The sequence below is a fragment of the Podarcis cretensis genome (assembly GCF_951804945.1).
Source record: "Podarcis cretensis genome assembly, chromosome: 17".
Lineage (NCBI taxonomy): Eukaryota > Metazoa > Chordata > Lepidosauria > Squamata > Lacertidae > Podarcis > Podarcis cretensis.
In genome coordinates, this window is record NC_137187.1 from 28,121,036 (window position 1) to 28,409,393 (window position 288,358).

General features: G+C 44.1%; 4 protein-coding genes across 8 annotated transcripts; 2 read left to right on the forward strand and 2 right to left on the reverse strand.

The window, feature by feature from the left end:
• The first annotated feature begins 653 nt into the window (after positions 1–653).
• On the forward strand, positions 654–93,642 carry DENND4C (DENN domain containing 4C). The gene is made up of 33 exons (XM_079959098.1): positions 654–820; positions 24,775–25,098; positions 26,849–27,101; positions 29,071–29,140; positions 31,488–31,657; positions 32,595–32,836; positions 40,734–40,800; positions 42,787–42,845; positions 44,502–44,646; positions 46,799–46,974; positions 52,966–53,066; positions 55,259–55,477; positions 57,392–57,537; positions 58,982–59,017; positions 59,389–59,519; positions 62,989–63,121; positions 63,705–63,911; positions 66,212–66,340; positions 67,993–68,137; positions 69,581–69,727; positions 72,453–72,578; positions 74,113–74,259; positions 74,826–75,997; positions 79,211–79,391; positions 80,383–80,492; positions 81,160–81,335; positions 81,810–81,989; positions 84,035–84,230; positions 85,521–85,766; positions 86,910–87,027; positions 88,335–88,488; positions 88,907–88,971; positions 89,728–93,642. Exons 2-33 carry the CDS (start codon positions 24,794–24,796, stop codon positions 89,862–89,864), a joined length of 5,889 nt encoding a protein of 1,962 aa, XP_079815224.1. The 5' UTR covers positions 654–820; positions 24,775–24,793; the 3' UTR covers positions 89,865–93,642.
• Positions 93,643–93,918: 276 nt separating this feature from the next.
• RPS6 (ribosomal protein S6) lies at positions 93,919–100,883 on the reverse strand. Its single transcript, XM_079959798.1, has 6 exons — positions 100,769–100,883; positions 99,812–99,943; positions 97,645–97,855; positions 96,439–96,585; positions 95,273–95,430; positions 93,919–94,068 (listed from the first exon to the last, which is right to left on the reverse strand). Exons 1-6 carry the CDS (start codon positions 100,772–100,774, stop codon positions 93,973–93,975), a joined length of 750 nt encoding a protein of 249 aa, XP_079815924.1. The 5' UTR covers positions 100,775–100,883; the 3' UTR covers positions 93,919–93,972.
• A 7,827-nt stretch (positions 100,884–108,710) lies between these two features.
• ACER2 (alkaline ceramidase 2) lies at positions 108,711–130,694 on the forward strand. The gene is made up of 6 exons (XM_079959766.1): positions 108,711–109,113; positions 118,163–118,277; positions 119,204–119,345; positions 120,721–120,858; positions 123,318–123,455; positions 125,943–130,694. The coding sequence occupies exons 1-6, from the start codon at positions 109,006–109,008 to the stop codon at positions 126,127–126,129; spliced, it is 828 nt and encodes a 275-aa protein (XP_079815892.1). The 5' UTR covers positions 108,711–109,005; the 3' UTR covers positions 126,130–130,694.
• Positions 130,695–144,079: 13,385 nt separating this feature from the next.
• Positions 144,080–227,454, reverse strand: SLC24A2 (solute carrier family 24 member 2). 5 transcript variants are annotated; one of them, XM_079959413.1, is made up of 11 exons: positions 227,228–227,454; positions 223,507–224,587; positions 178,595–178,624; positions 175,328–175,436; positions 165,884–165,934; positions 160,435–160,530; positions 158,668–158,756; positions 151,972–152,100; positions 148,404–148,493; positions 147,223–147,389; positions 144,080–145,985 (listed from the first exon to the last, which is right to left on the reverse strand). In XM_079959413.1, exons 2-11 carry the CDS (start codon positions 224,437–224,439, stop codon positions 145,736–145,738), a joined length of 1,944 nt encoding a protein of 647 aa, XP_079815539.1. In that variant the 5' UTR covers positions 224,440–224,587; positions 227,228–227,454; the 3' UTR covers positions 144,080–145,735. The 5 variants fall into 5 exon arrangements, with proteins under 5 accessions (XP_079815539.1, XP_079815540.1, XP_079815541.1 ...); XM_079959414.1 differs by lacking the exon at positions 227,228–227,454 and adding an exon at positions 225,561–225,663; XM_079959415.1 differs by lacking the exon at positions 227,228–227,454 and adding an exon at positions 224,927–224,948.
• Between the last annotated feature and the right edge of the window lie 60,904 nt (positions 227,455–288,358).

The following is a 288,358-nucleotide window of genomic DNA, read 5'->3' on the forward strand; positions in this document are numbered from 1 at the left end:
CTACTCCGGTGGGGAGTTTCCCTTCGACAAAGTGTAGGATCATGGCAATGAAAATAATGAACAGAGTTGGGGCAGTAACACAAACCTGTTTAACACCTGATCTCATTGTGAATGGCTGTGTGTCCCACCACACCCCAAGCACAACTCTGCTCCGGAGAACCCAGATCCGGCGTTTAGCTCGCTTTCTTTTCCCCTCCTTCCCCGCTGCTCGCTTAAGCGCGGCCAAGGAGAATGATGGCCACTCGCCACCCGCCAAAGGAAACCTTCCCAGTAGGGCAGCCTCTTCTTGCGCACGTTTGCCGGGGCCGCGGGGGGGGGGGGATTTCCTGCCGCATTCCGCCCCCCGCCCTCCCCAGCCAGCCGGTAAACGTGCGTAACGGGACGGCGAGCGCACAGTGGCCAAGGCGAGCGCCAGAGCGCACAAGGAGCGCAGCCCTGGCGCTTCGACGGCGCGCCCGTGCCCGGGAAAGGCTCCTCCTGCCCTCGCCCTGAGCGGAGGCGACGTCCGGGCGGCGGAGAGTCCTCCCAGCTGCCGTTAGAGGAGCCAGAGCTCTTCAGCGCCTCCTTGCGAAGCGCCGGCTGCTTAAGGGGCGCCTGCGCTCCCTTTCGCCCTCTTTCCTCCTCCTCCTGGGCGGGCCTCGGATCCGCCTCCAGCCGCTGGCGGGGCCGAAAGGAACATGGTGGCCGCTTCCTCCCTCGCCAGCAACAGCGACATTTCGGCTTGCTCGTGAAGCGGCGCCGGAGCGAGCCAGGCCGCGAGGGAGTCTCTGCGCCCGAGGCGACGACGGACGGGGAGCCCCGCGTCTGGCCAGCGCCGCCGGTGAGGCGGGGCGAGGAGAGCGCGGGGGGCCGGGTGGGGAGGGCAGGCTGACAGGCGGACGAGAGCTCGGCCGCTTCTCGGGGCGCTTCCTCGGTTAGGAGACCCCCTTAGCTCGCCCTCCAAGAGGCTCGTTTTGGAGAGGGTGGCGGGGAGAGAGCGCGCGCGCGCAACCCGGCCAGGGCGAATGCAGAGTCGAGGTCGTGGGGCTGGCTGTTTCGCCCCCCACGCACTTCCCCGGCAGCAGCAGCAGCCCTTTCCCCTCCCCATAGCATTGGGGCAAGTTGGGGGTGAGTGGGAAGGAAGGCTGGAAAGAGCAGGAAGGCGAGAGAGAGAGGGGGCGCGTGGGAATTGCGCCCGGGCCCGGAGGGGGTCGAGGTGGCCTCTCCAAAGCGAGGGCTGCCCTCTTTTGTATAGGGTTTGGGAAGCGGAGGGCGTCCGGCGGCAGCCCTCCTGATGTGGGGTTGGGAGGGGTGGCGGGGAAAAGAGTCTCGCGCGCTCTTCTACTCGCTCCGCGTTTCCTCCTGGGAATGGCTGTCTCCTCCTCCTCCTCCTCGCCGCGCATGTCCTCACCTGCCCAAGGTGTGCTGGGCGGCGTTCGCTTGCAGGTGGGGATGGGGAGGCAGCAGCTTGTCGAGGGGAAGAAGGCGGCCACACAGAGCCCCATTCTTTCTTGCTGAGCATCGGGGAAGATGTGCCGCTTGTTGTCACATCTGCTGCGCATACAGCGGAAACCGGAAGCCTACACACCTGTGCGGGCCTTGTTGTCATTTTGCTGTCTATAAGGACAGCCCTCCAAGTGCCCCTGTTTTCCAGGGACAGTCCCGGATTTACAGACGCCGTCCCAGTTTTTGGTTTCACTCCAGAATGTTTCCTTAGGACGTCCCTGTTTTCATTGGAGAAATGTTGGCGTGTATGGGGTTATGCGACCCCGGAGCCAAGGAGATAAGTACCGGTAACCATGAAAAGACATTTGAAGGCAGCCCTGTAGAAGGAGGTTTTTGATGCTTAATGTTTTATTATGTTTTTATATATGTTGGAAGCCGCCCAGAGTGTCTGGAGCAAAAATAATAATAATAAAAATTATTATTATGGAATAGTATGTCCCTATTTTCATCACCAAAATGTTGGAGGGTATGCTGTGAAGAGTAGCTTGCTTGTTAGGTGGTGGTTTTTACAAGGCAGTTTCTTCTTGAGATCATCAATCATCAGTCTTGAGGAAAGTGGTAGCAATCTGCTTTCACTGGGCATTGCCATGTTTAGCAAGAATATTTCCAATGTGTTGCAGCAATAGTTTCAATTTTTCATTATCGGTGTGAGAAAGCCATTATAACTGAATTGCTGGTGGGGGAAAAATCCTGCTTAGTATTTGCTCCAAATGTTCCCTCTCCATGTCCCCGCCCCCAACTTTTGGCTTCCTCTGTGCCTGGCAGATGGAGGATTAGTTAGTTGAAAGGGCCCCCTTGGATGCCAGCACAAAGGAGATATATTCTGCAGGTGTTGAGGTAACTTTCTACCTTATCTGCTTTTTCCCTGCCAACTCCTCTCTTGAGTTCCTGTGTGATTTGACTTAACTCTAGAAGGAAATTGTGTAAGAAATCCTAAACATTATTTCTCAGGAAAGCGTAGAAATAAGCCAGTTGCTATGATGTGTCATGATGTCTGTTGCTATGTGAGCTGAGTTCTGTAGTATTTTGACTAAAAAAAATATGGCAGTAATTCATGAGTAATTATTTAGGCAGTTTTCAGTTTCTGTTTACACCTGTGTTTGGGGACCTGGCTACAAGAGCTAATATTATTAACTGGACATACCAGTACCTTCCAGCCGTGCTGCTGGTGTTGTGCAATATTCCGGTTCACTTTTTGTGTTTGGTACATAACACTTTTGTGTATGTAACGCTGCTCAGTACGATTCTGGATGTGCTGTTTTGCTGCCTTTATAGGTTGAAAGCGAATAAAGAAATGTGATCCCTAAAGCTTTGAACTGTAAAAACATCTAGAATTTAGTTCCATGTTTTGGTGCAGACTCTTTAATAAACCAAAGAGATATGTCTTTGCAGCAGTATCTGCTAAAAATAACTGGGCCTTGGGTAGTACAGCATCTTGATTGCGACTAGTTTGCAAACCTAGCAAACTCGCAAACTAGTTAATAGCACGGTCTGCGTTTGTGAATAAAGAATTCTCAGTCCAAGCAGTTTGCAGTGGTACTTTACTATGCTTTAAACTAGGAATGTCCAACTGGGGGCTAAATCCTACCCCTGGATCATCTTTATATGGTTCCTGGTGGGCCCTGTCAGATTTTATAAATGTGCCATATTCCTAGGTGATTATTATTATTATTATTATTGTATATTTATTAATACCCTGACAGGGACTCAAGGTGGCTTACAGATAAAATAAGAACAGCTCAGAGCTTGGTGCTGATAATGCCAAGGTTGCAGGTTCGATCCTTGTATGGGACAGATGCATTTTCCTCAGGGTCCCTTCCAACTCTACAGTTCTATGAAGAGCATAGAAAAAAATCCAATAATTAAAAAACAATTAAAGACACACACATACGATCTATGTATGATCTACAGGCAATCACAACAAAAATGGCACCAGGCCCCTCATTAAAAGCAGTCACTTCCCAAAAGCCTGTTCTTTACCTGTTGGCAGAAGGACAGCTAGGAGGGAGCCGGTCTAGCTTCTCTAGGGAGAGAGCTCCAAAGTCTGGGAGCAGCCACCAAGAAGGCCCCACTCCGCATCCCGACCAAGCATGCCTGGGAGGACCGAGAGAAAGGTCTTCTCCCAAAGACCTCAGATCTCAGGCATGTTTGTATGAGGGAATACTGTTTATCAGATAGCTTGGACCTAAGCCATATAGGGCTTTATAGGTCACAACCAGCACTTTGAATTGTGCCCGGAAACAGTCCGGGAGCCAGCAGAGCTGTTGTAATGAGGGAGTTGTCTGCTCATGATAACCAGCCCTGTTCAATGGTCTGGCTGCAGCTCTTTGAGCCCGTTGAAGTTTCCGAGCCCTTTTGAAAGGCAGCCCATGTAGAGTGCATTGCCGTAATCTGGGCAGGATATAACCAAGGCTTCTGGCACTGGGATGCTAACTCTGCTCTCGAACCTTCACATCCATGAGTGGTTTCTCTCTCTTTATCGTGTGGCCTTCACTAGCTTTGGGACTCCAACTCTGTCAACCCCCAGGAGCCAGAGGGACAACCATTTGGCAAAGGAAGTTCCTCTTGTGGCTTTTGTAGGCCCCTGATTTTTCTATTCCCTTTTGCATCCTCTTCGCATTAAAAATGTTTTTCTTCTTCTTCTAATGACTGTCTTTTATTTTTACCTGCCGTTGCTAAAGCAATGAATTCGGTGACCTCTCTCCTCTGGAGCATCCTTGTTGACCTGCCAGGGGGAGGCCACGGGATGAGGTGGGTGCTGGAAGTCTGCTCCATCTCCCAATGACCAGATTATGTATTACCTGCCTTCCTTCTGCACCCCCAACTCTTCCCCACTCCCCATGCAGATTTAAAGAAGGCAGTTGAATTTCTGCAAGAAGCTTGTCTGTGTTGTGTCTCTCACCCTAAAGGGAAAAAGGACTCCATTAAAGAAAAAGAGGGAGGGGGTCTTTCCTCCCCATCCTTTCCTCTTTTCACATTCCTCCTAAAGAAATGTGGGGAGGAGCTCCTTTGGCCTTTTCGTCCCTCCTGTGGATCTGTCATGGATTCTTTCGTTGCGATTTCTGCATTGCATGGGGGTCCCTTTGTTGTTGTTGTCTAGTCGTTTAGTTGTGTCCCAACTCTTCGTGACCCCCTGGACCAGAGCACGACAGGCACTCCTGTCTTCCACTGCCTCCCGCAGTTTGGTCAAACTCATGCTGGTAGCTTCAAGAACACTGTTCCACCATCTCATCCTCTGTCGTCCCCTTCTCCTTGTGCCCTCCATCTTTCTCAACATCAGGGTCTTTTCCACAGAGTCTTCTCTTCTCATGAGGTGGCCAAAGTACTGGAGCCTCAGCTTCAGGATCTGTCCTTCCAGTGAGCACTCAGGGCTGATTTCCTTCAGAATGGATCGGTTTGATCTTCTTGCAGTCCATGGGACTCTCAAGAGTCTCCTCCAGCACCATAATTCAAAAGCATCCCTTACAACTCTGCAATCCTATAGTTCATCTCTTCCAGCTCTAAACACGTGTCCAAATACCAGCAACCCCTGAAGTAGAAAAGTTAAGCTAAGTGTGGGAAGCTTCTTATTCTCCCGAAGACCATATTACATCATGGGCGATCTTCAGGGGACCGTATCCCAGTGCTGGGCACGTCTGGAGTAAAAAGTGGGTGGAACACTGAATTACCTTTGTACAGCAGGCTGAGGGAGTCAGCCCCAGGGAGCACCTTTGAAATCTCTGCAGAGGAGAGAGAGATGCTCCTGAAAATTATGGTTGAGGCTTGTAGAGTGCCCTGCACTGTGCTTTGAAGCCCAGACAATCCACTGATCGTTGTGGCTTTAGAGAGGTTTACAGGTGCTGCAGATCAGTGGCACCTGAAACTCCCTTTTGGGCTGGCATCACCTTTAGCTGCCTCATACCTGCCATTGCATGTAATGCCAGGTGAGCAAAAGGCCTTTGCAGCCCTAATCAGGCCCACAGCGTGGAGATTCTCTCGTCCCCGTTAACCCAAAACTTTGATAAATTGCTTTAAATAAACTGGATCTTCTGAGAATGCAAACTTTCTTCAATAGGTGCATTGTGGTTTTGTTTTTCAAATAGTTGGTGTCAGCTGCTCACTCATGAGTTGCTGTCAAAATAAGAAACCATCGTAGACACATGATAGAAAAATAAACATATGGTTTAACAATATAATCTAGGTTGGCTGTTACGAAACACTGATTTGAAAACATAAGTAATAAGGGCTGAACGAGATGTGATGACAGTAGGTTTGAGTGTCATGTGTGGCATTTATAACAACAAAAAGTGCGCATGAATTGGGAATGCAGAGAACTTCCTATACCTCCCCTTTCCACGTGCCTTAACTCCTTTGAAATAATTTCCAATATCAGAGCTAGGGAGATAAATGTCAGGCATGTGTGTGTGTGTGTGCGTGTGTGTGTTTTAGTGCTGTTAAAATCAGACATCCCGTTCTGAGAAAATGGGGCAATTCCACATGTAAAACATACAGAACTTCCACTGTCAAATCCAGTTTAGTTGTAAATTCAGTCTGATAAGCATTGCTGTGAAAAACTCCTAAAAACAAAGGATCCCATATCCCTATAACTTGAATATATAGCTAATATATATGAGCCCATACAAAAGCAAAAATCCCTAATCTGTGTGTTCATGGGTAGCTAGGCCAAGAAAACCAAACTACTGTACTTGTTGAAAAGGTAAACTCAAAACAAACATGGCTGAAATGGAATCCAAAGGAATCTTTGTAGCTTTTCCTTGTCTAATCCATTGATCAACTATTTTTCTTTCGCTTTAAAGGTAGCAGTGGTATTTATTGACAAAATAACATGTCGGTTCTGTCCTGCGGAAGAAGGCAGTATTAATCTCTCCCTCCCATTTTTACGGACAACGTATTTGTGGCATATGTGCCACCCCACCGCAGTGCAAAAACCACAAGTATTTTATTTATCTCATTAAATTGTTTTGACCCCAAACAATTTGAGGGGGGTGGGGAAAATCCCGAAAGCAGCTTCCAAACATCTGTAGTAAAAAATAAATTAAAAAGCTGTGTCCTAATGTTTACAGTCTAAAATACATGACAAGGAAGAAGGGATTGGGAAGGAGAAGGGAAGAAAACTAGCTCAGGCACCACAACCTAGCAATTCTAAAATACAGACACACTTTTACTCTCGCAAGATTGAATGTATTGCCGTCGGCTGTACTTGAGGGTTGATTCCAACAGATTCCATACGAAAAATGCTTCTGTCCCTGTGGAGATGGCAGCACCGAATCGGTGGTGCATACCCTTGTGGCTTGCACTCTTTATAAAGACTTGAGGAATGAGGTTATCACCCCTCTTTTATTGTCCATTCCAGGTCGCCCAGCCACTACCACAGTATCCTTTCTCTTGGCAGATCAAGATGAGCAGGTGACAGCAAAGGTTGCAACGTTTTTAGCTGGGGCAGTCAGAATAAGATCCACCACTTGACTACTGATTCAGAACCCTAAAATGTATTTTACATAATTGACTTTTTATTTCTATTCTTTGTATATTATATTATTGTTTCATTGCTATGGCCAATGGCTGACGCCTATAAAGATTCATTCATTCAAGCTCAGGCACCTGTTCTCAAAATGATTCGCTGGGATTGAATGGTTCAAATTGCCGGATGCAATGGCTGCTGCTAGGTGACAGTTTAGGGAGAGCTAAAGAGAGCTGAAAATTCGCAGAAATTATGGGATAGCTCTTCTTCTCTTCCCCTCTGCTTCTGCCTGATGGAAGGAGCATAGGAATCGAGGTGGTTAAGTCCAGTGGTTGTGGACAAATTCTGGCTGTAAATGATTAAGCTGATAAAAATAGGAATATATCCAGCCCTGCGAGATAATATTGTAAGTAATAATAGGAATAATAAAAAGGCTTGTTGGCAAGTTAGCTTTTAAGCTGAGGAGTGAGAGTAGCTTTGGGATGTTACGTTGTTTGCCAAGTGCCGCTGTTTTGGTCTGTTTGAAGCGGATGTGGATTGTGTAACATTGATATAAGTGAGTAACTCAGTTCATAGTATCATTTTTGGTTCCCGTGCACCAATATGATCGTCCAGAGATCTAGTTTCTTGTTACCACATTGTGCTGTTGAGATGGTAAAAGGTAAAGGGACCCCTGACCATTAGGTCCAGTCGTGACCGACTCTGGGGTTGCGGCGCTCATCTCGCTTTATTGGCTGAGGGAGCCGGCGTACAGCTTCCGGGTCATGTGGCCAGCATGACTAAGCCGCACACAGAAACAGCACACAGAAACGTCGTTTACCTTCCCGCCGGAGCGGTACCTATTTATCTAATTGCACTTTGACGTGCTTTCGAACTGCTAGGTTGGCAGGAGCAGGGACTGAGCAATGGGAGCTCACCCCATTGTGGGGATTCGAACCGCCGACCTTCTGATCAGCAAGTCCTAGGCTCTGTGGTTTAACCCACAGCACCTTGCTAACAAATACACCTTTCAGAAAATCTGGTACATTAGAGGCTTGGTTTTAAACATTTGTGGAACTGCTACTCGTGTGTCGTAAAGGGATCTTGAATTGTCTAAGGCTATTGGTAACAAAGGGAGAGAAACCGTTCAGGTCAGTTTTACGATACCTGTGAAACATGGCTTGGCCGAGTTAAATTCTTTGGATTGCCACATCAAGCTCATGGTCTTTCTGTTTCTGTTTTCCACCCTGAAATTAAGACCTGGCCAGTGTACAAATTAAAGCAGCAAAATCATGTGAGTGGGTGAAGAAGCCAGGCATGTCTGGATATGAAATGCTTTGGATGTTGCTGAGCCACTTGCCAGTCAGTGGAAAACGCTGAGCTGGATGAACCATTTGTTTGACTGAATTAAGACAACTTCCTACATTCATGTAATACAGTGGTACCTTGATTCTCAAACTTAATTCGTTTTGGAAATCCATTCCAAAACCAAGGTGCGCTTTCCTATAGAAAGTCATGCAAACCAGCGAACTGTTCTGGACTTTTCATGACCATAGAATTGTAGTGTTGAAAGGGAATACAATTGCTTCTAGCAATTTCAGATCTAATGCTGTCAGAGGGCTCACTCAGAACCCTCTTGCGCTAGTGGTGGCGAGAAGAGACAAGACAGAACAGCTTGTCAAATGCCCTGGCTGAAGAGCACATCATGTACAGAGCAGGCAAGAACATATTGTGAAACTGAAAGTTCATCCATGACCAACGTGGAAGGTGGCTGCTCAAAAGCTTTTGAACCCCAGTTGTTTTTACTGGACACCAATTTCAACTCCCCCCATGCATAGATAAATGGTGGCTCAGATCTTCACTGCAAGGAAATCTAAACCTCCCTGTTAGGAACACAGGGATAACAAAACTGACTTGAAAATGTCCTGTTGGCCATATTTTCTGGGAACCAGATTTTACTATAAGATCAGTATTGCACCGATGGGTTTTATATGAGCTTGACCACCCCACAATAGCACTGGTTTCATTGTCCTTGCTGCTAGTGGCGTTGATAAGTTTTAATCTAGTCACAGAATTGTTGACTTGTAAGGGATCCTGAGGAATTTCCAGTTCAGGGTTTCCCAAACTGTTTTTGGACTACAGTTCCCATCATCCCTGAGCCTAGCTAGGGATGGTGGGAGTTGAAGTCCAAAAACAGCTGGAGACCCAAGTTTGAGAAATGCTGATCTATTCTGACCCACTTCAAAGCTTCAAACCTACAACCTTGGCATTATCAGCACCACACTCTAACCAACTGAACTATCAGGGGTCATGTTGAAGTATATATTCTTGTTTTATTTGGCCCCTATCTGTAGGATGAGGACACGGGTGGCGCTGTGGGTTAAACCACAGAGCCTAGGACTTGCCGATCAGAAGGTTGGCGGTTCGAATCCCCGCGACTGGATGAGCTCCCGTTGCTTGGTCCCTGCTCCTGCCAACCTAGCAGTTCAAAAGCACGTCAAAATGCAAGTAGATAAATAGGTACCACTCCGGTGGGAAGGTAAACAGCGTTTTCATGCGCTGCTCTGGTTTGCCAGAAGCGGCTTAGTCATGCTGGCCACATGACCCAGAAGCTGTATGCTGGCTCCCTCACCCAGTAAAGTGAGATGAGCACCGCAACCCCAGTGTCGGTCACGACTGGACCTAATGGTCAGGGGTCCCTTTATCTTTACCTTATCTGTAGGATGGGATAATACAGAAACTGAAATCTGCTTTCCCCCTACCCCCTACTCAGATCTCTCTTTACCTGCCTTTTTGCTCCCTTTTCTTGCTCATCTCAGACCAAACTATCGGCTGCCTGGCCGTTTGATCTTGCTGTTTTCTTGCCATTTGGCTCTTTGCTACAGACAGGAAACCAGGCTTTTCAGTCTTCTGGCTGGTGAACATCTTATGTAACCTGTTAAGAAAGACTATGATTTCTGCAAAATCTGTTCCTCGCATATGTACAGACACACCAGAAATGCTGCGAGATTTTCTTTTATGCCTCGCCCAGTAATTCCCAAACAACATATGTGCCGTGGGAAAACTGCTACCGGGCAGCAAGGAATCAATACTTTTGTGAGCCTAAAGAAGAAGAAGAAGAAGAAGAAGAAGAAGAAGAAGAAGAAGAAGAAGAAGAAGAGGAGTTTGTATTTGATATCCCGCCTTTCACTCCCTTTAAGGAGTCTCAAAGCGGCTAACATTCTCCTTTCCCTTCCTCCCCCACAACAAACACTCTGTGAGGTGAGTGAGGCTGAGAGACTTCAAAGAAGTGTGACTGGCCCAAGGTCACCCAGCAGCTGCATGTGGAGGAGCGGAGACGCGAACCCGGTTCCCCAGATTACGAGACTACCGCTCTTAACCACTACACCACACTGGCTCTCAGCACCTATCCACAGGAGAAGCTGAGTTCTGGGCACTGGCGTGTTTATCCTCTGCTGAGTCTGCTGCATCTTCAGAAAACATCACATGTTGTATCTCTGTATGAATCACTGCTCTGAGCTTCTAGTCAGGTGACATGCTGAGGATGGCAACTTACACAGAAATGCAGGGACAGGGTTCTCCTTTGTGGGCGTATGTGCATGTAGTACTGTGTCTCTAATCTTCATTCAGAAAAAAACGAAACACACTTCAATAGTACAGTGGTACCTCTGGTTGCAAACGGGATCCATTCCGGAGGCCCGTTCGCAACATGAAAAGAACGCAACCCGCGTCTGCGCGTCTGTGCATATGCAGGTTGCGATTTGCCACTTCTGCGCATGCGTGTGACGTCATTTTGCTCGTCATTTTGCGATACCCGGAAGTAACCCTTTCTGGTGCTTACGGGTCGCTGCGGGACGTAACCTGAAAAAAGTAACATGAAGCAAACGTAACATGAGGTATGACTGTACAGTTATCATGATTTTATTTGTTTTTTTCATGCGAAAAGCTTTCCATTAATAGTAGACTGTAGAAGGAAAACAGGTGACTGCATTGGAGAAACAGGTTGTTCACAGCAGAACAAATGTAACTGCTTGGTTGGAGGAAATTGTGAGCAGCTTAGAGGCAAACGAAACACATGTCAGGTCTGGCAGGAAGTAGGGCTGGGCGATATATCACCAGCTAAACATCACAATATACTGATGTACAGTGGAACCTTGATTCTTGAACGGCTTAGTTGATGAACAAATCGGCTCCCAAACGCCGAAAACCCGTTCTGGTTTTCTAACGTTTTTCGGAAGCCGAATGTCCGATGCGGCTGTCAGCTATTGTTTCCGGAGCACCTGCACCAATCGGAAGCTGCACCTTGGTTTTCGAACGTTTCGGGAGTCGAATGGACTTCCGGAAAGGATTAAGTTCGAGAAACCAAGGTACCACTGTATACTGATATATCACAATGTCTGAAATCAGGAGGGAGCTATGTGGAGGCTGGCTTCACAGTTTTTCCCACATTCTGGTTTTTGCATTGGACAAACACACAAACACACACATCATGATTTGTGATGTATTATTGCCAGGTCAGAAATGATGAAGTCGATATCACGATATGCACTTGAAACTGGTTTTGGGTGATATATTGCCCACCCTAAAAGGTGTCATTCTCTCTGTTCTTCTGTGTCTTGCAGTTCAGACTTTCTTAGTGTTTCATAGTAACTGTAGCCCTTCAATTTTGAGATACTACTTGGACTACTCTGTAAACCAGATTTTAATATCCATGTTATAAAATGGTCCAGTTGTAATGCTAGAGTTTTCATATTGGGATATCTGATAAATGGAATGGCTCATCAGAGATGTAATAATGCATATAAATGTCTGAGGTATATAGATTCTAGTCATTTTTCGCAGCTAACAGTGAATTTAAAGTTAACTTCCCACTTTTTTCTAGTTTTTGGTTATGACCTTTTTTTTAAAAAAAAGGGGGGTCAATGTTCTTTGCTATATAACTGTTACTGACTTAAAAATGACAAACATCTCTACTGTCGAAGGCATTTTAATTATTCTGTACCTAAATATTATTCTTGAAAATAAATAAAAATATCCAAAATGGGGAGAGGGACATGTTAATGTTGTCTCCACAACTGCTTTTAAGACATCTGTATCTCTTATTGTAGAATGCCGTCCTTACCTCCCTTCCAATGATTCATGTTTCAGTTTTGAACTCACCGGCATATCTTCTGCATATTGAATATATCTTTGCTGTTAAACAGAGTGTTTATCATGGAAATGGTCGAAAGCATATGATGTGAATGACTTTCCCCCCATCTGGAGGTTGATAAGTGTTATGTAGTGAAGTTTCACCCTGGGCCAGCAGGGGGATACTGTATATAGTTTTCACTCAGGTCTGTAGATAGTTTTCACTCAGGTCCACGTCATTTATTTTAGGCGGGAAACGCTGGGCTGTTGTTGCTACAATGTTGACAGCCGGATGCCTATAAAAGCAGGCCGGCTGAGCTGTTTGCAGGCAGTTCTATTCCAGCTTACAAAATAAAGAGCTACTTGGAGAAATCGCTGTGTCGTCTGCTATGTCAACCCACAACTTAACACTGGCGACGAAGGTGGGATCGATGGACATCAGAGCACAGCCAGATGCGGCCAGCCTCTGAACTGAGCTGAATCACTGAGCGAAATCACTGGACAGAACCAATTCAGAGCTGACTGTTCTGGCTAAGAGCACTGTGTTCCATCCATCGCCCTTCACGCCGGCATCGGAATCATGGCTTCACTTGTGCCTCTACCGCCGTTTGCGCCAGCCTCTGAATCATGGGACTCCTACCTCGCTCGGTTCGACTGCTACCTCCAAGCCAACGAGCTGACAGCAGTATCAAAGGATCGGAAGCGGGGCCTATTCCTCAGCCTCTGTGGGCCTGAGGTGTTTGAGACGGCCCGAGCATTGGTTGCGCCTGAAGCAGTCCAGGCAACACCGTGGGACACGATCCAAGAGAAGCTCCGCAACCACTACGCACCAAAGCCGTCCAAGATTGCTGCCCGCCATGCGTTCTACCACCGGAACCAGGCAGATGGGGAGTCAATCAACAACTACACCACCGCCCTGCGACAGGCTGCAATGCACTGTGAGTTCCGAGACTTAGACGATGCCCTGATGGATCGAATCGTCTGCGGGGTCCGGGACATCCATCTGCAACGGCGTCTCCTCGCCAAGCCAGACCTCATGCTACAGAAAGCCATTGAGGAGGTTGTGGCCTCAGAAGCTGCTGAACGCTCCGCCCAGGAGATCCGCAAGTCCAGCAGCCCGCGTCTTGCTAGGGAGCCAGTTCCGGTGCATCATGAAGAGGCCAGCAGTGATGAGGCATCCTCCAGTGAAGACGATGACGTGCACCAGACAAAGCGGGAGCGCAGGAAGTTCCAACAGAAGTCCAAGGGCCAACCGGAATGTGCCGGCTGCGGAGGCAACCATTCCCGTGCCAAGTGTTGATTCAGAGACGCCATCTGTAGGAAGTGTTCCAGAAGGGGCCACATCGCTAAGGTCTGCCGATCGGCTCCGTCTGACACCCCCCCTTCATCGACTCGCAAGTCCAAGTCTTCACTCCAGTCTGCCAAGGAAAGTTGTTTCGCTCTCACCAACTGCCGCTGCCCGTCTGGGACCACGATTGGCCAAACCGACTCGCCTACGCGACGCAAGCTGAACGTCACGGTGCTCATTGAAGGAGCTCCATGTGACATGGAGATCGACACCGGGTCTGCCCTGTCCATCATGTCATGGAGCACCATCAAAAGACTGGTACCCAGAGTGTCCAAAAGGCAACTCGACTCTCACCGCGTACACCTGAGAGACTACCAGGGAAACGACATTCCCGTGGTAGGCGTTGGCCGGTTCCGGATTGCCTTCAAGGATTTTTCGGGCCTGCTCCGGTTGGTGGTGGTCGAAGGTCAGCGGCCAAGCCTCCTAGGGCTAGACTGGTTTGATGCCCTCGGCCTGGAAGTCACCGGCATCAACTGCATCTCTAACGCAGAGACTGGTTTTATAGTCCCACTGACTCCACCCCCCTGGGTCCTGACTGTGCAACCTGTTTAACTATTTCCCCTCCAGCACTCTCTCATATATGTTAACGTCACAATGACAAACGACAACAATTAACTATAACGTTGTTTTCAACTCCTGCTCAGACTGGTTTTGGTTCCTGAAATTTGTTCTGATTGTGCAGATAAAATATAACAGAATTATACAGGGTAGGGTATTAAGTGTGTGAAAACAGTCAAGATCCAGGGATCGCCAGGCAGGCACCTCCAGATGGTCGAGACGTCAGGCTCCATCCTGGTGTCCAGGCATCTTCTCTTGGTCACAGTGGCTGATAGCCAGGTGCAAAATGCACCTAGCACCTGGCTAATTTCGAACACTGCTCATCTTGCTTCATAAGTATATCAAGTTTGATGACTTTAAATGGGAACAATAGTGTTTGCGCACTCCTACTCGCAAACAGCAAATGGTTTGCTCAACATAACATCGTTTTGAAACACACTAGTAATAGTGAGGGTAGGAAAGGCTTGGCATTGCAAGATTTCTTTTGCTGTGGTTGTGAACAGCCCAGCAAAATGGGAAAGGCTTGCTGCAAACCATTGATCTTTTCTGTGCAGGAGTCTAATATGCAGAAATGAGCCAGGTAACTTGTTAGTTTTCCTCCTCCTGGCTTGGTAATAGAATGTGTAACAGAAAAATAACCACCCACATGGTTTAAATGTACTGCCTGGTTCAATGGAGTTGAAAATGTACTATTGCTAGATGGGGGAAATGGTTCAAATAGGTTTTGACTTTGGAGATTACCTTTAGCTGACTATAGGTAAAAAGGGAAAGGTAAAAGACCCCTGGACGGTTAAGTCCAGTCAAAGGTGACTATGAGGTTGCGGCGCTCATCTTGCTTTCAGGCCAAGGGAGCCGGCGTTTGTCCACAGACAGCTTTCTGGGTCATGTGGCCAGCAGGACTAAACTGCTTCTGGCACAATGGGACACCATGACGGAAGCCAGAGCGCATGGAAACGCCGTTTACTTTCCTGCTGCCTATTTATCTACTCTAGCTGGTATGCTTTCAAACTGATAGGCTGGCAGAAGCAATGGGAGCTCACCCTGTCGTGCAGATTCGAACTGCCAGCCTTCCAGTCGACAAGCCCCAAAGGCTCAGTGGTTTAGACCACAGCGCCACCCATATCCCTTTTAGCTGATTATATCAGCTATTGTATACCACCTTTCAGAAAATATTTAAATTTGAAAGCTGGCTAATATATCAAATGGAAATTGCATTTTAGGACTGCTTGGGGATGTGGATTCTGAGTCCTGGAAGCTGCATACAGCTGTCGTGGCTACGTATATTGTGGCATGATGCGAGGCCGACATGGTAGAGAGATGAATGCTTGCTGGCATTTTTCTTTGCACCGATTTTTTCCCCTTTTCCTTTTTTGCTTTGCTTGAAGATTTTGATGTGATGATTCAGTGGAAACCAACCTGACTCACGTTATAAACTTTTCATAAACATGAGACTATCATCAAGTAAAAATGAAACTGGTTCCCATAACTGCCATTTGTGGATTGGGGGGGGGGGGAGAAGTAAATTTGGGAGGTGTGGTTCAAAGAACTAAAAAAATACACATTTTTACATTTGGGAATTCTCACTATGGACACAAGCAAGTTTGATTTCCATTCTCCCATCTTGCTTTACTCCTTACGGTCTTGCACCGAAATTCCAAAGGTCTAAGTCATTTTTATTCTCCTTGAATTTTATCTGTAAGATTATAAATCTATTAATAAGTGTGTGTGTGTGGGTGGGTGCAGCCTTCATGCGCAGGTGTTTTGATTGACTTAGAAACCATTCCTTATGTCTACTCAGAGGTAAGTCCCACTGTATTAAATGGGTCTTACACTCAGGCAAGCAGCTATGGAACTGCAACCTCAGCTTCAAAAATGTGGTGTATTGGCTTACAGAAATGTAAAGTAATGGATCGGGTGTTTTGAATTGTTGTGCTTCACTTTTGTAAACTTCCCTGAGTTGTTGCTTTTAACTGAAGAGTACTAGAGATTTATACTAAATAATAGTAAGTTCTGTAGACCTTGTTTTGAGGGGTTTTTTCCTAGGAAAGAAAAACATTTTAGAAAGAATGTGTCACTCTGCACAGTTTTTGTGGCTCTTGGCATTCCTAGCCTGCTTTTTGCCTGCTATAGTTGCACAGTGACATTCCAAACTTACTTATTTGTCACCCTATGATCTGAAATAGTTAAGTGGTTTAAAACAGGCTTCCTCAACCTCAGCCCTTCAGATGTTTTTGGCCTACAACTCCCATGATCCCTAGATAGCAGGACATGTGGTCAGGGATGATGGGAATTGTAGTCTCAAAACATCTGGAGGGCCAAGGTTGAGGAAGCCTGGTTTAAAACAATTTAAAAGCCCATATAAAACATTTGACTACAACTACAATCCAACAAAACAGACAAACTGGAATAAAGAATTTAAAGAGTATGGCATAAATGCCATAATCTTCATGTGGTCTCCGTTGGGCCCATGCAAATAGCGAAACATGCCTGGCACTTGGGGAATTTGATATAGTTGCCCCATAGCAGAAGTACTCTAGGAAGGCAGGGTTGTATAATGGTTAGAGTGTCAGACTAGCACCTGGGAGATCAGGATTCTAATCCTCACTCTGCCTAATAATAATAATAACAATAACAATAATAATAATTTATTTATACCCCGCCCATCTGGCTGGGTTTCCCCAGCCACTCTGGGTGGCTTCCACAAAGACCAAAAATACACTAAGATGTCACACACTATAAACTTCCCTGAACAGGGCTGCCTTCAAATGACTTCTGAATGTCAGGTAGTTGTTTATCTCTTTGACATCTGATGGGAGGGCATTCCACAGGGCAGGTGCCACTACCAAGAAGGCCCTGTGCCTGGTTCCCTGTAGCTTTGCTTCTCGCAGAGAGGGAACCTCCAGAAGGCCCTCAGAGCTGGACCTCAGTGTCTGGGCTGAACGATGGGGGTGGAGACACTCCTTCGGGTATTTTTGAATATCGTGAAGCTCCTTGACATCTGACGGGAGACGGGTGCCACCACTGAGAAGGCCCTCTGCCTGGTTCCCTGTAGCTTTGCTTCTCGCAATGAGGGAACCGCCAGAAGGCCCTCGGCACTGGACCTCAGCCCAGTGGGTGACTTTGGAGTCAATCACAGCTTCTTCGCCGACCTCACTGGGTTGCTGTAGGGATTAACTGAGGAAGGGGGCAAACCACGTCTTCCTTGGAGAAAAAAGCTGCTTTAATGGATGCAAGTGATTTGGGGAGGAAGTCAACGTTGTGCGCTTCCAAGCGTTGCATCAGGGCAAGGATTTCAGATTGCTGGATGGAATGACCCCTCCTCCCCACTGCAAACACTGCTCAGGGGGTTCTCCCAGCTTCAGGGCCAATTTTGTAGGGTGTGGGGGGTGCCTGGGGGGGGGGAGGAGGGAGGTATCTCATATGATGTCAGCAGAAGACATTGCTGGTTACTACAAACATCTAGTTAAATGCCATTGGGGGGGGGCGAACAGTTAACACTGCATCTCACTAATTGGCAGAAACCGTCAATTATAGACGACATATTTAGCCGTTTTTCTTCAGTAATTAAGATCCAAGATCCCTTTCCTGGAGGGCCTATAATTTGCGGTTGTTTTTACCAAAGCTTTGTATTAGGGCATAAAACCTCACTAACAACGCTTTAGGTTTCCCTTTTCTCAATTTCCGCCACATTGTTAATTTCCTAAGGATGCATGTGAGACTGCCATTTTTCCACCCAGGAAGTGTTGTATTTGTAAATATTGGAACTGCAGGGAAGGATAATTCGTAGATCTGTCTCAGGTGTCTCCCCTTTGTTGCCCTTTGCTATTGGAACGTTTTGGTTGCAATAGAGGTTAGATCATTTAATGAAAAAGCCGGAAAGGAACTTACTTTTTTAAAAATGCTGACTTATAAAGTCTTCGTGCCAAGATTTTCTGCTGAAACCTGTCTGACGAGTCAGTGGGGTTTGCGTACAGCACAGTCTATGGGGAAGATGAATTAAAAACCAAAAAACCTGATTGAGGTGAATCATCACACCTTAAATTTAAGAAGTGATAATTCACCTCTGTCAAGTTTGCAATTAAAAAGTAAATGCTAATGAAAATTGTGGTTCTTGTTAGGATATTTACCAGCTGTTCCGACAAATATTCGGTGTAGTCACTTTTCCCATTTCCTAGGGATAATATCGCCCTTTCCTTCAATTTCCGCTTGACACTGTGGAATCAGATACGTTCCATTTGACAGCTGTGAAAGTCATCGTTAGCTGTGAAAGTCGGTGTTACGAACATTTAGCAAGTAGTGAAATAGGATACTGCTGGTGTAAGTTGGAATTAATTTTTAAAATAAACCATTTCTTGTGTTACTGTGGCCTTTCCTACGGCTCCTCTATATTGAAGGAAGATTTTGTTTGTTTGTTATGTATGTGTTTTCCTGATAACATCCTCTAAAATAAACATTTTGGTGAATTAGTCCACTTATGTTAATAACTATTACTGTTATCTTCGTTGTTATTGTAACTTCCTCAGACTAAATTTGCTTCTGCTCTGCTGTGAGGCTACACAGATATTGTCATACCTTGGCTCCCGAACGCCTCGGGAGTCGAACATTTTGGCTTCCAAACGATCAAAAACCAGAAGTGATTGTTCCAGTTTTCAAATGTTATTTCGGAAGCTGAACATCCGACGGGCTTCCGCGGCTTCTGATTGGCTGCAGAAGCTTCCTGCAGCCAATCAGAATCCGCGCTTTGAAAGCTGAACGTTTCGGAAGTCGAAGAAACTTCCGGAATGGATTCTGTTCGACTTCCGAGGTACGACTGTATCCCCCCCCCCAAAAAAAAATACCCATTACAAAGTATCCTTTTGTTATATACTGAGACAAAACAGCTACTTAGTCTAAAAGAGAACAAGATCAGGAGGAAGACAAGGAAAGGAGAAACCTAAAGAAAGAGAAACTGAGAGAAGAAGAAAAGAAAGGGGAAAAAATAAAGAAAAGGAAGAAATAAAATAAAAGGACTTCCTGTTCTCTGTCCTGTAGCTACATATGATATTCATTCCTTAAGATCCAACCATTCTGTCTTCTATAAACCAGTATTTTGTCAATCTTCAAATCCAGATATTACAAGTTGATTTTCTCTCTCATGCAGAAAGCCCATAAGAAATTTCCAGTCGTTAATAAATGTCAACTCTGTTCTCATGTTATGGAGCAAGAGGGTAAAGTAGGGAGGAGAAGAATCAGGCCCTTTTGCCATGAGGGTAGAGAAGGAGGATTGTATCATTTCTTGAAGAATTTCCATATTGTCTGGAGTCTGCTTCTCTAGACAAGTCCAACCAGTTGCTTAATGCTAGCAGTTTTGTTGCATACTGAATTATGATAACTTGAAATATTTGGAAGCCAAGTTCTGTGGCGTAATTAAGAACATAATGCCAATTGTTAAAAATGTGTCTCTTATAGGATTTAAGGAATGTGCAGTAATGGATATTTCCAAATACTTTCTCTTTCTCTTTCTTTTTGTCATAAACACACACACACACACACACACACACACAGTGCTCACGTTGGTAGGGCGACTTGGAAGTAGCTTGTTGAGTTTGTTTTGCTTTCACTAGGAAGAAGTAATTAAGTGTAATTTAATAAGAAGCTATTATGTTTCTAAATTAATGTAAATCAAGCGTTAACCTATTTCCAGATTACAAAAGTTAGAGCAAGTGTTGTCTTAATAGGAAGTGATAGAAGAGAAGATGTCTACGTGGTGTAGAAATACCCTGGAACAAGCATTCTGAAAATTATTTGTATATGAGAAAGCAGCCTTGGTTTTGCATGCTATTCTGTTGCAGAGAAATATAACGTTAATGGAATCTGCATTTGTATTTGCTGTGAATGGACATGTTATCCGTGTTTGGAGCCATCCCAGTTCTTAGAATGTGCATTTGCTACCTCGTCGTAACTTCGCTCATCAGTTGGGCATTGGAAAGGACTGGTAGGATTGGGGTGAAACTATACTTTAAGCTCAGTGCTGCAGGAGAAATACTGCTGCTTTGGTTAAAATTAGAATATATATAAAAATAAAGTTAAGGGACCCCTGGACGGTTAAGTGCAGTCGAATTCAACTATGGGGTTGCAGCGCTCATCTTGCTTTCAGGCCGAGGGAGCCAGCGTTTGTCCACAGACAGCTTTCCGGGTCATGCGGCCAGCAGGACTAAACCGCTTCTGGCGCAACGGGACACCGTGACGGAAACCAGAGCGCATGGAAACACTGTTTACCTTCCCACAGCATCAGTACCTATTTATGTACTTGCGCTGGTGTGCTTTTGAACTGCTAGGTTGGCAGGAGCTGGAACAGAGCAATGGGAGCTCACCCCGTCGCACGGGTTCGAACTGCCAACCTTTCTATCGGCAACCCCAAGAGGCTCAGGGGTTTAGACCACAGCCCCACCCGTGTCCCTATTACTGATCAATAGACTGGGTTGTCACTGGCGTGCTTTCAAACTGCTAGGTTTGGGTGGCGCTGTGGTCTAATATATATGTATATATTATATATATATGAGAATGATATTAAACATGTTAGTGGTTATTGATGCTTTTGAATTATGGTGCTGGAGGAGACTTTTGAGAGTCCCATGGACTGCAAGAAGATCAAACCTCTCCATTCTGAAGGAAATCAGCCCTGAGTGCTCACTGGAAGGACAGATCCTGAAGCTGAGGCTCCAAGACTTTGGCCACCTCACAAGAGGAGAAGACTCCCTGGAAAAGACCCTGATGTTGGGAAAGGTGGAGGGCACAAGGAGAAGGGGACGACAGAGGACGAGATGGTTGGACAGTGTTCTCAAAGTTACGAACATGAGTATAACCAAACTGTGGGAGGCAGTGGAAGACAGGAGTGCCTGGCATGCTCTGGTCCATGGTGTCACGAAGAGTTGGACATGACTAAAGGACAACAGTTATTGAAGGACAATTCTACACAATATGAAGCAGGAGTGGCTTGTTTGTTATAATCTGATGAATGTTTGTTCCCATTTGTAGGAATCTGTGTCTCTGTGGTACTTGCCCATTTAGTTATGATATATCTGTAAATATTGCAACCGCAGTTGCATGAATCTTCCTTATCTGTGTGCCCTGTTCACTGAGAGGTTTGTTTGTGTGTACAGTGGTACCCCGCAAGATGAACGCCTCGCAAGATGGAAAACCCGCTAGACGAAAGGGTTTTCCGTTTTGGAGGCGCTTCGCAAAACGAATTTCCCTATGGGCTTGCTTCGCAAGACGAAAATGTCTTGCGAGTTCCTGCGGGTTTTCCCCCCTCCCCCCCTTTCCCTAAGCCGCTAAGCCACTTATCAGCTGATCTGCTGATAAGCCGCTTAACAGCTGATTGCTAAAAGCCGCTAAACTGCTAATAGCGCTAATCCGCTAAGGTGTCAATGGGCTTGCTAAGCAAGATGAAAAAACCGCTATACGAAGAGCCTCACAGAACGGATTAATTTCGTCTTGCGAGGCACCACTGTATGGTGCCTAAATAAAAATACCTTACTCACACATACACACGCATATGTTTCAGTTACACATAGACGAGTCAACTGGGGAGCATCCCACAGAAGAGCCTCGGCTGTGAAAGAAGAGTGATGTCTTTTCTATCAAGAATTTAGGAGCATTAACTGCTAAGGGAGATCTTTCCTGTTAAGCAGGAACAGACTTGCCCCCTGCTGCCGCCCAAATAACCCTTGGTATATCTGTTGAGGCCACCTGAGCAGAAGTACAAAGACCTGAATGGGTGCTCTTTCACGTCTTCAGAAGAAAGGGGTGCTAAAAATAAGGCTGGGAAATGTTTTAATTGTCTCTTGCTAGATGTTGGCACGATGCTTGATCGGTTAATTCTACCAGTGCTATGAACCTATTGGAGTTTTTGGTGAATAAATTGAACCTACTGGAGTTTTTGATGAATAAATTGAGAGAAGAGTTGCTGCTTTTGATGTCACACTGGAGCCAGTGTGGTTAAGAGTGGTGGACTCGTAATCTGGTGAACCGGGTTCGCTTCCCCGCTCCTCCACATGCAGCTGCTGGGTGACCTTGGGGTAGTCACACTTCTCTGAAGTCTCTCAGCCCCACTCACCTCACAGAGTGTTTGTTGTGGGGGAGGAAGGAAAAGGAGAATGTTAGCCACTTTGAGACTCCTTCAGGTAGTGATAAAGCGGGATATCAAATCCAAACTCTTGTTCTTCTTCACAAAACTTGACAGTCAGTTGTATGTTTGAATGTGGGAGGGAATCTTCAGTTTTATAACATGCTGAGTCTTTGGTGTCCCCTGGTTGTAGTGTTTTGAAAGAGAGCAATAAGCCAGTGACAACCCAGTCTGTATATCAGGAATAGGGACACGGGTGGTGCTGTAGTCTAAACCCCAGAGCCTCTTGGGGTTGCTGATAGGAAGGTTGGCGGTTCAAACCCGTGCGACAGGGTGAGCTCCCATTGCTCTGTCCTAGCTCCTGCCAACCTAGCAGTTCAAAAGCACACCAGCGCAAGTACATAAATAGGTACCACTGCTGCGGGAAGGTAAACGGCGTTTCCATGTGCTCTGGTTTCCATCACGGTGTCCCGTTGCACCAGAAGTGGTTTAGTCCTGCTGGCCACATGACCCGGAAAGCTATCTGCGAACAAACACCGGATCCCTCGGCCTGAAAGCGAGATGAGTGCCGCAACCCCATAGCCACCTTTGACTGGACTTAACCTACCAGGGGTCCTTTACCTTTCCATTACCTATAGATCAGGGCTTTCCTAGAACAGAGGCTGCTTGCATTAACAGTTCCTTTATTTGATGTGATGCTTGCTCTTCTAAATCATTGTTCAGACGAGTCCCTTCTTGCATTAGCAGTCATAGATTTGGACAAGAGCTACATAAGAGCCTCTAGCATCAATCTGATAACTTGCAGTATTACAGGGGGTTTTGAGATTAGAGGTATAGATCACGAAGAAGAGCAGCGGGGATGAATGGTAGATTTTAGGGAAGACTTATTTCTGAGAGTTTCAGATGACTCCTTTCTGAGACACCATGGATAAATCTACAAGGAATAGAATAATTCCAGATTCATTTATGTTTAAAAGTTGACAGTAGCCTCTATGCAGCATAGCAGTTTTGGGGATGGTTGGACAGGGCAAAGCGGTTAACCGCAAATCGGTTAAGAGACTTCTGGTCTCAGGCCCGAAGAACAAATTACATAAATTATTGTGCATATTTTTAATGTGGTTTTAAAACAAGTGCTGCTGCAATTTGAAGGGTTAGAAGAAGCACAAAAGGTTTCTTTCTACACACACACACATACTATTTTTCTTTTTACAATTTAGAATATTCATTTAAACAATATTAATGACTTCCCCCCTTCTCTTTTCATGGTTCATTTTGCGTAGCATAAATCCCTGCATATTTTATATAAACTAAACCATTCACTATTCCATTATTACTTCCATCAAAACTTATTTACACTGTTGGATTTATCTTAATGCTGCCAACGTTTTCAAGTGTACACAATTTTCCCCCATATATTCAGTAAACATTTCCCAATCTCCTTTAAAAGAATGTTCTGCTTATTCTCTTATTCTATAAGTTAGATCCACAAACTGCGCATATTCCATCAGTTTAAGTTGCCATTCCTCTTTGGTTTGGACCTCGCTCATTTTCCATTTTTGGGCTTAACAATACACGGGCTGCAGGTATGGCATACATAAATAACCTTTTTTGACAACAGTGGAAAGGGTTAAGAAGCCTCAGGTGTCAGAGCACAAAAGGTTTCTTAACCCTTTCCTCTGTTGTTCAACCCCCAAGCAAATATTTGCCTGTGATCTCGATTCTGAGCAAGATGGACCAATGATCTGAATTCATGTACCGTATTTTCCGCTCTATAAGACGCACCAGACCATAAGACGCAACTAGTTTTTGGAGGAGGAAAACAAGAAAAAAAATATGCTGAATCTCAGAAGCCAGAACAACAAGAGGGATCGCTACACAGCGAAAGTAGCAATCCCTCTTGCTGTTCTGGCTTCTGGGATAGCTGCGCAGCCTGCATTCGCTCCATAAGACGCACACACATTTCCCCTTACTTAAAGAGACTCTAGCATCAATCTGATAACTTAAGACTCTCTTAAAGTGAGTCTTATAGAGCAAAAAATACGGTAACTCAGCTTAATGTACAAGTTCAGGTTGATTCTTCTCTTCCTCCTCCCCCCACCTTTTTTTTTTTGTTTTGCTGACCAAAAGAGATGAAAATGCATGCTTTCAGAATATGGATTTTTTTTTTTGGGGGGGGGGAATAAAATTAAAAGAGACAGAATTCCGGCACCCTTGCTGACAGAAATCTCACCATCAACATCCTCTAGGTGAGGGGTCAGCAAACCTTTTCAGCAGGGGGCTGGTCCACTGTCCCTCAGAACTTGTGGGGGGCCAGACTATATTTTGAAGGGGGGGGGAGAACAAATTCCTATGCCCCACAAATAACCCAGAGCTGCATTTTAAATAAAAGGACACATTCTACTCATGTAAAAACACGCTGATTCCCGGACTGTCCGCGGGCTGGATTGAGAAGACGATTGGGCCGGATCCGGCCCCTGGGCCTTAGTTTGCCTACTCATGCTCTAGGTTCTTTTGGGATGGTGAACATGCCTTAAAGGTTGATTCATGTAATAAATGACTCTCCTGTTATTCTCTTACCTATGCAATTAGAAGAGACCTACCATTTTCATTCAGAATCATGTGTGCCTGGAATAATTATTACATTTTTGTTTGGTTTTTGTTTTTAAAAAGATGGTTCTTAACCTGATTTCCATTCATCATTTGCAGGAATCTCCCCAGCACAATTATGCTAGAGGATAAAGGCCCAAGAGTGGTGGACTATTTCGTAGTGGCCGGACTCACAGATACGTCAACGCTTTTGGACCAAGAAGTAAATCGCTCTGAAACAAAGTCGGTTGGCCCCAAAGCTCCCATCACAGATCTTGCTATCATCATCAAGTCAGCGGGAGAAACCGTTCCCGAGGGCTACACCTGTGTCGAAGCAACCCCCACAGCACTTCAGGCCAACCTGAACTATGGGAGTCTCAAAAGTCCGGAGCTCTTTCTGTGTTACAAGAGAAGCAGGGACAAGCCGCCTCTTACGGACATCGGGTGAGCAGTGTTGCGGTGAAAACAGAAAATAATAATAATAATTTATTATTTGTACCCCGCCCATCTGGCTGGGTTTCCCCAGCCACTCTGGGCGGCTTCCACAAAGACAAAAAATACACTAAGATGTCACACATTAAAAACTTCCCTGAACAGGGCTGCCTTAAGATGTCTTCTGAATGTCAGGTAGTTGTTTATCTCTTTGACATCTGATGGGAGGGCGTTCCACAGGGCGGGCGCCACTACCGAGAAGGCCCTCTGCCTGGCTCCCTGTAGCTTTGCTTCTCACAGTGAGGGAACCGCCAGAAGGCCCTCGGCGCTGGACCTCAGTGTCTGGGCAGAATGATGGGGTGGAAACACTCCTTCAGGTATCCTGGGCTGAGGCTGTTTAGGGCTTTAAAGGTCAACACCAACACTTTGAATTGTGCTCGGAAACGTACGCTCGGAAAAGGACCTGTTGTTGAGTTGCATCAGTGTGGGAGATAAAATTGTGGTTTTGCTTTTTAAAAAAAAATAAAAAAGACCTTCAGGATTGGAACTCTTGACAGTCTGTCCTATCCAAAAGTGTATGTGTTTGAAAGAATGCAAGTGCAGTCATACCTTGCATCCCGGACACCTTGGTACTCGGACTTTTTGGCTCCTGAACGCCGCAAAGTGAGTGTTCCGGTTTGCGAACGTTTATTGGAACCCGAACGTCCGATGGGGCTTCTGCGGCTTCCGACTGGCTGCAGGAAGCCAATCAGAATCTGCACTTTGGTGATGTGTGTTAGGTCATGATGTGTGCTAGGGCTGGGTGATATACCGTATTTTTCTCTCTATAAGATGCACTTTTCCCCTGCTAAAAAGTAAGGGGAAATGTGTGTGCGTCTTGTGCAGTGAATGCAGGGAGGAGGCTCTGTCAGCACTCCCTTTAAAGAGCCGCGTGGAGCATGTGCACAGCTCTTGGGGGCTTTTCTCGAGGAGGGAGAAGGGCTGCCCTTCCCCCACCTCCCAGAAAAGCCCCCAAGAGCCGCGCTCCCTTTAAAGAGTGCGTGGCTCTTGCTGGAGGAAAGCCAGTGGGCTTGCTTTCACTGAAGCCAGAAGGGCAAGAGGGATCAATGCAAAGCCTCCTGAGCAAAGATGGAGGAGCGCTCCCTCTTAGCTCTTAGCTCAGGATGCTTTGCGTTCCTTTCTTATTTCTTGTTTTCCTCCCCTAAAAACTAGGTGCGTCCAATCATCCGGTGCGTCTAATAGAGCAAAAAATACGGTATCATCCAAATCCTGGTGTGAAATCCATATTGTGATATCAGTTTCATCTTTCTTTTGCCTGGCAATATATAGCAAATCATAATGTGATTTTTGCATAGCACATGAGCACGCGCGCACACACACACACACACACACAAAATGTGAGGAAAACCATGAAGCCAACTCTCAATTCCTGCAGCCCCATTAACTCTGCCGGCTTAGCTCTCTGGGCAGCGAATCACAAAAACCGGTGCAGGCAAAATTACGATGTTTAGCCAGTGATCTATCACTATGTTTAAAGCCACATATCGCCCATCTCTAGTTTCTACAATGCTCTTCGCAAAAACGTCTTCACGGAAAAGCAACAGTCAGTGGGAATTCTTTCAGTATTCCTTGAGAATCATTATTTGTGCTTGAAAGGGATCCTATTGAGAAGGGTATATAATTCTATAATAGTGCACTGGCAAATAATTCCATACTGTGTGTGTGAAACGTTCCTGTGTCTGTTATTCCTTCCTGCTTGCAGAGTTTTATACGAAGGGAAGGAACGCTTGATCCCAGGCTGTGAGGTGATCCAGGCTACTCCCTACGGCCGTTGCGCGAACGTCAACAACAGTTCGGCATCTTCCCAGCGAATCTTCATCACCTTTCGGAGGGCTCCCCTGGTGCGACCCCAAAACTCCTTGGCCGTTACCGACATCTGCGTCATTGTAACCAGCAAAGGAGAAACCCCGCCTCATACGTTCTGCAAAGTCGATAAGAATTTGAATTGTGGCATGGTGAGATTAATACATTGTCGTCTGAAACTTTGGCTTTGTAATGGGGTGAGGGGGCAGAAATGCTTTGGGAGCTTGTTGCTTCTGCTAATTTTTTTTAATAATAATAATAATAATAATAATAATAAAGTATTTATTGCACTCTTACCTAGTGTACTTAACTCTGAGTACAGTTTGCGTCACTTCATTTTCCACAGCTCTGTATTTCTTCCTTCTTCCACTTCTGCTGCCAGAATCCATATCTATGAGATAGCCAACTACGCTCTCTCGCTCTCTCTCTCTTTTAAGAACAGGGTAGGAGGGAAGAGTTGAACTTTGGAAGACTGCTGGTGTTACAATGATAAAAAGTAGCTTTTACTTTTGTCATGAATAACAGCCGAGCTATTAAAGTGGAAGTGAAAGAAGTTGATTTTACTGTTGGCGTTCTTCGTTTGTGAGTTATAAGCCTGTTGCAAAAGTCCCCAGTGCCTTAAAAACAAATATATTGCTGTGTTTGTGGTGATATACATGAAAGTAAAACGCCTTTTCAAAATATTTTTTCAGATAACGCTACTGAAGTGTAGGCACAGGGTCAGTAGAATCCGGTTTAGAACATATTGGTGTGGGGTTGAATTTTAGCACTTGTCTGAGTCCCTGAAACTGTACCATACAGGACAGAGCAGAACTAGTCTTCCCTTCCCTTTTTACCACAAATATACAGATCAGGAGTGAAGCGGGAAGAGATAAAACACTATGCTGAGATACTTTACGTGTCTATTTTCATAAGCAGAGGCCGTTCTAAATAGGGTAAATTGAATGTATTGAATAGCATAGGCGAAATATGCAACATTTAAAGGTGAATATGGAAACCATGAAAGGGGAGGACAGGAAAGTCAGTTGATAAAGTAACTTATGGTTTATGTTAACATTTGCAAAGTTTTTTTCTTCGTGAAAAATTAATAAGATTTTTTTAAAAAATGAAAACCTTTACCACCCTGGTGTGGATCCAGTTAGTTTATTCTTCTTAATTTTTTTTTTTTTACCTTGTCAAATTGGTCCAAATTTCTTTTATTTTTGGAGGAACCGCTGCTTCATTGGTGGCTCCTGAGGCAGTTTGCTGTGGGTCTTGATCGCGCTGTATGTCTGCTCTTGATTTCGGAGCTCCGACGGCTCCTTCCGGAACCCGAACGTTTTCTTTCAGGCTGTTTGGAGAATGTGCTTTGCCCGTGCTCCCTTCCAGGCCCCTCACAGCGGCCAGGACAAGCGGTTTCCGCTGCCCGCCCTAGTCCGCAGCTGAACCGGAAGTCCTAAAAAGAAAAGAAAAAGTAGAGATGGTCCTCAGTGTAGAAAGAAAGTGCTAGCAGAGTGAAGGCAGCCCTGTTTAGGGACGTTTTTAATGACTGATGTTTTAATGTACTTTTAATCTTTTGTTGGAAGCCGTCCCAGCCAGATGGGTGGGGTATAAATATTATTATTATTATTATTATTATTATTATTATTATTATTATTGGTTAGATTGGTTTCAGTTAGGGCCAGGGCATTTTCAGCACTGGCCCCAACGTGGTAGAACGCTCTGAGACTAGGGCCCTGCGGGACTTGACATCTTTCTGCAGGGCCTGCAAGACAGAGCTGTTCCGCCTGGCCTTCGGTTTGGACTCGGTCTGACCCTTATGTTTCCCTTCCCTTATGGTATTAATTTATCAGCTACTTTTAAAATGAGGCTGCATTTTAAATTGTATTTTAAATTAGGTCCCGCCCCCCCGCCCCCCGTTTCCCCCTATTATGTTTTTACTCTGAATTTTATTGGTGTTAGCCGCCCTGGGCCTGGCTCTGGCTGGGGAGGGCGGGGTGTGTGTGTGTATATATATATATTGGTATGCAATTGGCTCTGGGAGGGTTTTGAAAGGCAAGGCATTCTCCCGTGATGTGTGGTGCTTTCTCTTTCTCCCACACACTGATTTTGGTGATGATCTAATTTTTGGTGCCTTCGCAGTGGGGTTCCAGTGTATACCTGTGTTACAAGAAGTCCGTTCCAGCTTCAAACTCCATTGCATACAAAGCTGGTAAGTTATTTATTTCCATATACTGCAGATAATATTAGCACTGATTTAAATTTACTTTGGGATGCAGGTGGCGCTGTGGTCTAAACCACAGAGCCAAGGGCTTGCCAATCAGAAGGTCAGCTGTTTGAATCCATGTGATGGGGTGAGCTCACATTGTTTGGTCCCTGCTCCTGCCAACCTAGCAGTTTGAAAGCATGTCAAGTGCAAGTAGATAAATAGGTACCGCTCTGGCGGGAAGGTAAACGGCATTTCCGTGAGCTGCTCTGGTTTCGCCAGAAGCGCCTTAGTCATGCTGGTCACATGACCCGGAAGCTGTCTGCGGACAAACGCTGGTTCCTTTGGCCTGTAGAGCGAGATGAGCGCGCAACCCCAGAGTCGTCCGCAACTGGACCTAACGGTCAAAGGAACCTTTACCTTAAATTTACTTTAAATTACTTTGCCGCTTACTAAATTTGCCGGCTGGGATTTCTTGATGCCAAAGAGCTTCCACTACTCCACCTTAAACACCATCCACTTCATTGAATAAAGACGTTTGATTATACATTGTTCTTTGTATTCTGCCATCCTTCCTCCACTGAACTCAGAGCAGTGTACGTGGGTTTCTCATTGCGCCCTGCCCCCTTTTATTCCTTTCATCACCTCGAGTGAAGATTTGAACCCGGGTCTTTCCAGAACACTATTCGACCCACTGGATTTCATTTCAACCGAAGCGAATTTTGCAGAATCTGCAAAATAAATGAATTAGAAATTGTAAAGCCAGAAAGGACTATGGATGGAGAAGCTTGAAAGTGTGTTCACAGTTCTGTGAAGGAGCAGCAGCCAGGAATAACTGGGGAAACTCTGTTTATTGCCCCAAGATGTTGCTCTTAGCCCAAGAGTTCCTTACAAAATAACAACATGAGAAGCATGGGGTAAGGTGAATGGGCCTGTCGGCATGGAATCGTTGGACAGTTAGCACTGAGCCAGCAGATGCAACAGGACTTTTTCCTCCCTGCTCATCCATTCCAGAGGTTCGGCTAGTGCAACCATTCTGACTCCTTAAGGCAAATGGGCAAACGCAATAGCTTGTTTTTTAATGTTCCAGCATGCCGTAGCAAAAGGCACTGATCATAGAGGTGTTGGCTTTTTCCTTTGGGGCGAATTTATAACGTAACCATTTTGAATGGCACAAGCGATACGATACGATAATCTTTATTGTCATTGTCCCATACAGAACAATGAAATTGAAAAAATCTACACCAGACATTCAAAAACCAACACGCCTGCTATCTCAGCTATCCCAGCCTGGTTAACCCCCTAAAAACTCTGATATCCCATAATTAAATACAATATACTCCCATAGAGACTACCTTACACTGTGTTTAAAACCAAAATTGTATTTGGATTGAAGCTGTTTCTCAGGCTGCTAGTCCTAGTCTTTATAACCCTGTACCTTCTTCCAGAAGGCAGAAGCTGAAAGAGATCATTTCCAGGGTGCGTACTATCCTGCTCTATCTCTGCAGCTTTCTTAAGACACCTGGAAATATAGATTTGATCCAAGGTGATCCAATCGTTGCTTGGAACTTTTATGCAGCCTCCCTTATGGCTTAAAGCCAAATTTTCCCTTAGAAGCAGAAGTTCATGATACATGGCTGCCTAAATGGTTGTTTTTTAAAAAAAACCCATAATGGTTTTGAATTTTGTTTTGCAACATGCTTTCCAATCACGTTAGTCATGGGTTTTTGCTCCTGATACCATACAGCCTTATCCAGGTTTTTTCTTCCTTTGTGAGTGCAACCCTTAACTCCCTGGTGCTGATCACTGGTGATGGGGTAAGGTGATTTATGGTGTCTTCTCTGCTGGCAGAAAAGAGCGCTGGTGGTACTGGTGGGTTTCGATTCTGGAGAGGCTTCAGCTTAGATGGGCTATAAGCTCCAGCTGTTGGTTCTCCTTCCATCAGTTGGCGTTGCCTGGCTTCAAAACAGGGCACTTCAGGTGAGGAGCAGGAGAATTGCAATCTTTTGGATCCCAAACCCTGTAGATCCCCCAAAAGGTTTGACCCTCCTGCCCCTCAGCCTGCCTGGAGTTGGTGAAGCAAAAAAGATAAGGACCCCTGTCCCATTTTTGTGCCCCCATCCCTGGCTAAGATGAATGTCCTTCAAATGTGGGAGAATCATAGAATTGTGGAGTTGGACAATGAGGCTCATCTCTTGCAACCCTCTGCAATTCAGGAATCTTTCGCCCAGAATGAGGCTCGAACACATGACCATGGCCATTTAACATTGCTCTATACGTATATTCTGTTATCTCCATACAGAGTAAGATAACGCGAAACATGCTTGTATCTCATTGTTTTCCCTTTGGAAAGGCTTGATATTCAGATACCCAGAAGATGACTATGAGTCATTCCCCTTATCAGAATCTGTACCTCTCTTCTGTCTTCCAATGGGGGCTACCATTGAATGCTGGGACCCTCAAACCAAATACCCGCTGCCTGTATTCTCAACATTTGTTCTGACTGCCTCAAGTGCAGAAAAGGTATGTCTTGAGAACCATAGCATTCTGTTTTCATATGTCAGTTAGAATCTTCTGTTTTCCTTTCTTTTTTGTATATCAAAGCCAAACCTGCATAGTTCCTTGACCTGTAAAATTGTCGTATTGCATCCCGGTTTAATATACATGGTAGATAATATTTTACTCCAGAAATGGTGATGGTGTTGTTGTTGTTGTTAATAATAATATGCTGCTCACCTGACTGGGTTTCTCCAGCCACTCTAGGCAGCTTCAAACAAATTAAAAGCATTAAGCACAGTAAACCATCAAATATTAAAAAAAACTTCCCTAAACAGGGCTGCCTTCAGATGTCTTCTAAAAGTCAAATACAGTGGTACCTCTGGTTGCGAACAGGATCTGTTCTGGAGCCTCATTTGAAACATGAGCAGAATGCAACCCACGTCTGCGTGTGCGCGGGTCGTGATTCACTGCTTCTGCGCATGCGCGTGATGTCATTTTGAGTGTGCGCGAGTGGCGAAACCCGGAAGTAACCCTTTCTGGTACTTCCAGGTCGCCGCAGGACACAACCTGAATAGATTTAACCTGAAGCAAATGTAAGAAGAGTTATGACTGTAGTTATTTCCTTGACATCTGAAGGTGGGGTGTTCCATAGGGCAGGTGCCACTACCGAGAAGACCCTCTGCCTGGTTCCCTGTAACTTCCCTTCTCTCAATGTTAATGGGCCCTAATAATTGCCTGGTTCCCTGAAACTTGGGATACCAGCTACTGATTTCAGTTTGGGGTCCTATAGCACTGTTGTATCACACTTTGAGCTTTACCTAAATCGTGTATTCTAGCAATCTTGGGAGTGGGCGAATAGAAGAATATCTCTTTCTTTCCATGTTTAGAGATTCAAGATAACTCCCTTCTCCTCCAGTTGCTGGAGGTAATTATTTACGGGGCTCTTCCTCTCCTCCTATAGGTGTACGGTGCTGCTATCCAGTTTTACGAGCCTTATTCGCGAGAGCTGCTGTCGGAAAAGCAGCACATGCAGCTGGGCCTCCTGACAGCTGTCGAGAGAAAAGTGGTTACCTCAAAATCCATAAATTCCAACAAGTGCATCTGCCTTCTGTCACACTGGCCTTTCTTTGAAGCCTTCCGAAAATTCCTCATGTTCATCTATAAGCTTTCCGTGTCTGGACCGCATCCTCTTCCCATTGAAAAGTAAGTAGGAAGTCTTCCAAGTCTGCTCCTTGTTTTCACGGCTTTTGCTCATTCTGGTATTCTTATTGCTAAGCTGTGGTGCATGCTGTGAATTACTGCTGTGGTTTTCCACTGCCAAGCCATTGCACACTGAAAAGACATCTGGGTTTTATTTTGTCTCTTGTGCTGCATGTGAGTAGAAGTTTCTGTAGGATAGGGATGGCACAAAATAGGAGCTGGTTATAGGGACGCAGGTGGCGCTGTGGTCTAAACCACTGAGCCTCTTGGACTTGCCGATCGGAAGGTTGGTGGTTTGAATCCCCGCTACGGGGTGAGCTCCTGTTGCTCGATCCCTGCCCCTGCCAACCTAGCAGTTTGAAAGCATGTAAAGTTGCAAGTAGATAAATAGGCAGTGCTCCGGCAGGAAGGTAAACGGCGTTTCGTGCACTGCTCTGGTTCACCAGAAGCAGCTTAGTCCTGCTGGCCACATGACCCGGAAGCTGTACGCCGGCTCCCTCGGCCAATAAAGCAAGATGAGCGCCACAACCCCAGAGTCGGCCACGACTGGACCTAATGGTCAGGGGTCCCTTTACCTTTACCTTTTATACTATTGCATGCTTGAAGATCTCCAAGTGAAAGCAGCAGAGTTGGAGAAGAACTCCTGTTGCATCCCGCTGTGCATTGGTGTGCTGTTAGGGAAGAAACAAAACCTGCTGGTATGTGGCCTCATGCCATTTCCGTTTCCTGTCAGCTTTGTGTTAAAAGGTCAGAAGAACAGGCCAGAAGCTGGCGTCACCAACTAAGTTATTATTACCATAATAGGCATGGCAATAGCAGTGCTTCATTCTCTGGACTACGAATGCTGTCCTGTTAGTTCTACAAGTGCAACAAACGTGTACCGTATTTTTCTGTGTTTAACACTCCCCCATATATAAGACAACCCCTATTTTTGGGGACTCCAATTTAAGAAAATGGGGGGAGATGGCCCACAGCTATTGAGCTTTATTGGGGGGGGGGAATGCCAAAAATCACTAACTCAACTGACAAACGCTACAAATCACAAGCGTCACCAAAGCCACCTAGTGTCTGCCTGTTTGCCAACAGCAGCCTGCAATCGCACGCCCAATTGCCGCAGCAATAGCCAATCCACAGCAGCCCTTGCCGCATCCACCAATCACCGCTGACAAGCTCCTGCTTGCGGCTGCAACCAGTAGCCCATCTCCCCACCTCTGCACTATCCGTGTATATAAGATGACCCCCAATTTTTAACATTATTTTACAGTAAAAAAACTCTCGTCTTATACATGGAAAAGTACGGTATATGAGTTTCAGGTGGGAGGCTGCAGTGAATTTAGAATTGTCATCTGTTTATCAACTGCCACCACCAGTGGGCTTCATAGGGTCCCAAATGTCACGCCTTGGAGAAGATGTTAACAGACAGTGCAAAGAAACCGCATTGGGTGTCACCTTGAGGGTGTGATGGAGGCCTCGCCATGATTCCTCTCGCACTTGGTCAACTTCACAGGACATCTTTCACCCCTTGTGCTCTAGTCATCGCCCAGCCTTGCTTTACCCATTTTATGAGCCCCTGATTTGGAAACAGCACGGAAGAGAAACATTCCTGCCATTAGTTTCTTTCCATTACAGTTCATCAGGAGCTCAGTGATGCAGAATCCGAGCACACGGTGGCTCGGAAACTGAGAGAGAAAAGTTTAGACGCAAGAATGGCACTGCCCTCTTTCTCCTGGGTGATAACCATGTTTGTTTATATCTGCGTGACAACAGAACCACTGATAGTATTTTTCAACAAATGGGGTTTATTTAAAAGTTACATAAAAGTTTGTGACAATATAAAATCCGTGGCAGCCTTTGAATAGCTTCTGTTATACACCGAACAGGTTTAAGAAAGTACAATATCTTGGCTAAGCAATTATTTAAAACAGACACAAACAGTGTGCTAGATAAATATAAATTTAAAGCTAGATGGAATTGATGGGAAGTCAATGGAACTAGAAGACAACTGAGTTAAGGTATAATAGATATTGATGATTCTTTGATGTTTATTTGTTATGGATAATTTTGATTTTGTGTTACTTTTTTTAAGTTCAAGAAAGTAATTTAAAAGGTAAAAAAAAGAAGATAGTGAGCTTCCTTCTATATTTAAAATGAGTAATGTGCAAATGAAGAGAATTTTGTTGCTGTTTGGGGGTAAACAGAAGCCTTTAAATTCATAAGCTCCTTTGCCACTTTAAGCAACAAGAACCAAAAGTGTTCAGTTACTGCTGCTTGAGATAATTGTTTTCATTGAAGTTTTCAAGACAGTTTTTCTTTTGTTATCAAAGTAGAGCTGAAACCTTCAACAAAGTGTTTCTCCTTTTCACATCCAGTTCCTGCCCTCACTGCTAAGTAGCGGGATATTATCTGATGAACTAAGTTTGTAATATTCAGCACCTTTACCTGGGAGTCTCATTGAACTCTGTGATACTTAACTTCTGAGTAAAACTATATTGGATTGTGCTGTCAAAACCGCCAATATTTGGTCCAAACCAAAAGGCTCCTCAAGTACTTTCAGAATATTCTCTGCAAGACCTATAATTATAAAGCGGCCATCAAGGAAGCCTTGGTTATGGTGCCATTTTGAACCTAGCATACAGAAAAAGAATTTGAGAGCCATTTTGCTCAATCCAAAGGGCCATAATATAATGGATCTCTGAGCCTGCAATTCCATATATTCTTGATGAGGGTAAGCCTCAGTAATCTTAAGGTTAATCATGCTTGTTTTGAAATAAGTTTGATTTGATATGTGTGGAGTGTTTTTCAAATTGTTGCTGTTCAGTTGTTTCCGACTCTTCGTGACCCCATGGACCAGAGCACGCCCGGCCCTCCCATCTTCCACCGCCTCCCGCAGTTTGGTCAAACTCATGCTGGTAGCTTCAAGAACACTGTCCAACCCTCTCGTCCTCTGTCGTCCCCTTCTCCTTGTGCCCTCCATCTTTCCCAACATCAGGGTCTTTTCCAGGGAGTCTTCTCAAGAGGTGGCCAAAGTCTTGGAGCCTCAGCTTCAGGATCTGTCCTTCCACTGAGTGCTCAGGGATGATTTCCTTCAGAATGGATCGGTTTGATCTTCTTGCAGTCCAGTTCTTGCAGACTCTCAAAAGTCTCCTCCAGCACCATAATTCAAAAGCATCAATTCTTTGGCGATCAGCCTTCTTTATGGTCCAGCTCTCACTTCCATACGTCACTACTGGGAAAACCATAGCTTTAACTATATGGGCCTTTGTTGGCAAGGTGATGTCTCTGTTTTTCAAACAGTTGTACGCAAAATTGAGTTGTAAGACAAAGATGACTTACCATATGTTTCGCTCTATAAGACGCACTTTTCCCCTCCTAAAAAGTAAGGGGAAATGTGTGTGCGTCTTATGGAGCGAATGCAGGCTGCGCAGCTATCACTGAAGCCAGGAGAGCAAGAGGGATTGGTGCACACCGATCCCTCTTGCTCTCCTGGCTTCAGCGATAGCCTCCCGAAGCCTCTTGAGCACAGCCGGAGCGCCCCTGCCTCTTCACTCAAGAGGCTTTGCATTTCTTTCTTGTTTCTTGTTTTCCTCCTCTAAAAACTATGTGCGTCTTATGGTCGGTTGCGTCTTATACAGCGAAAAATACGGTAGGATACTGTATTTTGCTTGGCCCATCTGGTCCATTGCTGCTGACTTGTGCTGGCACCAGTTTTCCAGTGTCCAGCCTTCCCCAACCTAGTACCCCCCAGTTGTTTTTTGATTGAATTTTTTCATGGAGCTGGTAGAAGTTGTTGTCCGAATTATCTGAATTATCACCTGATTGGCATACAGCCTCAGCTGCCTGAGATTATCCTTACCTATTTCCTTTTAAATGGAGCTTCATTCTGGGACCTTTTGTATGCAAAACCTATGTACTGTCACTAAACTGTGGCCTCTGTCTCAGACTCAGTGCAGGGAATACATTTCCTTTAAGATGAGAATAATTATCAGGCAGATTTGAAACCTACAGAACTGGTCGCCTTTCTGTTTGTGGCAGCATGCCAAACAGTAGCCTGCCACTGGAAAGCAATCTTGCTCTGTAACAATGGATGCAAAGGATTTCGTACACAACCTTAATGGAAAAGATAACTCAGACTAAAATTGCAAAAAGGAAAAGAAATAAAAACCCCTGCACAAAAACAAGCACTCAGGCAAATTTATTAATACTTGTCATTGTTTTATTCATTACATAAGCAACCAGTACCACTCAAAGAATCCACTAGCTACACAGGGATAACAAAATAAAAAAAAAATTAAAAATTCCTTCCAGTAGCACCTTAGAGACCAACTAAGTTTGTTCTTGGTATGAGCTTTCGTGTGCATGCACACTTCTTCAGATACACTGAAACAGAAGTCACTAGACCTTTATATATAGTGAGAGGGTGGGGAGGGGTGTTACTCAGAAGGGTGGTGGGAATGGGTGATTGGCTGATAGATGTGGTAGACCTGTTGATGACTGTTAATGACTGCATTTAGTCTTACAGGAAAAAGCAAGGGGTGAGATGGCCAAAAATAGCTTCATCATGTATAATGAGATAAGAATCCAATGTCTCTGTTCAGACCAGGTCTCTCCATGGTTTTAAGTTTGGTAATGAGTTGCAATTCAGCAACTTCTCTTTCCAGTCTATTTCTGAAATTCTTTTGTAATAAGACAGCTACTTTGAGATTTTGTATAGAATGTCCTGGGAGACTGAAGTGTTCTCCTGCTGGTTTCTCTGTCTTGTGATTCCTGATATCAGATAGTTATGGATTGACCTTCTAAGATGACTATTGAATTGAAAAAAAGAAATAGGATATAGTACAAAATAATAATGTAATATGGACAAATGAACAATGGTTCTCCATTGGTTACCTGAAACTAGGAGGCAAGATGGGCTAATAGGTTCTTCTTGTCAAAAATATAACATACAAATACTTCAGAATCCAAGGTACGCAAGATACGCTTGCATTTTGGAAAACCATAAATAAAAATTAAAAGAATCATTAAATAAAATGCAAGTTTGTTAAGGTTGCCTGATTATGTATAGAATAAATATTTAGTGCCTTTAATATTACTGTGCGGTGGGGACTCTGGCAGGTACAGCTTTTCTTAAGTCCTGCAGAAAAGCACCCTGAATTGTTTTAAATTAAAATCTCAGAACTTTCTCCTGTGCTGAATCTGGCAACTGCATGTACTTTGGAATGATTTTATTCATCACAGTTATAACATTGGTCATAGGAAAAGATAAAAAACTATTTGTCAAAGTGAGGTATGTGCCAGCAGAATAGTTTGCCAAAGTGATTTATTCAGAAAGTTTGTGTGTTTCTGTGTGTGTGTGTGTGTGTGTGTGCTGATAGAGGTTTCAGTAGGAATACTATGCAGCTCTCCTGAAACAAACAAAAGAGAAGGTGTTAAAAGCCTTGCATTTACAATTTCTTGTGCACTAAGGGGCTTGAGATCAAAGGAAGTCATACTCCAATCTTAATTAAATCAGAGCTATTTTCCAGCTATGCTTAAATCAGCTCTTAGGCTTACTCTTGAGCAGTAATATTTTCAGGTGCGAAGATGGCTGTTACAGGAAGCACAAACTACAGTGGTGCCCCGCAAGACGAACGCCTTGCAAGACGGAAAACCCGCTAGACGAAAGGGTTTTCCGTTTTGGAGGCGCTTCGCAAAACGAATTTCCCTATGGGCTTGCTTCGCAAGACGAAAATGTCTTGCGAGTTCCTGCGGGTTCCCCCCCTTTTCCCCCTTTTGCTAAGCCGCTTAACAGCTGATCGCTAAAAGCCGCTAAACCGCTAATAGCGCTAATCCGCTAAGCTGTCAATGGGCTTGCTTCGCAAGATGAAAAAACCGCTATACGAAGAGCCTCACGGAACGGATTAATTTCGTCTTGTGAGGCACCACTGTATCTGCAATCCATGTTCTAAGCAAGGAGGAAAATTCTTTTATTACCTTAGTCTCAAGTGTTGTTTCAAGGGATAATTCTGAACATGCAAATGAACAATATATAGGTTTTGATTCTCCGGGTAGAGTTGCAGACCTACCATATTTTTCGCTCTATAAGACGCACCAGACCACAAGAAGCACCTGGTTTTTGGAGGAGGAAAACAAGAAAAAAAATATTCTGAATCTCAGAGGCCAGAACAGCAAGAGGGATTGCTGCGCAGTGAAAGCAGCAATCCCTCTTGCTGTTCTGGCTTCTGGAATAGCTGCGCAGCCTTCATTCGCTCCATAAGATGCACACACATTTCCCCTTACTTTTTAGGAGGGAAAAAGTGAATCTTATAGAGCAAAAAATACGGTAACTGGTTACTCAGATGCCTGGAATCATTTGCCATCATATTGATGGATATCGAATGTGAAATCAGGAAATTTCCAGTGGGTATGTTTGGGTTTTTTATGGATCACATAGACAGATGTGTTACTGACATTTAGTATTAACAGTTTCACATTCCTTAGTGGTACGGGAGCTGAATAATATTGTTATCCTGAAAGCCAATACTTAGGGCAGCAAACCTCTCCCTGGCAGCAACGATCAAAGACTGAGAAACATTAGGATAGCACGGCAAAATATATTTGGGTGGGTTTAGGCTGTTTGAGTTTTTTAACTTAAATAACATCAAGCCACACTCACAGTGATAGGCAATCTGTTTGGGTCATGCAGCTGTAAGTATATGAAGTCAATTTTGGGACATTTTTTTAATTTGAAGGATAGGACAGGAAGGAAGCAGCAACCTTTTAAGCACCATAATGACATCAAAATGACCAGGATTATTGCATCAAAATATATCTTAAAAAACTGAAAGCTAAACATTAGTGATTTCTATTAAACTGAGTTCAGATGTGCCCTTTTTAAATTAAAAAATACAGACAGTTGCAAAAGCGTTGCCAAATCCACCTTTCCTCTTCTCTCTGTATACTTTCCTGAATATACCTGTTTTCTGCTTATTTCCCTGCATGTGGTCATTTTTATCCGCACTGTCTTCTGAGATGGTTTGTTGATTCCTTTCTTGTTGTCGTCTTTGAGTGTCATCTTTCAGAACTTGGAAGCTCCTAGCAAGTAGTCCTGCCACACTTGACTTTCACTTGCAGATCCCAGTGACATGCTGAACAATTTGAAATAAAAATAAAATAAAAATAAAAAATTGTTCAGTAGCACCTTATAGACCTACTGGGCAATTTTTAATTTTTAATTTTGACTGCATCAGACCAACACGGCTACCTACCTGAATACTGAACAATTATTAGTGGTCTCATTCTTTTCACTAAGCACACGACCAAAGGAAAGCAAGTTCTCTTGATCTAGCAAGACCCTTTTGGGATTTCTTGATCTTTCCTAAGTACCGTATTTTTCGCTCTATAAGACGCACCAGACCACAAGGCACACCTAGTTTTTGGAGGAGGAAAACAAGAAAAAAATATTCTGAATCTCAGAAGCCAGAACAGCAAGAGGGATCGCTGCGCAGTGAAAGCAGCAATCCCTCTTGCTGTTCTGGCTTCTGTGATAGCTGCGCAGCCTGTATTCACTCCATAAGACGCACACACATTTCCCTTTACCTTTTAGGTGGGAAAAAGTGAGTCTTATAGAGCAAAAAATATAGTATTTATGCAAGTGCTTAACTCTTTAAGTGCTGACGTTTAGCAGCTTAAATAAGCCTCTGAACTGGAAAGGTGAATTTACCTTTATTGGTTTGAAAGAAGTGCTCCTCTTTGCATCATTTAGAAACTGTGAAATTTCAGTTGCGCTATGAACGTGGCTACTAAATTCTTTAGGCATGTTTACATTCGATATTTTTTTAAAATCCTTTTTAAAATAGTGAGTGTGCTTTAAATTCAGACTTGATGGTTTTGAGATGACAAATATCTATAATTGTCTTTGCAGGCACATATCCCACTTTATGCACAACATACCTTTCCCTTCTCCCCAAAGACCAAGAATTCTTGTGCAGGTAAGTAAGTTAAATACTTTGAGCGCCCTAGGAATGCTGCTTAGTATTGTAGCGCTGGTGGGACTTCCGTGTTGAATTGCTTTGTATTACGTAGAATCATACAGTTGGAAGGGACTGTCCCATATGGGGATTGAACCAGGGCCAAATTTAGGTTGGATGAGGCCCTCAGCTCCTGAAGGTAATGGGGCCCTTTCTACGTCCAGCTGTCCTTTGTCAACAACAAATTGTCGCTGTTTTTTTGTGTTGAATATATGCTAATTTATGGACCTCATAGGTATCTAAAGGCATTTGCACATAACAAAATATGTACTTTATCAAAGTAATTGTTGAACTGACATACAATTAAGAAGAAGTGTATTAATAGTGAAATACAATTAAGAAGAAGTATATCAATAGTGAAATAATTATTAAGCTCTATGTAGGTTTTATTTTACAGTCATACCTTGGGTTGAAGTTGCTTCAGGTTGAGCACTTTCGGGTTGTGCTCCACGGCAACCTGGAAGTAATGGAACGTGTTACTTCCGGGTTTCGCCACTCACGCATGCGCAGACGGTCAAAATGACGTCATGCGTGGAAGCGGCGAATCGCGGCACGAGCAGACGCGGGTTGCGTTCGCTTCAGGATGCGAACAGGGCTCTGGAACTGATCCCGTTCGTATCCAGAGGTACCACTGTATTTGTTTTTTATCTTATATTTTGGAAATGTACATCCAGGTTTTTTTCCTTTAAATTTTTTTGGGGCCCCAAGGGAGTGGGGCCCTAAGCTACAGCTTGTTTAGCTTATACAGTGGTACCTCGGGTTAAGTACTTAATTCGTTCCGGTGGTCCGTACTTAACCTGAAACTGTTCTTAACCTGAAGCACCACTTTAGCTAATGGGGCCTCCTGCTGCTGCCGTGCTGCAGGAGAACAATTTCTGTTCTCATCCTGAAGCGAACTTCTTAACCTGAAGCGCTGTTTCTGGGTTAGCGGAGTCTGTAACCTGAAGCGTATGTAACCCGAGGTACCACTGTACGTAAATCTGGCACTGGATCGAACATACGACCTTGGCATTAACAGCACCTTGCTCTAACCAACTGAGCTACCCACAAAAGTTAATCTCAATAAGCAGCCTGAGGTGTAAATGATATAGCAAACAGGGGACAGTATATAATATACTTAATCCATTAGCGCAAGGCTTTTCCATTTGTGCAACGTAACTTTCCCATTTTCTTCTCGCCATTCTTGCTCTGCACCCTCCCCAACCTGCTCTGGAGGGTGGGGGGAACCCCAAAAACAATTTAGACAGCACACAGAGAGAGGAAAATTTCTGTTCCGCAATCTACCGTATTTTTCGCTCTATAGGACGCACCGGACAATAGGAGGGGGAGAATAGGGAATTTTTTTTTTCTTGTTCTCCCCCTCTAAAACAAGGTGCGTTCAAGGTGCATTCAACCTAGCTTGTGGGGCTGGCGGTGGGGGGAAGTGCTGCTTTCCCCCACCGCCAGCCTCAAAGATCCCTGAAGCCTTTGGAGCGCAGCGCCCCGCTGCACTACAGAGGCTTTGCGCGCAGCAATCCCCAAGCTAGAACAGCCTTGCTAGCCTCTGCAGGACAGCAGGGTGAAGGCACCCCGCTGCCCTTGAGAGGCTTTGTGCGCAGCCATCCCCAAGCTAGAACAGCGAGACAGAGCGCTCCACAGCGAGACGGAGCGCTCCGCAGCGCTCCGTCTCCCTGTTCTGCCTTTGGGCTTAGCGGCGCAGCCTGCATTCGCTCCATAGGACGCACTCACATTTCCCCTTAATTTTTGGAGGGGAAAAAGTGCGTCCTACAGAGCAAAAAATACGGTAAGCTCCTCCTTCTGCTGCCACAGCAAGTGTGTTGGACGCCTCCCAGGGTCTTCCCGATCCTACAATACCGTGTGACGCACATGCCTCACACATGGTTGATTAGAATGCTTACATGAGTTTTCTGTCGGCTCACTAATATTTGTGCATTTGTCGTTTTACAGCTCTCTGCGCATGATACGTTAATACTGTCGCAACCGGTTGCTACGCCCTTGCCACTCAGGTAATGATAGTTGATAACTCTGAAAAGCGAACAAATGTTTGAAGATACTGTGTGTGTGTGTGTGCACGCGTATTTATCTATTTATTAACTTGCTATATGTGCATCATGGGACACGGGTGGCGCTGTGGGTTAAACCACAGAGCCTAGGACTTGCCGATCAGAAGGTCAGCAGTTCGAATCCCCACGACGGGGTGAGCTCCCGTTGCTTGGTCGCTGCTCCTGCCAACCTAGCAGTTCGAAAGCACGTCAAAGTGCAAGTAGATAAATAGGTACCACTCCGGCGGGAAGGTAAACGGCGTTTCTGTGCACTGCTGTGGTTTCCCAGAAGTGGCTTAGTCATGCTGGCCACATGACCCGGAAGCTGTACACCGGCTCCCTCGGCCAATAAAGCGAGATGAGTGCCTTGCTGTGCTTCGCTCTTGCTTCCCTCACAGTAAACAACAGTGGCCCACACTACAGTGGTATCTCGGTTTTGAATGTCTCCGTTGATGAACATTTCATTTTTCGAATGCCGTAAACCCAGAAGTAAATGCTTCGGTTTTCAAACACGCCTGTGAAGTCGAACATGCCACGCAGCTTCCGCTGAGTGCAAGATCCTGAGGCCTAGCTGTCAGCTATTGGGTTTTCTGCTTTTGAACGTTTCAGAACTCAAACGGTCTTCCGGAACAAATTACGTTTGAAAACTGAGGTACCACTGTACTGGGAAATCATTTTCCCCTTTACCAGTGGACAGCGACTTACTAGGGTTGGGTGATGTATTGATATATTGCTCCAAACCAGTTTGAAGTCCATATCATGGTAGCAGTTTTGTAATTTTTGACCTGGCAATATATCACAAATTGTGATGTGTGTGTGTGTGTTATGCAAAAATCACAATGTGGGGAAAACCGTGAAGGCAGCCAGTGCCCCAACATAGCTCCATCCTTATTTCAGATATTGTGATATATTGGTGTACCACAATGTTCAGCTGGCGATATGTCACAAAGTTGAAAACCAGATATTGTCTGCCCCTAGCCTCCACTATGGATGCGGGTGGCGCTGTGGGTTAAACCACAGAGCCTAAGACTTGCCGATCAGAAGGTCCGCGGGTCGAATCCCCGTGATGGGGTGAGCTCCCGTTGCTCGGTCCCTGCTCCTGCCAACCTAGCAGTTCGAAAGCACATCAAAGTGCAAGTAGATAAATAGGAACCGCTCCAGCAGGAAGGTAAACGGCGTTTCCGTGCGCTGCTCTGGTTCGCCAGAAGCGGCTTAGTCATGCTGGCCACATGACCCAGAAGCTGTACACCGGCTCCCTCGGCCAATAAAGCGAGATGAGCGCCGCAACCCCAGAGTCGGTCACGACTGGACCTAATGGTCAGGGGTCCCTTTACCCTTTACTAGCCTCCACTATAAAATCCTGTCATACATTTAACAAAAGCTTCCACTGCCCGGTGTAGCAGGGTGATTTGGGGTGGGGATGGGCGAAATTGGTCTATCTGGCAGTACATCCTTGCCTCACATAGGGTATAACTTGAGCTGCCACAGCACAACCAGAAACTTGCCCTGGGAAAGGACAGAACTGACTTGCGTCGCTGTCCAGCACGATGCGTTCTGTTGGTAGCTGTATAATGACGAATAACGAACGTTGCGCTTCTGAATCTTCTGATCGCATTCTAGTGGAGCAAACTTCAGCACTCTGCTCATGAATCTTGGACCAGAAAACTGTGCCACTTTACTCCTCTTTGTGCTGCTGGAGGCCAAGATCCTGCTGCACTCTCTCCGACCAGCTGTGCTGACTGGAGTAGCGGAAGCAGTGGCAGCTGTAAGTATGACATGTTCTCCTTTAAAGCTGAAATAACAGTATTTCTGCAGACTTTGGAGCAGCCCTTTAATTTCAGTAGGCAGCCTATTCTATTGCTGGCCTCACATTTTCATGTTTCATTTTGCTGACTCCTACAAGGTTTTAAAAGTTAGACAGCTTTGTGAATTAATCTCTCCCTCTCTATATCTCCCTCTGTTCTTTTTTCCTTCCTTTCTTCCTTTCTACTGTTTTCAGAACTAATGTAGCACTGACCATCTAATACAGGGGTCAGCAAACTTTTTCAGCAGGGGGCCGGTCCACTGTCCCTCAGACCTTGTGAGGGGCCAGACTATATTTTTTGGGGGGAAGAACGAATTCCTATGCCCCACAAATAACCCAGAGATGCATTTTAAATAAAAACACACATTCTACTCATGTAAAAACACGCTGATTCCCGGACCATCCGTGGGCCAGATTTAGAAGGCGATTGGGCCAGATCCGGCCCCCGGGGCTTAGTTTGCCTCCCATGACAATTGAAGAGATCAACCTACTTCTGGGGGAAATATGCAAAGTCCTAGACAGTAGTAATTTTTACTACTTGGATGGTGACAGCTCAGGCACAGTTGGAGAAGTAGATTGTTCAGCTTCAGTTACCTAGAGGGGAAGAATTTTATACTAGAGTAGTCTTAAGTGATTTTACAGCTTTTTGCTGTTAAGGAACGTTTAAGCATCTGAACAATTGCAGATTGTGCTTTTCTATATTTGCAAAATTGCAAAATTGGGAGAGCTCAGGTAGTCCTGAATCCATCATCCGGATTCTTGCAAGCTGTTTGTTCATTTTTTTCAAATATTGGTGGCAAGGGTTTTGAAACAAGTCTTTAGGCTGATAGAATACCACAGATGTATCCAACTGGTGCCTTTCCATGAACACAACAGCTTTTGATTAAATGGAGCTGTCTGGTGACAGAAGGGAGGCAGTTTTTGCCTATCCCCCCACAACTGGTCTGGAGGGTCTGTGGGAGATGGGAAAGGAATAGGCAAAAATCGCCTCCCTTCCTCTTCTATTGATGTGTGCCTCAACTGAAATAACAGCAGAAGGAACACCAGGTGGATTACACCCTTGGAAATGTTGTTTTCAAGAGCAATTAAAGATAAATGAAACATGACATATTTTTTAACATGCATGGTGTCTAGTGATCTTGAAGGATAACACCTATGTATCATTTTTTCAGTTCTGGATTGTTAGTTTCACCGACGTAGGTAAGAGAAATGAAGAATGCAGTTGACATCTTAGGGCTCCAAATTCTTTTTTATCTTAGTGTGCCTTTGAAAGGGGAAGATATAACTTCCTCTTTCAAGGCATATGACAGTCACTGTTTAAAAATAATTTCAGAGGCAGTTTTCATAGTATCTCTCCGTTTATAGTCTAACCAAAGTTAATGACACATGGCCCCTTATCTTTAAAAGATTTTAATGCTTAAAAAATGCATTCTCTACTTTTAAGAAACTGTGTGTTGCAAAAAAGAAGAGATAGCCATGTCTGATTTTTCTCTTCATTTCCCCTCCCTCTACCTTTGCATGTCTGTAGCTCTAACACTTCTTTTATTCGTCCTGTGAATTGTGCATCTTGGTCAAACCATCTTATTTTTACTTTCTTCAACTCAAAGTGAATGGTGAATTACTTCTTAAATGATATTCCTATCCATGAAGAAACCACAGGATTTTGAAAGGGGAAAATGCTTCTGTTATTTGAGCGATATGATGATGATGTTATTTGAGATATATTATATATTATTATTATTATTATTATTATTATTATTATTATTTATCATCATCATCATCATCATCATTACAATTATTCTGCCAAATACATGCCAAAATGGCTTCTTAACTGTTTTTGTGCATTTGTTGATACTTGATGTTTGTTAACTGTTTTGTCTATACACCCAAACCTGCCTTGAAGCTAAATTTTCTGTTTTTTGGACTTGCAGGAGCGCTGGCAATTATCAAAACAACAAATTTGGATCTCTTATATACAGTTTTGAGTTTGCTATTCTATAATGTTGCTGCTGCAGTTCTTGCTGCGATGGTCCATGTTACGAGAATGACTTGACGCTACATCACTTTTCATTTATGTTTTAATACATGGGTTTCGTTTTCGTTTTTCCTTCAGATGATTTTCCCATTTCAGTGGCAGTGTCCCTACATCCCCCTCTGTCCTTTGTCTCTGGCAACGGTGCTCAGTGCTCCCGTCCCATTCATAGTTGGAGTTGACTCCCGATACTTTGATCTGTATGACCCTCCACAAGATGTGGTTTGCATTGACTTAGATACAAACATGGTGTACATGTAAGTGGTTGTTTTTTCCCCAGTTTTTGTTTATATCCTCTGTTTTTTTGTGTTTGTATGTCTCTCTGTGTTTTAAGGCATTAATGTGAATTTGAATGTACCGTATTTTTTGCACTATAACACTCGCTTTTTTCCTCCTAGAAAGTAAGGGGAAATGTCTGTGCGTGTTATGGAGCGAATGCCTGCGGGTGGCGGGGGGGATCTGCTGCAGTCATGAGCAGAGGATCCATGGTTCCCCTTCCTTCCCTCCTCCGTGGTTACAAAGCATGGATCCACATGGATCCTCAGGATTTTTGCATTGGGCTACTCCAAACTCACTGTCAGATCACATGTCTGTGGCCACAGCATGAACCACAAAAATCATATATCCACTATTTCATTTAGAATATTTTTTTTCTTGTTTTCCTCCTCTAAAAACTACGTGCGTGTTATGGTCTGGTGCGTGTTATAGAGCGAAAAATACGGTATTTATTTTATCCATTCAATCCAGTGAATTGGCCTTAAAATAGATCCAAAGTCCGTTAGATTCCTGAAAGTCATTCGAGTTGAATACTAGGCCATTCTGTTTGCTTTTTGGTTTCCGTCTGCTCCCTGCTGCCCCAACTGTAGCTCTAGATGCCCTTTCCTGAGTTTTGGGAGTAGTTTGGTGAATGGTACTGAAGGAGTGAGCTGCTCTTTCATTTTTAAGATGAGTTTTAGAGGGGAGCCTCAGAAGCCCATCTGTGTGTGGCTTCATGCAAACTGCTCTTGATCCCAGACTTACTGTATTTTTCGCTCTATAAGACACACCTGCTTTTTAAAGGAGGAAAACAAGGGGAAAAAATATTCTGAATCAAATGTTGTTGAAGAGGCTTTGCGTGGTTATCGCTGAAGCCAGAACAGCAAGAGAGATTGCTGCGCAGCAATCCCTCTTGCTGTTCTGGCTTCAGCGATAGCTGCGCAGCCTGCATTCGCTCCATAAGACACACACACATTTCCCCTTACTTTTTAGGAGGGGGAAAGTGTGTCTTACAGAGCGAAAAATACGGTAAAACAGAAAAAAAACTCGGATACAGTAGAAAGCATGTCAAAGATTAGAAACCAGTGGAAAACCAAGTCTTGGCTTCCAAAAGGCAAATATTTGTTAGTGGGCGGCATCGGAAGGTGGTGGACTCTCCTTCCTTGGAAGTTTTTAAGCAAAGGTTGAGTGGCCATATGTCACAGATGCTTTAGCTGAGATTCCTGCATTGCAGGGGGTTGGTCTAGAAGGCCCCCGCCATCCCTTCCATCTCTACAATTCTGTGATCTCGTGGTCTAAATGTCCTGGCCTCTGCTTCTGGCTACACGGTTGTTGCTTGACCAGCAACGACACGGTGGAGCTTTGAAGGCACAGATGTCATGGCCTGTACCACAAGCTGTTATTGGCCTTCTGAGAAATGGGGAACTTGAGCCCACCAAGGCGCAGCCAGCAGAGCCAATGGTCAGAGCCAATGGGAGTGGAGTCCATTCAAATACCGTATTTTTCGCTCCATAAGCGACCATAACCATAAGATGCACCTAGTTTTTAGAGGGGGAAAGGGGGAAAGCCCCGTTTTTTGGGGGCTCAGCTCACAGTTGTGCAGCTTCTTTTGCAAAGGGGAAAAGCCCCTTTTTTGAGGATCAGCTCAAAGTTGTTGAGCTTACTTTGCAAAGGGAAAAAAAATCCTGTTTTTATGGGGTTCAACTCACAGTTCTGCAGCTTCTTTAGGAAAGGAAAGGGAGCTGCTTCTACAGTTTCCAGACAGGTAATCTAAATAGCCAGTCCCATGTTGCTGGGGAAACAAACAGCTTTCATCTGCAGAACATTCAACAATGCAAGCCTGGGCAAGGGGCCGGCAAGGGAGCCAGCGATTGACCATACATTCGCTCCATAAGACGCACAGACATTTCCCCTTCCTTTTTAGGAGGAAAAAAGTGTGTCTTATGGAGCGAAAAATACAGTAACTGTTTGCTCTAATGTAGTTCTAACAGCACTTGGGAGGGTAGTGTATGCATCCTCACAATTTCTTCTCTGGGTCAGTTTTTTGGGGGGTAGTGGAAGGGAGACCATTGGGGCAGCCACAGGGTGGTCTTTGGATTGGAGTGAGTTGCAAGGGGATGGGGGGAGTTCTGAGCAAACTGGGGGGATGGTGTTTGGTGAAACAGAGTGGGGGTTTTAGCAGGTAGGCTGGGATGGGGCTGAAGGAAAAGTGAAGGGATGGGTGTTTGGGCCAGGTGTAAAGGGAGGGGGCTTGGTAACGGATTGGGGGGTTGGGGGAGGCAGAGTTGGAGAGTAATGGGAGCAAGAATGGCAGCCTCTAGTTGCATGTATTTGCCTGTGACTGTGCGCTTGATCTGGTGCAAGACCTATGTTCAAAACGATAAAGCCACATTACAGTTAGTGCTACTTTTAGTACAAATCAATGGGCTGCTTTAGATCTGACACCAAACCATGGGTTGACGTGATGAGAATGATCTAGAGCAGTCTTGCCCTTGGCCTGATCCAACAGGGATCTTCTTATACAGCTTGCCTTGTAGTCCCAAAACAACACCTTGTTTTTTTTCAGGACAGGAAGTCATCAGAAGCAGAAGACCTAAACTGCTTCTCAAACACAATGATAAACCTGTTAGTCCACAATTTTATACTGGGTAACCTGTGAACGACTCTCATATCTGGAGTTCTGTTAAAATATAGTATAGTATACATGCCCAGAAATGGCCTCATGGGGAAGTCCAGCGGGCCAAGATTGGTTCATGGGCTGGAATTTCCACACACCTGACCTAGAGAGACAAAATTCCCCCCCAGAAGCTGAAGGCCTCTTGCCTTGCGTCAGGGAACAGTGCAATCCTGCAAAAGGTCAAAGGCAGTTCTGAACACAAAGTGCAAATGAGCCGCAACATAATTTAAAATTAACACCACCAACACTGGGAAGAAAGTCCTTATGCGATTGTACTAAAACAGGGGTCGGCAAACTACAGTCCGTAGGCCGGATACGGCCCGAGGGAGTTGTTAAACGGGCTCCTGGCCCTTGCCGTCCGCTCAGTCAGTCCCCGCGTGGAGCTAAACTGGTGCGCTGCGCCGGTTGCTCCGTGTGGGGACTGACTTCTGAGACGCAGCCACAGCTTCCTATTGGCTGCAGGAAACTCTTGCAGCCAATAGGAAGCCACAGACGCTGCCTCCTCCCCTGCCATGGCTCCGAAAGCCAGCGGTGAAAGAGCAGCAGGTGTGTGCGCATGCACACGGGGGTGCGTGCTCCGGCGCACGGCCGATCCGGCCTGCCGGCGGAAAAGTTTGCTGACCCCGGTACTAAAATAAAGCGCAGAAGTAGAAATGGCCACTGGGGTCAGTAATTCTTGGGCTTGAGACTGGAATATAAAACAGATAGTAGCCAAGTGATGCAATATGATATTCATTAGAATGAAATCCTCTTTTTAAAAAGGGGAACTTCCTATGGCAGTTGTCTTCCCTACAAATGGTATATATTCTGGGTTAGAAAGAAACAAATCATTAAGGTGTTGCCATAGCCAGGTGTAAATTCTTGTGAACATTACAACTTCCCTCATGGACCTGGGTCTTGCTTTGAAAGCTTTTATTTTTGGGTGTCTATCAATGAATTTTCACGTTGTTTTTAATTTATTGGTTTTACAAAAAAAATCACACATATTTTTTTTAATATTAAGGATAAAACAAGATTCTTCCAAATCTTATGACCTCCCTCCTCCCCTCTGTGGGTCCTTTAAATATCTTAATCAACTGCATATTATAGTTCATCCGAATTAAGAGTCCTTCAAAATATCCAAAGTCTTTGTAACATTTCAAGGGTTATTCAAAACCTGCCAAAGAGTTCAAGTGTCTACAGTGTTCTTTTAAATACAACCTTTTTGTCCCATTCTCTGTTGAAGTTTTGATCCTCCATCTCTGTTTTGATCTAGCCATCTCTGCGTGTCACATGTTACGTTGGTCACAGAAAAACCTTTTCCCCACAGTTTGCAATAAATGTTAAGTTTGACACTTGCCCGTGAAACATTAGCTCTTTCTAGAAAAATACATATCCATGCCTTAATGGATAATGGATGACTTAATGTTAATTGGAGCTAGGTGACATTAACTAAAACACAAAGTATTATGTAAAGAAGCATACAGATCTTACATTGGTCACCGCAAAATTACCCAGGAACAGTTGCCAAGATGACCTTGCGTTGAGGAAAAGGAAGAATAGCACTTCTCAGAAAAGCAAAGCGCTGTCACAGATAAGACACTTGTCACAGATAAGCAGGTCTTGTGTGTGACTCTGATGCTACCAACTATACCATAGTGATGGAGGCATTACTGAGTGCCAGAAAAACGTTGAATAGCTTTCATTCATCAGACGGTCCTCTTCATTGTCTGACTTCAGTTGCTTTCAGAGTCTATTAACAGAAGTGACAATGAGAAGCTGTTCGTGTGCAGATATTGGGCGGGTCGAGAGGTCATTTTTTCCCTCATATTAGTTTTTGTTGCTGCTAAAGACTGCCTGCTGTTTAATTGCAGGGTTCCCCTAAATGCATATCTGTGTCAGGGAGAAGCAAGTATTCTTCTAAAAGCCCTGATATCATTCTTGTAGGGCTTTCTCTCCATCTCACCCATTTTAAGAACTGAATCCAGCTGTGAATAATCTAGCCTCTATATCTGAATATACCTCTACATTTAACTGTTGGCCTTAGCAATGGTAACACATGACATTAAGTATTAATCCACAAATCCCGTATCCCGGTTTCCCCCCCTTTTTTAAATGTCACGCACTGTGGTTTTCTTTTGTTTGCAGTTTTATTTCTCCTAAATGTTCCAAAACCTTCCTCTCAAGCACCAGGAGGAATATAAAAAGCTGAGTTTATTTTTGCCAGTCAGGTACTTGCTGATGCCCAATCCCAGTATTGGTCACGATCCCAAAAAGGATCATGTGCATATGTTAATGAGCTGCACACAGCCAGAATTATATTTCTGCATTTTTGATGTAGCTTCCCTTGCAGAAGACACAGGCCTCATTTTAAGCAGCAGAGAAACTGTGAAGCTCTATACTGCAGCTGTGCGTGTTTCACAAACACTAATTATTTAGATCCTGCCCTTGATCTTGCTTATAAAGGAGCGGTTCCCACATTTGCACGCATAGCGTAGGTTTTGTGTGAAATGATGGCATGCTGATGGACACAACAGATTCCAGCAGTTATTTCCCCTCCCTTCCAGATGCAAATAGACTCCAACTCCCATCAGTCCTACCAGAATGGCCAGTGGTTTCAGATGTTGGGAGTTGTGGTCCAGCAACATCTGGAGGACCAAAAGTTCCCCACTCCTGGATCCTGGATCAAATTATTTATTTTTGATTGACAGTCTGTTCCCACTCTGCAAAAAAAACATGCTTGCTTCTTTCTGACACTGGCCTTCATCTCAGAGAAATAACAGCATAGTGATTCATCATGGTTTTGAATATTTTCAGTTCTTGCAGTTATAATGGTTTAAAGGCATATCTGAAAAATGAAAACACTTAAATCTGTTGCCATGCACGTTCAAGACTCATTAAAATTAAAAGTCCAATGAAGGTACAAAATTGTATGCCTGCCAAATTTAATTGTACCTGAGTGATTCCCTCCTTTCCCGACTGGAGGGGGAAATCAGTTAAAATGTGGAAAACCGTTTTTAAAAATGCAGACACTGAAATAAGATAGGGAACTCCATGTTGGAATACTGCCTAAATCAAACTTAAATAAAATTCGTGCGTTCTGGGATTAGATCCAAATTCAGTTAAGAGAGCTCTATCGCTTTTTCACAAAACCCAATAGCTGCTACCAGATGTTTCATTTTGAAAAAACAAAAGGTGCTCTGGAGTGTGGGAGTGTTATAATTTCCTTTATTCTTGGGCGTTAAGAAATGCTAGAATAAAGCAATACATTTTCCACCTTGAAACATGTATCCGCTTTGATTTGTGTGTGTATGTCTGTGTTTTCTCAATCGTGTAGATCAGATGATAAGAAGAGCATGAACTGGAAGCAACTTCCTAAGAAGCCATGTAAAAGCCTGCTCAGCACCTTAAAGAAATTGCATCCACAACTGGCATTAGGTAAACCATGGTGTAGAAGGAGAATAAAGTTGATTTAAGCAAAAGAAGATGGTGGTGTTATAAGGAAAAAAACTTGCTCCTTTCCCCTTATGGGGTACCCAAGAGGGCCCAGGGGTCTGAACACTCATCCCCCACCACCATTTTCTGGACATGGCCCAGGAGGAAGGAGTGGAACCACTGTATAACAGTGCCCCCAGCTCCTCTAGACAGTCCAGAAGGATGTTATGGTCGATGGTATCAAAAGCTGCTGAGAGATCCAACAGAACTAGGAAACAGCTCTCACCTTTGTCCCTAGCCCACCGGAGATCATCAACCAGCGCGACCAAGGCAGTTTCAGTCCCATGATGAGGCCTGAATCCCAACTGGAAGGGATCCAAATGGTCCGCATCCTCCAGGCGTGCCTGGAGCTATTCAGCAACCACCTGCTCAATCATTTATCTGTTTTAGACCCCTGAGTAGTAGCAGTTGCCCCAACATTGTCCTGTTCGCCTCTCTATAGTTCCATCCTTAATTTCATACATTGTGGCAGATTGCAGTGTTTAGCTGGTGATATTGTGAGGTTGAGCTAGTGAGTTATCGCAATGTTGAAAACCAGGTATCGCCTAGCCCTTACACACATTGTGATTCATGATATTTCCAGCTCAAATATGATGAAACAATTATCACAATGTGAACTTCAAACCAATTTTGGATGATATATCAATACAGTGATACCTCGGTTTCTGAACGTCTCCATTGACGAACATTTCGGTTTTCGAACCTCGGAAGTTGAACATGCAGTGCGACTTCTGCTGAGTGCAAGGTCCTGAGGCCTAGCTGTCGGCTATTGAGTTTTCGGGTTTCATACGTTTCAGAACTTGGAACGGTCTTCTGGAACGGATTACATTCGAAAACCGAGGTTCTACTGTTTATCGCCCAGCCCTACCAGAGACTAGCTTCCCTTTATTTGTGAGCCAGGACTTGTGGTTTATTTGGAATTTGATGTTTATTCCTAGGAGGAAACAAACCATGGGCTCTGGTTTGCATGGAAGTGAAACCAAGCTGGTTTGTTTTCTCTCTGGTGCCAACAGCAGGAACAAAGCAGGATTATATGAGTAGCATGCAAAAACATGCTGGTAATGATATTATTTTTTAAAACTATACTTTGATGTGAAGTGTAAACTCTGCTGGTAATATAGAAGAGGTTAAATTATAGAAGGGGTTTAATTACTACTGGGACGCGGGTGGCGCTGTGGGTTAAACCACAGAGCCTAGGACTTGCCAATCAGAAGGTTGGCGGTTTGAATCCCCGCGACAGGGTGAGCTCCCGTTGCTCGTTCCCTGCTCCTGCCAACCTAGCAGTTCGAAAGCACGTCAAGATGTAAGTAGATAAATAGGTACTGCTCTGGCGGGAAGGTAAACGGCGTTTCCGTGCGCTGCTCTGGTTCGCCAGAAGTGGCTTAGTCATGCTGGCCACATGACCCGGAAGCTGTACGCTGGCTCCCTCGGCCAATAAAGCGAGATGAGCAGCGCAACCCCAGAGTCGGTCACGACTGGACCTAATGGTCAGTGGTCCCTTTACCCTTTACCTAAATTACTACTACCTGTGTACTTACCCTGCAGAATCAGTAAGGGAACTTCTTATCTTCCTCTTTTGATCCTCTTCTTGGTTCTTATCAAGAGCTGTTGTTTCTATCTGCAGTAAAACTGCTTGCTTCCACACACATGGAAAAAAGCCATGGTGCATTACAGCTAAAACTCTTCTTGGCACACATCACATTTTCCCGTGACGGGTAGAAAGTGCCAGGGTGGTGATTGCAAAGGAGATTTCCTTTTTCTGTGTGTTTAGGAAAGACAAACACATTTTGCTGTTTACTGAAGGCTATATTTTTAATGCATAGTGCCAAGCATAATGCTAGTTTCAGTAACCTCACTGACTTAGCATACACTTTTATTTCAGCTTTCACAGATCTGCTGATAAAAGGGTATGACATAATAGCTTGAAGCTAAGATGTTACAGCGAATGGTAGAGTTGAAAGTCAAAGCCCATAGAGGTTTTAGGTTCCAAACGCTGTAAATTGCACTCACTCTTAATTCCCCTCTGTCTAAGCATTCCTTGATGGTTAGCCTTTTTAATATTTAAATAAACCACACCTGTGGAGCTGGAAAAAACCCCTTTAATTCAGCTTGCCTCCTTCCAACCTCTACCCCAGTTCACAGAAAGACACAAGAAGGCTCTGCGGTTGAGATGACCCCTATAGAGGCAGACTTCTCGTGGCACAAAAAGAACACGCAATTCGAAACGGAGATTCAGGAAGCCTTTCTACGCTTCATGGCATCAATTTTAAAAGGGTACAGGACGTTTCTTAAACCTATCACCCAGGCACCTTCAAATAAAGCTACTGCTACAGATTCCTTGTTTGACAATCAAGGTGAGTTTTGAGAAGAACGTGGGCACTGGTTGAAATGAAATGCTAGCAGTAGTAACAGGGCCATTCTCAGCTTGTGTTTCGCAGACGTCCTCTGTATATCATCATCATCAATCTTTATTACGGTCCAGAGACCCAACGAATCATTACAAAGCAATGCACAATTCATACAGCCTACCTCCAGGTTAAACAAGCATTTTGTTCAGAATATAGGGATCATTTGTTCTTGCAACCACCGATAAAAACTTTGCCACTGCTAATGTTCTAGCATTTGTTCGGTCTTCCAATAGGAACCTGACATAGTGAGCCTCTGATTTTCCCGGGAAAGGTACCAGCAAGGGTAGTATCAGTTCAGCCCTGGCTTGCTCATATTTTGCACAGTGCAACAAAATATGTTTTATAGAATTGATGTCTTGAGCACACGAGCAAAGTCTGTCCTGGTAGGGAACTCCTCTCAACCTGCCATCCAACACTGCAGAAGGAAAGACGTTTAGTCTGGCTTTGGTGAAAAGCCTTCGATAGTTTGGTACTGTCAGGTTTTTAATGTAAGATGTTAACTTAAAGACATGCCCATATTGTACTCTTACTGCCAGTATATCCACAGGGTTGCACTGTGCATGTTATTGGACTTCAGAGTTGGAGAGCAGTAGAGTTTAAAGTCTTCACAGCACCAGAGTGTTCTGGAATTTTCTTGCACAAGCCCTGTTGAAATTAATGGGAAAACCTATTTATGTTTCTTGGTTTCTCAAATGCACCAAGCCTAGAATATATAAATATCATATAGGGTTACATGGGCACTCAAGGTTTGAATTTTAAGAGTTCCCACCTTGCCCCCTCCCCACTTCCCAGAGCTTATTGTCCTCAGATTATTTTGTCAAAATTGCAATTTTTTACAAAATACTAATTTTCATTGTGGCAACAGAAAACTGACAGCACAAAAATGCTGTTGTCGTAGAAGCTTCTCAAAGGAAATGGGCAGGTTAAATTTGGATAAGATTACTAGGCAATTCATCTTTCTCCTTTTGGTTTTGGTTGTGTTTTCCCCTCCCCCCCCCACCAAGAAGACAGGATTTGTAAGCAGAGAGACAAAGGGAAGGCTTTCCCCATTTTCCTCCCTCCTTGCAGAGAAATATATTGAGGTCAATTTGGAAGACTCAAAATGGCTTCAGGATTGCTCTCCTGTACTATTTCAGACACGTGGTTCATATACTTATGTATGTTTGCATTGTACATTTATGAATGTTTACCGTATTTTTCGCTCTATAAGACGCACCAGACGCACCAGACCACAAGACACACCTGGTTTTTAGAGGAGGAAAACAAGAAAAAAAAAGTTCTGAATCTCAGAAGCCAGAACAGCAAGAGGGATCGCTGCGCAGTGAAAGCAGCAATCCCTCTTGCTGTTCTGGCTTCTGTGATAGCTGTGCAGCCTGCATTCGCTCCATAAGACGCACACACATTTCCCCTTACTTTTTAGGAGGGAAAAAGTGAGTCTTATAGAGCAAAAAATATGGTATTTTATATTGGGACCTTAGAATTCTTACAACACAGGCTTCGTGCCTACGTTTAGCGCATCTCATGAAGACTCTCTTATTTTCCTAGGAATGTTAAGATCCCCAAGCGTGCTTAACTCTTTTTGTTCATGTGTGTTTTGTTTTCTATGCTGTAGTCTGTCTTGCTTTGTTTAACTTCTGGGGTTCTTGTGGGTTGCTTTTTTATAGTTTTTAACTTTTGACCATTAACCACCCAGAGGACATTATTAACTGGGTGGCATATAATGATATAAAGAAATATGAGCGTAAAACACTTATAATATTAATGGGGAAATGGCAAGTTGCTAAAATAAGAAGCTCAATATGCAAATAAAGTTAATTGTGAACCTTTTATCTCTAGCAAATTGTCTTGTTTCTTAACTAGGGTTTTTAAAAAGTAGGGACCGTGCCTACACAAAATTCTACACCGTTTTAACAAAGACGCAGATATTTAGCAGCTTCATTGTAGAATGCAGTTTTGTGAGTGACAAAGATACTGGACTGGCATTCTTTGACGACTGCGTAGAAAAGGTAAAAACTTCTTTCTCTTTTTTTGTCTAACGAAATGTGATAGCGTTAGGCTTTTGATTCTCTTTGCTAAATGCTCCTGAGCAGGTGTCAGCAAACTTTTTCAGCAGGGGGGCGGTCCACTGTCCCTCAGACCTTGTGGGGTTACAGGGTCCCAGGCCTTCTCGGTAGTGGCACCTGCCCTGTGGAACACCCTCCCACCAGATGTCAAAGAGAACAACAACTACCAGACTTTTAGAATACATCTGAAGTCAGCCCTGTTTAGGGAAGCTTTTAATGTTTGATGTATTACGGTATTTTACTATTTTGTTGGAAGTTGCCCAGAGTGGCTGGGGAAGCCCAGCCAGATGGGTGGGGTATAAATAAATTATTATTATTATTATTAGCCAGACTATATTTTGAAAAAATAATAATGAACAAATTCCTATGCCCCACAAATAACCCAGAGATGCATTTTAAATCAAAGGACACATTCTACTCATGTAAAATCACGCTGATTCCCGGACCGTCCGCAGGCCAGATTTAGAAGGCGATTGGGCTGGATCCGGCGCCCGGGCCTTAGTTTGCCTACCCATGCTCCTGAGTCTCTCCTTCTTTGATGTGTCAGGGATGAAATTTCACCTCCTGAAACAGCTTGAGTTGAGTTGCTTATTGTAGTTTTATACAGGGAATGTGTGTGGCTAAATAGCAGCGCAGTATCTACATATATCACAGGGACGTGGGTGGCGCTGTGGGTAAAACCTCAGCGCCTAGGGCTTGCCGATCGCATGGTCGGCGGTTCTAAACCCTGCGGTGGGGTGAGCTCCCGTCTTTCGGTCCCAGCTCCTGCCCACCTAGCAGTTCGAAAGCACCCCTAAGTGCAAGTAGATAAATAGGTACCGCTTTATAGTGGGAAGGTAAACGGCGTTTCCGTGTGCTGTGCTGGTGCAGGATTGCCAGAGCAGCTTCGTCACGCTGGCCATGTGACCCGGAAGTGTCTCCGGACAGCGCTGGCCCCCGGCCTCTTAAGTGAGATGGGCGCACAACCCCAGAGTCGGACACGACTGGCCTGTACAGACAGGGGTACCTTTACCTTTAACCTTTATCTACATATATCAGCCTTAATGGAGAAGCCCATGTAGTTGAATGGACTTGGCAACAATTGTAGTCATGTGGATATAGAGCTCTTGGAGCTTGTTTTGAATGGCACATCTCTAGCTCAAACTCTCTTTTATAATGGCAGAGGGAGTTATCCATGGGCCTCTGTGATTTGTCTCTCACTCAGCTTGCTAGTCCAGGCTAGAAGATGCCATGGGTATATGAATCTCCCGTACACTGGAAAGTATACCTACTTCTCCTTTGGGAACTTTCTGTGTTTAATATCTAATAGCAGCTTTTCTTAGGCAGTTTTGGAGTTTTTAATATATGCTATATGCTTTTCTAATTTTATTTCTATGACCTTTTCTAGCTTTTTCCAGAGAAAGGATCAGAAAAAGGAGAAAAGGTATTTATTTACTTCCTGTAGGGACATTTTAAGAGTGTCCTGGTATTTTGCATGTCTGGACAATATCGTGGGAATCGTGGTTGTTTAATTTATATGCCTTAGAATTTTTGATAGGCTAGTACAGAGTGTATGGTAGCTGCAAAATGCACGTCTTGTAAACTGGCCATGCATTGATTTTTTTCATTGGACATTTTTGTAACTTGCCCTGGGGCCATTTGGTGAGGGCCAGGCAATAAGTAAAAATAATAAATCAACAAATGAATAGACTTGGCATTTGTCCATACATTTTTTCATGGTGCTGCTTCCTGTACTTAGAGATGCAAGGCAAGGCATTTAACATCACGTGCAATTTCAATTCGATGTATTTGCAGGTTGATACGGATTCCACAGAGGATACCCGATTGATTGAACTGGATGAGTCGCAGAAGAGTGAACACACGGTGTTTATCATGCCACCTGAGCCTCCCCCTGATGACGGACAGGATAGGCTACCTAAATACAGGTAAGGATACATTTTTGTCTTCATCTTATTTATAAAGATTTTTCCATCATACTTCAACCTTTTATATTAGCCTTCCTGCTTTTAAAATTACATTGCTACCTTGGTCTTGGTCTGTTCTGAATTCTGATAATGTTGCATCGATGGTCGTTGGCGTTTCTTGCTTTTTTTCTACCCAGTTTCATTAACAGTGTGCTACAGCATGGATATTCCCAATGTCTTGTGAAAGAAAGGTATCTCGGTATTACAGTATTGCATAGCCTAGCATTCCAAATATAAGCTAAAAAATTGTCTAGTGATAATAATTACTAGACGATCAGCCTTCTTTATGGTCCAGCTCTCACTTCCATACATCACTAAGATGGATTGTAGAGGGTTCTTAATTCTAAGACCCTTAGGTATAATGTCCAGGTTCTTGCATTTGGTCAGGAAGGAGAGCTAAAGTGGTGCTTCAGGTTAAGAACGGTTTTGGGTTAAGAACGGATCTCCAGAACGAATTAAGTTCATAACCCAAGGTACTACTGTACGGCTAAAATCCACCATGTGCAATTCTTTTTTTTATATATATATATATTTATTAAAATTTTTAAACATAAATGCAGAAATAAAAAACAATGAAACATATATCATAACATATTTTCTTAGCTTCATTGGACTCCCTCACGTCTCCCGCTCCCACTTGCATCATTGTCAATTCTTACCCGCAATTTATCATCTTGTTTACATTCTTATATCCCATTCATTTAAAATATAATCTAATAATCCTCCCAAAGGTTTATATTTTTTCCTCAATCTCACTTGTCATCCTATTTCCATCTAGTTTAGTGGTGCTCAATTATTTATGATCTAGCATCCTTCTTAACATTCAACCAAATTACAATGCTTTTTAAAATAAATCTTAAATTTCTTCCAGTCTTCTTCAACCTTCTCTTCTCCCAGGGCTCGGATTCTGCCGGTCATCTCGGCTAGTTCCATATAGTCTATCAGCTGCATCTGCCACTCTTCCAGTGTGGGTAGATCTTGGGTTTTCCAGTGCTTAGCGATAAGTATCCTTGCTGCTGTTGTTGCATACATAAAAAATGTTCGGTCCTTCCTTAACACCTTCTGGCCGACAATACCCAAAAGGAAGGCCTCTGGTTTCTTAGTGAAGGTATACTTAAATACCTTTTTCAGCTCATTATATATCATTTCCCAGAAAGCCTTCACTCTAGGGCAAGTCCACCAGAGGTGAAAGAATGTTCCTTCATTTTCTTTACATTTCCAACATTTATTATCAGACAAATGGTATATTTTGGCAAGTTTAACTGGGGTCATGTACCATCTATATATCATTTTCATTACATTTTCCTTCAGAGCATTACATGCAGTGAAGTTCAGCCCAGTGGTCCACAACCTTTCCCAGTCCTCAAACATAATGTTGTACCCAATATCCTGTGCCCACTTTATCATAGCCGATTTAACCATTTCATCTTGTGTATTCCATTTTAACAGCAAGTTATACATTCTTGAAAGTACCTTAGTCTTAGGCTCTAACAGTTCTGTTTCCAACTTCGATTTCTCCACCTGGAACCCTAGCTTTTTGTCATTTTTAAAAACTTCTTTAATCTGAGCGTAGTGTAGCCAGTCTCGCACTTTATCCTTCATTTTCTCCAAACTCTGCAATTTCCAATTGTCTCCATCTTTTTCTAGTATTTCCCAATATTTTGGCCATTTGGCCTCCATATTGGGTCTTTTTCGGGCCTTAGCTTCCAGCGGTGAAAGCCACCTTGGAGTTTTATTTTCCAATAAGTCTTTATATTTTGTCCAGACATTAAACACTGCTTTTCTGACAATATGATTCTTAAAGGCCTTATTGATCTTAACCTTGTCATACCATAAGTATGCATGCCAACCAAAAGCATTGTTAAAACCTTCCAGATCCAGAACGTCAGTGTCCTCGAGAAGTAGCCAGTCTTTTAGCCAGCAGAAAGCTGCGGCCTCATAGTACAACTTTAGGTCTGGCAGGGCAAAGCCCCCTCTTTCTTTCGCATCAGTTAATATCTTAAACTTAATTCTGGGCTTTTTGCCCTGCCAGACAAACTTAGAGATGTCTCTCTGCCACTTCCGGAAGCACTCCGTCTTGTCCACAATCTGTAGTGTTTGAAACAAAAACAACATTTTTGGCAATACATTCATCTTAATAGCAGCAATTCGGCCTAACAAAGAAAGTTTCAATTTTGTCCAACTGTCTAAGTCTCTTTTAATTTCAGACCAACATTTTTCATAGTTATCCTTAAAAAGACTCAGATTTTTTGCTGTTATGTTTACCCCTAGGTACTTTACTTTTTTAACCACAGTTAGTTCTGTCTCTCTCTGAAACCGTTCTGACTCTGTATCTGTCAAATTTTTTCCCAGCACCTTAGTTTTCTGTTTGTTTAATTTGAATCCCGCCACCCGACCAAAGTCTTGAATCAATTTTAACACTCTTTTCGTACTAGATTCTGGCTCTTGCAGGGTCAAAACTAGGTCATCTGCAAAAGCTTTAAGTTTGTATTGTTTCGCTCCGACCTGGATTCCTTCCACCAACCGGTCCCCTCTGATCATGTTCAAGAGCACCTCCAGAACCGAAATAAATAGCAGAGGGGAAATGGGGCAGCCTTGTCGTGTTCCTTTTTCAATTTTAAACTCTTCTGTAACCACATTGTTAACTATCAATTTAGCTTTTTGTTCTGAATATATTGCATCAATCCCATTCTCAAAACCCCGTCCCACTCCCATTTCTTTTAAATTTCCCTTCATAAATTTCCAAGAGATATTATCAAAGGCCTTCTCCGCATCTATAAAAATTAACACTGCTTTTGTATTTATGTCTGTTTGCAAAAGTTCCAAAATGTCAATGATATTCCTTGTGTTAGCAAACAAGTGTCTACCTGGGAGAAAGCCTGCCTGGTCTTTATGAATTACTTCATTTAATACTTTTTTGAGTCTACTTGCCAAAACGTCTGCAAATATTTTGTAATCCACATTTAAAAGGGAGATGGGACGATAGTTCTTAAGTTGTGTCTTTTCAGCTTCCGATTTTGGTATCAATGTGATAAAAGCTTCTTTCCACGATTCCGGCGCCTTCTTCCCCTCCATAATTTCATTGCTGACCTCCATCAGTGGTTGTATCAGATAGTCTTTTAATGTCTTGTAGTACTTGGAGGTCAGCCCATCTGGCCCTGGGGATTTGCCCAATTGCATGTTCTGAATGGCTTGTTCAATCTCTTGTGTTATTTTACAATTCAGGATTGATCTATTTTCTTGTGACAATTTTGTTAGTCCATTTTTTTCCAAAAATTGTTTAATCTCAACCTCATCTTGCGGCCCTTGAGTATATAACACCATGTGCAATTCTTGGTTGGAAGTTGTTGAAGTGGTGTCTTATGCTAAGTATATTGTGCTTCAACAAACAAACAGGCTTGCTCATACCTTTTGAACTTGTCTCTTTCAGCTATAAAACCTTCCCCAGGCTAGACTTGAAGCTTTTTGACAGACCACAAGAGCTCAAGCTTTCCTTCAGCAGGCACTCAACTGGAGGAAACATTTCCAATAGTCCAGCACTTATGGCAAAGAGGACAAAGCAGGTCAGGATTTTTAATTAAAAGCAATGTAGTAGATTATATAAGAGGAAGCATATATTTTATGTAAACAACTGAGAGGTGTTTTTTTAAAAAATAAGTGATATATAAGAAGAAGAGGAGGGGGAGTTTGGATTTGATATCCCGCTTTATAACTACCCAAAGGAGTCTCAAAGCGGCTAACATTCTCCTTTCCCTTCCTCCCCCACAACAAACACTCTGTGAGGTGAGTGGGGCTGAGAGACTTCAGAGAAGTGTGACTGGCCCAAGGTCACCCAGCAGCTGCATGCGGAGGAGCGAAGATGCGAACCCGGTTCCCCAGATTACGTGACTACCGCTCTTAACCACTACACCACACTGGCTCCCAGTATATATAAGTCTTGTGAAATGAAATAAATATGTAACTCTGAGAATAGCTGGATATTCAGCTCTGAATATTTGAAGCAGAGCTAAAACCCTGGGAAAAGCCATACTTTCAGAACTGCTTTCTGTCTTTCACACTGCATGTTGTTAAAGGATTGTGAGATGTGACGTTCCAACTGTTAACTGTGATTTTACCCCCCTTTTGTTTTGCTTTACTTTTCTGTAGGAGATAAAAGCAGCTCATAAGCTTGCCAAGAAATACTACACAAATGCTTCCCAGTGGGCCAAGTGTCTCTTCAGCCATTGCTACAGCTTATGGTTCATTTGTCTCCCAGCTTATGTTAGGGTTTCCCACCCCAAAGTCAGAGCCCTGCAGCAGGCATATGATGTTCTTATTAAAATGAGGAAAACTGATGTGGAACCACTAGATGAAGTAAGTTTTAAAAAATCATATACCACATAAAGAGATCCAAATGCATTTTTAATCTTTGCTTGATATTTGTATTGTAGAACCATTTTGTGTTTTTTTACCAGAAATTTCAAGCTTCCTTAGTTTTGGATTAAATGAACTTCAGATATTTCCTTTTCCCCCTCTGAATACAGAAATCAGATATGGTCTAAATAAGCAAGCCAGAAATCCATTTAGTGACTTGAAATCTTGCTATCTTACTCTGCCAGTGTAACTGCTCAGAGGAAGAAAATTTGGTAAATTCTGTCAGTTATTAGCATCACTTTAGATCTTTTTAATCGCAGCAATTGCCTTAACATCCATCATTCCTGGGTGGTGCTGTTTCTGAGTTAGACTTGGAAGAAGAGAACTGTGATGTGTTCCCTGTATACAACCCCTTCCTCTCTAAATGTGGGAAAGTAGTTTCGGCAAACTCTAGTTGTCTTCCCTCAGAGAATAACATTTGCCTCGCTCCACGCTCAAGCACACATACTCAGGAATATGTCTTTCTTTCACCGGACCCTCCTGTAATTTTGTAAAAAGTCCAATTGCTCAAAACTTTCTTCTTACAATTCACCTATAAAAATATAAATTAATGGCCAGATGAGAAAGTGAAGTTTCCCCAGGGAGAAAAGCATGAAAAAAGATGGCAGTGATGCAGAAAAAGGAAATTATTTTGGACAGGTCAGCTTAAACCATCTGCAAACTTTAAAAGCTTATTCTGAAACTATTTGTCTCCTCTTCCACTTGGACTGTAATGGGGAATGTAATAATCTTGGCTTTAACATATCGTCACACTCGCTTCCTTTAGTGAGTTCAGGGAAGTTTTTAATGTGTGACATTTTAATGTATTTTTAATCTTTGTTGGAAGCCGCCCAGAGTGGCTGGGGAAACCCAGCCAGATGGGCGGGGTACAAATAACAAATTATTATTATTATTATTATTATTATTATTATTATTATTATTATTATTTTTAGTGAGTTTCCTCCTCTAAACCTTGCCTCAACCAAATTTAGATAGGGAAAAATAGAGAATGTATTTCCATGCAGATAAAGATGACACCCTTAGGTGTCAAGTTTGGAAGTAATGAGAATAGTATAATATTGAATTAGCGCCACCAGAATAATCTTCCAAAACTTGGCATAAGGAACTGAAAATCCACCTAGCTGTCCCATCAGGTTTGGCACAGGAATAAGGAAGAATGTGACCTTTGTTTGGGGTGGCATCTATGGGTGGTGAGGGGGAATTTCAAGCCCAACCCCTCATTATTAGCTTGGCTTATTATTGGTATTATCATTTCCCCCCACCCCCTCCCTGCCTTTTCTTTCCTCACTCTGAGAAAGGGCTAAGGGGATCCTTCTTCAGAGTGAGAACTATATATGAGAGGGCCTGTGCTGTACCAGCTTGGAGATCTGTTTTAAACTTAAAATTCATTTTTGAAAGTTTCTTTTAAAAACTATAAACATTCCTTCCAGCTCTGCTGCTGTCAACCAACCCTCTACAGTGGGACCTTGGTTGTCGAACGGCTTGGCTCCCGAATGCCGCAAACCCGAAAGCAAGTGTTCTGGTTTGCAAACTTTTTTTTGGAAGCCAAACGTCTGACATGGCTTCCGCGGCTTCTGGTTGAGTGCAGGGGGGAAAAGGAGATTTGGGGAGGGAGAGCGAGAGGAAGGAAGGAGGAAGGAAGGAAGGAAGGAAGGAAGGAAGGAAGGAAGGAAGGGAGAAAGAGAGAAAAATAGGTGAAGGGATTACTTTAAATTATTTAAAGTTTGGTATGGGATTTAAGAGATTTAAATTTTTATAAATATCCTATAAGGAAAGCAAGAAGCAGCAAGAAATATCAAGTAAAAGTATCAGAGAGGAGATCCGTGTAAATGAAAACATGAGACTTGTGGTTTTGTTACATATGATTTTATTTTTGAGTTGTCTGCTTATTTTGGAGTTGTTTGCTGTAAAGAATGTATATTATGTGAATAAAATAATAAAGGGTTAAAATAAAAGAAAAAAAGAAAGAGAGAAAAATAAAATTCAGAAAGTAAAGGACTTGCAATTCTTCGTCTGTCTGCTCTATATAAACAATATTTACTTCATCTACTCCAATATAACACCGAACAAAGCCACTTTCTATGAACAAATGTGATCTTCAACCCTGAAATCCAAATGTCATTATTTCATTTTCTTTTTAATGCAGAAAGTCATAGAGGAGGCCTTTTTATCTTTTGCCGGTAGTCACATCTGGCGCCGAAGTCACTTCTAACAATATGAACTTTTCCATCTTTTACCAGGTGTGCTATAGGGTTGTGATGCTGCTCTGCGGACTTTGGGGCCATCCTGTTCTGGCTGTGAGGGCCCTCTTTGAAATGAAAATTGCTGGCATAGCACCCAATGCCATCACATATGGGTACTACAACAAGGTAAGCAAGCAATGGGGTGAGCAGTTGGGGGAGACCACAATCAAAGAAGCCCTTACACACCGTGTAGATTCCTCTTATTCTGGGTGATGACCTTGAGGAACCTTCCTGTTTAGGCCTGTTGTTGTTGTTTAGTCGTTTAGTCGTGTCCGACTCTTCGTGACCCCATGGACCAGAGCACGACAGGCACTCCTGTCTTCCACTGCCTCCCGCAGTTTGGTCAAACTCATGCTGGTAGCTTCAAGAACACTGTCCAACCATCTCGTCCTCTGTCGTCCCCTTCTCCTTGTGCCCTCCATCTTTCCCAACATCAGGGTCTTTTCCAGGGAGTCTTCTCTTCTCATGAGGTGGCCAAAGTACTGGAGCCTTAGCTTCAGGATCTGTCCTTCCAGTGAGTGCTCAGGGCTGATTTCCTTCAGAATGGATAGGTTTGATCTTCTGGCAGTCCATGGGACTCTCAAGAGTCTCCTCCAGCACCATAATTCAAAAGCATCAATTCTTCGGCGATCAGCCTTCTTTATGGTCCAGCTTTCACTTTATTTAGGGCCAATTCTGAAAGAATGGTACGTGCTCATTGTATTTTGAAAGGAATCCCTTGAGCCACTTTTCTGTTGTAACTGGTAATGGATCTTACTTCTTCATCAGTCGAATCTGTTGGATATTTTTCATGGCATTGTCCCATAAATGTTAAAATTCCAGCAGCTCTCAGGTTTAGTTGTTAGTGAGATTGTTTCAAATGGAGGAACCCTGAGCACAGCTGTGGTGCAATATAGCATTGTATAGGAGGATGAGAATGCTTACTGCATTGAGTTTTGGGCTGTGGGCGAGGTCGTTAAGGAAGCGAGGTCATTAAGAAAGAGGTTAAAAAGAGAGGGAGCGAGTACACAGCCCTGCTTTACTCCTCGGTTTATGATGACAGGCTCTGTCATTTCATTCCCTGGTGTTGTTCTTATACGGCAGGTGTTCTTTGTATAAAGCTTTTTGATCAAGTAAAGTAATCTGGGTCCTAGGCCCATTGTCTCCAATTTGGTCCATAACAGCCCCCTGTCAACAGTGTCAAAAGCAGCCTTAATATCTAGGAAGGCCACATAGAGATGTTCTGCCACTGGGGAAGTGGTAATTCTGTATTGATTTGTTATGGATGTTTGTATGTGTTGCCACATATGGGACACGGGTGGCGCTGTGGGTTAAACCACAGAGAAGTTTGGCGGTTCGAATCCCTGCGACGGGATGAGCTCCCGTTGCTCGGTCCCTTCTCCTGCCAACCTAGCAGTTTGAAAGCACGTCAAAGTGCAAGTAGATAAATAGGTACCGCTCTGGCAGGAAGGTAAACGGCGTTTCTTTGCTCTGCTCTGGTTCGCCAGAAGCGGCTTAGTCATCCTGGCCACATGACCCGGAAGCTGTACGCCGGCTCCCTCGGCCTATAGAGCGAGATGAGCATGCAACCCCAGAGTCGGCCACGACTGGACCTAATGGTCAGGGGTCCCTTTACCTTTACCTTTACCTTTACCTTTACCTTTATGTTATGTGAATAAAAGGTTTGATGATGAATATAGCATTGTCCTTGAGATTGCAGTAGATAAATGCGAGTTATTTGAGTTTGTTAGAGCATTTTGACTATGGGAAACATTGGCTTAATCATCTCACTTTTCCAGGCAGTTTTGGAGAGCCCGTGGCCTAGCAGCAATCGCAGTGGTATATTTCTCTGGACGAAGTTGCGAAATGTGGTGCACAGCATGGCACAATTTAGGCAATGTCTCAGAAAGTCAACACAGTGTTCGCAGGCTATTTCAATACCAGGTAATCCTACAGACCAGCTTCTGCAGAATCTGGGTATAAAGAGCTCTCTCGTTGGCTTTAAGGTAGCATCAGGGGATTTCATCAAAGATCCATGTAACATAATTTGAGAAGCATCAAGCTGTATCTTGTTGGAAAGAGAGTGGGGGAAAAGGCACCTTTCCCTACCCATTGTGAGACTACCCACAGGTATTCAGATTCTGGACAATGGCTTGTCAAGAAACAAGTTGGGAAGTTTTGCTACTGTTTCTGATTAACGACAGCTTCCCATGTCCTCCGAACCTGGGCAATTCCTGGTTAATTTCAATTCCGGTTGTTAGAGCAAGACCATTTCAGCTTGTTTTCATTAACCAAAAATAAGATGATCCACAGTTTATGATGTGATGGCTAGAGATCTTGATTTCCAATTTTTAAAAAATTTACATATGCTTTATACGTATATAATTGTGTTTTTTCTTCTTTTTGTGAAATCGCTCAAGGGCGTTTTACGGGCGAGCGATTCATAAAAGTACTGTGGGACCTCGGTTTTCGAACGTAATCCGTTCTGGAAGACCATTCGACTTCCAAAAAGCTCGAAAACTGAAAGCGGAAGCCTCAATTCAATAGTGGAACTCTAAACGGAAGCCGTGTAGCACGTTCGGCTTCCGAAAATCGTTGGAAAACCAAAGCAGTTACTTCCAAGTTTTCGGCATTCGGGTTCCAAAATGTTCATCAACTGAGACGTTCAAAAACTGAGGTTCCACTGTAATTAAATACGTGCTTAAAGAAAGTGGCGCTGTGGGTTAAACCATTGAGCCTAGGACTTGCCGATCAGAAGGTTGGCGGTTCGAATCCCCACGACGGGGTGAGCTCCCGTTGCTCGGTCCCTGCTCCTGCCAACCTAGCAGTTGGAAAGCCCATCAAAGTGCAAGTAGATAAATAGGTACCACTCTGGTGGGAAGGTAAATGGCATTTCCGTGCGCTGCTCTGGTTTGCCAGAAGCGGTTTGGTCATGTTGGCCACATGACCCGGAAGTTGTACGCCAGCTCCCTCGGCCAGTAAAGCGAGATGAGCGCCGCAACCCCAGAGTCGGTTACGACTGGACCTAATGGTCAGGGGTCTCTTTACCTTTTTAAAAGAAAGTGAATACGAAGCTGAAACGTAATCTTCCAATCTCTTTGCTGCTGCACTGGCAGGATGGAGGAAAAGAGAGTTATTCTTGATGGTCTAGCGCAGGCTTCCTCAACTTCCGCCCTCCAGATGTTTTGAGACTACAATTCCCATCAACCCTGACCACTGGTCCTGCTAGCTAGGGATCATGGGAGTTGTAGGCCAAAAACATCTGGAGGGCCGAGGTTAAGGAAGCCTGGTCTAGCGCTTTCTCTGAATGCAGCCAGCCGCTGTCTCTTTTCTTTTTTAAAATATTCATGTCTTTTGTATCTAATTCACTGTTGTTCCTGTCTTCAGCTCCTCAGATGCACACGGGTGGAAGTGATGGGGACACGGTGAGCCATGATAGTGTGACTAGTTCTAATGATGCTAACAGTGGGGAGCACACCTTCTTCGTCAGAGACTTAGTCAGGCTTGATTCCATTGCTAATCACTCTAGCACAGGTACTAGATACGTTGGGTTTCACTAACTGCACACCCTCCTTCTGGTACAGTGGTTCCCAATTGGTGGTCTGTGGACCCCAGAGGGGTCCGTGCGACCTAACCGGGGGGGTCCGCAGCACCATCCACATAACAAAAACTACCATAGAGGTATCAACATTTTCAAAAGCGGGGTTCCTACTTTTGGCTTTTGAAAAACGGGGGGTCTGCAGTCCTTAGCTCATTGGGAACCACTGTCCTAATACATTGCTGACTTGAATTTCCCTTGCGTCGTTCTCTCTGTTTGCAAGAAATTGTGTACTGTGACATTTTGAGAGTTGAGCAGCCGAATCCATCAGGACACAGTTCACGGGGTGATCATCAGGAAACAAACGGCATGTGTCAATCACAGGCTGAGTGCATGTTTCTACATGGGTTTTAGGCATAGAAGTATCTCACTGGCGTTATTCCACATCTCATGATGTGGGTCCTAAAGGAGGAATAACTGGGGACAGTATTAATGGAAAAGAGTTGGTGGGGGGGACATGACACATTGCTGTTGATTAATAATAAGGAAATGTAGCTTTGTGTCAGCTCGGAACTTGAATTCGCCCACCCTAGAGCAATTTGGTCTTCAGAAGCCAGTGGATAAGGCAGATTCTTGTATATACATGTAATCTGTTGATAAGAATAGAGCATGCTGTTCAAATTACAAATTGGCAAACAACCCGTTGGCAGGAAAAGCATTGTGTTATATGTATATAAAAATGTATATTTGAACTTGGCTTATGTTTCGGGGAGGGAAAAGGGGAAATTGCTGAGAAGCAGCTGCGTGCTCAATGTGGAATATAGTGTTTCAGCCAAAGCAGCAATAACTTGCATCAGGTAGAAACATTATAGATTGTAACCAACATTTGGTGGCCAGATACGAATGTGCATTTAGGGTTTTCTTTGGTTTTTGCTTAGCTCTGTGTAGTGTATTTTTATGAATACTCCTTAAATGTTTTCTTCCCCCTCTCATTCATCCTTTCAAATGATGTATGTTATGCATTTTAAATAAAGACAAAACTGAAGCCATTGCCACACACAGATCTTCCTCATAGCCTGTCCATGTTTTTTCTCTTCTCTCACTTTCTGGACTAAACTTTCTGACATCTTTCCTTTTTGAGTCTCTCTTTCCTGTGTAGATGGCCTGGCTGTTTTTGCCTTGTAGACGACTAAACATTCCTTCTCTCTGATCTCTCTTGCTCTGCTTCTTGCTCTGTGCTGTCCCTTGGTACCGCACTTGTCCTTGGTGTGGGGTGCAGACTTGCATGGCGCGAAGCCTTGGAGGCAAATGTGCACTAATTCTCCCCTTGAATGTTAACCACTCCAGGTAAATTTTCCCATTTATTAATGGGGTTCTTTTGTCACTTGATGCACAAGGAGTAGTTAGAGGGTTTTTTTTCCCCTTAACCTGATATTGTAAACAGTGACCAGTTGGTGTGGCACACTTACTTGTAAGAACAAAGTTAGGCACTTTCCATTAATCAGTTAATCGCAGCTTGGGCACAATGCCAGGAAGCGCCCCTAGCAATAAGCAAAAACACAGATCCCCTTTGCCATTAAGCAAGCTATCCTATAAGGAGATGTGCTGCAGAACTTCTGTTTGGTACTTGGCACAAGTTCATGTTGCATGCATTTCTGCTTCTGACCATCTTCGTGCACCTAATAGACTTAACGAGGGGGCTATAGCAGAGAGATCCTAGGTTTTCTTAGGCTCTGTGACCGTTGGGCAGCTGCTGGGATTGGCAGCCGCTGAGATCCCTCATTCTGCTGACCCTCAAAGGAAGATCAGCAGCACGAATGAGAAGCTGGGGGTTGCTGTGCTGTGCGAGGCCTAGACCCCAAGGCACAGCAGAGGTCTGACCGGTTAATTCAGTAGGATTGTATATGTGTAATGGGCAAGTAGCTAACAGCAGTGGGCTAACTAGCTTCTATCCCAGAGAAGAGCAGACTAATGCATATTATTGTGGGGTATGTGGTCAGTGCTGTTTTTCTAGAAAAAGGTGCTGGAACTCACCATGAACGTCTCCCTTGTTCTCTTATAATGGATGCGGGTGGTGCTGTGGTCTAAACCACTGAGCCTCTTGGGCTTGCCCATCGGAAGGTTGGCAGTTCGAATCCCTGCAACGGGGTGAGCTCCCGTTGCTCTGTCCCAGCTCCTGCCAACCTAGCAGTTCGAAAGCACAACAGCGCAAATAGATAAATAGGTACCACTGTGGTGGGATGGTAAACGGTGTTTCCATGCGCTCTGGCACTCGTCACGGTGTCCCATTGCACCAGAAGCAGTTTAGTTCTGCTGGCCACATGACCCTGAAAGCTGTTTGCAGACAAACACTGGCTCCCTCAGCCTGAAAGCGAGATGAGCGCCGCACCCCATAGTCGCCTTTGATTGGACTTAACCATCCAGGGGTTCTTTTTACCTTATAATGGCCCTGGGAATGTTCCTTGTTCCTCTGGGGAGAGTTACCATTTGTCAGCTTCAATAACGTCCTGCTGAAAATTCGCTCTGCAGATCAAACAAATATTGTCATTCTGTCTCTGCTGCTGCTCTTTCCCCTTCGCACTCCAAATATTATGTGAGGGTAATTTTTGTGTGCTAGGCACCAAGAGTCCCCCCCCCCCAAATAATGTAAAACATCAAATGTGGGCTTGCCAGTTGGGAAATAATTTGCTAGAAGATCTGTTGCATTTTTCCTCCCTGCAGGTGCTCAGTCCGATCAGGGTTATGGTTCTAAAGATGAACTTGTAAAGGATGATGCAGACAGTCTTCATACAACAGATACGCTTGTAGAAAAAGCGCTTGTTGCCAAAGGCGATGACTTAATTGGAGGTATGGCTTTGACAATTTTATTCGCTTTAGTGGTGCTTTATTAAGTAAAGCGAACGGACCTTGTGTGTTTTTGATCTTGCTAGGGAAAGCACACGTTCAGTATGTTTACAGCCTCCACCTGAATCTTTCAGAATAAAAAGGTTGGAGAAACAAACAATTAATAAAGCGCAGCTAGAGTTCGCTAGGCTGTGCTTTTTAATAGCAGTACAGTGGTACCTTGGGTTAAGTACCGTATTTTTTGCTCTATAAGACTCACTTTTCCCCTCCTAAAAAGTAAGGGGAAATGTGTGTGCGTGTCATGGAACGAATGCAGGCTGCGCAGCTATCCCAGAAGCCAGAACAGCAAGAGGGATCGCTGCTTTCGCTGCGCAGCGATCCTTCTTGCTGTTCTGGCTTCTGGGATTCATAATATTTTTTTTCTTGTTTTCCTCCTCCAAAAACTAGGTGTGTCTTATGGTCTGGTGCGTCTTACAGAGCAAAAAAATATGGTACTTGATTTGTTCCAGAGGTCCGTTCTTAACCTGAAACTGTTCTTAACCTGAAGCACCACTTTAGCTAATGGGGCCTCCCGCTGCTGCCGTGCCACCGGAGCACAATTTCTGTTCTCATCCTGAAGCAAAGTTCTTAACCTGAGGTACTATTTCTGGGTTAGCGGAGTATGTAACCTGAAGCGTATGTAACCTGAAGCGTATGTAACCCGAGGTACCACTGTACATAGCCAGGAGAAGTCCAGCTGATTTGAGCCTTCTCTTTCATTGTTGATGCTCTCTGTGCAACGTAGCTGTCAGAGGCCCTCGTGCATCGAGAGCTAGGAATTTCAGGGCAGAAAGGAACATAGGGGAAAGTGCTCACTCTTGCCACTGCTCACTCACCTGGAGGGGATGGGGAAACAGGTAGCAACAACAAGGAGAAGCGGCAGGGGCTGAGGCTGGGGGTGGGTAAGTTTGCAAGTGGGTCCCCTGCTGGAATGTGGGCTGAGGTCGGTACCCAGGGCTGCTAGTCCTGACTAAACGACTACCAGCAATCTGTCTGCTATGTGAAATACTGAGGGTGAGGATGCTTAGCAAGTACATGTCCTAAATTGTGGAACACCCTCTCCAAAGAGGTCTTACATCCCCTTTTCATCTCTGGCCTTTTTAGTCTGCAGCCAAAAGTTGGCTTTTCAGGGAAGTATTCGGGCTGTTTTAGGGTGCTGTCATCATTTTCATTTGCAGCCACTATTCCCTGCCTCCCCCCCCCCCCCCCGTTTAAAATGTTACCTTTTGTGTGTGAGAGTGTATGGAATTAAACTCTGTTTTGTTTGATTAAAGTTACGCACTGCTTGGTTGTAAAAAAAACAAAACAAAACACCTCAAAGTGGTTTAAATTTAAATATTTAGCTAAGTGTAAGTGCCGGAAAAGTATTGGCCTGGCCTAAAATCCATTTTATAAAATGGTAGAAATGATACTTCTTTGCTGCAATGCACTGGTTTTGAGCTTCTGTTTTACTGACAGAGCATTTAACTCTTTGCCCTCTCTCCCTTCCCTTTTGAAGAATTTTGTGTTGCCGGTGAGTCTGTTGAAAAGCCACATCATCATGCAGAACCACACAGTCCGGTTGAAGTATCTTTGCACCCATCAAGCAGCATCGTCAAGATTCCCTCTTGTGTTTTTGATAGCACCGGCAGGAAGAGCAGCAGCGGTGAGTTAGTGAACACACTTTGGTTATTGTAGCTGTAAAACGGATGGCTAATTAGGCAAGCCTGATCCTGCCCAAGAAAACGTCTTTGATGTGTCAGGTGCTGGAATGTGTATAGGAATAATAAAGACCAGCACTTGTGAGTATATGCAGAATGCCTTCTCTCTCGCTGAGATGTTTCGCCAGACATCTGGGATTTCTTGCAGTGGGGGAGGGAGAGAAATAAATCTCTAGCAACTTTTGTACAGAATTAAGCCCAGCATTAAAAAATACTAGTTTGGCAGGTAGGTCCCTTCTGAACTTTCCAGTAGCCTTGCCCAGCGAGAGATTTAGGACTGTAGCTGTTTTTATTTTGAAAGTGTCCAACTTTAATATGCTTCTTGCAAAAGCATGTTGAATGTAATGTGTAGTTTTGCCTGCCAGCTCATCAAATTATTTTGCTTTTATGTTTTTTGTAGTCCCTCTTTTGTATTCTCCTGTGCTTTTCATGCATTTTGCATTCATCATTTTTGCATTTCCTGGATCGATGCATCGTTTTATTCATGCTCACGTTCTTTGTATGTTTAAAGGAATGGGATCCAGTCCTCTTTTCATAGCTCAGGATACCGTTGAAGATTCCGTGTTTGACAGCAACACTTCTCCCAAAAGAACCAGCGAAAAAGGGAATAAAAAGCAAAAGCTTTTTTCAGAAAGGAGCTGCAGCTTCAGCTCCGAAAGCAGGGCAGGCATGTTGCGGAAGAAAAGCAGCCTGGATTTGAATACCAGCGACGTAGCCATCATGATGGGTGCGGATGCAAAGATTCTTACGGCGGCTCTGTCTGGGACCAAAACTTCACCGCCGCTCCACATGAGCAAACCCCACAGCTTTGACACCGCAGGTGGCGGGCTGTTCTTCTCTGCCACAGACACGACTAGGACTCGTGTGAGCGAAAATATTTGGGAAGCAGAGTCTAGGTCGTCCCCTGTTCTGGAGGAGCCCGAGGAAGGACAGGAACAGCTTGAAAATGGGCATGATGACCGCACGGCCAAAGCGGAGATCGCCAACCCCAAACCTCTTGAAACTGCGCAGCCCCAAACGGAGCAGGCGGAACCCAAAGACGCAGCGAACAAGAGAAGTAGTTTATATGGTGTGGCCAAGCCTGTTGAGCGAGAGGACGTTCAGGTGGGCCTGGACCCTTTGTCTTTGCTGGCAACCGAGACCGCAGAGCCCAAACCCGCCGAAGAGGAAGAAAAGTTGATGTCACCGGTCGTGGCGCGCAACCTGGCTGACGAGATCGAAAGCTACATGAACCTGAAAAGTCCGCTTGGCAGCAAATCTTCCAGCATGGAGCTCCACAGGCCGGACGGCGTGGGCCAAGAGGCAGCCTCCCCCTCTCTCCTAGGCCCTTCTCTCGAGAGGAGGTCGAGCTTGCCCTCCGATTCCGCTCCACCAGCCCAGGTTCCGAACGCGAGCCGGAAGAGCCCCGCCGTCTCCAGGTCCAAAACGTTCACCGGGAGACCGAAACAACTGGCTCTTTCGCGTAGCCAAAAAGAACGGTCGACATCTTTGACGGGCTTGGGCAAAACTTCGCCACAGGCTTCGTTGGGCGCGGTCGTCACAACTCTGTCTGGTCTGAAGCTAGACCACATATTATCGGGACCTAAAATGGACGTCCTGAAGTCTGGAATGAAACAAGCGGCTCATGTCGCCAGCAAAGTGTGGGGTGCTGTGTCTTCAGCATACAGCTATTCAGATGATGAGGTAAGTTTTAATTTGTTTATTTTATTTTTTATTTTTTTAAAAAACCCATTTTTATTTGGTTTACAAATATAATTTTATAACAATCCATATCCATATCCATATCCATATATAGAGATCCTCTGAATCTAGAGACCCACCTCCATCTCCTTCATGGATCCTGTTGTCAATATTTGAAACTGTTTATTATTCCCAGGTCTATATTTTATATCAATCCATATTATCCAAAACGTTTGTTACATTCCAAGTGAGGTTAAAATCCTGCTGATGTTTTCATCTGGTTGCAATGATCTCCTAAATATATTATGAATTTCCCCCTTTTTTTTGGTTTTTAAGTTTTTGTCTTCTTGGTTCCTGAGCTTTCCCGTCAGTTTTGCCATTTTGGCATAGTCCATCAGCTTAGTTTCTCATTCCTCTCTCTGGCGGGGACTCTTTCTTCTTCCCATCTTGAATTTATATATATTTTTAATGGTTTCTAGGAGCCTGGTGATAGCTTGCTCTTTACAGGCAACTCCCAATTTTTGTGGGGGTTACATTCTGCTCTTCCATGTGTGTAATAGCGTGAAATTGCATATATTGGAAGCGCCCTGGAGAGTTCTCCTGCCTCGTGCGGAGGCGCTTTCTGAATCCCAAAAGAAGAGAATGTCCTCTTTGGGCTCTGGGGAGGGTCTCCTCATGAGCTGGAGGCATATCAGGGCTTTGCTGAGGCCCCCTTGGGACACGGGTGGCGCTGTGGTCTAAACCACTGAACCTCTTGGGCTTGCTGATTGGAAGGTCAGCGCTTCGAATCTGCACGACGGGCTTGCTGATTGGAAGGTCAGCGCTTCGAATCTGCACGACGGGGTGAGCTCCCGTTGCTCTGTCCCAGCTCTTGCCAACCTAGCAATTTGAAAGCATACCAGCACGAGTAGATAAATAGGTACCTCTGCGGCGGAAAGGTAAACGGTGTTTCCGTGCAATCTTGTTTCCATCACGGTTCTCCGTGCGCCAGAAGCAGTGTAGTCCTGCTGGTCACATGACCCAGAAAGCTGTCTGTGGACAAACACCAGCTCCCTTGGCCTGAAAGCGAGATGAGCGCTGCAACCCCAGAGTCGCCTTTGACTGGTCCTTTACCAGGAGTCGGCAACCTAAGGCCCATGGGCCACAAACAGCCCACCGGGGTCGTTTTACCAGCCCACGAGCCGCCTGCTCAGAGAGTCCCCATGATCTGCGCTAAACTGGTGCAACGCAATGCAGGGATTCGCTTTTGCAGCACCTGAAAGCACATCTGCGCAGATGCAGACGCCATAAATCACGGCCGCATGCGTGAACCGGCGCACGGAGGGGGCTCCGCGGCAGTGAACCGGCCCAGGCAAGGTAAGCCTTGCTGACCCCTGTCCTTTACCTTTACCCTGCCTAACAGTTGATTTGCAGGGTGCAGCCGCTGCTTCCCCACCCATCAGCTATGGAAGCCGCCCATTCTCTCCAGCTCATGTGGCTTCCTTGACTGGCACAAGTGCAAGGAAGAAGCTACCATGCATGTCTGCTCTGCAAGCCGTCCCTTCAGCTGTGCTGGTCCATGGTGGAACCATGATGTCCCTCTGGCTTGCATGTGTGGACCAGAGGGACAGGATAATAATAATAATAATAATAATAATAATAATAATAATAATAATAGTAATAATAGTAATAATAATAATAATATATTATTTATACCACCCCCCCCCCCAATTTGGCTGGGTTTCCCCAGCCACTCTGGGCGGCTTCCAACAAAACACTAAAATACAATAACCTATTAAACATTAAAAGCTTCCCTAATCAGGGCTGCCTTCCGATGTCTTCTAAAAGTTTGGTAGTTATTTTTCTCTTTGACATCTGATGGGAGGGCGTTCCACAGGGCGGGTGCCACTACCGAGAAGGCCCTCTGCCTGGTTCCCTGTAACTTGGCTTCTCGTAGCGAGGGAACTGCGAGAAGTCCCTCGGCACTGGACCTCAGTGTCTGGACAGAACGATGGAGAGACGCTCCTTCAGATATACTGGACTGAGGCCATTTAGGGCTTTAAAGTTCAGCACCAACACTTTGAATTGTGCTCAGAAACGTACTGGGAGCCAGTGTAGGTCTTTCAAGACCGGTGTTATATGGTCTCGGCGGCCGCTCCCAGTCACCAGTCTAGCTGCCGCATTCTGGATGGCTTCCTCAGCTGGTTGTGCAGGAGCCGCAGCAGCGGCTGTCCTACCCCCTGACATCAGCTGTTAGACCTTCCCCAGAGGAGGGAACTTTGGGGTTTCAAAAAAGAGCCCCTTACACTGTGAGGTCTACTCCTTTTTGAAATGGCAAGGAATTTCAAAAGCAGTTTGTTCTGTGAACAGCCTGCTGTACAGAGGGATGGGGAAGATGGCCCAGAATTCCACCAGCTGTGCTCAAACCCATAGACACAACTAAAGAAGGTCATTGGAGCCTGGCTGCATATTCTGTCTATATATTATGGTCGTTTTCCCCCCCTCAAGCAAAGTTAAGTTTCCCAGTTCTGTTCCCTCATAGCTGTGTGCCTCCAAATTCCTTCTGGCAATCCTCTTCTGCTAGCTGTTCTTCGTCTTCTGTCTGCAGTGAGTTAGCTGCAAATGCTAGGCATTTAGGAGACAATTGCACTTGAAATACAAGTCCACTACCTTGCTTTTTTTCCTGTGTGTGTGGTTTGGGAGCTGCACGGCCAGGGGAAAAACAATGCTATCCAGGGTTGTAAAGACTGCAGAGAGAATAATTGGGTGCACTCTTCCCACCTCAGATCAAATTTATGCTGCCAGGTGCCATAAGAAAGCGGCAGAGATAGCGCAGGATAGTACGCACCCCGGAAACGATCTCTTTCAGCTTCTGCCTTCTGGAAGAAGGTATAGGGTTATAAAGGCCAGGACTAACCACCTGAGAAACAGTTTATACGCAAATGCAATTCTGGTTCTAAACGCAGCATAAGGGGTGTATTTTATAGTATAGTTTATTTTATAGTATAGTATAGTGTGTTTTAAAATGGGGTTTCAGAGTTTTTAGGAGTTTTTGAATGTTTTATGTAGTTTTTCAATTTCATTGTTCTGTATGGGACAATGACAATAAAGACATCGTATATCGTATCGTATATCACAGAGTGATACCTGAATGTCAGAGAAGCAACGTGGTTTGTCATTGATAAGAGATATTGAACTTGTCTGTCATTTCTCCCCCCCTTCCTCTTTCATCTGAAGGAAGAAACCAGCCGACCTGACTTCACCTTTGCTGCTGGCTTTGAAGATCATATTCTAGGAGTCAATCAGCCGCCCAAAATGGGAATCGCAGGGCTTGCCACCAGTGAACTTGCCCAGAGCACTACCAGTCTTGGAAGCAGCAACAGCAGTGGCGACGTAGGGAGACAGCATTTCCAAGCAGGTATTCTCCTCGCCTCGCAGCTAGGCTAGGCTGTCTGACACTTGAGATCAAGGTGCTGAAAAGTTCTAGTTGCCAGGTAATTTGCAAGGTTAGAAGAGCCCCATTCCAGAAACTCCTGGGTTAGGTGTTTGTGGCATTCAGCATCGAGGAGACCAGGAGGTAAATATATGAGCTTGAATCCTGCTGGTGGACAGCTGCCCTGGACACAGAATTAACCTGCACCTCCATGGACAGCTGTGAATCCAAAATGACTCCCAGGCTGTGTACCTGGTCCTTCAGGGGCACAGTTACCCCATTCAGGACTAGGGAGTCCTCCACACCAGCCTGCCTCCTGTCCCCCCAAAACAGTACTTCTGTCTTGTCAGGATTCACCCTCAATCTGTTAGCCACCATCCATCCTCCAAAGCACAAATGTATCAAGACTTTACAGTGGTACCTCTGGATACGAACGGGATCCATTCCAGAGCCCCGTTCGCATCCAGAGCAGAACGCAATGTGTGCGGGTCGCGATTTGCCGCTTCTGCGCATGTGCGTGACGTCGTTTTGATTGCGCATGCGCGAGCGGCGAAACCCAGAAGTAACACGTTCCATTACTTCCGGGTTGCCGCGGAGCATAACCTGAAAACGCTCAACCTGAAGTGACTTCAACCCGAGGTATGACTGTACAGTGGTACAGTGGTTTTCGAATGTCTTGGAAGTCAAACGTTTCAGTTTTCAAATGCTGAAAACCCAAAAGTCAGTGCTTCGATTTTCGAACACTTTTCAGAAGTCGAACGTGCTTCTGTATTGAGTTTTCCATAAGTAAATGCTTTGGGAAATGCATGCTTCGGTTTTTGAACGTTTTGGAAGTTGAATGGTCACATATATATATATATCCCTAGTAAAATACGTGTTTAGGCTTATCCGCATCCTATGTTTCTCAAGCTGTCTTCACATTTTCTTCTGTTGCCTTACCTTCAGCCTTGAACGTCTTCCCATTCCGTTTGTGCAGGTGAAGTTCAGATTCCAAGAAGTATGAAAGGTCTGGATTCGGAGAAATCAGAACATGGCTCTTCCCACAACACCAGTTTGTCCAGCATCTTCCAAAATTGTGCCATGGAGGTAAAAATAGTTGATCTTCTGCTAGATTTATTTTGAGGCGTGTCGGAGACATTTGATACTATCAGTACCTGGTGGAACCAGATCTTGTTCATCAATATGTAAAATGAATTGAAAACAAGCATTTCAAGTTTTTTTAATTTAAAAAATAATCAAGTCAACTATTTTAAAACCTGCAACAATTTCTCTTTAAAGTTCCACTTGAGAATGTTCACTTTAAAGTTACATGATGATTTGAAATACCTTTTGTTCTTCAGATTCAGCCTAAATGGAATCCATTGCCTTTTCAGATACAGCCTGTATATATTCCGTCCACACACAAATGCTCAAAGGATCACGGTCGAGGCAATTGCATATCCCTTGTGCAATAACAGTTAACAAAATATGTCACGAGAATAAGGATTCTGAGATGTGTTAATTAGGAGAAGCTTTGAAGGAACTTAAAAAAAACCCCAAGGGCTCTGAGTTCTAAATATTTGTAAGCGGATTTCCACTTTCATAATGGGATTCCGATTCCTCTCGTTCTCCCTGTAAGCTGACCTTGCACTCTCAGAATCTGCTCCAGAAGTCCCGTCATGCAAATGGCCGTCTGTTCTGTTCACACGTACAGCCTCTGATACATAAAACCCATAACGATTGTAATTAGTTGTTGCTGTTGTTGTTTCGTTAGGTCTTAATGTCAAGTTGTTCTCAGTGTCGTGTATGTGGAGCTCTAGTTTACGACGAAGAAATCATGGCGGGATGGACAGCGGATGACTCTAATCTGAATACTACATGCCCATTTTGCAAAAGCACTTTCTTACCTCTTCTTAATGTGGAATTTAAAGACCTGCGTGGTCTTGCAAGGTTGGTTCATTTGCCGCTGCGTGAATCCTTAAGGGCCTTTAAGTGCTGCGTAGATATTTCCAAATTCCATCATATGCAGCTTGTGGCAAATTTAAATGGTAGCTGTTGGGATAAGGGACATTCCTTTGCTTCCTTTGACACCTGAACCGTCCTTTGGCTATATTTCTGGCTTCTCGTTCTCTGTTCTTTTCGCACAGCAAAATAAGTGTGTGCAGGGTTTTTCTTTCATTTAAAACAATTTTATTGCCTGAGAATCTTTTACACGATAATGAATTGGTGGGTGGCTCTCATTTATTTATTTTATTTTTATTTACAACTAAAATGTAATGTCTATATCAATTTCTGGTCTATAACAGTTAATTGCTGAAGCCAATTGTGAATTCTGACTGTAGTTAATGTACCCCCAAAATAGGACATTTTGCATTCCAACCTTTTTCGTTCGCTTTGGTTTTTTTGCTCCCGTTTCCTTATTAGCTTGCTTTTGAAACCGAGTACCTCTGGCGATAGTTTGCACAGCAGCAACATTCCATTAACCACGGATTCTCTGGAGCCAAAGGCTGTTTCAAGCCCCGCTACTGATCTGATCAGTTTTGCCGAATCTTCAGATATGAACCAGACCATCGCTGAAGAAAACAGCACCGCAGCAAAGCAAAGGTACCGAAAGAGAGAGAGGCAAATTCATATGGCCTCTTGAAAAGCAGACATAAGCTTTGTTTCAAAAAATGTTTGGAAGAACAGTGTGTACTCAGATCTAGTGTACAATCTGGTGGTACTCAAGAGATCCGTGTTTGTTAAGTGCAGAAACCAAGGCAAGTATACCTGAAGGAACATCTCCACCCCCATCGTTCAGCTTGGACACTGAGGTCCAACTCCGAAGGTCTTCTGGCGGTTCCCTCCCTGCAAAAAGTGAGGTTGCAGGGAACCAGGCAGAGGGCCTTCTCAGTAGTGATGCCTGCCCTGTGGAACGCCCTCCCATCAGATGTCAGGGAAATAAACAACCAGCTGACTTTTAGAAGACATCTGAAGGCAGCCCTGTTTTCGGAAGTTTAAAATATTTGGTGTTTTATTGTGTTTTTAAGACCCTGTTGGAAGCTGCCCAGAGTGGCTAGGGAGGCCTGGCCGGATGGACGGGGTATAAGTAATAAATTATTACAGTGGTACCTCTGGTTGCGAACAGGATCCGTTCCGGAGCCCCGTTCGCAACATGAGCAGAACGCGTGCGCGGGTTGTGATTTGCCGCATCTGTGCATGCACGTGATGTCATTTTGAGCGTCTGCGCATGCGCGAGTGGTGAAACCCGGAAGTAACCCTTTCCAGTACTTCCAGGTCGCCACGTGACACAACCTGAAAAGATTTAACCTGAAGCAAACGTAACAAGAGGTATGACTGTATATTACTATTGTATCAGTGTGAGCAGACTGCTGCACTCGGCTGGCTTCATTTATGGTAGAATGAGATGAGTCCAAATGCCCTTTACGAAATTGCAGTGGCAGTATACAAAAGGTTTAGTTCCAGGACTTTGTTCCCACTCTTCCTTCCAGTAGCCTTCCTGAGTTTTCCCCAAGGGCCTCTGCTAAGGAAGGTTTTCCGTGGTTTCCCTCTGTGCCATCACGCATCCCGTTCCAAGAGGGGTTTCTCAGAGGCTGGGTGGGGAAGTAATCTTCTACCTGGACACTTCTGTAGATGGAATAGTTACCAAAGTGCTCTGTGCATTGAAGTCTGATAGAAATCCTTCCCTCTAATAGCAAACTCAGCTTGTAGCCCAAACTGGGTGACCAAGAGATGAGAGGGAGGTATCAGCACGCTTGTGGCGATCCCAGGGTTTGCAGAAGTACAAAGAAGTGTCTCCCTCCCCTGGATTAGCATTGCCAAATTTAAAATTATATTATGAACCAGAATGTTTTATTTGGGTAAGAGATTGGATTCGATTGGAAAAAACTATTATATTGGATCTTGAAAGTTTTAATAATAGATACGGATGGCATGCATATCTTAATTATGTGAAAGTAAAAGTCAATAAAGAATTTACAAGTCATATATTAAGAGGTGCATTATATCAAGTTTGGAACAAATATAGATTACATCTGGAACCACAGACGGTGGATATCACCGCTGGAGGCATATGCTATCAATAAAAAGATAAGCTAATATGCCTAGATTAAAATGTGAAGTACTGGATGGAAGAAAAATTAGTAAGGAAAGATAGTAAGAATATATAGATGATTTGAGAAGATTGTAGAATGCAAAGGTTACTGTAAATTGTATAATGTGGAGGAAATTGAGTGGGGCGGAGGGAAGTGGGAGGAAGGAGAAAACAATAATACGATGGATTGAGGAAATGTAAATGTATAGGGGGATGGGGAAAAATGGTGTTGGCTTTGGTACATCTGTATTGTAATGTAATATGTAAAAACCAGTTAAAAAGAAGAAGAAGAAGAAGAAGTGTTTCCCTCCCCAGGAGAAAAAACCGACCTAACAATGACTGAATGCTGAGGGCAGGATTGACCTAACGGACCGTGCTGGCTGAAGGACTTCTGCCTGCACCATGGGGCTTACCCCCTTCTTCTCCCCATCGTGTGCCCTCCTCCAAATTGGATGGGGGTTGGGTTGGGGGAGAACATAGGGAGAGGAGAGGGGGTGCATGCACCTAGGAAACTTCCATTGTAGTGTGATGTTGAATTCCATCTTTTCGTTTTAAGCACTGCTGTCACCGGAGGAGGGGACAGGGACCTCAACCCCCCAAGGCCCTCTGCTACAAGCAGCGCCTCGCAACGAGGAGGTTCTTTGACTCGGAGCCATAGCGTTGGTGGTCCGCTGCAAAATATTGATCTCTTGCAAAGGCCAGCTCATGGCATCTCAACCGTCAGCCTTCCCAACAGCTTGCAAGAGGCTGTGGTAAGTCCTCGGCAATAACTGCTTGCTAAGCTGATTTGTTGGTAGCGAGTGACTGCATGTGCTTTGAGATCCTTTGCTAGCTACAGAGCATCTTGAACATTAGCATTCTCGTTTGGGTGGGGGCAAGAGATTCTCCAGGAGCTTTTATCTTGTGTACAGTAAACGCGGGTGGCGCTGTGGGTTAAACCACAGAGCCTTTTGGGCTTGCCGATCAGAAGGTCGGCGGTTCGAATCCCTGTGATGGGGTGAGCTCACGTTGCTTGGTCCCTGCTCCTGCCAACCTAGCAGTTTGAAAGCACACCAGTTCAAGTAGATAAATTGGTACCGCTGCAGCAGGAAGGTAAACGGCGTTTCTGTGTGCTGCCCTGATTCGCCAGAATCGGCTTAGTCATGCTGGCCACATGACCCGGAAGCTGTACACCAGCTCCCTCGGTCAGTAAAGCAAGATGAGCGTCGCAACCCCAGAGTCACGACTGGACCTAATGGCCAGGGATCCCTTTACCTTTACAGTAAACCAGTAAGGGGTGAAGAGGTGCTGCAAAACCTTCTTTTCCTTGTATAGTTTGTTTTAATCCCTGTCGCAGTGCAAACATTCCAAATGTTCTAAGGGTGATGTGTTTCAGCAACTTTTGTTAAAAAGAAAGCTGTGGAACTGTAGCAGTGTGTCGTTTTCAGACTCGAGTTTGCATTACTGCAAACTTCCCCAGCCTGGTGCCCTTCAACCGGTTTGGATTACAACTCCCTTCAGCCCCAATCATGATGGTTCAATAATAGAATCATCGAGTTCAAAGGGACCTCTAAGGGCCATCTAGTCCAACCCCCTGTGATGCAGGAATCTCATCTAAAGCATCCATGACAGGTGACCATCCAACCTCTGCTTAAAAACCTCCAAGGAAGGAGAGTCCACCACCTTTCGTGGGAGACCATTCTACTGTCGAACTGCTCTTTAGTCGGAATCTCCTTTCTGGTAACTTGAAACCATGGGTTCGAGTCCTACCCTCCAGAGCAGAAGACAACAAGCTTAGTCCCTCTTCCATGTTACACCCCTTGAGATATTTGAAGATGGCTCTCATATCTCCTCTCACTCTCCTCTTTTCCAAGCTAAACACCCCCAGTTCCCTCAACTATTCTTCCTAAGTCTTCGTTTCCAGACCCTCGATCATCTTGGCTGCATTATTTTGTGCAACTTGCTCTCAAGTAATGTGGCTCAGGGACACCTCAAGGTGTTTCATTGGCGAGAGAAGCCATCCAGCATCATTTGCGGATGAATGATTGTTGAATGTTTTTCAGGATCCCTTAGCCAAAAGGGCCAATCCTTTACCTGTGTCTGTCCCGTATTTGAGCCCCCTGGTACTAAGGAAAGAGCTGGAATCTTTGCTGGAGAATGAGGGAGAACAAGTGATTCACACCTCCACGTTCATCAATCAACACCCCATCATTTTCTGGAACCTGGTGTGGTATTTCCGACGCCTGGACCTCCCGAGCAACTTGCCAGGACTCATTCTAACATCAGAGCACTGCAATGAAGGCGTGCAGGTGAGTTCTGCACAGGTACTTCCAACACGGCAGGTGCACCTGGTGATGTTTGTTTTGTTTTGTCCTTGCAAACCTTAAAAGAGGGTAACCTGTTGGTTTGATTTGCCTTGGTTTCCTGTTTCCATTTGCCTTGGTGACAGAAACAAATACTGACAATATTGAATAGAGGCTAGTCATCTATTGCAGGTGTTCAAAGTCTGTTGGGGGTGTGTGTATTTTAGTGCATGCTGCTGATAGAAAGGGCGACCCCTAAAAAGCAATTGTTCTATTTCAAAATATAGTTGGGGAGATACATACTTAGAGTACAACTCAGACAAAGGTAGGCACATGTCCCATTGGTTTTCAACGGAACAAAGTTAAATTCTTCAGTAAAATAATCACTGGGATTTAAAGTGCTCAACTTTGGGGAGAATAAGAAGAGTTAGAAAACAGCTTGATCATTTAGGAAATAGCTTGGGTGTGTTGGAGAGAAGATTGTGATTTGCTTGGGGAATGTGTTTAGAAGATGTGAACAGACCATGTAGAAAATCGGCTTCAGCTATGGATTACATAAATAAGGCATTTCAGTTTAGAAATGTAATTACCGTATTTTTTGCTCTATAAGACTCACTTATTCCCTCCTAAAAAGTAAGGGGAAATGTGTGTGCGTCTTACGGAGCGAGTGCAGGCTGCGCAGCTATCCCAGAAGTTAAAACAGCAAGAGGGTTCGCTGTGCAGCGATCCCTCTTGCTGTTCTGGCTTCTGAGATTCAGAATATTTTTTTTCTTGTTTTCCTCCTCCAAAAACTAGGTGCATCCTATGGTCTGGTGCGTCTTATAGAGCGGAAAATACGGTACTTAAGATGGCGACTTGTTTCTGTGGAGACACTGTGTTCTTTTCGTGAATGTTCATAAGCGGATGGCTTTTTCAAAACCAGCTCTGTAAACAGATCAATATTGTGGATATGATGCAAATCCTTTCCTGTTTCTGAAATTGGCTTTGTTTAAATGGGAGGTGGCCATGTGCTCTAGACAAATGTTCCTCGCTAGAGAACTCTGCCAGCAAAGGATGAAATTAGCATTGTGCACCCGCCATTGCAAAACTGCTGGCAAGAGAGCTTGGTCTGTGACAAAGTGATAAGAAAGCGTGTTTCCTCTCTTCTAGCTTCCTCTGTCAAATTTGTCTCAGGACAGCAAGCTAGTGTTTATCCAACTTCTGTGGGACAATATCAATCTTCACCAAGAACCTGGGGAACCTCTGTACCTATCTTGGAGAAACTTCAGTGAGTAAAAGTGTACATTTCAAAACCTGTTTTGAGAATAAGACTCTTCACCTGTGCTCGACGGTCATCGATATTTGCCCATCTTTTCCAAAATGACTGCCCATGTTCCTTGATGGGTCAGCACTCAGACCGCAGCCTTGGTGGATGAAAAGCTTAGATACAACTGCTTGGAGGCTAGTTGCTAGTACAATCTACTAATGCAATAGGCCAGTGGTTTTCAACCAGTGCCTTGAATGATGGTCTGCTGCGGGCAACACTGGCCTGTCCCTCTTTCCTTCCTCTGATGCCCTCTCATGTCTCTGCCTCCCAAAGGCTTGCACAGCTGTTATTGCAGCAGCCCTGGCTATAAGCTCCGCAGGCAAATGGTGCCTCTGAGAGGCACCTCTCTTTGGGGTGGGGTCTGGGGCAGCTCAGAGACTAGGGACGGTGGCAGCAGCTGCCTGGAGGACTCCCAAGGAGAAGGGAGAGGAGGCTGGGGGAACACTCCACAAAGGAGGGTGTTCAAAAAAGGGTGAGGCTGCTAGCTTTGCAGGAAAGGGGTGACATAACTCCTGGTATGCCCCGCAGAGGACCTTAAGGTCCTTGAATAATCATAGTTTAGAGATCCCGGGCCCTAAGGAAGTTAGATTATCCTCCACCAGGGCCAGGGCCTTCTCGGTGATGGCTCCGACCTGGTGGAATGCTCTGTCCCATGAGACAAGGGCCCTGCAGGATTTAACTTCCTTCCGCAGGGCCTGTGAGACAGAACTATTCCTCCTGGAATAGTTTCAACTTGAAATTAGCCTGATCTTTTATTCCCCTTCCTTCCCTTCCCTTTTTATGAAGATTACCCGCTCTGGGATCCCACAGCTTATTCTCCCCTGGTCTCCATGCTGGCCTAAATAGGACTAATTTAGCCAGCTACCCCTGGTGATCATCTAATGTTTACTGGATGGATTGCATGCACAGAAGTGGTCCCTCCAGTTGCGGAAGCCTTGGGACCTGACCGGAGCTCCGGAACGGATCCCGTCTGCAAGCAGATACCACTGTATTTCCTATCAGGGACCTTCTATGTGCAGCTGTAATCCCTAGCCTGAAAGCTGCTTCTCCTTTCCTCCTCCAGTTGCCAAAACTTCTTCCTCTCTCCTCCTTTGCCCTGTATTTTTTCCTTCATTCTCCATCTTTTCTTTCTCCCGTCTTCCCCTTTCTAGTCTCTTCCTTTCCTCTACCTCTGCCTTTCCTCTCTGTTGCTTGTAGTTTTCTTTACTTACATTGATGGCTTTTCACCTTTCTTAGTCATAATTTGTTGATTCCCCCCCCCCTTCTAGATTCTACAGAAAAGAAACCTTCTGCAGTTTCAGAAGAGCAACAAGCAACAATCGCTTTAGCTGAGAACATCAAACTGAGTATTCAGCACAATGATGTCGTGAAACCCATCAATCTTCTCGTGCAGAAAACTAAGCAAGATAGGAAACGACAAAGGTAAAGGGGAAATGCCACTGACTCCACAAAAATATGGGTAGGAAAAGTAGTGGCGGTTTTCAAAGTTCCTTGCATATTTAGCACTGTGCATAGGAGCATTCAGCTATCTGTGCGGGAAGTTAACCTGCATTAAGGTGCATGCAGTTGCTTCCATGGGAATCATTGGAGACAAAGATCGCTGCAGAGATGGCAAATATGCATGCAGAAGTATAAGAAATATCGATATGGAAGTTTGGTGTAAAATTTTACTGCTTTGCTCTTGCAAAGAGGCAACTATATAATGAAAGGTCCCACTGACATCTAGAGCCTTTTTAGAACACCTTCCTTGTGATTTGCATTACCCAGAAAGCAGCTGACGAATGTTGGATCTCTTAAGAAAATGCTGAACTTGTCTAATTTCTAAACATGCATTTTGCAGGAGCTTTTACAGAGAAATTCTTTTCCTGTCCCTGGTCTCACTTGGGAGAGAGAATATTGACATAGGTAAGACACGTAAGCGTGTGTGTGTGTGTTTTATGAATGGAATTGGATGTCATTATTCTTGTAACCAGAAACTAACTCTTCATATACGTTTCTTTTTAAATTATCAGTTCACCTGGAAAAGCAAAGCATACAGTGGTGCCTCGCAAGACGAAAAGAATCCGTTCCACGATTCTCTTCGTCTTGCGAAGCAAGCCCATTGACGGCTTAGCGCTATTAGCGGCTTATAGCGGCTTATTGGATAAGCGGATTAGCAGCTTAGAAAAAGGGGGGGGGGAGGAAAAAACCCCGCAGGAACTCGCAAGACATTTTCGTCTTGCGAAGCAAGCCCATAGGAAATTCGTTTTGCGAAGCACCTCCAAAACGGAAAACACTTTCGTCTAGCGGGTTTTCCGTCTTGTGAGGCATTCGTCTGGCGGGGCACCACTGTAGCTAATCTTTAATATTGTTTCTTCTAACTTGTAATAATTGCTGTATCTTTGGCACCCTTAAAAACAAGATTTAGCTTTTCTGGAATGTTGTAGCTTACATTTGAAAGGCTTAATGGATGAATCAGAATGGACAGTGCATTCATATTTGTGTGTGTGTGTTAGCCCAGGCATTCTATCTTTACCTAAGAGAATCTCCTTCCATTTCCATTGTGAATGGCTTTCTGCTGCATGGAAAGAGATGTTTTGCAGAGTGTTGAAAAGCTTTAGCCAAAGGTCAGTACAACTTCTCCGTCTCCCTTGACTGAAGCTCTGCTTTCGTTCTTTGCAGAGGCCTTTGACAATGAGTACAGAGCTGCCTATAAAAGCCTTCCAGCCGAGGTGCTTGAAAAGATGCAGAAGATCGACGCTCCACCCAGTGTCAGCGTTGAGTGGTGCAGGAAATACTTTGGGGCGCCTGTCATATAAACTCTGCAAAGACGATGCCATGTAGCAGCTCCACAAACAGAGAGCAGAGGAAAGGGACAAAATGGCGAATGTGTTGATTTGGATTCAGCTATAGCTGTTGGCGTCCAGTTCAGGAATACATGTAGCACTCTCTTCTGTGACAGTTCGATGTCTATACCAGCCCCAAGAATTAAGTGCAAATACGCTAGTGCAAAGTCATTGGCTTTTGAATTGACAGTTTAACCTTCCTGTGCGTCATGTTTAGAACGACAACGGAGACTGGCGTTTTAATTGGTGTCTTGCTTTTTAAAACTTGAAATGTTGGAATGTTTTATTTGTCTTCTAGCCCAAGAGCACACTGGTTTCTTTATGAATGGTTCCATCAGTTTAAAAGAGAGATCTCTACTTGCTGCATGTATATGTACATTTTGTACATTTTGAATTGTAATTCTTTTCCCTTGGGTCAAAAGACCAAACCGTAGCTTTAAATGCCCATCTTCTTCTTGGAAAACAATCACTGTCTTGGACTGTAGCAAGAATATAGGCTGTTGTGGCTATTGTAAAGCATAGTATTTTTCTCATTTTTATAGAATAACTACTTTAAATAATTCTCAAACTGTACATACAATGTTCTCCCCACAATGATGGGTTCCTACCCTGAGTGGCTTTGAAGGCAGTTGCCTCTCTATAAAGGAAAGTGGGAGTAAATGAATCGGGTACATATATGGGTGGGGAAAATTGACCACATATACCTGTCTTAGCATTTGTGTAAAAGAAAGTATATAATATGTATTTTGGGGCAAAGCTTGAAGCTGTCAGGTGCCTCATTCCTTGCTCATCTTTTTAACCTGTGGGACATTTTCTTTGCACTGTCCAGTTTAAATACTTCTATATTAAAATGTATTTATACTCACACACTTGAACATATGTTTACCAGGAGTGTAAAGGCTAATTTTTAATCTTAACTTTTTAAATATCTCTGGTTAATTACCAGTTTGTTGCAGAGAGGGGGAGAATGCTTGCATTCACAGCTGTCTTTTGACAGTCACATGGATGTTTTCTGAAACATTTAAGGACAGTTAAGAGATGGCTATCCTCCTCTTCACTTCAGATGATGTCATGGTATCATTAACTACTTTTATGAAGCAAGTCCATTAAGAGGGATTGTGGATAATGACTAAAAAGTACACACATATTCTTGATCCTGCGGGTTTTCTGCCCCTTGTAATCTTTCATACTGCACTAGCGCTAAGCTAGAGCGGAGCATGGCAGGATTGTGACTATTCCAGTAACAGCAAGAATTTTGCACTTGTCAGAATAGTTTGGCACTTTAGACTAGATTCTCTCTTAGTGTTCACACTAAACCACATTTCAAAATATATTGCTGGAAATGTTTTAAATGTGAAAGCCGTCCCTTGAAAGAGCACAGTAGGCAGAGAGTGTCTCCCTTATACTTTTCCTCCCCCCCGCCACCACTATTTTTCTGAAATTGCGGGGGACTAGTATATTAAGGTTGCTTGTAGGATGTCTGTTTTATCCCCCCTTTGTTCCTTTCTCAAATACAATGCATTTTTTCATTTACAAATGATTATTATAAATAAAAACCCTTACGAAACACCTTTTATGGTATGTTCCTATTTCCATTATAAATTAATGTTATGTATGAAAGATTGCACTTGGAACTTTTCTTGTTTTGTTTATGCAGGCTGTTTCTTACCATTTCAGTTTTGCCGTTTCTGAATTACGTCTTACTGCAAATCAACAGGAACAATTTGGGCTATTGATACTATGCAGAAAAAATTTGGCATTTTAGCTAGCGGTAATTCTTTTGCTGTAACAAATAGCATTTAGGGTAAAGCAAGTCACATTTTAAAAACCTTTCGCTGTGTTTGAACTGTTGGCACTGCACTTCTGCTGTAATGCAGAACAGAGGATAAGCACCAAAGACTTAAGTTCTTGCATTATTACTCCAGCAAATTTGAGAAACCTAATTGCCTGAAAGCAGATGTTAGAGTGAAGGCAGCATAGACTCTTCCCATGTGGCCGAGCTGCTAATGTTACTCTAGCTAACCAGTGAAGTAACACAAATGCTAGCTTCAGTTTAGTGCATTTAATGCCATATTTTGGACCCATAACAAAGCTGTCATCTGCTTTTTAAAAAGTGCCATCGTTTTCCTTTCAACTGTCTGTAAATTCTGGGACTGTGTGGTACAGTTCTCTATAAATTTTATTTCATTGGGGGCTAATTTGGTCTAAGCGAGTTTTTTTAATGCTAGCTATTAATTTGGTTTCTGATAACATGTTAATCACGAGTGCACTTTGGAAAACCATCAAAGCAGCTGACAAAGAGGTAAAGACCAATAACATGGTTGCTTAGGGAAAGAGAACTATGTATGGCAGCTTGAGTAATAAGGTAGTAGAAAGGATCTTCAGAAGCGCAAGGCTTTTGAAGAATTTATATCACTTACTGGCTGATCCTATGCAAGTTCACTGAGAAGTCCCATAAAGTTCAATGAAATTTACACCCCAAATAAGTTTGCCTAAGGAAAGCTAGTGCCACGTGTACAGTTTGGCTCTATGAAACATACATATTAACCATGCATACTTTAACATGAAGTTGAATCTTAAGGGGGCAAATGTCTTGGAAGTAAATGTCTCAGCAGCTTATCCACTATACATCATTACTGGGAGTTAATGGTAGCAAATTAATTATAGTGCAAGCGTCATGAAACCCCAGTTCAGTTAAAGTCTCTTTTATAGAATAATGAAAACTAACAGAATAACCACAAAGTTTAGTTGTTTTTAGATCCATTTTCCCCATCCATTTTTTTTAAAAAAGATGTATTTAGGTATGGAAATAGATGAACAGTTAGGACTTCAGGCATATTACTCATAGGGCTAGTTATTTGTGCTGACCAAACCAAGTAAAATGCTACGTATTCAGTATAAATTAGGCCCTCTCTCTGTTAAGCTAATATGGGATGTTTCTAAAATACTAAAAGCTTACACCTGGTTTGGGGAATTAAATCAAAGCAAGCCAGCCTACAATTTTAACTTTTGGGTATTTTTAAGCTCCTTTTTATTCTAGTGCAAGAGCTGTGAAATGAAAAAAGATACCATGCTTTTCTACAACCTGTGGCAGCGTAGAAACTGAAAATTACTTAGCTACATTTGAAAACCCTTTTAAGCTCCTTTCTGTATTCTGGCGGTGACCAGCATAGGTGCGTCCAGTTGGCTTGTAATTGCCGAGACGTGGGGTCCAGAAAAGAGAAGAAGGGGAACAGGGGGTCCTTATACGTGCTCTGCCGATGCACAGAGGGGCCAGGAATAGAACCCTGCATGAAGGGGTCACCGGCTGCATCAAACTTTTATAGTGTTTTAGAGCATTCCCTATATTAAACCAGAAGAGGAGTTTGCTACAGTTCTGTTCCTATTCTGCCACATTCACTGTGCTGCATGTTAGGGGGTTGGGAAACAGACCATAAAACACCTAGAATCCTGCAGAGTACAAGTATTAAAAGGGATTGTTTTGTTTTTAACATTAAAAGCGACATGAGTTGCTTTGAGGTCAAATTTTATATTTTCATGAGAAAGGTGGGAAGGTTTCAATTACTAATACAATCATGTACTGGTTTCAGAATTTGAATGTCATCAATTCACTGTGCTTTGAGCTACCTGGTATCTTAATATTTTTGTTAATAAGTTTGTTTCTTATTGACTCTTTTGCATAGGTACCCTGGGTGATTTAGAAACCACTTGTTAAATGTTATATCAAAAATAAAAGTGTACAAATGTCTGATATTAGTCTCTTGCACTTCTTTTGTTCTTAAGCAATGTTTTTCAAAGGCTCCAAAGCAGGAGAGGGGTCAGTGGCTTCTAGTTCCAAGGTTCTGCCATAAGAAAGGCAGACAACAAAAGAGAAAGATAACAAACCAAGTGCCACACCTGTCTCCAATATGGAGAGAGGCCTCAAACAGCCATTTGTTTTGCACACCCATTGATTAATGTGGTAACAGAATACTAACATTAAACTTTAAATGGGGATTTGTCTCTTTTTTAAAAATAACATGAACAGTTCCATCTCACCATAAAAGTTTTATTTAATGTTTTCAGGAACACAGTTCCTCATTTACTTCTGGCTTGATTCGGATTTAGATGTGGAGGCTCTCAGAGAAGAAAGTCTACGCCTCTTGGCTATTTGCTCTTGCCGTTTTTCCTTTGCCTCCTTAAAAAAAAGGGGGGAGGGAAGAAGGTACAAAATATCAGTACAAAACAGTGTTTCTGCAACAAAAAGACACAGCTGCATTCTGTAAAGTCCTTTTCAGACATTCTCACATGGGGCATGGGAACGGAAATGCGAGTCGCACATCCCTTGTCATCCTCCACAAGTTGGAGGGCAACTGTTTTCCAACATCAGGGAGCCTCAACATGTGTAGCAGGGTCCTTCCTTCATAGGGTTGCCAATGGGAAAGAGGGGAGGAACTCACAAAAAGCAACTGCCTTCATCCCCTACAGGAGCCCCTCACACAATTACAGTGGTACCTCGGGTTACATACGCTTCAGGTTACAGACTCCACTAACCCAGAAATAGTACCTCGGGTTAAGAACTTTGCTTCAGGATGAGAAGCAGCAGCAGGAGGCCCCATTAGCTAAAGTGATGCTTCAGGTTAAGAATGGACCTCTGGAACGAATTAAGTACTTAACCCGAGGTACCACTGTACTAACCATGGTGTCCGAAGGCCTGAAGGCTATTCTTTTCTATAAATGATGCTTCATACCCTTCCATCTTTGTTACCACAGTTCTCACCTGTGCATCTTCCAAGATAAGAGGTCAGTTACCAACTATGCCAATATCATTCTGCTAGGTAGTGGACTGTTCAAAATGTAGGGGTGGGGAACCTCAGGCTCTGTGATTCTCAGCCTCTCCCATTTGGCCCCTGGACTGTCCAAAGAAGAGACTCCCTTCCCCGGCCAATACTGGCCCTGCTTTTCACCCTTCGTGAATGTGTTTGCCTTAACTCTGATAATGCCCCCTGCTTACCTGGATGAAGGGATAGAGGGTGAGTGCGTTTTTAAGAAACTAGCTTTCTGTAGGCTGGCATCCGTCTCACATACAAGAAAGATAGTTTCTTACAAGCAGACACAAACCCTCTATCCTCCCATCCAGGTAAGAAGGAGGGAGGCATTATCATCCTTCCACCTTGGCCTCTGACCCTGCCCACCAATGAGATGTGGCCGCTGCAAGGCTGCCCAGAAAGGAATCCATGCATGGGCTCAAAGAAGTTTCTCACCCCCGGTTTAAATCAGCCAGTAATTAACATATTGTGCTTAATGGGTGTAATCAAAAATAAATGCCGAATGTGCCTTGAGGATGGATGGGGAGGACTCAGAATCCAGATAAGCCAGAAGCTGCACAGAACTAAGTATACCTTCATTCTTTTAGCCAGAAGCTTGGCATATTCTGCAGCTTCGTCCTTGTTCTTTTGGGTACGCTGCTTCTTCAGAGCAATACGCCTGCGCTTGTGTTGCAGGACCCTGGGAGTGACCAAGCGCTGAATCTTGGGTGCTTTGGTCCTGGGTTTCTTGCCTAAGAACAGACATGAGCACAATCAACAGGGCAGCTGTTGTCAAGTCCACAGCAAGGAATCTACAATTGCAGTTCAGCTCGTTTCTCTACCACTGGAACTAAAACCTGCCCAACACGTATAAGGCTACAGACTTGAAGAAGACATTCTGCATTTATTCTGCCCTATTCAGACTGGAACACAGGCAACTGGTAATGTGCAAGGAAAAGCTGTAATCAGTTTGCACCTGCCCTCAAGAACACACATTTCCATCTGCACTGTGATAAAAATACCTATAACTTCACCTATGCCACAGGCAATGTACTGGGCAACGCACAACCCATTTTACTAATCCCACCCACCCTTGAAGCTCAAAGGGGTGGCGGGGCTCAGATGTCCCAACACATCTGAAAACAATGTGGGATGGATGGAACCATATGGGCGAGACTGCCCCCTTCACAAACACATTTGACAAGCATGTGCAAGCGATCTGCATGTATGCACATAGAACTCCTCCACAGTACCAAAGAGGGAGAAAGGACATCTCCTGGCCGGGCCAGCATCCCTCTAATGAGGAGTAGATCTACACATGTGTGTTGAGCCACATGTAGAACTTGTCCTAATGTGCTCTAAATGGGCAGCTGGTGGAGTCGCCATATACCATTATCAAAACACTGTGGCTGAAATGGTCTGTTGACTGGACATCAGTCTGAAAGCTAAGCAGATTGGTAAATGCCCACCCAGTTCCAATTTCCCCCACCCTGCCTAGTTACGTTTCTGTGAAAATTACAAGTCCGACAGGAATGACACTATAGCACCTGAATACACAGCCAATCACTAGTTTTACCTGGTAGACCCGTTGCAACAAAAATACCGTATTTTTCCATGTATTAGACAAGGTTTTTTGACTCAAAAATTGTGTCAAAAAACTGGGGTCATCCAATATACAGATAGGGGGCGTGTCTTATACACAGGGGCGTATTATAGATGGGAAAGTATGGTAACCAAAACATTATCTTCATTCCTCTTACCTTCCTTGTTCAATGGCTTTCTCACAACATACTGACGGACGTCATCTTCTTTGGAGAGGTTGAACAGCTTTCGGATCCTGCTAGCCCTCTTGGGACCAAGCCGGCGAGGCACAGTGGTGTCAGTCAGTCCAGGAATATCTTTCTCTCCTGAAGTTGCCAGACCAGAAAGATTATTCTTAGCAAGAGCTAGACTCAGAAGCCAAGCTCCTTGCCCCGCACACCTGAGACTCTGGCCTCCTATCCCTTTCAAATTCAAGTATCTCAAGATAATGCATGCGGAAACTTGAGTCACCCAGTCCTCATTAACTTCTGCTCTCTAGAACAAGCAATACTATGTATAGAATTTCCTACTGCCTAGTTTCCCTCCCTTAATTCACTGGTAGCAGCAACATCAAAAAAATTCCATTCAGACCCAAGATCTGAGAACAGCCATTTTAATTTGCTAAAAGCTGAGTATTTCCTAAAACCCCAACATCTAGTAGTGTAATCAGAGATTCAAAGATAGCACCTTGAATTCTGCTCAGAGGGTAATCAAGCCTGAAATTTTATTCTTGGTGCTTGTTCAGAAAAAGTATTATTGGTGGCAACCTTAAGGTTAGGCACAGATGAATCAGGCAATGAAGACACATTTGAAACCTAGACGGAGCTGGGGATAAATGTTGCTGGTCCCAACCTAGGAGTTTTAGACCTTGCTCCAGGACAAGTGCAAGTGAGCTTTTTGGACACATTTTGCCATCAAAGCTATAAATCTGTTGGAAATTTAATATGCCAGGCCCTTAGCAGTTCACAGTCCAGAGCAAAATTATCTGCCTCTTTCCCTTTGCTATCTTCACTATGGTAGAATCTACACACATCTAAAAGCTGTTCGAAAATGCTTTTTTTAAAAAATACATTGAATTTTCCAAAAGGCTCGCCATCACCATCACGTGTCACTTAAAACATTTTATTTGTAGCTGTATAGCTGAGCCCTATGTTTAAAAAGCACTTGTCCTACATAAAACAACAACAGTAAAAACAGATCCAGATTCCTAGATAAACCCAGGATAGCCCCTTAGAGGGCAGGGCACAGTACAGGCAGACCCGTTTACGTGTGTGACCGTGTATACATGCTGAATCTGGAAGTGACTCAGTCCTGCTGGTAGGGCAGGAGTTTTTGAGCCTGAAATGTACAGCCCTAATTGCTGGGGGGACGACGACGACCCTTACCTTTCTTTACAATGACCAAATTCAAGACGCTTAAATTGGCATCAACAATGCAACCCCGAACAGATTTGCGCTTCCTTTCTCCAGTCCTTCTAGGGCGGTAACATGAGTGGCCCTTGCTGAGAAGCAGGCGGACACGTCCGTGAGTCAGGACCCCCTGTTTCATGGGGAAGCCTTGCTTGTCATTGCCACCGCTGATGCGGACAACGTATCCCTGAAACAAAGACGAGGAGCTTAGACCTTTCTCTCAAGGGGGACCAATTTAAGAGCGTAAGTTCAATTTCTCATTCTTTTCTCCCTATACAGGTAACAGATGCCGCTAAATATAAACTCAATTGCACTGGCGGAAAGAACATTGCCTTTCTTCATTTTGAGCATCAACAACTAGACCTGCTGAGATTGCCTGGCTTGACCAATATTGTAACCATGTTCCAGAACTTCTACAATACTACCATATTATGCCTATTGATCATGATTCCTTAGCGAAATTGTGGAATCTGTCTTGAATGTAAAAAAAATGGCAAGTCCAGCGATTTAAAGCAAATTCACTTTATTTATGATGCACAGTCTACTGTTTTCACATGGAATGTTTTCCCTATAAGGGCCAACATGTGACAATCTCCCAGTGCATCATACCATGGCCCAGGCATTTAATCAGATCGCTGAATTCCATTTCTAATACATGAACATGAAGCCCACAAACACAAGGATGTTAACAAAACAGACGCTGTTTTGATCTGTTTGATTTCCACTAAAATTGAATCCCACTAACATAACCTCCCAACTTTGGGGGCAAATGGGTATACACATGCTCCCCACAGATGCTTCAATACTAAGATTGCTATGCATAAAGGAAAATTGCTGTTGGATTCCCTGCTCTGCAGAAGTCATTAAGTTAGCACACTTGAACAGAAGTGAATTTACTCTCAAAGTCGCAAACTCATTAAGCGCATTTACTCACAATTTTCATGCTGTATCACATCACCACACCTCTCCCTAAGCCACTTTCCCTGGCAGCGTTCTGAACTCCAACCCACCATCGCTTTGCTAACTTATGTATTTTCCAGACTCCCTGCCAACTCACCATCAACACACAGGTGAGAATGCAGGTAAGGAGTTTGCTATTGCATGCAGAGATTTGTGGACAGGAGTAGCAATGCCACCACTAAACTCTGAGCTCACTCTCTCTCAGACTGATGGGTAAACACAGATGCAGTCACAACCATGCACCCAAATCCATTTGGGTAAGGCCCATGCCTTCAGTGGTAGTAGTAGCTTTGCATTCATTCAAAGGCTCCCAGGTTCAATCCCTGAGATCTGCAGGTAGCCTAGGAACAATTCATCCCCAAATACTGAAACAACCCCTCAGGAATAATTAGATGGGCCCAAAGTGTAACTCAGTAACTCCCAGAGTTCTCATTCAATATGAATCCATGAGGGCCTCTGGACAAGACACCAGACAATAAGGTTGTCACCTGTCCTGTATAACGCAGGCTACATCCTGTATTGATAGTTTTGTCCTGTATTTCAGGTCCTCTCTCTCTGCCAAATTAGGGATCCTCTCCAATTGCATGAGGTTGAAAGGGTGTGTATTTCAGCTCTGGGTAGCCCAGCACACTTTTACAAATTCATGTGTATGTCTTTGGGCAACAGATTCCAGAGGGCCCATACTGTTAGGCTGCAATAGATTGCAATGGATTGATCAGACCCTCCCAACTCCCACCCTGTCCTGTATTTTGCCAGAACAAAGGTGGCAACCTTACCAACCAACCACTCAAAAGGAAATACTCCAACCATTGCGACTTTTCCCGGTGGGGGAGTTATTCCAGCCCCCTGACCCTTTTGAATACCCCTTTCTTTACCAACTGGCCTTAGCCACCGCCTGAATTAGAAATGCCAAGAGCTTTTGTCTACGCTGCCTTGAAGAAGCCCAAGAAGAACCTAAGAACAACCTTCCTGAATCAGGCCAGATGACCACCAGGCTCAGCGGCACTCTGTTCTCATAGCGGCCAGGGGAACCTGCAGGCAGACCCCGAGCACAGCAGCACAGGGAACCTGGCATTTGGCAAGAACCAAAGTGGCAACCCACAGACCCTAAATTTTCTCACCGCCACTACTTTCTCAGCCCCATTTTGCACACATGCAACAAGCCTTATGAAGCCAGCCTCACCTTCCACTCCTCACCAAGAGCATCCGCGGAGACTTCTGTGGTCATGCGCTTCTCATAGAAGGTGCGCAGCTTGCGCTCATCGTCCACTTCAATGAGTTTCTGGCAGCCGGTGGCTGGGAAAGAGATGTTCAGCTGCGGGGGAGAGAAGAAGCCACACTCAGGTCTGCAAAGAGTCTCAAGGGGTTCCCCTGGGCGGCATTGAGCCCCGTCGTCTTCCACCAGGCGCCACAAGGACTAGAAACGCTGCCTCCTTTACCAGTGGCGGCCAAACTTGGCCCTCCAGCAGTTTTGGGACTACAGTTCCCATCATCCCTGACCACTGGTCCTGTTAGCTAGGGATGATGGGAATTGTAGTCCCAAAACTGCTGGAGGGCCAAGCTTGGCCACCACTGCTCTAGATCATGCATGGCCAAGCTTGGCCATCACCCCTAGCTAGCAAGGCCAGAGCTCAGGGATGATGGGAGTTGTAGTCCAAGAACATCTGGGGGCCCACAGGTTGAGAACCACTGTTCCACGAGGACGAGAAACGCTGCCTCCTTTACCAGTGGCGGCCAAACTTGGCCCTCCACCTGTTTTGGGACTACAACACCCATCATCCCTACCTAACAAGACCAGTGGTCAGGGATGATGGGAATTGTAGTCCCAAAACCACTGGAGGGCCAAGCTTGGCCACCACTGCTAAGCGCTCAAGACGCACGGGGTGGGCGGGGGGTCTGAAGGGTTAACAGGAATTTCCGCGAGATGACACACCGCGCGAGAGCTCCTCTCAGGAGCGGGGAAGAGAGGCCGGGGCCGCCGCGCCGCTTCCCCGCATCGGCCTCCATCCGCCGACGGGGCCGCGCTCCCTCGCCCGCCGCCTGCCCCGTCGCCTCCCGCCGGGGCCCCTCGACCTGCCGGGGCCTCTATTTCCCGGGGGCGGGGGCGGTTTGCGCCCCTTCCGCGCCCCGCAACACCTACCTTCATGGCGCCGGCACAGCTCGCCTCGGGTCCGCCACGGGAAAGAGGACGCGCTTCCGCTCGGCCGGAAGTCAGAGAGGCTCCCGCGCGGGATCTCGCGAGAGTTTAGAAGGGCCCGCCCCCCTCTGGGCTCAGCGGGAGCTCCTCGGCGAGCCGATAGAGATAGGAAAAAAGGTAGAATGGGCAGCTGCTGTGGTCTTGCGAATAAAACTCTTTCATTCAGAGGAAGGAATGGAGAAATAGAGGAGTTTTGGACTGCTGCATATTCTCAATGGGAATTGATGGGAACCACAGCATTCCCTCCAACATTTCTCTGATGAAAATAGGGATGCCCTATTCCATAATAATAATAATAATTGTAAGCCCTCATCTGACTGCATTGCCCCAGCCACTCTGAATGGCATCCAACATATATAAAAACATAATAAAACATTTAAAAAAATCCCTTCTACAGGCCTGCCTTCAAGATGTCTTCTAAACATTGCATAGTTACTTATTTTCTAAACTTGGAGGTGGCACAACTCCATATCGTCCAACATTTCTCTGATGAAATTAGGGATGTCCTAAAGGTTGTATAGTTACTTATCTCCCTGGCTCATGGGTTGCATAACTCGATATCCTGCAACATTTCTCCGATGAAATTAGGGACATCCTATTCCACCAACATCATCACATTTGTACTCCCCTCCCCTCCCCATCTGACTGCATTGCCCCAGCCACTCTGGGTGGCTTCCAACATATATAAAAATATAATAAAACATTTAAAAACTTCCCTATACAGGGCTGCCTTCAAGATGTCTTCTAAACATTGCATGGTTACTTATTTTCTAAACTTGGGGGTGGCACAACGCCATATCCTCCAACATTTCTCTGATGAAATTAGTCCTAAGGGGAAACGGGTGGCGCTGTAGGTTAAACCACAGAGCCTAGGACTTGCTGATCAGAAGGTCGGCGGTTCAAATCCCCGCGATGGGGTGAGCTCCCGTTGCTTGGTCCCTGCTCCTGCCAACCTAGCAGTTCAAAAGCACGTCAAAGTGCAAGTAGATAAATAGGTACCGCTCCGGCGGGAAGGTAAACGGCATTTCCGTGCGCTGCTCTGGTTCGCCAGAAGCGGCTTAGTCATGCTGGCCACATGACCCGGAAGCTGTACGCCGGCTCCCTCGGCCAATAAAGCGAGATGAGTGTCGCAACCCCAGAATCAGCCACGACTGGACCTAATGGTCAGGGGTCCCTTTACCTTTACCTTTAAGGAAAAGCGGGACATTCTGTGATCAATTCAGAAACCAGGACGGCTTCTGTAAATCTGGGACTGTCCCTCGAAAATAGGGACACTTGGAGGGTCGGAGTCTGCCTGCAGGTTCCCCTGGCCGCTGTGAGAACAGAGTGCCAGTGAACCAGGTGGTTGTCTGGCTTGATCCAGGAAGGCTACTCTTCTGTTCTTCGAGGACTTGGGCTTCTTCAAGGCAGCGTAGATAAAAGCTCTTGGCATTTCTAATCCAGGCGGTGGTTAAGACCAGTTGGTAAAAAAAGGTGCATTCAAAAGGGTCAGGGAGCTGGAATAACCAAGAAAAGTGACAACGGTCGGACCTTTTCCATTTTCGTGGGTGCATGGGCTTATTAGCCGGAGGGGGCAGGGAGAGGCAGCTGCCCCCCAATAAAAAAATAAATAAAAAATGCATAGCTAACTGACATTCTTCCCCACCCCCAACAAAAATCTTAGGTACACCCATGAGTGGGTGGGTGGGTGGGAATCTGGGGTGGGGGTATATAAAAGTATGCAGGAAGCTGAGAAAGTGAACTTTCCCTCCCTCTCTCAGGCTAGAGATTCAGGGCGGGCAAAACTGGAGTTTGGGTACAAATACATACTTTGACGTTTAGAAAAGGTGTTCTTCTGATTTTCCCCTGCATCCAGTGCCCCCTCCACCCCCACGTTTTGGTTTGGAAACTGCTATAGGGCCAACTATCCCGCCTCTAGCCATAGTACAGTGGTACCTCAGGTTACATATGCTTCAGGTTACATACGCTTCAGGTTACAGACTCCACTAACCTAGAAATAGTGCTTCAGGTTAAGAACTTTGCTTCAGGATGAGAACAGAAATCGTGCTCCGGCGGCAGCAGGAGGCCCCATTAGCTAAAGTGGTACTTCAGGTTAAGAACAGTTTCAGGTTAAGAATGGACCTCTGGAACGAATTAAGTACTTAACCCGAGGTACCACTGTAGAGTAATAGTTATGGCTGTGTTGCCAAAGCTACCCAAGATAGATGAACCATTTGAGTTGATATAGACTAGGTGGCGGAATCATTGATTATAATAATCTCTGAACCCCAAGCTAACAAGTTGTTCATTGCTATGTTACTGAAAACCAGTAACAATTAAAAAAAATTATGTGTCTAAGGCTAGAGAATATAACCTAATGGTGCCTAAGTATCCACTTTCTTGCTTTGGGTACATGAGCTAACACTTTGCTAGGATATCAGAAATTCTTCCAGCTAGACAGAAATGACACAGTGAAACTATTAAATCATATTCATTACATTTCTATTCCATCCTTCCATCGCTTTTGTTTGCCCAAGGTGGCAAACAAAAAAGTTGAAAAACAATGCAAAAATAAACATTTAAAAACATTAAGAATATCTAAAAACATTTGAGGACAGTTACATAGGTACTCTCATAGGTGCCAGGGACAAGTGTTCTTTGAACCATCAAATACCTGGTTGAATTTATACAGATCGGTAGATTTTATGCATAAGCACCGGCCCTTTCTGAGATGACGAAGAAATGCACATTTCAAAGATGCTGTTTTGAAAAGGCTTTCAAGTCAATTTACCCTGCAGAAATGGACTGTCCTGCTGGCTTCTTATCTCCCCTGCCCAATGGCAGAGCCCGTGGTTTGCATTCAAAGGTCCCAGGGTCAAATGCTGGCAACTCCTGATAAGGCTAGGAAATACCCCTGGAGGGCTGCTGCCGGTTGTCATGTTGACAATGCTGAGCTAGATTGATGCCAATAGTCCGCTTCCGTATAAGGCAGGCACCTTTTTCCTGTGTTCCTGAAAGGAGCTTTTGAGGTTCATAATTGGCTCTTAACAATTGCAACGCTAGCAGAATGCTTTTCAGCACTAATGCATGGGAAGGTGTTTGGAGCATCGCTGAGTTGGTTGGCATCAGTGTTAGAAACTCAGGTATATAAACTAGGCGCCAAATGGGTCCTTAAACCAAGGTTACAACTACCATAACAGGATGCCTAGTTGCCATTTTGGGGCAAGATGTCTCTAAAGTCTTATTTTTCAAATGGTGGGTTGATTGCAATTGATTAACAGTTAAGCATCTGGCGAGTTCAGATGACAACCTTAAGCCAGGTTAAGAGAAAGGAAAAAGGTAAAGGACCCCTGGACGGTTAAGCCCAGTCAAAGGCGACTATGGGGTTGCGGCGCTCATCTCGCTTTTCAGGCTGAGGGAGCCACCGTTTGTCCACAGACAGCTTTCCGGGTCATGTGGCCAGCAGGACTAAACTCCTTCTTGTGCCATGGGACACCGTGATGGAAACTCCTTCTTGTGCCATGGGACACCGTGATGGAAACCAGAGCGCATGAAAACGCAGTTTATCTTCTACTTGCATGCTAGATTGGCAGGAGCTGGGACAGAGCAATGGGAGCTCACCCCGTTGCGGGGATTCGAACCACTGACCTTCTGATCAGCAAGCCCAAGAGGCTCAGTGGTTTAGACCACAGCGCCACCCGCATCCCAGGTTAAGAGAAGGACGCAACAGCTCAGGACACGGCAGGGCGTTGTAAGGAATGCACCTCCCCAGATGGTATATAACACCAGCAAAAATGTATAAAACCGGGTCAAACATATGTTGGAAATGTAAAGAAAAGGAAGGGACCTTTTATCATATGTGGTGGGAATGTAGAGAAATTTAAAAAAATTGGGAAATGATATATAATGAATTGAAGAAAACGTTTAAAATCACATTTGTAAAAAAAAAACCAGAAACATTTTTGTTAGGGATTTTAGGACAAGACCTGCCAAGGAAAACAAAGAATTTATTTATTTATGCTACAACAGTGGCAAGAGTCTTGATAGCACAAGGATGGAAGAATGAGGAAACCCCGACAAAAGAACAGTGGCAAGAGAAATTGATGGACTATGCAGAACTGGCTAAACTGACATATAAACTGCGAGATAAGGACAACTTTGACTTCAGAGAAGAATGGGAACTTTTTACAAATTACTTAAAAAGACAACAAAATGAATTGGACTCCTTGGCAGGTTTTGAATAAACATACACAAATTTATTGATTGTTAACATAGCAGATAGATAATATAAGGATTTATACAATTTTACAGTATGCAGAGAATAATACGTGTTGAGAAATCAGAGAGAGGAGCTGAAGGAAGTCTCGGGGGGTAGGGAGGGAGGGTTTGATGGGGAGGTGGGGGAAAGGGGGAAAAGAATGAATATGATATGTTTTGATATTTTGATATGTTGAGATTGTTAATAAAAAAACTTTTTTAAAAAAGAGGAATGCACCTCCCCAAACTGCTCTGGGATCAATGCCCCCCCCCCCTATGGCTCTGTTCTAAGGGTTAGTACATCCAGAGTGGAACTGGACGTGCCACAGCCTGGGAGTTCACACTACACTGCAAGTCTCCGGTCTCCCTTTACAATGATCTCGTCTCTCTGACTCTGCACTGATGTCATTCCATCTCCCGTACAGTTTCTTCCCCAGAATGACATTCTGCGGATTAGCTTTACAGCTAATGAAACAAAAGAAACACGAGACCGCAGGCGACAGGAAGTGCGCCGTTCTGTTTAGTTTTGCATGTCCAACAAGCGACGCGACCCTGTTCCCAGCCAAGAACGTGTCACGATTGTTCAGAAAAACGTCTCCTTCTTTTTCCCTAGATCCTATTGATGTATTTGAGTAGCACAGGTCATTTTCCCTTCTGCTGTTCCTGTTCCAGCTTCCCAGTGTTCGCAAGCATGCAAAGCTGCGTGATGTTTCCTTCGTTTACGTCGCTCAGAATATTGCAGCTGGGCCCGTGCACCAATTTAGGTTCTTGCCCTCCTCCCCTTTCAAGTACAGTGGTACCTCGGGTTACATACACTTCAGGTTACAGACTCCGCTAACCCAGAAATAGTACCTCGGGTTAAGAACTTTGCTTCAGGATGACAACAGAAATTGTGCTCCGGTGGCACAGCAGCAGCAGGAGGCCCCATTAGCTAAAGTGGTGCTTCAGGTTAAGAACAGTTTCAGGTTAAGTACTGACCTCTGGAACGAATTAAGTACTTAACCCGAGGCACCACTGCATGTTTGTGAACAGGATAAAAAGCAGCAGCTTGATGCTACATTAAAAGGAAGACAATGCAGAAGGAAAGATGGTCTCCTTTAGTTTCTGGGTGCTTATTTATAATTAAAGAAATGCAGGTATGATACCAACAGTTTTGGGTAATTAGATAGGCCTGATTCCTACTGCTTTGCAACTGAACCTTACAAAGCCTTAGAGAGGCAGTTGTCTTCCTTGAATGTCACTACTATTTGCTTTTTCAGTAACCTGCATGTTGCATAAAAAGGCCGCCTAGTGGGTCAGTCCTTGGTATATCTAGGTAAGCCTGGGAGCAACTGCTACCTGCAACGCCTTGGAGAACCATTGCAAGGCAGTTTACAGCTGGGATGAGGAACCTGAGAGGAACCTAATTCTATGCACCCTAGAGATGGAAGAGAGAGAGAGACTCAGATTGTGGGGAGAGGACTTTGCAATCTTGCAGTGCAGCAAACACTGCCCGCTTGGCCTTGAGCAGGTATCAGCTGCAGCTGCAAATGGATTTTTCCTATGGGTCAATGGAAGGGAAAAGGGTTCCCACCTTTGTTTCAGACAACATAGATGAACAATTGCCTGACTCAGGGGCACAAGATGGCGGCCCGGGGGGGGGGGGAATTAGTATGTGTGTGGTGGGGCTAAAACGATGGCAATGGTGGTGAGTTCCTCCACCTTTTTTCCGGAAGAAAAAGCACTGGTTGTTTTCAATTAAAGGCGATTCATTGTTAACAAAGGGACGTACAACTTTCACATGAGTCCTTTCTACAGATCACTTCCATTTGGTGTGAGACACCTGCTGCCATAGAAGTTGTGAAGATGGGGAAGGGGGCAGAAAGAAGTTGGGGGGGCAGTGATTTTTCCTTCCTCGGAGGTTTTCAAGCAGGGGTTGGCCATGGATACTTTAGTTGAGATGCCTGCACTGCAGTGGGTTGGACTCAATGACCCTTGGGGTCCCTTTCCAACTGTACAATTCAGCTCACATTTAAATAAAACAAGACCTGGTGGCATATCTGGGCAACGGCAGGGTTTTATACTTTAAGCAACGGGGTCACCTTCTCCCAAAGGCCTTTCCTATTCCCTGCACCCCAAGCCTGGGCGCATCCTGAAACATGCAAGGCCCCTTCACTTGCCTCTCTGCCCGGCCTGCCCCATGACTGCGCACTGCAGGCAGACCGCCTGGCTCCGCTGCCAGGCACGCTTTTCCTCCCCACCCCGTCGTGTTTGGATCCCTTCATCTATCTTGAGCAAGCGTTCCGGGGACGGACGGACTAAGAACTTGGCCCTGCAAAGCTTTGGGTGCGGGTTTTGCCCATGAAAAGTCCCATGCACTTAAAACAAAACTTTAACCGCCTCCCCCCGCAAAACAGAACAAGAGGAACAGCGACGCGCGTTTGCTTCCTTCGAAAGGAGTCCACGCAAGAGCAGCGCAAGAGCAACAGACTGCTAGACCTGCCCTCCCTCCCCAAAAATTCCCTGCTCCCCCCCCCCCCGCTGCCTTCCAGAAACAAATGCAAGTTGGCAGAACTGTTAGAACCCAATACTAAGAATTTGTCAAAAATGTATAACTTGCTGTTGAAATGGAATACACAGGATGAAACGGTTAAGTCAGCTATGATTAAGTGGGCACAAGATATTGGTCATAACATTATGTTTGCTGACTGGGAAAGGTTGTGGACCACCGGTACGAAATTTACGGCATGTAATGCCTTGAGAGAGAATATTATGAAAATGATATATAGGTGGTACATGACCCCAGTCAAGCTGGCAAAAATCTATCATTTGCCCGATAATAAATGCTGGAAATGTAAGGAATGTGAAGGTACATTTTTTCACCTTTGGTGGATGTGCCCAAAGATTAAGGCTTTCTGGGAGATGATATATAATGAATTGAAAAAGGTATTTAAATATACCTTCTTGAAGAAACCAGAAGCCTTCCTCCTGGGTATAGTCGGCCAACTGGTGTTAAAGAAGGATAGAACTTTTTTTATGTATGCAACAACAGCAGCAAGAATACTCATCGCAAAGTATTGGAAGACACAAGATCTACCCACCTTGGAAGAGTGGCAGTTGAAGATGATAGACTACATGGGACTAGCAGAGATGACGGGCAGAATTCGGGACCAGGGAAAAGAGACGGTGGAAAAAGAATGGAAATTTACAGGAAACACTGTAAAATTAATGAGTGCTAGAATGACGTGGGTTCAGAAATTAAGTGGTTTTCAGCGGTATCGATTAAGAAAAAAGGAAAAAGTGACAATTACTTTGAAAATAAGGGAGAGGATTTGTTGAATTGATAATATAGAAATTGGAATACAGAAAGGGGAGGTATGAGGAGGTCGGGGAAGTTAGGTATATGAAAATAAGGGATTGAAATTATACTTGTTTGTTTGTTGTTTGTTGTTTGTTTTTTATCGATGTGTTTTCTTTTTGTGTAATATTTGAAAATGTAATAAATATCTTTAAAAAAAAGAAAAGAAACAAATGCAAGTTGGAACGCAGCAGGGAAGCGGGGAGCGTAAAGCGCCGCGCTCTCCGTGGCGCGCAGCTGCGTCCAAACGCGCCAGGATGCATAGGATCGCGCGAAGCGCTTAAAGCGTGTGGGCTATACCACGTGACAAGGGGGCCCGGCAGCCTCGGCGCAAGCCGAACGACTTTGCGCAGGCGCGCTGTGGGCGGGGAGGACGCGCCCCCGGGGGCCGGATCAGCTGGCGGGAGGCGTGCGCTCTTGCGCTCCCAGAGCCGGCGGCGGGGGCTGTTTTGGTGCGGAGTTCAGCAGGCAGGAGAGGGACAAAGCAGCAGCCGAGGCAGCAGCTCGCAGCGACCAGCCTCCCCCTGCGCGGATCCTCTTCTGCTTAGGTTGCGTCCGCGTTGCGCGCCCCCCCCCCCCTTATGCTCCTTGCCCGGGTCTGGCCATCATGACCACGCTCCGTTTGTGGGACCACCTGCGGGCCGGCAGCTCCGAGCTGGACTGGTGCGAAGACAACTACACCATCGTGCCCAGCATCGCCGAGTTCTACAACACGGTGCGTATCTCGAACTCAAGACCTGAGCCCGGAGAGGAGGAGGTGGGCGCATTTGGAAGCCGGGGGGGGGGCGTGTGGATTGGGAAGTACGTACAAATGCACGGTGGGGCTGAATGCGTGATGTTTACACGGCTCGGCTCTTTCCCTTCCCTGCCGCTCAATTATTTCTTTCTCAACAAATTGTTATTTTTTTTAAACAAATGCCACCGCGTCGTGGAAATGCCAAATGAGGTCCTGGGCGCAATCGGACTTGCAATCGGATCCTGGAGACCTTCAAGTGGGGCTCCGATTTCTGCTTTGGCACCGACTCGCGTGCAAGGCGCTGCATATCAGTTCTCAGCCTTGGTCAAATTGGGAAAAGGACTATTTTGCAAAACTGGAAGAGGATACCCAGTGTTGTATTTTAAAACTGCAGCTACTGGCGAATAGCTGTGTATTATTATTTTTAATCGAAGAGAGAGCCTGTCTCGGTAAACAAACAGAATACACTATGGTCGGTTTTACTTTAAGAAACTAAGTGGTTGTTTATTATCCTGGTGGTCTTATTTTCAGATAGTGAGGGGCCTTAAAATACAACAAACTATCTTTTTATTATCTGAATAGCTTGCAGATATGGAACTTCGGATCAGATCGTTTTCCTGGGATCTTTTTTCCTTTGTTTTTCCTGGCAGAAATGCTTGTAAAATCAGAGAATCCTCCATAGAGCTGGAAAAAGTCTACAGTCCTTTGAATCCCTTTTGAGAGGAGCAGGGATCATGGACTGTCATTTTTTCAGGCTGTTCAGATTGGAGGATAAAGCTTAAATTGCATGCAGTGGATTAATGGAGCAAAGCAGAATTTTCCATCTGTTATCATCTTAAGCTTTAACATTGCTTTAGAAAAGGTAGATCTGGATCTCTGGCTGATTTGCAGATCAGCAGGATTTCCTAACAACTAAAACGCTACAATCTGGGCACCTGATAGTTAGGAAACTTGAAGGGAAATTCTGGTACTGAACTGAGAGCAAAATTTCTGGCCTGATCAGGAGTTCACAAGCTTGAAGTCTGCCTTTCCCAGTTTTAGAAAAACAGCTTTTTCTCAAGGAATTAAGACTGCTTTCAAGGCTGATTTACATATTAACAAATTCTTCCATGCAATCAGCTCTGTGTAGGAATAATGCTATCTTGCATGTAGGTTTTCACACATAGTTGTCCAAAAAATTTATTAGTTTTCACAAGATTATAAACAAACAAACAAACACACACACACACACACACACAAGACAAACATAAATCATAGCCTTATTGAAAATTACAGTTATTAACTTTGTTAAATGACTTCCTCGCTTCCCTTTGGTTGAATTTCATTGCATGTCCTTTTAACAGTTTTCCAAATCCCAATTTTTATAAAATTTAACTTAAGCATTAACATCCTTAGATCTTCACCTTATGGAATTAAACATAACATAAATAAAATCCTTAGCCCTTTGGGTATCTGCAAGCTATTTTCAGTTTAACTTAACAAATTTAACTAAATAATCATTAAATTTAATCCATTCTTCCTGATACTCCTCCTCCTTCTGGTCGCGGACTCTTCCGGTTAGGTCGGCTAGCTCCGAAAAATCCATCATCTTCATCTGCCATTCTTCTATTGTTGGTAATTCTTGGGTTTTCCACTTTTTAGCTAACAAAATACGAGCAGCAGTTGTGGCATACAAAAATAATTTAACATCTTTCTTGGGCAATTCCAAACCTGTTATTCCAAGAAGAAAGGCCTCTGGTTTCTTTATAAATGCATATTTCAACATTTTTTTCCATTCATTATAAATCTTTTCCCAGAAGTCTTTCACCTTGGGACAGGTCCACCACATATGATAAGAGGTTCCTTCCATTTCTTTACATTTCCAACACATATTGTCACAATTATGATATATCTTTGCTAATTTTAAAATAAATAAAAAATAAAAATAGGTTTTGACACATAGAGGACTGTGCATTCATGCAAAAATGTGGCCTGGATGCACATGGTGTTGCATGCTGGTAACACATTAATTTAACCTGTTAATAAGTCCGCCCTCCCCCACAAAAAACTAGCTTGCAAACTAACTAGCCTTCTGACTGCACACGCCTATGTTAAGTCAATAGCGTGTTTAAACAGCCCGAAAGAATAAGAATAATCTTTCTTCCATCTCCAAAAGGTTCCCTGCTTTTCTGGTCAGGAGGGATTCTTTTAAGTTATTCACCTGGTTTTCTGTGGCAATTTATAAGCCGGCACTTAATTCCTACCTCCACAATATTGTGGCAATGTGTGGAGCGGCCCCTCATCCCATGGGACAATTGCTGCGTACTTTCCTGCGTTTTTTTGAAAACACGCAAGCCGTGTTTTTCCACTGCGAGATCTTTAAAGCCGTTTGCAACCCAGAATAAAACAGTATCAAACAAAAATCCACATTTGAACGTAACTCCCCAACCTGCGTACGAATGTGCGCACACAGATGCAGGATAGAGCTTGTTGTTGTTGTTTAGTCGTTTAGTCATGTCCGACTCTTCGTGACCCCATGGACCAGAGAACGCCAGGCACTCCTGTCCTCCACTGCCCCCCGCAGCTTGGTCAGACTCATGCTGGTAACCTCGAAAACACTATCCAACCATCTCGTCCTCTGTCGCCCCCTTCTCCTTGTGCCCTCCATCTTTCCCAACATCAGGGTCTTCTCCAGGGAGTCTTCTCTTCTCATGAGGTGGCCAAAGTACTGGAGCCTCAGCTTCACAATCTGTCCTTCCAGTGAGCACTCAGGGCTGATTTCCTTCAGAATGGAGAGGTTGGATCTTCTTGCAGTCCATGGGACTCTCAAGAGTCTCCTCCAGCACCATAATTCAAAAGCATCAATTCTCCGGCGATCAGCCTTCTTTATGGTCCAGCTCTCACTTCCATACATCACTACTGGGAAAACCTGGAGGAGGAACCGGCAAGCCACTCCAGTATCCCTGCCAAGAAAACTCCATGGACAAAGACAACAGGATAGAGCTAGCAACAACAAAATAGGCAACAAATGGGAGGGAAGAAATTGTGCTATTATTTTCTTTCCACCTGACTTCAAAACACAAGGCCACCTGGAAAAGGCCAGTGCGTTTATTTTCTCAGGATCCTGTTGTTAGGAGCATGTTGACACTTTCAGCGCTTTAAAGTCCAAAACTGACCAGCGCTGTCTTTAGTATATGCGCCTCCGGGGTGCAAAGATCCGCCCAGCGCCCCCAAATTTAGTTTAGTCTCCAAATTAACACCACCACACTTATAAGTATTGTTTGGGCACCTACTTAGCAGAAACATCAGTCGTGTCAAAGGTGCCACCGATCCCGCTGCCTCATAGCGGCTCAATACAATACGTAACATAGTATTTTGATGTAAGAGTTAATTTTGCGTGCACAGCGCCGTTGAGAATGACAAGCGCTGGTGCGGCGCATCTTTGGTAAATGAGCGCACAAAGTCGAAAGTCCTTTAGTGAAACAGTAGGTATACATTTTGGCAATACTTAGGTATATATGTATTTTGTTTTTCCAGCTTGATCAAAATTATTTCATAACAGGTAGATAGTTAAGAGCTTAGGTGGCTTCAGCGGTGGCTGCCTGGCACCCCCCAGAATTCGGCGCCCGGGTGCCCTGCACCCCTTGCACCCCCGGGGAAAGACGGCCCTGAGTGTGACATTTTGGTCATTGGCTTGAGCAACAGCTTAACTACACCACTGTATATTTATTAATCCACCCATGGGCTCAGCAGGATGCTCTGATGAGGACATACTTTGAACTTCAAGGTTTATTTATTTATTAAATTTGTATACCTCCCTTATACCCATAGATCTCAGGGCCGTCCACAACATAAAATCACAATATAACCCCCCCCCCCGAAAATACGTAATAGAAACAAAAGACAAACCAAGAATCCCCCTTTCCACAACACCTTTTCAAAGGGCTTCAGATGACAATCAGTCCAAGGCCTGGTTGAAGAGGAACGTTTTTTTTGCCTGGCACCTAAAGGTGTAGAATGAATGAGTCCCCCTGGGGGAGAGCGTTCCACATTTCGATTTGGGGTGGGAGGCGAAATACCATCATCCATTTTTTTATTTGCATACCGTCTTTCTATCTTACAATACTCAAGGCGGTTTACAAGCTGAAGATCTAGCAATCTAACACAATACAAAAATGTGATAATAAAACAAAACTTTAAGCAACCTACATCAAAAAGTAAAAGGTAAAGGTAAAGGTACCCCTGCCGTACGGGCCAGTCTTGACAGACTCTGGGGTTGTGCGCCCATCTCACTTAAGAGGCCAGGGGCCAGTGCTGTCCGGAGACACTTCCGGGTCACGTGGCCAGCGTGACATCGCTGCTCTGGCGAGCCAGAGCAGCACACGGAAACGCCGTTTACCTTCCCTCTGGTAAGCGGTCCCTATTTATCTACTTGCACCCGGAGGTGCTTTCGAACTGCTAGGTTGGCAGGCGCTGGGACCGAGCAGCGGGAGCGCACCCCGCCGCAGGGATTCGAACCGCCGACCTTTCGATCGGCAAGCCCTAGGCGCTGAGGCTTTAACCCACAGCGCCACCTGCGTCCCTACATCAAAAAGTAACATTCAACAATTATTAGAGTAGTATAAAATAATAATATCAACATATAAAAGGAAAGGGTTGATATTCCCCTCCCCCCCAAAAAAAATAAAATTCTAGTGACAGCTACTTTTAGAAAATAAAGTCAATATTGGGAGATCTCTCCCAAATGATTGGATCTCTCATGTCCACCTCCGCCATGGATGCCCTTCTGATTTCAAGAGGAGAGAAAAAGTTACCTCTTTCCTCACAACCGTTTGCTGGTTGCAATTAAGAAGCTGAAGTGAATATAAAGTAGGAGTGCTTTTTTCCCCCATGCAGCCCAAATTAAGGATTATATCTTGTGCTTTGAAACTTGAAAAGCAACTCAAAAGGATTTGCTCTTCTCTAGCAGCTGCCTTGTACCGAAAGTAGTGGGGTTTAATCTTTACAAAATAGGCTCCTTAGTGCTTTCCGTTCCATCTGCAAGGCTGTTTCTAAAGTCAAGCGGAACAGGGTGGAAAAATGCATCTCTCTCTTCCTCCTTCCTTTCCCTCAACGCCCCTGCCCCGTGTTTCTGAAATTTTCCCTGCGTGGAAGAAAGTACTCTGTCAGTGAAGGCCTCCCATTGTGTGCTAGCGCTAGGTGATACCTGGTTTTCAACATCGTGATAGATCAACATGACGATAGATCACCAGTGAAACATCGCAATATACCGATATATCACAATGTTTGAAATAAGGATGGAGCTATGTACAGTGGTCCCTTGGTACTCAAACTTAATCCGTTCCAGAAGTCCGTTGCAAAACCAAGGCGTGCTTTCCCATAGAAAGTAATGCAAAACGGATCAATCCATTACAGACTTTTAAAAACAACCTTTTAACATGAATTTTACTATTTAACAAGACCACTGATCCAAAAAATGAAAGCAATAATCAATGTATTGTTCTATAAACTAAATAAGACAGTATTGTAGATGATAAAAATTAAAATTATTATTTTTTTCTTACCTGCACTGATGATAGTCACTGTTTGGATGGGGAGCTTTTATCCATTTCCGCAGTCGCACAATCAATCAGTCAGTAGCTGAACTGGGTTCCACACAGTCACAAAAACAAATAAACCGAAAAAGCCTCAAAAACAAAAATGCAAAATAAATAGCCAAAACAAAAGCAGCAAACATAATCTGTTCCAGAAGTCTGATATATTGCCAGGTCAAAGATTAGGAAACCATTATCACAATATGGACTTCAAACCGATTTGGGATGATATATTGACATATTGCCCACCCTAGTCTGTCCACTGGGCTCTGCTGAATCTGCTGATGAAGAGAGCCTTGTGACTTCAGACTGCAGGCGAGGGATGCCATTTCTGAACCCTCCCAGTGTTTGCAAGATACAGTGGAACCTCGGTTTTTGAACGTAATCCATTCCGGAAGACCGTTAAACTTCCAAAACGTTTAAAAAACTGAAAGCGGAAGCCTCAGTTCAATAGGGTAGCTCAAAACGGAAGCAGAGCCGTATGTTCGGGTTCGGAAAAATGTTCAAAAACCGGAACATTTACTTCTGGGTTTTCGGCATTCGGGAGCCGAAATGTTTGAAAACGGAGCCGTTCAAGAACCGAGGTTTGACTGTGCTAAGCTCCCTGCCTGTCAACAATACCGTGTCTGGGATAAACCTGCTCTTAGCTATCTCTCTGTTTCACTGCGGGGCTGGTTTTCTAATTGCAGGACGTTCAGGGAGGTATTCCACTTATCATTTGCCCCCCTTCCTGGTTCTGTTTATTCTGCCCCCTCAGAACTTTCTCTCCCCGTTGCTGCATCCATCAGAGAGCTGGTTCAGGGAGCTCTTAGCTCCTCTTCCGTTGGTCTCCTGGAATCGCAGAGCATAGAATCATAGGATCACAGAATTGGAAAGGGACCCGAGGGTCATCTAGTCCAACCCCGCCATCTCAGCAGAAGCATCCATGACAGACGGCCATCCAACCTCTGCTTAAAAGCCCCCAAGGAAGGAGAGTCCTCCATCTCCCTAGAGAGACAGCTCTTACTGTCAGAACGTTCTTCCTTATATCTAGTTGGAAATCTCCTTTCTTGTTGACCTCTTGATGTGTCCCAAACAACAAGGAAGGGGTGTGGTGGGGGGTTCTCCACCCACTCCCTCCTCCCAACACAACAAGGCTGCCCCAAAATTAAGAAGCTAAAGCCAACCGATTGTTCTCTCATAGAGTTTGAAATATGGCCGGCTCTCCCATGAGGCAAAGTGAGGCAATGGTGTCATGGTCCGAGTCAAAGTCCCGGCTGAGGACGTCGGGACCGAGGGCAAGATGGCGGGGTGCGAGCAGGAACAGGGGTCCAGAAGTCAGGAAGCCAAGAATCTGAGGGACAGAGAGCCGGGAGTCAAGAAGCCAAAGGTCCAAGAGTCAGGAAGCAAGGAGTCACGAAGTCAGGGGTCCGAGGATCAAAAAGCAAGGAGTCACAAAGTCAGGGGTCCAAGGAGCAAGGAGTCACAAAGTCAGGGGTCCAAGGAGCAAGGAGCAAGGAGTCAGAAAGTCAAAGGATCAAGAAGCAGGGAGTCAAGGAGCCAAACACAGCAAGGCAGGGAACGTGTTGCTGTGGCAAAGAGCCGAAGGGAAAATGCTGACCTTATATCCCTTCCCGGCTCTTGCCACCAGGTGCAGCGAGTTACTAATCGGCCTCACCTGTGCGGGCCACGCCTTGCCTCCTCAGAACAAACTTAGGAAGGCCCCAGTCCTGCAAAGTCCTGTTGGTCACAGGGCCTGGCTCCTGCACGCACTCCACTCAGGCGGCAGGATCCACAGGGACGGCAGATCTGTCTTCCAAGGAATGCATTGTCCATTGCTGCTGTGGTGACAGTGACAGGACGCTCCTTGCTGCCTCTATAGCAGCTTCTTAGCCAATAGGAGGCACTGCTGGTCTCCCGTCATCCTTGTCCGCATTGTAGATCTTTATTCCTCTCCTGGCAGGGTGGGGCGGCCCCGTTTTGTGGCTCGCCTCAGGTGACAAAATGCCTTGAGCCATGGGAGGAGCCGTGTTGCCATGTGTTTTGCCAAGGCCGAAGTGCTGGCTCGGACCAGAACGTCCCACGAGTTGGAGCCAAGTGACTTCTACTCAACTTACTCTTCCTTGCACGTGCAAATCTTTCAATGCTCTCGGCCAGAAGAAGAAGAAGAAAGGGCACGGGTTCCTCAAAAGAGGAATTCAAGGAGACCGAGCTGCAAGTGTTTCATAGCGCTTTCTTTCTTCTGGCTCAAAATTGGGGGATGCCTGGAAAGTTTTGTGACGCCCGCAACCCAGTCGGCCTCTTTCACGGCTACTGTGGTGATCACACAGGGTCCTCGGACGTTTGATGGTCTATTGATCCCTGTGCCACCACTGTGATCACTTCCCCGCTGCCACTAACCCGTTTCTCTCGGGTACACACTGAGTCCAGTTGTCCAGTTGTTGACATTAAAACAAATAAACAAGTTTATTTTATAAGCATTAAGAAGTTTATGGTTTCAGATAATTTTTCTTGTCAGTTTCTTAACCTTAGTTTCTTTACCGGCCTATACCTTCCTAATACCTTCTGACTGATTATCTCAACTGTTTGACTCATTCCTCTTAACAGATTCTCTCACTCTTTCACATCAGACTAGCCCAGCCAACAGACTTATCCTCCCTCTCTCTTCTCTAACTCCAGACTGACTTCTTAACAACTCTAACTTTAACTCCTCCCCTTGGGTTCCTATAGGTTGGTCATTTTACAATTAACCCTTTCCTTATGAACCCAGTATGATGTCACACCCTAGGAGGGCAAACGCCACAGCCACCACTCCTGGTTTTGTGGTTGCAGCCTTGGCAGTGGTCTTCCAGGGACCATGCCTGTTGGTCTTTGCCATTTTTGTATTGTGTCAGCATGAGGGTGATGTCTTCTCCAGGCAGTTGAGAGCACTGCATGTCCTAGAAAGAGTTGATTCAGGCAAAGTGATGGTCTAAGTCGTGCATGGCATGAGGTCTGTCTACACCATGGGTAGGCAAACTAAGATCCGGCCCAATCGCCTTATAAATCTGGCCCGCGGACGGTCCAGGAATCAGCGTGTTTTTACATGAGTAGAATGTGTGCTTTAATTTAAAATGCATCTCTGGGTTATTTGTGGGGCATAGGAATTCATTCACCCCCCCCCCATATAGTCTGGCCCCTCACAAGGTCTGAGGGACAGTGGACCGGCCCCCTGCTGAAAAAGTTTGCTGACCCCTGGTCTACACTTCTATCTCAATTTGTGTGTCAGGGCAGGGATGGAGTCTTTGGGGGGGGGGGAGATGTTGTTTTTATTTCTGCCTCCTCTTATCCAGATATTTGCCTAGGAAAGTGCTAAGCTTACTGTGTTGTGCAAGATCCCTCTCCCGCCCCCAACATTTTTTGTTTTGGTTTTGTAAAATACCACTTTATTTAATCATTCCCTTCTGCTTATTTTTTTTTTCCGTTTCCCCCCTTAGATAAGCAACATCTTATTTTTTGTTTTGCCACCCATATGTATGTGCTTATTCCGACAATATGCAACCTGCTTCAACAGCGGAATATATTTAATATGGACCCTCCTTGTGGTAGTTGGTAAGTCCTTCTGTGTCTGTCCTATGTGACCTGAAATTTTGAGAAATCATATTCATTTATTTATTATTTGAAAACAAGGCGCACCGGGGTGGGGGTGGACAACAAATAAGGTGCTTGGAAAACTTGCCCAATTTCAGAAGTACAGTACACTCCCAAAATAAAATATTGGAAGTTGGGTGCCATTTTGAGCCTCTCAGTTTCCCCTGCTATGTATTAAAGAAGGTAGTTTTCCATTATTACGAACATTGTGGGATACGTCATGGTGCTTCCAGTTCGATTCTTATTCTGGGATGGCTTCTCCTCAAGCCGACAAGTTTTATCCACCCTCCATTTAATCTGGATTTAGCCTTTCTGGCAGAAATCCAAGAAGTATAAAAAAGTCTGTGGCCAGTGACCCATTTCTGCTAATATGCAGATTAAGTCTCTGTCTGTAAGCATTGAGGTTGGTTTCGGTTCTGGACTTAATGGTCTCGAGAGGAAGGGCAGTGCGTATTATTTTACTTACCTCAAAGAGTAGTAGGCCAGCACTGTTTGCTCAGTCAGGCCCTGAACTACTCATCAGCTGATTTCCTTTTTGCACCTTCATATATATATATAGATATCTATTTTGACACATCCTCACAGTTTCTCAATTAAGTTCTGCAGTGAGATTAACTGACTGTGCAAACAAAACTCCTCCCCACTGAAGTCTCCCACGAATACTTTGCTCTAAAGTTAATTTTGAAGCTTTTGGGAGTGGGTTTCGGTCTTCAAAACCTAGCTCTTCGCTGTGTGTTTGGTCGCTTGCTTGCGTTAAATTTTCAGGCGCTTGTCTGTACAAAGCCGCCTGGCTGTTGTTGAATCTCGCAGAGAAGAGAAGAGAAGAGAAGAGGACGTTTGAACTGTGCTGTAATGACCTCTTGATTCTGAATGTCTCCCCCCTCCAGGAATTGGATCTGTCTACTTCCACGCCACGCTCAGTTTCCTGGGTCAAATGCTTGATGAACTCGCTATACTCTGGGTTTTGATGTGTGCACTGGCTCTGTGGTTTCCCAGAAGATATCTTCCCAAAATGTTCAGGAACGACAGGTAATGTCTCTTAAGCGCTGGTGTGCTGGTCCCGAGGGTTAACCGTGCAGCAAGATCCAAGTCCAGTCCGAGGTCGAGGGTGCGGTATGGAGGCTGTCCGTCAAAGCTGAAGCGGGGTCCAAGGCAGGGAGTCGGGTGAGGTCAGGACATCCGGCAGAAGAGCAGGACAGGGTGCAGGCAGGAACAGGTTACCAACAATGTTGCTCCTGCAACCTGGGACTGGGGCCCTGGTCCACAGCCCCGGTCCACAGGTGTCTCGCCTCTCCTGGCCTGAAGGCGAGCACTCCTCCTGCGGGAACTTAGTTCCCTCTGCCTCTCTGCCCTGAGCCTCTGCAGCTCAGGAGGGGCTGGAGGGTTACTGGACCCAGAGGCAACCTCAGCTTCCCCTGATGGGGCTGAGAGTGGACCACCTGCAGGCAATGGGTCCTCCCCCCTCTCAGGAGCCAGAGCAGACTCAGCTGGTGCCTGCACCTGAGGATCCAGCACAGGTGAGGACCCTTTGGGCTCATGCCCCAGCCCCGGCTCAGCTGGTTCTGGAGGTGGGGACTCCTGTGCAGGCTGGGATTCCTCAGGTTCAGCCTCCGAGTCCGAATCCCAGGCCATCACAGCTGGCCTTTAAAGAGTGGGCTGCATTAATAGCACTGTGCCCTTCTCCTCAGAAGAGGGCAGGAGAGAACCAGAAAGGGCTGTAACCCAGAGATTCTGACATCACCTTTAAATTTGCCATCTGCCAAGGCTATAATAAAAACTAGGTTGTGGGATATTGAAAGCCAAGAACTAACAGTAGCAGCAGAGAAAACATGGTCCCCTCTTTATTTTCAACTTTCTTGGGCACATGAAACTAACACAATTACCTTGAATTTCTGCTTAACCCTCAAGAAAGAAGGGCATTTTCGCTGGCCAGGTTGAATTCAAATCCATCAAACCTCCTTTGGGGAAGGTTCTCAGGCAGGGTGGAAGGAGAAAGAACTTGCCCAGGTGAAGACCACCTGGTGGAAACCCTTACACACATGGTTCTCAGTTGTAAATTATATGCTGATCTCCGTCAGCAATTTCTAGATCAACTCTGCATCCCCAAATGGAAACCAGAGTCAGAGGTCATACATTTTCTATTACTGGGGAATGATCAGGAGCTCACCAAGTTAGTGGCTAAATATTTCCATTTGGTTTTTTGTCATCGAAATACACTGCAGATGTCTGATCTCCCTGGAGACCAAGAGATGTGACCATAGACTGTTCTGCCTCCTTTCTTTTAGCAAATGTTTTGTGCCACTGGGGAAGTGGAAATTCTGTATTGATTTGTCTTGGAAGTTTGGATGTGATGCCAATAAAAGGTTTAATGATGCTGACTCTTTTTTTAAAAATAATAATCCAGGGGCCGATTTAAGGCAGCAGTGGGTATACTCTCTGGGGTCACCACCTGCCTTGCCTTCATTAAGCCTGCCATCAATAACATCTCGCTGATGACGTTGGGTCTTCCCTGCAGTGCCTTGCTTGTCGCAGAGCTGAAAAGGTGGGTGTCTGTCGCCGTGACAAAGTAGATCTTCTGTTTGGATGCCTGCTTACCGTTTGGAGCGAACACCTTCTGGGTGTGTGCAGGGCCAGATTTAGATTTGATGAGGCTCTCAGCTCCTGAAGGTAATGGGGCCCTTTCTATGTCCAGCTGTCCTTTGCCCACAACAAATTGGCGCTGTTTTTTGTGTTGACTATATGCTATATGGTAATTGATGGCCCTAAGGTAAAGGGTAAAGGGACCCCTGACCATTAGGTCCAGTCATGACCGACTCTGGGGTTGCGGCGCTCATCTCGCTTTATTGGCCGAGGGAGCCGGTGTACAGCTTCCAGGTCATGTGGCCAGCATGACCAAACCGCTTCTGGCGAACCAGAGCAGCGCACGGAAACGCCGTTTACCTTCCCGCCAGAGCGGTACCTATCTACTTGCACTTTGACATGCTTTCAAACTGCTAGGTTGGCAGAAGCAGGGACTGAGCAATGGGAGCTCATCCCTTTGCAGGGATTCGAACTGCTGTCCTTCTGATCGGCAAGCCCAAGAGGCTCTGTGGCTTAATCCACAGTGCCACCGCATCCCTGTTGATGGCCCTAGTAGGTATCTAAAGCCATTTGCACATCGCAAAACTTGTATTTTATCAAAGTAACTGTTGAACTGGAATACAATTAAGAAGCATATTAATAGTGAAATAATTATTAAGCTCTAACATAGTAAAATGATTTTTTATTCATAACAAACTTAATAATGCAAACACATTGGCATTTGGCAATAACAAAAGTTCCATTAGAAACACAATTTACAAAGACTAATAAGCTAACACAATTTACAAAGACTAATATTCTAGTCTCTAGAAACTTGCTATAACATGAAATAATAATAAGTGAAAATATATGATCCAAACGACTAATAATTATAAATAGCAGAATGTAGGCACCCTATATATAGAAAGCAGCAAACCAGTGATATTTTAGGGAGCAGGCTAGCAGGTGGGGTCCATGACTTACATCATAGGAGCCTACACAACACAAAACACTGTTGCTGTATGTAGGTTTTATTTTATTTGTTTTTTATCTTATATTTTGGAAAAGTACACCCAGGCTTTTTTTTCTTTAATTTTTTTGGGGGGGCTCCCAAGAGAGTGGGGCCCTAAGCTGTAGCTTGTTTAGCTGATACATAAATCCGGCACTGGGCGTGTGACTTACCTGTGGGCAGGGTGGCAGAAGCACACCTGGAATTAAGACACAAAAGAGCTTAAATGTTCCCACGGAAATCCCAAGCATCTGGACAGGAGCTGTTTTGGGTGGTCAACTTGACAAGGTGATAAATGGTTCTGTAAATAGCCTGGGTGCATTATAATAACTTCTCTCCCTTAGGGTTGCAAAACAAAATATCTTGCCACGTTAAAGAGATGACGGAGGCTCCCAGTTTGAAAGCTGCCACCTGGGCCTTCAAAAGGGGCTGTGATGCTGAGAAGAGGGATTATAATTTTTTAATAATTTATTATTTATGCCCTGTCCATCTCTCTACCCCCCCCCCCACATTTTAAAAAAATATCAGCTGTAACTGTCTGGCTGTTAAGTAAAGGTAAAGGGACCCCTGACCATTAGGTCCAGTCATGGCCAACTCTGGTGTTACGGCACTCATCTCGCTTTACTGGCCGAGGAAGCTGGCGTACAGCTTCCGGGTCATGTGGCCAGCATGACTAAGCCACTTCTGGTGAACCAGAGCGGTGCATAGAAACACCGTTTACCTTCCCGCTGGAGCGGTACCTATTTATCTACTTGCACTTTGACGTGCTTTCGAACTGCTAGGTTGGCAGGAGCAGGGACTGAGCAACGGGAGCTTACCCTGTCGCGGGGATTCGAACTGCCGACCTTCTGATCGGCAAGCCCTAGGCTCTGTGGTTTAACCCACAGTGCCACCCGTGTCCCAGTGCTTGGCTGTTAGTCACCATCTGAATGGTCTCATTTATTTGGAAACCAGAAATGCCAGTGGAGCTGCGCTGGGATGAGAACCCCTCGGGCAGGTGTAACGCACCCTAACTTACTGCCAATCCTTCTTGCAACAGTGTTGTAGGAAGACGAAATCAAAGTACCGCTTCACACGGGATCATGCAATCTATGGCATTCGCTCCTGCCATGCGCATCAGCTTGGATGCCCCTAAAAGTGGCTTAGACTTTCTGTGTTTAGTCGTAAGCCTCAATTTGCTTTTGGCTCGTGGCTTTTTCTAAGCCACATGCTTGTTTTTTTTTGTTTTGTTTTTTTAAGAGTGCTTTTAGACAATACCCTTGATATTTGTTTTCATGCCATGACCTGCCTTGGGGCAAGGGGGGTATATGCAACCATTGCCCCCAACCCAAATGTACAAAGCTTATTGTCTCCGAGTTTTGTTCAGTTCTTAATCTTAGGTCAGATGTCATTCCGTTGCTGTGCTTTCAATGGTCTCCTGGCTTGGCTTTCAGATGTGACAACGTGCGAGTGTACAAGCTGGGACTATTTTCTGGCCTCTGGTGGACTTTGGCTCTTTTTTGTTGGATCAGCGACAAAGCATTTTGTGAGATCTGGTCGTCATTCAACTTCCCATATTTGCACTGCGTATGGTGAGTCCATCGTGTTCGGATTCCAGTCCTTGCCACAATTCCCGCCCCCCTCTCTCTGCCCTCCGTTTCTCGGTGTTAGACCTTGCCATATTTGTTGGATGAAGAGACTATATAGAAAACTCAGACCACCCTTCACCAATGTCAGAGGTCCCCAAACTAAGGCCTGCGGGCCGGATAAGCCCCGAGGGACTCATTTATCTGGCCTGCGGCCACCTTCGCCACCTGTGGCCACCACCTGCTCTTACCGGCACTGCTCTGCGCGGCTGCCCACTTCCGGGTCGGAGGAGCACCAGAAATAGCTTGTGCGCATGCGCAAACATTATTTCTGTTGCACATCCGGGTCGGAGGAGGCCTGTGCACATGCGCACAAGCTATTTCCGGTGCTCCTCCAACCCGGAAGTGCGCCGGAAATAGCGTGTGTGCACGTGTATGTGCACGTGCTCCCCCATGTAGTGGTTAAGAGCGATAGACTCGCAATCTGGGGAACCGGATTCGCGTCCCTGCTCCTCCACCTGCAGCTGCTGGGTGACCTTGGGCTAGTCACACTTCTTTGAAGTCTCTCAGCCCCACTCACCTCCCAGAGTGTTTGTTGTGGGGGAGGAAGGGAAAGGAGAATGTTAGCCGTTTTGAGACTCCTTCGGGTAGTGATAAAGCGGGATATCAAGTCCAAACTCTCTCTCCGGCCCACAGAGCAATTGGTGCTGGAAACACCAGCTTGAGGTGTGGTAAGTTTGCTGACCCCTGACTAATGTGGTACCCGCCTCCCCGATGCCCATCAGCCCCCCCCCAGCCCCACACACTGGAGGGCACCATGTTTGTTAAAGCTGGTCTGAGTTCTCAGTGTAGTCTGTGAAGGCTGATCCAGACACTACAAAAATGAGCGTTGGGAGTGAAAAAAAAGTTTTGTTGCCTTAATGCCGGATTTACATTTCTATGGAAATAGCCCTGTGCTTGGGGCAAAGCGCATCTTTCCCCTGCCTAAGATCCCTGGTTCAGTCCCTGACATCTCCTGTTTCAGCCTCATGATACAGTGATACAGTGGTACCTCGGTTTACATATGCTTCAGGTTACATACAATTCAGGTTACAGACCCCTCTAACCCAGAAATATTACCTCGGGTTAAGAACTTTGCTTCAGGATGAGAACAGAAATTGTGCTCCGACGGTGCAGCGGCAGCAGGAGGCCCCATTAGCTAAAGTGGTGCTTCAGGTTAAGAACAGTTTCAGGTTAAGAACGGACCTCCAGAACGAATTAAGTACTTAACCCGAGGTACCACTGTATAGTGATACATCACGATGCCAAAAAGGAAGGAGTGCGAGGCACCAGGGCGAAACTGCCGCTGCTCCCACCAGCGCCTGGCCTGTGGAGGGAGGAGCCCTGGCCTCACAACAACAACAACAACAACAACAACAACAACAACAACGTTATAATAATTTATTATTTATACCCCATCCATCTATCTAGGTTTCCCCAGGCACTCTGGGCGGCTCCCAACTGAATATTAAAAACAGGATAAAACATCAAACATTAAAAGCTTCCCTTAACAGGGCTGCCTTCAGATGTCTTCTAAAAGTCAGGTAGTTGTTTATCTGTTTGACATCTGATGGGAGAGTGTTCCACAGGGTGGGTGCCACCACCAAGAAGGCCCTCTGCCTGGTTCCCTGTAACCTCGCTTCTTGCAGGGAGGGACCCGCCAGAAGGCCCTTGGAGCTGGACCTCAGTGTCCGGGCTGAACGATGGGTGTGGAGACGTTCCTATATTGGAATATTGTGAAGCTCCTTGACATCTGATGGGAGGTGGGTGCCACCACTGAGAAGGCCCTCTGCCTGGTTCCTTGTAACTTCACTTCTCGCAGTGAGGCAACTGCCAGAAGGCCCTCAGAGCTGGACCTCAGTGTCCGGGCTGAATGATGGGGGTGGAGACGCTCCTTCAGGTATATGGAAATGCTCTTTCACGAGGCACTGGAGTGAAGCTTCTGCCAGTGCCCAGCTCATAGAGGAAGCAGGCAGCCTGCCTGCTCAGCCGAAGAAGGAAGCAAAGGTGACGGCCTGCAGGGATGCCCCCCCCCTCACTGGCATCTCTGGTTTCATTTATTTGGAAACCAGAGTTGCCAGTAGAAGTGCGCTGGGATGAGAACCCCTTGGGCAATGTGGGGAAGTAACGCGCCCTGACTTACCGCGATCCTTCTTGCAACAGTCTTGTGGGAAAATTAGGAAGACGAAATCAAAGTACCGCTTCACACGGGATCATGTCATCTATGGCATTCGCTCCTGCCATGCGCAATGCACAGAGATGCCAGCATTATACCGCCGGGTTAAAACCCGATTGTGATCTGGCCCTTAATCCGGCCCTGGACAATGTATCAATACATCGCCCAGGCCTAATGCACGGTTTCTTCTTTTCAGATATGCAAGGAATATCAGTTGCATGCTGGTGCTGAGGAGCAAGCTGTACTCACCCTCCTCTGTTTCTGTTCTGTCCCCTCAGGCACATCCTCATTTGTATCGCCGCTTACCTGGGCTGCGTGTGCTTCGCCTACTTCGATGCCGTCTCGGAGATCCCTGAGCAAGGCCCTGTCATTAAGTTCTGGCCCAGTGAGAAGTGGGCGTTCATCGGGGTCCCTTACGTCTCCCTCCTCTGCGCGCACAAGAAATCGCCCATGAAGATTACATGATGCTCGACGGTTCTAACCTGCAGGAGGAGGAGAGGCCAGAGAACGAGACATGCGCCTTTCTTCCTCTGTCTCTCTACAAACTGTGGTTCTGCAAAGGGAACCCACGAGGACGTACCTGCGTTTTCCCTGCCTCCCACCCCTCTCTCTGGCTCCCAAGCAAAGTTCTTAGGAGCGAGCAGCAATGGCAACTCTTTTGCACCCCTTCTCTGTGGTTTTGGCAGATCTGGAGTTTTTCCCCTAATCAAAAGTCTTGAATTATAGCACTGGCAACGTTTTGCCATGTGCATTTTGCATAGCGTTCTCTAGCTGGAACTAGACATCGTGGGAGATGTGCGGTTGCTGTTGAAAAGGTGCCAGGACCGCCATCTCTTTTCCCCCTTCCTCAACCACCTACCTCCCCCCACAATGTGTGGCGTCTTCCACAATTGAACTCTGCCTCCCTTTTAATTGGCTGCCAGCTGCTCTTGCAGGGCGGGGACGCTCAGAATGCTCTGACATCACAGCATGTCAGCCTTGACAATGCCGCGCGATTTCCCATAAAGCCCAGCTCCTGACAAAACCCTTCCGTTCAACTCTGAGAGAGTATTTACACAGGCAATCTTTTGTTGTGAAGTAACCACAGGATCCAGCTGTTACTGAAGGCTTTTAAAAGGTTTGCTTTGTAGTTCTACCACTATCGCCTCTCTCACAAACTTGGGAGGATATTTATACCGACAGCATCTTCAAGGACAAAATATATTTCTAGCCAATCTGGTCAGAAGTTGTTGGGGGGTTTTTTGGAGGGAGGGCAGGGATTCACAAGGAAATATGTTTTGAGAAGCCGGCTTTTCTCAGTTGCTTGATTTAGTAGTTTGTAGGCTTAACCCTGAGATTGTTCTGCTCTAGGTCTCCTCCTGTTTTACTATGGTAAACTCATTCTCACTGGGCACTGCCAACTTACGAATGGCAGCTGGATCTTGTTGATTTCTTCAGATCAGGCTGCTGCTTACGGCATAGGAACAGGCCAGTCCAGGCTGCCCCTGTCTTGTCCACTGTCCCCCTTACTTGGCAGGGTGATTACCTAGTGGCCACTTGCCATTAGTTGCCACTTGAAGGAAAAAAACAAAACTCGCATGCATCTATACAATAATCTTTATTGCCATTGTCCCATACAGAACAACGAAATTGAAAAACCTACATAAAACATTCAAAACCCAACAGGCCTGCTATCCCAGCTATCCCAACCTGGTTAGCCCCCTAAAAACTCTGATACCCCATTTTTAATACAATATACTCCCATAGAGACTCTTTACACTGTGTTTAAAACCAATATTGCATTTCGGTAGAAACTGTTTCTCAGGCGGCTAGTCCTAGTTTTTATAACCCAGAAGGCAGAAGCTGAAAGAGATCATTTCCGGGGTGCGCACCATCCTGCACTATCTCTGCAGCTTTCTTTCTTTTCTTTTTTTCAATTTTTTAAAATTAGTTTTCACAATATTATAAACAAACAAACAAACACATAAAACAGACAAACATAAACCATAGCCTTATTGAAAATGACAGTTATTAACTTTGTTAAGTGACTTCTTCGCTTCCCCTTGGTTGAATTTCATTGCTTGTCCTTTTAACGGTTTTCCAAATCCCAATTTTTATGAAATTTAACTTAAACATTAACATCCTTAAACCTTCACCTTATGGAATTAAACATATTAATTCATCACTTAACATAAAATCCTTAGCCCATTAAGTATCTGCAAGCTGTTTTCAGTTAATTTAACTTAACAAATTTAACTAAATAATCATTAAATTTATTCCACTCTTCCTGATACTCCTCCTCCTTCTGGTCGCGGACTCTTCTGGTTAGGTCGGCTAGCTCCAACTATCTCTGCAGCTTTCTTGTGGCACCTGGAAGCATAGATTTGATCCAAGGTGGGAAGAGTGCACCCAATTATTCTCCCCGCAATCTTTACAACCCTATTCAGAGGAAGGGGCTTTTTTCCACTTACCTTTTTGTGATGTTCATCTCCCGGGCTTCTGCAGAAGGCCTTGAATTTGTGCAAATTCGCAGTTGCTGCCTCGGATCCTCTCTCTTTACTCAGGACTACGAGGCTGGCTGTGTGGAAGACCCCTCGGGAGAGATACCTCCAATCCATTGGCGTGACTGCATTGCTCAGCCACCATTTTAAGCAGAACTGTGGCACTTGGTGGTGGAGGTGGTTTGGCAGTGCCAGGGGGTTGGGGGTCCCGGGACAGACCTTTCTCTCCCCCCTGAACCTTCCCCACTTGGAATGCTGGCTGCCTTGTGCAACCTTTAGACATCATGCGTTTGTCAACAACCTGCTGCTTTTCAAGTTATCACAGCAGAAATCTGGGTTGAGTTGGCAATGGAAGTGGAGAAGAGTTGGCAGATCAGCCATAGGTGCTCTTTATAAGGTTGGGCCTTTGAGGGCAGTGTGAATAATGTATTCAATATTAATCCTACTCAGAGGTGTCCCATTAAAACCAACTGGTATTACTAACTTAGGCCCATTCATTTCAGTGGGTCTGCTCTGCGTGAACTTAGTTGGGCTGGAAAATAAGGGGGTAGGTTAAAAGCTCTAAATGCATGAAAATCTCTCCTTCCATTGAGAGATTTGAATTGCAAGATCTAAGAATGAACTAAGAATGAACCTTCAGATTCCGATCTGCTTGCTTGAGCTCTGAGCTTCATCCTTATTATTTGGGGCTGTTTGTCAATCTATGACAATAAGCAGACTAAAAAAAACACTGTTAGGTGATTGTGGGCAAGGAAGCAATTAACCAATTAAACACTTTGTTATTAACATATAATTAACACACACACGCACACGCACACACACACATATCATGATGCACACTTTTCTGGCTGCTGTTTCTGTTGAGACATCTTAGCCTTGATTTTTAATAGATTAATCCCCACTAATGAAATGAGATGTTAAAACAAACAAACAAAAACATCTACATTTAGCTAATTGTGCCCCAAGTACTGATTGAAATGACTGAACATGGCTTTATTATCCCACCTTCAGTCCCCTTTTGGTAGCAACTGAATAATGCATTGAGTTCTTGGAAAGAGATTAATGTAACAATAAGCCACCAGATTTTTGAAAAACCGATTTACCTTTTAATCTGCATTTAAATCCCTGGCTCTTTGCAAGCAAATAAATGAACTCTGAAAGGTTGAAGTTTAGCTGTCAAATATGGGGGTTTTTTTGCCACATGTTGCCATGACAGAGTTTTAGAGAGTGCTCATGCAGAGAGCACTCATATTCTGGCACATGTTTTAGTTTTAAGGAGGTTGCAGTTTCGTTTCAACAACAGCGAAGACTGTGGTTCACAAGCTGAATTCATGAAAGCTGTTTCAACTTTTAGGACAACATGATGCAAATGTTGCATGAGCCGTTGGCGCAATCTATAACATCTGACCAGAAAGCATGATGATTAATATAGGCCTCAGAGAATCTAGCTGCTTTGGAGAGATACATCATTTTTTTGGGTCCCAACTCCAGGTATAACATACCTTGTTCTAATCTGTATTCTAACCCCAAAATTTAGCTTTTTAATTTTACCCAGCTCCATATAAAGCTTAGTGACAAAGCAGTTTTAATGTTGTGTAGGTGCTTCCTGCCTTCTCCCTTCACATGAACTAGGAAACGGACCAGGTAGCCTTCCAGTTAACCATAGTTTCCTGTTTTGTGCAAACAAGGAAAAATTATGGTTAACACTTTGAAGGAGCCGGGGTATTAAATCACCATTTGAAGCTGGCTTCAATGCCTGGCTTGGGCAGAAGCTACTCACTAACCATAGCTCCCCGGTTCCAACAAAGAGTGGTGGAAGATGGCTTGGTTTGTTTTCTGATGTACACAAAAGTTAACGCTCATTGGCTTATTAAGCTGAGATATGGTCCCTCTAACTAAATAAGCGGAGAGCTCAAGCTTGATTTCTGACGGGCCACCTAACTGACCCAGGTGGTACCTCCATGTTTTGCTGTGACAGGAGCATGGCTTACCTCGTCGTCAGATGTGTGGCATTGGCACATGAGACAGACTCTCCCACTTCTGGATCGGAAAACCCATGGCAAGGCCCATTTCAAACCAAAAGGCTTTGTCTCTGGCTGACGACAAAAGATTTTCATGCAGAAGAGCCTAGATAGGAATGTGACCCCTTGTTCCTATTTCTTTTCTTTGCAGTTCTCTTTGCTCCAATTTATTTGATGTTTATTAGGGTTTTCTGGGACCACCGTCTGTCTTTGTTTTTGTTTTTAAGCTTAGGAAATTTGTGATAATACTCCGGTACAGTGTTAACCTTCAATGTGTGTTTTGGTTTTCTGCGGATGTTAAAATACACACACATGCACAAACCATATACCGTGAATTGCTTAAGGACTCAACGCGACTCATGGGACGGTACCACTTGACAAGAATGCAACCTACCTAGCGTTTTAAAACTGAGCAAGTTTCATGTAAAACCTAGCAAGCTTCCAATTCCTTTGTGTATGATTTAGTAAAATGTTCAGTGTTAAATCTTCTTCACTGTGTACTGCAATAAAATTTTTCCTTTGGAACTTCTCTCTGAAAAGAATGGGTTTAATACAAGCTGTGACGGAAAGATCCGTTAGTAATTTCCATTGCCATCTGTAGAACAGGGAAGTCAATGCACTGCCCCTTTCTATAGCCTGAAACAGGCTGAAATGTATATAGTTCTTCTCTCTAATATAGCAGGTATCCTTTCCATTACAGAGATGTAGTATTTTGAGCAGTATTAATGGAGGTAACTGCAGAGGGGTCAGGCAGAGGTTACCGATAGGCTTGCAGAAAGCTCTGAACTTATTATTATTATTTCTGCAAAAGGAAAAAAAAACAGTACTTGGAAAAAAATTAAACATTTCTGTAAAAGTCACATTTTTTTCAGTATTTGGAATTTTGCTTTCAGACTTTTTATTTTGATCCACTTTGGAACTGGGGAAGGGTGGTTGGGAATCGTGAAAAAGTGGAGAGGGAAAGAATAAACATGTGGATGAGCAAACATTGCCAGAACTTCTTCACATTTATTTTTTTTAAGGCGTCAAATCCCTCATCCCTGGAAGCCTGCCTTGGATTTGCTGTAACCCTTGGGGAAAATGTTTCATCTGCTTTCTTGAGGACTAGGAACCCTGTTCATATTTTGTTTTTATAAAATCAACACTGAGAAGTTTTCCTTTTGCTCTGCTTTCTTAAAAGTGCATTCCAGTATTTGGGACTTACTTAATAGGAAGCTTGTTTTAAGATTGAAGCCAAAACATACATTTAGTGTGCAGGATTCTGGTCTCAGAGAGATACAGTGATTGCTCTTAGAGTCTGTGTCCTGGTGTCCTCACAGGCTACATGGCAATTTAATGCAAAGCGTTCCTAAAAATTCGTATGTTTTGGTTTCCTGTATCAGTACAACTCTTCTGCTGGAAGACGTCTGCCAGTCTGAGGTGAGCAGAGGCCAGGCACAATGTCTCTGTGTGTGTGTGTGCATGAAAAAGAAGAAAAGCAGAATACACTGGAGGAGGGTAATCTTCACAGTATTAAGTTCTGAATTGCTTTCAAAGCTTACAAATCCTCTATGGGTAGTATTCTAAAATGTGCATGAAATGTACAAACAGAACAACAACAACAACAACAATTTATTTATACCCCGCCCATCTGGCTTGGTTTCCCCAGCCACTCTGGGCGGCTTCCAACAAAACACTAAAATACAATAACCTATTAAACGTTAAAAGCTTCCCTAAACAGGGCTGCCTTCAGATGTCTTCTAAAAGTTTGGTAGTTATTTTTCTCTTTGACATCTGGTGGGAGGGCATTCCACAGGGCAGGTGCCACAAAAGATATTAAGCATCTTTTGATCACGGAGCAGCTCTGTTTTTACCTTGGCCTTATTTTCTCCACGTGGGCTCTCAAAGGCTTGGGCATTTCCCCCCTCTTCGGGTGACATGACACTCTTTCCTCCATATTGCAACTGGTGGTGGTTGTTAACCCGTCTCAGTTCCCAAAGCCATTTTGTCATAGGGTAAGGAAAGTCGCTCTTTGAACATCACAACTCTAAAGGCCTTTTGGATGCATGAGAAGTACGTTTCTGAGCACAATTCAAAGTGTTGCTGCTGACCTTTAAAGCCCTAAACGGCCTCGGTCCAGTATATCTGAAGGAGCGTCTCCTCCCCCATCGTTCTGCCCGGACACTGAGGTCCAGCGCCGAGGGCCTTCTGGCGGTTCCCTCATTGCGAGAAGCAAAGCTACAGGGAACCAGGCAGAGGGCCTTCTCGGTAGTGGCGCCCGCCCTGGGGAACGCCCTCCCACCAGATGTCAAAGCGATAAACAACTACCTGACATTCAGAAGACATCTTAAGGCAGCCCTGTTCAGGGAAGTTTTTAATATGTGACATTTTAGTGTATTTTTCATCTTTGTTGGAAGCCACCCAGAGTGGCTGGGGAAACCCAGCCAGATGGGCGGGGTACAATTATTATTATTATTATTATTATTATTATTATTATTATTATTAGTGTTCTTTGGATTCTGGCTAGTATAAATGTATTAATAACAGGGCAAGCATCACACACACACACACACACACACACACACAGAGAGAATAAAATGGGAGGGGGGAGAGATTAGTTTCACAAATTTATTTGGCTTTCCCAGACCCTCAAAGTGTCCCTATTTTCCAGGGACAGTCCTGAATTTACAGAAGCCACTCCAATTTCTGATTTGAATGCCCCACTTTCCCTTACTTAGCACATCCTTATTTTCATTGCAGAAATGCTGGATGATATGATTTCCTTTATGAAGTACAATGGTCCCTTGGTTCTCAAACTTAATCCGTTCCGGAAATTCCGTTCCAAAACCAAAGCGTTCCAAAACCAAGGCACGCTTTCGCATAGAAAGTAATGCAAAATGGATTAATCCCTTCCAGACTTCTAAAAACAACCCTTAAAACAGCAATTTAACATGAACTTTATTGTCTAACGAGACCATTGATCCATACAATGAAAGCAATAAACCATGCACAATCAATCAGTAGCAGAACTCGGTTCCACAGTCACAAAAAAAAAAAAATCAAAATAAATAACAAATACAGACAGACCTCAGCGTAACACTCAAATTGGAAGTGTGGCACTCAGATTGGAAGTGTAACACTCAAAACAGCATGTTCGGCTTCCGAAAAACATTCGCAAACGGAACACTTCCGGGTTTGCAGTGCTTGGGTTCCAAGTTGTTTGAGTACCAAGGCATTTGAGAACCAAGGTACCGCTGTATCTCTTATTGGAGAGAATTGGGGAAAATCTCTCACTGTGGCATCTAGTTCCACACGGGGGCAGCATTGACCTAACAGTGTGAACTTAATGCAGGCGAGAAACTCTGCAGAAACTTGGCAGCATGTCACAAAGAGGTTTCTCCATAGCAAAGCAGTGGAACCATTTTTCTTTTAAAAATATCTGCCTCTGTTACTTGAAATTCATTAAGGTATGCTTGCATTGCGAGGGGTGTGTGTGTGTGTGGTCAAGATGACACTCTGACACTCTGTTTCCCTCAGCCTGGACACTGAGGTCCAGCTCTGAGGGCCTTCTGGCGGTTCCCTCATTGTGAGAAGTGAGGTTACAGGGAATCAGGCAGAGGGCCTTCTCAGTAGTGGCGCCCGCCCTGTGGAACACCCTCCCATCAAATGTCAAGGAAATAAACAACTATCTGACTTTTAGAAGACATCTGAAGGCAGCCCTGTTTAGGGAAGTTTTTAATATTTAATGCTGCATTGTTTTTAACACTCGATTGGAAGCCACCCAGAGTGGCTGGGGAAACTCAGCCAGATGGGCGGGGTATAAATAATAATAATAATAATAATAATAATAATAATAATAATAATAATAATTCCAGCTCTTATGATTCTATGGCTGTGACATGGGACTTTCCTGGACCTACTTCCCCCCCACCTGCCCCCAGCTGATCCTGAGGCTGTGAGGTATAGTGTGAGGAGCTACAGCTGTAAGTCACAGTGGGCAGAAATCAAGGAAGGACCCCCCCTTGCCTGAGCCAATGTAGCCCTCTTGATTGAACCCAAAGTTAGTCACCCTTACCTGTGATGATGATAACATACCAAAATTTTGGGGGGAGGCTGCAAAACAGCTGAGGCAATAGGAGTTTGCACCTATGCCGCTCATCTAGGACCACCAGGGCAGATTTACCTGGGACCATCGTGGCCCCCTCCCCATTTGGGTTTGTTTTTTCATTTATTTTTTGTTGCTGAAAGGCTTACCCGCTTTGGGGGACCCCTGCCCTTTTCTATTGTTTTGGGGTGTGCTTAGGTGTTTTACCTGTTTGGGGCAGTGGTCCTGACTGAGCACTGCCAATTTTTCCTCCTGTGAAACTACCCACCACAGTTTCTTTGACGTCTTAAAGGTTCCCCTGCACCAAAAAACATTGGGGCACCTCTTGCAAATGCTTTTGATAAAAAAAAAAGACCAGTGTTTTAAAGGTCCATTGCCCAATTAATTACGGACGCTTAAAAATAATAATAAAAAATCTGATTCTTCAACTAAGCATTGTAACTGCCGCTTAAATATTGCAGCCCTGCATTAAATTAATTACTTAATTGCTGCTAGGATTTTAATAGCCAGAAAATGGGAAACACAAGAATTACCAACGGTAGAAGAATGGCAGATGAAGATGATGGAATTTATGGAGCTGGCTGATCTCACCGGGAGAATCCGCGACCAGAAAGAAGAGGAATACCAAGAAGACTGGAAGAAATTTAAAGACTATTTGAACAAATATTCTAATATTAAAGATATGTAATCACTTGAAAGAACCAATCAGGCCTAGGATTAAATTAGATTTAAATATATAAATAAGAAAAGGTATTATAAGAAAGGTAAAGAAATTGGAACATGACTGTAATATTGTTTTATGAAATAATGATATTGGAAACTGCTACATTCAAATTAAGAGGAAATTCAGATGGAGGAGATTAGAGGAAGTCAACCAAAATGTTTATGAAAATGCATTTTAATGAATTAATTGAATTTCTTTTTTTTCTGTTTAGGTATCTTGTTTGCTATTTTTTCTTCTTCTTTTTCACTTTTCAATTGTGTTGTTGTATATTTTCTTTTTTCTTATGTCTATTGATGAAATTTAATAAATATTATAAAATAAAATTAATTAATTACTTAATTAAGGAACTGGAAGCCTTGTTCTCTGTGTATATGTATGTTTTTGCATTTGTCTGCCTTGCTTTCAGTGGTTCTGTGGCAGTCCATAACTCTTCCACTACCTTTCATCAGAAGCACCAGCCCATTCTGTACCTTGCGCAGAGCTGCCCTCGTCCAAGAAAGGTGCACTAGTAAGAGGTTTAAGGATATATAAAGACGCTTGCATCAGGTTCCTGCCACTGAGAGATGTCCGGCTCCATGCAAGAGCCACTCACAAGGTGGACGGCACATGGCTTCTCCCTGTGCGCGGCGGCTGTGCGTGAGAAAGAGGGCTCTGAATTAATGAAACAAGCTTTACCTCAGACCTTGCTTAGCCAGTCAGAGAGGGCAGCTCCATCTGCAGTCCTCCCAGTTCTCAGTGCTGTTATCTCAGCCTGTGCTGTTTCCTAAATTGTGACTGACAGGTGTAGATGGATTTCCTCGCAAACGAAACCGTAGCTTTAGAATGGAAAAAGCTTATTTGCCCAATGTGGTGGGAGACTTCACAGAGCCGCTCAGTCGGAAGGGGGAACGTCAAACTGTGACCGCAGCCCAAAGAATGTAAAAACCAGCAGAGTCGGACGCTGTGATTTGTAACTGGCAATTGCACTACAGAGACTTAAAGGTAAAGGTAAAGGGACCCCTGACCATTAGGTCCAGTCGTGACCGACTCTGGGGTTGTGGCACTCATCTCACTTTACTGGCCAAGGGAGCCGGCGTACAGCTTCCGGGTCATGTGGCCAGCATGACTAAGCCGCTTCTGGCGAAGCAGAGCAGCGCACGGAAACGCCGTTTACCTTCCCACCGGAGTGGTACCTATTTATCTACTTGCACTTTGACGTGCTTTCGAACTGCTAGGTTGGCAGGAGCAGGGACCGAGCAACGGGAGCTCACCCCGTCACAGGAATTCGAACCGCCGACCTTCTGATCGGCAAGTCCTAGGCTCTGTGGTTTAACCCACAGCGCCACCCACAATTGCGCTACACAGACTTAGCATCAAGTAATTTCTGGTCCATTTTGCACCAAGGAGACACTTCTGTAAATTACGCAAGTGGATGCTAAAGTTCGTTGCAACAGTAAAGCCTTTACAGTGAAATATTAGGTATGTCTACTCAGAAGCAAGTCCAGTTGTGTTCAGTGAGATCTGCTCCCAGGAGATTGCCGTTCCTGTCTGTCCATTAGCCATTTAAGTCCATAGAGCCTATGTTGTGTGGGAGTAAGTCAAAATGACCCCCGTGTGACTTGCTTCAGAGTAGACGTACATAGAATGACACTGCTACTTCTGTGTGTAATCTCTTACGTAATTTGCTCACTTATTTTCCTACTTGCCTGAACCCATCAATCATTTCCTTCTTTAGTCCCACTTAAATGATGAATGCCTTATTTGCTACTTGGGTGCATAGCAACCGAATTGCTTTATCAATTTTATTTAAACGCCAAGCTCCAAACGAAACTAGGTCCTGTGCTATGTATTCCCCCGACCCCCAAATCTTGGCACACCACCATCTCATTCCCCCAATGCATTCTTTCTTTCTTTCTTTCTTTCTTTCTTTCTTTCTTTCTTTCTCTTGATCACTGTTGGCGCATATTCTGGTAGGATAGCTCAGCGGGCAGAGCATGAGGCTCTTAATCTCAGGGTTGTGGGTTTGAGTCCCACATGGGGCAAAAAAAATTCCTCATAGTCCCTTCCAACTCTACAGTTCTAGGATTCTCTATATATGGTTAAGGCTTATGACTTATGTGCATAGTCTGTGTGTCCCACCAGTGAGTTGATTCAAGTGTTTGGAACAACTGATCGCAAAGAGAGGAAAGTTCTTCCTGCCCTCATCTCTTCCACATATAATGTTCAACTGTCCCTTACATAGCATAGCCAGGACTAAATTCCTGGGTCCTGCTTTACTGCGCTTGGTTGGCAGGCCTGTTGAGTCACATGCCGCACTGCTTTTGCAGGACACAGACCCTTCTGTAACTCTGCAGGTGGCGAGATTCCTGAATGCGGTTATTTCACACACAAAAACCACCAAAAAACAACAACAACAACAAAACTAATCGGACAGTTATGATGAGAGTGCATGACGGATCTCGCCTCCAGTTTTCCTTTCTGTGAACCGTCCCTTCTGTGAACCGTCCCTTGGATCTTTCCGGGCCCCAAGCTGTTATTTGTCACTGCTCAATGACCCACCCTTGCATCGTGGTGTTCCCCTCCTGTTGTTAGATGTATTGGTTTTTTATGCTTCTGTGCTTTTATGTTTGTACATATTTTATGGGCTAATAGCCGTAATAATAATAAATTGAATTGACTAGATCTTCCTGCCTGGGTTGATTCACATGCCCATCGGGACCCCTCAAATACTCTCCTCCTATCACAGGCCTTGAATGGACAATATGTTTGCTGAATATGTACCTTTTTACCTTGGTTTTTGACACTTTATTTTTAGGGCCCACCATATACATATTTTTGTTTGTTTTTAACGCTTGTAGCTGCAAGAACGGGTGCTAAGGAACACGACAATAGAGTTTGCCAGAGAATGTACTATTGAACATGTAAAAATTGACAAAACACATTTGCTGAAATTGTTAAGAAGCTGGAAACAACACTATCATCTCTTAGCTCAGCTCTTTTCTTTTTTAAAAAAACCTCGTCTTTGTAATAATTGCACGTCAATTTTTGTACAGTAACTGATGCAGGCACGAGACTGAAATTGGCAAAGGAGCTAATTAACCCTGTGCTGTACAAGTCTTAACAATACAGTAATGAGCTGTAGCCCTCTTCCTTAGTCAATGCCTCCCCCCAGAACTACTCCCCCCCCCTTACAACCTCTTGCGAAATGCTTCAGTTCCTGCTATGAGTTGCCATCATGTCACACTGCCGACTTTAAATCACCAGATTTCCTGCATGTGCTCTTGAGCACTGTGAGGTTAACATATGAGAGTGCTGGAGGTGAATTAGTTAAACAAGTTACCCAATCAGAACCCGGGGGTGGAGTCAGAGGGACTATAAAACCAGCTCTGGGAGGGGTGAAAGGGGAGTTCGTTGGGAGTTGGGTGGTTGGTTGGAGTGGGAGTGAATTGGGATAGAGTCTGTGGGTAGGTTGAGTTAGTGTAGCGAACTAAGTTGAGTCAGGAACAGTTAGGAGCTAGGAAGACAAGTAAATATCTGAGAGGTGGTTTAGTGAGTGAGATCAGGTAGTGGAAGTTATAGGTCTGGATAGGCATCCCATGATTGTAATTGACCGATACCGTTCATGAAACCACACGCTTGTTAAACTGCAATAAATAAACAGAAGTTTATGTTCCAATTTAAACCTGACTGGACTCAGTATTGTACCAGGTAGGGCCTGGGTGGTGGCAGCGAGAAATCAAGTGGTGGCGCAGGGATCAATAGATGGTGAAACGTCTGGGGACCCTGTGTGATCGCCACAAGCACACCTGTTGCTAAACACAGAGGTGTTGGCACAGTCCCACATGAGTCCGGCGCACTCATCCTGGCACTTGCCAATGCTAATCTGGGTGAGATAGGGCTGCTTTTTCGAGGGGCTAAATTTCCTTCGCTGAGACGCTCTGCCTTCTGTCTGCTACCTGCCCTCTGTCCTCCATTAAGGCTTCCAGGAAAAGCCTCTAGCAGGAAGCCTTGTGGGGCAGGCTGCAAGTCGCGAGAGAAGCTTAAGGGTGGCAGAACAGCCTTGCACTTAATAAGCTATTTTGATAGGTATTTTGACTGTTGACTAGCTGAAGCCATCAGCAGGAAGTGGGCAGTGTGGGAAAGCCAAACTCTTTGAGCACCCAGACCCCCTTGCCTACCTAGACGTGCACAGTTGCTGGACTTTCGAGGGACCACTAGATTCAGAAAACAGAAAAGCATCTTGCTGAGAGACTAGCATATGACTTCCTTGCTGCTAAGCAGCTTTAATCTAAAAATATCTAGGTCCGAAGTTGCTACAGCGATAATTGGAAACGTACCAATTTAAATCTTGGTGATGTGTTTGGTGCGATGACAACTATCTCTGGGGGGAGAGCTGTGTCATGAACAGTACAGGGGCAGAGCCCAGAACAGGAAACCTGTGCCAAACTCCCTCCAGCAAAGAGTTATAAATAAAGTTTATATATTTAAGAAGACGCATTACTCCCCTGCCTGAAGAAGCCTAAGGTTTGTTAGGCTTGCTGGGAACTGTAGCTTTGTGTGGTACAAACTAAGTTTCCCAAGATTCTTTGGGAGGTGGAGTTGGAGGAGAAAAAGAAAACACAGCCTTGTTTAGGTCGCTCACGTTTTAAATTTGTTCATTTATTTCCACACTTATATGATTTTTAAGTTACACAAGGTGCCTTATGAGGAGTTACAGGAACACAGAGTAGCTGTGGAAAAGTGTACACAAGTCACAATAATTAAAATTCAGTACTTATAGTGAAGAAATACATTCAGAAGAATATTTCTGCAACACTTATGTACAAATAAGAGCTTTCACACTATGTACAAATTTTTTATTCACAGAGAAAATACTGATTCATTTGTCCCATTTTCATTCGAGGAATAGCAATAAATAAATTCACATAAAAATAAATTATTATTTTGGGCCTGCATATATTAATTTCTTTTTTTTAAAAAACCAAAACACAATTCTTTAAAATAAGTAAATAATTAGCAGCTTGAAATCAATACTCTCCCCCCTAAGTAACAAAGGAAACGTGGGTTTGCTTGCTTGGGTTTTTTAAAAAATACTCTATTAAAAAAATAATATATGATTGTCATTCATAATGCTTTATCAATGTTTCACAATCAATGGCTGATCTTGAGAAAGTGCAAATTTGTTACTGAACTGCAATTTACAGGATACTTATTCAGAAGTAGTTCTACTGATGTATGTAGATCTGTTCTGCAGAAAGTAATTTGCAAACTGCAGCAGTGGAACGACACAGGTACAGCTTTCCAGGTCATTCCCCCAATGACTAAATGTGATGTTGGAGGCTTTTGCAATATTAATTTCTGAAATCAACTTAAAAACAAAAAAGGTTGCTATCAAGGTGGTAATCTGACCCTGTAGAATCAAATTTTTGGAATTACACTGGAGAAGGACTGCACGGAACATCTGCTTTGTATGAATAAAGTTGAAGGGAAGAAACTCGAAGAAGGTGCAGCCAGCTAGTAGAGACAGTACTGAGCTAAATGGACAAATGGTCTAACTCTGTGTAAGGCAAGCTGCCTAGGTTGGTGGGCAATGTTCCCTGTTAAAAAAGAAATGCAATTCGCATTGAGTGCCACTATCTACAGAACACCAGCAGCCTTCAGAGGTCCTCTGCAGTACTGTTAGCAACCCACTTTTTCAAATCAGAATGATGTGATTCTTCAGGGGTCTATGGTAGACCCCCGGATGGTTAAGTCCAGTCAAAGGCGACTATGGGGTTGCAGCGCTCATCTCGCTTTCACGCCGAGGGAGCCGGCTTTGTCTGCAGACTGCTTTCCGGGTTATGTGGCCAGCAAGACTAAACCGCTTCTGGCACAACGGAAAACCATGACGGAAACCAGAGCGCACAGAAACGAAGTTTTCCTTCCCACCACAGCAGAACCTATTTATCTACTTGTTACTTAGTGTTTGCATCTAACAGTGCAACCCCTATTCAGTCGTTTGCAGGGTGGTGGCGGCGGCAGAAGCACACAGAGGGAGAAGAGGGAACCACAACTGTGCCAGTGCTGCTACTGCAAGTTTTTAGTCAAGTCTGGCTCACGGGTCTCACTTCCAGGTAAGTGGATACAGGATTGCAGCCCAAGTGTGTGCGTTTAAATGAACCTGAAGCATGTTTGGGCGCATGTTCCATTGGGGTCCACACACTTTACATGCAAACTGAATGTGTTTCTGTACACGAGAAATCTGCATTTAACGCCTAACATCTAACCATTTCGAACTCAATTCAAAATCGCCATCTACAGCCATTCAAGTGACCGTCACTAGATAAGCTTTTCCGTCTGCATGCAAGGAAAACCTCACTTGTATTACAGCTCTGATGGGAATGTCGGTACTAGTTTAAACTAGCAGGAGCTGAAGCACTCAGGGGACATTTTATTTTTAACTACAGAAGGACCAGAAATTTGCAGAGAAAGCTATCAAGAGCAATGCACCACTTAAATCTCACTGGTGCTTCTCAAAGCAGGAACTGCAGCACTTTAAAACAGCGATGTGAAATTCAACCAAGCCTAATCTATGAGAAGTACTACTTTCTGTAATCTATAAAGGATCTCAGGCATACCTGACTACGGAGTTTTGAAAAACATACAGTCATCTCACTGATATTAAAATGTCCAAGAAAGTATTGGGCAAAGTCCTGGATTATCTGAAGTCAGCCAGATGTTTCATAACTACACAGAATTAGAAAGCATCAGGGCTGTTGTGTACTCTGCGCTAAAAACAAATTTTAATTAAGCGCCTAAGAAATTCAAGTCCTGCGCCAAGAAAAGCTGAATTCTGCAACTGGAATTAATTATGTTAATTTGCCTCTCTTTTTTTTCCTGAGAAGGGTCAAAGAGTTATTAAGAGAAGTCATACTCCCTACTGTTGTAAACTAAGCCTCCATTCTGGTTTCTGAGAATTGTCTACACTTTCAGTGGTTCTAGGCCCTGATGGGGTTATTCTTCCCATTGTGTCTTGTAAATACATAGTTATGCCTTGACAGCACTAAGGGGTAATCAGGGCACAAATAAACATGTGTGGCTGCATTTCATGTGCTGATGATGCCAATGATTTGTGCTACAAGGTTCTAATAACCTAATATTGCACTTTTAACTTTCCAAACAACTAGGAATGCTGAAGCCATGGAAACCGAGCGGTGGAAAGCACAGAACTCTGCGAGGAGCATCTCTGCCAAGCGGAGGCCCCAGCCATTTGTTGGAACTGTTTGTTCCTAAGGTTCTCTGTCCCTCTCCAAATGTCACTGTGTTGTTCTGCAGAACCACCCACCCCACAGCTTCCTGCACAGTTGTCTCCCCAAATGGTGTTTTTGAAAAGCTAGCCTACTTCTGAGTCAGCGGCCTTTCTTCCTATGACATGCATTCCAAACCCTTAATCATAATCTTGCATCTGAAGCTGCTCCAATTTTAATGTGGATTTTGATTTTTGAGAGATGAAGTGCCGTACAGCTTCTTCCTACCCCAAAATGCATATTTTCTCCCCTCCCCCATGTCTTTATTGCAGGTGTGAATCTGCAAGTAAAGGCTACAAACAGCTATTGGATAAAAATGATCTATGATGTTTTGCCAGCCCACCCAACTCAAGCAAGTTAGTACATGCCATCTTCATCAATGCCATTACATCATTACCTTAGAAGTGAAGCTACTGAACTGCAAAAGAAGAGAAAAAGCAGTTTTTCTCAGCTAATTATGCAAAGGATTGTTCAGCTTAAGAACTGCAACCAGCTTTTCCACAGACCCAGTTTATGGACTTGCTGTTAGCATAAAAGGCTCTAAATGACTCGGGACTCAAGGACCTGAGGATCATCTTACTCACTGCCAACCGACCCAGGGATTACGATTGGCAGGAGATGCCCTGCTCTTCATTTCATCCATGGCAGAAGGGCAGGGGCATGAGATAGGGTGTTCTTGGTTACAGCGGTCCATAGATGGAACTGCCCTCACAGCTGACATTTTGAAAAGAAAGCTGAAGACCGCTATGGCAGGCATGTCCAACCGGTTGATCATGATCTACCGGTCGATCGTGGGGTGTCTGTGGTTGATCATGGTGGATCCCCCCCCAAAAGCTCACCCTCCCCCCAAAAAACTCAACAACTGTAGTTCGCAGTCTCTTGCAAGTTGGATGTGCCTGTTCTATGGGCATGAACAAATTACACTTTAACTTTTCAAACAAGGATAAAAAGGGCCAAGATAAAAAGAAGTGCTTTGGGCATGTCCAAGGGCTTAGAATCATCCAGAGCAATTTCTGACCTCCCCCCACAACCTCCCCACCCAGTGTCCTATCACAACCGATTTGCATTTCAGAAGAGATGTTTGTGAAACACAAGTGCAAAGCTCCCTCTTTAGGGGCGAACAGATCTTTGAATCTTAGCCCAGGTATTTTAACACAACATACAGATATTAACTTTGGCTGCAATCCTGTGAGATGGCAGAAAGCCCTGCTAGATTCTGGAAGCTGGAGTAAACCTCAAGGAACATGCATAGAATTTACAACATGGCGGTATGTGTGTCAGTATCAAGCCCAGCCCTGGATGCAACCCCAAAGGGCACAATGAACAAACAGGGCCTCAAAAGGGCATCAGGGATGTTCCAGGAAACAACAACAAACAAAGGTTTGCCCAGGAAGATGCTGCAGCAGCTTAGAAACAAGAAAGGAACAGCAGTTATGCTGCTAGTATTTGGTAATTTTCTTGCTTTCACTTGTTATCTCGCTTTCCACCACTTTTGTTTTAATATGCCTAGGCTAATATCTGGGCTTGTTTTCTGTGAGTTCTGTGATTTACCTGGATATAGCTATGCATGAATATAGCTATGTACAGATGCATGCATAGACAGAGTACGAAGGAAAGCGGAAGCGTGAGACGAACAGGAAAGCTCAGCATCAACATCTGCTGAGTCCTCAGTTATATGGTCTTAAGTATCATGTTTCCATGGCGCATGGGTGACCTAGGGTATCAAGAACACTGGTAATGAATCACTCACGGAACTGAGATGGCATGAGTTTTAACAAGGTAGAAGATGCTTCACAGATAAGTGCTGATTATTGTAGAAGGAAGGGCTGTTTTTTTAAAAAAAGTTTTTTACAGCTGTTCTATTTAATGCTGAGTCTTAGTAAATATGAAACCTCTTTTGCTTCTCCTTTGCTACTGTCCCTCTTCCTGGGGCTTCTACAGGAGATGGATGAAAATTTAATTGTTCACTGTCCCAATTAGATCTTCCCATTCCTCAGCAACTTCAGAAAACGGCTTCAAACCACTTAGTTCCACATCCCTAGAAATGATTTACCTTCTCAAACATCCCCAAAGTTTTAGCAGAAAAGGAACATGGAAGTGTGCACAGCAGTGCAGGTAACAAAAGGAAATATGGGATTTATCCGCTTCTGTTCTTGTCCCCATCATAGAGCAGTTTTGAAGTTCTATTTTAAAAAGCTACATGGAAGCCACACTAGCATCTTTCATATGACAAGGCAAATGTACTAATAGAAACAGCATTTAAAATGACTTCGTATCCTTACAGTATTGCTGCACTACCAAAATGAGTATATTTATGTAGTAGTGGTACATTTTTACGTAAATGCTGTGGGCGATGGGAGTCCACACTTCAAGTGTGGGTTTTACCTGTAAGAACCTCAAAGATGTCCTGCTAATACATATAGATATAATATAGATGAAGAACAATAGCAAGAATGCAGAGATCCTTCTAAGGAAGCCAGAGCAAGCCAGGGTGCATCTTTTTGGGGATTAAAGGCTGGTTCTCACATGCATGGACATCGCTTGACCACTCGCCTCTCTGATGCTGCACATCTGAGTGTGCAAACTTCTGCCACTGGTAAAGTATTGTATAAGAGGAAATGCACAACCTCTGTGATATGCGACCTGTGACGCTTCTTTCACACATGTACATAATAGTTGCTTGCTGCTGGAGTAATGCTGTGATAAGCAGGAACATACAGGAGATGCAAGTATCCGAACTTTTTTGTTTTGTTTAATTTGACCTGCCTCATATAAAGGTTATTGATTTCTCACAGTCTGGGGTGTGTGGATCAACCCAACTTCTACTGATCTGCTCTAAACATCTGCACGCTTCTCAAGCCTGCAGAGCCTCTGTGTCCATGTCACGTGCTAGCTGCACCGGAACAGCACACGATCCACAGAGAGTCGTCTCTTGTCTGTCGTTCGCTTCATGCTGACAGCACTGGGTGCTGATAACTCTTTCTGTTACATTACATGAACAGATAAAATCCCAAACAGGAGAATTGTGTCTCCCAAAAGATGGATATCGGCATTTTCCTGTATGTTTATAAGATATTGCGTTCTCTCTCTCTCTTTGTGTAGCATGTATTTGTTAATATATATATATAGAGAGAAAGATGCATGGGAGCAGATCCTAGGTGTAGCATGCGTAATAGCTTAACATTGTTATAAAATACATGCACAATACCTCCAACAGATAAGCAACGGGACTTCTCCAAGACCATGTTTCTGAAGCAGCCACAACACGGTTCAGCGGCAGCAATTGTATGAGCTGAACTTCTCCACGCTTCGCTTCATGACTTCAGCTCTCCCTCTCCCCACTGTTTTAAATTAGAGGGTTCCAAAGACATTGCTTATCTTGTCTTGCAAGACTATTTCTTTGTTCTTGTCTGGTTCTGGTTTGGGCATTTGCTTTTGCAATTTGTGTGTGTGTGGGGAGTGGGGTGTTGTTCAAGAAAGTGGCACCTCCTTCCTTGTCAAATAGACACAGGGCACACGATGATCCTGTCTTCTAGAAGGACACTGACAATCAGGAACACAAAGTAAAGCCCAAACATGGTGAAGCCCAGGAATTTGTTCATCCTCCACTTGCAAGCCGCAATGGAGAGGATGACGAAGAGCAGCATGATGAAAAGGAGGACTATTGCACAGAAGAGCCCGTTGCTGCTCACGGCCACGGGGACGAAATTGTTGATCACAGCGTAGAGGAGCCATGGCAGAGGAAGGCTGTTGGGGGAAGAGAGAGAGAGAGAGAGACAATATTGGAAAAGCTTTCGCAAAGGTAGGCTTTGCTAACAACTGGAAGACAGTGTGATTTAGCTCACAAGCGACATTGGAAAGGCTATCAGTAGGGAGCACGGAAACATTTCTTTGGAGAATGGTAGTGCATTAGAGTCTGGAGGAGACTCTTGAGAGCCCCATGGACTGCAAGAAGATCAAACCTCTCCATTCTGAAGGAAATCAGCCCTGAGTGCTCACTGGAAGGACAGATCCTGAAGCTGAGGCTCCAAGACTTTGGCCACCTCATGAGAAGAGAAGACTCCCTGGAAAAGACCCTGATGCTGGGAAAGATGGAGGGCACAAGGAGAAGGGGACGACAGAGGATGAGATGGTTGGACAGTGTTCTTGAAGCTACCAGCATGAGTTTGACCAAATTGCGGGAGGCAGTGGAAGACAGGAGTGCCTGGTGTGCTCTGGTCCATGGGGTCACAAAGAGTTGGACACGACTAAATGACTTAACAACAACAACAAGTGCATTAGATGGGGCGAAGTGTTTTCTGCGCCAGAAGATGAGGAGGAGGTTGCTGGCTGAGGTCCACTGTAAGGAGAACCGGCTCCTGTCACCTTGAGTATCACACCATTCTCCGGACAGTGGTCAAAGGCAGCAAAAGTGAATTTTGCCACACCATCAACACAGTGGCAGTGAAAGCTATATGATAAAGCCAACACCAACTAGCATAAGAATGTCACATTTAACATGCCTTTACACATGGCTGGGTTGTTAATATAAACCACTCAGTTTTATTTGTGATACGCAGTTGTGTCTTATTTTAACTTGTTTTTAATCCAGATTTTAGAGCATTTTATTAGCATTTATTATGTTCAATTTACTCAGAGTAGACCCTTTCAAATGAATGTGCCTAACAAAGTCATGTTCCCTGTTTTCAATGGGTCTGCTTTAGACTTAGTTTGAATAACTGTTCCTATGTAAACCTCTTAAGAGATTTTTAGTATGTTAAGTGGTAAAAATGATAAACAAATCCATGAAGAGAAGTAAATTTGAGCAGCTTTCACAGGTTGAGAACTACTTTTCCCTTGAGGTTTCGTATTTCTAATTTACATCTTTTCCCCAAAGTAGCAAGAAAGAACTGCAACTAATAACTGTAGTGTGAAGTTTCAATCTGTGACTTAAGTTAAAATTGGCTGCTGCCGCTTTAAAAAAAAAAAGAAAAACATTACTTACCCCACAGTGATGTCAAAGATGTTACTTCCGACAGAGCTGGACACTGCCATGTCCCCCAGGCCTTTACGTGCCACAATAACACTGGTAATTAGGTCAGGGATCGATGTGCCTGCAGCTAAAATCGTCAGACCCATGATTTCTTCGCTGATGCCAATGGTTTCTCCCACCTAAACACAAAATAATATGCTGAAATCGTGGCAGCGAGAAACGCTTCTTTGCGAAACATACTTTACTTAGCAGAGTAGAGAAGAGAAGTATACCCTAGCCCAGGCATAGGCAAACTCGGCCCTCCAGATGTTTTGGGACTACAATTCCCATCATCCGTGACCACTGGTCCTGTTAGCTAGGGATGATGGGAGTTGTAGTCCCAAAATATCTGGAGGGCCGAGTTTGCCTATGCCTGCTCTAGTCTCTCTGTGTGCTTAATTCAGGGCTGACGTCCTTAATGGAGCAGGTCGCCAGGAGGAAGAACGGCTACATGTCCAAGCAGACCTTCCCTTTGCTCTTTGGTGAGTCCATATTTAGTCTTAGCTGATCTATGAAGAGAGCTTTCCTTATTGAACGAATAACACCAGTGGTCTTCTTTCAAAGGGCTTTCAGCATTTGTTACCTGTTCCCTTAGCAGGTCTGGCATTCTTCAAGCTGTTAGGTGTGCTGCTGATTTCGCTTTTGAGCACCATGCTATTTTAGCTCCCCAACTCCATAGGTACATTTTTAGATATAAAAATTATCCTCAGAATTTCTTCTACAGATCTATAGCACTTTTTCAAATGAAGAGGGCCGTGCCTGGATACAGGGCCTTTTCGACTGTGGCACCTCTTGTCTGGCATCTTTCCAGCACCAGCTGAAGACCTTTTTATTTTTCCAGGGTGGGTTTCTTCAGTACCCTGTTCTGTTTTTATGCTGAAATGGCTATTTTACTTATTTTATGGTATTGTTCTACAGCTCCATATCCCTTTCCTGTTTTAAGTTGCCCCGGAAGGTCTTAAATAACAGTACTAAATAAAAAACAGCTTCCGTCCCCCATCCTTACATCCAGAGCTTCATTTCACTCTACCAGTTTTATCGTCAAGGTACAGAAGCAGAGTAAAAAAGCCATTAGATGTATCAAGTTAAGTGAGCTTGCGATATAGTGAAATTTTCAGACCGGAATGGTTACACACAAAATATCTTTCACGTACTTGATGTGCCCACCAGACCATTAGGTAAGAAAATACTGCTATCCAAGAAATCGATCCGAAAAACGTTAAGGGGAAAAACTTCTTTGAGCTCTGAAAAACAGAAAGAATGGGAACAGTAAGCAGAGGTGCTACTAGTTTAGTCCAAAGTCCACAAAACGAGGCATTCTACTGAAATTTACCCAGATGTATAATCTGTTTTGCTTCTATGTGCATGGCCAATCCACCCCAACCACATTTTTATCCTTCTGACTTAATCCTTCAAGGCAGACAGAAATAATCAGAAGAAATGCTCCTGTAATAAACCTTTTCATAATTTAATCCTTAATGCATCCAGGAGCCGGCTCTTGCAATTTGCTGAATGTTGTTACCCGCTCTCCTCTAGTTTTGAAATGCCCCTGTGTCTTCAAAGCACATTTCCACAAGATCTTTGCATCTCTAATGTGAGAGAGGGCATGGCAAAAGGGTTCTGAAAGGATTAGTTGAAACTATCCATCGGCTATTTCCCATCTGAAGGGACATGGGTGGCGCTGTGGGTTAAACCACAGAGCCTAGGGCTTGCCGATCAGAAGGTCGGCGGTTTGAATCCCTGCGACGGGGTGAGCTCCCGTTGCTTGGTCCCTGCTCCTGCCAACCTAGCAGTTCAAAAGCGAGCTGTTCAAAGTGCAAGTGCAAGTAGATAAATAGGTACTGCTCTGGCGGGAAGGTAAACGGCGTTTCCGTGCGCTGCTCTGGTTCGCCAGAAGCGGCTTAGTCATGCTGGCCACATGATCCGGAAGCTGTACACCAGCTCCCTCGGCCAGTAAAGCGAGATGAGTGCCGCAACCCCAGAATCAGCCACGACTGGACCTAATGGTCAGGGGTCCCTTTACCTTTGCCTATTTCCCATCTGAACATTTCCTTCCAGAAGAAATGCATGACTTTTTTTGTAATGCGTATTGGAAATAACCTAGTACCTTCCTTATTACTAGGCATCTTTCCTGCCGTCATGGCAATAGGACATGCTGACAAGTATTTTCTATAAAGCAAATATTCAATTTCCACCCTGACAACACCAATTGGATTCAGCAACTTGAAGGAAGATTAGCTGGCTCAGTGCAGCTGATATGCAATGCTTCATCTGAGCAATTTAGATTTCCTTGATGCACATTTCAGCTCTTAAATTATGAAGTGCAATACATTAAAACTAGAGCAACAACCTTTAAACATTAGGTTAATCAATGCAAAAGCTCCCCAAATAATCAGGCAGCACATTTTAACTCTAAGTGCTTTTGTGTAAGTACGTGCAGAAAAATAATTAACATTATTAAAATGTGCTGCCTAGCGAGCTTTTGAATACAGCGCAGCTACAGATGATAGGCACCATCAAAGAAGATACATTTATTCTTCACGGGAGGTAATGCCTCTCCTACAATGGTATCACTTGTGAAAATACACCTACGTCCTCCAAAGCATGAAGAATGAATTACCAGTTTGATTAAAGCCAATCCATAATTGACTAAGATTTCTTTAACTTGGTGACAGTCATTATTACTACCAAATAACTTTTGATAAAACAAACGAGTTGTTCCTTAAAGCATATTCCTATGAGCAGCACGAATCCATTGCTAGAAATACGTGAATTAATTAAGATTTCTTTGGAAAACGTGCCCAAATAGGTTTTAAGAACAACAACAAAAAGGTGTACAGGGACATCATTTGAATCAGAGTTAGTACATTCCTCAACTCCAGCTGGTTTGCACTGGCCCTGACTTTCCAAGAGAATTTCTCTTTAAAGTGTTTAATCTGTCTACAGTTGTGCCCAAACTTTTTTCACAGAGGGCCAGATTTGATGAAATGACGGACTGTGGCTTTTTTTAAGGCTGAAGTTGTTGAGCTTTTTTATGATTTCCCCTCAAAGTTGTTGAGCTTTTGTTTTTTTTAGGATTTTACCTCAGGAAATAAACTACCACAGGGGCCAGATTAAACCGACCAGCAGGCTGGATTAGGCCCCCAAAATGGACTTTGGACATGCCTGGTCTACACTGTATGATGGTGCAACCACTTGCCTTGCTGCTCATTTGCGCATGCTACAAAGGTGTTAAAGCCTAAAGGTAAAGGGATCCCTGGCCATTAGGTGCAGTCATGACCGACTCTGGGGTTGCGGTGCTCATCCCGCTTTATTGGTTGAAGGAGCCGGCGTACAGCTTCCGGGTCATGTGGCCAGCATGACTAAGCAGCTTCTGGCGAACCAGAGTGGCACATGGAAACACCGTTTACCTTCCCGCCGGAGGGGTACCTATTTACCTACTTGCACTTTGATGTGCTTTCGAACTGCTAGGTTGGCAGGAGCAGAGACCGAGAAACGGGAGCTCACCCCATTGCGGGGATTCAAACCGCTGACCTTCTGATCAGCAAGCCCAAGAGGCTCTGTGGTTTAACCCACAGCGCCACCCGCGTCCCACTGAAGGAAATACAAAATAGTAAATGGAGGGGCTACAACTTCACTTGGGAGGGGCAGGCTGCTTGGCTCTAAAGGTGAGAAGCGAAACATGCACAATCTTAGGCTGTGAAGCTTTTTATATTTGCATGGAAGGAAGCTCCACTGAAATTAAAAACAAAAAATGGAATTTCTTTCCAGGAAAGAACTGGTGTGCTCCCTTGATTCTATTATGGAAAACACTTTATCCAAATGAATGCAGAAACTTCTGCAGAAGAGGGGACTGAAGGATACACAAACTGTTGGGTGCCTGCAGAATCCAAGGGGGACTATTTCTTATGCATATGTACTGATAATAGACATCTAAAGAAACAGCCACAGGGATCAACATGAAAGGACTTTTCATGCCGTATTTTATAGGTTGCCATTAAATATTTACATAGGTAAATGGCAATATATTCACAGCTATTGTCTGCCAGGTTAAGAACGGCTCAAACCAAATGTCATTTCCCGCAGCAACTCTTGCCGGGTATTTTCTCCACCAGGAAATTTAACGGAGGCAAAGGGATCGTGAACTTAGTTACAGATCCCTAACAACCGTACACATCTTGAGAAGATCTGCTACTTTGAAACAGGAAGATACCTGTTATGCCTATCGGTGTGGTTGCTCGAGAGCGATCAGGCAAGGTCCCTCACTGCTCTTTTCAAAGGCTTTATTATTGGTGCAAAACATTTACAGTGCAGAACGTCTCAATTCCATGTCTTGCTCAGTCACTAGCAGAATCTGAGAGTGGGCGGTTCTTAAACTTTCCCCAGCAGAGTAGTCTCTTGACCCCCAGCCGACACCTCCCCTCTCTGCGCGGAAGCCTACTGCGCAGGGAAAGTTTGGGTAAAGGGGGACCTCCCTCCTCCCCATTTTGCTCAGGCATGGTGTCCTGGCACTGCCTTCCCTCCTCCAAGCCCTGCAGCTCTTCCCCACTAGAGGCGGGGCTTCCTTCCTCCGCTGAGGAAGTGCTGCTTCCCACGATCTTTGGAGGCTTTCTGTAATCCAGCTGCTCTTCCCCCTCTCGCCTCTGAGCTGATGGCAGTTCCCTGACAATACCCAATATTTCAAATCCTATACAAAAAGGGAAGAATCATTGCACTGCTCACAGGGTTTCTGACGTCAGGCAGGGTAGCCCATAATGGAAAGACGATGGGGAGAATAGCCAGATAGGTGAGCTGTTTGCGGGGCGTGTCGGGCCAGGCCAGGCTGAGGGGCTGATCTTCATCCTCCTCTTCCTGTTACAAGGGAGAGAAATTGCGATAATGTTAATTTGGCTGCAAAATGGAAATTTGTGCTTTTTATGTTGCACACCGCCCTGGGATTTTCAGATAAAGAGTGGTAAATAATAATAAAAGTAGTAATAGTAATAGTAATAGTAATAGTAATAGTAATAGTAATAGTAATAATAATAATACTAGCATAAAAGCTATACAAGTTTTAGCATCTTATGATATAAGAAAGGTAATAGTTACAAATCAGTCTTGGGTCCCAACTATGTACACTTTTCACTGAATTTCCTTAAAAAACAACAACTTTTTTTGCAATATGATATAACCCAGATTTTGGATGACAAAGCAGCAGAAACTTATTTTAGTGAATTTGCTTTGCTTCTGCTAGTAATGGGGAGCAGCAAAAAACTTCACAGAGCACTGAATAATCAAAACTTCTCCCTCCTCTTTCCCATCTAGCTCCTGAACATTCACCAAACATTTCCCATTCATGTTCAGCAATAAGGGCTAAAAACGTGCTTTGAAAAAATGGAGCATGTGCCCAGAATGTGTGATTCTCTGTTCTATAATTAGTGCAGCGTCCATTCAACGCTGCATGTGCTCACAAAGGATGGGGGGGGGGAACCACCTGTATTGTGAAAACTCACTTTCTAGCCTAGAGGCTATTCACTACGTAGAATGTTCGGACAGGAGAATCAGTTACAATTCAGCCATAAAAACTTTGCACCTACTTAATATTTCTTAATCTAAACAACTCTGCAAGGCTTTTAATGATGAGGAAAATGGGATTCCTGTACAGGCTACAGAAATGCTGAATCTCAATTAGGATATACTTTAACATGTGTTTTGGTCCATAATAGTCTTGCTTCAGACTGGCTCCCAGTACATTTCCAAGCACAATTCAAAGTGTTGGTGTTGACCTTTAAAGCCCTAAACGGCCTTGGCCCAGTATACCTGAAGGAGCGTCTCCACCCCCATCGTTCAGCCCGGACACTGAGGTCTAGCGCCGAGGGCCTTCTGGTGGTTTCCTCGCTGCGAGAAGTGAAGTTACAGGGAACCAGGCATAGGGCCTTCTGCGTGGCACCCACCCTGTGGAACGCCCTCCCACCAGATGTCAAAGAGAAAAACAGCTACCAGACTTTCAGAAGACATTTGAAGGCAGCCCTGTTTAGGGAAGCTTTTAATGTTTAATAGTTTATTGTATTTTAGTGTTTTGTTGGAAGCCACCCAAAGTGGCTGGGGAAACCCAGCCAGATGGGCGGGGTATAAATAATATATTATATTATTATTATTATTATTATTATTATTATTATTATTATTATTATTATTATCATCATCATCTATGGTGTTGCTGTCTTCCTGCATTATCAGCAGCAGCAGTTTGCAACAGCACTGCTGAACTGAGTAGCTTTGCTGCAATTCTGAAGCAGTGTGACTCAGTTACTACGCGTAAAATAACTGAACTGTACAATTGGAAGGGACCCTGAGGGTCATCTAGTCCAACCCCCTGCAGTGCAGGAATCTCAGCTCAAGCAGCCCTGACAGATGGCCACCCAACCTCTGCTTGAAGACCTCCAAGGAAGGAGAGTCCACAATCTCCCGAAAGAGTCTATTCCAAATTGTTTTCAGGCAGGTCTAGTCGCTGTTTCATCATGTTAACGTCACAGGCTCCAATATTTTTGTAAGTGAATTTTTGCCGTAATGCACCATTCCAGTTTCCTCCTGAAGTGGAGTGTTTCACATGATTCCGTATCTGCATGTTGCATAAGCTATTCCTTCACCTTGCCAATGCTGAATGAACTATGGGGGAAACTGGCTTAGCTGCCACAGGCGTCAATCACCTGCGCAGAGACTGTGATCTGCATGAGGTTACTCTCAGAATTGGTTGCTTGCCAGTGATCTGAGCTCACAGTCTGGCTGGCCAGGGGAAAACGAGGACAGGGCTCCTGAACCATTAATAGTTGTGCAGGAGAGGGATTTTCAGCTGATGCAACTTGCCTTCCACCTGCCTTGCCCCACCCTCCAGTCTCTGCTTCTCAATTTGTATTGTATTATTTTATGCACTGTGGCTTGCCGTTGTTTTATTGATTGTCGTTTCGAAATCATTTATTGCAATTGTTAAGAGCGGGTTTCTGTTTAATTTTTATATGCTGATATTATTATTCTATACTATTCTAATGATGGTTGAATGTTACTTTATTTGATGTCGATTGCTTATTTTAAAGCTGTTTCATTATCACATTTTTGTATTGCATTAGATTGTTACAAGGTGTACATTCTTTGTTTCTTCAGCTTGTAAACCGCCTTGAGTATTGTAAGATAGAAAGGCGGTATACAAATTAAAAGTGATGATGATGACAAGTCTCACTCTCTGCTACACAACTATTAGAGGAGCAGGGGCCACCCAAAAGCAGTCAAAAATTGCTTGTGTAGATCAACCCAGCAAAGGGAAATTAAAGTCCAGTACCAGTGTCTCTGTAATTATACTGGTTTGTAAAGTTGAGATGGTCTACTGCTCCCAGCCTTTCCTGTGATAATTCACTCCTTGCCTACTTCGTTGGTATTAACCATGTTTTGGAGTAACGTGTTTCACCTTTGCTCTGCTTCTGTCTGTTCGTTCTCCTTAAAAAACTTTAAATGACCAATGGTTGCAGTGCTGATGACACAGATGTGATACACCTTAGGAGCAGAACTGCAACCCATGAGTTGAAGAGAGATAATTCTACAGAACCACACCAACTAAATGCATGTTCTCACTTTACACTCCCCCAAAAGCTGTTTATCTTGTTAGAAACATTCAATGATCCCAAGGAATAATGGGATAGGGAGAAATGGCCAACTATTCATAGTTAAAAGTCAAGCTATTTTGACAAAAGTGGCCCAGTATGCATTGCAAGGAGACAAAACACTCCAGAGAGGAACTTTTCCTGAAATGAATAAATCCCGTGTTATCCCTCTGATGTATCAAGCAAAACCCACTTTGCCACAGTCATTCTATAAAGCTGTTTACTAATCACAGAGAAAACAATATGGACTTAAGTTTGCCCCTTTTCACTAGAAGTTGTCTTTGCCATGGCAGGCATGCGCGCATACATACATATATTTCTGTTTTGGTTTCCATAGAAACTGGTAAAAAAGGAACACGCCTGAGTGGGAGGAGATGTTAATGTGAAAGTGAATGTTATTTTTAGGGAAGTCACAGGTTAGAACAATTACAGCTGAACTTGCTTAACTGCTTATCTAACAGGGGAATGGTGCTTTTAAAAGGTATATAAAATTTCCGGATGATCTTCCATAGGGCAGTCTAATTTTTTTAGCGAGTGGCTCCTGTAGTACTTTTGGCCTTTTAAAAAATCAAACATACTCAGTGCCAAGCTATAGAACATAACATTCTAATGCTAGCAGCAAGAAAATATACAGTAATACATGGCCTTTTCTTTGGAAAACGAGTGGTAGCTTTTGTTTATCGGAAATGAAATAGAGTGCATTGCTACTCTATGAAATATAAATGCTTGCAAAGTACACTACTCTCAGATGAGTAGAAGCTATGAGGAACATGCTTGCAAGATTTTCTTGGCCTGAGTTAAGTGGTGTAACAAGTAGTTCAGCATCTGCCATTGGGCAGCTGTGTCAGCTTGGCAAGGTTACTGAAAGACCAGCAGATTAAGGCTTTAATCCTGTGTTCCCTCACCTGTACATAAGTCCCAAAGAACTCAGTGGTGCTTACTTCTAAGTAAACATGTACAGGTTTGGGCTGTCAGTGCAGTATAAATTTTCATGGCCTAGAATCTCAGCTGGGGGATACATGACAATGTCCACAGCTCTGTGTATAGCTTAATATACGGAACAACAATTGCTGATAGCACCAGCATCAGAGTTTTACTATGTCAATTAACAGCTATACTGGGACAGTAAAACATGGTATCTAGTGAAGCTTAAATGATGGAATCAAACTTCTTGATTAGTCTCAATCCAGCTATTTAACTGTTCTTCCTCTGAAATTCCTTTGACAGGGAACTCCAACATTCATATAAGAAGTGGAGTGTTCTAGGAAATTAAAAGGCTCACCCACTGGTTTCTAAATGTTGCCATTTCTGATGCCAGATTTTTGTTGATTTCTTCTTTTGCAGAACTGGCAGAGGATAGCATGGTTTGATCCAGTTGTATGGACTTACAAAAAGGCAGGTCCCTTCTCTTTACAGTTTATTCAAAATAAGGCAGACATAGCACTTTGCTTTTGAAAACAAGACTTCCCGACTCTGCAGGATTTTCCAGTGGGCTTAGAAAACGCTAGACACACAACGACTGTACATAGAATATTCTATGAGATGCAGTTGTGCTTCCTTGTGCCTCTGTTCTTCCTGAATAATTTCTGAGGCCTGAGTGACAGGAAGGATAAAGACCTCCAGATTAATTCGTTCAGTTCTAGACCCTTTTGTGTTTTTCCCCTGTGCTTAAAGAAAACACTTCCTTGTTAGACAGACAAAGGGCAAGATCCAGGCCAAACTAAGCAGTCTTAAATCCTGGTGATTCAATGGGAGAGTAGATCAGATGCTCAAATATCTCCCAGTGAAATCAAAGTGTTTAACTGAAATTAAAGTCCTGGGTGATACCTAATGTAAACAAGAAGATAACAAAACAATATTCATATGAAAAATTAAACCACTGCGCTTTGTCTTTTTTTGTCTATCTGCTTTGAAGACAGCCTCGTTTAAAAGCTGAAATTATTTCAAAACTATTCAGGCACATCAATAGGTGGAGCCACAGGTACCGTATTTTTTGCTCCATAACACTCACTTTTTTCCTCCTAGAAAGTAAGGGGAAATGTCTGTGTGATGGAGCGAATGCCTACGGATGGCGGGGGGATCTGCTGCAGTCGTGTGCAGAGGATCCATGGTTCCCCTTCCTTCCCTCCTCTGTGGCTCGCTTTGAAACAGCAAAGCGGGAGAGGAGCCACTTACATAGATGTAAGCGGCTCCTGTCCGGTTGGCTCCTTTAAAGCAAGCAGGCTCTCTGTCCCTTTCTCCTCCCCACTCAGCTCACTAAATAGCAGCAAAGTTTTTCTAAGCTGGGGAGGAGGGAGAGAAGCAGAGCCTGCTTGTTTTACAGGAGCAAAGCAGGAGAGGAGCCTTCTCCCCTTATACCCCTCTCCTGCATTATTAGCAGCATCCTTCTCCACACACCCCACGCATGCTCCTTGTCCCTTGAGTGCTTTTCCTTCCCTCCCCACTTAAAACGTGGTTACAAAGCACGGATCCACATGGATCCTCAGGATTTTTGCATTGGGCTACCCCAAACTCGCCGTCAGATCACATGTCTGTGGCCACAGCATGAACCACAAAAATCATACATCCATTGTTTCGTTTAGAATATTTTTTTTACTTGTTTTCCTCCTCTAAAAACTTTGTGCGTGTTATGGTCAGGTGCGGGTTATAGAGTGAAAAATACTGTATATTTGCTATGACTCTAATTATGAAGTCTTGAAAGTGGGAATCCATTTGTCAGAAAGTCATTCTGGGTCAAAACTTGTGTTAGTCAAGTTAAGATTTACCTGTGAAAGAGGGCCTTGTATCCTTCTTTTTCTTTTCTTTTAATCTTTATTGTAATGTATTAATAAAATCTTATAAATAATGAGAAATAAAATAAAACGAGAGAATGCGGGTTAGGTTGCAGCACTCACAAGTGTGTCCCTTTTATGAATCCAGTTAATCACAGCTGACAGGCTGCAGTCTTGGGAGGAAATGTTTTGCTCAGCGCAAGGAAAGAATCTCTATTAATGGAACCAGGTGATGTGAACGCAGTTCCCTAGGCAAGCGTGAGAAATGGACCCTGGAAGGAAACATCGCTGACTTTGGCCCAACCTTGAGAAAAATGTTCCCTCAGAAGTTTTGGAGAGTCAGTTTGCCACGTATCACACGACATTGCTGCTGCATCAGCTTATGTGAAACCACTGGGCTTTTTTTAATCTCCAAGGTGATTGTTCTCGCATATAGGTTATATCTTGATAGGCGGTAAGCGTCCCCCACCCTGGGCCCACAGACTTTGTACGGTAAAAACATAAGGGTGCTACTGAAACGGACCAAAGGTCCACTTTGGCCAGGGATGAGTAAGATGAGCCAGCATAGTCCTTTGTCAGCGAGGACAGGCACGGAAGTCCGGCAACATCTGGAAAGCCACAATTTCCCCATTCCTGGCCTACACCCATAATTCTGTTCGCAACAGTGACCAGCTGGATGTTTCTAAGGGGTGTGTGAAGAGGGAATAAAGCTAATGGCCAAGTGATCAAACCAAGTGGCCAACGCTACAGCTTGTGTCCATGCAATTCACAAACACCGTATTATAACTAGCTATACCTGTGGAGGACTGAATTCTTGTGAGGAGGGAGAAGAGGAAGAAGAAGAAGAGTCTCTCTCTCTCTCTCTCTCTCTCTCTCCCTCTCTCTCTCTCTCTCCAGTGTTCCATAATTTTATGAATCTCTTTGCCCTTTTATGGTACTTCCTGTGCATCATGAAATCATGCATAAATAGGGATGGAGGAGAAAGGGGGGAGAAGGGGAAGGAATAAAATAGCAACCTCTACTGCTCCAACAGCTGTTCCGTTTTGCATAGCTCCGTCATTTGGTGGTGTCACTTCAACTTCGACTTTTGCAGTGTTTGGGGCACCTGAAACATATTCCAGAAATTAAAAAAACAAACAAAACAAAAGCAAAACTCAGAACATATCAGTTACTTTTCAACCATTAATCTGTAAACTCATTGAACAGTTAAGCACTGGTATTTAATTAGCTGATATAAGAGTTAGTTTGAGACAAAAATAGTCTAGCTTAAACCTACTGAAGCCAGTGGCATTTAAAGGAGAGTCAAACTGAATGCTAACAGAGTTTAATATAATATCTTTGTAATCTTTACTTTCTTTGCTCCAATATCAAGTCTATTAATTAATCACCTAAGCCTTGTTTACACAGCTTCTCACCCAGAGTGAATTAGTCTCTTATCGTGCATCTGCCTCTTACAGACATGGCCAACTCCCAGGACCTCAGGTGGAACTGCTCAGGAGATGAAACTGGCGGAGAGAAGCTCTGTGATTTGCTCCTCTTTGCCCATACACAAGCATTTATGTTGCAAGAGAGGAAGAATTTGCAGTGCTTTGGGATTCTCCTAGTTCCCATTCTGCTAGACCTGACTGGTGCAAGGATATACCTGGGCTATTCACACACACCACAATTTAAAGACTCGTGAACAGGTGAAGGAGGAAGGCATAAAAGGCACCGCTTATTCTGCAGTATATTCTCTGACTCCTAGCCAGTCTCTAGAAGAATGTGGATGAGGGATGTGGGACTATCCCTTAATTGGGGGACACACACGTGCATCAGCTGGTGGGTTGCAAATGAGCCAACTTGTTGACCATCATTAGCCTGTGCGATCACAGAGGATTATCTAAGCCAGGGGAGGGGAGGGGAACTGGCTGAGTGGGACTGCCCAGCTGTCAATCAGCTGATTCTAGTATGATGTCAGGTGATACCTTCAAAGGGGTTCATTGTCACTGCATCACACATCACGTGGGCAGGTAGGTCTGGTTTGGGAAATGGCTTGCTGGGCCTAATTAGGCCGGCGGGCTGCTGTTCCCCACTGCTGATCTAAGCTTAAATAAAACCAAGCATGGAAAAAAAGATGTTGCAGAAGGAAAGCTTGTTCTTCACTTCTGCTTTCAACTTGGCGAACACAGTTGCACCACATATACCAAGAAACCAAGGGCTTCACACAGGGAAGCATATCTGCATTGGAAGACAGATGAGAATGCCAGACCCATCCATCTTGTGCCAAACAGATGCAGGTTTCTTTGCAACAAAAAAAGTACATGCTATCTTGCAATTATACTATAAATACATAGGTATTACCTCAATTTTTTTAAAAATACGGTATTTTCTTGAGTAAAGTACTCTATAGCATTTCTATTCACATATTTAATTCTCTCCTCTTAGGCAAAGATCATAAAACAACCTGGCTGGTAGCCAGATTCCGCGCCCAGATTTGTAGGCACAGATCGTCCTCTAGAATAAAATAGCTTACTAGGGAAATGCTGAAGTTCCCCTTTGGGGCGCCTCAGGGTCAATTTTTTTTTATGGTAGCCCAAATCTCAGTTGTACGGGTGTATGTATATATCTCAATTTTAACTCATGAGCTAATGCTGCAATCTGCTCCGATTGTATATTTTATCTTTAGGAATGCTGTTTTTATTGTGTTATGTTATGTGAGCTGGTCTTTGACCGTAATAAATTATCTATCTATCTATTCACATATCTGCAAACGAAATAATTAAATATTATTATGTTTTGCCTACCGGCATGATTAGCACTTCCATTCCGTTTTTCACCGTCCTCCACCTGACACTTTTTGGCCATCTTATGAAGAATAGATGCCCTTTCTTTGAACTTTCCTGAAAGAAAGAAAAAAACACATTTGTTAAAGCACAGCTATCGGAGGTGGCAGATTCCTGTTACTGCCTCAGCTTCTTGCACCGTGAAACAGTAAGCTGAACTTACCATATTTTTGCCCTATAGGACGCACTTTTTTCCCTCCAAAATTGAAGGAGAAATGTGTGTGCGTCCTATGGGGCGAATGCAGGCTTTCGCTGAAGTCTGGAGAGCGAGGGGGGTCGGTGCACACCGACCCCTCTCGCTCTCCAGGCTTCAGGAAGCTCTCCGCTAGCCGTGGGAGACACAGCTCTCCCACGGCTAGCGGAGAGCTTGCCTCCACCCAGAAGCCTGGGGCGCGCTGAGCTCAGCACGCCCCAAGCTTCGGGTTTCGCGCAGCACTCCGCTAGCCGTGGGAGAGCCGCACGAAGTCGCACGGCTCTCCCACAGCTAGCGGAGAGCTTGCCAGCACCCAGCTTGCGTATAGCAGCCTGTTCTTGGGGCTGGGGTTGGGGAAAGCTCGGGCTTCCTCCGCCCCAGCCCCGCACCTGGGGAAAAAAATAATTTCCCCCCCTTTATTTCCCCCCCAAAAAACTAGGTGCGTCCTATGGGCCAGTGCGTCCTATGGGGTGAAAAATACTGTATATCTTCCAACTTGAATAGCTGCAAAACGGTGGCTTAGTATTGCGTGTGTATTTGTATCATCAGAAGCTCCTGCAAGGCTGAGAGATAGCACCTTGGACCAAGGGGGCACATGGATTTGGTTTCAATTAACACTGAATTAAGAAACCTGTCAGAATTAACACCAACTTTTATTAATAGGATGGTTGCTATGCTTCACCTTTTCCCCCCATTCCTAGGAGACAAATTCCAGAAGAGACAACTAACAGCTCAGTCCTATGCAAGTTTACACTAGATCTCACTAAATTAAATGGATTGCAGCCTAAGAAGCCTGTGGCAGGCCATAGACTAATGCATTAATTGTGGCAAAATCATTCTCAAGCTAGAGCCCACCTAGTAAATATAGGGGTGAATACCAATGATATCTGTCTGACTGCACAACTGACTTCTGCATGAGCAATGGGACTTCTTGCTCCTCTCCTCCCCCTATAGCCCACCCACCGACCCCAAAATCTTTTCCAGAGGATCCCCCAACCCTCTGGAACAGATAGGGGTGTTTTCCGCAAGGGAGATGGAGCGGAACTGGAGATTCACTTATGCAATGGGGAGGGGGGAATTAATTAAAATGTTTCTTTTGCCTTCCTCTGAGAATCTCAAGGTAGTATACAACAGTTTTAAGACACATATGAAACACTAAAACACAAACAATAAAATGCAGCCAACAAGTCATACGCTATTTACTTATCAATTTATCAATAAAATACTTTAACCCAATAAGACCTTTATGCAACTCAAAGACCTAACTGCATGACATTTGTAATTATGCTACAATATATTTTCCTCTGTATTGATAATGAATTTTGATAATGAGCAGGAACTGGCTGAGCGAACACCATGGACCAGTGTCTGATTCAAATTTAATTTAATTCAACCCAGAGTTTGCAGCAAACCAGTTTCCCATTTTATCTGAAAATAAGAACCTGTCTTTTGCACAAACCAGGATACTTCCCATGATGGATATACGTATTTGTTTTGCTCTGTTGTTGTCTTTGGACAAAAAAGCTTGGCATATAGGCTAAACCATGAAAAGCCTAGAAGAGGTGAAAGTAAAAAAATGAATGTATGTACCCTAAGCAGCAATCTGTTTTTACAACTGCATTCAACTCCTTTGCCTGGGGGTGGGGAGAGCACATGATTGTGTCTCCAGCTATAACTGGGATCAGCCCGCAGCACGGACTTCCGGTATTCATCTTAACTATTGCTTTTCAATTAGTAGTGGAGTGATTTAAGGATATACCTCAAATATAATGGTAGGCAGTAGGCAGCGGGAAATACCAAATATTTGTGGGGAAATGGTGGAAGAGAAATATTTTTCTATTTCCCTTTTCATTATGTTTCTGAGATGCAAACAACAATGGTTTTTGCCCCCCTCAAAAGACCTTCCTGAGATCAGATTAGTTTCTAAAAATGTAACCTTTGTTGTTTTCTGAAAGGCTTTTGGAGAGCAGAAGATGGCTGGATGCAGAGAAGCAACAAAAACTGGGACTAAGAACATAGAAGGTTATCTATGAAGGCATAAAGCTTGGATACAATCATGTAATCAAATAAAAGATAAACATGGCAATTGATGGACACCAATAAAATTCGTCTCTCCAGCGGCAAGATTCATCCATCCCGAAGCATTTTTATTATTTGATGTTTGCAGTGGCCGATGGATGTATTTGAAAGTTGGTACTGGTTTGACACAGAAGAATGCACTTGCAACACATGACACAGCTTGAAAACAGGAGCATTTAATACAACATAATGTGGGTGCTTCAAGAAACAAAAGCCAGACTATATAAAGAGCGCTTACAAAGAGAAATGAAGAACCGATTAATGAAATGTCACCTGTTCATTAGTTAGTTCATTCTAATGCAGTGGAAAACGCAAATCTAAAATAATAGGTACAAAACCTCACATGGTAAAGAGTACAAATCTGCATATGAGTAGAAAAATGGATACAGATTGATTATGGAGTCATCAGAAGAGGCACACAAACAGAAAAGGCTATTTACAATCTGGTCCTATTGGCAGGGTCCTATTGCAAGATCATACCTGTTCCTCTTGCAGCCAGAGGAACAAACAGGCATTTGTTCCTACCCCCCAACAAAGCCAGTGGTTGTACTGACTGCCAGGGCCATAATGGGGAAAGTGCTCATTTCAGCCGCTTAGCATGACACTCAAGAGCAAGGGAGGGGAACCTGGCAGTGTTAATCTAAAATCCCACCATCCCTGACCACTGGCCATGCTGACTGTGTCTGTTGAGAGCTGAAGTCCAGAAGCATTTGAAAAGCCAGCCCCACCCACACAACAGACTTTTCCAGTGCTAAAGGTAAAGGTAAAGGGACCCCCTGACTATTAGGTCCAGTCGTGACCGACTCTGGGGTTGCGGCGCTCATCTCGCTTTATTGGCCGAGGGAGCTGGCGTACAGTTTCCGGGTCATGCGGCCAGTAGGACTAAGCCGCTTCTGCCGAACCAGAGCAGCGCATGGAAATGCCGTTTACCTTCCCGCTGGAGTGGCACCTATTTATCTACTTGCACTTTGACGTGCTTTCAAATTGCTAGGTTGGCAGGAGCAAGGACCGAGCAACGGGAGTTCACCCTGTCGCGGGGATTCGAACCGCCGACTTTCTGATCGGAAAGTCCTAGGCTCTGTGGTTTAACCCACAGCGCCACCCACGTCCACTTTCCAGTGCTACAGGAGCCCTAAGAGCTTGGGAGTCACAAGCTACAAGGAGAAGTTGTCTTTGCCTCTGTCATCCGATACACCTTTAGAGCTGCAAACCAATGTCTGAACAGCAATATCACCACTGCAAAACTTTGGAGCCCACAAAAACCAAGAAGGCCAATGCAATTCACTGCATGCAAATGCAGAAGAGCAAGAGTCATGCATTTCTGAGAACTGCGGGGTGGAAAGGAGCATCTTTCAAGTTTGACATGGAGCAAATTTAGGGCGGATATGTCCAAGTATAGATCTGTAACTACAGGCTTTATACAGAATTATTTTTACAGTTGTGGAAGATTACAAAGGCACAGCAGCTAAGCACAAAACATTTTTGCTACCTGGCCTTCCACTAACAATGGACATAAAAAGGTAAAGGGATCCCTGACCATTAGGTCCAGTCGTGACAGACTCTGGGGTTGCGGCGCTTATCTCGCTTTATTGGCCGAGGGAGCCGGCGTACAGCTTCTGGATCATGTGGCCAGCATGACTAAGCCGCTTTTGGCAAACCAGAGCAGCACACGGAAACGCCCTTTACCTTCCCGCCGGAGCGGTACCTATTTATCTACTTTCACTTTGACGTGATTTCGAACTCCTAGGTTGGCAGGAGCAGGGACCGAGCAACGGGAGCTCACCCTGTCACGGGGATTCAAACTGCTGACCTTCTGATTGGCAAGTCGTAGGCTCTGTGGTTTAACCCACAGCGCCACCCACGCCCAGCAATGGACATAAAGGTAAAGGGACCCCTGACCATTAGGTCCAGTCGTGGCTGACTCTGGGGTTGCGGCGCTCATCTCCATTTGTTGGCCGAGGGAGCTGGCGTACAGCTTCTGGGTCATGTGGCCAGCATGACTAAGCTACTTCTGGCGAACCAGAGCAGAGCACGGAAACGCCGGTTCCCTTCACGCCGGAGTGGTACCTATTTATCTACTTGCACTTTGACGTGCTTTCGAACTGCTAGGTTGGCAGGAGCAGGGACTGAGCAACAGGAGCTCACCTCATCGCAGGGATTCGAACCGCCGACCTTCTGATCGGCAAGTCCTAGGCTCTGTGGTTCAACCCACAGCGCCACCCGCGTCCAACAATGGACATAGTTTGTGGCAAAATGCCAATCTTACTTCCCGTTCGAGATCCATTCAGCACCAAATTAGTGAGAGAGGGAAGAGCAACGTGCCTCACTTCCTTCCATGGATTCTTCCTTGCAATTCCCCCCCTCCCTGCATTAAGATTGCAAGAACTCTCAGTGCAGTTCCACCTTTGGTTCAGCCATGGGGAGGAGACGATAGTAGCATCACCCATCACTCATTCGTCCATCAAAAACTTTGGATAAGGACCGCGTGTGCTGACAAGATGGAGCAAACTGCTAATTGGCAGAGCTTACATTTTTAAAATGGCTGCACAGGTGTAAACTATACCTTAGTTGTTATTGTGGATTGCACAACATCACCTAACCTCGCTGAAAACACTCACATAAATTAGCCAAATATTTTGATGAAGCTCTGAACAATTTGCACGTAGGTGTTTGCAAAATCAAAAGGTCATCTCCTAGCCTTGCTATATCCGAAATGAGAAGTGTGATTAATAAGTCTCACTGGGTTTTGCGTTAATAAATGTCGGCACATTTAGACAGCGGTCTTTTTACACACTTAGATGGGAGTGGGACCCACTGTACTCAGTAGGGCTTGCTGTGGACATGATCAGGTTTGCATGGAGAACAAAGTTTTGAAAGTGTCGATCTGTGGAAGTGTGTGCTATGTTAAAGCAAAACTGATTTGCTGTATGGCAATAAAAAAAGAAACAGCAAATGCGAGTTGATAAAAACGTTAAGAAGTATGGTAGCACATCACACTATGTCAGTGAAATCATGCAAAGAGGAACTGAAAAAAAACCCAAGAAGAAGAAGAAGAAGAAGAAAAGTAATCACAGTAGTTTTTTTTTGAAAAAAGAGTATTAAAAAATGCTGAGACAAAAATTCCAAAATATTTCTTACCTTCTTCAGTCATTGTGTCATAATATTTTAGCTTTCCATATGATCCAAGCTCTACAACATCATAGTAAAAGACACAGAGATAAGGAAGCAGCAGACATTCAAAGTAATCAACATGCTTTCACACATTCTCAATAAAATTCACAGCAATAATCTTTCTGCAGAGTAGGGAAGCACAGCTTGTCAAAATGAGACGTACTTATGAAAATTGCTTCTGTAGTTAATGTAAGCATCTTGGATAGGTTGGTTGGAGCACAAAACACAGTAAGTTTTGGGGTGTCACTGGAAATTACATTTTCTCTTCTAGGGTTGCGTTTTAAGTTTCACCTTCTGGGAATCTTCTTTTGTAAACTACAATTTTATGCTACGATTTAATATTTATTTAGCATCAATAGTCTGCAAGGTGCCTAAGAACACATTCCGGTGAAAGCCTATTTAATGTTTATTGGGATACGATTGAAGTTTTTTTATTGATTTATTTTAAATTTTACACCACCTTCCCAGGTACATCCCAGGGCGGTGTACAAAATTAAGAACATAATTTATACAGCATAATAATAAAAAAATAATAATAAACAGCATAATAATAAAATAATCGTAAGAACAGCCCACCCTCCCCATTTAACAGGCCATAGATATTTAATGGCCAAAGGCCTGAATAAAGAGGAATGTCTTCGCCTGGAGCGTAAAGATATGTAATGATGGTGCCAGGGCAAGCCTCTCTGGGGAAAGCATTACACAGACTGGGAGCCACCACAGAAAAGGCCCATTCTCGTGTTTTAACCCTCCAAACCTCTCGGGGGGGGGGGGGACATAGAGAAGGGCCTTGGATGACAAGCACAGAGTCTAGGTTGGTTCCTATGGGGAGAGGTATTGAGCTCTTGAGCCACGTAAGGCTTCTAATGATTTAATTTAGGTTGTGGCTTTTTATGTGATATACTCTAAATATACTTTGTTTTCTTTTTCATGCAGACTGGGTGGGAAGTCAAAAAGAACTGCTGTATAAAAATGGAAAACGATGTAATTGTAAAAGTGGAAACTTAAATAAAAGGGGAATGCTTCAGAAATGCACATTACAGCCGCACTGCGATTGCTGAGCATATGTTTCAAAGAAAACATCTGAGTCAGGGAGCTTCTTCACCCCTTCGTCAAACAGAAGGAAAAGCCTTCTGCAAAGTGGAATTATCTTGTAGCACCAATGCAGTAAAGCTAAGATTATATAAGATGCAAATCAATGGTGGAAACAGTGTTGGAACTCTCCAAGTTCAAAGGGAAAGTTCCACTCTGAACTGGAAATATCAGCTCATTTTAATACCTGGGGGTGAGTTAATTGTTCAAAATGACTTTTTAAATTATTCATGAGATAAGTAGGGGAGCAAAATAATGACAAATTAAGGCAAATTCTTTAGAAACACTGTGACCCCCCCCATCATTATGTTCTAGTCCTCCTTCGGTAATTCCATTTCTGAGCATTTATCACCGACTACCAAAACTGAAGCTTTGCAGAGACCTAATAATAGAATTTCAGATGTTATTCTCCCTGCTTTAATGGAAGCACTTAGAAAGTAATTATAGCAGCAACGGTCCATTATTTCGCTCTTTAGTCAACTCTTTCGATTGCATGTTCTCTTCTAAAAACAGTCTGGGTTCAGGCACGTTTCCATAACACTCGATCTCTCTCTTACGTTTAGATCTAAGATAACAGTGACGATTTTCCAATCTTAATTGCTAATAAGTAGAGGATTTTATTTCCTGATAATTATGAAATGTATCTTACCTGTGCATCCCTGTACTGGCTAAAATGTATAGTCAATTTAAGAACGACAGTCTCTTGCTTGCTATGCCACTGTTCAGAACTTACAGTTACATGGCATTTACTTCAAAAAGTAAAAAACCAGGAAGTTGTTGAGTTTTTAGGGAAATGTGATTTTTGGGTTGACTTGCCTAAGATTCCTGAATGCCCTAAACACACCTCGTGGTGCTATTTGCCAGGGTAGGCATTAAAATGTAACATTGCCACGACAACGGTTAAACAGGACTTGCTTCAGAAGGCTTCCCTAATGAGAAAACCATTTTCACATAACTCCCCAACCCATGATATTTGCAGCAGGAAAGGGACAGAGCAAAAACATAATTAAAAGGGTCCTTGAGAAGAACGAGGCAGTTTTGCATTCAGGTCAGGTCTTTCAAGTTTTTAAAAGTTGACGAAGAAAAGCAGCGGACTTCATGCTCAAATTCTATATTTTAGATTTTTGAAAAATTAAAAAATCAGCTCTTAACATTTTGTGGTCATGGAGGTTGGGTGATTCTCTTGTCATAAGTGATTGACACAGGCAATATCAATTACATTCCCGCAACAGGTTCCCAACCATCTTACACAATTCATTATCTTAGGATTACTGGTGTATTTGTCTCCAACCCATAGTTCAGCCCAGGCACTGAGGTCCAGCTCCGAGGGTCTTCTGGCAGTTCCCTCCCTGCAAGAAGCGAATTTACAGGGAACCAGGCAGAGGGCCTTCTCGGTGGTGGCGCCTGCCCTGTGGAACACCCTCCCATCAGATGTCAAACAGATAAACAGCTATCTGACTTTTAGAAGACATTTGAAGGCAGCACTGTTTAAGGAAGTTTTTTATGTTTGAAGTTTTTATTCTGTTTTTAATGTTCTGTTGAAAGCCGCCCAGTGTGGCTCAGGAAACCCAGCCAGATGGGCGGGGTAGAAATAATAAATTATTATTATTATTACAAGAACAAATAAATGGCTCACTTTTCTACTGGCATTCATAATGCATGCAAGCAGAATTGCATTCTGTTTTGTTTTGTTTTAATATAATTTTTATTGGTTTTTACAAACATAACATTCCATTTTAAACAATAGTAACAAACCTTTGGTTATCACAGCCTAGGACTTCCATCAACCTCAACTGATGGTTTTCTAACTTTCTTTCTAATTTTGCATTTTATTATTATAGTTATTGCTATGAAATCCAAATCCTAAACTCCTTCTTAGTCCTCTTTCGCAATAATTCATATAGTTCTCTTTACAAAACTTCTTGTAACCCTACAAGTGATATATCAATATATTCAATATATTCAAATATATCATGAATTTCTAAGCATAATTGCATTCTGACATACGTATGGCATTCAGAGTGGGGTTGAAACGAGGAGCATTCATAAAACATGGCTGTGTCTAAAACAGGGGTAGGCAACCTAAGGCCCATGGGCCACAAGCGGCCCGCGGGGGTCGTTTGACTGGCCCACAAACTGCCCCCAAACCGAACCACCCACTCGGCGAGTATCCGCGTGCTGCTCTAAACTGGCCCAGCATGGTGCAGGGACTCGCTTCCACGGTGCTGGAAATCACACCTGCGGATTCTCAGATGCCGAAACATGCGTGATCTGGCCCACAGAGGGATCTCCACTGGACTGAACCGGCACAGACGAGGTAAACCTTGCCGGCCCTGATCTAAATGCTGTACAATGGTACCTCAGGTTAAGTACTTAATTCATTACGAGGGTCCGTATTTAACCTGAAACTCTCCTTAACCTGAAGCACCACTTTAGCTAATGGGGCCTCCTGCTGCTGCCACGCCGCCAAAGCCCGATTTCTGTTCTTATCCTGAAGCAAAGTTCTTAACCTGAAGCACTATTTCTGGGTTAGCGGAGTCTGTAACCTGAAGCGTATGTAACCTGAAGCATATGTAACCTGAGGTACCACTGTATAAAGGACTACATAACACAGGGGTCAGAAAGGCTTACTTTGCCTGGGCCGGTTTGCTGCCACGGAGCCCCCTCTGTGGGCCGGATTGCGGGCGCACATGAGCGAGCGCACCTGCGATTTCCGGCATCTGTGCAGACGCTATTTTCGGCGCTGCGAAAGTGAGTCCCTGCGCTGTGCTGCACCGGTTTAGCACAGCAACTCGCCAAGAGGGTGGCTCAGTTTGTGGACGGCTTGTGGGCTGGTACAACGACCCCTGTGGGCCACTTGTGGCCCACGGGCTTTAGGTTGCCGACCCCTGACATAACAACTCTTCCCACTTCCTTCTGAATGGGAGCAGCAGCGGTTTGAGGTGCAGCCACAATCATTATCTTAAGCTGACATTCTTTGGGATCCTGGAAAGAGAGTTTATCCTTAACATTGCTCATTTAAGGAAAATAATAGTGCCTGCCAAGTGGAAGTTTGAGGAAGGTACCAGGACAATCTCAGATGGATATAATAATCAAGGAGGAGGAAAGAAGAGGAGGTGTTCAGGGAAGGAATTTAGTAAAAGAAAGAGACCAGGAGAAATGAAATAAGTATCATAAATTAACTGGGGCCGGGAGAGAAATGCAAAGGATTACATATTGGGATCTGAAGTGGTTTTTGAAAGGACGGAAGGGAGAGGGGCCGTTGCACCACATGCCTCAAATCAAAGAATGAAAATGAACACATAAGAAAAGAGATATTAGATATCCAGTATTTTGTAATCGGATTTACCCATTGAGAGAAAAGAAGGAAGGAAGGAAGGTACACACTAGCAAACACAAGAGTAGGAAAGAAGAAATCAAGGCCATAAGTGCACAACATATTGGCGCAGCTAGGGATGTGAAGGGTGTGTTATCTGTGTCTCCAATCTAAGCCTAAACAGATTCACTAGTCTAGGATTATTAGTCACTTTTGTTTCAAATTCCGATACTTCAGAGTTTCTGTAAATTATGCAGAATCAGCTCCTGAGTAAGTAAGCTATGGTTTGTTTAGCCTGTGGTTTCTTTCAACTATGGTTTGGCGTTATGTCCAAACCCACCAAACCCTGATGTTTAACCATGAGTCATTCAGCCACTCCTTCCCGGTTTCTCGCCAAGTTACAGAGGTATGAGACACGAGCAGTTGGAAAACAAACCAAGCTTTATGAATGCTTCAGATTCTCCGAAGACAAACAATTGCCCAGGATAATGGTCTGGGGAATACTTTAAATCCTTAATAAGTGCCCTAGGTTAATGCTATTATTAGTATAATAGGCGAAAAAGCAGTGGCATATTGATTTCTTTAAAAAACGAAATGCATTTTGGATTGTACAGCTTTTTAAAGTATCCTGTTTAGGAGTATATTCTTGCCATACATTTATTATTACTGATTATTAACAATATTCACTAGAAGTTTGCACATGTTCAGGCAGATATAGAAAGACATCTTTTCCCACAGGTCTTGCGCATTCTTAGTCTCTCATCCAAGCATCTCTCATCCAATCTCTCTTAACGTTCTACACATCTCAGCTCTTAACTGTCAGCTGTTTGTCCAGCAGCCATCGTATGATATAAACTATTGGTGAAGCATTCAGCATTGCCTTTGCCATACTGGGTCCTATTAATCTCCCCCTTGGCAGTCTCCTTTTCCAGGAACTTGTGTCTTCTTAAGCATTCCTTTTCAGATTCGTTTCCGCAGCCAACACAGCACATACAAAATGGAGATTTACAGGCAATACAAAGTGAAGACTGAAAGCAGATTCAGGTCTATCTTATAAATTGTATTCTTTCAAAGTTGATAGTAATTAATTTTAGATTTTAGATTTATTTTCTAGCCTGTTAATTAGTGCTTTTTTGCCACCGCTGCCGCCCCCCCCCCCATAGCCTGCTTCCTTTCTGGGTGCTAATTAATTGGCAGAAAATCAAACTCATATTTACTTCCAGTTTTAGTAGTAGTGAAAAGAAGGAGGTTTCGCTGACCCGATGGCCTAATTTAAGGGCTATTATGTGGTGCATAGGCCCAATGACTGTTCCTCTCTCTAGATGATCCTCCACTCCCGAAAGCTTCTGTCTCTGGCATGATGAACATCTTCTTCTGAGCATGTGATGCTCATTGCTGAACTCCCTTATCTCAAAAGGAAGTTTTGGTAACCAAGCATCATACCTTGGTTATCTCAATCACAACATAATTATCTCTGCCGACAGGAGTGTCAGCAGTCCATGACTAGTCCGCCACCTTTCCTCCCTGGAAGTGGCGATGTTACAACTTTTTAGCACCCCACATTTTTGGAATTTGAAAGTTGAAAAAACACTCCACTCTGACAAGGTCCCGAAGCCCTCCTGCCGCCTTCCCAAAATTCAGTAAGTGCTTGCCTAGCTTTGGGAAGCAGGTGTGAGGACTCTGGCAGAGTCCTCGAGTCCTCCCTCCTTCTTCCCAAAGCTAGTAAGCACCTGCCCAGCTTGGGGACAGAGGCCAGTGGGCTCGGAGAAGAAGAAGAAGAAGAAGAGGAGGAGGAGTTTGGATTTGATACCCCGCTTTATCACTACCCTAAGGAGTCTCAAAGTGGCTAACAATCTCCTTTCCCTTCCTCCCCTACAACAAGCACTCTGTGAGGTGAGTGGGGCTGAGAGACTTCAAAGAAGTGTGACTGGCCCAAGGTCACCCAGCAGCTGCATGTGGAGGAGCGGGGAAGCGAACCCGGTTCACCAGATTACGAGTCCACCGCTCTCAACCACTACACCACACTGGCTCTCTAAGACACCTGCCAAAGCCTGACACCTGGGGTGCTGCAATAGGAGCTTGGTGCAGTTGCCTGTGGGGAAACAAATAAATGGAGACTGGGTTTCCTCTGATCACCTGCACAAAATTGCAACTGTATAAGTAAAATAAGCGTAAGATTAAAGTTACCTGTACACATTTGTAAGTTTGGGGAATAAGACGGAATGGGGTGAAAGTATACTTAAGTATTCAAATATTTATATGGTTCTTTTTACGAATTAAAAAAAAATGCTTTAAGATGTGATAACTTATTCTGCAAATTTCTTGCAAAGTTTAAATAATGCCAGTGGATTAAAAGGCCTTAAGAATCAAGTGATGTCCTGATATGGCATAGTAGCTAAGGACACAATTTTTTTTTTACACGCTTTTCCTGGATGTAAGTTCCATTGAGCACTGTGGGACTTAGTTTTGCGTAAACAGACGGAAATGCATGAAAATGAGCTACAAATCAGGAAATTCCTAGTTTTAATGTTTGGTGGTTTACTGTTGTAGTTTTTATCTATTGTCATAATTTTATTATGTTTGTTTATAGTCATAAGATGTCAGCTGCCTGTAAATGCAGTAGTGAAGGGTGAGACAGATACAAATAAAGCTCATTTTCTTAAGCAAGCCATTATCTCTCAGTCCCTCTCTCTGTATCTGTAATATGGAGATAATCGTGCCCCCCTTTTTGTACAATTTAATGTATGCGAAGTGTTTTGAACACTCTAAAGCACTTTATGAATACTTTAGATTCCCAGAAGACAAACAATTACCCAGGATAACTTAATGGCCCGAGGAATACTTTAATCCTTAATAAATGTCCTAAGTTAATGCTATTATTAGTACAATAGATGAAAAAGCAGTGGCTCTCCCCAAACCATCTCCCTCAGTGGCCATCCCACCTGATGGTTCAACACGTATAACATTAGCGGGACCACTGGACTATATGGAACTTGCCGAACTGACTGGGAGATTCTGAGACCAGAGAGAAGAGGTGGTGGAAGAAGACTGGAAGAAGTTTAAAGACTATTTGAAAAAATATGTTAATATTTAAATCTTAGAATAGCTTTGGAAGTGGATATAGGCTGTAGGGTTAGAAGTAGAAGATAATTTATTTTAAAATAGTATTATTTGTAAGGGATAAAATATGATGATTTTTATGGTAAAAGCAAGTGAGATTAAAAAAATAGTTACAAATTATGATATATCTAATCTGCTAAAGATGAGTTAAAATGAAAATCAGACGGGGGGACTTGGGGAAGTTCACCCAACAATGTTTAGAAAAAATAAGATAAGAATTTGTATTTTTTGCTTTTTTGTTTTTGTTGTTCATTTGTGTTACAAAATGAGTAATATATTTTTTTTTGGGGGGAAATAACGGTACTAGTTTGCTCTCCCTCTTTGAACTCTCAACCCCTTTCCTCTTTTGTATCGTATCTACTAGACCGTAAGGTTGTGGGAAGGAACTGTACTTAAAAAATAATAATCTTTATGCAGCGCCTTGGTAACTTTAATCACAATTGTCATCGTCATAATCTCACAACTAGATGACCGCATCACCTGGAGGATTTATAGTTTTGCTAAAATAGTATTTCAAGATCAGACCCAATTTTTGAATACACACATTTCTGTTCTTGGCTTATAATGCAGACTGAATATTAATTTTGATTCAGCTTTTCCCTTCTTTTGTCTCCCTCCTGCCTGATCTCCCATGCTTTTCCCCTCAATCTTTTAAGAAGACTTTAAGAAGATGGTGGTGCTTTCGCAGGTGCAAATTTAGGGTAAGGCATAAGCTAGTTGTTGGTCATGGCCCACCAATAAATGAGTGCTGACACTGGATTTCTGGAATATCCATCTAAATACTTTTGTTACAGGAGAGGAAAAGTAAACCTCCTTCAACACTGTGTTATGTTTTTAAAAAATGGTTCTGAAAGGCTACACAGCAGCTGCTTAGGGCAGATGATGCAAGACCGATGCAGAGCTATGCTTTGAAGGAGAAAACAAAGAAATATAAAAGGAGACAAATTATACAATTTGGTTGGGTGTCTTGGGGTTTGTTTGCTTCTTTTAGTAAGATGACAGAAGATGTGAATCTTATTTATTTTTTAAAAGCTAACCTTCACAGTCCAGACAGATTATTACTGGCAAAGTTAATTTCAACTGAGCAGCTGCAAAGCTTCCAGTGGCAGTTGCAAAGCTTTATACAGTCAAGAGAGTCTCAATCACTTCTGACAACATTTTCAAGCACATGTACTTGTCTGTGCAGAGACTTGGTAATGCTTAGAATGTAAGGACTGAAAGAGTAGCAGCTTTTCCTTTAAGACTGGTGAACGTTACATCATTTGGTTAAAAAATGACAAAAAAACCCCCAAAATCTTCGTTTCAAAGAGATGTGTATTCACTAAAAAAACAAAAGTAATTAAAAAGTTTTCAAGTGAAACCCAAATTCCTTGTGCTTCTAATACAGAGCAATTTAAATTTTGCAATCACTTGAGTAAGCAAATTATGGGAATATTCTCATAGTTTGCTAACGTACGATTACTTATTTTTGGAGAAATTCTAGCCTTGCAAATGCAAGCGTTATTTCGGAAGACATAATCTGTATGAAAAGCTAAAGCCAAGACTTAAGAACACACACACACACACACACACACACACAGAGCTGCATACACACAAAACACACAAACAGGGCTGTGTCTACATTTGTCTATTTTATCTGAAGGGAGAGGAATTGTTTCAGCAGGACCTGGATTTAAAGGCTGATTTTAAACCAATGTTTGTGCATGGGAGGTTTTTGCACGTGTGGAAGCCCCCTACTGAGATGAAAAGAAAGCACCCATTTTGTCAACTGCGCCGGAAGAGAACAGGAGAAAAGAAGCATTAGCTGCCGAAGCCAATTTTAAATAAAATTAACAAGAGGGAAAGAAAAGCAACAGAAAAAATAAAACACATTGAAGCGATACCTTCAGCAAGTGGGTCAAGAGTGTGAATCATAAGCTGGAAAATGCTGTTCCTCATTAGACTGTTGTGCAGAGATGCAGAGCTCCCACCACGCTGCAGACGGGGCTTAGTCTAAAGGGGGAAAGAGGGGAAAAAACTATTTAAATCCTGTTTGGAAAGTAAGTTTACTGCATGTACTACAATGCTGTGACTCCTCCCTACTATGTATATAAAGCAGGTATTGCTATTTTTTACATATTTTAGGAAAATAATTAGATAACACAATAAGGTCGTACAGTCAGGACTAACCCACTTGCTAAATGAATTCAGAGGCTGTTAAAAATAAACGAAGGATCAATATCGGAAATGTTTATCAGGACTATTTGGACTAATTAAGGAATGATGTGCAATGTTAGATCATCACTCCCTGAACTTCAGAGCATGGGAAGTCACCCAAAGATATATAATTTGGCACGGTTGTTTGGCTTTTTAAATTGTATTATAATTTGGAATGTTTTAATGTGGTTTTTATTGGATGGTTACAATGGAAAACTTAGTAAATATCATTTTTTTTAAAAAATAAGATCATACAGTCTTAAATACATCACATAAAACTAGGTTTTCAGTCCCTGGGTCACATTATATAAGCCTTATAAACACCAGTATCTTAAGAGCAAATGACAAGTTAGTTGTGGCCAAGGAAGATGGGGCCTCTTCCAGCCCACAGCAGAAATACTGAGCAAAATGAAGGCTCCAAATTGGTCTAAAAACAAGACAAGGCATCTACCAAGTTAACTCTTCCCCCTTACTGGTTTGTGGCAGGAGTGGGCATTTGTGGAGGGGAGTAAAAAAGGACAACTGGGACATTCCAGCATCAAATCAGAAACTGGGACGGCTTCTGAAATTCTGAGATTGCCCCTGGAAAAATGGGATACTTGAAGGGTTTGCATGTGTACTATGGCCAGTCTGGTTTGATTCCTTTTTGGTGCAGCAAAAGGAAGAAAACGGGAACTTTTGAACAGTGTGGTAGTTTTATTTCAACAGTGCTTTAAAGCAGGGGTTGGCAACCTAAGGCCCATGGACCCTCGCCGCCCACTCGGTTGGCTCCCGTGCGCCACGCTAAACCGGCACGGAGCAGAGCGGAGACTGCCTTCCGCAATGCTGGCCGGCTTCCCATTGGCTGCAGGAAGCTCCTGCAGCCAATGGGAACCTGCGCAAGCCTCCTCCGCACTGGAAGGAGCGCCGGAAATAGCATTTGCACATGCATGCGCACTTTGCCGCCCCCTGCTTTTTAAGTGACATGTGAACCAGACCTATGGAAAAGCAATGAAGCAATGAACATAATTTCCATATTCATATGCAATTCATTCTTCTGACTCACTGCAGTTTTGTAGGTGGAATTATAACTCTGGAAATATATATGACTGTAAGATATATGCACAGTTGGTGAAAACGAAAAGAAAAAAATAACCTGCAGGGCAATTATTTTATAACTAGTGGGGTTTGGTTAGGCACATGAGCCCTGAGAGAGGAGCTACACATGACCTGGGCAAACACATTCACAAAACCGTATCCATTGAGGTGACACGAATTAATGAACCGGCATTTGAAGAGAGTTAGCTATCAAAGGTGGGACACAGGTGGCGCTGTGGTCTAAACCACAGAGCCCAGGGCTTGCCGATCAGAAGGTCGGCGGTTCGAATCCCCGCGATGGGGTGAGCTCCCATTGCTCGGTCCCTGCTCCTGTCAACCTAGCAGTTCGAAAGCAAGTCAAAGTGCAAGTAGGTAAATAGGTACCGCTCTAGTGGGAAGGTAAACGGCATTTCCGTGCGCTGCTCTGGTTCGCCAGAAGCAGCTTAGTCATGCTGGCCACATGACCCGGAAGCTGTACGCTGGCTCCCTCGGCCAATAAAGCGAGATGAGCGCTGCAACCCCAGAGTTGGTCACGACTGGACCTAATGGTCAGGGGTCTCATTACCTTTACCTTAGCTATCAAAGGAAAGGGAAATGTGTCCTTGACTGCCAGTTAAGCAATGAAAGTGAAATTCTTCACCTAAACTGGGCCAGACAGCTTCTACACCTCGGTTTCTTGTGGGCTGCAAAACGGCAAGGAGAGGGGCAATAAACTAATTGTAGACAGTGGACACCCGGGTTGCGAATGTGATCCATGTGGGATGCACGTTCGAAACCCGAAGCGTTCGCAACCCGCAGTGGTGTACCTGCGCGGGTTGCGATACAGCGCTTCTGCACATGCGCAAAGCGTGATTTAGCACTTCTGCACATGCGCGACCGCCGAAACACGGAAGTAACCTGTTTCAGTACTGCTGGGTTTTGGTCGTCCGTAACACAAGAAAACATAACCTGAAGTGTCTGTAACCTGAGGTATGACTGTATGTGGCTTGGTGATTAAGGCCAAGGAAAAATGGCAGACTCTGACTTGTATCCAGTCTTAAGTCATACTTGACAGTGGACCTATTGAAATTAATGAGCATGCCTAACTAAGGATCATTCATTTCAACAGGCCAACTGTGAATAAAACTTAGTTGGATGGAGTCCCTCTGTATATGCATCCATCTTCCAATAAAATGCAAATGAAATGGAAAAGTAAAATCCCAGAAATAGTTTTAGCACTAGAATTCTAGATCAAGGGAAGTAATAGTGCCACTGTATTCTGCTCTGGTCAGACCTCACCTGGAGTACTGTGTCCAGTTCTGGGCACCACAGTTCAAGAAGGACACTGACAAACTGGAACGTGTTCAGAGGAGGGCAACCAAAATGGTCAAAGGCCTGGAAACAATGCCTTATGAGGAACGGCTAAGGGAGCTGGGCATGTTTAGCCTGGAGAAGAGGAGGTTAAGGGGTGATATGATAGCCATGTTCAAATATATAAAAGGATGTCACATAGAGGAGGGAGAAAGGTTGTTTTCTGCTGCTCCAGAGAAGCGCACACGGAGCAAACTACAAGAAAGAAGATTCCACCTAAACATTAGGAAGAACTTCCTGACAGTAAGAGCTGTTTGACAGTGGAATTTGCTGCCAAGGAGTGTGGTGGAGTCTCCTTCTTTGGAGGTCTTTAAGCAGAGGCTTGACAACCATATGTCAGGAGTGCTCTGATGGTGTTTCCTGCTTGGCAGGGGGTTGGACTCGATGGCCCTTGTGGTCTCTTCCAACTCTATGATTCTATGATTCTAAGTTTTACAATTATATCATCACATATATAATAAAAAAAACTGACTATGCATTTTAGAATCAAAATGACTAGATATAAAAAGACACTTGCTACTGCCTACCGTTAGTGTCTGGTCATCCCCGGCATTTGACTGCATGAGTGGAAAGGAAAAAGAAAAGACAAAACAAAAGAGTAAAATGGATGGTAAAGCATGCCAATGTTTTCAAAAGAAAGTGTTAAACAAAGTGTCAAGACAGCACAATAATTTCTCTCTCTCCCTAGAAATGCTAACACACATTCTCTAGAAAAGAGTCACATCTCAGTGTCATGCAACTCTAGACATTTATTCTAGACACATATGCATCTGAATCATTCATCTATGTAAATAAATATGTAAATAAAGCACCTCAGAGTAATCCTGCTGTAAGAAGAATGGCTTGAAGAAATAAGGATGCCTTGACATTTTGAAACAGAGACTACATACCTACTATACCTGCAATTGATATTTAGGATCAATGAGGACTTCCCTTAAAATGTAAATCTCTTCAGAGAAGTAATGGTTTGGACAGTGGAAAGCAGTCCCACATCCCAATCCCCAACAACTTGGAGGCTTCCCATGGATGTTATTTACAAATTTATTTAAGTGCACATAACTGTATCTACACAATTAATTCCATGTCCCCTCACATCTAGCTTGGCCTTTACAGGGCAAGTATAATAAATAAATAATGGGACACGAGTGGTGCTGTGGGTCAAACCACAGAGCCTAGGACTTGCCGATCAGAAGGTCGGCGGTTCGAATCCCCGCGACGGGGTGAGCTCCTGTTGCTCGGTCCCTGCTCCTGCCAACCTAGCAGTTCGAAAGCACGTCAAAGTGCAAGTAGATAAATAGGTACCGCTCAGGCGGGAAGGAAAACAGCATTTCCGTGTACTGCTCTGGTTTGCCGGAAGCGGCTTAGTCATGCTGGCCACATGACCTGGAAGCTGTACGCCGGCTCCCTCGGCCAATAAAGCGAGATGAGCGCCGCAACCCCAGAGTCGGCCACGACTGGACCTAATGGTCAGAGGTCCCTTTACCTTTTATAATAAATGATAATAGATAGAAAAAGTTCCTCTTTAACCAGGCCTTTGCCTGATTGACATCTAATGCATGTTGGGTGCACAGAGGAGGAGGAGGAAACCGGGCAGCAATTTCTGGTTTGCCTCTGGTGGCAAAATGTCCATGGCTGGCCCTGCTCCAGAGATGCCCGAACTGTTCAAAGATACTTTAATAAGCACATTCCTGGTATTTCAAGCCATAAGCTATTAGGGAAGCCAGCCACAACCCAATTTGTAAGTTTTAGTGATGCAAAACATTGCAAAGTATGCTGTACACTGAACATACTATGCAATAATACACATGATATAAAGTAAGAGAACCCACAATTTATAAAACAGAATTTCCATCTCAGGCCAATAGATACGACTCGTTTGTAGTTGACCTCAGAAGGAGAACCACTGGCAGAAGATAAAAAGCAAGCTGAACTTTCCTATATTCACTTTGATCCAGTTTTTTTGAAGAATGAACTCTGATATTTAGGGAATTGTTGGGATGTGGGCTAAAAAGAAATCAATTATGGGAGGTTCCACAGGTCAGCAGTAGAGGGCACAACAGAGTTCCAACTTCAATCTGCAGAAACTCTAGATCAGGCCTGGCCAAACTTGGCCCTCCAACTGTTTTGGGACTACAATTCCCATCATCCCTGACCCCTGGTCCTGTTAGCTAGGGATGATGGGAGTTGTAGTCCCAAAACTGCTGGAGGGCCATGCCTGCTCTAGATGAAGAGTTGAGATGTCTAGATAGCAGGACTGAGGTCTCCAACCTAAGGAAGACTTTGCTTAAAGCCCCATAGAAGCTACATGTAAATTGTGGTAGACAATGTGGTAGACTAGATGAGAAAACTTCCCCTTCCTCTTTTTTTATCTTATTACGCCAAGGAAAAGTCAACTGGGGTCAAAATGGAAAAGGGTTCTTCTGTTGTAGAAGCACAGGTGATTTTCTTCACAAGCTTATCTGCAGATACAATTTACCATCCTGCCGAATCACTACTGTAAGTGGTACTTTTGTTCTACAGCTTCCTGGGCTCCAATCAAGTGTTGATGACTTCAACCCACTACCCAACTATTGTTGTTGTTGTTTAGTCGTTTAGTCGTGTCCGACTCTTCATGACCCCCTGGACCAGAGCACGCCAGGCACTCCTGTCTTCCACTGCCTCCTGCAGTTTGGTCAAACTCATGTTGGTAGCTTAGAGAACACTGTCCAAACATCTCGTCCTCTGTCGTCCCCTTCTCATTGTACCCTCCATCTTTCCTAATACCAGGGTATTTTCCAGGGAGTCTGCTCTTCTCATGAGGTGGCCAAAGTACTGGAGCCTCAGCTTCACGACCTGTCCTTCTAGTGAGCACTCAGGGCTGATTTTCTTCAGAATGGAGAGGTTTGATCTTCTTGCAGTCCATAGGACTCTCAAGAGTCTCCTCCAGCACCATAATTCAAAAGCTTCAATTCTTCAGCGATCAGCCTTCTTTATGGTTCAGCTTTCACTTCCATACATCACTACTGGGAAATATCTATATCTATATCATCTCTATCTCTATCTCTATCTCTATCTCTATCTCTATCTCTATCTCTATCTCTATCTCTACAGTGGTGCCTCACAAGACGAAAAGAATCCGTTCCGCGATTCTCTTCGTCTAGTGGTTTTTTCATCTTGCGAAGCAAGCCCATTGACGGCTTAGCGGCTTAGCGCTTTTAGCGGCTTATCAGCTTAGCGGATAAGCAGATAAGCGGCTTAGCGGCTTAAAAAAGGGGGGGTGAAGGAAAAAAAAGTCGGAAAAACTCGCAAGACATTTCATCTTGCGAAGCAAGCCCATAGGGAAATTCGTTTTGCGAAGCGCCTCCAAAACGGAAAACCCTTTCGTCTAGCGGGTTTTCCATCTTGCGAGGCATTCGTCTTGCGGGGCACCACTGTATATCTATATCTATCTGCCCTGGCTATCTGCCCTGGAAGCAGATTTCTCCTAATTTCTCCAAAAGGAGTAAAGGGAAGGAGACAGAGGACAATAATGGAAAAGACCAAGGTATGAGTGCCTACCTTCCACTTTCTCTGGGCTTCCTCCTTGTTCTTTCAGCTAGCCTCTCCTGTCCCATCGCAACTCTCCTCACCAGTCAGCCCATTCCATTCCATTCCTTGCTCTATTTTCATTTCCAAGTGATTCAGCACTTCAGGGCTGTTGATCCTGCTCAGTCCCCAATGGATTGTTTCGGGTTCCTCCCCATTAGATATCCACCCTACCCTCCAAGATTCCTTGTACTTCTGCAAATCTCTGGGTTCACCCAAACCTCACAGTACCTGCTCTCTTGTGTGTGGATGGAGCTGTTTTGTCTTACGTAAGGATCATCTCCCACCCCCTGAAATCTGAAAACGGGGGAAGCCAATGGAATCTGCCCAAGATGTCCCTGTTCCTCTCAGCCATGCCATTTTCCATGATGTTCAATTCCTGGTTTTCCATTTTTCCTTACAGGCAGCATTCTGTGCCCACTGAGTCCTCAATGAGCTCTTTGGGGGGAAGGTGTTCCTAAAGATTTCTTTTTTTGCATTACTGCAAATCTTGGGGTTCTTCTGAGCCTCCTAACACCTTCCTCTTATGTGCAGGTGGTGCCATTTTGACTACATGATGATTGACACCTGTGCTCAGTGAAGGAGGAGTGATTTTCTCTGTATGTAATACTTTTCAGACCTATACAGTATTTGGATTTGGTACAAGATGGCAGCGGCAAATAGAGCTGTGTTGTTGTTGTTGTTGTTGTTGTTGTTGTTGTTGTTGTTGTTATTAGCATCATCATAAGAGACCAAGAGCGGGATGTCTGTTAGTGCAATGGGGCTTTCTGCACTCTTCTTCCCACCCCAGAGCGGGATGTCTGTTAGTGCAAAGGGGGACAGTTTTACCTGGCAAGCTGAAAAGCTTGTGCTAGCAGAACTATTGCCATAGTGCTATGATTCCCTCCAAAACACACACACATTTCTTTTCAAAAAAGAGTTATTGGCACAGTATTCTAAAGTATTTCCAGAGTGGGAAACAACAGCAAAGCATAAAATCATTAAATATAAGTTGTGTGTATGTGTAGGATTGTAGCTGCAGGGTCTCTCGAGTTCCTAAGCAGATTTACTGAGAATCAGTGGGACAAATAGCTCCAAGTAAACAGATTTGGGACTGAGATGTTGGACGTGTAAGAATTGCCCCCAAACAGAGGCGAGACAATCAGTATAGAAGTCAAACAAATTATGCAGCAAGGGTGCAACCTGACTTGTTGAACACGATCTTTAGTACTGTCTAACACAGTACTAACTCATATTACATCCTTGTGACGATTATTCAGAAAGACAGCATTGCTGCTACCATGAGAATGCACTATATGGGCAACTCGCTTGCCAGTTAATCAGAACAAAACAGCACAAAACCTGAACAGCAAGTTCTTCATTACAGATAAAGCGTTCAGTACCTAGTGGGGACTGAAGCATTGTCTCTTCTAATTATTCCTGGCACTTTACCTGTATGACTGTGATCTTCCAAACACAAAAAGAAAATGGTCTCCTAACCTTCATCTCTCTCCCTGCCTCATACAGAATGGAGATGATGCAACAACGTGGTACTTAGCTTACTGCCTATTCTGACTAGCTGAACAAATATATGGACACATTTTTATTTGGTTTCAAACAGCACAATTAACATTCCAAAATACAAACAAGTTTCCCAAATCATTTTCCTCATACAAGTTTCAAAGGAATATATATTCTAAGCCCAGTCTTTTTGGTGTTCAATTTTGCTACCAAAATGTCCAAGGTAAATTATCTCCTCAGAAAGAGATCTGTTGGTGGTCTTGGGAGGTCAGATCCTTTAGTAACATTTGAAAGACATGGAGTCTTCAGAAAGTTGCATTGTTTGACCAAGCCCCTCAACCTTCTGCTGCGGTAGGTAACCTTTTCAGACAAAAAATCTAGATTCTATTATATTCACCCCTCTAATGGAGATCTAGTGTTCAGCTTCTAGTATCTTACCACTTCCAATATTACTGCTGCCAGGAGAAGTATCAATGAGCCATTGTGTATAATCAATATTGCTTTGCTGTCATATAATGAGAGATGTGCTAAATATACATTAGTGGGGTTATGTGTGGAACAATTTCTGAAATCTCCCCAAAAACTTTACCACCCCACCACATACATATTAGAGAGCCTCCATATTATAACGCTGCCAACATAATGATGCTGAAGATCAGTTCATATAATGCACCCTTACTAGGATGAGATGGCAACTATGTTCAACCTTGAGTATGGACTCTTTTAATTCTAGCCAACATTGTTTTAAGTGGCTGGTTGCTTGTCCCAGATGGTATCCCACCTCAGGTCTTTGAGGTCTCCCACCCAGATCTGATTCCCACACTTCTCTGAATCAGGATTTGGGTAAAGCTGTTCTTACAAGATGGAATATGATTTCGTGCAATTTTGCAAACCTTCTAAGCAAAGTTTCTCCTAAGTTGACAAAAAATATAGAGGAGGTTTACTTGTCCGAACAAGTGTTTGGTAGATAAGGACTAAAGTCTCTAAGAGCAAATATATTATAAGCTCAAAAGGGCTTGTGGGAGTAACAATCCTTAAACCTTATTATAACCTATTAAGGTAGCCAAATAAAGCACATTGCATTTTGGTATGAGTCCAAAAAACCTAGTTAGCATCACACTTCTTTCTTTGTTCAGCCCAGGCTGGGATGAAATCACTCCTACTATTCAAAATATGACAAAATTAAGAGCTGAAGCCACTAAATAATAATAAAAATGGCTGTGATCCATCTCTCTCTCTCTCCACACACATATTTTAAAAACCCAACAACAATAGAAGTCCTCATTTTCTTTATAAAATAAAATAAAAATGTCCTGCTAGTTTTTACAGCATTGCTATCTTGTCATGCTGTGTGATTCTTCCACTGGAAAAGTTGTTGAGATGCCCTTTTCAAAGAACTGCTATGAATAAATGATTCCCCACAAGTACCACTCCAAATGAAATATTTGCTGTCATTTTAAGTATACTTGCTTGAAATCATTGAGAGAATCAAATATGCTTGTGTACACCATGCACCCAAAATTACATTTAAGGATACGTAAGCTGGACCATAAAGAAGGCTGATCGCCGAAGAATTGATGCTTTTGAATTATGGTGCTGGAGGAGACTCTTGAGAGTCCCATGGACTACAAGAAGATCAAACCTATCCATTCTGAAGGAAATCAGCCCTGAGTGCTCACTGGAAGGACAGATCCTGAAGCTGAGACTCCAAGACTTTGGCCACCTCATGAGAAGAGAAGACTCCCTGGAAAAGACTATGATGTTGGGAAAGATGGAGGGCACAAGGAGAAGGGGACGACAGAGGACAAGATGGTGGGAAAGTGTTCTCGAAGCTACCAGCATGACTTTGACCAAACTGCGGGAGGCAGTGGAAGACAGGAGTGCCTGGCGTGCTCTGGTCCATGGGGTCACGAAGAGTCGGACACGACTAAACGACTAAACAACAACAACAACAAAGCTGACGTATCTAAGAAAATAATATTGTTACAGGTTTTGGGTACCAGAGTCTGTGGGTGCAAAGTAACCCACAATTTCTGAAACTGGCAGAAGTTGGACCTAATGGTCAGGGGTACCTTTACCTTTACAACCTCAAGTTGAAAGCTCATACCAATAACTAACTTAGTTTGTCTCTAAGGTGCTATTGGAAGGATTTTTAAAAAATATTTTATTGTATTTTATTTTCTTTAGTCTTGTAAATGTTTGATTTGAAAGAGGTAGCAATAATGCAACCAGAGAACACCTAGTTCCTACTGCTGGTTACATAAAACTCACAGTTTTAGCGAATTTATTCTCTTCTTCCAAGCCTGGAAAATGCATTTTAATTGCATCCAATGGTGAAGATAATAACTGCATCACCACTGAATCAAACAACAATGTTTTGTCATATTTTCTTTGCAGCTAGAAGCAAACAGAGAAGGTCTGTTTCCATGACAAAACATAACACGAGCAGGGAAATACCTACAACGCTCACTCAAGTTACAAAGAGAGCCTAGGAACAAAAATGGCAGTTTTCTGAAAAGGTCAGCTTTAATGTCAAATGAAGTTCATTTAGTGGAAAGTGCATATGATTTAGAGCTTTCTGAAGAGTGTGGTTTTTTTTAAAAGAAAATCAGAAGAAGAAAAAGCCAAGTTTTTTAAAATGTTAAGAACAATTCCACCATCCCCCCCAAAAAAGTAAGATGAAAAAGGATATATGTATCCCAGTGTCTTAAGTAACTTTTGAAATATATTCTGCCAGAACCTCTAAGAAAACCCTCTATCTCTGAAGTCAGGAAGCAGCTACCAAGAACACTTCTCCTCTGCAACCTAAGATGTCTGATAAACTCTAATGCGCATGAGTTTTCATATAACTTTGGAGCTTTTCACCTGCTATTTATTTGCCTTGCATTAGTTTGGATATGCTTATGATTGAAAAGGAATTTGAATCCTTGCTTCACATTGCACCAAAATCTGGAAGCATCTGAAAGACCATGGGAGAAATGAATCTCAAAGATGCTGGAAGAATAATGGTGACTTTATTTATGAAGAATGCCCACATTTTGGCCAGGAGGCCTTTATCAAGGGCTAATCAGATGACACAACATTGATGGCAGAAAGTGAGGAGGAATTAAAGAGCCTTTTAATTAGGGTGAAAGAGGAGAGCGGAAAATATGGTTTGAAGGTCAACATCAAAAAAACGAAGATCATGGCCACTGGTCCCATCACTTCCTGGCAAATAGAAGGGGAAGAAATGGAGGCAGTGAGAGATTTTACTTTCTTGGGCTCCATGATCACTGCAGATGGTGACAGCAACCACAAAATTAAAAGACGCCTGCTTCTTGGGAGAAAAGCAATGACAAACCTAGACAGCATCTTAAAAAAGCAGAGACATCACCTTGCCAACAAAGGTCCGTATAGTAAAAGCTATGGTTTTCCCAGTAGTGATGTATGTAAGTGAGAGCTGGACCATGAAGAAGGCTGATCGCCGAAGAATCGATGCTTTTGAATTATAGTGCTGGAGGAGACTCTTGAGAGTCCCATGGACTGCAAGAAGATCAAACCTATCGATTCTTAAGGAAATCAGCCCTGAGTGCTCACTGGAAGGACAGATCCTGAAGCTGAGGCTCCAATACTTTGGCCACCTCATGAGAAGAGAAGACTCCCTGGAAAAGACCCTAATGTTAGGAAAGATGGAGGGCACAAGGAGAAGGGGACGACAGAGGACGAGATGGTTGGACAGTGTTCTCGAAGCTACCAGCATGAGTTTTACCAAACTGCGGGAGGCAGTGGAAGACAGGAGTGCCTGGCATGCTCTGGTCCATGGGGTCACGAAGAGTCAGACACGACTAAACGATTAAACAACAACAACACAGTCTAAAAAACAACAACCCCCATTAAAAATAACAATTATTCAGCAATGCACAATGTTTTGGGAAATTATATAATGTAAATCAATGAGTATGCTATTTAGGCTAAAAGAAGACAAAAAACAAAACAAAACAAAACACACTAGTTCATTCAAGCCTTGAGGGGCTGTTGCTTAATTTCAAAATCCATCGTCTAATTTCATGTCCATATTCCAAGAAATGACTCACACAATGTTTACCCTTTGGAATCATTCACTAAATCACTAACAATGCTATATACATCATTCAGTGTCCATGCAAAAAGATTCTATGTAGGTCAAACTACAAGGATGGTCAAAATAAGAATAGAGGAGCATCTGGGTAACATTAGGAACCAGGAGATTGGCACCCCTTTGGTGAGTCATTTCTTGGAATATGGATATGACATTAAAAACTTTCAGTTCTGGGCAGTGGAACAAGTTTATTCAGCAAATAAAAAAAATCTACTTAATAAAGAACTACAATAAACTCACATTTATAAGTAATATGATTAGAACGTCCAAATCACTCTTGCCAAATGTACTTTATGGCTGGCTAAACCAGCTGTGTTGCACACACAGACACACACACAAAGATAAGTAGGATTTGGCACGAAATCAAACTAATCTCATACATCTGCCTTTCTCTTGATCTACAGCACATGTGGAACACAACTTTCCCTAGCACTGTGATGCATCAGGTTCAGAGGGGACCCATGGCCAGCAGTTGCTATCCTGATCCAGAATGTCTCTACTCGAGACCTCATCTCATCTTTCACCTCTCTCTCCATTGCGCTATAGCTCTTGGCCTCTGCAAACTTTCCCAGCTTCAGAACTGGTTCTAAATATGCATTCTTTGGTTTAAAAAAACAAAAAAAGGAAAAGAGCAGAGATAAAAGATAGAAGAACCTGAATAAAAATACCCGCCCCCATGTATATTTTATTGCTTCCTCGACACCTCCCTTTCCATGGAGGCGCAGATTGCAGCTATAACAAAGGCGGCATTTTTTCATCTCCACCAAGCTAAGCAGTTTCCTCCTTACCTCTCTCGCCCTGACCTAGCCACTGTGATCCACGCAACGGTCACCTCCAGATTGGATTATTGTAACTCACTCTACGTGGGGCTGCCCTTGAGACTGACCCAGAAACTCCAGCGGGTGCCCTCACCATGGGATCACATTCACCCAGTGCTATACCAGCTGCACTGGCTCCCGGTGGAGTACAGGATCAGGTTTAATGTGCTGGTTTTATCCTTTAAAGCCCTATACAGCCTAGGACCCTCATACCTATGGGACTGCCTCTCCTGGTATGTCCCACGGAGGACTTATGGTCTTCAAACCAAAACGTCGTGGAGATCCCGGGCCACAACCAGAGCCAGGGCTTTTTCGGCTGTGGCCCTGATCTGGTGGAACGCTCTGTCACAAGAGACTAGGGCGCTGCAGGACTTGATATCTTTCCGTAGGGCCTGCAAGACAGAGCTGTTCCACCAAGCCTTTGGCCAAGGCACAGGATGGCAGAGGACGAGATGGTTGGACAGTGTTCTCGAAGCTACCAACATGAGTTTGACCAAACTGCAGGAGGCAGTGGAAGACAGGAGTGCCTGGCGTGCTCTGGTCCATGGGATCACGAAGAGTCGGACACGACTAAACGACTAAACAACAACAACAACATCAAAACTGATCTAGTGAAAATACATTTTGCAAAGATATTTTGTCCTGGAGTCTTTAAGAGATTAACTGCTTTCTCATTTACCATTTATATGGTGGAATTCAACATAGGAAATAAGTAGGGTACGCATGCAGGGGGGAAAGTTCATGCTTCACCCCCCCCCCCACCGTGGGCCCCCTCCAGAGCAGATTTAGGGAGTGAAAGGAGGCATTGAAGGGAAATCCCATTGCAGCAACGGACCTCATTCCTCCCCTGCTACAACTTAGATGAATTCTGCTCATAGAGAAATCATAGAACATAACTAATTTCAATAATAGTACAATACCTGCTACCTGCTGTGGAGTATAGGGCTTTTTGCTCAGGTACTAAGGTCCAGGGTCCCATGCTAACAGCACTCATAAAATCTTCTATGTAATAAAGGGGTAGTTCAGCCTGACACAAATATGCACCAGCCAAAATGCAACATCAAGGAGCTTGAAAGGTTTTGATGTTGTTGTGTGACGAATAGCACCTAACAACAGAACCAGGCTGCAAAATAAAATTATTAAGCTATCGGGTTGACCTTGGCTGTTCAAATAAGAGGCAGAGCATTTTACAATGCCCTTTGCATACTTCTCCAATATATCAAGTTAATGCTGGCACAGTATTTCTGTCTAGAGAAATTTAGATCTAGATGGCACACACATCCATTTTTGTGTGTGTGACATTTGTACTCTTTAGAGGACAGAACATTCTTGTCCCATTTCAAAGGAATTTGTGGAGTCAGTCAGGGGCAGTATTTAGAAAATATCTACCCAAGTGTTCAAATTATTAAGCATCCTTGACTGAGAGAAGACATCTCCTACTTGTGTCCAGGGAGGTTTTAAAAACATGTGCTTGCACGTGCTTAAGTGCTGCCGGCATCTAAGAACTACACATTCATGTGAAAGCATTTTGTTTTTTTACCAGAGATGATCTTATCTGGAACCAACATTATTAAGTGACATCTCTGAAACTCACCTAAACAGAAAGAGCATTACACCAATGGTGCATATCACAAACCCTTTTTTTTTACATTGTCACCCACTCTACAATAGATAGAAGACATGAAACATACCTGGGAACACTTATTTTACAACACATTGCCTCCCCTCTGACCTCCCAGGAACCCCATACCAGAGATATGCCGCAGTAAAGACATGTGAATTCTGTCCCCCCCCCCCCAATTATTGGGCAAACAACTAATATTTTATTTCCTCACCATCAAAAACATGCTTCCTTATCTTGTTCTCAGCTGAGAAGGATTATAATGGGCATAGAACAATCTCCATGGAGAAAGATCAGGAGAGTTTGCACATGTGCGTGCTTGCGTAGAACGCATGCACATCATAGCTGAGACATACAGACTTACAGAGCGATAGTTTAATTGTGCCTGCTTGCAGCTAGCAGCAGAGACTACCACTGGTGACCGGGAGTGGCCACCGGGACCACATAACACCGGTCCTGAGAGATCTGCATTGGCTCCCAGGATGTTTCTGAGCACAATTCAAAGTGTTGGTGCTGACCTTTAAAGCCCTAAACAGCCTCAGCCCAGTATACCTGAAGGAGTGTCTCCACCCCCACCGTTCAGCCTGGACACCGGGTCCACCTCCAAGGGCCTTCTGGCGGTTCCCTCATTGCGAGAAGTGAGGTTACAGGGAACCAGACAGAGGGCCTTCTTTGGTAGTGGCACCTGCCCTGTGGAACACCCTCCCACCAGATGTCAAGGAAATAAGCAGCTATCTTATCTTTAAAAGACATCTGAAGGCAGCCCTGTTTCGGGAACTTTTTAATATTTAATGATGTATTGTTTTTAACACTCAATTAGGAGCCACCCAGAGTGGCTGGGGAAACTCAGCCAGATGGGCAGCGTATAAATAAATTATTATTATTATTATTATTATTATTATTATTATTATTCTACGGCATGCCACTGTCCTCCCCTCTGCTTGCTTCTACTCATCTTCTTTGGAGGGTTGAGCAGCTCTGTGGTCCAGATTTGGGGGGTAGGCGCAGGAGGGAAAATCTTCCTGCACTACACTGGATACTACTCTTCAGTGCTGCTAATGAAGTGGTTTAACTTCACCCCCAGAGATGCACCCCTCTCGAAATAGACAGATGCCAACAACACAAGTGATCCCTAGATCATGCCTGCGTTGTGTGAAAATATGCCAGGACCGTGAAATCTGATGATGATGATGATGATGATGATAATAATAAAATTTATTTATACCCCGCCCTCCCCAGCCAGAGCCAGGCTCAGAGCGGCTAACACCAATAAAATCACAGTGAAAACATAATAGGGGAAAAAGAGGGGTGGGGGAGAGAAACAAACCAATTTCAAATATAGGTTAAAATGCAATTTAAAATGCAGCCTCATTTTAAAGTAGCTGATAAATCATAAGGGGAGGGAAATATAAGGGTCAGACCGAGTCTAAACCAAAGGCCAGGCAGAACAGCTCTGTCTTGCAGGCCCTGTGGAAAGATGTCAAGTCCCGCAGGGCCCTAGTCTCTTGTGACAGAGCGTTCCATCACATTGGGGCCAGTGCTGAAAAGGCCCTGGCCCTAGTTGAGACCAATCTAACCTCCTTGAGGCTTGGGACCTCCAAAGTGTTGTTACTTGTAGACCTGCAGGAGTCATTGTGCTTTTGCAAGATTCAGCAAAGAGAAGCGGCTATTGTTTTAAAAAGCTTAACTAGTTTTGGGGAGGACACGTCTAATCTTGAGATTCCTGGCAGAGCTGTTGTCTAAGGATTTCTTTCTGAGAAACTGGAAATCGTTTGAAATCTCTTCCTGCCTTTGACAGAGAATGCCTTTCACTGTGCAGATAAGGAAGACTCACAATATCGACTGAGGCCTATTTTTAGGAAGAGAGGGAGCAGGCGCACCTTGTTTCTGCAAAGAACTGAGATGGGTGAAGGTATATAGCCTCTATGGATGTTGGTGCCATCAAAATAGTTTTTTTAAAAATAAATGTTCAGCCATTAACTGTTTATTGATATTAAATATTCAAGAATTAAATAAAAAAGCCACCCTTTCATTTTCCTTGCTCCTTCCTTTTTCTTGTGGCATCCTCTGTCTCTAACCAATCCTAACACTGATTATAAACTGGTACTTTAGTGCAAAGAGACAATCCAATGTATGGAGAACACACAGGAGAGAATAAATCTACTGCAATTCTATAGAACAGAGTATATAGACTCTCTACCAAAAAGGAGATAAAACAGGAACTGTAATTTAGGAGGGGATCTTAGTATTCGAGTATTGAATAAATGAAGTATTTCTAGTATCATCAGAAAACTACTATATCATCCATTATCTATCTATCTATCTATCTATCTATCTATCTATCTATCATCTATCTATCTATCTATCTATCTATCTATCTATCTATCATCTATCCTGGTTTCACAGTGAAATCCTATGCATATTTATTCAAAAGTCTCATCTATAAAGCACACATCAGGAAAGAGTTCATAAAATTGTAAGCTATAATCTTACACGTCTGCTCAGAAGCAAGTTCCATGGAATTAAATGGTGCTTATTCTAAGGTGAATGTGCACAGGGTCCCAGGCTTAGACAGTTCAAGTTCATAATGTCGATTTACCCTAAAATATGTCAACATATAAGGGGTGGCGCTGAGGGTTAAACCACAGAGCCTAGGACTTGCCGCTCAGAACGTCGGCGGTTCGAATCCCTGTGGCGGGGTGAGCTCCCGTTGCTCAGTCCCTGCTCCTGCCAACCTTGCAGTTCGAAAGCAGGTCAAAGGGCAAGTAGATAAATAGGTACCACTCTGGCGGGAAGGTAAACGGTGTTTCCGTGTGCTGCTCTGGTTCACCAGAAGTGCCTTAGTCATGCTGGCCACATGACCCGGAAGCTGTCTGCAGACAAACACCGGCTCCCTCGGCCAATAAAGTGAGATGAGCGCCGCAACCCCAGAGTCGGTCACGACTGGACCTAATGGTCAGGGGTCCCTTTACCTTTACCTTTATGTCAACATATAAGCAAACTTGCCAAGTTAGAATGCCAGGCTTTTGAGGAGCGGTAGCTGGATCAAGAGGCTCGCTTTGGAAGCTGTAAAGGTAAAGGTAAAGGGACCCCTGACCATCAGGTCCAGTTGCAGACAACTCTGGGGTTGCGGCGCTCATCTCACTTTATTGGCCGAGGGAGCCGGCGTACAGCTTCCGGGTCATGTGGCCAGCATGACTAAGCTGCTTCTGGTGAACCAGAGCAGCGCATGGAAATGCTGTTTACCTTCCCGCCGGAGTGGTACCTATTTACCTACTTGCAGTTTGATGTGCTTTCAAACTGCTAAGTGGGCAGGAGCAGGGCCCAAGCAACGGGAGCTCACCCTGTCATGGGGATTCGAACAGCCGACCTTCTGATCGGCAAGTCCTAGGCTCTGTGGTTTAACCCACAGTGCCACCTGCATCCCTCTACAAACATTATAGTGATGTGATATTAAGATCAACAACTTAAGAGACTGAAGAGCTCACACCAGCCATGAACTTTTCTCAGTGTGGCACATTTCTGAGTCTCAGAACTCTTCCACCACCCATCAATGTATAACAGTGGTGGCATAACTCCAAGTCAGGCATCCCCAAACTCGGCCCTCCAGCTGTTTTAGGACTACAACTCCCATCATTCCTAGCTAACAGGACCAGTCATCAGGGATGATGGGAACTGTAGTCCCAAAACACTGGAGGGCTGAGTTTGTGCCTGCCCTAAGTTGTAAGGACAAGTCAATATTTCAATTCTGATTTTGATTGTTCATTCCAATTTCACAGAGGATAGCAAATGCCTTCAAGGGGCAATGCAATCTATGTTTAAGCCACTGCACTCCCCCATCTTGATTTAGAGCAGTACATTATCTGTACCATGCCACGCTATCATGTCAACGATAGCTGACACTCATACAAAGAACAATATAGTTATAAAATCACACAGAAAGATTCAACAGAACTTAATTGCTTCTTTTCCAGCCAACTATATACGTAAGACAATCACATGACTCCATTTTAGACTTGCCAGCTTTTGTGGCTCGCAGACTATGCCCTCTGATGGAACATAATATTGTTGGATGCTTGTTCTTTTTCTTTCTTTCTCGTTACAAATTTTAATTGGAAGACCTCTCTGGCGCAATGATAGATGATTGGTACAAAACAGTTCGAAAAATAGCCCTCCTTGAGAGAGATTAACAAATAACCTATGGTTGACACATGGACAATTCAAGAAAGACGGTTTTACCCCAGTGTGATTGAATTTCATGACATAATGCTAGCATTCCAGAAAACGAACAATCCCCATCATCAACATTTGGTTCAATCTGGTTTATCATTTTTTAACAACAACAGCTATTATCTCTACTTTGAACCCACCTCCCACATCAATATGCCAACACTTTATAATGTTTCACTGGTGACATAAGAGGAAAAATGACTATTATTCATACTTAATCTAAGCACAACCACAATGGTTCCTGATTGGGTATTTAGCTAGCATGCTAGTTCTGAAAATGGTAGCAGATGTTCACTGATTAACTTCCATTTTTCTTGAGATTCTGCAACTGTAAATGCCATTTAGGTCATGCCCACATTTCTTGTACTCAGTCTTTTATCACAATTTAGCACTGTGCTTTATCTGATATTGTCCAATATTTCATATTTAGGCCTTTTGTGTAATAATGTGTTTTCTCGGTGTATTGCCTTATGCCAATATAATTATGAGCATTATTCACAGATTCTTTTAAAAAGATCCTTTTGCACCAACAGTAAGCATCCATTTTCATAAATCAGCTTTCTTTACTCAGTTTAACTGGGTAATGTAAAAGGGTCCAACTTATCTTCACCTTAATAGTGGACGAAATGGTCATTTATTCAGCAGTGATCTGTACTTGTAGGAAATTACTGACTGCTCTATTTTATTTTATTTTATTTTATTTTATTTTGCAAGTGGAGCACCTAACATGAGTGCCACAGCTGTGTTTTTGATATATAAAATGGTATTGTGCATCAGTCCCAACTCTGCTGTTGTATGAATCTTGCTTCAGCAATGACTTCTGAGATAGCAAGGTGCTCTCCATGGTACTGAAGAAAATACCTTCCTTTTCATTAAAACCAGAGTTTGGCTGGAACAACCTGTGTACTTCTGGCAAACATTTTTGATAGTACTGGAGACCCTCCCCCACATTTTGAACACTTCTTTTTTATTGAATACCCTTCCCCATTTTTAAAATATCTGGGGACTGTGTCAAAAACGAGTGAAACTGTTCTATACAGAACGAATAACACATATTGGGATAATTTGTGCTATTTCCCCCCTCAAGCCTAAATACAAATCACTTGCTCAACCTGTGCTAAGATGATCCTTGAAGATTATTTTGGAGCATATCTACTTAAGCCAGCAAAGAAAGCGAAAGTACTTTCAGATCTGTAGATCCGTTGCCAGGGTTTCTAAGGTAAAATTTCATTTTATGGAAACATTTCATTCAGAACACATACTGGGCTGCATACTTTTAGGTTTGCAAACCACAAGCAAAAAATTATTTTGTCAAGCCAAGCAAGATGGAATTTAAAAGCTATTATATATATATATATATATATAATAAACTTGTTGGTTTATCTCTTCTGCACTACAACATAAATCAATGTGCAAGTAATTTTAGCCTGAGCAATCCCTGGTCACAGAAATAATCCTGAAATGAGCCAAGTCTCCATAACCGGCATAAGGAATTTAACCTAAGCATTTAGTCACTAGCAGTGACATAAGGAGTTCTGTGAACACCTGTTCTGCTCTCTGTCCTTGCCTGATGATTCTGGCACTTCGCTCCCATTGGTTAGTTCCTTAGCCTGCAAGAAGACTCTTTAAAACAGGCATAGGCTAACTCGGCACTCCAGATGTTTTGGGACTACAACTCCCATCATCCCTGACCACTGGTCCTGTTAGCTAGGGATGATGGGAGTTGTAGTCCCAAAACATCTGGAGGGCAAGTTTGCCTATGCCTGCTTTAAAACCTTTGGGGATTTAAATGTTGGTTTCTATTGCATGTTCTTCAGGATAAAACCATAACTGGAGGAGGAAGATGTCATGCTACAGAAATTTCTGAAGTTATAGTATAAAAAGAAACTAAACGCACACATTTGTCAAAGTTAAACATGATGCATTCAGAATGCCAGGCAGCACTCTGGGCAGCTTAAGTGTTTCTACATATATCCATATTTGCTATACACCATCCATTATTAATGTCATATTTCCTATTAAAAGTGCACACATGGCCTTAAAGGTGTCAAGGTTCCAGTCGAAAAGGGTATCCTAGCATTTCTGTGCTCTGGTGCCCGTTCTGCTTACTGAATGCTAGGTAAAGGGACCCCTGACCATTAGGTCCAGTCGTGACCGACTCTGGGGTTGCGGCGCTCATCTCGCTTTACTAGCCAAGGGAGCTGGCGTACAGCTTCTGGGTCATGTGGCTAGCATGACTAAACCGCTTCTGGCAAACCAGAGCAGCGCACGGAAACGCCGTTTACCTTCCCGCCGGAGCAGTACCTATTTATCTACTTGCACTTTGACGTGCTTTCGAGCTATGTTGGCAGGAGCAGGGACCGATCAATGGGGGTTCACCCCGTCATGGGGATTCGAACCACCGACCTTCTGATCAGCAAGTCCTAGCCTCTGTGGTTTAACCCACAGCGCCACCCGTGTCCCAGTACTGAATGCTTCAAGCATCAAATAAGCATGTTAACGTAAAACCACCAAACACATGAAGAATGGAATCCAATGTTGATGTTCCATTGCTGCCTTTCTTCCAGAAGATGCTTCCACAAGCGTATAGGCATGTGTGTGCTCCCTTCCCTTTATACTAGCATCCCTGCAATTCTGGAGGGTTCCCAAACCCTCTGAAACAGACTTTCAGGGAGTGGAGTAGGTTGCAGCAGGAAGGAGTAATTGGCAAAAAAAAATAAAAATGCTTCCCCTCCTCTTGTATCAGCAAAGGTGTCCACTGGATCAAAAGCCATTGTGTGAAGAAAATATTTTCATTATATAATAATAATAATAATAATAATAATAATAATAATAATAATATAATAATAAACTGCCCATCTGGCTGGGTTTCCCCAGCCACTCTGGGTGGCTCACAACAGAATATTAAAAACACGATAAAACACCAAACATTAAAAGCTTCCCTAAACAGGGCTGCCTTCAGATGTCTTCTAAAAGTTGTATAGTTCTTTATCTCCTTGACATCTGATGGGAGGGCGTTCCACAGGGCGGGCACCACCACCGAGAAGGCCCTCTGCCTGGTTCCCTGTAACCTCACTTCTCACAGGGAGGGAACCACCAGAAGGCCCTCAGAGCTGGATCTCAGTGTCCAGGTAGAATGATGGGGGTGGAGACGCTCCACACCTCTGGGTTATTATTTTTTTAAATATTAGTTTACATAAATAGGATTGACTTGCAATCTTTTCAGAACTTACAACTTCATTTTTTAAATGAATAAACACTCCCAACAGCTTGCTGACAAACCTAAAAAACCTCTGGACCAACTCTTAGAACATTAAAAACTTGCTTACAGAATCATGGAAATATAGAGCAGGAAGGAATCACAAGTGTTATCAAGTGCAGGAATCTTTGCCCCCATCATTTTGTGTGTTTTGGTTGGTTCTAATGAAGTATTTATTAGATACAACAAAGGCCCATATAATTCAAGCTATGGTTTTCCCAGTAGTGATGTATGGAAGTGAGACCTGGCCCATTAAGAAGGCTGATCGCCAAAGAATTGATGCTTTTGAATTATGGTGCTGGAGGAGACTCTTGAGAGTCCCATGGATTGCAAGAAGATCAAACCGATCCATTCTTAAGGAAATCAGCTCTGGACAGTGTTCTTGAAGCTACCAGCATGAGTTTGACCAAACTGCGGGAGGCGGTAGAAGACAGGACTGCCTGGCGTGCTCTGGTCCATGGGGTAACGAAGAGTCGGACACGACTAAACGACTCAACAACAATAAAGTATTGCCTGATCACAGCATAGACATCCAATTATTATTTTTATGACTTCCTTTGGGTTTTTGTATAACTTGGAAAAATGTCAATTTAGCCATTCCAGAATAGAATCCTAGACCTGGAGAAAGATGATTCCTAATACCTAGAGAGAAGATGTCACCCTTTGAAGGGTTTATTGACTTTTTATCTAATCACCGTCTAACATTAATCTCTGGTTTTGCTAATATAAAAACAGCCATGTTACTCTTTACTTCTGTTCCCTGCACAGTAAAGAAACTGTGCAGACTGGAGGCAGATCTGGGTAACTGCTGTATTCTATACTGTATTTTCAAGAATAGGAAAACCACCATTTTGTATTTCCTCATCCCAGCAATCCAAGGTGTAATCTGAAACCTACATAACACCTAGCAGACACTAATCCAATCAAGTATACTGCATCTTCCTGCACACCATCTTAAGACCTTGACTGAAAATTCTTCTGAGCTTTAAAAAACAATTTAAAAAACCTCCCACCGATCATATGAATTTTTTTTTTTTGCATGCTGAAATTGTTTTAATACTAATTTCAATATAGCATTTGATAATTTTATCTTTTTGAGTGAGCTGCCCAGAACCCTGTTTTTGGGTGGCCAATATAAATACCATAGTAATTAGCATTTTCCTGTCCCTTGGGGGCTCTGCACAGATTGTGTGCTGGGGTGAGGGGTCAAGGCAGGTCCTTTACAGCACTGAACATGACTCTTTGCCCCCCCATCCTTGTTGGCTTTTAAATGCCAGGAAAAGACTGCTCTCTTTTTCTGAATTTGAAGGTATTTCCTTCCTTTTTGCTTGTTTTTGTTTGTTTGTTTGCTTTTGCTTACTGCTGATTAATTTAACCAACCAGCTAACTATTCATTATTATTATTTGCATATCATGTTCTTCCCAATGTTTTCATCTTTATTTCAGATGTTTTGGTTGTGAGATGCCTTTCAAAAGGCAGGATAAAACAAAACAAAATCATCTGAATAAACAGCAGCCTGGGAACAAGATTGCCAACTAAATTTCAGAAACCTGCTGCTCAGCTTTGGAAACACAAGCCTTTGAGTTTGCCAGTTTCTAAAACTGGGTTAATTTTGGGCAGTGCTGGGAGAAACCAATGCTGTGATTTAGCTTTTTGATTGCTGATGACTTCTTAAGCTGGATTGCAGTGTTAACCACTGGCTTCTTTAAATAACGAAATCTGCTGTGAGACTGCATAGCTGTGCTTCCTTAATACCTGCTATGCATTAGGCAGAGAAGCTTTTGCTACCTAGCCAGTGTTGACAGCAAGAGGAGGACTTAAGGCTCCAGGTTAGAAAGGTCAATCCTGTATTAGTAACATTGGCATTTCCATGATCACTATTTTCAGTGCCGCATGGAAATAATATTATTGGGCTCGCTGCAAAGTAAACAGATGTGAGGCACAATACAGACCTCCCTCCCACCGACTCTGTAAGTTATCTGTCTATAGCAGCAGCACTAGATCTGTGGCCCAAGTTAGGCAAAGCACTTTCGTAAAATTAGCAAATTGTGTGGACAGCTGAATGGGACCTTTGCTTCCAATGCAAGCAGCAGCCCTGTTCAGGGAAGTTTTTAATATGTGACATTTTAGTGTATTTTTCATCTTTGTTGGAAGCCGCCCAGAGTGGCTGGGGAAACCCAGCCAGATGGGCGGGGTACAAATAATAAATTATGATGATGATGATGATGATGATGATGATGTGGGGCCCTGATCTGGACTGCAGTCCAATGCACTCTTACTACAGCCATGGGCTATAGCATGTCAACAAAAAGGTGGGGAGCGCTTCACTGTCAACAAGAATCAGCTGGAAGATCCACTGTTCTCCAGCTAACAAAGAGGTTCCAAAACGGCTTACCTGCCTTATGCAACAAGCACAAAAAAAGCCTTCCAGATCCCATCGTTATGCAAAGATTCATGCTTTCTATTTTACATTCTATTTTGTCTTTTTATGCAGTGCAGAATAACTTTTGCTGTTCTCAATTGACTTCTATAATTGAGTTTTGTTAAAAGCAATTATTGGGGTGAAAGTGAGAGACTGATAAGGAACTAAGACCAAGACGGCTGTAACTCTGAACAACCTGCAGGTGTTCTGCACTGTAATCTAAATGGAAAAGATTCATTTATTCATTTTAGGTATTCAGTATGGGCCCCGTTAAAAGCCAAATTACCAATTCATTCCACAAACTTCTAACAAAATACAGACATTCGGTTTTCCTTGTCCATGTGCTCCAAAATGTTACACAGATGTTTAATTATTTGCATCTAGCTTAAAAGTAATTAGTATTCTAATCAAATCTTTTTTTTATTTCTTTCCTTTTTAACATAAAATGAGATTTTCTCAAGCAAAATGGGTGCTCTGAATGGCTATTATAAATTATTGTCCTTCTGTAGCACCTCTTCTTATTCCATTATAACATTTCATATTAGAAATTAAAACATAAAATGCCCTATGGGGAAATTCTATGAAACCTCCTTGTAGCTTTGCTTCTATCGCAAAGGTTTTAGGTTGCATTTTCACCTGCCAAGGTAGCAGGCAGGTAACTGAATGTTGTCTACCTCTAAAAAAGATTGTAAGTCACGGGAGAACCATTTGAATGCTTCTAAGAAATACAACTATCAAAAGTACATGCTGAAAAATATTTGCATTTGAGAGCATAGAACTACATATACAGGGTTGTCTGCTACAAGGAAAAATATGGCTCAGCCCTAGCTGAGACCAATCTAACCACCTTGCGACCTAGGACCTCCAAAGTGTTGTCATTTGTGACCTTAAGGTCCTCCGGGGGGCATACCAGGAGAGGCGGTCCCATAGGTATCTGGGTCCTAGGCCGCATAGGGCTTTAAAGGTCAAAACCAGCACCTTAAACCTGACCCTGTACTCCACTGGGAGCCAGTGCAGTAGGTAAAGCACTGGATGAATGTGATCTCGTGGCAAGGACCCCGTAAGGAGCCTCACTGCGGCATTCTGCACCCGCTGGAGTTCATGGGGCAGGCGCATTCCTGAGGGGCACAGAGGGTGCCCTCCCAGACACGGAACAGCCTCATGTGCACCCGCCCATCCCGCTTCCTTCCTCTCCCCTTCCTGCTTGCCTGCCTCCTCCAGCCAGGAGCACAGGGCAACGGCGCACCGCCCACCCATACTCCCGCGCCAACTATCAGGGGAAGGGGGGAGCTGCTGGGTCGCACCCCCGGCTAGAGGAGGCAGGCAGGCAGGCAGGCAGGGGAGAGGACGGGAAGGAGGCAGGCGAGTGGGAAGGGGAGAGGAAGGAACCAGCAAGGCGGTGCAGCAGCTCTCCCCTTCCCCTGAAGGGATTCCAAGTCGCAGGCGGCGCACCAAATGTCACCCCCACTCAGGGATGACACCTGGAGCGATGTACATGGGGACTCCATGTGTTCTGGCCAAGTTATGCAGGATTCTGTTTTGCTACCACACTAACCTACCACCTGGGGCATTTGTCGCCCCCTTCACACACACCCCCAAATCTGAGCTTATGTGCAATTGTACTTTTTTTAAAGTCCTAATATAAAAATGTATTGTTAATATGAATACTACTTGTCAATCCAGGGGGAGAAAGGACAAGCGCTCCGGTTTTAAAAAGCTATACAAGCTGCAATTACAGTCGATTGCAGATATCTATCTCCTTTGAGGGAGGGGGAACCATCGTGCTCCTGTAAGTAGATAAGCAACGGGCGAAGCCATCTTATAAAAGGTGATTATCTTAATGAGTTTTCTAGTCTAATTTAAAGAATATGCGTTAAGAGAAGAAATAAATTGCACAAAGACAGATGGAGAGGTTATTTTAGGAAAGGACTTGTATTGGGGATGGCATATTGGTGCTTGAAAAATAGGAAGACTGTAGCTTCTGCCATCCCTTCTCACCCAATCACTGATCTCCCGAGTCTACCTGTGTAGTCATATGGTTGGTTGAGTTTCAATGAAACCTCCTTTTCACAGTCATTTTCATAGCCAATCCTAGATCACCTTGTTCCATCTCTGCCTCTTGGATGCATATCAATGGTGGCTTTACAGGAGAACTGCTATTTATTTGCACACTCAGCCTCTGTACTCTACATGTACAGCCTTCTCCTTATCAATCCATGCTAGCAGAATGAAACACAGCTATGGTAGTCCAGGGGGAGAACACACACATTTTATCAGTATCCATTTCCTTAGCTTCCTCTTAACCCAGTTCAGTGCAATGGTTACACCAAGGGCAAAGGAACCTACACCTTCCAGATGCTCCTTATTCAGCCATGCCCTATGGATGTGGCTCAGGGACACGGGTGGTGCTGTGGTCTAAACCACTGAGCCTCTTGGGCTTGCTGATCAGAAGGTTGGCGGTTCAAATCCCTGTGACAGGGTGAGCTCCCGTTGCTCTGTCCCAGCTCCTGCCAACCTAGCGGTTCGAAAGCACACCAGTGCAGGTAGATAAATAGGTACCGCTCCGGCGGGAAGGTAAACAGCGTTTCCGTGTGTTCTGGTTTCCATCACAGTGTCCCGTTGCACCAGAGGTGGTTTAGTCCTGCTGGCCACATGACCCGGAAAACTGTCTGTGGACAAACTCTGGCTCTCTCGGCCTGAAAGTGAGATGAGTGCCGCAACCCCATAGTCACCTTTGACTGGACTTAACTGTCCAGGGGTCCTTTACCTTTACCTTTACCTATGAATGTGGTTTACTTTCCGGCTGCCAGATGCTGCTTCAAACCAAACTGCAGGTGGACTTTTTTAGCATCATGTTTCTACTTCTATTCAGCTCCTGTTTTATGTGATCAGAAGGACAGACGTAGCACAACGAGTAAAAAAATCAATCCTATCTGAAGCATTTTACTGTTCTAAGGTACCTAGGCACCAACACAAGCCATCAGAACCTGGGAATTCAGTATTGAGTGGAAATAAACATCTAAAGTAGCTTAACTTTAAGGTGCTTCAAGCCTACTGAAAAATTAATATCATAGGCTTGAATTAGTAACACTGTTTTCTGCATAGTAGCGTCTTTTTTCTGAGCTGCTGCCTACATTTATAAAACATAGGGGACAGCTTCATCTGCAGCATCTGAAATATTTATTGTGAGGCAGAAGCCTAAAAAAGGCAGAAATATATAATCCACTGATAAGAAACTAGATAGTACTACACAGTGCTTTTTTCTAAAAAAATGTTTAGGGGTACTCTCATTTTCCTCCTCATATTGAAATGCTGCCCCTCAATGAAGCCAAACTTAGATTCACAAAATGTTTAGGGGTATGTGTACCCCCTGCGTACCCTCAGAAAAAAAGCACTGGTACTACCATACCTGTGTCTGCTATGTGAGAAAATGAGTTGAAATAGCTACATGCATTAATGACTATCATACAATCGATCTGTTGTGGAAATACAACACAGCAACCTGGGATACAGCATTAGAAAAGCAGACAATAGGCCTGGAAGTACTTGCTTTGCCCAATGCTTGCCTACTGATTTGGTAAAGGTTTTGCTGTTGCTGTTGTTTAGGTGGAAGGGTAATATTGAGACTTTATATTGGAAGACAGAGTACCAATTACTGTATTTTTCGGTGTATTAGACGCCCCCATGTGTAAGACGACCCCTATTTCTTTTTAACACAAAACTAAGAAATTAAGTTGTTAAGCTTTTTTGGGAGGTGGGGGAGGTCACTTCCGCCAACCGCTCACCCGCCTGCCCGCCACTGCCAATCGCTTGCCACAGCCACTGCCGATTGCACACCTTGCTGCAGCCACCAATTGCCTGCCCAATTGCCGCAGCCATAGCCAATCGCCAGCAGGCCTTGCCGCAGCCACCAATCACCTGCCCAATCGCCGCTGCCAATCTCCTGCTTGCTGCTGCCATTAATCGCATGTCCCCCTTCTGCATTCACTATCCGTGTATAAGACGACACTCAATTTTTGCCCACCGTATTTTTCGCTCTATAAGACGCACCAGACCATAAGACGCACCTAGTTTTTGGAGGAGGAAAACAAGAAAAAAAAAATTCTGAATCTCAGAAGCCAGAACAACAAGAGGGATCGCTGCGTAGCGAAAGCAGCTCTGGCTGTTCTGGCTTCTGGGATAGCTGCGCAGCCTGCATTCACTCCATAAGACGCACACACATTTCCCCTTACTTTTTAGGAGGGAAAAAGTGAGTCTTATAGAGCAAAAAATACAGTAATTTTTTTAGCAAAAAGTATCATCTTATACATGGAAAAATACGGTATAGACCTACCATTTTATTTTCCTATTAATGTTTCAAAAATTTATAAACAGAAGAGTCTAGATGATAGCCACAGAAGCACCCACATTTTTAATTTGAAACCCTTTAGTACAAGAACAAGATAGCTAAATTGAAATGCTACCTTCATCTATTTCTGGCAACCTTAAGACAACCAAGCAGTGGCAATACAGCATCAACATCAGACACAAGGCGAAAGTCAGAAAGTAGAATCTCTATTCCATACCTTCTCCCATTTTAATTTCTGCAAGCGCATAATCCTTGCCCTGTATATTAACTAGTAGGCCACAAGATTCACCATAATCTAATATACAGGATGAGCACTGAACAGAATCATTGCAATGAGAATAATCATGCTAGACCCTTTCTACAAAGAAACATCAAAAGTATTAAGAGAACATACCTCTAGAAACCAAAATTCAAGTCTGGCTCTTTTGACTTCACTAGTGGAGAGATTTCCAAAGGAAAGATTTCCTGAGGATTAGTGGATAATGTGTCTGCTTCAGATCTGGGTGAACCAGAAACAAGTCACCACTCAGCTACGAAAACTCAATAGAGCTAAAGGTAAAGGGACCCATGACCATTAGGTCCAGTTGTGGCCGACTCTGGGGTTGCGGCGCTCATCTCGCTTTATTGGCCGAGGGAGCTGGCGTACAGCTTCCGGGTCATGTGACCAGCATGACGAAGCCGCTTCTGGCAAACCAGAGCAGCGCACGGAAACACCATTTACTTTCCTGCCGGAGCGGTACCTATTTATCTACTTGCACTTTGACGTGCTTTTGAACTGCTAGGTTGGCAGGAGACGAAAACTCAATGCATGACCTTGAATAGATCACAATCTATCTACCAAGATTGCTCAAAGTTGTAAATATCGTGCTAAAGCAAATTTGTACAACAGCATTTTTGCCTTCATTTTCTTTTCTACAGTGCCTCTAATCTTGTTCAAAAAACCACTTTGTGATATATTTAAAAGATGGAACGTTTCAGAACAAGAAGAGACGGGTGGCTTCCAGTCAAGCATATTTTTGTCTTAGCATACTTCATCTTCTCCATGACACAAATGAGAATATTTAGTCAGCAACTAGATTTCCTTCATATTAGAATCAAACCTTGCTTCAACTAAAATTAATAGCAAAAACCCCATTGGTTTCCCCAAATGAGTGAGCTCACACACAACATTAAGTCAAACTACTGTATTTTTCGCCCTATAGGACGCACCGGCCCATAGGACGCACCTAGATTTTTTTTGGGGGGGGGAAATAAAGGGAAAAAAAATTATTCCCCCCACCCAGGCGCGGGGCTGGGGCGGGGGAAGCCTGAGCTTCCCCCTCCCCCAGCCCCCAGAACGGGACCCAGAGCGATGCCGAAGCTGCGTGCAGCTTCGGCATCGCTCTGGGAGCTTGTGGGGCTGGAGGAGGGGGAAGCCCTCCGCCAGCCTTCTAACCAAGTCGGGGGACAGCAGGAAAGGCGCGCTGTGCCTCCCGCTGTCCCCTGAGTTTGGGGGGCTGGCGACGGGGAGGAGCAGGCTTCTCCCCCCCGCCAGCCTTCTAACCAAGCTTGTGGGGCTGGCGGTGGGGCTCTCCAGGCTTCAGCGAAAGCCTGCATTCGCCCCATAGGACGCACACACATTTCCCCTTCATTTTTGGAGGGGAAAAAGTGCGTCCTATAGGGCGAAAAATACGGTATGTCTTCAGTCCTCCTGCTGCTGTTGCCTCCTTCAGACAAATCACAAGCTGAAAACACAAGAACAAACCTTGGTCTGAACCAAGACAATATACCAAGCCAAACCATGGCATACCTTGCAGCAGTCGGAGGACTGGGGAAGGAGTGCAGGATCCGCAATGTCCTGCCTGAGAATGTGAGTATAGACCAGGAGAATCAGCGACCAGAAAGAAGAGGAACATCAAGAAGACTGGATGAAATTTAAAGACTATTTAAATAAATATTGTAATATTAAATAATTGTAACCACTTGAAAGAAACAATTAGGCCTAGGATTAAAATGGAATTAAATTTATAAATAAGAAAATGTACGATAAGGAAAGCTATGTAATATGATTAGGACTGTGATATGGTCTTTTGAAACACTGATATTGGAAACTGCCACATATAATTACTAAGAAATTTGGATGGAAGAGATTTGAGGAAGTCAAATACTATGTTTATGAAGATGGATGGTACTTAATTTTAATTAATTAAGTGATAATATGTTGAATGTATCTTTTTTCTTTTCTCTCTTTTTCTTTTCTTTTTTGTTTGCCTTCATTATTGTTAATTTTTCTTTTTTTTTACTATGTTTATCTACTGAAAATAATAAATATTATTTGAAAAAAAAGAGAATGTGAGTATAGATTCTAAGCCACCATTTGACTTCATGTTACATATAAACCAGCTCTTTTTACTGCCCGTCTCAAGTGAATAGAGTTATAAAGCTTTTTTATATATATCGCAGCACTCCAACAGGATCAATTCGGATTGGGACCAGCAATTACAAGCAAAAAATGGAGAATGCTCAGACAAGTAATCACCCCTAATGGGTGCTTAAAATTGACTCTGCAAATACGGCATATACCATGGAAATCTGAAACCAGCAGATGTTGACCAACTCCCATCATCCCTGATTATTGGCTGGAGTTGATCAAAGCTATCTGCAAGGTCACCAGTTCCCAACCCTGTCTTATAGCTGGCAAAGAGGTCTCTCTTTCTCCTGTTTCTTGTCCCATTCCAGTCTATATTTTGCTTATTAATACTATCTATCTATCTATCTATCTATCTATAATTTAAATGACATCTACTCACAAAACCTCAGGGTGGTGTACAGCAATGTATAACTTTAGAAGCAAGACAAAGCAATCATTAAAATGACCAGCTACTTGCTTTGCTTGGTCAAGTACTGGAGAAATTATCCATGATAAATCATGAGATGCGATTGATCAGTTCCCATTTATACTGCTTTGCGCTTTTGCTATATGAACAGCTAGTAATAGAATACTAGATAATCTTTTTGAATTCACTTCCACACTGTCACATTCTACAGTGGTGCCTCGCAAGACGAAAATAATCCGTTCCGCAAGTCTCTTCGTCTAGCGGTTTTTTCGTCTTGCGAAGCATCCCTATTAGCGGCTTAGCGGATTAGCGCTATTAGCGGCTTAGCGGCTATTAGCGGCTTAGCGACTAAGCGGCTTAGAAAAAGGGGGGGAAGGGAAAAAAACTCGCAAGACTCGCAAGACATTTTCGTCTTGCGAAGCAAGCCCATAGGGAAATTCGTCTTGCGAAGCGCCTCGAAAAACGGAAAACCCTTTCGTCTAACGGGTTTTTCGTCTTGCGAGGCATTCGTCTTGCGGGGCACCACTGTAATGACAATTTTCTCTTAGTTTTGATGTACTAATTTAATTTGAGAATACTACATGTTGTCAATCACTAAGGTTTTTCACTACTGGAATTCCTGACCAGAATTCATAACTGTGATCTTTAAAGATTTCTGCTGCTGAAAAGATTCCAAAGCTGGATCTCCTTACACCAGCAAGAATAGAAAAATGAACTAAATAAAAAAATTCCTTCCAGTAGCACTTTAGAGACCAACTAAGTTTTTTATTGGTATGAGTTTTCGTGTGCATGCACACTTCTTCAGATACACAGTGTGCATGCACACGAAAGCTCATACCAATAACAAACGTATTTGGTCTCTAAGGTGCTACTGGAAGGATTTTTTTTATTTTGTTTTGACTACGGCAGACCAACACGGCTACCTAACTGTAACTAGAGAAAGGAACTGCAATCGTAACACTGAAAAAGCACAGTTGAGTTGAAAGCAGATTATAAACTTCTCTAACACTTAAAATAAAATAAAGCATATGAATCTGGAACTGGAATCTAGCTTCAACTTCTGATATCCTGCATGCATGTGGAGCTTAGAGGAAACTTGTGTATCACTGATGATTTGTGCCATTTGTCTTCCTAGCTTGTTCTGTTGCTCCCCTAAACCTGTCAGTTTTGATTGTCTGTTTGGAACTCGATGTTTGCTTTAAAGTTAAAATAACCTGTGAAGCAATTTAGGATAATTTGGAAGCCATCTTCAGACCCTGTATTTAATTAACCTAAACAATAAATCAGCAGTCACAGAATTCTTGGGATCAGGCTGCAGGACTCGTGGACTAAACAATCAAGATGACAACAAGATTAAAAAAATACAGTTTCAGCAAAAGAAGGAGAAAAGCCATTATTGTTTAATCTCTTCCTTCATGGCCAATACATTTATATTAGTTACAACAGAAAGCAGTAAAGGAAATTCTTTTAAGAAATTTATGTAAGGGATACTTTGTTTCCTTACAGAATGTCCCATGAGTGCCAACATCCAAAGTACAGTATTTAAAAAAATGTGTGATGTTGACACTAGTTAGTTACATAATAAATGCCCCTGGTAACATAATTTACTTTAGACTAGGAGCAGCAACCATTAAAGAGATAATAAAACTAACTCCTAAGCATAATTTATGGATAATTTTATTTATAGCATTTGTCAGTGAAGCTTCAAGTTAGGTATTTATATCTCCAACAACATGAAACTTAATGGGATATTTCTGTATTTGCGCAAGTCTCTTCCTCTTCTTTATGTATATTCTAAACATTCCCAGAAATGCATCTATTCCTCCAGCATTAAACTATTTGGATATTTCTTCCTGTTTCTCCTTCATTTCCCTTTTCTAAATGTAAGCTTTTGGCCTTCTGTGGAGCTATTTATGCCACAAACCATATGTCTCTTTTAAGCCTATTCCCACATCTCACCTTAAAAGAGTTACTCAAGGTCACAGCTATTTATGGCTTTGCCATTTAAAGAAAGACACCTTTTAAAAGGAAGAAGAGCGAGGAAGACACAGACAGCTAGTGGCAGATCAATAAAAACAGCAATTACCGACCAATCATTTCTGGGCTGAGATACATATCCGAAATTTGTCAGCATTTGAGATTACTGTAAAATTGCCAAATACACTTTAGTTGCATCTGGTTCAAGCTGGAGCAGAGGGATATTTTTAAGCTGCTTTTCAAGCAATGTGAGCCCTGAACCTTGCATCACCCTAGAACGAAACACCAATCAGAAAGGATAACACTTCTCTGTCCTTAGAAAATACAGGGATCAATCCTGTTCCCATGGAAGTCAGTGGGTGCTTTAACAGCGGCAACTTCCAGCTGAGCAAGACAAGATTTATCTTGGATTTACATTATCAGTCTTCTGATAACAAAAACCATACGAGACACACCTGGAGCAAGGATGTTTTTCATCCTAGCAAGTAAAACGTCCGGGAGCCAGATAATTGTGTGCTGTGAGGCTTGCAGCCAATTCTATGCAGAGTTAATGTCATAATTGACCACAGGATTGGCAGCAAGCATTGCAGGAGAAGGCATAGCAGCAAGGCATTCTGCATATGCTCAGGAATGCCCCTCTTCATTCCTGCAGGCTAGTAGAAAAAACTGCCTGTTACAAAGCCCAGACACAATTTTTTGACCTCCTGCCAACCTAGCAGTTCGAAAGCACGAAGTGCAAGTAGATAAATAGGTACCACTCCAGCGGGAAGGTAAACGGCGTTTCCGTGCGCTGCTCTGGTTTGCCAGAGGTGGCTTAGTCATGCCGGCCACATGACCCGGAAGCTGTACACCGGCTTCCTCAGCCAGTAAAGCGGGATGAGCGCTGCAACCCCAGAGTCGGCCACAACTGGACCTAACAGTCAGGGGTCCCTTTACACACACACACACACACACACACACACACTGCTTCTCAATATTAGTTTTCAACTGGCAAGTTACCCCGTGGTGACAGCATGTTGTTGTTTAGTCATTTAATCGTGTCTGACTCTTCGTGACCCCGTGGATCAGAGCACGCCAGGCACTTCTGTCTTCCACTGCCTCCCGCAGTTTGGTCAAACTCATGTTGGTAGCTCCAAGAACACTGTCCAACCATCTCTTCCTCTGTCGTCCCCTTCTCCTTGTGCCCTCCATCTTTCCCAACATCAGGGTCTTTTCCAGGGAGTCTTCTCTTCTCATGAGGTGGCCAAAGCCTTGGAGCCTCAGCTTCAGGATCTGTCTTTCCAGTGAGCACTCAGGGCTGATTTCCTTCAGAATGGAGAGGTTTGATCTTCTTGCAGTCCATGGGACAATCAAGAGTCTCCTCCAGCACCATAATTCAAAAGCATCAATTCTTCGGCGATCAGCCTTCTTTATGGTCCAGCTCTCACTTCCATACATCACTACTGGGAACTATACGGACCTTTGTCCGCATGGTGATGACTCTGCTTTTTAAGATGCTGTCTAGGTTTGTCATTGCTTTTATCCCAGGTGACAGCATACAAAGCACTAAAATGATGAAACCTCTCTCCCCCCCTTGATAGGAAACTATCAAGGAAACTGCAAATACACCTGAAGGTGATGCACTTCCAGGTGATGTTCATGGCTATGCGGAACACAGATTAGGGTAGAGGGATTTTGATCCCTGTAGCAGCTTTTTGGTTTCTCACTGAAGCAGATTTGCACAGCAGAATCCCATTTTCTCACTCAGCAGATTTCTATGTGCCAATGCCATGGGAAATTTTCCTACAAAAATACAGTCCTTCTGTAACCAACAGTCCTTCAAGTCCTTTACTTTAATCCTAAACATTTGCAGCAACAAATCTGCTACCAAGCCATGTATTACAACACCGTGCAGCAGAGTGGCTGATCTTTCAAACCTGGGCATATTTGCATACAGGAGAAATCAGCTGTTAAATTAACAACAACAAAATATTTCCTCTCCAATGTGTTGCTGGAAAAGCAATTTTTGGCAGCACTTTTAGAACAGGCACTTCTTTCCCAAAACAAAAACAAAAAAAGGACCACCTCAAGGAATGGTTATTGTCTCCAGTATTTGGCACAGTGGGTTAAAGCCTCAGCGCCTAGGGCTTGCCGATCGAAAGGTCGGCGGTTCGAATCCCTGCGGCGGGGTGCGCTCCCGCTGCTCGGTCCCAGCGCCTGCCAACCTAGCAGTTCGAAAGCACCTCCGGGTGCAAGTAGATAAATAGGGACCGCTTACCAGCGGGAAGGTAAACGGCGTTTCCGTGTGCGGCTCTGGCTCGCCAGAGCAGCGATGTCACGCTGGCCACGTGACCCGGAAGTGTCTCCGGACAGCGCTGGCCCCTGGCCTCTTAAGTGAGATGGGCGCACAACCCCAGAGTCTGTCAAGACTGGCCCGTACGGGCAGGGGTACCTTTACCTTTACCTTTTTAAAAGCTCAATTTGCACTTACTTGTTTATTCAAATGATAGCCCTACAACAAGATGTTGTTGTGGTGGTAGGGAGGGCTTCTGTTCAAGGCTGCAACCATTCCATTCCATTCCATCCCACAACAGTTAGTCCTCTTTTGCCTACCACTCCTTACGTCGTCGTCCAATCTCTGTTTGGTAGTTTATTTTCCTCTAAATCAGTCAATATTTCATGGCCACCACTGAGTCTTCATTACAGCGCTTGAAGTTTGTTTTCTTTCTTTCTTCTTCTTCTTCTTCTTCTTCTTCTTCTTCTTCTTCTTCTTCTTCTTCTTCTTCTTCTTCACTCCTGCAAAGTTATCCTGAGTGTGTGGATACCTCATTCTTCTATTTAACTATTGACCTGTTGTCTACATAAGCAATGGCACTGAAATAATTGAATTGGGCACTCTGTTCAGTGACCGAAATAAATCAATTCATTCAGTCGATTAATTGAATTGTAATACTGTAGATTAGAGAGACAGACAGACAGACAGACAGACAGACAAACTATGCTAAGTACAATAAGTAACCCTTGCAAAATGCATTAGATCAATGGTAGGGTGGATCCATTTACTCAAACATCATCTTTAAAACAATTATTGTTGATAATTTCAGCTGTAATTTTCAGTATTCGACAATTGCAAGCCTACAGATAATTTAAGTGCAGCTTAGAAATCTTAATTCAGTGGGCTTTAAGCAAGCTAAGTAAGTACAGGATTGCGGTCTAAGTTCTCAATGTTCTCATCTAATTTAATTCCCAAGAACTCTGAAAAGTATATCTGCCTGAAAGTGATTCATCACATGTCACACAGCAAGCGCAATGACTGCATGGAAATATTGACCTGGGATGTTTCATGCCTAAACACACTCTACTAACTAGTCTTCGGACGATGCCTCTAAAAACATTTACATGGGGATGGAGTTCCCATATGAAGATTGCAAAATTTACAGGACAACAAGAAAGCTCACTTTCACTGCCCTTGGTACAGAGGTTCTTTAACTTCCACGAGAGAACTATTTCAGCCTTGCAATGCCTCTTTGTCAAAAGCAAGGACTGTACCACCTCAGACTCTCACATTATGAATCCATGTTAATGTAGGCTGACAAAAGGGGAAAGATAGCAAATGTGGTCATTTCTAAGAATAAAATTGAAATGAAATAGTCAGGTGCAAAGTGCCCTTAGAACAGGCATGGGGAGCCTGCAGCCCTCCAGATGTTGCAGAACTAAAAAACTCCCATAATCCCTGGCCACTGGCCATGCAGGCAGGCGTTGATGGGATTTGGAGTCCAGCCATATATGAAGGGCAACAGGTTCCCCCCTACTGCATTAGACCCTCCTTTTTATTATTATACTTTGCTAAATTATGTGAAATAATCAATACAGTCAACCTATTGGACTCAAGGGTTACAGTTCTTAAAATGGACAAATTTTTATATACAGAAAAATGGAAAGATGTTTGAAAATGTAGGTGGATTTGTTCAAGAGTCTGGGATAACCAAGTATAATAAAATAAACTGTAATGATAGGAAAGTATTTACAGCTGCCTTGAATCCTAGTTTGGGAGAAAGGCGGGAAGTAAATACATTTAACAACACCAACAACAATGCAATATGTCAAGAAAGAATTATAAATCTCAGAGAAGGGAATTGACTTTATAGGTATTTATGCTGTAGAAAAAATACTTCCTCTCTTTGCAGCACGTCTGGGTGGTATTTTATAATTTTTAATATCACTAACTTAGAAAACACTTTGAAATGAAATTATACATATGCGCAATCATTTATAATTAACTGCACTGAACTGTATTTTAACTTTTTATTTCTATTGTAGCTGTCAACAGATAATATTGTACAGCCTGGAAACCTGAATATATATATTTTTTCCCTTTAAACGATAGGGAAATGTGTTGAAAAGAAATACTTAGGACAAAAAGGCTTACCACTCTCACTCTCAAATAAATTGTAAAATGTGTTATTACTGTATAGTACAAATGGCACAAGGATATTAGCTATAGCTGCAGCTGATGTCACAATAAGCTGGATAAATTCTAGCCTACTTACAAGGAAGCTATTGACATGCTAAATTGTTAAGGGAGGGAAGAGAAAAGGAACGTTTGATGCTGGGAATGGGAAGGTTTAGAGCCAGATATAGTATACAGACCTGTCCACACCCTAGCATGGCTCAAACAGCATGGACAGACAGTCCCACCTACATATTATGGACCTCTATGAATATAGTCAAAGTTACCGTGTTCATAACTTTCCACAGCTTTTACCCACAACTGAATTCCTACTTCGAGTTGTCTGTGTGCCTGTAACCTGCCCTAGGACCTTACAGTGAAGGGTGGGTAATAAATAAATAGACCAAGGCCTTCTGGCGGACCGAGGGCCTTCTGGCGGTTCCCTCACTGCAAGAAGCAAAGCTACAGGGAACCAGGCAGAGGGCCTTCTCGATAGTGATACCTGCCCTGTGGAATGCTCTCTCACCAGATGTCAAAGAGAACAACAACTACCAGACTTTTAGAAGACATCTGAAGGCAGCCCTGTTTAGGGAAGCTTTTAATGTTTGATGTATTATAGTATTTTAATATTTTTTTTGGAAGCCGCCCAGAGTGGCTGGGGAAGCCCAGCCAGATGGGCGGGGTATAAATAAATAAATAATAAATAAATAAATAATAATAATTATAAATAAAACAAATGCACCATCTAGTCCTGAATAAAAGTCTTAAAACATCTTAGTTCTGAGTTAACATGGATAGGATTGATCTGGCAATCAATTAATGCTATGAAGTTTACAGTGCAGCCATATGCATGCATAATATTGCAATCCAACAGAGCCCTTTTATATAGGCCTAATCGAAAATAAATCAGATAAGCAGGTAAAGCACTGCAGGCTACACTGATCACTTTAATGTGCTTATGAGTATTTCTGAAGCAAAAAATCATCATTGGCTTTTAGGTAAGGCACTCATGAAGTAGGCAACATTTTAGAAGATATATTCTCTCCTATGTACGACCAACAGTAGTTTTTTAAGTAAGAGACTTGTATTAAAAACAGTAAGAAGATGCAACTTTTCCGTTGATTAACAGGTTTGTAAGGCTGCAATCCTATACACATGTACCCAAGAGTAAATCCTATTGAATTCAGTGGTGTTCACTTCTGAGCAAAAGTGCAAACAATTGTGCTGTAAATCCATTAACCTAACCAATTAAATGTTGCGGCTCTAATTGAAAAGCATATGAAAGATGTACATGTATCATTCTGCTTATCCATATAGACTCTTGTACAAATGTCCAAGGCTTTCTGACAATTGCTCAGTCCCATTTGATAAAGAGGACCATAACTGAAGGAGAATTACGCACTTCAATATGTTCAGAATGTCGTTTACATATAATTCTATACAACCAAGATGCAAAGCATTTACTTTAAATAGTATTCATCCTGTAACTGACGTAGTTCTCAAACATTCACGTGCTCCTATAGAAACAAATTTTGTTTTTAGAATGGGTTTAGGATAGTGTAACACTGAACTTTAAAGTCAGGTAAATAAACTTTTTTAAAACAAAAATTAAAAGAAAACATACAGTGTTTGAACCTCTCTCCGTTTATCTCTAATGCTTCTCTCTATGTATGCGTACTGCCTCCTTCTTGTAGATGCATTGTTACTGTACAGTCACCATCATAAAGCCTCTCCATACATAATTTTTCTTCTGAGTATTCCTGGGAAAGTTTGCTAGTCAGCGTGAGCCAAGTGTTGCCAACTTATAAAGTGATGCATATTTTGGCAAGTCGAAGACAGCTGGGTACGAGTCTGGAGAAAAGAATGCTTCAATACAATTGTTGTTGTTGTTTAGTCGTGTCCGACTCTTCGTGACCCCATGGACCAGAGCACACCAGGCACGCCTGTCTTCTATTGCCTCCTGCAGCTTGGTCAAACTCATGTTGGTAGCTTTGAGAACACTGTCAAACCATCTCGTCCTCTGCCGTCCCCTTCTCCTTGTGCTCTCCATCTTTCCCAACATCAGGGTCTTTTCCAGGGAGTCTTCTCTTCTCATGAGGTGGCCAAAGTATTGGAGCCTCAGCTTCAGGATCTGTCCTTCCAGCGAGCACTCAGGGCTGATTTCCTTCAGAATGGATAGGTTTGATCTTCTCAAGAGTCTCCTCCAGCACCAGAATTCAAAAGCATCCATTCTTCGGCGATCAGCCTTCTTTATGGTCCAGCTCTCACTTCCATACATCACTACTGGGAAAACCATAGCTTTATTAATACAGACCTTTGTCGGCAAGGTGATGTCTCTGCTTTTGAAGATGCTGTCTAGGTTTGTCATTGCTTTTCTCCCAAGAAGCAGGTGTCTTTTAATTTCGTGACTGCTGTCACCATCTGCAGTGATCATACAGCCCAAGAAAGTAAAATTTCTCACTGCCTCCATTTCTTCCCCTTCTATTTGCCAGGAGGTGATGGGCCCAGTGGCCATGATCTTCGTTTTTTTGATGTTGAGCTTCAGACCATATTTTGCACTCTCCTCTTTCACCCTCATTAAAAGGCTCTTTAATTCCTCCTCACTTTCTGCCATCAAGCTTGTGTTATCTGCATATCTGTGGTTGTTGATATTTCTTCTGGCAATCTTAATTCTGGCTTGGGATTCATCCAGCCCAGCCTACAATAGCATTCTAATAATGTACTGTATTTGGAACTACTACAAATTTTCACTTAAAAGTTTTGCAAAATTTAAGAAGTGAGATCATTTATCTGGACTATTAAAATTCCTGGTTTTCTATCCTCATAGAAAGAGTGCCATGTCAAAAACTATATATACAAAAAATATACAAGAAATCTCTGGTTTGTATAATTTATATCCCACCTTTCCTCTAAGCTAAGGAGTTCAAGGTTGTGTAAATAGTTCTCCTCCCCATTTTATCCTCACAACAACCCTGTGATGTAGCTTAGGCTGTGAGTGAGTTACTGGCTCAGGGTCACCCAGTGAGTTTCATGGGTGAGCGGCAATCTGGTTTCTCAGGTCCTAACCCAACACTCTAACCCAGGCACCCCCAAACTCAGCCCGCCAGATGTTTTGGGACTACAACTCCCACCATCCCTAGTTAACAGGACCAGTGGTCAGGGATGATGGGAGTTGTAGTCCCACAACCTCTGGAGGGCCAAGTTTGGGGATGCCTGCTCTAACCACTTTCCCAGGCTCTCTTTTGTAGTAGCTTGTATATGTCTAACATGAAAATTCGGGTGTTTTATGACTCACTAAGATTTTTAACCTCAACCTTTGTTCATCAAACAGCAAAGCCTCTTCTCCATCTCAAATGGTAACAGCTGTAATAGTAAATGATGTGTTGATTAAAGACGTCTTTATAATTCACTTGTTAAGTGTTTCTCACTAAGATTGTAATTAGTGTCACCATTTTCCCATGACGTGTATACAGTATTTCTCAATTCTCGTTGCCACTGAAAACATGTTACCCAAAGTAATCTGTCTGAATACTTTCCCACCCCAAAGGCATGATGAGCAAACAAGGGACTTTATTATACTGAAATTATGTTCTTGCAAAGGCAAATGACTGCAAACATCCCTGGATTGCTCGTGGTCCCTTCCAACTTTGTGATTCTATGAAATGACTTCTGTAAATAACTACAAGAAGAAAATACTGGCCATAAAGATGGTGCCAATTTGTACACGTTGTTGTTCTGCCACTAACATTTGGCTTCTTTTGTTGTCAAGCACACAGTACGCAGTGCAGAGACTAGAATCCTTTAGGCAACAACTAAATTGCAGAGCCACCAATTGCCACCTGGAAAGGTATGTTTGACTTCCAATATTAAAGCTACTCTTATTTGTCTACCCCTTGGAATTTTACCAATCAATTTCCAATTTTGTTTTTCTCTGGACAGTTCACCATATGTGCAGAAATGGTTTCCCTCCTCTTCTTTAAGGTTTTCTAAAGAAGAGGAAGGCACCTTTTGCAAGAGTTGAGCTTGAGCGAGAAAAAAGTATGTTGCAAAAACCCAGCTGAGTCCACTGAAATAATAAAGTGCTTCAAAAGACATAAAATACATTTTATATATAGAATGCAGCAGATTATTGAGGTAGTGAGTCAAATCTGAGTTAGGCTGCAATCATATGCACAATTACCAGGGAATAAGTCTGACTGCAGTCAATAGTCAATATTTCTGAGTACAGTAGACATATCTATGATTGCATTTTAAAATAATAGGAAGGAAGTTCCCCCACAAATGGAAAAATATAAACTAAAATGGATCTATCCATAATACTGTGTGATGCACTAATAGCTTTTCTGTTTTTATGCTAGAGTTCCTTTTTCAAAGGTGGTTCTTTCATCAGTAGTTTATTGCAACAGACTAAAATGACATACTGTCCTCTAGCACCGTAGAAATGTCCAAATTCAAATGTTTTTCATTTAACTGGGACTGTGTACATTTCACTGTTTGGGATTGGGGATTTGTTGCTAGGATAACTCTTTAGCTCTTGGTTCTTTATTTAGGTCTCTCAGAACTCTCTTGACCTGCTGTCAGATTACAACACAAAGTCTTAGAGATAAATACCACAGACAACAGTTTCCTTGACTAACCACTTTCCAGCTTAAGAAAGCTAAAGCTCGTTTTGCATATTTGAAAGGAGAGGTACAGAAAAACAGCAGGAACCGCCAATTTAGTCTTGCATCTTGTTAATACCTAGAACAACCATTGCCGTATAAATTTCTTTTGATTCTACAATGAATGCTTTGATTGTTATACATTCTGTAGAAAGAAAGAGAGTGAGAAAGAAAGAAAATACTTTGCACTGAAAACGAATTGCATTTGACTCTCCATTAGAATGCAGCAATACTGCTTGTCATTTATTTCCTTGCACAGAACAAGGACAAATTCTGCAGCCAATAACAGGCGCAATAACAGGAGATAGCTTGTCCCAATGAAAACCAAGAACACCGCCTCTGCAATGCTTCTAACCTCTGTTGCTTCAGGAGCTAGAGTCCATGTGCCGTCGGGATTAGTCATTAATGCTTGATACAGATGCCAGAACAATCTTGTTGAGTGCTTTAGGAAACCATCCTATAAACTACTCTGAAACTTTCAAAACATTTGTTTAGATATAACAAAAGTACTGTAACACTATACATAAATAAATCCCACTGAACTCATTGAATTTCTGAGTTGCAGAATATCCACATTCTATACTACAAGGAGGAAGCAAAATGCCCTTTTCTTTATATAGTGATCTCAGTTCTCTGAGTGTTGGTCCGTAAGTAGCCAAAATGTTTGTAACCGAACACAAGACGGATGAACCGGCAACCTTGTGGGAGCCCCAATATTTGCAAAAGTTAGAGGATGCCCCCCACAGAGGAAAACACTCTAAGGGGGACATGGAATCCTTGCTACCAGAAAGCCCACTAAGGGCTTATGCCCAGTTGGCATGCTCAGGATGCTGACTAACAGAGAGGGAAAGCAAAATAGGAGAAGAAATGGAAGTGCAAATAGAATGAAGTGTCTGGAATTCTGAGAAGGAGCATTGCACTCTGCAACATTTCTGTGCACTAATAGCAAATTCAATTCACTGAGTGCTGATCCTTGTGTAACTAAAAAAAAGACACCATCTGTGCACAGGGAAGAAGTATCTGCAGGCTTGGAGGAATCCCAAGTTTGCAGAAGTAAAGCAAAGTAGCAGCCCACTGAGCTGAGCATGTTCAGTAGCCAAAAGTGATGACTGATGTCAAGGGACAGGGGTAGAAAACCAGCTGGACAGAAAACACAGCGGAAAAGAGAAACCATGAGCAAGCACACTCAGTTTTTTGTTTCAGGACCCACCTGACTAGAACAAATATCTGCCTGAAGCAAAACTATCCATCCGGCAATTTCTCCATAGACTGAATTGGGTGATCTGGCCCACAGTGAGCCACAAAAAAAATCAAGTGCACTGTCCAGCAGTTCTAACAAAGAAAATCCATCAAGATGTGTAATGCACATGAATATTTTAAGAAACAGATATACCCTTAGCTATCAGTCAGACCCCAGTCAGTGTGAGCATAACCTCATCCATTAAAAACCTTCCTGCACATTTAGCACATAAAAATGTGCATTTACCAAGTGCTACTCTCCAATAGGGATGCTGGTGGCTCTGTGGGTTAAACCACAGAGCCTAGGACTTGCCGATCAGAAGATCAGCGGTTCGAATCCGTGCGACGGGGTGAGCACCCGTTGCTCGGTCCCTGCTCCTGACAACCTAGCAGTTCAAAAGCACATCAAAGTGCAAGTAGATAAATAGGTACTGCTCTGGCAGGAAGGTAAACGGCGTTTCCATGCGCTGCTCTGGTTCGCCAGAAGCGGCTTAGTCATGCTGGCCACATGACCCGGAAGCTGTACGCCGGCTCCCTCGGCCAATAAAGTAAGATGAGCGCCGCAACCCCAGATTCGGTCACGACTGGACCTAATGGTCAGCGGTCCCTTTACCTTTACCTTACTCTCCAATACCCTCTCAAGGTTTCACTTCTATCACTCAAATCTATTTTTCCAGCATTTGAGAAAATGTTACAGTCACCATCCCTAGATAATACCTCAACTGCTTTTCTAACTACTGCATGGAATGTTGTTGTGCAAGTGTCCTGGATTGGATAATGTTGTAAAATGATGTGTCACCGCACACTCATCTCCTCGCCAAAACATTTGTCCCTCATCGAGACGCATTTCTAAAAGTAACAAACAAGAGTCATGTTGCACGCTTGGCCATTTTATGAAACTCTAATCTTTATACTAGGGACGCAGGTGGCGCTGTGGGTAAAAGCCTCAGCGCCTAGGGCTTACCGATCGAAAGGTCGGCGGTTCGAATCCCTGCGGCGGGGTGCGCTCCCGCTGCTCGGTCCCAGCGCCTGCCAACCTAGCAGTTCGAAAGCACCTCCGGGTGCAAGTAGATAAATAGGGACCGCTTACCAGCGGGAAGGTAAACGGCGTTTCCGTGTGCGGCTCTGGCTCGCCAGAGCAGCGATGTCACGCTGGCCACGTGACCCGGAAGTGTCTCCGGACAGCGCTGGCCCCCGGCCTCTTGAGTGAGATGGGCGCACAACCCCAGAGTCTGTCAAGACTGGCCCGTACGGGCAGGGGTACCTTTACCTTTAATCTTTATACTGTAATTCTTTGAAAGCGATATGCTCCCTCCCTCCTGTGTTTGAGTGCAAATCTACCTAGATGTTTAAGAAAGGAGGGAGCTATGCTTATGATATGTGCAAAGGACCATGATGTCAAAGTGAAAGAAAGCCTACATTGAACAGAGCTGTAATATCCTGCCATGTTAGGAAATGCCACCGCGGACACACAAGGCATTGCACACAGCTCAGAAACAACGGTAATTAAGGCTGCTAAACGGGGGGTGATATGTTTGTGCCGGTTTCGCCAACCTGATATCCTGCAGATGATTTGGACATCGGATGATCTGGAGGGCACTAGATTGGTGAAAGCTGGTCTAAGCGCTAATCTAAAAGCTTCCCAGACATCTCCAAGACAAAGATACGTTGCCAACCAATGCACTCAATACTGTTAGGCAGGTTTGGGCCTGCAGATGATAGTCAACATAACATAATGGATCAGTATGCCATTGTAGCATCATGATACATTGTGCGCCACTATAGTTACTGGGGGCTCGTTAGCCTGGGAAGGTAGTCCAACCAGGAGAAGGAAAACTCAGAAAACTCTGACCATAAACCTCTGCTACCTTGGGGACATCTTTGGGAGAAGGTGTAAACCCTACACATATCCACAGTGGGGTCCCTAAGATGGTCAGATGGCGTCTTGTACGCCTCCTCCCGGCATCTCCTGCAGCCAATTGGTGCCAAATGTATTGCTCACTTTCCTTTGGACCCACAGCATGGACGAGGAGGGGGCGGTGTCTTGTCGTCTGGGCCTCCATGTTCAACGCCCAGGCTTGCACCCCAGGGAGGTCAATTCAGTGCTGTGGTTTGACCTCACCCCCAGAGGCACACTCCATGGTCCCTCAAGACAGACAGATGCCAACATCAATATCCGACTCATAATCGTTTCCTACAGATTAGTAAACCTCTTGTCGTATGTACTTTGCTCACAGTCACAAGAATTATAGTGAGAATGTATGAACTGGCCCACTCTGAGCCAGGGAAGATGTAACGTGACTCATCATTATGGGTAAGGAATAGGGGGTGGGCATGGGCACTCCCTGTCTCCACTCCCATCAGTTCATTATAAATTCCTTTCATCCTTCCCCAGCCATCCTTAACCATGGCTAAGGACGCTGCCAATGTAAGCCTTAACCACAGCCAACTCTGCTTCCAGTTGTGGTAAATGGTAAACTCTGTTTAGCATTAACCATGGTTAAGGATATAAAGTGTGTGTGTGTGTGTGTGTGTGTGTGTGTGTGTGTGTGTGTGTAATTTGCACCAGAAAGGAGACAGACAAGAATAAAGGAGACCACATTCCTGTGGCCCATGCCCAGTCTCTCTACCAGTGGACTCTGTTGCATCTACACCAGTCCCTTTTTAATGTACAGATTGGAAATTCTAATCCATGTTAATGATTCAGATCACAGGAAATTGTAGTTTTTCTGGAATAAAATGGTGCAATTGCTGTTTCAATCCACCTTTTGTGAAAGCTTGTATTGAGTATAATTGATCATCTCATCAATGAACACTGCATTCTCCAAAAGAGTTTGTAAACCGTTAGGAAGATCCAGAATGTTATTACACACCTAGAATGATCATGCAAACAACTGTATATTAATCAGATGTGACATTTCAAACTTTCTCATATAAAACCTTATGGTAGATATATCTTGGAAAGCTTTTTTTAAAGTTGGGAGAATGCAAACACGTATAAACATTTAATTCATATGGCGAAGACTGCTTAGTTACATTTCTCCTCATGCAGAGTGTTTACTCTGAAGTAATGCAAACTGTATCTGATAAGTATCCCAGTGGAAAACAAGACATCCAGAACTTCACATCGCAACATTTTACTACAGAGGCAGATGACTGGAGAGGGCAGGCTTGCCTAAATGTTTTTAGCAGGTGCCGAAAAGACTACACTGAAGACTACAGTTTACACCTCACTTTTAAATGAAGATATTTGGTTCTGCTTTGGCAATTTGCAGATCGTAGTTGGCCAATTTTAATCTGTTTTGGTATTTTTTACTCTTGAATGGTTGTGAATTCTTCTTCTTTCTGCTGCTTTGACATGATACCTGAACTGGCAAAGCCTATTTATAGCTGCAGCACCATACATACCCACAGGTAGGTCTATAAGGAGATGGGAATAAACTGGCAAAACAGAGCTGGCCTGACCCAAGGAACCTTTAGGTCCTAAATCACAACCTGTGCAAAGCATGTGAGATGTTTGAATTGAGCCACAGTATGGAGAAGGAGAGCAAATATATTATTGAGTATATCAGCTCTGTAACTCTGTAACTCACAGTATTATATGCTTGCAGAAACGCATTTGTGGCTGAAACTGTGAACTATTTCGCATTTGTAGCAGCCCTTGAGCAAGCTCTCGAGTGTGCAGGTTTGATGACATCATGCTACGTACGGAAATGAAACGGTTCCTCCAAACTCCATATACGTAAGCTGTTGCCGCAACCCGTGTCCCTCCCAACGCAGCTGTCAGAACTGCGCAAATTGCTGAAGTCATATCCACAGTCCTGACGTGAAGGCCATTATCCACAGGTCATGCATTTGGCATCATCCACGAGCACAACAGTGCAGCACACTCTGAATGCAAAAGGTTTTGGTTTGGGACCTAGATGTATAAAAGCTACCTACTTCCATCTAAAGCCACCAGGCCCTTTGGTCTTTGCCTGAAACCCTTCACTGTGCAAGGTGAAGCAGCACACGAAGCAGAACCATTTCAGCAGTAGCACACCGACTATGGAATTCACTGTCTAGTATTCTGCTTGCCTCGAGACATGTTATTCTTCCCATATGCTTTAGACCTGAGCAGTAGCTGAATGCTTATCGTGGAAGCCTATTTACTGCTGATGCTTTGCATTTTTTGCTTTGCTTTCTGGTTTGAGGTTTTTATTTGCAGCTCAGGAATTATGGATCCCATTTAATACATGACTGTTGGACATTCTAACAGTCCCACACGCAGAAAGAAAAGACGGTTAATAATATCAAAACAGTGGGTGATGGGGAGGGAAACAGAGGAAATGTGAACCAGCCCTGATATAGACACAGCAGCAAACCACAAGCTAAGTTACTGACAACGCAGCACGGTTTTAAAAGTGAGTGGTACTAATTTCTCCATACGACACTAACCTTTACTTCAACTTCTGGCGATACTTTCTCCACTTTGTTCTTGCTTAACAGGCTTTTCACCAGTTCTTCCACTTGCACGTTGAACTTCATGAACGTCACGTAGACGAAATAAGCAAACAGCAGCGTTAAACTTTCCCACCACATGATGAAGTTATCCAAAAAGAAGATGATCAGCAATATCAAGTCCATGATGTAAAAAGACACATCCCGAAAGAGGGGCCACCAGGTGAGGTGCAGGATCTCCTTGGAAAATAAAGCACACATCCCAATCACGAAGAGGATATTGAACACGGCAGAACCAACTATTGTTCCAATGCCGACATTGCTGTGGGATATAAAAACTCCTATTAGAGAAGTGAAGAGTTCTGGGGCTGAGCCACCAGCAGCCATGAATGTTGCCCCGGCCACATCATCAGAAATCGCCAGTTTTTCTGTAATGACTGTCAATGAAGGAACAAAGAACTCATCGCAGACAATGGCTAAGGCTATGAACATGTAAACCATTCCACAAATATGAAGTATTACAGCACCCCTGCGTCTTTCTTCAAGAGAAAAAAGATCTTCCGGGTACTCTCCCTTGGAGTGCTCTTCCGTATGGTTATCCTGCCCAGCTTCGTATTTCATAGAAATAGGTGAATCTGGAGCGCCGGTTTGATTCTGTTCATTAAAGTCCAATAGAGTTCTTTGATGCATGTGCTTTGACTTATGGCTATCTAGATTGCTGGTTGTCTCTGTGCTATAAGGTTGCGACTGGAAAAAGGCACTAATTGAAAGATACAGCGTGCTAACGGCCACGATACCCAGGAAAAGTCCTGTTATTCGTATCAGTCTCAGCTTTTTCCTAACGTTTGGGTGTTTCTTACAGCCAAGCAGTGGTTCTGGCAGACACAATTCCTCAAGAAAGTTGACGACAATGTTTTTGCACGGAGCCATTCTGAGCTCTTTCTTGCGGTCCGAGAAACTAAAATCAGACAGATTGTTCTGTCATTCTTCTTTCACTGTTCAAGTAAATGATGCTTTGACGTGTCCTTTCAGAATCTGATAGCTTTATGCTTCATGTGGAACACATTCCTTGGTTGTGCTTAAAAAGAGAGAGAAATGTTTTCATCAGTTTAGTTACAAGGTCAAACATTAAAAGACATTTCCCTGTACATTATCAAAAAAAAAAAAGAGAGACTTAAATTTCCTGCTACATTAAACCAAAAAGACTAATAACACAAATAAGTGCTGCTTAACATTTTATGTGATGGGAAACCTGGGACTGCCACCGGGTACGCAGTCAACAGGGAGCATTTTTTTCTGATTTTGAATCACTGCACTCTAGTCATCATTTATGAATCTGAGCACTCATTTACTAATTTCTTATAGCCGAAGCCAAACCTGCCAAGTTCACGATCCCAGGATCAGTCACTGAGCGTACCTGTCCTGATCCCTCATTCTTTTAGTCAGCATCAAGTTAACACAGGTGCATGCATACACTGCTTGAGGGAAGTGCGCAAATTCATTTTTTGGGGGGGTGCGGGTGGAATCTGTGACTGTAGTTTGGTGAAAAGAAAACGCAACAAGCGTCAATATTATTGTCAGGAAAGTGTGCAGAATGGGGATCTGGGTGACACCGCGGAGCATTCCAAAAACCAGTCCCAATTCACAATCCCTTTGGACTGAAGCTTTAGGATTTAAGCCACTTTAAACAATTAATACCCACCAAAGTCAACTGAATTAGACTGGCTGAAATCCAGCCGCTTCATAGGGAGCCACAGCTCTCTGGACCTAGCTGCAAGTTGTTTCTTAAGGACATTAAAGGCATTAACTATTGCAATATGAAATTTGCAGCGCTGAAAAGTGAAAACAATTCTAAAAACACCCTTTGGAAGCATAGTTAGAAGAATACTCAAATACTATCCAATGCGATGCACTCACTAATAGCAAACTCGGAGCCCCTGTAAACTTGGAGCAAAATAAGACGCACTGGAAAAAGACACCGCAAGAGATTAAAGTGTGTTATCATAAAAAAGAGAAGCTGTAAAAACCTTCCTCACTGCCTTGGTACCCACTGCCATAAAGGCAAAACATGTACAATGGATTCAACTGTCCTCTTCTCCCTGACCCTCCTTTTTGTAAGCAGTCATGGCATACTTATGGCCAAGGAATTAATTACTCTCTAAGCCTCTCCTCCTCCGACCTCTGCTCATCCCTCAGACTCCGCTGTGCACTTTTCCCGGCAAACTGATCCTATTACCGTACAGACTCAGGCTTTCTTGTACTTTTTTTTTTTTGTAAGTTACCATCCGCAGGCAGTGGCGTAGGGTGGGTTGTCAGCACCCGGGGCAAGGCAAGTAATTTGCGCCCCCTAACCCGTGGATTTGCGCCCCCTAACCCTACCCCTAACCCCCAGATGTTGCGCCCGGTGCGGCTGGCCCCCCCTGCACCCCCCACGCTACGCCACTGTGCAGTTGAAATATTTGCTTCTCTCCAAATCAGAAACCCAGTCCGACCGAAAAACAATAACAAAACCTTCCCTATTGCATGGATGTCCCTTTAATTATTTTTTTCCCAGAGAGAGGGATTTAACCGTATCCATCTCATTCTGTGAAACAAAACAGCTCTTCAGCTGCTACGCTCAGGATGACTGGAGCAAATCAGCCACGGCAAAGGAAAACCCCTTAAGGAAAACTGCAAAAAACTAGGCACACTTACCTGGGAGCAAAGGAGTCAACTCCTAGGGGCTGAAGTCCCTTTGGCACCCCAATAAAATATTGGAGGGGACTACCCATGGGTACGCCAGGATTTATGTTGGGGGGGTAGAATCTCAGGATTTTTTTTACTGATTTTATTGATTGGGGGGGCAAGCCCCCCAAGCAGATTAGCACTGCCATTCAAATGGGGGGTGTGTGGCATGTCTTGTTAGCGATTATGTGGAGGGGGTAGCCCCACTCCACTCCCAATATTTGATTGAAACTGGCACCCCTGCCTGGGGGCAAATCCTATTTGAACTCCATGGGTTTACTACCGAGTAGCCCTGCATAGGACTGCACCACAGTTCTGTGCTGGGGCCAAGCAAATCGAAACAACTGCAAATGACCCTTCCTCTGGGAATCTGGCAGGGCTTCAACTCCATGCAAAACGAATTAATGGCTCAGTTGGTTAGAACAAGTGGGGTGCTGATAACACCAAGGTTGCGGCTTCCATCCCCGTATGGGACAGCTGCCTATTCCTGCATTGCAGGGGCTCGGACTCGATTACCCTCAGGGGTCCCTTCCAGCTCTGCAACCCTACGATTCCAGGATCCTTCTAGGAAGAGGTCCTTAGACAAGGCGGGTCATTCATAATGGAGCCAGTGAAGAAACTCAGCAGGATAAGGAAAGCAGCAAAACTGCAAGCGGGAATTCTCTTTACTTGGATAACTCTGCTGGTGAGAATGAGGGGTGCGAATGACGCCAAGGGTTGCAGGTTCGATCCCCGTGCGGGGTGGCTGCTTATTCCTGCATAGCATGGGGTTGGGCTGGATGACCTTTAGGGGTCCCTTCCGATTTTTTTGCAGGATTCTCTGAAACTGGCAGTGCCAACCCAATAACCGGGTGGGGGGGTGGGGCACTTAGGGCAGGCTATAAATCCCAATGAATGCAAATCCCAATGAATGCAAACCCTAAATCCCAATGAATGCAAACCCCAACTGAGGTCGCGACCCCCACCCCGCATCCTCCCTCCCCGCGCAACTTACCACCCTGCGCCCTCCGTCCCCGGGCATGAGTGGGAAGCCCCTCCGCGGTCCCCCGGCGCAAGAACTCAGCCTTCTCCTCTCCAGCGCGCTCAGCGGGCGGCGGCAGACGCCTCGGACCCGGCCAGGCAGACCCGCGGCAGCGGCGGCAGCAGCAGCAGCTCCGGGAGAGACCGACCGGCGCCGCCAGACGCGCAGCATCCACTGCCGGGAAGAGGACCAGGAGAGCCTCCCGGGAGACACGCCCACCACCCAGCCCAGCCACGCCCACCCAGGGGAACTGGGTGAGCCAGGGGGCGGAGCCTCTCATCCCCACCCCTCAGGGCGGGGCTTCTCCGCCTCCGCCTTTTCCCGCGCTCTGTCCAAGCCCCGCCCCCCGCCCGCCTCGCGCGCTTCCCCCCCCCCTCAGCTTTTTCCCTTAGAGTTTCAATTAAATTTCAATTTCGACATGTCTGTGTCCCTTTTCCACAATAAACCATGTTCATAGTTATATGCCTTGTCCATATCTCAGGGCAGTAAACCCCCCCCCCCATCCTCAAACATTATGGCAAAGCGTTAAAAAAAATACTCAATTAAATACTCAGGTTCCCCCCATAACATTTTATTAATTTTCTAATAATAATAATAATAATAATAATAATAATAATAATAATAATAAATTTTATTTATACCCCGCCCTCCCCAGCCAAGACCGGGCTCAGGGCAGCTAACACCAGGTATAAAAACAATTGATTGAAATACAACTTAAAAACAAGATTAAAATACAACATTAAAACATAAAAAATATAACAAAAACAATAATAAAGATAAAAACAAAAACAAAACAGATTGACTCCCCCCTATTCCTTTCCTTGGTTCCATTGTATTTCAGTGTACTTACTATGGTACATGTCCATTATAAAGTTTTAAGCCAGGCATAGGCAAACTTGGCCCTCCAGATGTTTTTGGACTACAACTCCCATCATCCCTCACTAACTGGACCACTGATCAGGGATGATGGGAGTTGTAGTCCAAAAACATCTGGAGGGCCAAGTTTGCCTATGCCCGTTTTAACCATATCTATTGTCCATTCATAATAAAATTACAAGTATTCTCAAAACCCTACCAATGTATTAAACTGTACACTGCTTCTGTATATATGCAATAAAGTCCTTCCTGTCTTCCTTAAATTCCTTGTGGTCTCTTCCTCTTAATTTCATTGTCAGTTTCGCCATTTCAGCATATTCCGTTAATTTGACTTGCCAATCTTCTTTAGCTAACAATGTTGCTGCAGCCTTGGTTGCGTGCATAAACAAGTTCTTTTGTGATCTTGGTAAATCCATTCCTGTGATACCTAACAGGGAAGCGTCTGGGTTTGTTTTTGGACAAAGGTTGTTTTAAACAACTTCTTCATTTCATTATAAATCATTTCCCAATACTTCTCAACAATTCTGCAATCCCACCACATATGAACAATTAAATACTCAGTTTAACCTGCTCCCCTTAAAAATACCTGCCCCCATCTTCTTTTTACCACTAATCTCCCTCAAAAAAAGCTTCACAACTCCCCCCCCAAAAAACCACACACACACAAACACAACAACAACCCTGCTTTCCATGGGCGTATTTTTGTTAAGGGGGGGAGACAGTCAAAGGGTGTTTTTTTTTTAGGAAATCAAAGTTGGGAAATAACGGGTAAAAATAAGAGGACATTATGGAGGGGGGAAGCTTCTGCTGCGGGTGTGGCAGAACCTCAAATAATTGAGTATTTTCAATACTTTTCAGTCATGTTTGCCCCCACTCCCCTTGGCTTTGCCAATGATGGCTGGCTGGCTGCACCAATACAAATCAATACAAGTCTAAGGTTCTGCCCCCCCCAACAAAAATCCTGACTATGCCCTCAGCCACTCACTAAAGGAATAAAAATCCATGCAAATCAGATGGCAATGCCGATCAACTTTGGGGGGACCCAGCCCCCCTCAGTTATATTATTTGGGGCAGGGGGTACGAAGGGACCTCAGCCCCCAGGAGTTGGCTCCATCTATGCCTCAGAGAGGATGAGAAATGCAGGAAGCAGCCAGATCACCTGGTCCATTGAAGCTTCAAGTTGTCTGCACTGACTGGCAGCCTCAGGACACAACTCCTAGTGTTGCAAGCCGAAAAATGGCTTATCTCCTGAGTTTACGCCGCTAAAACTCAGAAACATGAGGAGTTAGGAATCCAATATTGTTTATTGCAAAGCAATAGGTTACAGTCGGATAGTTCTGCAAAACTGCAACCCCGCCCAGTGGTCCAGGCACGACTAAAGTTTCAAACAAAGCATTTCAATTTTCACCAGTCATATACATCATTACCTCATTTCATGATTAATACACATGTGCAATAAACACTGGCAATTTCTGCTGATTAAGTTCTGATTCCTGCTGTGTTCTGTTACATTGTGTTAGTGTGCATGTTGGGAACCTGTGTTACGTGTAGCCATTTGCAACATGTAACAACTTGAGCTGCAGCTTTGTGATTCAGCTGTATCTTTGTGATGACTATACAGTGGTACCTCGGGTTGCATATGCTTCAGGTTACATGCGCTTCAGGTTACAGACTCTGCTAACCTAGAAATAGTGCTTCAGGTTAAGAACAGAAATCTTGCTCCAGTGGCATGGCAGCAGCAGCAGGAGGCCCCATTAGCTAAAGTGGTGCTTCAGGTTAAGAATAGTTTCAGGTTAAGAACAGACCTCCGGAACGAATTAAGTACTTAACCCAAGGTACCATGGTACAGCTAAAGCGAGATGAGCGCTGCAACCCCAGAGTCGGCCACGACTGGACGTAATGGTCAGGGGTCCCCTTTACCTTTTACTATTTCAGCTGTATTTCTGCCCCAATGGGGGTGGCAACTTGCAAAATCATCAGTTGCATAAAATAACAGGCTACCATAACTTTTCTAATTGAAGCAAACTCAAGGATTTAGAGGTGTACACATTACCACATTTATTGTGGCCCTTTGGGCCACTACCACACTAGGGGCTGAGGTGCATAGCTGTCAACTTTTCCCTTTTCTTGCGAGGAATCCTATTCGGAATAAGGGAATTTCCCTTAAAAAAAGGAAAACGTTGACAGCTATGCTGAGGTGCCTTGGACCCCCACCCTCAAAAAATGATAGGTATTGCCCTCCAAATGGGTGTGGGTGGGTGTGCTATGCCATGTTATGTGATTATGTGCTCCCCCATATTTTATTAATTTTGGGGGGCAGGCAGTCCTTCCCAGGAACTCCGCTTAAAGCTGGGGTACCCTGAGCATCGTGGAGAATGGCTTGGGATACAGACAGAGGCAACAGCGGACGCCTAAACAAGGACAAGTCTGCACCATAGAATCTGCTGCTCCCACCTGCATGTTCTTGTCTACCCAGAAGTTGCAAGGAATGGGGCTTCTTGCCCCCCAGGAAACTGCACCCGGGGCTCCTATGCTTTTCTGAGAGGCTTGATGTTAGCAGGGGACACTTTTTCCTTCATAGCCTTGTCGACTCAGAAGCCTGCCTAGCTGAGTTCAAGGGGATTTTCTTGCTTCCATGGAACGATGCTTCCTATTGTGGTTGGGCTGTGCACTTCCTTCGGAATAAATCTTGCTGAATTTATATTCATAGGGTTGGGGTGCATAACATACCCAAAGTGTTATACCCCTCTCCCCTTTCTGAAATGAAGTTGCTGTTGCTGTTGCTGTTGTTGTTGTTGTTGTTGTTGTTGTTGTTCTTCTTCTTCTTCTTCTTCTTCTTCTTCTTCTTCTTCTTCTTCTTCTTCTTCTTCTTCTTCTTCCAGGGATAGGGAGCCTGCAGCCATAGCTGTCAACTTACAGATTTGAAAATAAGGGACCAGCAGCCTCGAAAATAAGGGATCAGCAGCCAAAATAAGGGATTTTGCTTAGCTTATGAGTTCTATCAGCCCTTCCCCACCCAAGAGGGAGGAAGAGAGACTCTCACCCACGCTGCCCGCAAGCCCGGCGTGAGGTGGTTGCGGCACCGCCGCGGCTGCTGAAGTGCCACCCTTCTGCGTCCCTCCCCATCCCCTCCTCTTCCTCCTCCCTCAGGCCACCGCCGCCTCCGTCTTCCCCTGGCAGCGCGGCGGAAGCCTCGCACAAGAGGGGCTGCCTGCCTGCCCACCGCTACCCGTCTTTCACAACGCGCCCCTGAGGGGGGAAAGGGAGAGACGGAGACGCGGCAGCTCATGTTCTTGCTCTCTAGAGGTGGACGACCCCGAGCTGCTGCTTCCCTCCCGAGCCGGGCGAGCATGAAACCCGGGAAATTTAAGGGACATCATCAATCCGGGACAGCAGCGGGACACGGCGCTGGGATAGGGGAGCTTCCCACCAAATAAGGGACAGTTGACAGCTATGCCTGCAGCCCTCCGAACATTTTCCGATGTTTTCAGCCCCAGCCAGCACAGCCCATGCTAGTGCTTCAGTGCTAGAGTGCAGTTCTGTGAACAAAATGGTACAAATACGCACAGGACGGATGGATTTATTAAATGCCTTTCCTGTTTCGCAAGTGGAGTTGCTCATTTTTCATCTGAGAAGACATTGCTGCTGCACCTGGCATTTCCTCCTTTGTCCTTGGGCTGCGAAAAGACCTGCAATCCTGCAGGCAGGCAGGCAGGTAGGAAGGAAGGAGGTCACAGCCAGGTGACAGAATATCCAGCTGCCATCACTCAGCGTCTCTTCAGAGGCGCAGCTGCTGCTGCACCTGACTCATCCCTTTCTGCCCTTGGAAGGTGAAAAGACAGGCCATTCTAGGGACAGAGAAAATAAATGCACAGCCAAGCAACAGAACATCCCAGCTGCAGGAATGAAATGGGACGAAAGACAAGGAGAGCAGTTACATAACAAGAAGTGGGTCAGGGACTGGGAATGAACTTGCTGCCTTAGCACAATGCAATGCTGGTTGGTAGGGCTGGTGTAAGTATAGTTTATTCATGCCTTGAGAAGCGTTTCAGATTGAAAGGCAGCACAACTAGGCTCCCGGACAATTGTTATTTATCTAAATAGCAGGTAGTGGTGACGATATTAAAGGTAAAGGTACCTCTGACCATTAGGTCCAGCCGCGGACGACTCTGGGGTTGCAGCGCTCATCTCGCTTTACTGGCTTCCGGGTCATGTGGCCAGCACAAATGGAAGCTAGCCGTTATGGCCATGTTCTACCTCCTTTGTATTCAGAACTTCTGAATAACAGTTTCTGGAGACCACAGGTGGAAAGAGTTCTCATGTTCTGCAAACGTCTGTCCCACGGACCTTTGGTTGGCCACCGTGAGAACATTGGACCAGACTGGCCTTTGGCCTGATCCAGAAGACTCTTTTTATGTTCTCTACTTCTCTTGTACTCTTGGCCGGTTCTGTGGACTAAGCCCAGAGGAAGTGGAGAAGATTAGGGCTGGGTATCACAATTCCACTGAGAATTCTGAGAGCCTGGAGCAGGTGATGCCATCTGCCCTATATAACCTCCAAGACTCGAATACAAAACTCTAGAGAAAATCTTAGAATTAAGACGTTTTAATTGTTTCACCTATTTAGCTTCATCTACTGCTTTAGGTATATACTGAAAATGGAAAAGTGGTATATAAAATATTATAAATGAGTAAATAACAAACAATGGCCCTAAGGCACAGAGTACACAAAGTCAGGATAATTAGCAAAAAGCAAAACTTAAGATGAGCTCAAACCTATTTTGGGTTTAGCCTGTTGTTGTTGAGTCGTTTAGTTATTTAGTCATGTCCGTCTCTTCATGACCCCATGGACCAAAGCACACCACGCACTCCTGTCTTCCACTGCCTCCTGCAGCTTGGTCAAACTCATGTTCGTAGCTTCGAGAACACTGTCCAACCATCTCATCCTCTGTCGTCCCCTTCTCCTTGTGCCCTCTATCTTTCCCAGCATCTGAGTCTTTTCCAGGGAGTCTTCTCTTCTCATGAGGTGGCCAAAGTCTTGGAGCCTCAGCTTCAGGATCTGTCCTTCCAGTGAGCATTCAGGGCTGATTCCCTTCAGAATGGAGAGGTTTGATCTTCTTGCAGTCCATGGGACTCTCAAGAGTCTCCTCCAGCATCATAATTCAAAAGCATCAATTCTTTGGTGATCAGCCTTCTTTATGGTCCAACTCTCACTTCCATACACCACTCTTGGGAAAACCATGGCTTTAACTATACGGACCTTTGTTGTTTCTGCTTTTAATGATCCTGTCTAGGTTTGCCATCGCCTTTCTCCCAAGGAGCAGGCGTCTTTTACTTTTGTGACTGCTGTCACCATCTGCAGTGATCATGGAGCCCACGAAAGTAAAATTTCTCACTGCCTCCATTTCTTCCCCTTCTATTTGCCAGGAGGTGATGGGACCGGTGGCCATGATCTTCGTTTTTAAGATCATGGGTTTAGCCTAAGGCATAGCAATATAAGGTGCAAGCCACCCTACTTTGCGAACAACCAGACAAACCCCACCATGGAATGAAATAGTAGGCTACTGTAAGGTTCTCTTCATTTCCCTGTCCCTTGTAAAATATGCATATCCCATAAATAAATGTGAGAAGAGGAAAGCATGTATTTTTGGTTTACTTCTGTATCACATGAATGAAGACACCTGCTGAAGATCACAAAGGAATAATTGTTCATTCATTCCTTTTCCCAAAAGACTTCCTTCAGTGAGTGGTGTTTATCAGAGCAGTATTCTATTTTTAGGCAATTTTTTTATTACGACTCTTTTGTTACATGTACTTAGGCGGCAGAGGTACATGTGCACAAGCATCTGTGGGTGAGGAAGAGAGAGTGGGAGAAGAGGCTCTGATGAGAGCAGCGTCTGAATAGCAGCTAGAATCAGTACATTCTAAAACGGGAAGAGGCAAGAGAAGGAGATTACCATGACTACAAAGGCGGCATATTTAAATACAAATTGGAGCCGGGCTTTTAAATGCTAATTGCGATAGAGAAATAAGAGACGATTGAAATTGCAATCATTTTTTTCTAATACTTCACAATGCACGCCCTATTTTAAGAAGAGGGCTAGAGGAAACAAGATGCATATAGCATGATGTTGAATAGGAAGAGGCGTACGAAGAATAATTTTCCGGCTCACAATGGGGTGGGGGTGGGGTGGGGAAAAGGATAAGGCTTTTTTTGTTTTAAAAACAAACTTGTTACACGCAGTGGCGTAGCGTGGGGGGTGCAGGGGGGGCCGGCCGCACCGGGCGCAACATCTGGGAGGGGAGCGCGCTCGCCGCCTCCGGAGTCGCCGAAGAGCCCCATGTCTCGCGGAACCGACGAGCTGTGCGCGCGTCCGGGCTGAAGGCGTCCGGCAGGCAGCGGCTCCCCACGCGTCAGGGCCGCGGAGGGCGCGCCAGGCAGCCCCTCCTCACAGCCCCGCCGCCGCCGCCGCCGCCGCAGCTGCTGGGGCATGTTGCATTTTCCTCTCCTCTCTGCCCTCCTCCTCCAGGCAAGCGGCGTCATTTGGGCGGCAGCACCAGCGGCAACTCACCTCAGATCACCTGACATGGACCCGCCGCCACCGCCGTGGCTAGGTAAAGGTAAAGGTAAAGGTACCCCTGCCCGTACGGGCCAGTCTTGACAGACTCTGGGGTTGTGCGCCCATCTCACTTAAGAGGCCAGGGGCCAGCGCTGTCCGGAGACACTTCCGGGTCACGTGGCCAGCGTGACATCGCTGCTCTGGCCAGAGCCAGAGCCAGAGCCGCACACGGAAACGCCGTTTACCTTCCCGCTGGTAAGCGGTCCCTATTTATCTACTTGCACCCGGAGGTGCTTTCGAACTGCTAGGTTGGCAGGCGCTGGGACCGAGCAGCGGGAGCATACCCCGCCGCAGGGATTCGAACCGCCGACCTTTCGATCGGCAAGCCCTAGGCGCTGAGGCTTTAACCCACAGCACCACCTGCGTCCCGCCGCCGTGGCTACCTTACCGTAAATACCCCAGCCCAGGCAGCTGCAAGAAGAAGCTGGCAGCAGCGGCAGGTTAGGGGTTAGGGGCGCAAATTACTTGCCTTGCCCCGGGTGCTGACAACCCACGCTACGCCGCTGGTTACACGTATGGCAGAATGTATAGCTACCATTGGGTGTAGTGATGACCACCAACTCGGATGACTTAAAAAGGCAAATTCACAGGGGATGAGGCTATCAGTAGCCACATCCAGGCTGCATCAGCCCTGCCTCTGTTGTCAGAGGTAGCATGTCTCTGAGTACCACTCAGATTGAGGTTGAATCCTGACAAGACAGAAGTACTGTTCTTGGGGGACAGGGCACGGGCAGGTGTGGAGGACGCCCTGGTCCTGAATGGGGCAACTGTGCCTCTGAAGAACCAGGTGCGCAGCCTGGGAGTCATTTTGGACTCACAGCTGTCCATGGAGAAACAGGTCAGTTCTGTGTCCAGGGCAGCTGTCTGCCAGCTCCATCTGGTACGCAGGATGAGACCCTATCTGCCTGCAGATTGTCTTGCCAGAGTGGTGCATGCTCTGGTTATCTCCTGCTTGGACTACCGCAATGCACTCAATGTGGGGCTACCTTTGAAGGTGACCCAGAAACTACAACTAATCCAGAATGCGGCAGCTAGACTGGTGACTGGGAGCGGCCACCAAGACCATATAACACCGGTCCTGAGAGACATACATTGGCTCCCAGGACATCTCCGAGCACAGTTCAAAGTGTTGGTGCTGACCTTGAAAGCCCTAAATGGCCTCAGCCCAGTATACCTGAAGGAGTGTCTCCACCCCTGTTGTTCAGCCCAGACACCGGGGTCCATTTCCGAGGGCCTCCTGGCAGTTCCCTCACCGTGAGAACTGAGAAGTTACAGGGAACTAGGCAGAGGGCCTTCTCAGTAGTGGTGCCCACCCTGTGGAACGCTCTTCCATCAGATGTCAAGGAAATAAACAACTATCTGACTTTTAGAAGACATCTGAAGGCAACCCTGTTTAGGGAAGTTTTTAATGTTTGATCTTTTATTGTGTTTTTCATATTCTGTTGGGAGCCTCCCAGAGTGGCTGGGGAAACCCAGCCAGATGGGCAGGGTATAAATAATAAATTGTTGTTGTTGCTGCTGTTGCTGTTGTTGTCTGGAAGGAGTGCTGTCCTGCTCATGTCCCGCTTGCATCTTGCCATAGGCATCTGTGAAAACAGGACCAATGTCCGGTTCTGCATTTAGGCAGGAAGAACCAGATGCAAAAATATAAGATGGAGGAAACCCAGCAAAACGAGTCTAGGGGTCTTGGTGGACCACAAGCTTAACATGTGTCAACAGTGTGATGCAGCAGCAAAAATAATGCAGCGGTGAAATTCTCAGAGATTGAGGTATTGCATAGGAAGTAACCTCTGCTCACTTTAGAATGGCAAGAGTTAATGTTTCAACAGACTCTTCAATAATAAATACGTCTTGGCTGCGTGATTCAGAGAGCGAAATGTACAAACAACCAAATTAAGACCTTTTTGGGCAGTGGCTTCATTAGCACTAATCCATTACCTGTTAGTTACTCTCAACTATGACAAGTTTATTATATTAGAAGTAATTTAAGCAGGCACAATATAATTACCTGAGTACTGCTGCTTTATGTCTTAAATTAAAGCTGTCCATTCTTGTAGCTCAAGTACCATAGTGTTATGGTTGGAAAGCAGCCCAAATACATAGGACTGGGTCATATTTTTTGTTTCCCCTTTTTGCATTTTCAAGCAGTTCTTTGATTATGAGGATAACAAGGGGGGGTATTAAGCACTTTGAAATCCCACTTCATTCGAAGTAAAATATTCAAATATGTACTATAGTCTCTGCCCCTGAATTTAATGGGACTTCAGAAAGGCTACAAAAATAATAAATATTATTATAATCTCACCCTTCACCTTGAAGTCCCAGGGCAGGTCACAGCAATTTAAAACACAACATAAAAAATCGTTTAAAACAAATTGCAGTCACAAAACTAGGGTGGATTGTAGATCCTGCAAAGATTGTTATAAGAATTCAAAACTGTTTCTTATGCGCATTTGTGGGAACTAATAGATGTTTTAGTAAATATGTATTAAATATTATAAATTAAGCACTTTGTAGGCACATTGATACAAACATTTTCTTTTTTTTAAATAAATTTTTATTGAAATTTTAAAGGTTACATGAGTAATAAAAAAATAACAGCAGAAAAACACCCAATTAGACCAAAAAAGAAAGCAAAACAATACATAAAAATAAGTCCCATCAAAGAAAAAAGATAAAAAAGAGAACAGACAAAAAAGAAAAAAATGCATACAATCAAAAAAAAGAACAAATCAAACCTTTACATAACTTTCTTTCTTTAGCTTATTTCCTTGACCTCCTCACACCTTCCCTCTTTGTATTCTGGTTCAGTTAGATATTTCAGCAAATCCTTCACCTTTGTTTTTATCCTAATATTTTATCTTAATATACTGTAATTTAACATTCTCTTCTTTCACCAATTAATCATCCATTTTTACTTTGTTTAATCTTATTTCTCCTTAAAACTAATATATTTAAACTTAATCTCTTAAGACATTTCCCCTAGGGTCATAAAAAATTCATTCCACGATTTTTCCATCTCTCATTAATTTTTTTTTTTAAATCTCCATATATACACTTTAAATTCCCAATTTTCTTCCACCGTCTCCCCTCCCCGGTCTCAGCCCCTGCCGTCAGTTCCATCAACCTCCCAGTGTCCATCAACCTGGAGATTTTATATCCGAGGCTCTTAACTCTTCTTCACTTCCCTTTTGCCGGTCTTCTTGATAATCTTTGGTGCTAAAAAGCAGATCTCGGGGGAGCTCCAACCCAACAATGCTTATATTCCTTCTTGACATGATACAAACATTTTCATCCTTATGGGTGACACTTTTAACTAAAAAATAATTTGCATCCTGCACCTTTCCAAGAGTTCAGCCAAGTAAGAAAAGTTTTACAGTGGTACCTCTGGTTACATACTTAATTTGTTCCGGAGGTCCATTCTTAACCTGAAACTGTTCTTAACCTGAAGCACCACTTTAGCTAATGGGGCCTCCTGCTGCCGCTGCTCCACCGGAGCACAATTTCTGTTCTCATCCTGAAGCAAAGTTCTTAACCCGAGGTACTATTTCTGGGTTAGCGGAGTCTGTAACCTGAAGCGTATGTAACCTGAAGCGTATGTAACCCGAGGTACCACTGTATTAATACACACACACACACACAACAAAAAGAATGCATAAATATATAAATTAAACGACCTGCATGCATGGTTAAAATCAAAACAGGAAAATCTCGCATCACATTTGGAAGGTATTCAGCCTCAGATTTTCATGGGCCATTAAGGGATTTCACCAAGAATACATTTCTGTGCACCAGCTGTTCAGAACTGGTGCTTTAATGAAACCACCCTTGGCTGCTCTTAAATATTTCTTTGATTCAAACACAACAAAGAAGATGAGCTCTGAGGGTCCATGCTGGCTGAAAACCATGTAGAAAAAGCTTCAGATGCTAAATATTTGTTTGTCAAATTGGTGTTAAGAGCACAGGAGAAAGATTTTACAGCATGCAGTTTGCTTAAATAAATGTTTCTCTTTTGTATTTTATCTATAAAATGGATGTCATGATGAAAAATTTGGAAAACCAATAAAAAATATTATTAAAAAAGAGCACAGGAAAAGAGTGCATTAAGAATCATAGAATCATAGAATCATAGAGTTGGAAGAGACCACAAGGGCCATCGAGTCCAACCCCCTGCCAAGCAGGAAACACCATCAGAGCACTCCTGACATATGGTTGTCAAGCCTCTGCTTAAAGACCTCCAAAGAAGGAGACTCCACCACACTCCTTGGCAGCAAATTCCACTGTCAAACAGCTCTTACTGTCAGGAAGTTCTTCCTAATGTTTAGGTGGAACCTTCTTTCTTGTAGTTTGGAACCATTGCTCCGTGTCCGCTTCTCTGGAGCAGCAGAAAACAACCTTTCTCCCTCCTCTATGTGACATCCTTTTATATATTTGAACATGGCTATCATATCACCCCTTAACCTCCTCTTCTCCAGGCTAAACATGCCCAGCTCCCTTAGCCGTTCCTCATAAGGCATCGTTTCCAGGCCTTTAACCATTTTGGTTGCCCTCCTCTGGACACGTTCCAGTTTGTCAGTGTCCTTCTTGAACTGTGGTGCCCAGAACTGGACACAGTACTCCAGGTGAGGTCTGACCAGAGCAGAATACAGTGGCACTATTACTTCCCTTGATCTAGATGCTATACTCCTATTGATGCAGCCCAGAATTGCATTGGCAAAAGAAGACAACAACCCTTCCCTGACTCTTAGGGCATTTGAAAAGGTTTGAAATCTTGCTTGAAAACTAATGGCATTAGGCCAGATAGTTTTAACTGTTCTGCACAGTTTAACTGAGGGCAATGCACAGGAAACAAAACTTGCTGCTTACAAAATCTACAGCTAACAATCAATGAAGTTAATTACAGTAGCTTTTAGTGATTTGCAGATCACGCAAGGCTAATGCATTTTGGAATAATCTGCCTTGTTTCAAAAGGATTCAGACCTTTATCCAGAAACATCTATGAAACGTTGATTATGATGGTGCTGTTTTCAACCTGTGGCCTAGTTAGGTCAGAAGATCAAATAGATGACTCAGCTGTATTTTATTTTATTTTTTTACATGAGCTGATCAGTTTTGTGTGTGTGCTTGAAGTCATAGCAACCTCAAACAGAGTAAACAGCTTTAGCCTAGCTTTGTTTCCTTTGGTTTTTCGGCATTTAATTGCTGTGATAATTACTCTGAAATAGAACGGCATATTTAGCAGTGCAGACAAATGTTATATTCCCTTAATGCAATCATCAGTTTTTCCTTGCATTTCTTTTGACTGTTAAAAAAGTGTCTGCATCAAACTTTTGATAACTTATTTTGAAATAATTTATTTAAAAATGCAACTGTGTTGCCACCTCTGCCCTCAAAACAGCAGGTTTGGGTGGCCTTGATCATGCCTCCATGCCTTTGCCAAAAGAGAAAGGACTGGCATTCTAATCTGTGCCCAATTTTCCTGTGGCCATTTATTTTTTTCCATTTTTTAACTGAATCAATATTATTTAAGCTAGTGCATGCACACTGGGAACTGTGAGCAGACGAGAGACCCATAAGTTGTGCACATGCACCATTTCATGGGACCACTGCACAATTTTAAATGGCTGCTATACTCACAGGTAGGCTGTCTTTATTTTGTGGTCCTGAGAATGCTGTGGTAAGCTGAGAAACATCGGTCCTTCTTATAGATCCTGACTGGGTCCACTTGTTCCTGCCAATTTCCACCTTTAAGGTGCCCTATTAATGTTCAATAGGGACGCAGGTGGCGCTGTGGGTTAAAGCCTCAGCGCCTAGGGCTTGCCGATCGAAAGGTCGGCGGTTCGAATCCCTGCGGCGGGGTGTGCTCCCGTTGCTCGGTCCCAGCGCCTGCCAACCTAGCAGTTCGAAAGCACCCCCGGGTGCAAGTAGATAAATAGGGACCGCTTACTGGCGGGAAGGTAAACGGCGTTTCCGTGTGCGGCTCTGGCTCGCCAGAGCAGCGATGTCACGCTGGCCACGTGACCCGGAAGTGTCTCCGGACAGCGCTGGCCCCCGGCCTCTTGAGTGAGATGGGCGCACAACCCCAGAATCTGTCAAGACTGGCCCATACGGGCAGGGGTACCTTTACCTTTTATTAATGTTCAATAAATAGCAAACATCCGCAGACCCTCCAAGTGTCCCTGTTTTCCAGAGGAAGTGTTTTGGGGACTTAATCCAGGCCCTGTGGCTTTAGGGTTAAATCCTAAAAAAGCTCAACAACTTTGGCCGGCCCTCATGCATGTTCACTTTATCAGATCTGGCTCTCTTTGAAAAAAGTTTGGGCACTCCAATCTTCCCAGTCTTCATCAGAGGGGCGGCTTCCAACACATATGAAAACCTGCCAAAGCTAGATGGCTTTCAGGCAAAATTTCTACGATCTCTGCTGCAGGTACCCAACTGTGTCCCCAACTCCATACTTCTGTTAGAAACTGGTGAATGCCCAATTTCAACTAAAGCGTGGTGGGCTGCCCTAAAACATTGGCTCAGGATTTCAGTGTTTGATCTAGGGAAGGGTTTGTACCAACACCTGACCAATGAGGAGTTTGTCAGCAAATGGCAGAAAACCATGGCTAGAAAAGCCACCTCTATTGGTCTGTCACCCCCCTAACTGTATTACCTGGGTTATGAAGGCGCCCTAAAGACGTTAAAGCAAAGATTATGGGACAATGTACACAGTGACTTGCGATCTCAATCACACGCAGTCTGTAGTCCGCTAGCAGTAGGAGTACAATATGGGCATGTCTTTAAGTTAACATCTTACATTAAAAACCTGACAGTACCAAATTATCGAAGGCTTTTCACCAAACCCAGACTACACGTCTTTCCTTCTGCAGTGTTGGATGGCAGGTTGAGAGGAGTTCCCTACCAGGACAGACTTTGCTCGTGTGCTCAAGACATCGATTCCATAAAACATACTTTGTTGCACTGTGCAAAATATGAGCAAGCCAGGGCTGAACTGATATTACCCTTGCTGGTACCTTTCCTGGGAAAAGCAGAGGCTCACTATGTCAGGTTCCTATTGGAAGACCGGACAAATGCTAGAACATTAGCAGTGGCCAAGTTTTTTATCGGTGGTTGCAAGAACCAATGGTCCCTATATTCTGAATGAAATGCTTGTTTAACCTGGAGGTAGGCTGTATGAATTGTGTATTGCTTTGTAACGATTTGTTGGGTCTCTGAAAACTTTCCCATACAGGGCTGCCTTCAGATGTCTTCTAAAAGTTGTATTGTTTCTTATCTCCTTGACTCAGGGACGCACAACTCCATACCCTCCAACATTTCTCCAATGGAAAAAAAGGACGTCGGAAGGGAAAGTAGGACATTTCAGGATCAAATCAGAAACCAGGACAGCTTTTGTAAATCCGGGACTGTCCCTGGAATATAGGGACATTTGAAGGGCGTGGCGTCATAGGGGACAGTAGTTTGTTCTCTGCTGGAATCTAGTGATGTCAGCCTCTGATGGCAGTCTTGAATTTCGCCACGGTAATTGTATCAGTGTCACCCCTGCAAAGGCTTTACAGTGGTACCTTGGTTCTCAAACTTAATCCGTTCTGGAAGTCTGTTCCAAAACCAAAGTGTTCCAAAACCAAGGTGCACTTTCCCATAGAAAGTATTGCAAAATGGATTAATCCGTTCCAGACTTTTAAAAGCAACCCCTAAAACAGCAATTTAACATGAATTTTACTCTCTAACAAGACCACTGATCCATAAAATGAAAGCAATAAACAATGTAGTGCACTCACACAATCAATCAATCAATCAATCAATCAATCAATCAGTAGCTGAACTGGGTTCCACACAGTCACAAAAACAAAACAAAAAAGCCACAAAAACAATAATGCAAAATAAATAGCAAAAATAGAAAGACCTAAGAGTAACATTCAAAACAGAAGTGTGGCACTCAAAATGGAGCATGTTAGGCTTCCAAAAAATGTTTGCAAACCAGAACACTTACTTCTGGATTTGCAGTGTTTGGGTTCCAAGTTGTTTGAGTACCAAGGTGTTTGAGAACCAAAGTACCACTGTAAAACCCAGCAGCCCATAAGAGAAGGCTAATCTTACCCTTTTTTCCCAGCCAAGGGTTTTGTTTTTTGCCTTATTAGTCACAGAAATCTTGAGACAGGTTATTTTACAAGATATATTCTTAGGAGTGTGTGTGTGTGTATATATAAAGAGGTTCTAGCCGCCACAATAAAGATTGGTAATGAAATTACTATTGCAATCTCTGGCCCCAGAGCGGGTCAAGAGCTAATCAATGCTCATTTAGCAGAATGACGGGAAGATGTAGAATAAATGTGGCATAATGTGGCAGTCGGGCTTGACAAAGCCTGAAATTCATTAACTCCCAGTAGTCTGCAAATTGTCCGTCACAAAAGGAGCGCAATTCAGAATCATTACTCTGGTGTGACACTCACTGTTCATAAAGGGATAACAGCCTAAAAAACCCCTAATGGCTCTGTAATTCCAATCTAATAGAGTTGGTAAAAAAATAATAAATGGCGGGGTGGTGGTGGAAATCAGAGCAGGATCAAAACTTTCTCATAATGGCATTGACCCTTTCAAACACAAGGGAGGAGTAAGCTTCTGCAAGCAGCATGCTGTAATATCTCCAAGGTTCAGGAAGTGTGTCTGAAGTTTAGAGAACTGTGAATAATTTGTTTTCCTGGATTTATAAAAAGGATAATTGGAATAACCAGAATGTTCAAAATATATCAGGTGCATGACTTCAGTAACGGCAACTGTCAGCAACCCTGGCAGGTGAGTCAGTATTACATTGCGGTTGGGGAAGGTCTTGTAGTAAGGTTAAAGCTTACTGCGAAATGATATATAATGAAGTGAAAAAGATGTTGAAAATAACATTTGGGAAAAACCCAGAAGCCTTCCTTTTGGGAATTATAGGGACAGGACTACTCAAACTGTATAGAAATTTATTAACGTATGTGACTACAATGGCAAGAATGTTACTTGCCCAAAAATGGAAAGAAGAAGTCCCAGCAAAAGTAGAATGGATACAAAAACTTATGGAAAATGCAGAAATTGGGTTCGTTTTAAACTGTTAATGTACACACAGCCAGAGGTGTGGCTCAGGGCCAGATTTCGGTTTGATGAGGCCCTCAGCTACTGAAGGTAATGGGGCCCTTTCTATGTCCAGCTGTCCTTTGTCCACAACAAATTGTCGCTGTTTTTTGTGCTGAATATCTGCTATATGGTAATTGATGGACCTAATAGGTATCTCAAGCCACTTGCACGTAGCAAAATATGTATTTTATCAAAGTAATTGTTGAACTGAAATACAATTAAGAAGTAGTATATTAATAGTGAAATGCAATTAAGCAGAAGTATATTAATAGTGAAATAATTACTAAGCTCTAACTTAAAATGATTTTTTATTCATAACCAACTTAATAATGCAAACTCATTGGCATTTGGCAATAACAAAAGTTCCTTTGGAAACACAATTTACAAAGACTCATAATCTAGTCTCTAGAAACTTGTTATAACATGAAATAATAGCAGCAAACCAGTGATATTTTAGGGAGCAGGCTAGCAGGCGGGGCCCATTACAGTGGTACCTCGGGTTACATACGCTTCGGGTTACATACGCTTCAGGTTACAGACTCCGCTAACCTAGAAATAGTACCTTGGGTTAAGAACTTTGCTTCAGGATGAGAACAGAAATTGTGCTCCAGTGGCGCGGCAGCAGCAGGAGGCCCCATTAGCTAAAGTGGTGCTTCAGGTTAAGAACAGTTTCAGGTTAAGAACGGATCTCTGGAACGAATTAAGTACTTAACCCGAGGTACCACTGTACTTACATCACAGGAGCTATGCAACATAAAACACGGTTGCTGTATGTAGGTTTTATTTTATTTGTTTTTTATCTTATATTTTGGAAACATATATCCAGTTTTTTCCCTTTAATTTTTTTGGGGGCCCCCAAGAGAGTGGAGCCCTAAGCTATAGTTTGTTTAGCTTATATGTAAATCCGGCACTGGTGTGGCTTGTCGAAGTTCACACTGAGTATGGGACAGAGGCAAGCTCCGAATTAGAAAGTGGGTTGCCAACAAATCATAAAATAACAACTTGGCCTACTCCTGTGACTTTTGTAGCTTGATCTTCGGAAATTAGCAGATTAAGCATTCACTGCATCATCAGACGGTGACAATATCTGGAGTCCAAGCATCGTTTAGAGACACATGAGCAACTTCAATTAGGAACATTCTGGCTCAATGCGCAAGCGTTTAGCCACTGCCCCACACTAAAGCAGAGCCACAGCCTATTGCCATCATGTCACTAAAAGGGGCCAAGGGGTCAGGAAACAAAAATTCACATCAAGGAGCTATATATTATCACCTACTTTACTTTAGCAATGTCAACCTAGGTGTGTGATGTTAGATGCGTCTCTCTTCCCACAGCTGGATCCAAAATCAGGACCGCAAAGTTTGCTCCACTGATAACCACACGTTCAAAACTGTCAAAGAAAACACCATAGGGGGCAATGGGTTGAAAAACACTTTCTCCCACAGTGCAGTCCCAGTCTGGGTCAGAGTTTCCAGCCATTGTGAGTTTAAAGTAATAATAATAATAATAATAATAATAATAATAAGAAGAAGAAGAAGAAGAAGAAGAAGAGGAGTTTGGATTTGATATCCCGTTTTATCACTACCCTAAGGAGTCTCAAAGCGGCTAACAACCTCCTTTCCCTTCCTCCCCCACAACAAACACTCTGTGAGGTGAGTGGGGCTGAGAGACTTCAGAGAAGTGTGACTGGCCCAAGGTCACCCAGCAGCTGCATGTGGAGGAGCAGGGAAGCAAACCCAGTTCACCAGATTACGAATCTACCGCTCTTAACCAGTACACCACACTGGCTCCCAATCACAGGATTCAAAGATGTGGCCAGAATCACATCTGGCTTGACGCAAAAGAGACAGCTGGCGACAAGGACAAATCTGAAAGCCGGCAATCGAATCAGAAAGACCTCTGGAAACGAAGGTGAAATTTATGGTCACACTCGCAAAGCTGGAGTCTTAAACTGAACATGTGCCTGCACACACACAGAGAAATGTGCAACTGTTGGTTAGGGGTAGGGTGGGGAGATTGTGTTAGAAGTGCCTGTGGGAGATGTTTTGGGACCCTTGAGGAACACAGGATACTTCCTCCTCTTCAGTCTTTTGCATTTGCAAAAGAGCAGTAAAAAAAGAATTCGGCTTCTTCGGAAGCTATTCTCACCATGGGTCTAATCCCATTTTAATCTCAGTGGGCTATATTAAACAAAAGCCGAAGGTCTGGCGTTTGAAACTGATTAGCCCTGACCTCGCAGAGATCAGACTAAGTAATCAGGTGTACTTGGACTGCTACTGAGAACAGTTGCTCCTTATGCATTGTGGGTAGAAGCAGCAGCTACAGCAGCAGCAAAGAAAGCAACACAAAAACCTCTGCTAGTGTAGCAGAGGAGGCATCATGGCCAGGAAATGTTCTAAGGCAGAGGTGGGCAACCCCAAATGTTTCTGGGCTACAAGCCCCACCATCCCTGATAAGATGGTTGAAAAGGCTGGGAGCTGGAGAGGCAGGCATCCCCCATCCCTATTCGGAGATATTTAGGTGTTTTTGAATTGCTTAGCAGAGTTTGTACCCACAGCTCGATGCTGGCTGCATATTGAAGACTTGCATGAGCACCCTTTATTAGTAAGCGATCAGACTGAGACGTAAGTGGGGGAAATAATAATAATAATAATAATAATAATAATAATAATAATATATTTTTGTATTTATATCCTGCCCTCCCCAGCGGAAGCCGGGCTCAGGGCGGCTAACAACAATAAAATAGTACAACATTCTAAAATCATTTCATTATAAAATTAATTCAACTCAAATTGATATCAACCATTAGGCTAAGGTTCTGTGAAGATTGCCAAAGGAGGGAGTCAGGCTGTGCCCTGACCAAAGGCCTGGTGGAACAGCTCTGTTTTGCAGGCCCTGCGGAAAGATGTCAAGTTCCACAGGGCCCTAGTCTCTTGTGACAGAGTGTTCCACCAGATCAGGGCCACAGCCGAAAAAGCCCTGGCTCTAGTTGAGGCCAGCCTAACCTCTCTGTGGCCTGGGACCTTCAGGATGTTTTTGTTTGAAGACCATAAGGTCCTCCGTGGGACATACCAGGAGAGGCGGTCCTGTAGGTACAAGGGTCCTAGGCCATATAGGGCTTTAAAGATTAAACCTGATCCTGTACCCCACCGGGAGCCACTGCAGCTGGTATAGCACCGGGTGAATGTGATCTTGCAGCGAGGACCCCGTAAGAAGTCTCGCCGTGGCATTCTGCACCCGCTGGAGTTTCTGGGTCAGTCTCAAGGGCAGCCCCACGTAGAGCGAGTTACAATAATCCAGTCTGGAGGTGACCGTTGTGTGGATCACAAAATAAGAAAGTATTATGTTCATTTTAGGAAATGCTTATTAGTCTAGGAATTTAGACGAGCCCAGAGATCGAAGGACAATAAGAACATTTAAGAATGCTGGAATGTTCCCATCTGTGTCTGCTTTAACCCCATGCAAACCTACCAGCCATAATATAACCTGAGAAGACTCTTGAGAGTCCCATGGGCTGCAAGAAGATCAAACCTATCCATTCTTAAGGAAATCAATCTTCTCCTACCAATGTGGTGATCATTTTAACCGAAAAGTGGAAGAGAAGCAGCTGAACTGGTGGAGCATATGAATTGCCAGTTCATATACGAGTCAAGAGATTCTCCTTCACTGGAAGCTTTTAAGCAGAGGTTGGATGGTCATCTATCTTGGATGCTTTAGTTGAGATTCCGGCATTGCAGGGGGTGGACTGGATGACCCCAGAGGTCCCTTACATTTCATGATCCTAAGGGCTGCTGAACTGATGCTTTTGAATTCTGGTGCTGGAGGAGACTCCCATGGACTGCAAGAAGATCAAACCTCTCCATTCTGAAGGAGATCAGCCCTGAGCGCTCACTGGAAGGACAGATCCTGAAGCTGAGACTCCAATACTTTGGCCACCTCATGAGAAGAGAAGACTCCCTGGAAAAGACCCTGATGTTGGGAAAGATGGAGGGCACAAGGAGAAGGGGACGACAGAGGATGAGATGGTTGGACAGTGTTCTCGAAGCTACGAACATGAGTTTGACCAAACTGTGGGAGGCAGTGGAAGACAGGAGTGCCTGGCATGCTCTGGTCCATGGGGTCACAAAGAGTCACAAATGACTAAACGACTAAACAACAACAACGCTTCCAAACAGGTACAATGTGTGAAATCTTGATCTGGAGACTCTCAAGGAACCACTTATCAATCGAACGGTCAATTTCAACTCTGAGAAAAGGGTCTGTGGCTGAAGGCAGCTTGCAAACAGACCAAAAAAGAACCGCTGCTGCCCGGGCTGCTCCTTAAGCTTTTTTTTTTTGTAGACACCTAATGTGCATAGTGCAAGTAGATAAATAGGGACCGCTTACCAGCGGGAAGGTAAACGGCGTTTCCGTGTGCGACTCTGGCTCGCCAGAGCAGCGATGTCACGCTGGCCACGTGACCCGGAAGTGTCTCCGGACAGCGCTGGCCCCTGGCCTCTTAAGTGAGATGGGCGCACAACCCCAGAGTCTGTCAAGACTGGCCCGTACGGGCAGGGGTACCTTTACCTTTACCTTTTTAATGTGCATATGCTAGCAGGTGAAGCACAGCTACTTAATTAAGCAGCCGTTAAAAGCACAGTTGCAGCTACAGGTGGGAAAGGTGGCAAACCTCATGTAACCCTGCCGTGTGATATCATGGGGCACATTTCAGTTCTGAAAAGTTCCCCTTGCCCAAAAGACCATGTGCTCAAAAGATCCTGCATTTGTGGAAATGCTGAGAGAATGTTAAAAAGGGAGAGATTTCCCTGCATGACAGGAAAAAGGAGATTATGTAATCACCTTTATTGTCGTTGTTCAGTGACATTTACAAAACCTTTGTATAATTTATGGATGTGCGCTCTCTGCCTCTCTCTAATGTGCACAGCTCAACACTCATGGGATATATCTGGACTGTTTTGAAAGCTACAAAAAGCTCCAGTTAGATACGAGCTTCTCGGAAAGGTCTGTCAACAAGCTATTGAGCAAGAAATAAGCATAACAACAACAACAACAACAACAACAACAACAACAACAACAACAACAACAACGCCACTTCTAGCATTAGCTTGCTGCTGAATACCTGACGTATTGAGAATATCAAACAAAATCAGAAAGATCACACCAGTTCTGCTTTCCTCTTGGCCTTATTCAAGCATTTTTGTAAATGTGGGGGAATGAAGTTTATGGGGTGAAATCTGCACAATCTCAAAGAATCCCCTTCAGACTTTCTGGCTCACAGATCCTCCAAGTGTCCCTATTTTCCAGGGACAGAGGGGAACGGCTACGGCTGTATTTTCCTGCACATCTGTTCAACAGACCAATGTGCTCTCTGGGACATGACCAAGAAATCCACTGCGTGAAGTGATCATTAGCAGAACACCTGATCTAGCAATGTGCCGTAAAAAACAGGGTTAAAAATTTTTAAACCCACACACGACCTATTTCACATGCCGCCTCCTTTCCTTAGTTGTTTCATAATTGTTAACAGCTTTCAATATGTTATTCTGGAGCGAGCTAAGCACTGTTTCGATTGGGTTTCCAGCAATATCTGGTGGAAATACATCTACAAGGTGCACTTGGTAAGGTTTGTTTTGACACTGGGTTTTGGCTGGGATAGTCGTCTGCCACCACCTAGTGGAGAGAAAATAGATGATTAAAAATGTTACGTTCTCAAATAACTCGCTTTCCCCAAAGCTTAGAAGATATTTTCCTTTTCTAAACTTACTGGAAAGGTGGTACAGGAAGGGATATAGCTTGGTGGCAGAAACCCTACTTTGCAGGCAGAATGTCCTGGACTCAACTGGCAGCATCTCCAGGGAGGGCTAGGGAAATTTGTTGTTGTTTAGTCGTTTAGTCGTGTCCGACTCTTTGTGACCCCATGGACCAGACCACGCCAGGCACTCCTGTCTTCCACTGCCTCCCACAGTTTGGTTAAACTCATGCTGGTAGCTTCAAGAACACTATCCAACCATCTCGTCCTCTGTCGTCCCCTTCTCCTTGTGCCCTCCAGGGAGTCTTCTCTTCTCATGAGGTGGCCAAAGTATTGGAGCCTCAGCTTCAGGATCTGTCCTTCCAGTGAGCACTCAGGGCTGATTTCCTTAAGAATGGATAGGTTTGATCTTCTTGCAGTCCATGGGACTCTCAAGAGTCTCCTCTAGCACCAGAATTCAAAAGCATCAATTCTTCGGCGATCAGCATTCTTTATGGTCCAGCTTTCACTTCCATACATCACTACTGGGAAAACCATAACTTTTACTATATGAACCTTTATCCCTTCCCAAACTCCTGGAGAGTCACAGCCAGTCAGAGTGGGCAATATTAAGCTAGATAGACCAAAGGACCAATGCGGCTTCCCATCTTCCTATGTTCCTTTCTAGTTTTCAATATAGTTTCATTAAAATATCCGGGGCAATGCTTTGAATAACAACACAGATTGGCAATGCATTGATTTAAGGGCATGTTTTCGGTCCTTAACTGCAAAGAGCTGTTATTGCCACATTCAGACAACCTGGAAGGTTTTCATCTTATCTCAAGATATAGGGTGCATCCAGACAGATGTTTATTATGGGATAGGTGTTTTTTGGGATGTCCACATGATGTCATTGGCATCAAAACACCAGCTTGAATTCATGCCTCCTCCCCCATTTAATCTAAATCTACCCTATTGGGGGGGGGGATCCAGTAGGTTAAATAAAAATGAAAATAAAATTACTTTGCCATCATCCATTTGCAAGATCTACCCCCCTCTTCCGCAAAGAAAAAGGGGAAACCAAATGGGCGGGTGAGAAAGCTGTGTACGCTATGAAAACCTATTTCACTGAAATTGGTCGGACACTGAGTTCGATAATAAAACCATCTTAATATTGCACAAAAGGTCAGGCATAGTGCAGGCCAAATGTACTAAGCCATAATTTCAATTGTCAGGATTTTCAAAATGAAAGCAATAAATTATGGGCACTCTTGTGTCTTGGGGGAAAAAAATCAATGCTGTATGTTCTCTCTTCTTCCCACCCCCACAGCTTTCCTGTGCAAATTTTCCTTTTTCTCTCCTGTAAGTTTTCAAAGAAGAACCGAGTTATGGCAAACAGCCTGAAAACTGGCTATTAGTTATTTTTCACTTTAAAGAAGATTAGGACTGGGCAAAGCTGCATCACCATGGGCTGATGTCCCTTTTTCTGTGGGTTCGATTCGACTCCCCCTGGTGCCCTACAAAATATTTTGGACTATAGCTCCTATCCAGCCCAGACCATGCGCTGCTGATGGGAGCTGTGGTTGAAAGGAGCTGGTGATTTCTGCTTGCAGTGGACAAAGGAGTCAAAGACTAAATGAGGAAGTCAGAAGAGGAAGAAGTAGAATGGCTAAATTTACTAATAGGTAAAGGTAAAGGGACGCAGGTGGCGCTGTGGGTTAAAGCCTCAGCACCTAGGGCTTGCCGATCGAAAGGTCGGCGGTTCGAATCCCTGCGGCGGGGTGCGCTCCCGCTGCTCGGTCCCAGCGCCTGCCAACCTAGCAGTTCGAAAGCACCTCCGGGTGCAAGTAGATAAATAGGGACCGCTTACCAGCGGGAAGGTAAACGGCGTTTCCGTGTGCGGCTCTGGCTCTGGCCAGAGCAGCGATGTCACGCTGGCCACGTGACCCGGAAGTGTCTCCGGACAGCGCTGGCCCCTGGCCTCTTAAGTGAGATGGGCACACAACCCAAGAGTCTGTCAAGACTGGCCCGTACGGGCAGGGGTACCTTTACCTTTACCTTTAAAGGTAAAGGGATCCCTGACCATTAGGTCCAGTCGTGGCCGACTCTGGGGTTGCAGTGCTCATCTCGTTTTATTGGCCAAGGGAGCCGGCATATAGCTTCTGGGTCATGTGGCCAGCATGACTAAGCCGCTTCTGGCGAACCAGAGCAGCACACGGAAACACTGTTTACCTTCTTGCGGTACCTATTTATCTACTTGCACTTTTGACGTGCTTTCGAACTGCTCGGTTGGCAGGAGCAGGGACCGAGCAACGGGAGCTCACCCCGTCGTGGGGATTTGAACCGCCGACCTTCTGATTGGCAAATCCTAGGCTCTGTGGTTTAACCCACAGGGCCACCTGTGTTTACTAATAAGGAGCCTTAAAAACAAGTTATCTAAGTGCTGAACACATAACTGGAGAATAAAAACAGTAACAGCAAAACCGTACAATAGAAAATCATAGCAAACTCAAGAAAAAACCAGCATAAAGCCCCTGATGCAAATCCAGCGCAATAAAAATGTAAAGTAGTAGGTAAGTAACCTGTAAGACTTAAGTCTATTGAGTTAGCTCAGTTTGGTAGAGCATGAGAGTCTTAATCTCCTGGTTGTTGGTTTGAGTCCCACATGTAGTGAAAGATTTTTGCATTGCAGGACCCTCATGGTCTTTTCCAACTCTATGGTTCTATTATTTCAGTGGTTCTACTCTGAGTATGGCTCACATGCACTATAACCCAAAGTGTGTAAGCAACTAAGTGAGCAACAGAGTACAGAATAAAACAGCGTAAATGCTATACATTGAAAGCGCATGACTTGCCCCCAAAGAATCCTGGTAGCTGTACTTTCGAAGTTGCATGCTTTGAATGTATGGTGGGCATGCAGCCGAAGTTAAAGAACAAAGAAATGTACTAAACGAATTAGTAAGACACAAGGGCTCAATCATAAACTAACACGCAAGTCAATGAGCGCTTTAAAATGATTGTTTGCGGGTTGTGTGCTCGGAATCTGGGAGTCTGCGATAGTTTTGGTTCCAGAGAATTTGGCAGTGGCCTCTGGAGGCTTACTGATTGATCTACACCCTCTATTATCTACTATTGATTAGCCATAAAAACCGTCACTCTTTTGGTTAATTACATGTTGCAAATGCTCAGGTCATTCGGGGGGAGCTGTGTATTGCTGTTCCCAAATGGGTTGTGAACAGGGTGTGTGTGTGTGTCAAAGTTCTGCTGAGTGAGTCTGTGGATCACGTCTATCATTTCCCTCCAAGGGCCAGTCCTGCCCCCCGCCCACTTCGACAAAATGCAGAGATAGCTCCCATCTTTATTACTGGGTTCCTGGTAATTTGGAAAGCCGTTTCGGGTAGATAAAAAGAGACAGATACGGTTGTGGGCTGAGGATGCTGTGTTCTGGTCAATGAGTCAGGCCACAAAGGTCAATGGCTCTAAGCCAAGCCTGTCTGAGAGCCGCCATAAATTTTCATAGGCAGGAGAAGAAGATTTAAAGGCTGATTTGTGCTGTCTGGGCAGCAGGATGGGGATGAAGCATAAAGCACCACTCTGTAAAGGAGAGTAGCATCTAAAGTCCAATAAAAAATGTTATTACAGGCCACGCAGGCTCTTTCGCATGGGGTGGATTTTACCCAGTCAAATCTCCCTCCCCCCCCCCCCCCGTCTCTGAATAGCTGAGATGTGTTGGTGGGGTGGCACCAAAGACTTTTTTTATTAAGAAGTCCAAAGGCAAAATTAGCCAAATTTAAGAATTAACAGCAAATGCCTGTCATTCAGATGTGCATTCCTTCAAAGGAATGCTTTCACAAGAGGCAGATTACACTGGTGAAATGATCTAAATTTCTCTGCCCAGCCCTTTGTAATTGGAAGAAAAGAATGGATTTGGAATTCAGACTACAGAGTCACAATAATATATAAAAATCTTAATAACGATAGTCTCCCTGCAAACTTAATTATGATAATAATGGTCACCATCAATACCACTTAGAGATTTTTAAAAGAAATATATTAAGCAGTATAGAAATTAAATCTTCATTGTCATAAAGTGGCTGAATCTTGTTCCATCAGGCAAACAGAGATGCCTGACGTATGATTTGAATGTGTGACATTTTACTGTGGTTTTATAATTTGTTGGAAGCAAATAATTTTTGTTGTTGTTGTTGTTGAGTGATCTGCTTAATGCTACTCAGATTTGTTTCCAGAAAATCTTAAAAGGGTCTATGTTGTGAAAGACCAAAAATTTGCTGCCCTTGTTGTTGTTGTTTAGTTGTTTAGTCGTGTCCGACTCTTCGTGACCCCATGGACCAGAGCATGCCAGGCACTCTTGTCTTCCACTGCCTCCCGCAGTTTGGTCAAACTCGTGTTGGTAGCTTCGAGAACACTGTCCAACCATCCCGTCCTCTGTCGTCCCCTTCTCCTTGTGCCCTCCATCGTTCCCAATATCAGGGTCTTTTCCAGGGAGTCTTCTCTTCTTGTGAGGTGGCCAAAGTCTTGGAGCCTCAGCTTCAGGATCTGTCCTTCCAGGGAGCACTCAGGGCTGATTTCCTTCAGAACGGAGAGGTTTGATCTTCTTGCAGTCCATGGGAGTCTCCTCCAGCACCAGAATTCAAAAGCATCAGTTCAGCAGCCCTTAGGATCATGAAATGTAAGGGACCTCTGGGGTCATCCAGTCCAGCCCCTGCAATGCCGGAATCTCAACTAAAGCATCCAAGATAGATGACCATCCAACCTCTGCTTAAAAACTTCCAGTGAAGGAGAATCTCTTGACTCGTATATGAACTGGCAATTCATATGCTCCACCAGTTCAGCTGCTTCTCTTCCACTTTTCGGTTAAAATGATCACCACATTGGTAGGAGAAGATTGTGGTCAGCAAAACACTTACAGCAAAAAACCAGGCATAAGAGCGAACAGATTGAAAAGCGAGTTCAAAATAGCATTGAATGTGGACATTAATAGGCAAGATGTTAAATTGTTTTATATGCAACAACTGTGGCAAGGGTATTGTTAGCCCAGAAATGGAAACAAGAAGAAATCACGACAAAAGAAGAATGGCAGACGAAAATAAGGGACTATGCCGAATTGGACAAAATGACAGGAAGGATTCGAAACCTGTGGGACCAGAGATTAACAGAAGATTGGAAGAAGTATATGAACTATTTGAAAAGCAATTGTAACCAACAAATTATGCTAGTAGGACTACAAAAAGTTTTTTAAGGAGGAATATATGAAGTGCTACAAAGTAGATATAGAATAGAGATATTGGTTATGAGTTTTAAACGTAACAGGGAAAATAAGAAATGCATACTAAGAGATTAGATTGGAAAATTTTCAGACAGGACTGATGGAAGTCAAAAAAATTGAATAAGATGTAAAAATATGTTTAATTACTGTTGAAAATGGTATGTTAAAAAAAACTAATAAAAGTGTGTGTGTGTGTGTGTGTGTGTGTGTGTGTGTGTGTGTGTGTATACACACAAAATAGCATTGACTGTATTTTCAGCAGAGAGATGGCAAAAGGCCTCTGCTTTACACAAAGAAGTATGGAAAGACCAGAGTCCAAAAAGGAAGAAGAAAGGGAACTGCAGACAGCAATAATGGGTGTGAGTCTTGAACGTTGTCTATAAATAAAGACAATTAACCCAGTTCCTCTGGCTCTTCCAGGCGCTACTTCTGCAAGCATTTTAAGCCCGATAACCCTATTAAGAGTTGAGTCTAATAAAAGTCTGATGAAACTCTGCTTAACATCCTTTTATTACTTCCCTAGCCTTCCTAACCTAACCTGTGTAGGGACGCAGGTGGCGCTGTGGGTTAAAGCCTCAGCGCCTAGGACTTGCCGATCGAAAGGTCGGCGGTTTGAATCCCTGCGGCGGGGGGGCTCCCGCTGCTCGGTCCCAGCGCCTGCCAACCTAGCAGTTCGAAAGCACCTCCAGGTGCAAGTAGATAAATAGGGACCGCTTACCAGCGGGAAGGTAAACGGCGTTTCCGTGTGCGGCTCTGGCTCTGGCCAGAGCAGCGATGTCACGCTGGCCACGTGACCCGGAAGTGTCTCCGGACAGCGCTGGCCCCTGGCCTCTTAAGTGAGATGGGCGCACAACCCCAGAGTCTGTCAAGACTGGCCCGTACGGGCAGGGGTACCTTTACCTTTACCTTTTAGCCTTCTTTGTGCATCTCCTCTAGTTAGTTATTTATGTAGCTTTTTTTCTCTACCAAAAGCACCAAATAAGCAAACTGAAAGGAATACAGCAAAATGCAATTTGAAAACAATGCAAAACAGTAGAAATGGTAGATTTAATTTGTACTCAGATTTAGGGGTGGGTTGGGGAGAGAAGCAAAACCCTAGATGTAAAATCTTCCCAGTGCCCAGCAATATTTGCGCAAGGGCCTTCTGATAAAGGAAAGACGTTCTCTTTCTGGCAAGAATAAAACTGGGAGGTAGGTAATCTCTGATACAGGGCAATTTCAGACTGTTGGTATTTCAGGTGGGATTCATATTGGCAAATTCAGGTTGTGTTGTTATATATATGTGGAGGTCTTGGGCAACAAAACCGCTTCCCAAAAAGATCAGGCTTTTTGAGGTAAGAAGGAAAGTGATGGGGAAATTCTCTGGAGAGTATGGGATAGTACAGTCGTACCTTGGAAGTTGAACAGAATCCATTCCGGAAATCCGTTCGACTTCCAAAACGTTCGACTTCCAAAATGCAGCTTCTGATTGGCTGCAGGAAGCTCCTGCAGCCAATCGGAAGCCACAGAAACCCTGTTGGACGTTCGGCTTCCAAAAGAACGCTCAAAAAACGGAACAATCACTTTCGGTTTTCGATCGTTTGAGAGCTGGAACGTTCGACTTCCAAGGCATTCGGGAGTCGAGGTATGACTGTACTTTCTTTGGCACAATGTCATCTAACCTCCCCACAAACTAATCAGAAGGAATGCTAATTCAATAGTCAATGTGGTCTAATCTCCCTGCAAACAGATCAGGACGGATGCTCAATGAACAGGACACCCTGGAAGAGCCCACAGAAAGTCGGTCTGACTAGGGTGAAGAAAAGGCTTTGCTCATTCACATGCTAGTGGTGGGAACCAACTTTCTTCCAGTTTGTGGGCTTTGGTGCCATCCCTGTGGCATGGCACGACTTTGGGAAGGTTCACCTGGCCTGGTCCAAATCAGAGCCATTCTAGCGCCTGTCCTCATCCCCCTTGCCTTTCTTATTCAGACAATGTGAGACAAATCCAAGAGGATCATTTCCTTGGTTTGCCACCAGATGACAGTGCATTATTTGCTTAAATGGGAAGAAGTGTCCGCGATAATCACAGGGACTTACATTCCGTGTCAGCAACAGGCCTGCAGAAACTTAATGCCAAAAATTCACGTTCCATTGCAGAATTTCTCCCACGTTCCCCCAGTGAATCTCCAACTACCTTGCTGCAAGGTAGGATAGAAAACTGATCACTAAGCAAATAGATCCCTACGGATTTGCAGAAAAACAAACACACAAGGAAGTAATGGCTTTGCACTTTTGTTTCTGCGGTCATATTAGGAGCACTGGTGAAATTTCAGACTGGAGACTTGAGCCGGCTGTTAACTTTTCAAACGTCCATGAAAATAGATCGTCTTCTATATATTTCTGCATGTCACCCTCCATATGAATTTCTCACTTTTGGAAAGAAGCTACTGTTAAAGGCTGACAACGAGAAAAATATATGCAAAGTTTTAGTCCTGAACTACAATTGCCAGTTTGTGTACATTGTTTTGGATATTTTGGCAGTTAAATCGCTTTCAGTCTGGAGGATGCACATGTCACAAGCAAGAAAGTGGGATAACAAGTTAAAAGTCCCAGTACTCGAGGTTTTTTTTTGTTACAGGTTTATGTAGTAGACAGAGAAGGTGAGAGAGGCAATGTCAGTCGCACTCAGAGCGGTAACCAGAGTCCATTGGTTTCAATTGGTCTACTCTATGACTTAGTTGGATATCACCAAAGAACTCAAAGATAAAAAAATGCAGAGAGAGAAAATAGATATCCATCTTACTGTTGCTTTCTGATAAGTTCCCAAATGAGTGAGCTTAGCTGCCAGAATTAGACAACTGTGTGGCAATTTATTTATTTATGTTTTGAAAATCCTTCAAATAAAATGACCTCATGTGTCATTCATAAAGAAGGTCATGCATCAGGAAATAGGAGTGGAAGAGGCATTTGGGCCCCAAACAGATATGACGCCATTCATGCAATTAGCACTTGATGGGTACGTGTGTGTTTCAAAGTAAAAAGCAGCCCACAGGGGTAGACTGGGCTACACTGGGGCTGTGGGAGAACGGGGAATTTATCTTTTGCTGCCACTATGGCTGCAGTTCAGACCAGGGCCCCACAGCTGCTGTTTGCACCAGGAGGGATTTTCCCACTGGCCCCATAGTCTTGGTTAGAATGTGTCCGAGAGGAAGGAATTTTAAAACACCCTTTTAAGAAGTGCAGCATACTTTATGGGCAACTGTGGCTCTGTGATTCAAAATGAACACTTTTGTAAAGCATAAAATACAGTGCAGATGAGAAGTGCCCCATAGCAGTTGTTATATCTGGGCAGGATTTGGGGGTCAAATGCCCAGAGTCCCATTCTGCAGAATGAGCAGGAGGGACCCTGAAATATACTCAAAGTCAAGTGTGAATTTCATGCTCTTTATTCAGATTATAGTAGCAATGAATGAATCTTTCCCCAAAACATCTAGCTATATACACATTATTTACACAATGGGCCCCGCGTGATTGGCTAATTCTGGGCTGCTCTTGTAGGCCAATCAGGTTGCTGATTCACTTCATCCAGGAGTCTACTTGGCTGCTCCTGCAGGCCAATCCGGTTGCTGATTCACTTCCACCTGGAGCTGGATTGGGTGGCTCCTGCGGACCAATCAGACTGCTGCATTCTGGATCCTATTGTTCTAGGATTCAGCTCAGTACATAACAGACCCCAAATTCAGCAGCTACATTTTGAAGTTATACACACTGCAACCTAAAGAGGAGGGCATAAGGCCATTAAGTCCAGACACGGAAACTTTCCAGTTTACATTTGTGATTACTGATCGCAAAGACTATGCAACTCCTTGGCTGAACTGGAGTGGTTGAGCTTAGATTTGCATTGCCTGAATCTTCTGTAAATTAGGGTATTGCTGGATTTTCTATTATTGTTCGATGTACTGCATCATCTAACCTTCCCCCTGCCCCCCTTCTCTTTGTTCAGACCAGCAACAAAGACACCAGTTTGATGCAGCAACAGCAGAGAAGAGGAGGACAGGCATCCTTGGAGACCTGTACTAAAACCAAACTCCTTTCGCATAATGGAATGCCATGGGAATCAGAGAGTAACCATGTTCCTCAGCTGCAGCACACCAGAGGACAAAGTCTTGTCTTTTATAGATCTTCTGTCATTTTCGCAGAAGAAGCAGGTCGCTAAAGTGAGGGGGGAACTCAATTTTTAAATGGAGAGAGATTTTTTATTTATTTATATGGGGCTTTGTGACGTGTGTGCTTTAGTGAGCAGGTTTCCCCTTGATCAAATGCATCAGAACAGTTAGAATCTAATCGGTTAGGAGATCAAAATCGACGGCGATGTTTGAATCTGCCTTTCCTTGATTGCTGGTGACTGGATTGCCGGATGAGGAGAATTGAACCACATCCCCAGTGAAGGCACTCCTTTAATTTCTCCCATGTAAGTGGGTGGTTACTATTCACCCCATGGAGAAGACACTGTTGTGGTGAGGGATAGGACCCCCCCTCCATCCTGACACATCCTGACCCTCTTCACTGACACAGATCACACAAGCAATGCAAGTTTGTCACTTGAGGGGTGAGGAACCTGGTACCTTCAGATCAGGGCAGTCCAACACATAACCTGAAAAAAGGAAGGAAGGAAGGAAGGAAGGAAGGAAGGAAGGAAGGAAGGAAGGAAGGGGCTTCCAACCTGCCATCTTTCAGTTATATATATAAAGATTATTCAAAATAAGCAAAATATTCCCTCCAGGATGGCATCCAGCTGCTTCTCCTCCTGCTAGGAGATATTTTCCCAGTCTACAGATCCAGACATCTCAAGTTCATTCATTTTTCCTTCCTCACAAAAAGTCTAAAAGAGGTTCTCCAATTATTATTATCATCGATAAAGGTCAACGATAGTCTTCCTCCAGTCCAGCAGAACAGCTTTACCTCCAATGCTGAGAAACCACAAATCCTTCATCTTTACTCACACAGGAGTCTCTTTGCTGTGGTAATATATGAAAACAGCAATCCATAGTTTACTTAATATATATTCATTAATTCACACCCTGTTCCACATCTCCCAACCCATTTGCTGTGATTTTCCATCATAATTTAGAAGAAGAGATTCTTCACATTTCCACTCCTTCCATTCTTTCTCCAAGAGTGTTACCAGGGGCTGGGTAGCTTTTTCCTTTACATTCACTCCAAATAGTACACAGAATCCTTTCTTTCTCAGCTCTGTCTCTGCCAGCTCAGAATACTTCTCAATCTCTCCATCCATGGTCTCATTCCTCCAGTTTCACAAATCCACCGTTTGACAGTTTCTCTCCTCCTTCCACCTGTGTGGAAGTCCTCTCCAGTTCACCACCTACTGCCTCTGCATTTGCCATTCCACCCTCCTGTTCCGGCAGTCCTCCATCAGTATTATTCTCCAAAGGTTCTGTGTCTTCTTATTCTCCAAAGGTTCTCACGTCCATTTTTATTCACAGTTTTATGCATCTCAGCTGTGAGCTCTTTCAGATGCTCATCCACTAGTTGCTCTCTCTTCCTCATATTTTTTTTTTAAAGGGGGGGGAGAGCACAAACCCATGGTAAGAGTCTGGAACCCTGGGAATCTCACACCACTCGTAGATCAGGGTGGCATACAACAGTATACTGTCCCAAAACAACAAAACAAACACTTTTCTCCAGGAGGAAGGCAAATCCTGGCAGAGTGTGCTGGCCCCGGGGGTAACCCGAGAAACACAGTCCAGGACTGGTCCAGAATCCAAAGCTTCTACTAGGAGTCAGACTGACAGGTCCAAGGCAGGATGTGAAGCAGGAAACCAGGCAAGAACGGATACAGGATCTCAGGCAGGATCTGGCATACAGCAATGTTGCTCCCGCAACCTGAGGTGGGTTCCGACAGCCTTTTATCTTTGTCGGGGTAACGGCCGGTCCTGATCCCCCGGTGACTCACCTCCCTGCTTTGCCTGAAGGCGAGCACTCCTCCTGTGAGTACTCAGGTCTCTCCTTCTCTCAGACATGAGTCTCTGCAGCTCGGGAGATGTTGGTGGGTGACTAGACCCAGAGGCCGCCTCAGCCTCCCCTGACCCAACTGGTAGTGGAGCAGCTGTAAGTGATGGCCCATGTGAAGGCATCTGGAGCCAGGGCAGGCTCAGGCCCCTGACTTGGCCTTGCTGGTGTTTGCTGCAGGGGAACCTGTGTAGACTGGGATTCTTCAGGATCAGGCCCCAGACTTGGTTCAGATGATGCTTGAGGCAGACTGAGACTCCTCTGGTTCCGAGTCCAAGCCCGAGTCCCAGGCCATCACACCCAGCTTTCCCTGGAACATCTCATCACCCAGAGAGGTGGGGAGCTCAAAGCAATTCTATTCCTTTTGTTTTCTTGGACGGGCAGAGCAGATGTAATAGACGTGACCTATCATTTGTGTGCTAATGCACCAGCAAGCTTTGCAAATAAGCTTGATATTTTCACCGTGGAATACAGTGGAGGAGCCTCACAGGTTAATTGGCTTTCTTCTCATCTTGAACTTTAAACCGTTCAGCGTCTGAAAGCCGAGCAAAATTACATGGCAATTATGCCCATGCAAGACAAAAGTGGAGAGGACAATTTTAAACTCCAGGAGAGCCTTTTAGCTACTCGACGTTTGAGGAATAGACCTCTCAGACAAGCGATTTATAGGACTGTAAAAGCTTCCGTGAAGGAAAATCATGACGAAGTATATGTTTGGTTTTACTGGTTGCAAGCTTCAAAGGGTCTAGGATTTGAAATCGACAGGTGGTTGGATGTTATGGTGACATAGTTTTTAAAGTTCGGTGTGTTTCAATAGTGCTTATTTATAACCACAAAGGTTTAACTGTCATCACAGCTTGTGAATGGCAGTTACAATGAGTGACCCAGGCACTGCTTCCAGATGTTGTAGGGGATAAAGTTATAAAGTTTCTGTGGTGATCATTACAACTCCTAGACCTATGGGAAGCCTGTAGGATGGAAATGTTGAGCTTGTGAAGTGACACACGAGCTGCTCTTAAAGACTGTAGTTTGATGTCAGGAAATCATGTATTAAAATGAATCGGAGCCATAAAATGCATCGTATTCACAAAAGCAGATAGGACAAAAATGTGTTTGTACGATCCAATGAGCTCAGGCTTCAAGATCCATTGACCCATGAGTCATTCAAATCATCCTTTCTCACGTTCTTGATTTGTATGATGAAATCATGATGACCGACCTCTCCTGGCTGTTGGGAGGTTGAGGAAGTGTTGCAATGGAATGTTTATCGAAATAGGAGAATTGCAAAATTCACCTCCCCTTTTGATCTTTGCCAGGTATCACCAGTTCAGAGCAGATCCACACCATACATTAGAGCACCTACAACATGCTTTTAAAGCACATGACTTCCCCCAAAGAGTCTTCGAAACTGTAGTTTCCCTCCTCACACCGGTACAATTCCCAGCACCCTTAACAAACTACAGTTCCCAGGATTCTTGGGTTGGGGTTGATGCTGACCTTTAAAGTCCTAAATAGTGTTGGCTCTGGATACCTAAAGGAACATCTCCACCTCCATTGTTCAGCCTGGACACTAAGGTCCAGCTCCAAGGGTCTTCTGGCGGTTCCTCACTGCGAGAAGTGAAGCTACAGGGAAAACAGGCAGAGGGCCTTCTTGGTGGTGGCACCTGCCCTGTGGAACATCCTCCCATCAGATGTCAAGGAAATAAACAACTATCTTACTTTTAGAAGACATCTGAAGGCAGCCCTGTTTAGGGAAGTTTTTTATGTTTGATGTTTTATTGTGTTTTTAATATTCTGTAAGGAGCTGCCCAGAGTGGCTGGGGAAACCCAGTCAGATGGGCGGCATGTTGTTGAATTTGTATGCATTGAATGGATCTGCCCTCTATTTGACTAATGTTCGGGCCTGATGGAAGCTGAAACCCAACATCTAGCGATTACAAGTTTCCCAGCTTGTGTCATCCACCCCATTGCACGAGCTGTTTCTACAAAGGCAACAGGAAAAGAAAGCTACTTATTCAGACTAGTGTCTGACTTGAGTTCTTTCATGCTTACACAGATTTAGTGAATTAGTTTATTAAATCTATAACGAAGCTGGTGGTGTAGACCGAGTTCGATTAAAACTCAGTGGCACGATTATATGTCATCAATGGACACCTTCACCAGGCTCTCTGAAGGTGGAAAAGTGTTTATGGAAGATCGACTTTTATCCCCATGAAGCCTAAAAGGGAATAATCCAACAACGAAAGCACAAAGTGGGCCCCTGTTGCAGGATTCAAACCACAATATGTTAATATTCTGTTCCATATAGCACAGATAGTACTATTACGGGAAAGAGTAGCGATTAATCAGCCCTTAGACAGAGTTCATTCCATGCTCCAGATACAAATGAGAGATTTATGCTGGCGAAGGAAATTAGACTTGGCTGCAAAGATCAAGCAATCTGGTAGAAGCAAATTCCATCTTTCTACCAACCGAGTGATTTCGTTGGAACAGACGGAAGCTATACGCAGAGTAGTCTGTTCATTTGTATGACATTTCAGTCAGCAAGGCCAATGCTGAGCCAATTTCCCCAGCCCCAGGCTCATTATCTCCCCTCCCTGTGTGCTGGTCCCAATCCCACCCTCTCCGCAACATCTCGTATTTAATTTTAAAAACCCACAACATGATTGCTCATCACATGAGATGTACTTAGGCCAACAGCATCCACAAACAAACTGCCCAGTTCCCATTTGAACCTCAAAATAATGATCATGGCTGTGCTTGTGGGACTAGGGTGGATGTTGAACCAAGAGAAGCTGAATTTGGTGAGCTTCCTAGACATAAACCATGTCCTCTCCTACGTCTTTTGAAAACTTTTTCATTTAAACAGGCCTTTACAACCTGATTTTCCTTTTAACCATTTTCTTTCTTGGATATTTATTGAATTTCTTATTGCTGTTTTGAACTGAGGGTCCTTTGTTGATGTTATCATCATACGTTGAACACCACCTTCCTATATTTTTATGCAAGTGCTGATTATAAATTCAGAAATAAAATTAAAACAAAACACCAAGTTGTTTGCTTTGCATAAAATCATGTACACTACAATGATTTATTCTGGTTTGTCTGTTGTAAGGAGGGGAAAGGAGTTGTTTGTCGAGACCCCGAAGCCACCGCCTCGTTGATGAATAAGACACCAGGACACGGATATTAGGTTAATGGTTACTGGGCAAATTTAGGCAACAATTTTATTGGTTACTGTCAGGGAACTGACATCAGAGCGAGAGGCGGAGGCAGGGCTCCAGAGCGATGCCAGAGAGGGGACCAGCAGGGGGGAAGGAATTCAGCGTAACACCAGTAAAGAAGAGAGGGAGATGGAGGAAGTGGAGACAGCGCTCCAAGACCCTTCACCAGAGACTAGTGGAGAGAGCGCTGACACGCCCCTGCCTTCCCCGTACTTGCGCAGACGAGTTCCGCGCAGGGAAAGTAGGAGGAGACTAGGCGTCAAACAGCTCTTATGCTGGAAGAGGTTCAGAAACGCCCACTGACAGATTCTGCAAGTGACTGACCGGTCACGGAGTGTGAGCTGTCAACCAAAGCATGGTTGGCCAGGCAATATAACTAAAACTGAAGGCAACTTACGCACAAGTAACCCCCTTACAACCATTACAGTTACAGAATGTGAGTAGCTTTGGCTTAGGCATTGGAATTGACCCTGCTATATCTGATTCCTGCCCGCCATGCAGGGAGTCCTGTAAGGGTCAACCACCAGTAGGGGGAGCCCCGTCGATGCAAACCAACTCGCGCTCCCAGTGGGTTCCTGATGGGGTCGTGGCATGGCCCTAGCCCCCGACCAGGCTTCGGACAAGATCAACACCGCCGGATTCCTTTAACGGAATACCCTTAAGCATGGAGGGGCAGGTGATGGCCACACCTCCCCTCCCCCACACAAGGTCAAACAATGCCTAACCGCAACCCTAACAAAGTTGTGACGATTGCTATGAGGTGGGTGAAAACCAAGTGGCCAGTGCCAATTTGCCAAGTGGAAAAAAATCTACCAAGCCCCTTGGACAACCAAGGCGACCAACTGAAGTCCATAGCAAGGCCAATGTCGAAACCTGAAAATAGGAGGGGAGGGAGGGTGGGAGATTGAGGAAGTGAGCCAAGAGGGAGCTCCCTGGCTCACACCTAAGTTTAAATGGATCCTGGCCATGCCCCCCAGCCAGCGGATTGGCTGGCTGGACAATGACGTGGACGGAAACCTTCAGGTGATGCGGGACTTTGTCCCACGCCCCTGCAAGGGAGTGGGTGGCCATGCGGTCCACCACAACTCCTCCCCACTAGGAAGTGGAGCAGATCTATGACCCCCCCCTGCAACAAACTCTGGACATCTTATTCCCCTCCCTCGTTTGTTTCTGAGATTTTGACCAGATTCATTTCCAACCATTATCTTCATAGCCCTTAAAGGCAACAACAACAACCCCAAATTATCTGGAAGCCATTTTCTGGATCCGATACCATTTTCTAGGATCCCATCAAATCATGGGATGATTTTGCATGATGCAAAGGCTATGCACACATTAGTGGCTTAAAATGTCGTGAGGCTGTTCTCCCAACCACATCGCAAGTTGTTGCAAGTTGCAAGAAAGGAGTTGGGGATGCCTTCACCCGATGTGTGTTACCTGTTTGGTTTCCCTGCCCCTGCAACCCCCTCAACTCTCGTTCATGAAGTTGTCATTTATAATAATAATAATAAATACATTTTTATTTATACCCCGCCCTTCCTGGTTCAGAAAACTGGGCTCAGGGCACCTAACAACAAATTCAAAACACTTAATTGATGCAACAAAAAACAGCATAAAATACAGTATAAAACGCATGGGCTGTCATCTGTGGAGCCGCTGTCATCTGCACATGTGCAATAGGTGTCTCAAATGTACGCACCGCAGTGTACAATGCGAATGGAATGTGGCTTAAGTTTTCCTTTGGGGTCAAAGTTGCTCTGCTGCTGAATATTGAGGGGGCTTGGCTCTCTAAAAAAACACATTGGGCCCCCCGAATCTGCCACGGTCCTCAGGAGTTGGCGCATCTTCTACTGCGCCACATGAGCTCAGAGCAATATCATATTCTGCTTAGCTCTGAATCCTCTGTTCCAAAGCAGTGAAAAATAGACCACATCGCCAAGGCCACCATAAACCAAAAGCATAAAAACAAATTGGGTAGTTTAATTTAAAATCAAATTAAAATGATAATCACTAGTGATAATAAACCTGTAAACAACGCTGAGTTTTATTGTTATTTATACAGAAGCGAGGACAACATAAAGATGACTGAAAGGCTCCAGGACCAGCATTCATGCAGACATGTACGCGGAAGGGCACAGTTCACCCAGGACTATTCTGGGGGCAAACATTTTAATGGGATCAGTGAATTGCGCTTGGCAGAGGAGGCGTTAAAAGAAATACGTGTTATGGATGCATGGAGATCAGTTTGCTACACTGTGAGAAGCGCACAGCGATGTAAGGCAAAATTCTTCCCTTTGCTATATTTTAGGAGTGCATAGTGCATGGGTACAAGGCAAAGTCACATTTGAGCCAGCGTAGTCTAGTGGTTAGAGCCTTGGAAGCCATGAAGCTCCCTGGGTGACCTTGGGCAGGTCACTTTCCCTCAGCCTAACCTACCTCACAGATTCAGGTAGATAGCTGTGTTGGTCTGACGCAGTCAAAATAAATTAAAAAATTATCCAGTAGCACATTAGAGACCAACTAAGTACAGTGGTACCTCGGGTTACATACGCTTCAGGTTACATACGCTTCAGGTTACAGACTCCGCTAACCCAAAAATATTACCTCGGGTTAAGAACTTTGCTTCAGGATGAGAACAGAAATCGCGCAGAGGCGGCGCAGGGGCGGCAGGAGGCCCCATTAGCTCAGGTGGTGCTTCAGGTTAAGAACAGTTTCAGGTTAAGTACAGACCTCCGGAACGAATTAAGTACAGTGATACCTCAGACTGAAGTGGTACCTCGGCTTCCAATAAAGATTAAAAATACATTAAAATGTCACACATTAAAAACTTCCCTGATGTCTTCTAAATGTCAAGTAGTTTATGTCTTTGACATCTGATGGGAGAGTGTTCCACATGGCGAGTGCCACTACCGAGAAGGCCCTCTGCCTGGTTCCCTGTAGCTTTGCTTCTTGCAATGAGGGAACCGCCAGAAGGTCCTTGGCGCTGGACCTCAGTGTCCGGGCAGAACGATGGGGATGGAGATGCTCCTTCAGGTCTACTGGGCCCAGGCCATTTAGGGCTTTCAAGGTCAACACCAACACTTTGAATTGTGCTCGGAAACGTCCTGGGAGCCAGTGTAGGTCTTTCAAGACCGGTGTTATGTGGTCTCGGCGGCCGCCCCCAGTCACCAGTCTAGCTGCCTACAGGGGTGGGATCAGGGCTGCCTGGGAGTGGGCCCCTGCCAACACAATGGCTGGGGCAGGTTCCACGGGGGGGATGCACTGGGACAACCAATCTCAGTGATCATGGGCAGCAGGAGGAGTTAGGCTAAGTTCAGACCATGTCATTACTGAGGAGGCAGGTTTAGTCGTTGTTGGAAGACTATCCCTGCCTCCGGGTCTGGTCTTGACCGGATGGATACTGGAATCAACAAGGGAAACCCACTATTTCTGTAGGAGGAATAGACCAGAAATTTTACTGGGAGACAGAGGTTGAGCCAGGAGAAGTAGAAGCTGGAAAGGAACAGCCTCCTTGGGACTCAAATCTAGTCTGGAGGGGAGAGTATCTTCTAAGGAAAAGAAGAACCTCTCAAACCCAGTGAAAGGAGGGTATGTGTGGAGAGCCGTTGAGTGTATTGCTTCAGGTACCTCATTAGCAGGGTTGTTAAAGGGGGTGGATAACTCAAAGAAAGTAACACCTTTTAAGGCAACCAAACCTACAGCACAAAAACAACTGAGGACAAATTAAAGTGTAATTGTACTGTATGCTTGAAGCAACCTAAGTTTAATTCATTTGTGTAGTATACTATCTTGCCTTAAATAAATCTTTATTGTTTATTTAAAGAAAACCTGTCTGAGACTCCAACTTACTAAATATCCCCTTGCAAATGTCCCCCGCGGGATACTCTGGGCTAGAATTTTAAGAGGAAAGGAAAAGAAACCTTCGGGGAAAGGGTTGTTTGGTGAGGTGGAGGCAATTTATCTAAGTGAGAGCAGGTCCAATGGCGTGAGAGGAAAAAGGGCCACCTCACCCGTCGTCACACCCCACTTTCACAGGAGGCAGCGAGGGCCACCAACTTGGGGGCCTTCAGATTGGACAAATTCATGGAGGAGAAAGCTATTGGGGGGTCATTGCCACCTCCACAGTTGGAGGCAGGGATGCTTCTGAACACCACAGTAGGAGAGAGATACTCTTGTGGCCGGATTCTGCTTGAGAGTTTCCCACAGGGATCTGGGTGGCCGCTGTGAGAATAGGATGCTGAACTAGATGGTCCATTCACCTGACCCAGCAGGCTTTTCTTATCTTCTCATGTCCCTATGCCCCCATCTTTTCTTTTCACGTTGCCAAGCAGGTCTTCCTTTCCCTCCTCTTCCATCATGTGACTAGCCTCTCTCTCAGTAAGCCCAAGGGCAGGGCTTTTATTTTGATTTATGTGCACTGCCTAGTTAATGAAAGTGCTTCGGAAACATAATTAGATCCTCAGGGCCACTTACGCCTCTGCCCAACGCGTTGTTTCAACGTATTATGTGGGGGCAGAATTGCCAGTGTTTTAAAGGCAGTTATGCGTACCAGGGCTGCCTGGCAAATGGGAAAAATCCCTTTGCTTTCAAAAACAACAGCAAAACAACACCCCGGCTCCTACTTGTGTTGCTGGTGTGGCAAGTTGCTGGATGAGGACTCTTGAAATTCATGTTCCCATTCCCACTTGGCCATGAAGCTCACAAACCATGAAGCCGACTTGAGAGAGTTCTTGAGAGAATAAAATGAGGGCAGGTTTGTTGTTGTTGTTGTTGTTGTTGTTGAGTCGTTTAGTCATGTCCGACTCTTCGTGACCCCATGGACCAGAACACGCCAGGCACTCCTGTCTTCCACTGCCTCCCGCAGTTTGGTCAAACTCATGCTGGTAGCTTCGAGAACACTGTCCAACCATCTCTTCCTCTGTCGTCCCCTTCTCCTTGTGCCCTCCATCTTTCCCAACATCAGGGTCTTTTCCAGGGAGTCTTCTCTTCTCATGAGGTGGCCAAAGTATTGGAGCCTCAGCTTCACGATCTGTCCTTCCAGTGAGCACTCAGGGCTGATTTCCTTCAGAATGGATAGGTTTGATCTTCTTGCAGTCCATGGGACTCTCAAGAGTCTCCTCTAGCACCATAATTCAAAAGCATCAATTCTTTGGCGATCAGCCTTCTTTATGGTCCAGCTCTCACTTCCATACATCATTACTGGGAAAACCATAGCTTTTGCTATACGGGCCTTTGTTGGCAAGGTGATGTCTCTGCTTTTTAAGATGCTGTCTAGGTTTGTCATTGCTTTTCTCCCAAGAAGCACGCGTCTTTTAATTTCATGACTGCTGTCACCATCTGCAGTGAACATGGAGCCCAAGAAAGTAAAATCTCCCACTGCCTCCATTTCTTCTCCTTCTATTGAAGGGAGGTTAGAAGGATGCAAATATAATAATTCAATCATGATTAGGAACAGTGCCATTTTCTAGAAAACGAGGTGCCGGAGCTCACCACAAACTTCTTCTCCCTTGTTCTCTTAGAACGGCAATGTCGCCCACCTGAAAGGTCCAGGGACTGAGTGAAAAAAGCAAGCTGGAAAAAAGCCCTGAATTTCAGAGAGGTGCTACTTTTTTGTCTTAAGACCTTTCACCAGGGCCCTCACACAGACACAGACAGCCTCATTTTAAATTCTTCTTCTTTGGTGATCCCTCGTAGCCAAGTAAAATTGCCTTCCATGCATTTGGTCTTAGGACTGTGTCCGCAAGTGACTGTGGAGGCCCTGGTTAGGAGATATATAAAAAATTAAAATAATCACAACGAAGATTATGAACAGATGCTGATTAAGATTTTAAAAAATATATATAACCCTGGCATATCCAGGCCTTCTGGGCTTGCTGGCCCTTCCCACCATTGACACAAGACCTCAACAGGGCATTTGGACCTTTAAATTTTTTCAAGGGGTGGGCATCCAGTAAAAAAAGTATTTGGGAATCCCACCTGCAATCAGCGTACTGAATTATGAAAAAATTCTCTTGATGTTCCCTTGGGCTTCCCTCTTCTTCTAAGATTGCTCCACTTTTAACCCACCCACCCCACCTTGTTGTCACCCCCCCTTCAGGTTTTAGCAGAGATTTTTGCGGAAAGGAACCCACTGGATGCAATGAAACTGACCTCTGAGTCAACAGGCATGCCTAGGATAGCACTGGAAATGTATGTCAATAGTTAGGGAGCCTTGTTGCATCTGTCGGATGGAAAACATTCTACCTGAATCAAAACAACAGCAGGCGCAAAATATTCCTAGGTACACCCTATTTGTTTTATGCTTTCAGCATGTTTGATGTTCCAGTCCTCCCTCAAACATCTGTTCTGCCAATATATAAATAGGCAGTTGATGTGAAAGCGCAGTCCTGTGCTATTAACACAGTTGCGTTCCAGAGATGTACTTAACATCCGATGAATAATTATCTTTGCTAGAATGCGCTCTGACATGCCCTGGGAGTTTCCCTGCAACCTTGGCAAACTTTGCTATGCAATTAGTGCTGGTTACTTTTCATTGCCAACCTTTAAACACTTCCTTTTAATAGATCTCTCCAGGCTGCTTGAGGATATAGGCTGGCTGCTCTTCCTTCAACGGATCTTAACTTAGACCCAAAGCTTCCCTCATGCACGCACAGTACCTGTCACTGCCTGAGTACGAAAACAGCATAAGCTGAAACGATAGAAGGGCGATTCCAGACGGCCACTATTTTGCAGGTGGGATTCAAGTGCATGCAGGAACTTTGGGTTTGCACAATCAAAATGAATTTGGAATACTCTTGCACAACAAACCGGCGTTATAAAAAAAATAATAATCAGACTTTTTGCAGTAAGGAAAGTGATGAGGAATTTGCCTTAGAGAGTGGGGTAATAATAATAATAATAATAATAATAATAATAATAATAATAATAATTTATTTATTTATTTATACCCCGCCCATCTGGCTGGGTTTCCCCAGCCACTCTGGGCGGCTTCCAACAAAACACTAAATTACAATAACCTATTAAACATTAAAAGCTTCCCTACTGCTTGATATGACGTCATGTAAGCATCCTGAGGGACGCAGGTGGCGCTGTGGGTTAAAGCCTCAGCGCCTAGGACTTGCCGATCGAAAGGTCGGCGGTTCGAATCCCTGCGGCGGGGTGCGCTCCCGCTGCTCGGTCCCAGCGCCTGCCAACCTAGCAGTTCGAAAGCACCTCCGGGTGCAAGTAGATAAATAGGGACCGCTTACCAGCGGGAAGGTAAACGGCGTTTCCGTGTGCGGCTCTGGCTCGCCAGAGCAGCGATGTCACGCTGGCCACGTGACCCGGAAGTGTCTCCGGACAGCACTGGCCCCCAGCCTCTTGACTGAGATGGGCGCACAACCCCAGAGTCTGTCAAGACTGGCCCGTACGGGCAGGGGTACCTTTACCTTTACCTTTAAGCATCCTGAAAACTCTGCAAAAACAAATCAGGATTAATGCTCAATAATCAGCTAATCTGGGTGTGACCTTAGACTTTATCATTTATTTATTTTTAACTGAAAGACCCTTCCTTTCACTGTTTTCGCCTCCACCAACACCTCAAAAGAACTTCAGAAAACAGAAGAGCAGATGTCTCAGGTACTGTCTATTTCTAGGCTATATACCATTTCAGGCAGAAGAATTTTCTAATGCCTTTTCTTTTTAATAAAAAGAATGAAAGAGACTCCACATATCCCCTGTGGCGTATGTATACAGTTGCGTACATGTAAAAAGTATTTTATGGGGTCAAGCAGTCAAAGATTGCCCCCCCTCTCCTCCCACTTAGTCTGAAATAGTGTAGCCCAGCAAAAAAAAAAAATGTATCAGGTGGGTCTTCTGCTTGTCTGACTTGAATCGCTGGCCCTCGTTTCCCATGAGGATGAGCCATTTGGTTGGCAACGCAAGGGTTTGTCCTAAAATATTTACAGATAACTATAAAATCTCAGCAGCAGCCATCATTTATCAAGGCTTAAAAGCTAATAAATGACTCATGGCACTGGAAAAGGTCCAATCCCAAACCACCCTCATCCCGGCATGACATTTTATAGCTGAAAATTTCTTGTCTTCGGGTTCTGTTTTTTTGAATTTTTTAAAAAAATAAAAATCCACAGATGCAGATTCCAGTCTCTTTCACCAGCTTGTCCATGTGACAAACTGCACTTAAAAGGTTCATCACAGGCTTCTGGTTGATCGCATACACCATCATAGTTGGAGATCTCTTCGTTGGAGGAGACCTCGGTACATCAAAGGTGGGGGAAACTGCTCCAGCGCAGCAGACCCCCAGGATATTTGAAAATAGTATTATTTGCAAGTGATAAAATGTGAAGATTTTTATGGTTAAAGTAAGTGTGGTGCTGTGGGTTAAATCACAGAGCCTTGGACTTGCCGATCAGAAGGTTGGAGGTTCGAATCCCCGCGACGGGGTGAGCTCCCGTTGCTCAGTTCCTGCTCCTGCCAACCTAGCAGTTCGAAAGTATGTCAAAGTGCAAGTAGATAAATAGGTACCGCTCTGGCGGGAAGGTAAACGGTGTTTCCGTGCGCTGCTCTGGTTCGCCAGAAGCGGCTTAGTCATGCTGGCCACATGACCCGGAAGCTTTACGCCAGCTCCCTCGGCCTATAGAGCGAGATGAGCGCGCAACCCCAGAGTCAGTCACGACTGGACCTAATGGTCAGGGGTCCCTTTACCTTAAGTGTGATTTTAAAAAATGGTTAGAAATTATGATATATGTAAACTGCTAAAGATGAGGTAAAATGAAAATCAGATAGGGGGGACTTGGGGAAGCCCAACTAACAATGTTTAGAAAAAATAAGGATAAGACAAGAATCTGTTTCTGTTGTTTGTGTTCCTGTTTGTGCTGTTTATTTGTGTTATAAAATGAATAAAAAATTTTCATAAAAAAATAAAAGGTTCATCACATGGACAAAAGGCTCAGTCTAAAAAACCTGCATAGCAATTTCAACACATATGAGTTGCTCAAAGTCACTGATGCAATCTTCAAGGCTTTCAAAGTACAACTCCTGCTCCAAAAGAGGCTGAATTTTGAAGTTTTGGCCATTCAAGAGTGACCTGTTGGACTGCTGTAATGTGGAGCTGCTTTTGGAAAAAGAGATGGAAGGTAACTGGAGTTTCTGACGCAATTGCTGGACAGAGTGTTGGCCACGATGCTGGCGCATGGGGGCAATGGCAGCCATGCCCCTGCCGCCCCCATGCATCTTTCTGACCCCCGGTCATTCTTCTCCCTTGAAGGACATAGCTGTTGAGCCATGGCACTCTGAAACTAGCCTGCTTCCTTCAGCTGTGGCAGAGGGTGATAATGATGTTGTTGCCTCCTCCCTTTCTGTCACAAGTTCCCAAGGGTAAAAGGTAAAGAGACCCCTGGCCATTAGGTCCAGTCATGACTGGGGTTGCAGCACTCATCTTGCTTTATTGGCTGAGGGAGCCGGCATACAGCATCTGGGCCATATGGCCAGCATGACTAAGACGCTTCTGGTTCACCACGGAAACACCATTTACCTTCCTGCTGGAGCGGTACCTATTTATCTACTTGCACTTTGACGTGCTTTCAAACTGCTAGGTTGGCAGGAGCAGGGACCAAGCAACGGGAGCTCACCCTGTCACGGGGATTCGAACCACCGACCTTCTGATCGGCAAATCCTAGGCTCTGTGGTTTAACCCACAGCGCCAACCGCGTCCCAAGGGTAGCTGAACACTAAAAACACAAGATAGGACACAGAAGTCTGAAAAGGTGTATTAGATCAGAGGAAGGCCATGAGGTTTCTTCCAAGCGTTGTCCATTCCAGTCTGCATGGTCAGGAATGATGGGGGCCGCCAACGATGAAAGAATGACTGCCAAAATGAATGGACTTGACTGAGAAGGCTGAGAAACTGACATGCTTCATCAGACAAAAGTGATGGCAAACGTTTATTAAAGATCGGAAACCTCTCATGGACCTTTTGCGTGAAAAAGAAAAAGAAATAATGACATTTGAATTTGAGGATTGAAGATAATGTTTTTTTAAAGAAAGTGGCTTTTCTGTGTGTTATACAGTGGTACCTCAGTTTTCAAACGCCTCCGTAGTCAAACGTTTCGGAACTTGAACGCCGATAACCCAGAAATAAATGCCTCGGTTTTCAAACGTGCCTCGGAAGTCGAACAGGAAACGTGGCTTCTGTTTTGAGTTTTCCATATTGAGGCGGCTTCCGTTTTGAGTCTTCCGCTTTCAGTTTTCAAACGTTTCGGAACTCAAACAGACTTCCGGAACAGATTATGTTCAAAAACAGAGGTACCACTGTATTAAGAGTAGATGAAGTGTTTGCTTATATATAGCAAACAGACGAAGAATCGGAAGTCTCTTACCTTCTGAATTTTATTTTTCTATCTCTCTCCTTTAACCTCTTTTCTATTTCTATTTCTTTAATTATTTCATTCTCTCTCTCTCTCTCTCTCTCTCTCTCTCTCTCTCTCTCCCTCCCTCCCTCCCTCCCCCTCTCTTTATGTATTTATTGTATTAAGAACAAATCTTAGTTTGGACAAAAAAATGAGGAAAAGGTATTTGATATTAAGTTTTGTCGTTTTCTCTGTAAACCCTTAAAAAAGTTATCCCCCCCCCCCAAAGGGAATGATGGGAACTGTAGCCCAACAACAACTGGGGAGCATCACATTGGCTAACCGTGTTGAGTGGGGTGGGGCAACTCAGAAGGTTTTTGGCCATAGGTCTGAGACAGAAGATAGTGCAAAGACCTATTGAACTTAGAGAATGGCAAGAGATTTTGCCTTCCCTGCCATTCTTCCCTGCCCTCAGATGCCTGCTTCATGTGGCTACAAGCCACGCTTCTGTTATGCACTGATAAAATAAAATAATTACGCTTCCATCTCTTCCACCTCATTTCGGTTGTTAAAATTTATTGCCTGGAAGGGTTCATCGGGGACGTTTTCATAACCAGAGGCAAATGTTTCTTCATTGTTAAGACAGCTTCCGAGTCAACTAGTAGCAATCACTGGGACCTCCAAACAAGGTTGGGTAATATATTCAAAGTGAACGAACGAACAAACAAATGTTTATTTGCGTCAGCCATCAGCCATAGCAATAAAACAACAATCTGATAGACAAAGAATAGAAATAAAAAGTCAATTATATAAAATACATTTTAGGGTTCTGATTTAGTAGTCAAATGGTGGATCATATTCTGATTGCCCCAGCTATAAACCTTGCAGCCTTTGCTGTCACCTGCTCACCTTGATCTGTCAAGAGAAAGGACACTGGGGCAGTGGCTGGGTGACCCGGAATGGACAATAAAAGAGGGGTGATAATCTCATTCCTCAAGTCTTTATAAAGAGTGCAAGCCAGAGGGGCATGCGCCACCGATACGGTGTTGCCATCTCCACAGGGACAGAAGCATTTTTCGTGTGGAATCTGTTGGAATCGTCCCTCAAGTACAGCCGAGGGCAATGCTTTTTGCTACGTTGCAGGTTTGCATTCGTTTTAAGAGTGGTTTTCGACTCCTCTGTGTGTGGGAAGGAGGGAGGATGCGCTGCCAAAAAGGAAGGATTATGTTCCTTCCTTTCTATCTCAGAAGGAAGGAGCATCCAAATTGCTTAAATATATAAAGAGGTTAGGAAAGGTCTCTTGTCTTTCTACGCCTCAGCTAATGAGTTTCCTGTGTGTCCCAACAAGGAATGCTACTCGCTTTTGGCTACTTGACAGGTTCATACATGGCTTTCTGCAAGAAGGGGGCAGATTATAGAATGAGATATGGAAGATTTTCAGGAAACATGCATAGCACATTAGAGAATTTGGGGTGGGGAGTCATATTTACTTTTCATTTTAAAAATAATAAAAATAGGTGGGCTGCAGTTAGGACCATGGTGCTGGGAAGTATAGCGCCTGTTTGCTTTCCCCAACAGGGTAAATAAACAGTGTCAAGGGAGAAATGTTCATCAGGAAAGTGGAACAGGAAAAACCGTTGTCCTTTCTCCCCATAGTGCTGTGGTCCTGATCCACATCACCCTCACCCATCACAACTTCTGTGACATTTTTGTAAAACTGTGGAAATTCCTATTCACAGATCTCCCACGACACATCAAGGTTATCCCTCAAAAAACAAGAATTTTTTTCTGATCTGCCGCTCAGTCTTGGCTGTGTTCTGTGGGACTAACTCCCAAGTGAAAATGAAGACAGGGCGTGTTCTTTTAGGGGGTAAAACTATTTTTATTAATTTTTTTTGCAAATTTCTACAGCAAGTGGTGTTTTGGGGTTTGAGGAATTCAAATCTGCTATTTTTTGTGATTGGACAACATTTAGCTTGGTAAGTCTTTATTTGATGAAGCAGCACAGAAACTGCTTCGAAAAAGCAAAAACTTTTAATTTTGCCTCCTGGAAATGTCAGGCAATTCTAAATAAATACTCCTACTATATAATATGGGACGCGGGTGGCACTGTGGTCCAAACCACAGAGCCTAGGATTTGCCGATCAGAAGGTCAGCGGTTCAAAGCCCCGCAATGGGGTGAGCTCCCGTTGCTCGGTCCCTGCTCCTGCCAACCTAGCAGTTCGAAAGTACGTCAAATTGCAAGTAGATAAATAGGTACTGCTCCGGTGGGAAGGTAAATGGCGTTTCCGTGCGCTGCTCTGCTTTCATCAGAAGAGGCTTAGTCATGCTGGTCACATGACCAGGAAAAACTGTCTGCGGACAAATGCCGGCTCCCTCGGCCAGTAAAGCGAGATGAGCGCCGCAACCCCAGAGTCGGCCATGACTGGACCTAATGGTCAGGGGTCCATTTCCCTTTGCTATATAATATAACTACAAGTATTTGTATATTTTTTCTTTCTCATCGAAAGAAATATGCATTTTGTCGTTGCTGATATTTCAGAAGATCTTAACATTTGGCATGGAGGCAAATGGCTCCACAGATCTGACGATCCTAAATCTCAAAGGTCATGGGAAGTCACCCAAAAATTTATAATTTGGCAATATATTTGACTTTTTTATTGTATTGTAATTTGGAATGTTACAATGTGGCTCTTTTTGGATTATTAAATTGGAAAACTCAATAATATATTATATACATAAAGATCATGAGAACTGAAGTTTTAAAACAAAAGCAAAACACAACAGCCATATAAAAACTCTATGAGGGAAGTGTAAAGATAATTTATTTGTATGTATGTATGTATGTATGTATGTATGTATGTATTTAAACCTATTTTCTTTGTTATCATGTCCATTAGATGGTAAAATAGGGACGCAGGTGGCGCTGTGGGTTAAAGCCTCAGCGCCTAGGGCTTGCCAATTGAAAGGTCGGCGGTTCGAATCCCTGCGGCGGGGTGCGCTCCCGCTGCTCGATCCCAGCGCCTGCCAACCTAGCAGTTCGAAAGCACCTCCGGGTGCAAGTAGATAAATAGGGACCGCTTACCAGCGGGAAGGTAAACGGCGTTTCCGTGTGCGGCTCTGGCTTGCCAGAGCAGCGATGTCACGCTGGCCACGTGACCCGGAAGTGTCTCCAGACAGCGCTGGCCCCTGGCCTCTTAAGTGAGATGGGCGCACAACCCCAGAGTCTGTCAAGACTGGCCCGTACGGGCAGGGGTACCTTTACCTTTACCTTTAGATGGTAAAATACATTACTAAAATTGCAAAAAACAATTTCAGCACAAAATAGTTCTAGCAGAGAGAGCCTGCGACCCATTTGAAACAATAGGAATTTGAGAGTAGAACTATTTGCCCCAGTCCTTTAGTCATACAAATTGACAATTCAATTTCCCCGCAACCTTAGATCTGTTGCCCTGATCTAACTTTCCACTTCTCCATTCTGTTAATATATGCAACAGAAACTTGATTTCCTAATCTTCTCCAGTGTTAACATCAGCATTTGTCTTTCACAGTCCATATCAACTGATGTGTTAAACATGTCATACACTTTGTGAAGCAGCACATTCTTCCGAATTCTCTCCAGTAACTCTGAAGCCCATTAATCCATCATAGGAATTCTTTTGTAGATTAAGGAATAAAATAGGGAATCCACATATCAAAGTATGAGATATACAAGCCAAGGCACATTTTCTCCTACTTTGTCTATATATCATTCTCCAAACAGAGAGAGAGGGAAAGTCTGTTAGAAAAAGAGAAAAAAATATTTCCCCCTTAATATGTTATTTAATGCATTTTTACCCACCTTATTTTTCTTAAAAAAGAAAAAAACAGAAAAATGGAAAGTAGCCATCATAGATTTCAGTTTGATTAAGCCAGGGGTCAGCAAACTTTTTCAGTAGGGGGCCGGTCCCCTGTCCCTCAGACCTTGTGGGGGGCCGGACTATATTTTTTTTTGTGGGGAAAGAATGAATTCCTATGCCCCACAAATAACCCAGAGATGCATTTTAAATAAAAGCACACATTCTACTCATGTAAAAACATGCTGATTCCTGGACCATCTGTGGGTCAGATTTAGAAGGCGATTGGGCCCTTAGTTTGCCTACGCCCAGCCCCCGGCCCTTAGTTTGCCTACGCATGGATTAAGCTATTACGGATGCGTAGTTTTCATATTTGCAATTCAGTGGTACATCAGGTTAAGTAATTAATTCGTTCTGGAGGTCTGTTCTTAACCTGAAACTGTTCTTAACCTGAAGCACCACTTTAGCTAATGGGGCCTCCTGCTGCTGCGCCGCCGGAGCCCGATTTCTGTTCTTATCCTGAAGCAAAGTTCTTAACCTGAAGCACTATTTCTGGGTTAGCGGAGTGTGTAACCTGAAGCGTATGTAACCTGAAGCATATGTAACCCGAGGTACCACTGTACCAGAATGCTTCTACCCATGCTCCTTGGCTTGTGGTCTGTAACAAATGCATTAACTGGAAAACTGTAGTTAAGCATAAACTGCCAATGTTTTGGAATAATTCCAAATACAGTACTCCTGAGATGACTTTATGGTAACAAGGGTATCCATTGAAGTTATTATTAAGCTCACATTTGCCCCAATCTAAGAGAGACATATGCAAAAAAGGGGGGGAAATAATGGTTGTGTTTGTTTCTTCGGAAATTACGGTATTCATCTAAGAGCACCTTGGTGTACGTTCAGGCTTCAAGTAAATTAGCATGCATTAATTTGGAACTTTACTGAAATAGCTCAGACACTGTAATTTCTCCCATTTGAGGTGCAAGCTTTTTGTTCGTGTGCAGTAATGGCTGGATGTCTTCCATCATGGGAGTGACACTATTCAAATATTTGCCGAGAGGCACAAGTAATTTCCTATCTTCCTCCATTACCTGTTAACCCCATTACGGCAGATCTCCAGCCTGATTCTGGAGATAACGAGAAAATACTACTCTCTTTGTAACAGTATTTTCCCCTGTAGTAAAGTGGAAAAGAAACGTTAGCATTGTAGAGCCGTCACGGCCAGACAGTAATTCAACGTCGCCTTGGCAATTTGTCGATGTTGCATTGTAGAAATTTCGCGCGAGGATAACAGGTTTCAAACGCACCTTTGTATCAAGTTCCTAAAAGGGCATCAATGTTCCATTAATGTTCCCAACCTCTACAGTGACACACCTTCCAACCTTCCTCAGAGGAAAATTGGGACATTTCTCACTCCCCCTCCAATGACCCTCCTCACCCCCCCATTTTTATCCCCCCCCAACAGAGCATTTCCTGTGCTGCCACTGAGGGCCGAATTTAGGTTTGATGAGGCCCTGAAGGTAATGGGGCCCTTTCTATGTCCACAACAACTTTGTCAACAACAAATGGTTGCTGTTTTTTGTGTTGAATATATGCTATATGGTAATTTATGGACCTAACGGGTATCTCAAGCCAGTTGCACATAACAAAATATGTATTTTGTCAAAGTAATTGTTGAACTGAAATAAAATTAAGAAGAGGTGTATTAATATTGAAATACAATCAAGAAGAAGTATATTTTTGGGGGGAGCAATAGAGTGGGGCCCTAAGCTATAGCTTGTTTAGTTTATATGTAAATTCAGCACTGCCGCCGCTGCTACCCTAATGGGACACAGCACACACAACCTCCGCATCCCGAGAAAACCCTTTACTCCTCATTTTATTTTATTTTATTCTTTGGTAGATTTACCAAAGATTACTTAAACTAAAAGGTTAAAACTACCCAAATAAGTTTGTCTTCTAAGGTGCAAAAAGATGCCCTCTGCCACTGGCGCCATCTCTGTGGGGTTGTAGGGGCCCAGGCACCCACAAAATATACAGTGAGGCACCTGGAAGCAAGAAGAAATTCTGATGAAAGAAGAATGGCAGATGAAATTAATGGACTATGCAGAATTGGACAAAATGACAGGAAGGATTTGAAACCTGTGGGACCAGAGATTTACAGAAGATTGGGAGAAGTATATGATTGGGCTGGGTGTTCATCAGTATGCGGATGATACCCAGCTCTACCTCTCTTTTAAATCAGAACCTGTGAAGGCGGTGAAGGTCCTGTGTGAGTGTCTGGAGGCGGTTGGGGGATGGATGGCGGCTAACAGATTGAGGTTGAATCCTGACAAGACAGAAGTACTGTTTTAGGGGAACAGGAGGTGGGCAGGTGTGGAGGATTCCCTGGTCCTGAATGGGGTAACTGTGCCCCTGAAGGACCAGGTGTGCAGCCTGGGAGTCATTTTGGACTCACAGCTGTCCATGGAGGCACAGGTCAAATCTGTGTCCAGGGCAGCTGTTTACCAGCTCCATCTGGTACGTAGGCTGAGATCCTATCTGCCTGCGGACTGTCTCGCCAGAGTGGTGCATGCTCTGGTTATCTCCCGCTTGGACTACTGCAATGCACTCTACGTGGGGCTACCTTTGAAGGAAACTACAACTAATCCAGAACGTGGCAGCTAGACTGGTGACTGGGGGCGGCCGCCGAGACCACATAACACCGGTCTTGAAAAACCTACATTGGCTCCCAGTACGTTTCCGAGCACAATTCAAAGTGTTGGTGCTGACCTTTAAAGCCCTAAACAGCCTCGGTCCAGTATACCTGAAGGAGCGTCTCCACCCCCATCATTCTGCCCGGACGCTGAGGTCCAGCGCCGAGAGCCTTCTGGCGGTTCCCTCATTGCGAGAAGCAAAGCTACAGGGAACCAGGCAGAGGGCCTTCTCGGTAGTGGCGCCCGCCCTGTGGAACGCCCTTCCAGCAGATGTCAAAGCGATAAACAACTACCTGACATTCAGAAGACATCTTAAGGCAGCCCTGTTTAGGGAAGTTTTTAACATGTGATATTTTACTGTATATTTTACTGGGGAGGCCCAGCCAGATGGGCGGGGTATAAATAATAAATTATTATTATTATTATTATTATTATTATTATTATTATGAATTATTTGAAGAGCAACTGTAATCAACAAATTATGCTAGCAGGACTACAAAAAGTTTTGTAAGGGGAAATATACGAAGTGTTACAAAGTAGAAAAAGATAGAGATATTGGTTATGAGTTTGAAATGTAATAGGGAAGATAAGAAATGCATACTGAGAGATTAGATTGGAAAATTTTCAGACAGGACTGATGGAAGTCAAAAAATTGAATAAGATGTAAAAGTATGTTTAATCACTGTTGAAAATGATATGTTATAAAAATTTATATATATAAAAAACAACAACAAAATATACAGTGAGGGACCAGGCCCCCTTGATATTCTGCAACCAGGTAGGCTCTGTTGGGCCCTCCTACTGCTGCACTGGGATCCCTACCGGACCTTTCCATGGGTGCGCCGGGGCCCCTCTCAGCTTGTGATGTCACACAGGTGTGCTGGGCACCCACAATGTTGGGTGGAACTTGGAGCACCTGCCCTCTGCTGAACTTACAAACATGAAGAAGGAAGGATAATATCCAAGGAATATATCCTGTGATCTAAACCACTGAGCCTAGGGTTTGCCGATCAGAAGGTCGGGGATTCGAATCTCTGCGACGGGGTGAGCTCCTATTGCTCTGTCCCAGCTCCTGCCAACCTAGCAGTTCGAAAGCATGCCAAAAGTGCAAGTAGATAAATAGGTACAGCTGTGGCGGGAAGGTAAACAGCGTTTCCGTGCGCTGCTCTGGTTTCACCAGAGGTGGCTTAGTCATGCTGGCCACATGACCCGGAAGCTGTACGCTGGCTCCCTCAGCCAACAAAGTGAGATGAGCGCCACAACCCCAGAGTTGTCCGCGACTGGACTTAACTGTCAGGGGTCCTTTACCTTTACCTTTTTTAGCACCTACAGAAGGCACATCCTACAAGGTGTGTCATTTGCGCTGTGGCTAACTTGCACCTCAAATTGCAAATAACACACCCATCCCCAGAACCACCCATATGCGGTTGCCTATTGACCATAGCCGTGCAAAAGCAAGAGTTAGCACACTTCATTGCTACTTGGAATCCAAGGAATTTAATCCCATATTAGTATTATATTAGTATTAGTATTATATTAGTATTAGTACTATTTATATACCTCCCTATACCCAGAAGTCTCAGGACAGTTCACAGAAAAGATCAACATAAAAACTACAATATATATAATCAAAATAAAAACAACAACCCAAACACACACACCCTGCCAAAAAGAGAGCCACATTTTAAAAGGGTATAGGATATAGGATCATAAATATATTATTTGCATTCCAGGAAGAATTCAGTAAATAAACTTCACACTTTCTTAAGTTGCACTTCAAGAGTTCCACACCATATATGGTTACAGGACTTTTGCATGTCTAGCTGATACTGTGGAAGAATGTCACGCATATAAAGGAGGCCATAATTCAAATATTCGTCAACAGTGCAATAACCAGATTTGATGTATGGAACCAGATGAGTAACATTATCTGGTATGTCTAAAGATAACTGAAGAGAGGAGAGACTGAAGACTGGCAGCGCAATTAATTTCGTACTGAAATCGGTCACACCACCTGGGCATGTTATCAGGACTCCTTTGGGGGGGGGGAGTGAGTCAGAAATGCCCCTGCCACGTTGTGGCCACCAATTGGGTTTGTGGCTCAAGTTACACGGTAAGTTCTTTGAGGAAAGTCTAGACGTTCTATCAAAGAACCGCTTTTGGTTTTGCCGGGCTGCTGATAAATCACGGTTACACACCTGTCATTGGACTGTTGCGAAGGGTGCGCTCCTATACAGATGTGCAATATGAAAACTCCCTCCATCTCCTGCCCTTTCATTGCAATGAAGAGTAGTTTTCCTAGTGATCAAAAGGGGGACTAAAAGGAGTTAAGCCCATGGTGACACAGGAGAGCTTGGTGTATTTGCTCCTGAAGTTACGTGGGTAATCTGATGTGAAATTTGGTCTTGAGAGCCATCTAGCTGCCTTCAAGTGGTCCCCTTGAACTCAGTGCAGGACGTGAAGGCAACAGTATTGCCCTGCTGTGACCCCCCTCAGCAACTAGAATTCAGCGGTGTACTGTCTGACCATGAGAGTTTCATAAAGCCACCATAGCTAAAAGGTAAAGGGACCCCTGACCGTTAGGTCCAGTCGTGGACGACTCTGGGGTTGCGGTGCTCATCTCGTTTTATTGGCCAAGGGAGCCGGCATACAGCTTCAGGGTCATGTGGCCTTCATGACTAAACTGCTTCTGGCAAACCAGAGCAGCACACAGAAACGCCATTTACCTTCCAGCCGGAGCGGTACCTATTTATCTACTTGCACTTTGACGTGCTTTCGAACTGCTAGGTTGGCGGGAGCAGGGACCAAGCAACGGGAGCTCACCCCATCGCGGGGATTTGAACCGCCGACCTTCTGATTGGCAAGTCCTAGGCTCTGTGGTTTAACCCGCAGCACCACCTGCATCCCCTAAAGCCACCATAGGGGATAGCCATTGACACTGTTCTGTGGATTGGCTTAGCCCCCCTGGAAAGCCTTCTATTTCAGGAACAAATTACAAAACTTTCCCATCTTTCTGCTGAACAGCACTGCTTTCATATATATTATTCATAGATATTGTACAAAAATCTCTCTTTCAGCTTTGTCTGAATGGCAAACTTAATCCTAAGCCTTTTAAGTTCTCCTATGGTTGATCACCAAAAATTGGGGCATTTTTGGGTAGAGGGTCTTGTTAAAATGCAGGCAATTTGTTGTCCTTGCCAACAATGTAATCTGACAACCATATTAAAGAGACCCTGCCTATTCTGACAGCTTTTAGACTCTCTGTATTATGTTACCTTCAATTGTTTAACAGCTGGAAGGGATCTTCTTTCTTCCTTCACATTCTCCCAATAATTTTCCTGGGAGAAAGTCTAATTTACTGGAAAAATAATAATAACATCACCCTTCTGACTGTGTTGCCCCAACCATTCTGGGCAGCTTCTAACATATATAAAAACATAATACATCATAAAAGCTTCCATAAACAGGGCTGCCTTCAGATGTCTTCTAAAATTCAGATACTTCTTTATCTCCTTGACATCTGATGGGAGGGCGTTCCACGCAGTGGGTGCCACTACCAAGAAGACCCTCTGCCTGGTTCCCTGTAGCTTCATTTCTTAGCATGGGGGAATCACTAGAAGGTCCTTGGAGCTGGACCTCAGTGTCAGGGCTGGATGATGGGGGTGAAGATGCTCCTGCAAGAAGATCAAACCTATCCATTCTGAAGGAAATCAGCCCTGAGTGCTCACTGGAAGGACAGATCCTGAAGCTGAGGCTCCAAGACTTTGGCCACCTCAGGAGAAGAGAAGACTCCCTGGGAAAGACCCTGATGTTGGGAAAGATGGAGGGCACAAGGAGAAGGGGACGACAGAGGACAAGATGGTTGGACAGTGTTCTCGAAGCTACCAGCGTGAGTTTGACCAAACTGCGTGAGGCAGTGGAAGACAGGAGTGCCTGGCGTGCTCTGGTCCATGGGGTCACGAAGAGTCGGACATGACTAAACGACAACAATAAATCCCCCCCCCCCCCGTTCCTTATTAAAATTTTGGTCTTCCTGATTTCTGATTCTTCCAGTCATTTTAGCCATTTCGGCACAATCCATCAAGTTGATCTGCCATTCTTCTCCGGCAGGGAATTTATCTTCTTCCCAAACTTCCAGTTTCCTGTGCTATTATCATTTTGCCCTGCCGTTAAGAGGATTCCCTCCTCCGCTGCTAAAGCAAGGGAGGGAAGCATCCATTTCAGCTAAAAAGCTCACAGCGCAATTTCCCCCTTAACCTCTCCTTCATAGAGAGAGTGAGAGAGAGAAAAGAAAGCTTTGAAATGGGTATTGTGTGTGTGTGCATGCATGTGTGGGGTAAAGCAGCCCTGGCCCAACGCCATAAAATGCTGTTTACGTTTGGGCATCAGACTCACATCAGATAAGAACCTGTTTCTTTAAGAATGATTTTTTTTTTTAAGCACTAAATGCACTTGTGGAGATGAATAGACTCCAGAAAGGGTCCTTATTAAGTCCGACGATTAATAATATAATACCAAGTTGTTTTGCTGCCAAGGTATTTTCCACTCCAGAGAGGAAGGCAATGCTAATTAAAACAATTCCTCCCACCCATTAGGGTGACAAGAAAATCATTTGATGCAAAAGCTAAAAACACCCCTCACCATTAGACACCCGGCACATGATGAAGCGGTGAACATTATTTCAAATCCGTAAGGCTGATAGTTATGCAAGGCCAGTTTCATCTGGTGTCGTCTTTGAAATGCGGGGGCCTTTGTGCGTCGTGCAAAGAGGGCTGCCCCTTTCCATAGGCTTTGGGAACAGGATGCGAGAGGAGACCTTTCTCGACACACAGGCTCACGGAGGACGAGGAAAGAGTTCAGCTTCTTTGAAGTGTGACAGACACAGGGCACAACCGCTCAGTGCATTTTTGAAGCACTATTGTCCGACTTTAATAGACATGGCTTTCTGCAAAGAATTACCGGGAGCTGTGGAGTTCCCTGGGAAGAGGGATTGATTACTGAACTACAGTGGAACCTCGGAAGCCAAACGCCTGCAAACTCAAACGTTTTGGCTCCCGAATGATCAAAAACCAGAGGTGATTCTTCCGGTTTTTGAATGGTTTTTGGAAGCTGAATGTTCGGCGTGGCTTTTGCAGCTTCTGATTGGCTGCAGGAGCGTCCTGCAGCCAATCGGAAGCCGCGCCTTGGAAGTCAAACATGTTGGATGTTGAAGGGACTTTGGAACAAATTCTGTTCGACTTCCAAGGTTCGACTGTCCTCTGGGAATAGGGCTTTCCTCACAATTTTCAGCTCCCTTAACAGACTACAACTCTCAGGATTCTTTGGGGAAAGCCAGGACTGCTTGGAGTATATGATACAACTTTTAACATACAGTGTAAAGGTAAAGGTAAAGGTACCCCTGCCCGTACGGGCCAGTCTTAACAGACTCTGGGGTTGTGCGCCCATCTCACTTAAGAGGCCAGGGGCCAGCGCTGTCCGGAGACACTTCCGGGTCACGTGGCCAGCGTGACATCGCTGCTCTGGCCAGAGCCAGAGCCAGAGCCGCACACGGAAACGCCGTTTACCTTCCCGCTGGTAAGCGGTCCCTATTTATCTACTTGCACCCGGAGGTGCTTTCGAACTGCTAGGTTGGCAGGCGCTGGGACCGAGCAGCGGGAGCGCACCCCGCCGCAGGGATTCGAACCGCCGACCTTTCGATCGGCAAGCCCTAGGCGCTGAGGCTTTAACCCACAGCGCCACCTGCGTCCCCAACATACAGTGTAGATGGTGACTAATAGGCAAACAAGCAGAAAAGCAACTATTACAACTCATGAAATACAAACATGGCAAATTTACACAGGTGGAAACAGCACATTTTAAATATTATTATTAACGTTCCCAGAGTGGGGGAAACCAGTCAACACAGGCAGATAGTCTACATTTTAAGTGCACCTCTTAAATATATGTTTCAAGTGTATGCTCTGAACCAAGAATAATCATTTTAATGCAATTATTACGGGATTCATAGATCTGTCAGAAGAATAATTTACAGAGCCAATTAAAATGTGATGATATTTCAGAGCAGTTTCCAAATACCACAGTTTCTGCCAGTGTTAACAGTTTTACGAAAAGTTACAGGTTACAAACATGTAGTGCTGCCCCTCCTTCTCACAGCCAGGTTTGGATGAAGCCGGTTTTAGTTTGGATGAAGCAGTCTAGTTTACTAATACAGTGGAACCTCGGTTTTCGAACATAATCCATTCCGGAATACTGTTCGACTTCCAAAACGTTCGAAAACCAAGGCACAAAGGGCAGTCGGAACATTCAATTGAGAAAATTGAAAAAACACGCAGCTGAAGCCGTTTGACTTCCAAGGCGTGTTTGAAAATGGAAGCATTCACTTCTGGGTTTTCGGCATTTGGTCTCGAAATGTTCGTCAACAGAGATGTTCGAGAACTGAGATTCCACTGTAGCTATTATGAGCAGAACACCACAAAAACATTAAAAATATATATATCGCACCCCGCCCTCCTTTTAAGGTGCTCATACCACATATGAAAAAACAAATAACTAAAAATGAAATGAAAATTCACACAAAAACTAAAATATGCGAACTATTGTATCTAGATAGATAGGCAGATAGAGGCACAGACAAAAACTGATCTATTAGCTTGCCAATGAAGGGGAGAGGGATCACTTGGCTGCCTCTGCCCTTGGAACCAACAGCTGCAGCAGAAGCCTGAAGAGAAGCAGTGGAGGAAGTCCGAGGAAATGGAGATAGAAGCATAGCCTCCAAAGTTTCTCTGATGAAAATGGTGATGTCCTATTCAATCATAATCATAATACAGTCATACCTTGGATCCCGAACGCCTTGGTACTCGAACGTTTTGGCTCCCAAACGCTGCAAACCCGGAAGTGAGTGTTCTGGTTTGAAAACGTTCTTTTGGAACCCAAATGTCCGGGTTCTGTGGCTTCCAACATATTCCAACATATATAAAACATAATAAAATTTCCCTATGCAGGGCTGCCTTCAGATGTCTTCCTTGACTTAGAAGTTGCTTAACCTCCAGTATTTCTCCAATGAAAATAGGGGTATCCTAAGGAAAAGTGGGACATTCAGGGATCAAATCAGAAACCAGGACGGCTTTCATAAATCCGGGGCTGTCCCTGGATAATAGGGACACTTGGAGGGTCTGGAAACTAATTCATTTCCTTGACCCACCCCCACATCTCATCGTCCACCCCGTTGGCCAACGGCATCTGCTTCATGCCCTCCATAGGCAGCGGCTTGGATACTCAGACCAAGGTGCAGCTCTGAGTCACCGGCTGTGAGCTCCTCCAGGCTACCAGGTTCCTGCTGATCACAGCCTCTCCCTCCTGCCTGG

What these genes read in the sequence shown, in the direction of transcription:
- DENND4C (XM_079959098.1), top strand. Translation starts at nt 24,794, where the DNA reads ATGCTAGAGGATAAAGGCCCAAGAGTGGTGGACTATTTCGTAGTGGCC. An exon ending in AGAATTTGAATTGTGGCATG is followed by an intron (nt 27,102 to 29,070) that starts GTGAGATTAATA and finishes GTGCCTTCGCAG; the next exon opens with TGGGGTTCCAGTGTATACCT. An exon ending in GACCAAGAATTCTTGTGCAG is followed by an intron (nt 40,801 to 42,786) that starts GTAAGTAAGTTA and finishes GTCGTTTTACAG; the next exon opens with CTCTCTGCGCATGATACGTT.
- RPS6 (XM_079959798.1), bottom strand. An exon ending in TTTGGTCATTGTAAAGAAAG is followed by an intron (nt 96,586 to 97,644) that starts GTAAGGGTCGTC and finishes TGGCAACTTCAG; the next exon opens with GAGAGAAAGATATTCCTGGA. An exon ending in AAAGCCATTGAACAAGGAAG is followed by an intron (nt 95,431 to 96,438) that starts GTAAGAGGAATG and finishes GTCTGTTCTTAG; the next exon opens with GCAAGAAACCCAGGACCAAA.
- ACER2 (XM_079959766.1), top strand. Translation starts at nt 109,006, where the DNA reads ATGACCACGCTCCGTTTGTGGGACCACCTGCGGGCCGGCAGCTCCGAG. An exon ending in TCGCCGAGTTCTACAACACG is followed by an intron (nt 109,114 to 118,162) that starts GTGCGTATCTCG and finishes TTCCCCCCTTAG; the next exon opens with ATAAGCAACATCTTATTTTT. An exon ending in CCATATTTGCACTGCGTATG is followed by an intron (nt 123,456 to 125,942) that starts GTGAGTCCATCG and finishes CTGTCCCCTCAG; the next exon opens with GCACATCCTCATTTGTATCG.
- SLC24A2 (XM_079959413.1), bottom strand. Translation starts at nt 224,439, where the DNA reads ATGGCTCCGTGCAAAAACATTGTCGTCAACTTTCTTGAGGAATTGTGT. An exon ending in TGGAAGTGCTAATCATGCCG is followed by an intron (nt 158,757 to 160,434) that starts GTAGGCAAAACA and finishes AATATGTTTCAG; the next exon opens with GTGCCCCAAACACTGCAAAA. An exon ending in TGGTCTGGTGGGCACATCAA is followed by an intron (nt 147,390 to 148,403) that starts GTACGTGAAAGA and finishes TTTTGTGTTTAG; the next exon opens with GTGGGAGAAACCATTGGCAT.